Source organism: Urocitellus parryii, chromosome 1, assembly GCF_045843805.1.
Source record: "Urocitellus parryii isolate mUroPar1 chromosome 1, mUroPar1.hap1, whole genome shotgun sequence".
Lineage (NCBI taxonomy): Eukaryota > Metazoa > Chordata > Mammalia > Rodentia > Sciuridae > Urocitellus > Urocitellus parryii.
In genome coordinates this window covers 249,253,995-249,536,843 of record NC_135531.1, presented here as the reverse complement: position 1 = coordinate 249,536,843, position 282,849 = coordinate 249,253,995, and the positions used below count along the sequence as shown (strand labels likewise).

The 282,849-nt window shown below is 38.1% G+C and overlaps 3 protein-coding genes and 1 non-coding gene across 12 annotated transcripts; 2 read left to right on the top strand and 2 right to left on the bottom strand.

The window, feature by feature from the left end:
* Nucleotides 1-9,402: 9,402 nt before the first annotated feature.
* Nucleotides 9,403-25,141, bottom strand: Sgo2 (shugoshin 2). The gene is made up of 7 exons (XM_026399331.2): nt 25,015-25,141; nt 22,642-22,817; nt 21,737-21,814; nt 17,184-17,269; nt 15,542-15,768; nt 11,789-14,587; nt 9,403-9,569 (listed from the first exon to the last, which is right to left on the bottom strand). Exons 1-7 carry the CDS (start codon nt 25,139-25,141, stop codon nt 9,403-9,405), a joined length of 3,660 nt encoding a protein of 1,219 aa, XP_026255116.2.
* On the top strand, nt 10,271-10,392 carry LOC113190175 (small nucleolar RNA SNORA26). Its single transcript, XR_003301751.1, has one exon. It is a non-coding gene; the product is annotated as a small nucleolar RNA SNORA26 (small nucleolar RNA).
* Nucleotides 25,142-44,035: 18,894 nt separating the features above from the next.
* Nucleotides 44,036-62,246, top strand: Kctd18 (potassium channel tetramerization domain containing 18). Of its 5 annotated transcripts, none has more exons than XM_026399313.2 (8): nt 44,045-44,106; nt 44,696-44,857; nt 46,539-46,766; nt 49,006-49,217; nt 51,629-51,822; nt 52,836-52,930; nt 57,857-57,959; nt 60,343-62,246. In XM_026399313.2, exons 3-8 carry the CDS (start codon nt 46,610-46,612, stop codon nt 60,827-60,829), a joined length of 1,248 nt encoding a protein of 415 aa, XP_026255098.1. In that variant the 5' UTR covers nt 44,045-44,106; nt 44,696-44,857; nt 46,539-46,609; the 3' UTR covers nt 60,830-62,246. The 5 variants fall into 5 exon arrangements, with proteins under 5 accessions (XP_026255096.1, XP_026255099.1, XP_077659225.1 ...); XM_026399312.2 differs by having other exon boundaries at nt 44,696-44,928; XM_026399311.2 differs by lacking the exon at nt 44,696-44,857 and having other exon boundaries at nt 44,036-44,106.
* Nucleotides 62,247-70,928: 8,682 nt separating this feature from the next.
* Spats2l (spermatogenesis associated serine rich 2 like) lies at nt 70,929-232,003 on the bottom strand. 5 transcript variants are annotated; one of them, XM_026399306.2, is made up of 13 exons: nt 231,940-232,003; nt 208,747-208,795; nt 156,125-156,185; nt 130,160-130,268; nt 126,593-126,642; nt 123,937-124,183; nt 106,186-106,392; nt 104,735-104,870; nt 86,226-86,284; nt 80,183-80,292; nt 77,586-77,688; nt 74,527-74,744; nt 70,929-71,808 (listed from the first exon to the last, which is right to left on the bottom strand). In XM_026399306.2, the coding sequence occupies exons 3-13, from the start codon at nt 156,161-156,163 to the stop codon at nt 71,413-71,415; spliced, it is 1,674 nt and encodes a 557-aa protein (XP_026255091.1). In that variant the 5' UTR covers nt 156,164-156,185; nt 208,747-208,795; nt 231,940-232,003; the 3' UTR covers nt 70,929-71,412. The 5 variants fall into 5 exon arrangements, with proteins under 5 accessions (XP_026255091.1, XP_026255095.1, XP_026255092.1 ...); XM_026399310.2 differs by lacking the exon at nt 231,940-232,003 and adding an exon at nt 231,457-231,541; XM_026399307.2 differs by lacking the exon at nt 231,940-232,003 and adding an exon at nt 231,131-231,407.
* Between the last annotated feature and the right edge of the window lie 50,846 nt (nt 232,004-282,849).

The window sequence follows — 282,849 nt, the reverse complement described above, 5'->3', positions numbered from 1 at the left end:
ATGTTAAAAAAAAGTAATAAACTGATACCTAACAAATATTTCTGAAAGTAGAAGAATGAAGGATGACAGAAAACTGGCCAGGGTAGGAGGGATTTTTAAACCCCTTTAAATGTTCACATGTATTGAATGGCTCAAAACAAAACAAAACATGACTTGATATACAAGATAACCAATGCAAAAGTATTTATTAATATACTTTATTGGTTAAAAGGGTAATAATTGGTTTGGTTAAAGGATAGTAGGTAGAAACAAACTTAAATGAGCAGGAATATGATGATCAAAATGATTATGAAATTTTAAATATTATAAAAACTGATATTTTATGTACATTTTTCTAAATATAAGAATAGATAGATATAGTAACACTCCAAAAAAGACAAAAGGCCAAAAGAGAATAAAACAAAAAATATATCCTCAAGTGTTTCATCTTCTTGATCCTTGTTTTATTTCTTTTCTGACTTGTTATACTTTGAGAACTCTGGAAAACTAGGATCCATATATTTACCTTATCTTCTCATCTTTCTGCAAAAAAAAAAGGAAGATTAATAATAATAATAACTCCAAACTAATTCCTTTTCTGTGAAGTGTAGAGAAGAAAATTGCCTCACACTAGAAGAAAAGCAGGCTTTGCCATGCAGTTGAAATACCCTGATAGTGGAATTTATAAATATGGTCTAAGAAAAAATAATCAACAGATTTTATACATAATTTGTTATATATTTCCTTTTTATTATGAACTTCAGCATACATACAATAGGTGAGTGTAATATACAATTTCAAGTTTCTAAATGTACAATTGAAAAACAATGTTTCTTAACCTACCCCTCAGGTTAAGAAACATTACCACACCTAAGAAGTCATCAGTATGTCCTTGTCTAATCACATCTCCTTCTTTCCCCAAAAGTAACCAGCATCATGCATTGTATTAATCATTTCTATGCTTTTCTTCATAGTTATTTTTTAAACCTCTGTGACTGTACTCCTAAAAAGTCTATTGTTTGGTTTGATCTACTTTTGACCTTTATATATCAATGAAATCATGCTGTATGGGCTTTTCTGTGACTTCCTTTCTTCCTAAACTACTCATTTTCCCAAGCCTCTCCTTATTGAAACATTAAACATACTCATTGTATATTCTGTATTTGATTCTGCTCTCAGTCATTTCTGTTGGAACTTTGTTTCCTTGTGTGTGTAGTGTTTTCTTTTACTGTGAGCTAGCTGTTTATTTCCCTTGGAATTTAGCTGCGGAAAATGTGTTGAGGCCAAAGTGAAGGAGGGTTCCTCCAGAAAATATTTGCATTTGCTTCTTCAAGACAACAAGAGTGCTATAAGTCATGGGGTACTTGTACTAAATCTTCCACTTCAAGTTTTTTGTGTCTTCCAGATATTATGAATTCCAGCTGTGATTTGCACTAGGGCTTGATTTTGGTTATTAATTCTCAAAAATATTTTTTTCCTCCTAAATTCAGCACCAGAGTTACTTTCTGGGGTTGAAAAAAATTAAGTGGGAAGTTATTTTTGTTTGGTGCTCTACTGACAGAAGAGCTCAACCTTATTTAAAAGGAATCTACTATTAGACTCTTCATTTTAGCTAAACCCTAGGATTTGTGTTCTGTTACTTAGAAAGCTGTAAATTCAATGTTAGGTTCACCTAGTTAAACAAATGCCTTCTGGCAAAAGCCAGGTTCAGGCTCCAATTACTCTTTTATGTTCTGGTTCTCATTCAGTCTCTGCTCTGAGCTTTTCTTGCTGTCCTACTGGCTAACAGATTCATTTGAGTTATTTTTTTCTTCCTTTACCCAGAAATTTTATTTTCTCACTAAGTTGGTTGATCCATCTACTTAGTATGTAAATTAGGTTGCAAAAAGTGGTATTGTATTTTTTCTTCACATGCGTGCATATGTATGTTTTTAGAAAAAAAAAAAAACATGCATGCACACAATCCCAAATTCAGAAGAAAAGAAAGGTTAGATGGAGAGTGGGTCTATTTCTCTGTGCTGTACCCTGTTCCACACACCATATAATACTAGTTGGCAAATTTTCTAAGAGCAAAACAATCACAATGTACATTCAGTACAAATAGTTAGAGATGGCAACCCAGCTGCCACACTTTTTCTTCTTTCTTTTTTGAATTGGAAATGGAATGTAGCAGGTATATCATAGTTTCTGGTTAACCCCCATGAGAAAAGATTCTAATTGAACTGCTTGCTCTCACAGAATGGTCATCATAGATATCTGGGATAGGAGTGGCAAGGGTAACCAGGAAAGTGATACAAATGAGATATTTTAAAGTGTCTACCTTTTAAGTTCCAAAGCACTAAACATGATGAAACAAAACATTTTTAATAATAAAAGCCAGAATCTATAGTGAATATATAATAAGTATGATATTTATGTATCAAATAGCAAAGTGACTATCTTTCTGGAAAAAAAAAAAAAACTACTACAGGAGATACATGGAGACATAGGGACCCAATAATAACAGACTTAAACACACTACTCTCAGATCCTCTATAAATTATTTTAGAATGTTGTAAAGGAAGGAAAATTTCTTGATTCTCTTACTGAAGCAAATGTAATACTGATAACCTAAACCAGATAGACAGGTCAAATAAGAAAAACCGTAAATCCATGTTAATTATGAATATTGACAAAAAAATTCTAAAAAAAAAATTAGCAAATATAATCTGATATCACAATAGGAAGAAACACATCATGACCCATCATGATCATGGGATTTATTCCAGGAATTCAAGGTTATTTCAATATTAGAAAATGCATTATCATATACCATATGATAAATCTAAGGAAATAATGCATATGTTTATCTCCACATATACTAAAAAAGACTGAAAAATTCATGATAAAACACTCAAAAGGCATTGAGGGACACTTTCTTAATATGATAAATTAAACATAAATACCTTAATCCTAAAGCCAGAATCATTAAATGAGATAGATAATAAAAATATTTGCTCTAAAATAAAAAGTAAGAATGTCTTCTATTCCTACCACTATCTGACACTATAGTGAGGTATTAGCCAATGCAAATAGAAAAGAGAAATTAATTAGAGGCGTATGATGGGCTAAAGAAGTATAACTATCTCTATTTTCAGAAGATTTCATAGTATACCTGGAAAACTTCAGAGATGAGTGACAGAAAAATTAAAAGTATAAACAACATATATACTGACTGACACAAATTCAATAGTCTTCATATATACAAAACAATAAACTGAGCATGATTTACATTTCCATTTAGGATAGTAACAAAGAAGACTAAATATTTACAAATAAATGCAACAAGAATGTGCAAATTCAATGTGAAGAAAATTTTAAAACACTTCTAAAAGTCACATACAAAATAATAATTTACACAAATAGAAAGATATTCTCTGTTTTTGGATAGAAAAAGCCAATGTTCCACAGTTTAGCTATTGTGAATTGTGCTGCTCTAATGAATGGATAAAAAAATGTGGCATATATACACAATGGAATATTACTCAGCAATAAAAGATAATAAAATCATGGCATTGCCAGGTAAATGGATGGAGTTAGAGAAGATAATGCTAAGTGAAGTTAGCCAATCCCAAAAAAACTAAATGCCGAATGTTTTCTTTGATATAAGGAGGCTGATTCATAGTGGGATAGGGAGAAGGAGCATGGGAGGAATAGATGAACTCTAGATAGGGCAGAGGGGTTGGAGGGGAAGAGAGGGGGCAAGGGGTAATTAATGATGGTGGAATGTGATGATCATTATTATCCAAAGTACAGGTATGAAGACATAAATTGTTGTGCATATACTATGTATACAACCAGAGATATGAAAAATTGTGCTGTATATGTGAGAATTATAATGCATTCTGATATATAAAAAAGAATTTAATGAATAGAGAATGAAAAAAAAGAAAAAGCTAGTTACAAAGATCAATCCCTAAATTAACATATCAATTCAGTGAAATCCCCCCCAAAATAACAAGCTAGACCAGTGGTTTTCAACTCGGTGACATTTTACAACATCTGAAGATATTTTTTGATTATTACAAATAGGGGGATGCTACTGACATCTAGTGGATGGAGGTTAGTGATACTTTAGTAGTATCTTGACAATGTACCCAAACTGCCTCTCACAAAAAAGAAATATCTAACCCCAAATGTTAGATAATCTAATCTAACAAAATGTTAGTGTTGAGGTTATAAAAATCTGAGCTAGACAAGTCAATACTGAAGTTCATATGGAAAAATAAACATCTAAAAATACCTGGGAGTTGGTCATGATGGCACATCCCAAGACACTTGGGAGGCTGAGGCAGAAGGATCACAAGTTCCAGGTCAGTCTGGACAACTTAGTAAGAACCTGTCTCAATATTAAAATTAAAGGCTGGGGATAAAGCTCCATGTTAGAATGCTAATGCTTGCCTGGCATGTGTGAGGCCCTAGGTTCAATTCCCAGCGCTACAAAAACAAAATAACAACAACAAAAACCCATGAATGGGTATTATCTCTACCAGACTTTAAAACATACTAAAAAGTCCCCATAATAAATAAGTTGACCATTGCAATATAATAAAAAGTCTAGGTTAGATCCTCCCAAAATTCACATATAGGAATTTAGTATGTAACCATGGCTAATAACTCAAGTCTCTGATAAAGACACATTTTTATTTATTTAATTTTGGTACTAGGGATTGAACTCAGGGGAAACTCAATTACTGAGCCACATCTTCAGCCCTATTTTGTAATTTTATTTAGAGACAGGGTCTCACTGAGTTGCTTAGCACCCTGCCATTGCAGAGGCTGGCTTTGAACTCACACCCTCCTGCCTCAGTCTTCCGAGCTGCTGGGATTATAGATGTGCACCACCATACCTGGCCAAAATGCATTTTTAAATAGTGGTGTTGGGACAGGTATGTAGCCATTTGGAAAGAAGAAAGGCTTTCCAACTATATCTCAAAATTCAAAAAGGATAAAAGAATTGATTGGTAAATTTGACTACTTTGAAAATAAAAAATTTTAACGTAATTAGAACACAAAGAAGAAAACTGATAAATGAAAAAAATATTGACAACATATTCCATACCACAAAGGACTAATTACTCCTAAAGAATACCTAATATCTGATGGATAGAGGATCATAAACCCAATAGGAAAGTAAGAAAAAGACATAAACCGACCAAAAAAATGATATAATGATGAACAAGAATATAAGAAAAACACATTCAGTTACAGAGAAGTGCAAACTAAATGACATGGAAATAACTAATTTTTATCTATCATAGCACAAATCTTTAAAATATGACAATACATTCTGTTGATGAGGTTGTAGAAAGGGCATACTCTACCACCCTGCTGATGAGATGCATATTGGTACAATGGAATGGAAACAATAACACATGAACTTAATCACATGACAAGTGAATAACATAACTACAATGAAGGAAATGGGAAAGGAAAAAACTAATCTAAGACAAAAAAAAAAAAAAAAAAAACCCCACACATTATAATCTAGCTAGTTAACATGTTTCTCACAGGAAAATGGACTAATGATTCTAAAGTTACTTGTGTATACACTGAATTGAACAAATATTAATAGTGAGAATGAAGCTTTTCAGTGATGGGGAAATTATGAATAAGCAAATGGGGAAGGCTAAAATGAACCCTATGGTATTGGACTGGAAACAGAACTACTAGTATAAATTCATGGTTTTTACTATACATATAGATAAAAAAATATAAATGTATGTGTCTATGTTACTATATTATACATGTATTTCCTAGCTCTGTCTATCAGAAGGTCTAACTGCAATGATGTCTGTGGTAGACAGACCCTTAAGGAGGATTTCCCTATAATTCATGTGTACTGGCACTAATGATTTTACATAATCCTATTACCTTGATTATTGGCAGGAGTTATGATCTGTGTCTAACCAATAGAATGTGACATGGGTGGCAGGCTACCTGGCTTCTGAGAATACGTTTCATTGTATAAAGCTCCATCTTACTAGTGGATTTCTCTAGAGACTCTCTCATAGCTGACTTTGAAAGAAGTGGCCTGGTTGGGAGGGAAGCTGAGAACAAGTCTATATCCAACAGCAAGATGCTGAGGCCCTCTGTTCTACACACATAAGGTAATGAGTTTTGCCAACCACCCATGCTGTCTTCAAAGTACATTCTCTCAGTAGAGCCTCCCGATGAGAACCAGTCTAGGTGACACCCTGATTGTAGCTATGAGACCCCAAGTAAAGGACCAGTTAACCATGTCTAGATTCCTGGACCACATCTGAGAAGTAATAAATGTATGCTGTTTTAAGCTTCTAGATACGTGGTAATACTGTTATGCAGCAATAGATAGCTAGTCCAATATAATATAAGCAATAAGCATACTTTGTGCCTAGACCTTGATTTTGGAACAAAATTCTACAGTCAAGGGAATCAGGTTTCTTGAAGAAGAGCTAGATTCTAGGGCCAGGCCAGAGAAATGATAAGCCTAGAACATCTTGTGAATCAGAAAGTAAGTAACTGCTCAAAATATTATGAGGTCTTGTCAAAAGGAAAAAGAAACCAACCTGAAGGAATTTTTAATACCAAAGTTGGGATAACTTGAATAACTCAAGATTTACAGTAATGGGTTTTCATCTATAGAATAAAATAGATATCCATGAGTCTACACTTATATAAATAAATAAATAAATAAATAAGGAAGAAAAAACAATACTTTCTTACAAAAGAATTTCAAGTAGCATAGAAGGAAAGAGGGACAGAGAAAGTATTAGCCAAACATCGAAGCAGTAATGGTTGCAAGCATGACTCACTACCAGTGGATGCTAAAATTAGTAAGTAAAATTTTGAGAAACAAGATACATAAATGGACCCCACATCCTTCATAAAGGAAAAGATAAAAACTACAGTGGAAAAACCTGGCAGACACCACTGCAACCAAGTGATCAAGCTTACCTTACCAGTAGTAAGACATACTGACATGATGAATCCTTGATATGATGCAATGAGAAAGACACATCATCTGTGGAGTTATCGCCCAAAATGCATGGTCACATTGTAATCATGAGAAAACATTACAAAGGCCTAAATTGAGGGTCATTCTATGAAATAACTGACCCATAGTCCTCAAAAGCATAAAAGAAAAGACCAAGGAACTGTCACAGGTTTGAGGAGGCTAAGGAAAAATCAAAACTAAATATAATGTGGGACCCTGGGTAGGATTCTAAAAAACAAAAGATGTTAGAGGCAATCTAAAGTTTTGTTAATAGTATTGTACCAATGCTAATTTTCTAGTTTTGATAACTGTAATGTGGCAATATAAATTGTTTAAATTAGGTAAAGTTGTGTAAGGGGTCAATGGGAAACTGTGCTATTTTTTTCAACATTTCTGTAAATCTAAAATTAATTCAAAATACAATTTAACTTAAAGTTCAACTAAATAAAGAACAAAACATCTATAGATATTTCTCCAAGGAAAATATACAGTAGTCAATAAGCACATGAAAAGATACTCAAATATCATTGGTCATCAAGGAAATGCAAATCAAAATCATTGTGAGATACCACTTCATACCCACTAAGATGACCAGAATCAAAGTCAAATAATAACAGATACTGGTGAGAAGAAATCAGAACTCTCTTCAGTTGGTGGTGATGTAAAATGTTATATCAGGTTTGGAAAACATTCTGACAGCTCCTTGAATTTTAAACAGCTACCATGACACAGCAATTCCATTCCTCAATGTATAATCAAAAGAAATTAAAATATGATCATGCAAAAACTTACACATGAATTTTCATAGAAGCATGATTTATAATAGCAAAAAACAAACAAAAAAACCCCATGAAAACTCAAGTGTTCATCAATAGATGAAACGATAAGCAAAAAGTGGTATATTAATATAATAGAATACTAGTCATAAAAAGGAATGATTTACTGGTATAGCATACATAACTCCTGAAACATACTGCTAAATGACATGTCTAGAACAGGGAGACCTATAGAAACAGAAAGCAGATAAGTGGTTTCTTAGGGCTGGAGGATAGGGGAGTATAGCTAAAGGGAATAAGTCTTTTGGGGGGCACAGTGGGGGGGGGGTAAATAAATATTCTCAAATTGATAGTTGCACATATCTGAGGAATATGGAATATGCTAAAAAGCCACTGAATTACACAACTTAAATGAGTGAAATTTATGGTATGTCACTATAAAGAGCTATATTCTATATGTTGATAAATCTGTTTTTAAAAAGCATTGGTCCTTTATTTCACTCTTTCTTCTTTCACCCTCCCTTATGTTGCTGCCCTCTACTAGTTATTTTTTAAATACCTGTCAAAACCATTAATGTCTTAAATTTTATAAAAAGAGCAAATACTGAAACAATGCAAAGGAAGATTTAGTATATTTTTCTCTAACCTACAGAAAACACGGCTCCAAGAATGATTAGATTTTCTAAAGTAGCATATTTGATTTATTCTTAAAAACATGAGTTTTTGAATAATACAAATGTAAAGGGAAATCTGGTCATTTGATGCTCATTAAGGAAATTTTAATAGGGATTGGCTTTTAGTTGATAGGAATTATTGACAATTTTGTTACATGTGATAATTTTCATCTAGTTTTGTTAAGAATTTTATTAAGAAATTCTCAGTATTTAGAGATGCATACAGAAGTATTTTAGAAGTTAAATCAGTATTAGGGACTTACTTTAAAAAAACAAAAAAAGACAGATGAAGCAAATATGGCAAAATATTGATAAATATTGAACCTGAGGAATAGATAAATTGATGGGAGGCAATAGCAGTCTCTTTGTTGAGGTATATATAAAGTTTACACAAAAAAGAAAAAGTAGGGCTGGGGTTATGGCTCAGTGGTAGAGCACTCGCCTGGTACGTACGAGACCCTGGGTTCGATTCTCAGTACCACATAAAAATGAATAAAATAAATGCATTGTGTCCAATACAACTAAAAAATAAATATTTTTTAAAAAGTATTATTATTGAGACCAAAGGACACAAACCACATTGACTTCCTCCAGAGAATAAGGTGGAAAATAAATAAATATGGGTAACAGATATAGACAACATTGGCTTGTAAATCATAGGCAACACATATAAAAATATAATTATCAATTTACAATTTAAAAAATGGCAGTAGTAGAATGGAAACTAAACAAAACAAAACCACTTTAAATTCAAGCCCCCATTCTCTCCATTAAAAACAAAACAAAACAAAACAAAAACAAAACCCTGGTTAAAGAATACATTTCTTTACATCTACCCAGATTATACTGTGGCTGTTATATGTCAACATTATATGTTTTACTGATGTTTAGGAGTGTTCTAATACTAATTTGGCATAATTTTTTTCTTAAGCACCTATTTTATAATAGCATATTGAAATCACTGAAATACTTGCTTTTTGAGATTTGGCTCTTTGAAACTCGCAGGAGCACACCTCCTTCTTCTGCTTGGCATCTCTAAAGATAGATCTTCTAAGTCATTTTTAGATTTAGCAGTGTTATTTGAAACAAAACTGGTATTTGTCAAGTCCTGTAATGTTCTGCTACCTGCAAAGAACATTATTTTCACAAATATTTGTAAAATTGTACACAGAGTTATAGAAATAGAAATGGGATATATGGCAATTTGCAAATCCATGGCAGGAATTTTAAAGCTGATGATTCAATTTTGAGAGTAAAAGAGGCCTAAAATTGGAAACAAATTATCAAAAAAAACCTGCAGCATTTTTATTATAAAATCACATACAAAGCAGCCAGGTGTGGTAGCACATGCCTATAATTTCAGCTACTCAGGAGGCTAAGGCAGGAGGATTACAAGGTCAAACCCAGCTTCAGTAACTTAGCGAGAACTTGTCTCTAATAAAATTTTAAAAAGGGCTGGGCTGGAGCTGTGGCACCCCTGGGTTTGATCCCTGGTACCAAAAAAAAAAGAAGAAGAAGAAGTCATATACCAAAAATTCTTCATGGTTCAACTCTTCACAGAAACACAAATTTCTGCACATTCATTCGACATAGATGTCACTATTGCTCACTGTGAAAGGCACTATGAGGAACAGAGGGATGAGAGGTTGTTCCCCAGTCCTGAAATATATCCTATAACTCTAGACTTTGTACTTCTTTTTCTTCAGGTGGCTTTTACCTGAACATCCTTATCCATATCAAAATCCTAGTGTTCTACATACAAGTTTTGAAATGTTACTTCCCAGTAGAAAAAATTCAATTGATATGAGAATGTATCACCCTTACTTGTGCCTTTTTAAGGTTGACGAAGTGCTTTAAGAAGTTAACACAGAAGGGTAAAGCAAACCTCCATAGAACCCAGAGAAGAGATTGCAAAACTCTTCTTTGGATCCTGCCTGGAGTTACCAATGAAAAAAAAAGAAAAAAATATGGGAATGTCTAATGTTACAAAATTCTAATAACAAAGGAATATCCTTAGGATTCAATGTTAATGAAAAAAGTGGGATAAGTAAAATCAAATATAGTATTATTTCAAATATGTATTTTAAAATCTGCAGATTCAAGTTTTCAAGCATATGGCAAAATGTTGACTGCCATTTTTTATTTGATTTGATTTTTTGTACCAAGGATTGAACCCAGGGGAACTTAACCACTGAGCCACATCACCTTTTTATGATTTTTTTGTTTGTCTTGTTTTGTTTTGGGTCTCACTAAGTTGCCTATGACTTCACTAATTTGCTGAGGCTGACTTATGAACTCGCAATCATCCTGCCTCGCCTCCGGAATTGCTAGCTCAGCTTGACTGCCATTTTTCTGAGTGACTTTTTTCCTGGTTTTCTACTTCATTATTTGAATAACTGGGGAAAGAAAAAACACTAACAGAGTAAAAATCTTACCTATGCTGATTACTTAATAATGTCTTTGCAAATTCCTCTAATTGAAATTTCCCCTCATTATATCCTTTAGCATAATTTACCTGCTTTTATTAGAAGATTTTTATTTCACCATTGTATTTTTTTTTTTTACTTTCACATGCATTATGTTCTAAGGAAAGGATGCTAGTCTTACTTTTCAGTCCTTGACAGCACCTAGAATAACTCTTAGATCACATGCTGTTGAATGAAGAGTTGCACTCTTAAGAAACTTGTAATAGGGCTGGGGATGTGGCTCAAGCGGTAACGTGCTCGCCTGGCATGCGTGCACCTGGTTTCGATCCTCAGCACCACATACAAAGAAAGATGTTGTGTCCACCAAAAACTAAGAAGTAAATAATGAAATTCTCTCTCTCTCGCTCTCTAATGTTCACCTAGATGTCTTCATTTAAAAAAAAAAAAAAAGAAACTTGTAATAGTCTTTGGCTATTATAAGTAGCCAAATAATAAAACCAATGCCATTCCTTATAATATACATTTAAAACACTCAATTTCCTTCAAACACATGAAAAAGGAAATTTTCTACCTAAAGCTACTATTAGATAACTTTGTGGTAAAGACCAAATCAGCATTTAAGGTTGTAAATGTCCCTGACAATACTGTTATCTTCTCAAAGCACTAGAATTTAATTCGTTTAAGCTACATAGTTATATACTGTTTTAAAATTCCATGAAAAATACCAGTTATGGGCTGGGGATATAGCTCAGTTGGTAGAATGCCTATCTCGCATGCACAAGGCCTTGGGTTCAATCCCCAGCACCACAAAAACAAACAAAAAACAGTTATAACATAAAATACTTTTACTGACTAACTGAAAACCAAAAACAAAGACATACCACTTCTACAACTTGATCACTCCAGGTATTGACCTACCTCTTCCTGATTTTCCCGTTTGCTGGCTGACTTCTTTTATCTTCTCATGTACATCATCGCTTACTTGAAAGATGGATAAGTTCTCCAAGGGAAAAGTTTCTTTTATCATCAGGTTTTTACTGGAAGAAATACTCAAAGGTATTGAACTTTCACGAACATTGTCAAAGGAAGAATCTTGTATGTTAGGGGAATACATCTGAGCTAAAGATTTAAACACATTTGTGTGAAAATATGGCTTAATTTTGACAGTACTATCTTTCTCCAAATAGTTTTCTTTATTAGCTTGTTCAGAGTCAAATGACTTTCTGTGATCAATGTCAGGTATTATCTCCACTACATCACTGGTCCCTGAAGAATGATCTGCGAGGGTCTTCCTTTTCTTTGATTTGGATGTCCTTTTATTTACTTTTTTGACCTCACACTTTTCTTTTATCACTTCCACAAAAGTGACATCTCTTTTTGTATTCAGAGTTATGGTGCTTTGCTTGTGATTCTTAGGTGGCTCAGTCTGTTTTCCAGGATCAGAATCTGCTTCATTAGTACTATGTTTTAAACTAGACAGTGAAGAATCTGTTAACTGATAAATTGATTTGTTCTTATCTCTTGATGATTTTGTTTTATGCTTGTTAACAAGTTTATAAAGATCTGGAATTTCATTACAACTTTCCTTTTCATTATTGTTGATTTCCATATAATGTCCACTGATAATACCTTCACATTCAAGTTTAGATTTATTTGCTTTCAAATCAAGATCTTCTGTATAGCTCTTTTGGTCATGCACATCCTTATCATTAGGCTCATATAACTGGTTCACTTCAGAAATTATTTCAGTCTTCCTATTTACTTTCTGCTTACGTTTCTTATTTATTTTTGATTCATTTTGTTGAACAAGTTGCATATTAGCAACAAGCTTTTTCAAATCTAAATCGTTCTGTATCTCATAGTCACATAAATTCCCATTATCTTTGGTGGGAAAATCAGCTGCTGGAAATTCATTTGCAACTTCTAGGTTTTCAGAAATGGTTTCTTTATACTTTGGGGTTAAAGAAACAAAGTTATCTTTTTCTAGGTTATGCATACCTTTGTCATCATTCTCACATATTTGGTTGACTTTAGATATTATTTCTGTCTTTCGATGTGCCTTTTGTCTAAGCTTCCTGTCTACTTTTGAATCATTCTGACAAGCAAGTTGCACATCATGGATATGCCTTCTCATCCCAGGAACATTCTGAGTTTCATACTCACCTAGCTCTTTACTCTTCTTGGTACAAAGAACAGGTGTTTGAAATTCACTTGAGTCTTTTAGGTTTCCAGGAATGGCTTCTTTATCCTTTTGTAGGATGAAAGGATCACCTTTTTCTGGGCAATGCACACTTTTGTCATTTTCAAAATGATTCACTTCAGAAATTATTTCCGTCCTCCGAATTATCTTCTGCCGAAGCTTCTTATTAACTTTTGACTCATTTTGTTGAACAGGGTACACACTGGTGATCTGCTTTTGCAAACCCAATACATTCTGGGTCTCATAATCATGTATGTTTCCATTACCTTTCATGAAAAGAGCAGGTATCTGAAAGTCTTTTGAAACTGCTAGGTTTTCAGAAAAGGTCTCTTTAACCACTTGGGTTTGGGGAAAAAAGTTACCTTTTTCTGGGACATGTAGACCTTTATCATTAGCCTCATATATTTGGTTCACTTCTGAAATTATTTCAGTTTTCCTATTTGCTTTTTGCCTAAGCTTATTATTTATTTTTGATCCATTTTGCTGAGCAAGCTGCATATCAGTGTCCAACATATTCTGGGTCTCATAATCACAAAAATTTCCATTATTTTGGGAGGAAATATCAGCTCTTTGAAATTTATTTACAACTTCTAGGTTTTCAGAAATGGTTTCTTTATTCTTTTGGTCTAGGAATAAGTTATCTTTTTCCAATTTGTGCATCACAAATGTCTGTGTAGAAGCTTGACTTTTATTATAAGTTAGAGAATCTTGACCCATATCCAATTTGCTGTCCTGTAGAAATTTATGCTCATTTGTTACATGCATTCCTCTCTCCTTTTCATTATAGTGTGTATTTTGTCCATCATCTTGATCAAAGCTATTCTGAAGGGTTGTTTTCTTCACTATGTTTGCCTGTATCAGGTGTTCAGTATTGCAAATAAAATTTGGATCCTCTGAATCCCTTTTGCCGTCTAGGACAACAGACTTTTCTGGTCTATTTTCAATCCTTTCCTCAACATCTACATCTGAACTCTTTTTGCATTTTTTCTTTGATCTTTCTCTCTTTTTATCAGAGCGTGAATCTTTTACTTTTCTGAAAGTTTTTTTTCCACAATCATTTGGTTTTATATTACTTTTATTTTTAGTGCCTCTTGAAACTGTAATAATTTTGCTTATTTCACTAGCAGTTAAATCCATGTCATCATCATACACAGTTTTCTGCTCCTGAAGGTCATCATTATTCTTAACTGAACTCATGCATTCTGCACTAGGTTTGCTGGCAAACTCCGAAGATATGTCAGGAAGGCATTGTCTATTTCTTTGTATTGTAATATTTTTTTCATTAGTATAATCATTTATCTCATTATTCCACTTTAGTTCTGGACTTAAAATCTGTTGCTGATCTAAATCTGTCACACAGGGAGTGTCTTCAGGAGACTCCCAAGATGACCCACACTTCTTCCTTTTGTCCACATTAGTAAGAGATGGTTTCTCCTTTCTGTGGCTGACAAATGGGGCATTTCTCATCTCACTCACTAGTAAACTCTTAGAATGCTGATCTGAGTGAGAACAGCTTTCTATAAATAAAGAAGAAAAAAATCAGAAATAGGTAATAAGTTACTTTAAACAAATTAGAAAATGAAGCCATTTCACAGAGAAGATTTCTGACAATATATTCTTGCCAGATCCTTATATTATTAAGAATCTATGCTGATAAAAACTTAAATTTTAAAAGGGTATCTATGGAAAAATACATACTACTGGAGAATTCATACTGCCTCAGCCCCAATAGTAGAGTGGAGTAGAGCCAACAGTAGAACCATTAACATATGATTTCTAAGGGGAAGGAGGCCAATGAATGAACCCAAATATCAGAGATAACTCTGATAAGAATTATTATACAAAAGCTATTAGGCTATGTATAAATTGTCAGAAAGGACAAATAGTTCTAAGCTCTGAATTTAATACAGTTATGACTTTATATGTCAATCTGAAAATCTATGACAAATATGTGAGTGTCAGATATACCACAGGATAATTATTTAGGAATACCATGTAAATAAAATATTCGTGTCATCATTGTTTGTTACTCAGTCATTATGCAGGCTCAAGAGTTTGGTTTACCACTATTGGGTGGTAAAAGTCACTGTAATATCCACTTAAGCTCCCAATTTTCAAGTTTATGAAAAGGAGAGGAAAATAACTTACTTAAAAAAAATTATATATATATATATATATATATATATATATATATATATATATAAAATATTTATTTTCAAATTATAGGCTAAGGTACCAAGAAAATCTTAGGCCTGCTCATTTTTAAATATTGCTTCTAGAGTAATAGGCAATTATGGATATTACATTTGTCAGCATATTTCCTTTAAATATCAGCAGTTTTAAATGAGAGAAGTTAGCACATTTGTAACATTAAGAGATCTAACTTACTAACTACTTACATATCATCATCCTCAAGAAGAAAATCTGATGAATGTAACTACGCTCAAAATGAATTTTTAAAACAATCTCACCTTTGGGAAGTACATCAACAATGGAAGAAATATCTTCTGAATGATCTAAATCATTCACATTCTGATTATTTTCTTTATGGAATGACACATCCAAATTACACTGAGTTGATAAAGTTTGTCCTGTTGATACTGAAGAGAGAATATCAGGTGATGCTTTTGATACAATTTTGTCATCATTCTGCATTTTCTCTTTATCATCATCATCATCATTCAAACTTAATGGAACCCTTAAAGGCAAATGAGAATTGAGAAATTTTTATTTTAAAAAATTATTTAGAAAAAAAGAGAATACTACTATATATCCTACACATATTAAGCACATAGCCTTATGCCTTTATGAACAATTTTATGTCAATAATTCAATACTATAGATGAAAGAAATGGAAAAATTCTTTAAAAATTTTTAAAAGTCTGATAAGATATAACTTTATCCTAATGGTTGGGTATTAGGTAGTGACTAGAAAAGAGCACAAAGGTGCAGTATCTAAAGTAATATTACTAATCTATTTCTTGGTCTAGGTATGGGTCATGCAATGCTATTCACTTGTGAAATTTGCCAAATTCTAACGTGTATTTATATTTTATTTCAAACAAAAATTCACTGAAAAGAACAGTATGAAATTTGCATGTTTATACGAAACAATATATGTATAATTGTTAACATATTTTTGAAAAAGAACTAAAGCCCTACAAAATAATACATTTTGCCATTTTAAAACTACAGTAATTAAAATGTACTGGCATAAAGTGGTAATAACATACATAATCAATGGGATAAACTAGAATGAATATAAAAATTGAGACAGTATGAGAATTTTTAAACTATAATTACAACTAATGTTTCAATATATAAGTGCATTTATTTGTTTAAAAAGCATAAAACCTATAAATTACATAACAGAGAGAACATTTTTGGAAAGAAACAACAGGATTTCAGTCAATGCTATTAGTTCATTAAGCCATTTAACTTGTCTTGGTCTTGATGACTTTCCTTTAACTTGACAGGTTTGATTAAAATAAGATGCATTCTATGACTTATAATAAAATTAAGGAATGAGAATTCTAGACAGGAGGAAAATAGAAAAGATGAAAGTTAATTATAAAGCCTGAGGTAGTATGATAAACATAGAAACAGTTATCAGATTTCCCCAGCAAAAAAACAGAGGTCAAAAGAAAGAAAATAAATTAAAAGTAGGAGGATACTACAGATGAACTTGATTACTGACTTAAGGGTTAAGTTTCTTTGGAGTCCTGAAGATACTGCCTATACAAGAAGACACCACAAACCATTCTCATCCCACATTAATAGGCAACTACAGATTGACAAAAAAAGACTGTACAATGAAAACACTGATTGTGTTATATAAATCCTCTGTGCTCTGAACCAGTGAAATTCAAGCCCTTGTAACCAAGAGTCCACCGGTGCCTCTTTCTATTATTTCAAGGTTTAAAACTGAATGCTTTGAGAATATCTAATTTCCTTTACTGGTAAAATGTTAAAAATAAATTTCATTATTTATTTTTAAATGCTTTTCTATATTTTAAGAAATAAAACCAAATAAAAACTATTCAAGGTCCAATCTGTCTTATCCTAATGTAGAAGTTTGCAAGTCACTATTTAGCCAAGTTTTGAAGCAATTACCTTGCAAATGGAAGACGTATGGACTTGCACTGTTTACTAATCCATTTCTTCTTGCTAGCTGGCAGTAGAAAAGAATTTTGATGGAACTATCAGAAAAAAGAAAACAGACAGAACAAAGAAAATTGAAAGTAAAGTTTCTAATTTCATTAAATGAGGTTTGTCCTTAAAGTAGCAAACTATATAAGGACATGCATGAGTAGTAACAGGGCAATTTTTGCATTACTCATCAATAGTTGACTGAAAACAATATGACAATAAGATTAAAACGGTTCATCCTTAATCCACCCAATAATTCTGTTAAGTAACCTTCCAAATATTTTTCTATGAAAGGAATAAATATTCGTACATATATAAGATTTTTACACTTATATGCATACATTCATGTCTACATATTATGTAATATATATATATATATCATGTATATATCATCATATAATATAATATAATACATATATCATCATATAATATAATATAATACATTGGATCTATCATACATATTTAAAATTCTAGTCTAGGTGATTTTAACCTTTTATATTTTTGAATAGCTAGACTTTCTGAATTTTCTGAAATAAACATGTGTATTAAATAATTTGAATAAGGACCATAAAATTACACAACATACAACCATGCTATGAGGCAGCTTTTACCAACAGGTATAATTAATAGAAGCTGCCTGAGGAGCCTAAACACTGGTCCCCACCTGGCAGTACGCAGTACCTCCTCTTAACCATCCACATGAAGTCAGAGGAGATTTGTTAAAACAGAAGACTTTGAGAAAATAATGAGTTTTATAACATAAGATACCTAATATGTCTAAAATTACAACAGAAAATCACTCATGTACCAAGATTCAGGAAAACCTAATTTTTTTTTTTAAGAGAGAGAGAGAGAGAGAAAGAATTTTTTTAGTATTTATTTTTTAGTTTTCGGCGGACACAACATCTTTGTTTTGTATATGGTGTTGAGGATGGAACCCGGGCCGCACGCATGCCAGGCAAGTGCGCTATCATTTGAGCCACATCCCCAGCCCTGGAAAACCTAAATTTATATAAGAAAAAAACGAACTACAGACACCAACTCTGAGATAACAAATATTGGAATTATTTGACAAGAATTTCAAGGCAACCATCAAAAAAATGCTTAAACAAAGAATTATTAACTTGCTTAAAACAAGTGAATAAAGAGACTCAGCAAAGAAACAGAAAGTATCAGAAAACCAAATTTGTACAAAACCAAGCAGAAACCTAGAACTGAAAAATAAAAAAACCAAAATAAGACAAACTGAAATAAAAATCCAGAGAGCTCAAAAGTAATAAAAGAAAAGACAGAAGGGGAAAAAATTCAATGAAAGTAAACACAGAATAAAAATCACGCAAAAAAAAACAAGACAGAAAAGGGAATGAAAAAAATTAACAGAGTCAAGGATTTGTAGGACTTTCACAAAAGACATAACCCTCACATTCTCAGAGTCCCAGGGAGAAGAGAGAGGGCAGGGGTAGAAACATACCTGGAGAAGTAGTTCTGAAAATGAAAGACATCAACCTACAAATCTAAGACACTGAATGAACCCCCAAAAGGATAAACCCAAAGAAATTCATGCCCAAACACATCAAAGTCAGAATTCTCAAAACTAAAGACAATGAAAAAAATTCTGAAAGCAGTAAGAAAATGACACCTTACCTACAGAGTTAAAGAAACAAGCATTTCTAAATAAGTTAGAAAATTAACATAAAATAAACCACAGAAAAACAGAAAAACTTTAAGAAAAAATGAAAACTAGTAGGCTTAAAACACCAAGATAGAACTCAAAATTAAATTAAAAGAATGATGCTTTTAAAGGAACAAAAGAAAAACTACAACTACCTAATATAGTGAAAAAATTACAGGTCAAATACACAGAAGAAGACAACTGAGAAAATACAATAGACAAAATTTTTTAAAATGACATAGTACTTTGGCCAACTCTATGCAAATCAGTTTAAAACACTGGATAAAACAGATAATTTTTCCAAGAAAGGTAACTAAATAAAACTGACCATAGAAGGAAGAAATTTTTCTAAGTAGATCAATATCTATAGAAAAAAAGTTGACAAAGAGATAATCACTCCTATTAAAAAGGTCCCAGGTCCAAATGATTTCACAAAAAATTCTACCAAACCTATAAAGAGAAATAATTCTAAAACTATATCACTTCTCCAGACAATAGGAAAAGAAAAACTTCTAAAATCTTAGTATATATGACATTTTTATCAATGCCTAAAGCCTGTATGGAGAAAAAACTACAAAGAGATCTTACTTACTGGCAAAAATAACTCAGTAGCATGAGTTAAAAGAATAATAAATCATTTCTGAAGTTTATCCCAGAACTATGAGATTAGGAAAACTACTAAAATAAGTAATCAGTTGAAACCTAAGAAGAAACACCATATGGTAATCATGCTAAAAAGTTTTGTTTTGTTTTGTTACATTATTTAGCATTATTTTTATTAAAAATCTCAAAAACAGAGAGATTGCAGGATAATATGTACCTTGCTTTTTGGAATTACAAAAAAAAAAAAAAAAAAAAGGGAGCTGGGTACAGGGGCATACACCCCATACTCCCAGTTCCTGAGAAGGCTGAGATAGGAGGATAACTGAAGCCTAGTTCAACAGAGCAAAGCCCTGGGCAACAAACTGAGTCTCAAAATAAATCAAAACCCTCGAAAAGCCTCAATCTCAATGAGAAAAAAAAAACACTAAACAAATTAACTGCATTCTATTACGTTTTAGACATTGTTCCTGCATGCACACAAAAATCCTTGTAATCAAGTTACATTCTGGTGGGATGAATAAAACAAAATTAATGGGTAAAATTATATATTATATAGTATAAAAAGTGGTCAAGGAGAAAAACTAAAGCAGGGAAGCAAGATATAAAATGAAGGGTGGGATGGGCAAGTGTTTAAATTTATACAGAGGAGCCAAGGAAAGCTTCACTGGGAGCTCACAAATATTGGAGCCAATATGTGAAGGAAGAACAAGTATGGAGGTGCTCAAAGTGGCAGCTCATCTGTGCTCGAGGGAGTGGGCGGAGGTCTGCAGATTGAAGAAGTTAGAGTGGATGGAGGGGAGAGGAGTTTATGAGATGTGAGAAACGATAAGAGTTTCAGTTTTCAGATGAAACTGGGCAAGAGATAAGATGAAGTCACTGGAGGGTTTTAGGCAGAGACTACATTTTAACAGCATCACTGTGGCTTTTATTTTGTCTTGAGAAGAGTGTAGAGCTAAGAGAACAGAAGCAAGAAGCTCAAGTTGAGATGCCATTACAATACTCAGGTAAAAGATGGTGGTACCATGGCCATGGGTGGTGAAACAAGGTTGTGAAAAAAGGTAGAATTCTGGACAGATCATAAGGACAAAGCTAAAAGGATTGGCTAAAGGATCAGAGATTGGGCAAGAAAAAAGATAGGAAAATACTTCAGATAAAGACCTCAAAGAAACCAGTTTGGTAGCAAAAATGAAATTTGAGATACCTTTCAATGGCCAAATAGGTGTCAAGCAGGTATCTGGATAAGTATCATGTGGAGTTCAGAGGAGACAGCCAGGCTGGAGCCGCAAATTCAGGAGTTACCAGTACATGGTGATAAATAAAACCATAAGATTGATGAACTAAGTCAGGAAAATAAAGAAGAACCAGCAAACAGGATGAAAAATAACAGCTAGAGAGTTAGGATAAGACATAGGTATGTGTTGTCTTCTAAAAGTCATAAACGGTCAATATTAAGACCAAGGCTTATCTGTAGAGATTTACAACATTGACATTAATGGTGATTTTCAGAATAGCAGTATTAGTGTTATGGTGGTGAAAACCTAACAGGGGTGGTACAGGAGAAACTGTAGACAGTATATACAAAACTTTGCTATATTCACACATAGGATGCATCTGTAATCCTAGCTACTTGGAAGGCTGAGTGAGGCAGGAGGATCAAAAATTCCAGGCTATCCCTGGGCAAACTAGCAAGACCCTGTCCAAAAAAAAAAAAAGGTTGGGAATGTAGTTCAATGATATAGCACTTGCTTAGGTATAGAACAATCTCTTCCACCTAACTTGAATTCACTAGCATTTTCTTCACAATTTTAATGATTCCCTTGTTTACATTTAAATCCATCTAGAATTTATTTTGGAGAATGCTATAAATAGAATCTGCCTCTAATTCCACCCCACAAATAGTTTTTCCAATTGTTTCTATCTTTTATTTTAAAATAATACAAATTCTTCCTAATTTGAAATGCCTACCTTTCTATTAAGTTTTTATTTCTGAGTCTGTTTAGAAGCCACTGTATTTCAATGAGCTATGTAACCCTATTACTTTTAATAGATATCTAAATTTTATGTAATAATTTCAATAACCAATTACATGAAATAATGTGCTGTTAGCCAGTTAAAAATGGATATTATCACTTCTTTGCACAAGGTTTAAAATATGAATCTCTAACCTTGATGGTATTTAGCTATTCTCAATTATCCTCAATAATGCTAAAAAATGACATTATCCTCACACAAATTCACTTACCTCAGAAAGACTGCTCATTTCAATTGCAGTTATTAAGTTATTGTTCATGAGTGATTCTATTTCAATAAGCTTCTTATTCTGTATATGTAAAATAAAGAGAGACCTCTTTTAATCAGTTAAGATTTGGAGTTTATTATAATATAATACATTTGTGATCACTGTCAATGTGAGAAGACTCAACTGTTTTCTATGGAGATCACATTGAGATAAAAAGGCATTACATTGAATAGTCCAAATAGTCATATACACAGACATTTTGAATGCTTTTGAGATATCAACTATAAATTTTCCTACAAACATTTTTCTATCTTCTTATAATAATATATCACCTAGCAAATAAACATAATTGATCAGAGATATTTAACCTTTGAGTATTACAGGTCACTTCTCCATTTTAAATTAATTTCTACTCATTTTAGATTTAGATCTATAGTTGCAGCCTAGCTGGCTCTCACTGCCCAGCCTATGGACAGAGAGTTGAAAGTTCAAAGAAAAAGTAACAATTACAACCTTCATTATATTTGGTTTGTAGCCAGGGAAATGCTACCATTAAAGAAGAATACAAACACCCTGGGAGGGTCCTCATTTCATTTCCCAGAAGGAATTTAGCTCATCCTTCTATAATGTACTAAAGCATCAAGCTTTGCTTTGCTATGATAATCAAATGTGCATCACAAAATTATACTGATTTGCAGAGCACACAGCACACATTTAGAATTAGACTGAAGTTAACTATTTTATTACCCATTAGATATTGGTCCTTTAACACAAATTTACATAGCATATTGATTATCAATGCTTCTTTGCAAAATCAAAGACTTAAAAAACATTTTTAGTTTCTATAATAATGCAATTAAAAGATTCTAATTACACGTTAGAATTCAAAAACAATATAGTTTCCATACCAAGTTATTTAGCTTTAGACGGAGAAATGCATTCTCAAAATTCAGTTTCTCCACTTCTTTTTGCAACAGCATCTTTTCAGTTGTAATTCTTCTAGAATTCTCTTTTTCTCTACTAAGAGCTTGAGCTAATGCTCTATTGTTGTGCTTTAGAGAAATTTTAAAAATACTAGAATTGTCTGTAAAAAAAATTGAGTTAATATTAAATTTATGCTTTACGAAATTTTTATATTCCTTAGTAAAACTATTTTTAAAAAATGTATTTCAGTTTATAAGTTTGAACTGAATGCTAGAGAAAAATAGCAATACAGATGTCATTTTGAAAAAAAAAAACTGTACCCAGAGTTTAAGATGAAGAAAGAAAAGCTACACAGAAGATGAAGAAAAGAGTTGCAAAGAGAGCAAAATGTATATAAATGAAGTTGAGAATAAGAGAAGCACAGTAATACAGACCCAGTGTCCTAGATAGTTAGATCAACCATGAAAATGAACTCTTGATACTTATTGACCTACCTTCTTTCCTACTTTTGAATAGAAGGTAAAACAGAAAAGCTGATCCCACAGCTCTAACTGGCAATGTCTCATAGGAATTGAGATAGTCAATCTGTGAAACATTAAAAGCCAGTTTCTATAGTTCCAGAACTGGATAAATAATTTTATGTTCCCAAAAGTCCATTTTTTAAACCTCAAGTGGAAGCCAGGCAAGGTAATGAATGCCTGTAATCCCAGCAACTAGGAAAGTGAGGCAGGAGAATCACAAGTTTGAGGCCAGCCTCAGCAATTTAGCAAGGCCCTAAGCAACCTAGCAAGACCCTGTCTCAATCCCTGGTACCAAAATAAAAGGGGGAAGAGGGATGATGGAGATGTGGCTCGGTGGTTAAGCACCTGTGGGTTCAATCCCTGGTATCAAAAGAACATCAAGTAGAAGGCGGCATCCTTACTGTAATTTTGGACAATAGTCAAAACTATGGGATCTCCTACTTACATCCAAAAGAGCCTATCTCTTATTTTAGGCAGGGACTGCAATCTAAACCTGACCTGTATGTTTTAAATGACTATGCAAATATGATTCAAATCACTACTGAAATGCTATTCTGTTGGTAGCAAAGAAATTTCAGTGTGCATTCTTTGGTTTAACTCATCTTGAATATAATATGTTCCCTTTGTACACTTAAAGCATAATTATATTTTTATAATTTGGATTTATATCTTACCATATGCCAATAACATATTCCGCTGGATAAAAGTATAGTTTATGTAAAATATGTTTTATAAAATGTAATAATATTTTTAGATATTCAGAGAAAATTTGGGCAACTAAAAATCAGGGTCCAAAAAGTAGCTTTATCTTTGGCATTGAGAGAGTAGTTTCAGATAGCTCTCCTTGGTATAGCTGGTGGAAAAAGACTGGAACCAGTTCAAAATTTCCAGAAGCTAAAGGTAATAACAATTTTCCTGTTGTATTCCTCAAGCACAGCATATCCCTTATAATAGGGGGTGCACAATGGGTCCTGCCAAAGAGAGAAGGACTCAGCCACTATAGGAGATGGGCTAACACACAAGATGGCCCTAGAGACCTAGACAGGAGCAACATCATGATTTAAAGATACTCAAGGCTTATTTATTTCATAACACAAACACAATTATCTTTCAGAGGAGATTTAGCAGCAGGAAATGTAACTACAAAGGACACTTCCTCCATTCCAACTAAAATGGATATAAGCCAATTCAAATAATTTATAGAATTAGTGAGAATTTATTCTGGGGAGTTTCTCCTGTATCCCTCCCCCCCGCCCCTTCATGAATTCATGAAATCCCATTCCCAAAGCATTTAGTATCTTCATAATGAGCTTTGGCTATATAAAATAACCTACTATAGCACCCCACTCTATGCCAACTCCACTCTAGGTTACCATCCAATTGCCACAGCATGCCAGAAGAATCTATTACTCTTTTTAGCTCTTTTCCAGAGAAATCACTTTGGTATTTTCTTTGCAGCATAAGAGGTAGCTGCCTTGGGTCACCCAAACCTCACTGTTGAAAATGCAGCTGTCACCACTAAGAAAAAAATCAACAAAACTACTCAATTAACAGGAGCTGAAGGACAGAGGAAGGATCAAATGGGGGAAAAAATTACAACTAACAAAACAGTAGGTTTAGCAATTTTCTATTCTTTCAGACAGGATCTCACTAAGTTGCTAAGGCTGGCCTCAAACTTGTGATCCTCCTGCCTCAGCCTCCTGAGTAGCTAGGATTACAGGTGTGTGCCACCATGCCTAGCATAATTTTCTATTCTTGATGAAATAAGATAGCAAATATATCAATTCTCCAAGAAAAGTAAAAGTGTGAGTATACTTTAAAACTTGTGGTACTTACTGATTATTTTTGTTTTGATTTTTGAAGCAAGAGAAACGTTCAACTTAGTCTTTGAAATTCTTCTGTCTTTCACATTTCTCTTAATTCCTGAGGTAATTGAGTTAGCTTCCATCATTGGGTACTCCATCACTGAAATGAAAGAAAAAGAAAGGGCAAAGGATGGGAGGTAGGAGTTATTAATAATAGTATTAACACAAGTAAAAGGAACAGATCACCCCAAACCAAGATACTTCAATAACAGAATCCACCAACACCACAGGAAAGGGTAATATAATCACATTCTAAAATTTATGCCCTTCATAGATAAGTATCTGCAAAATTCTTCACATAAAATCTGAATGTATGGAAGCAATAAAAAGTAATTTAAAGTAGAATCCAAAAAGGTAAATGACTATCTTTTTTTTTCATTCAAACCTATATGCCAGGCACTAGACTAAGTACTGAGAACAGAGGACAGGTTATGATCTCTGCTCTCAAAAAATAAATAATCCAGTGTGGGAACAGACTTGTTTTAATACAATGTAGGAAGTTTAATGGAAGCACAGAAGATATATGCCTAATTTGAGAAAAGGGAGGGGGATTAGAGAAATAGGAAGGAAACTTTAAACTTGTCTATTTGTCTATTAGATTTATGGCCTATTAGACCTTAAAGTCTAATTAAAAACTGAAAGATAAAGAAATAATTCAATTATAGTATGAAAAGAACTGTGGTTCTAATGCACAATACACAGAAGTGATTAACTCTACCTGGGCAGAGGAAAAGATCAGAAAAAGTTCCAATGAGAAAGTGCAGTTGATGTGGAGCCAAATACTTGGAAAAGACCAACCTCCCAAGCCTGTATTCCTTCCCCAAGTCTCTCAAACTTCACCTGCAGATTTTTAGAAAAACCCCTGTCATCTATTGGAGGTAGGCACCTGAATACTCAGTCCCTCCACTACTACTTACTCTGAGCCCAAAGGACTATCTCTCACTGTGCTCCTTATGTTGATTACAAGAATCCCTAAACTCCCAAGTCACCCTATCTCTCTCCTTCTAATCCCACTCCAGCTCTCTACAACCCTCATTTAATCTTACGGTACGCTGAAAAACGCACCCCAGCAAAGATATGTGGTTCTAAACTTGATGTAGAAAAAGACTCTTTGCAGATTTGAGTAAATTGAGGATCCTATGAAGGAGAGATTCTCCAGGTAGGACTTAAATACTGTTCTCAGAGGGGAGAGCAAAGATTGAAGCAATGCTGCCACAAGCCACAGATGGCCAAAGCTGAAAGAGGCAAGGAATGAATTCTTCCCTAGAATCTCTGGGAGAGCAGCTCTGCAGACATTCTGATTTCAGCTCAGTAAATAGTAGAGTTTGGACTTAGCCTCCAGAACTTTAAAAAAATAAATTTCTGTTGTTTTAAACTACCTTGTTTGTAGTAATTTGCCATAGTAGCCACAGAAAATGATTGTGGTCTCCATTTCTCCCCATGCCCAACTCCTTAAGTCCTCTGAAACTCACAATCCATTGTTAGCAAAACCTCTCTAGCCTCAATATTTTTTCTAAATGTTCACTCCATCCTCTTGAACCAGTCTCTCTCCGGAAGATGCAGACTTTCCAGCAGCCCTGGAGAATAGGCAAGTGCTACTTTTTTGTCCCATCTCCCTTCTAGAGGCCACATCATATTCATATTTGCAGACCATTCAAACTCCTTTCTCCTTAAAAATTCCCAGTCTTGAATAGAATATCACTAGATTCCATTACTCTGTACCCCTCATTGCTATTGTCCCCTACCATCCTCTGGGTCACTTCTTTTTCTTAGCTGATAATTTCAAATCCTGGCTCACTTTTATTTTCTCTGAGAACATTGAAGTAAAGTGGAGAACTTTCTCAAAATTCCCATTACAGTGACCTACCCCTGTCATCCCATCTGTCTTCTCTCCTGTAGCTATAAATGAACTGTCTGTGTTCCTATCTAGAGCCAAGCTTGCCTTACTTAGATATAAATATATGCACTGGATCCCATGCCTTTCCACCTTCTCAAAAACAGAACTCCAACAATTCTCTCCTCTAAATCCATCTCCGCTGGATCATTCTCATCAACATGTAAGTGTACTGCTATTTCCCTCATCTTAAAGAACCCTCTCATTCCCACTTCCTCAGAATACTACTCCAATTGTCTTCAGATCTTTACAGCAAAAATCTTTGAAAGAATTATCTATGTGTTTGTAATTCTCTCAAAAACCTATTTCAACCACGCATTTACTCTATTACACCTAAACTGTTTTTGCCAAGATCTCTAATGACCTCTGCACTGCTAAATCTCAAGGTCAATTCTCAGTCCACATCTACCTGATTTATCAGGATCTATATGAATTTGATATGGTTAATTCCACCTTACTCAAAAACACTTTTTCCTTGACTTCTAGATACCATACTCCTGATCCTAAACCTCACCCCACCCCCCAGCCATACATGCATACCTAACTAGCTTTTCCCTCACAGTCAATTTATAGGTCATATAATAGGTTCTCTGCTGGACTTTATATGCACTATTTCATAGTTTCATAGTCCTCATGGCTTAAAATACCATCTGGATAATAAAACTCTCAGAATTTATGTCACTAATTTTGGATCTCTTTACTGAACTTCCCTGGATTCAAATAGCCAACTGACTATTCCACAATTCAACTGAAAAACCAAAACAAGTTATCCAATATAGGTGTATCAAATTTAACCTAGCCAAAACTGCTCTCCTAAGAGCCTTCCCCATTTCAGTTAATGGCAACTCCATTCTTCCTGTTGCTCATGCCAAAACTTTCCCTCACATCCCAATTTACCTTCACAATATATTTAAACTCTGACCTCTTTGGTATGTCCACTGTTACTAACCTACTCCAAGGCACTATCTTGTCTCACCTGAATTTTTGCAATAGGCTCTTGGCTCCCTACTTCTACTACTGCCCTCCCTACAGCAGATAAGTTTATATATTTTGAAACTTTCAAATCATTCCTATTATTCTCTAAAGTCTTTACAAGTCCAGAAGTCTCTCTGCCATCTCCCCTTCTTCCAATCACTATCTCTGCCATCTCCCCTTCTTCCAATCACTATATCTCAACTCTTGTTTCTCTCCCTGTAGCTCATTCCTGTCAGGTCACATTGGTCAGCAAGATCCAAATATTTCTGACATCTCCTAGGCACTCTTCAGTCTCAGGTCCTTTGTATTGTTTATTTTTTATTTAGAATAAATATCCTCTATTTAAAAAGTTCTTCTTCCAGATATACACTGTTTCTGCAAGTCTTCATTTAAATGTCACCTTCTTAGTGAGGCCACTTAAAACTAGCTCCTTTCCCTAGCATGACTGACTGATCACTCTTACACTTGTCTATTTTTTTCATAGCATTTAAATAACTATTTAACATACTATAGAAAGTATTGTCTGTCTTCCCCAACTAGAATCTAAGTTCCAAGAGATCATGCATTTTTGTATATTTTATTCAGATATGGTTCCCAGCTGAAAGAGAACAGTGCCTAGTGAATGCTATGAACACAATAAATATTTGTTGAATGAACAAAACTTCAAAAACTTGTCAGGCATCCAGATTAGGACAGAAATTGCAGGGAGAAGGAAAGGTATGTGCAAATGCATGAAAATGAAACATTTTAAAAAATACAAGTGGGCTGGGGATGTGGCTCAAGCGGTAGCGCGCTCGCCTGGCATGCGTGCGGCCCGGGTTCGATCCTCAGCACCACACACCACAAAGATGTTGTGTCCGCCGAGAACTAAAAAATAAATATTAAAAATTCTCTCTCTCTCTCTCTCTCCTCTCTCACTCTCTCTTTAAAAAAAAAAAAAAATACAAGTGGTCCCTTATACTGCTCTATACCTGCTATCTCTAATTCTTCCTCTCCCAGTCTTATATGATGCATGCTACAATGATTTTTCTCCATTACTTTATAGAAACTCTTCATTAAGGTCACTAAATTACCATGTTGTTAAATCAAATAACAGTGTTCAAAAGTCCAATTCTCATTTAAATCAGATCATTCCCTTCTTTTGACATAGTTTCTTTCACTTAGCTTCTAAAACAGCACATTCTTCTGGGTTTTCTCCTGTCTAGTCTATTTTCTGTTGGTTATTCTTTATATCTTTAATAACATTGGAGTTCCCAGATCTCAACTCTTGGATCTCATCCCTTCTCTATTTACATATTCACTCTGGGGCTATTATTCAGTGTCCTGACTTTTAAATCTTTATATATATATATATTAGTTATAGATGGACACAATCTTTATTTATTTTATGTGGTGCTGAGGATCAAACCCAGTACCTTACATGTGCTAAGCAAGTGCTCTACCATTGAGTCACAACCCAGCCCCTGACTTTTAAATCTTAATGCTGATGATTCTCACATTTATATTCTCAATCTACATTCTTCCCTGAACTTGATTAATTCATCTGCTCACTCCTCATCTCCTATTTAAATGTTTATTATTATTTCAAATTTAACATGTCCTAAATTCCCCCTACCCCAAACCTGTTCCACCATGTTCTCTTCATTCATTTAATGGTAACTCCATCCTTCCAGTTGCTCAAGACAGAAACTTCTCTTTCTTTCACATCCACTCTTATCATCAATCATGCTTTCAAAATATATCTCCATGGGTCACTTACCACTATATGTACTGCTACCACTCTGATCCAAGATGCCATTCTCTTTCATATACATTACTGCTACAATTTCCTAAATGGTATCATTACTACTACCTTCTCCCTCACTGTCTATTCTCAAAGCAGCAACCAGAAACATCCTACTAAACTTAATTTATTAATAACTCCTACGTTATAAAATCCTCCAGTAGCCTTCCATGTCACTCAATCTTTGTGATAGCCTACAGAATACTATACAATTTGTTACTTCTTCCCTTTCTCAACTCCCCTATCTACATACCTTTTTTACCTTTTCACTAAGTTCCTGCCACTTGGGCCACTTTGACACGCTTCCAGTGCTGAGCCAATGCATTCCTTTTTTTCCTTTGTATCAACTCTTCCTTCAAAAACTATAGGGGTTGCTCACTTCCTTCAAGTCTCTGCTCAAATATCCCTTTCTTAATAAGGCTTCCCATTCAAACTATTTACAATTGCACATCTGTCACCATTTCCCTTTCCTGATTTATTTTTCTCCATTGATTTATCGGTCTAACAAAAACCTAAGTAATTTTCTTATTTAATGTGTTATCTGTTTTCTCTTACTGAAATGTAAGCATAGTGGGGTCATGAATTTTTTTTATCAAAAAATCATGAATTTTTTTATCAGAGCCTAGAACAGTTCCTTGCATACAGCAGCTACTAGATAAACATTTGTAGAAAAAAAAAATGAGTAGGGATGAATGAAAGAACTTTCCAATAGTAAAATCTGCCCAATATTGGAATGGACCTATTGAAAGCACTGAGCAGATGTCAAGAAAATAATGGGCAAATAATTTTAGAAGGAATTTCTACAAGAGAGAAGAAGTTGAACGAGGAACGCTTTCAATATTAAGGCTTGGGACTGGGGTTGTGGCTCAGTGGTAGAGCACTTGCCTGGCATGTATAAGGTACTGGGTTCGATTCTCAGCACCACAAATAAATAAGTGAATAAAATAAAGGTCCATCAACAACTAAAGACATTAAAAAAATTAAGGCTCAATGCAGCTTCCAAAAATTTCATCAAAAATAAACTTTAAAATCAATGATCATGGGACTGGGGTTGTAGCTAAGTGGTAGAGTGCTTGCCTAGCAAGGGTAAGGCACTGGGTTTGATTCTCAGCACCACATATAAATAAAATATAATAAAGGTCTATCAACAACTAAAAAAAAATAAAAACAAAAGATCACTCTCTATTGCATTGGCAGTAAAACACAAGAACACAGAACCTCCATACAAATTACCGCATCTCACATATCTGAAAGATAACCTAACATAAAAACCAAGTCCATCACTGGAAAAAAAAAAAAAAAAAAGCCAGTCAGGAAAATCAAATTTCATTTTACTAATTAGGAAACCACAGCTGAACTGCCCTCCCCAATAAGCTGATTCTTACACAGTTCCTAAATTAATAAACAGAGCTCTCACCCATACAAATACTCCTGCTAGAAATCAGGGACTCTTCCTTAATGTCTTCCTTAACACTGTTACATCCCATATCAATGACCTCACCAAAGAGCACCACAGAAGTCAGAACCACACCACTGGAATATCCTTCCAGGGTGAGTTACCATCTAAACAGACATTAGAGACAGTGGTTAGAACTCAGTGGAGCCCCAGTTTCAACATTTCACAGCTAAGTAATTTCAACATCTCTTAAGTCTCAATTTCCAGATTAAAATAATTTTATACTATATAAAATTATAGTATATAAGGCACTGAGCCCACGTATGTACAGTGCCTTGTATGCGACCTGCTACATAGACAGCTGTACTCAATATCTGTAGCTCCTAGCCAGCCCGCATCTCAGCTATCTCTAAATACAAAATATTCTGGTCCACATCCAATTCTCCTGAATAAGATCCTTCATCTAGAAACAGCATCACTCCTATTTTACTTAAATCCTACCTGTACATCAAGGAGACCCAGTTCAAGTTCAAGTTCTCCCCAGTCTTCCATCACCCTTCGCCTCAGGCCAGCTTCTTTTCTAAAGGAGCGCTCCCAAGGAGTGAGCTCCCTCCCTCGAACCTTTAAGCCAGCATCCCTAACAATCAAGTTTGTATCGAGCACTGGAAATCTTTATAGAAGCAGGGAATCGAGCAGTCACAAAGACAGAAACCCTTTCCCTCGAGGAGCTGGTGGCTCGAAGGCCCCCACCCTACCCGGCCCAGCAGGGCGTTTAAACCCAGCAGAGCCTAAGAAAAAAACCAGCCCCCCATAGCCGGGCAGCGGCGGCAGTCGGGATCCGGAAGGGCAGAGGACGGGCCAGACACCAGGCTGGCAGACCCAGGAGGCGCAAGCTCGAGAAAAGCACAGACTCTACCATTCTGGGGACGGCCACACCAGAGTCACAGGTCACTGACTTACCGCTCAAGTAGCGTGGGGAATGGCCACCCAGGTCCAGGAGCTCGGCGCGCAGCCGCAACCAGAGCTCAGGTTTAAATTACACAGCCGTTAGCGGTTGCCGCAACAGCCAATCACGTTCCGAGAAGGATGTGAAAAGACGCTCGGTTTCCAGGAAGTGGGCGGTGGAAGGGGCGGGGCCCCGCTGAAAGCGCTGAGGGGGCGTGGCTAGGGGAATTGGACTACTGGCGTGACAGGGATGCCCTTGGATTTTGAGCAGGTGAAGTGCCTTTGTTTTGAAGTGTGGTTGAAAAAAGGAAACACGCCTCTGACAAAATACCTTTATTAATCAGACTTCGGAAAGACTTGACAGCCGCCTCAGGTCTGCTGAAAGGTTTATATTGTTTACATAACTGGGAGACTACCTGCCTACATCTCACCATTTTTTTCTGCATATTTTCATTCCCAATTGTGATGCCAGACTCTTTATCGTTCACTTAAAAGCATTCCTCACTTTTGGGGGGGATGGGGGTGGGAGTGTACTGGGGATTGAACTCAGGGGCACTCAACCACTGAGCCACATCCCCAGCCCTATTTTGTATTTAATTTAGAGACAGGGTGTCACTGGGTTGCTTAGCGCCTTGCTTTTGCTGAGGCTGGCTTTGAACCTGTAATCCTCATGCCTCAGCCTCCGGAGCCACTGGGATTACAGGCGTGCCCCACTGCGGACGTCTATCATCAGTTTTTGGTTTATTTGGGAATATTTGAGAATCACAACTTTCCATCTTTGAAGAATCTATATAGTCAAGTGATGCAAGAAGTGCTTTTGCGTTAAGATATTTTGTCTATTTATAGATTTAGAGGTCAGTCTTCCTGCAGATCTGAATCCTACTTACATGAATCTTCTATAAATAGAAAAGTATTTAATGATTGACCAGTTGAAAAAAATACAATAAAAACTTCAGTAATAACAGTTTCAAATGTAATATGTTGAATATGGAAATTTCTGGTTACCTAGGAGTTAACTAGCACTGTATTTTGTTTAATTAATCTAGAACATTAAATTGCTCAATGCATATTTTGTTTCTTTAAATGAACCTTGTCATGGCTCTGCCATTTAATGGTTATTTAATTTTGACCAAGTTATTTAATCTTTCTAGGCTTCTGTTTCCTTGTTGGCAAAATGGAGATTGATAACAACATCCAATATATTTTTATGATGGTTTCTTTTGTTCAGAGACATTATAAAAACGCTTTCCTCCGAACACACTAATTCTGTAGCTACAACTTCAAAACTAAAATAAATAGAAAAAGGAGACAGGGAATTCAGAGGAAGAAAAGATGCTTTAAAGATAATAGGACAAGCTGGGGGAGGAGCGTAGTGGCTCATGCCTGTACTTCCATCACCTTGGGAGGCTGAGGTAGGAGGATCTGGAGTTCAAAGCCAGCCTCAGCAATTTAGAGAGGCACTACAACTCAGTGAGACCCTGTCTCTAAATAAAAATTTAAAAAGGACTGGGGATGTGGGTTAGTGGTTAAGAACCCCTGAGTTTAATTCCCAGTAAATAATAATAATAATAGGACAAGAATTCCAACACATTTTTAGAAAAATACTATCTTATCTTTAGCAGTTAAGATGTAAGTGCTTTGTAAGTATAAAATGCTTTTCAAAATGTAAATTCTTATCACACACAAATATAATTAACTGGGCTGAATTTAACCTGATCTTAGCTTGCTTTCCAGTCATTTTTGCTTTTTGATATAATAGACAAAGGCAGTAGCCCTGGATTAAGAGTCAAGAAATAACAGTTGTAGTTCAGCCTTTAGTTCTATGTTCCTAATTACAAATTCCTTATCTATAAAATAAACCAATTAAGTAAGGTCACAGTTTTATTGTGATACTTTCCTGCACTGGACACTGATTTTGTTCCTTTCCCTGTTTTCCTTTAAATTCTTTACCTGATTTTTTTCCTACCTAAGGCTGAATTCCAGGCAATTAAAATTTGGTTGTCCTGAGCCACACACCTCACATTTCAAAAAAAGCAAAGAAAAAGGAGAACAAAAAAAGCTGATTGCTAAAATCTTTTCTAAATTCCTCTTTAACAGATCAGCATTACTGAAACAAAAATCATCCAAGAAAAATGATCCCTGAGAAGGAGCCAAGCAAAAGTCACTGCAAATCAATAAACCAATAAAACAAAATAGAAATAGTGTACCTACATTTTATTAAACCACCTGATCTGATCATGTGTGCCATTCTAACTGGATGAATTGCATCAAGAAAAACTAACCAAGGCTGATAGAAGCAGAAAAAGTTATTGGGTGGAGAGAATAGAGATACAGTATTTGCAGCATCCTGTTCCAGACCTCTGGAGTGGCATAGCACCCTAGAAGTCTATAGTCATTGCCCTACACCTTCCAGGAACAGCAGAGCCTTGAAGACAGATCAACCTATGAGACTGCTCTCCCAAGCAGAAGCAATCATCTCAGGGGAATTGAATTGCCCCCTTCCAGGATCATAAGTTTGATAGATAAACATTTTGAGCAGCAAATAAAAATTCCTTCCTCTGATGATAAAGACTCTCTGGGGCCATCTCAAAGAACCAGAACTGAGATACTACTCAAACAAACCACAGTTTGACCAGACGGTTTAATTATGCATACTCTTTCCTAGTGCTCCAATTCTTCCTCCAGTTAAACCTAAAGCTCATAGCACCCAGAGGTAAGGCTGAGGTGCTTTATCTCACTTTACCTTTCCAATGAGGTCATATTGTTTGAACTTTATTTTTTCTGTTTTTCATCATTACAGAGTCTGTTTGTTTTGAGGGAGAATGATTGGATCTAATTTGTTGGAAACCCTCCCCCCATCAAAGTCAGGCATCTGGCCTGAGACTCCAGTAAAAATCTTAACTCCCCTTCATTCTTCTATTTTTTTGCTGCCAATGCAAAGGAACAGCAGTTGTAGAAAACAATGAATTCTGCTATTTGAGGTCTTTTTAGAATATATAGATGGAAATCCCCAGTAGATACACAGATAAATAAGGAGTTGAAAAGAGATGACTAGATTTGAGAGTCATCATGTAATAGTGGTCCCTTCACCTTCTGAATATAGCCCCCATTGCTCTAAGGTCCCCCCCTTCTCTTCTCCCATTTTCCCCCTCCCTAACTAACAAGATTAGAAAGACAGTGTTATCTTTTCTTCCCCTAGTTAATTGCCCTTGAACACATCCAACATAGGCAGGAGATGCCTGCAGAGAATCTGGGAAACTAATATCTCCCAAATTAACCTGTGAATCCTAACATGCCCTTGGTGCACCCTGGGAATCCCTACCAGAGCACACCTTGAAGAGGGTTATATTAAAAGCCCCCTGTTCCTCCTGAAAAAGAGTCAGAGCCTTTGGAACAGGAGTCGCCATGTTTCTCCTTTGCTAGCAAAGCAATAAACCTTCTTTTTCCTTTTTCTCAAAAAAACTGTGTCCTTATTATTAAATTGGCATTGATTGGCTTTGGTGACAGGGACTGAGTTTTCAGTTACAATCAATGAACATCAATAGAATTCATAGGTTTAGTGGTCAAGTTCCCCTGAATTCAATCCCAGTTACCAAATAGAAAAAAAAAAATGAAAAGAAATCACAGGCATTGATTACCCTATGGAGAAAGAGCAAGTGGAAGCACAAAGAGGGTAGAAGGTGAATGAGTACATGAGCATATGAATGAGGGAAGCCTGGAGCAGATCTTCTATCAGCAAGCTTCCCTTTATTCAGAGTTGGGGTCAATGGACCAAACACTTGATGTGGCTCATTTTCAGGGATAAAATGGCAGCTGGGCTTTACAACCAACTTTAGCAGAGCCAGCAGGGGCGGAGTTAGTTACTTTTTATGGGCCCTTTTGGCAAGGGGGGGGGGGCAGGGCCAGTTCTTGGAAGGAGTTTTGGCAGTAGGATCATTTAGGGCAGCGGGAAGACAGGTTGGTAACTCTGTCCTTGAATGTGGAGCCCCAGTGAATGTCAATGTTTGGAAGAATGATGGGAGGGTAGCAATAGGTAATGAGAGGTAGGAGGTGACCCCCTCTTCATGGAGGCCTGGAGAGATTATTTCAAGGAGGGACAGCCAGGAGCTAGGGATATGGCTCAGTGGTAAAGACATTGTCTAGCATGCCTAAAGCCCAGGGTTTTATCCCCAGTACGATGCAAAATAAATAAGTAATGGTCAAGGAAAAGACTAACATTCAATCTTGCCTTACACTAAAACAACAACTGTTTTAGTGAGAGCAGCCCTAGATGCAGAGATGAGAGCTGACACTTCTTTGAGCATAAAAAGAAAAGTAGTAATAGTTATAATAGACTTCAAGTTGGACGGAGGTTTTTTTTTTCAGGCTGGGGAGAAGGTGGCAGAGATGGACAGCAAATCACATAGGAAAGAGGGGATAGTGTGGATCCAGAATCAGAATAGGAACACCATAGATTAAAAAGTCACCTCTTCCTGTGAGGCAAGAAGAGAGGTGCCGCAGTCTGGCTGAGCACAATTCAGGAGCCACTTGTCAAAAGAAACTAACTTTATTTTTAGAACTACAAACGCCAAGCAAAACAGCTCCTCAGGAAAAAACCCTCAGAGCCCAACTGCCACCACCAGCTTCCCCCAAGCCTCTCACCCCCACCAGCCTCTCCACCTCCCACAATCCTCCTGCTCTTGAGGCCGATTGACTGGGTTGTGTGGGCGGAGCCAAAGAAGTCCCCCAATGAGCCAATCAGCTAGATGTTGCTGGGGCCACTGTGAGCCAATCATCAGCTGGCAGTCTGAAGGGCAGGGAAACAGCCCAATGAACATCACCGCAGAGGAGCCAATCAGCTAGATGTTGCTGGGGCCGCTGTGAGCCAATCATCAGCTGGCAGCTGGAAGTTTGCTGGCAGCTGGAAGTTTGCTGGGGCCCCTTTGGCTGTGGCTGTCAACAGAGAGGAAAGACCAGATGTGGATAGACATGAGTTTGCGAATCAAATTGCATTGTAAACCTTCAAAGTTATATGAATGTAGAGCTTTTACCTGTCACTTCATTTAAAATATTTGCTTCCTTTAAAAAAAATAAAAGCTCTATATTAAAAAATTGTTTTGATACTTTCATTTAAAAAAGACATTTTAGAGACATTATTCAGAGAACCAAAACTTCCTTATCTCTTGTAAATAGCTTCTCTTACAGAATAAAGAAATAATTAGGTTGTGCCAGAAACACTCAGTGTTGTTATATCAACTACCGCACAAAGATAACGTCTCTTAACATACAATTAATCAAAGAAAGAAATACAAAGCACTGGTTTCAAAATGGGTTGGCTGCTGATGAAAGCACCAAAAAATTTGAGAGGGAAAGATAAAGACACTGGATTGTAAATTTCTTTAAAAAAATTAGATGATGTCTATAAATACACCCACCTGAATAGGCTCATCCTTTCCTGCCTTGCAGGAAGGGAAAGTATAAATACTAAACATTCACCCTAAACATTTGTCATAAAGGTTTTCTACGTTCACCCTTAAAAGCAAATGTGAAGTATTTTTCTTCATAAAAATATGACTAGCAATTTTTGTTAATTCACAAAAGACCATTTATCTTCTCCATCATCTGAATTTCATCAAGATAGATGAATAGCTAAATGGTTTTTTTAATGTCATAGTTACCCTTTTAGATTTGATGGCATTATAGGAGAGGAAAAGAAAGAGCCATTCCCCACTCCTCCCACCCTAATACATGATGAAATAGCAAGGAAACAGCCAGCCATCTGCAAGCTAGGCAGAGAGTCCTTACCAAAAATGGATCAACTGGCACCTTAATGTTGAACTTCTCAGTCTCCAGAACTGTGAGAAATAAATTTCTGCTGTTTAAGCCATCCAGTCTATGATATTTCATTATGGCAGTCAAAACTTGCCGGGTTTCTGTTCTCTCAACTAAAAGGCTCAGGGGTCACTCTAGTTAAACTGGGCTAACTGGGCTGCACGAAATAACCACACAAGAGACACAAATACCTTTTTCTTTGGGGTTGCTGTGACGGCTCCTCTGACCTTAAGGGTCCGCAGAAAGAGAGAGAGAGCACGTGCTGACCCCTTTTATTGAGGAGAAGCTATTCAAATGAGGCAAGGGGCCAGGTTTCAGGGGGCTGAGTCTATCTTCATGATGTCCACTGTCAGCAGGTTGATTGACACCTGGGTAGGCCACACCCAAGGGCACAGTAAGAGAAGGGGACACACACAAGGCACTTCCATGGAAGATTCTATCCTAATCAGGGCAAGGGGTTATATTACAAAGGAACAGGTGAGCATAGCTTCACCCATGGGGCTGTAGCAAGACACACCCATTTCTGTGACTGAGCGCCTCAGCACCCAGCTGGGGAGTGTAACTCAGTCACCCATAGGGTTGGTCTCCCACACAAACTAATACAATTGTGTGTGTGTCAGTCTCTTTGAGTATATGTGTGATTATATATGGGGTGTGTGTGTGTGTGTGTGTGTGTGTGTGTGTGAATTGTCCACATTTTTAATGCATTTTTATCCAGTGGTTTTTATATTACCCACCCTTCCTTCTCAGGTTTTTGTCTGGAATATTTGTTTTAAATGTTTTCTCCCAGATTTCAATTTGTCTTTTGTCATTATTTATAATTGTTAGTCAAAAAATTTAGACATTGTCAAATTCATTAATTCTATTTTTTACTTCATTTGAATTTTGAGTCATAGTAGGTAGATATCTTTTTTCTATACCAAATACATGTTTCATTATACTAACTTATACGGTTTAATAGTTGGCATTCACATTCCTGGTCCATTTGGATTTTATTCTTCATTATGGTATGAGCTGGTGAATCTAATGTGGTCTTTCTCTAAATTAGTAGGACCTGGTTGTCTTACAAATACTTATTAAAATATTCATCTTTTCTCTAGTGATATGAGAAACCACTTTTATCACATACTAAATTCCCATACAAATTAGGACCAATTGTTGGAACTTTCTCTCTGGTCTATTCATCTATTCATGTGCCAATACCATGAGTGGATAAAGGATCAGATTTATGGTATATTTGTGTGTGTGTGTGTGTGTGTGTGTGTGTGTGTGTGTAGTGTGTGCTGGAGATTGATACCAGGAACTTATGCATGTGAGGTAAGCACTCTACCAACTGCGCTATATCCCCAGCCCAGATTTATAATATACTTTTATATTATAAATATATTTATATTTTATTTACTTTTATTTTCCTCTTTTACTTTTATTTTCCTCTTTCTCTATGTCTCTCTCTTTCTATCTTATTGTGCTATTTCTACTTTGTCAGGACCTACATGAATCTAGCATGTTTTTAAGGAGTTCAGTTTTCAATTTCCCAAGTTATATAATTTAAGCTCTATCTTCCTCTTCTTCCCCTCAGCCCTGACCTGCCTTTAGACTGAATCAAGAAAGCAGAAGCCACTTGATCAGATTTTTTCATCTTCCCTTTCCTCCTATGAAATCTACCGAGCTGAACTTAAATCTGTTTTCCTTCTTATCCCTACTCTTGTTAAAATGAAATTTCTCCACTTGAACTGTAACTCTAGTATCCTTTCGCTTTGTTAAGCTTTTCATTCTTTCAAATGTCCCTTCTCTCTCCTGCATCACCCATCTCTATCTATCTACTAAATCATTTCCATCCACACAAACTTTTCTGTTGACTATCAATAAAAAACTCCTTAACTTGACCCTTATTTCTCTTCAATAACACCCCACTTCTCTTTATCACTCATCTTTTCTAAAGAGCTATATCTAGTCTCCAACCTCTTTTATCTGGATTTGCATCTTCACCATTGTATTTATTTTGGTTTGGTCTTAAATGTCCATAAAGACCATGTGCCAAAGGCCCTGTGGTGGAACCTTTAGGAGGTAAAGCCTATGGGAGAAAGTTAGGTCAAGTGTATGCCTTTGAAGGGGATGTTGGGACCCTGGTCCCTTCTCTCTGCTTCCTGGGTGCCATGAGGTGAGCAGCTTTGCTCCACCATGCACTCTCCACCATGATATTCTGCCTTGCTATAGGTCCAAAGTGATGAGGCCAAGCAACCATGAACTGAAACCTATAATCATCAGACAAAATAATCCTTTCCTTCTTGTAAGTGGTTTGTGTCACTTTGACAGAAAGCTGACACAGCAATTAAAATTGCTCTTGTCAAGGTCACCAAGAACTCTGACATTATTAAATCTAATGGACTTTTGATCTCTCATTGGCATTTGATAGCAAGTGAAACTTTGCTCTCTTGGATCCTATAATTTCATATTCTCCTCTTCCTCAGATTCTTCCTTCTAAGCTTGACCTCTGATTGTTGAAGTCAGTCTTATTTATCTGTCCTTTCTGCAGAGGACTTCATCCAGTTCCATGGCTCTAAGTGCTTATGCCTTCTACATTTACACCTTTATCACAGAACTTTACTTTTGGTCTCCAGATTTACTCGATTGCTATTTATCTCTTTAGTTAGATGTCTTGTTAAACTTCTAAATTTTACTAGTCCAAAATACAACCTTTCCCTCAAGCCCATTCCTCTCCCATAATGCACCATCTCAATAAATTTACCATCATTCAGTTGTTCAAGCTAACAATTCAGCAGGAATCCTGCATTTACCTCTTTTCCTTATTTCCCATATGTGGCAGCCATGAATGTGCACCTCTCAGATCTCCAGTTGCAGGATTGTTGACTGACTGCCCAAGCTGCTGTACTCTGACATCCATCACTATGTTTCAAGCTGCACTTCCCAGCAGTCACTACTGAGAACAGCTGGTATAAAGGCAGAGAGACCTGGAACTCTTCTCATGGGAGACCTTGGTTTGAAGACTCCCCATTAACTTTGCTGAAACTTTCTTAGAATGGCATCATGTATTCAATTTTTCCTACCCTTCCTTTCCTTTTTTCCACATGGATTAGCTTGTATCTACTCTAATATCTCTTCCGATTACCCTCAAATGCATTCCAATTTTTCCTTCACAGTTGTTTCCCTCAAATCTCTTGCATGTCTTACCTGACTTTGTTGGTTGCTTCCCGAAAGATCTAAACCAACACATTGTAGTTGATCCATTCACATTTTTTATGTCATTTCTGTCTCCTAAATATATTTCTTGCATCCCTTCTTTATCCACTTCTCTCTATTGTCATCATCACTCAGGTGGAGCTATGATTCCCTCTGCCCCCATTATTGTAACAGTTGGCTATTCTTATTTATTTATTTTTGTTCTAATTAGTTATACATGACAGCAGAATACATTTTGACTCATTGTAAACAAATGGAGCACAACTTTTCATTTATCTGGTTATATACTACGCAGAGTCATACCATTCAAGCAATCATACATGTACATAGGATAATAATGTCTGTCTCATTCCACCATCTTTCTCACCCCCAAACCTCTTCCCTCCTCAGTCCCTTCTGCCCAATCCAAAGTTCCTCCATTCTTCCCTAGCCCACTCTCCATTTATGGATCAGCATCAGCTTAATAGAGAACAGTTGGCTATTTTTATGCCTTTCCAATCTATTCTCATCACAGTAGGTAGAGTGATTTCTTTTTTTAAAGTAAATCACCGTGTTACTGACATGCTTAATACCTTTCAGTGGCTTCTCATTATGCTTAAAAGTAAATTTTGCCCTCCTGCTATGTCCACCAGATGCCTTAAAACCTGGCTTCTTCTTCCCTCTTCAACTTCATCTCCTATTACCTTCCGCTAGTCCTGGTGCCCACCAAGTTTCAGACATCTTAGCATCCTTTCTTTTTCTACAAACAAACAGCTGAGTCCTCTGTTCTTCCTCCATCCTGAAATATTTTCTTCCAACCCTTCAGAAGGTAGGCTTATTTTTAGCTCTCAACTTAAACATCTTTATCAGTGCAGACTTCTCCAGCCAAGCTCAAATATCTACCCAACTTTGTTCTGACTCTTTTCTGCTAGGTAGTTATCACTCTCTGTAACTATTTTGCTTAGGTTTGTTTCTCCCACTTGAACAGAGGATAACAAGTTAAGGCCCATAACTGCCATTTGTTTAACAGAGGATATCAAGTTATGGCCCATAACTGCCATTTGTTTTTCAATGGCTCTACATCTAAGAATGGATGCTATATATTGAAGAGTTTGAAAATGTTAGACCAGGACGCAAGAAAAGACCACTGACTCCAATTAAAATCAAATTAAAGCAAGCTTATTATTTTGACCGGCCGGGCTGCTTCTTCCTCCCAAAACGGTGGGAACAAGACAGCCCTGCAGCTTTCTTGCTGCCCAGCTTTACAGCCCAAAAAGTTACACAAAGCGGGGGTTACAGATAACAGAACTCTGACAAGCATCACACTAATGGTAGTTTACATTTTTTTTGCTGGCCCCAACATCAGAATTTATGAGGACCATTAGAGCCTCAGAGAGGGTCGTTGTCTGGCCAGGGAAGGCCAAGATTTGTGAGGTGTCACTAAAGTTTCAGAGAGGGCTGCTATCTGGTCAGAGAGCCAGGCATGGGTGAGTTCAAGGCACGGGCAGGCATTCCAAGAAGGTTCAGAATTTGCAGTAATTTATAGTAAAGCCAAAATTATCTTTTCATGGCTTTGTGGCAAGATGGCTCCCGATTTTAATAAAAGATCAGGTTGGGTCTATCAAAAAAAACAATAGCACATTTTAAAAGACTATTTCATGACACTTAAAAATATGTGAAATTTGAATTTCAGTGTCCTTAATAAAGCTGGAACATGACTGTTATGGTCTGGCTCTGTGGTGTCCTCTCAAAGTTCATGTTTAGAAAATGCAAGAGTTTAGAGGTGAAATGATTAGGTTATGAGAATCTTCACTTAGTAAATGCATTAATTCACTTGAATGGATTAAGTGGGTGGTAAATAGTAACTGGGCAGGAAGGGTGTGATTGAATAGGGTGGGTCTCTGGGAGTGTGCCTTTGGGGCACATATTTCCTCCCTGATAGTGAAGCTCTCACTGCTTCCTGGTGGCCTTTGGGAGCTGCTTTCCTCCTACTCACCCTCCATGCCTCACCTCAGGTCCAGAACAATGGAGGTGCCTTCTGTGGATGGAGACCTCTGAAACTGTGAGCCCTGAATAAACTTTTCCTTCTCTACACTGTTGTCAGGTCTTTTGGTCATAGTGACAAAAAAGCTGACTAAAACAACAGCATTCATTCATTTCCATATTGTTTATGTCTACTTTCACGCTGTATCAACAGAGTTCATCAATCCTGTATGATCCACGAAGCCTAAAATATTTACAGAAAAACTGTTCTGATCATTGTACTAGATTTAAGCTGCATGAGTTGGCCACATGATCTTGTTCAGTTCTTCACTCCCAGTGTCTGGTTCATAGCTAGTGCTCAGTAATTGCAAATTGAGCAAACCCTTTCCAGTGTCCCTGAGACTGTTAATAGCTGATGATGTAGAGGTAGGCAGGTTTATCTCTCTTTGGCTTCTTCCCTTCAAAAACCCAGACAAATGAATTAGGAACTTATTATTCTGGACTCTGGAGAAGTGCTTTGAAAACAGGACTGTATTTTAATGTCCAGCACAGTCCCTTGTACAAGATAGGGTGCAACCAGAAACCGAAAGAATTCTTTTGGGTTGACTATTAAGGAGAAATTAAGCATTTCAGCAAAGAACTTCTTAGCACAGTGTCAGTTGTACAAAAGTGTTCAGTTAATGTTTGCTCCTGTCTCAATTTTCTTGCTGCACACAGGAATAAAGTCATCTTTTACAGGGTTGTCACAGATAAACAGGAATCCTTTGTGTGAAAAAGACATGTAAATCGCAAACACTACCCAAACAGACTTATCCACAATAAATTAATAAATCTTGGCTTTGGGCAACTTGCCCCGGGGCGAGGAAGAAGTCCCAACTGGAGTGTGCCGACGGGGCGGGGCCGGGGGCGGGGTGGGCAGATCGGGGGCGGGGCCTTTCGTCTTCCTTTCCTCCTGCCGTAGCAGCCCGACCGGCCGCACGGGGGCGCCGCTGGGGCAGCTCTGTTCCACGAGTTGCCCAGCAGCGGAGAAGGCAATCACTTCCGCGTCGGGCCCGGCGGCGTCCGGCTGCTGCGCCGAGGGCCCGGCCGGTCGCAGGTCAGTCGGGAGGCCGCCGCCGCGCCCCGCCCGTGCGAAGGAGCCGGGCGCCGGGTGGGCCGCGGACCGCGGGCCCGGGAGGAGGCGGGGCGCCCCCAGGAGGCCCGGGCCGTGCTGATGATACCGGCGCCCCGGGCTGCAGGCTTGGGCTTCTGACCAATTCGGGGTCCTTGGGCCTTTGGAGACCCCCGCGGGGCTTTCTGGTTTTCCACCCCTTCCTTTTCGTCCCTCTCCGAGGAAGAGTGAGTCCTTTGAGCAGTGTTTCTGCTCCGTCCTAGGGCGGATCCCGAGCCCCTCTCAGACTGAACCAGATTCTGCTGTGGCCTGGGAGTCTGCATTTTCAACCAGCGTCCTTATGGTTTTGATACAGGTGGTCTCAGAACCTCACATCAGGGACACAGCCCCTTTGAGCCATGCCCTTCTCACATAGAAGGAAGCCTAAATGGGTGCATCTGAGGATGGGGTTTGGGGAATACCGCCACAGATCTAGTCTTGAATTGATGATGGTCCTCAGTCTTAGGAGAGATCACCTGGAGGTGGGGGAGGAGCTCTTAGCCCCCGGATTCAGGGTGCTGCTGCCTTCCTGTAGCTATCAGGTCTTCAAATGTACCGCTGCTTCGTGAGTGAAGGGTCCTGGATCAGGAGCCATAAGGGTGGAGCAGTCCTGAAGGAAGTCGCTTCCGGGGTGCAGCTGGAAGAACTTGGGATGGATCCTGCTACCCTGGATTGCAACGGGTTCCATCACTTATGAGTAGGTCCCAATGTGGACCCTGCACACATCACTCTTATTTTTTTATCCAAGTATTTTCATCTGTCAATAGGGTCAGTAATTCCTATCGGATAAGGCTTTTCTGTGAATTGTAGTGGCTGGCACATGCATTCAGTAAATGGGAATTATTAAGGGTGACACCAGCCTTGCCTTCCTCAAGCTTACAAATAAGAAAAAAGTCGCGGTTAAATAAGTGGATAGAAACGTGGGCAGAAGTACAAAGTACATTTGAATAACTGTAAGGATTCTAACTTGGGGTGGGTACTTGGGAAGTTCATGCAAGAAAAGAGATCTGTCAATGCCATGAAGAATAGATAGGATTCCAGGGAGCTGGTAACTAGGGTAGCGGGAACCAGTGCCACCCCATGACTCAGAAGCCATTTTCTCGTGAATCTTTGGAGTGCTGCTCCCAGGACTTCTGGACAGCAAGAAGTCACATCCATAATGGTTTTGTAAGACTGAACTTTTATCCCATAATAGTTTCTGTCTATTGACCATGATCCACATATGTGGTCTTCTCCATTTTATTGGCAACTGCCTAAATAGGATTATCTACAAAAGGATTTGAGTTGATCACATAGTAATAATGGATTGACCTGGATGTAGTTGCGCCTTTGGCAGCCATTTTAAACTTGCTATGAAGTATATAGGTACTGAAAATTCTCATTATTAAGAGCATCTTTCCTAGCACAGTATCATTTCAGGTTCTGTAAAAACACTACAGACACCTATGGTTAACAATCTCCAGAATGGATTAAGGAATAAAACTCTTAAAACATCACCAAAGCTTTAGCCATTTTAGAGTGAAGAAACTGGATACCTTAGAGGTGTCAATTATAGTTCTAGACTACTCTGGCTACAGAATTCTTTTCTCAATTGATAAGTGATATAACTTAAGAATTAGAATTATTTGTTAGTAACTTCTGCTTTTTTGTTTCCTTTAATCTACAAAGTCAGTATCAAGTCAGTAAATACCTTATGGTAAAATTTATTTTATTATGCATATTTGTCATTTATTGCATACTTACTCTGAGCTAGAGACTATTCCAAATACTTTTTATATATTCTGTTATTTATTCCTCTGTTAGTCCTTAATGTAGGCACCATTGCTGCCTCCATTTTATAGATGAGGAAACAAGAAAAGGAAGATAAATAATTTGTCCAAGATCTCAGAACTAAATGGTAAAAGCCTAGCAGCTCAATTCCATGCTATACACAAATGTCCTCTGCAGTCCAGGTAGCTTCTTCATGTCAATACCAAATAACATAAGTGTGCCTCACCTTTGCTTTGTATGGGGACATATGTTTAGTTCTCTAAAGTCATCTCAGCAGCTGTGATTTAGTTGATGATAGGTTATGATCTGTTATAAATTCTCAGGCCAGTTTTCCGACTTCTCAGCATATCTTAAACTTCTTTTTTTTTAATATTTATTTATTTATTTAATATGGTGCTGAGAATCAAACCCAGTGCCTCACATGTGCTAGGCAAGCGCTCTACACTGGACCTCAACCTCAGCCCCAAACTTCTTTTGTATTCTATAAAATATTTCAATTCAACATTGCCAGTTCTAAGGAAGTGATTTAAAATCATATTCAAGTATATTTATTTTATCATTAATTTATTGTTGAAAATGTCAGTGATGATTGTCCTTTGTTTTTACAGAGGAGGTCCTGAACTGCCATTATTTTGAAGTTTGAAAGTGTGAGGCAAACCTTTAGGTGTCCAAGGGAGCAATGGCAGGCCACAAGACAGAAGAGGTGCTCGATATTCTTCGGCTGAATGTGGGTGGCTGTATTTACACAGCCCGGCGAGAGTCTTTGTGCCGTTTTAAGGATTCTATGCTGGCATCTATGTTCAGTGGTCGTTTTCCTCTAAAAACAGATGAATCAGGTAAATTTCTAAAGTCTGGAAGCATGATCATGAATATTCATTAGAATGGGAATCTATTTTAAATTCCCTCTGATTTTCCTAATTACATTGGAATATATTAGTCTACTAATTATTGAGATCATTAGGGCTGTATGGAGATTCATTAAGTACATAGAAATTAAATACGAGTTTCTAAAATCTGTGATGCTGTTGCTGAAAGTTAACAAAGAAGTGAACGCATGAAGGCCAACCAGGACGTGATTATGGGGATTAATAGTATTTTGAAAGTTATTACTGTCATGGGACCTTATGGGTGAAGGTGTTGAGACTGGTTAAATATATTAGCTTCTCTATGTGTTCTTCAAGTTAGAAAATGTGTTTCGCTCTGAAAAGTAGCTGCCCTCATATCCTACAAAGCAGATGTTGTAAAATTAGAGTTGCCCTTGCCACTTGGCCTAGCTGTATTGTGTGGTGTGGTCTGACATGCGTAGTTGAGGAAATGGCAGTGTGGTGATACCTTTGGTCTCCAAAGTTGATGTTTTAGAAGAAACTATAAAATATAATAATATGGTCTGGGTCTGTTCTCTTTTCTTCAAGTATTGTGACAGTCACTGAACCTACTACTGGTTTATCTTTATCACCCCAAGAGTGGCTTTTGCACTATTTGTGAGTCTCAGAACCCACTCTAGTTCTGTATTAGAGAACTGGGATCGAGAAGTCCTGAGCACACGATGCCATTCTATTGTTAGTAACTCAAGGTCTTGGGAGGTTGCTTTGTCATCTACATGCAGTTGAAAGAATGGAAAATCACTGATGTCTGGTACCCACAGCCTGATATCCCTGGTGCAGAATGTTTATGGTAACCAGGGATTGAGCTCTATTCTCTGCCCCAATTTTTACCTCCTTAATCCTTTTCTCAACAAATCAAGGGAGAAAAGAAAATACGAAGTATGTGATGCAGAAGCTTTTTCTTTTTTTTCTGATTTTACTAAATTGTCTAAGAAAATTCTTACCATAAAGTGGTACCAACGTGGCATTCCTTCTTTTTTAAAGTGTCGGTTTTCACACTTTTAAGGGACTAACCTAAAAATCTCAAACATAGGGCATACTTGGTGCTAGGAACTTCAGGCTTATAGTGTCACTGATATTTCAACGCTGAACATAGTGGCAAGCACCCAAGTGTCCTCTTTAGCATGGGGCAGCTCCAACTCTATACACCTGTCCTGGGACCTTATGGGTGAAGGTATTGAGACTGGTTAAATATATTAGCTTTTCTATGTGTTCTTCAAGTTAGAAAATGTGTTTCTCTGTGGAAAGTAGCTGCCCTCATAGCTTACAAATCTTTTTAAAGATGTTGAAGTTAGGGGTAAGCTTCCTTTCTACTATCAGTCTGAGGTCCCCTTGGTTTTTGCAGTGACCATAGTAGGAATGTGGTTATTGCATCAAAATTCCAAGTCGATCTTGGAATATATTTTTCTCTATGGTGGGTAAGAATACAAAGTATACCACTAACCCACATAATCTTTTTTAAATTTAATTTTTTAAAAATTTATTATTTATTTATGTATTTAATCTTTTGGGTACCAGGGATTGAACTCAGGGGCATTCAACTACTGAGCCACATCCCCAACCCTATTTTGTATTTATTTAGAGACAGGGTCTTATTGAGTTGCTCAATGCCTCGCTTCTGCTGAGGATGGCTTTGAATTCTTGATTCTCCTGTCTCAGCCTCCTGAGCTGCTGAGATTACAGGCATGTGCCCGGCCCACATAATCTTTTTGTGCGTATTAGAAAAGTGTGGCCTTTTATCCAAGAGGGTACAACTCCATGGCAGAGTGCACTTGGCTGGAAGAGCAAAGTGTGAGCTTGATTTTAGCCTTGCTCGTCCCCTTGGCCTGGCCTACAGGTACAGAGTTCACCCACACAACCAAACATGACAACCCTGGAGATAGATACTTGCTTTCAGATTTATGTGCAGTGTTTTAGAGATGCAGATGATTTCCCCAAACAACCACTCAAATTCAATTATGTACTATCATCTATTTGTAAGCTGAGGGTAGCTAGTATATCACATTTACTGTTCCAGGTGAAACATCAAAAGTCTAACTTAGTTTGATTAGCTAAACCTATCTCAATAATAAATGTTAACTTTTTTTGTGAGAAAGAAATATTTACAATTGTAGAGGTCATCAGACTTGTTGAAGTTTTATTGATCATCATATGAATCTAAGCAACCATTTTTGAACTGAATGTTTTCTAGGGGCTTGTGTTATTGATCGTGATGGACATCTATTTAAATACCTTTTGGATTATCTTCATGGAGAAGTTCAGATTCCCACAGATGAGCACACTCGTGTTGCCCTACAGGAAGAGGCTGATTACTTTGGCATACCTTACCCATACAGCCTGTCTGACCACTTGGCCAATGAAATGGAGACATATTCTTTAAGGTCAAATATAGAACTTAAAAAGGTCTTGGCATTTTCTTAAGTTTTAAAATATGTAATTTATTTATTATGCACAAAGCAATATGTATTATCTTGTATCACCTGTGTTGTCACATAATGAAACATGAGATAGTTCTTATGCTTTTTGAAGACACGACTCTTAATTACTCCTACTCAGTTTTTAAGGCCACAATTCAGTTCTAGAAAAGTGTATTACTTTGCCACTCAAGGATTAATTGAATTTATATTTCTCTTTTTGATGACTTTTTTATAGAACCATTCTGCTGCTAAAGCTCTTTTAAATTAAGAGAAATATTATGATACTTCTTAGAGCATTCTAGTATTATTTAGTTTACTAAAATGGTTATTTTAAAAGAGTAGTCATACTAAATAATAATTTTTTTACCTGATTTAGTGAGTGTATCAGTGAGTTAAAACATTAATTTAATTCAAATTGAGATCAGTAAATCTTTTTAAAGATGTTTCTGTTTTAAATCACATCTTTTTTTTGTTTGTTTTTTGTTTTTGTATACCAGCGGTTGAACTCAAAGGCACTCAACCACTGAGCCACATCCCCAGCCCAGTTTTGTATTTTATTAGAGATAGGGTCTCACTGAGTTGCTTAGTGCCTTGCGATTGCTGAGACTGGCATTGAACTCACGATCCTCCTGTCTCAGCCTCCAGAGCTGCTGAGATTACAGGCGTGCATCACTGCACCCAGCCACATCTTTTTTTTTTTTTTTTAACATTTTTTAATTTAAAAGTTTTAAAATTACTTATACATGACAGCAGAATGCATTTAATTTCATTGTACACAAATGGAGCACAACTTTTCATTTCCCAGGTTGTACACCATGTGGAGTTGCATCTTAAGATCTTTACATGAGTTGATAAGTTTCATTATTTTGTCTTATGATAAATATTATATTTGATATTAATTAGTACCTAAGAAAACTGTTTTCCCTGGGTAATTGTTAATAGTGAAAAGTGATCTCAACTGGTTTGTTTCTTTGATTTGGATGTCAGTGTCTAGGAAATAAGCTGATGGATGGTTGATCATTAGGAGTGCAGCTCAGAGAGAAAGTTGATTTGGTTCCAGATTCTCTTCAGGAATTTGCATAGATGTATGTGTTTTGTTACTGAAGTTATTTATAAATTTAACTGCCAAATAATAGTCTTTCAGTGCTGTTTGACATATTTACAGAATGGGGCTAAAAAAAAGCCTGGGGAAAGTTAATGTTCATCTTTTGAATTTCAACTCTATTGTTTTTTATTCCTAGTTTGTATTTAATGAAGGCAAATCATATCCACATTTATTTAATCAGTTAACACATATATGTTTTAACTGTTTGTGACATATATGGCACTGTACAGGGACTGTGTTGGATACTCAGAAATACAATGTACAGTTTTTGCCTTTGAACAATTTATAGTGTAGTTAGAAATTCTTATAGATATGCAAGGACAGTTTAAGACCAATCAGGAGCAATATTAAATGAAAGGGCAAGACAAAAGAGGTCCTTAGATTCACTACTTAGTATAAATATTGGGCATGTCCTTTGTGTCAGCCACTATTCCAGACACTTGAGGATATATTAGTGAACAAAACAACAAAGGTGCCTCTCCTTAAGGTGTGTAGAGTAGTAATGTCATTTCTCCCAGGGAAGGCCCTTTGCTACTCCACTGGGTGAAACCCCATGCTCCCTTCCTTGCAGCGCCTTTATTCTCATCAGGTGGTACTTGTTACATGGTATGTTGATGACTTAGTTAATGTCTGTCTTTTGCATTAGCTGTAAACTCTTGGAGGGTAGGTCTCTTCACCATAATAACTCCAGGACCTTAATGCTCAACACATAGTAGGTATTTAATATTCAAGCAAATGAATGGTTAGATAAATGCCAAATGAGTTCAAACAGTATTTTTTGAGTTCACATATATCTATCTTTCAATGTAAAAGAACAAGTTAATCTGGTTAGTCCTTTATTGGAATTTGGAATTAAACATAAGGACCAACCATGGGGCTAGTCAGTGGAAGGTGAACAGAAGATTGAATCAAATGGGAAATATTTGTGAAAATATTCTAAAGGAAAAAGAAGAGATCTAACTTTTACTTATTTTAGGAAGACTATAAAATTAAAAGATTATAAAATTGGTTGGCTGGAAGAGGAGATAAAATAGAATTTCCATATGGAAAAGGATTGTCTAAATGAAAAAAGTGCATTGGTTTTTGGGTGTTATTTTTTGTGACCCTTCCACCCATAATTTCATTACACACATGTTTAAAGTCTAGGCTGAAATTTATAATCTTTTTTATTTCTCTTCTGATCAGTTTGGATTGTAGCTTTGCATGAAAATAATAGAACAAATTCATTTTTCACTTTACTCCATTAAATTCAAGTTTTATATATATATATATATATATATATTTTGCTTCAGGCTTTAACAGACTTCTGTGATTCATATGGCTTAGTTTGCAATAAGCCAACAGTTTGGGTTCTCCACTATCTTAACACATCTGGTGCAAGCTGTGAGAGCAGAATTATTGGTGTATATGCCACAAAAACTGATGGAACTGATGCTATTGATAAGCAGCTTGGAGGAAGAATTCATAGCAAAAGCATTTTTAAAAGGTATGTCCAAATTTAAAAGTAAAAGGAACAAAATAGAGTGTTGATGCCTTCTAAGAGGTGAAATATTGTGCTTGACTAGAAAAGACCATAAGCACATCTCAGTGAATGTGGTGAGCCCCATAGCTGTGGAGATAGGTCTACATCAGGAAGAGAGTATGACTAACACCATTTTACATGTGAAAAATTACAGGCCATCTGTATGGTCAGGACGGTGGTTCTCAACAAGGAGTAAGCATTAGAATCCTTTGAGAGGCTTAAAAAAAAAAAAAAAAAGCAAAGCCACATGCCCAGCGTCTTTCCTGAACACTAGGCAGAAGCACTGACTAGAAGTCAGCAGGCCCAGTGAGTGGCCCAGGGCTGCCTGTGTCTCATGTCTTCTGAAAAATGAAGGCCTTCCTTGGTCTCTTCCAGCTTTTGAATTCTATGACTTAAATACATTAAAGTTGTCCCTTTAATGTAGTTCATGTAATCTTATGATACTGGTCAATTCAACTAGCAAACTTTTATTTATTTATTTAAATTCTTTGGGAGATTGGATTGGGTCACATATTAGTGACTAATGCTTGACCATATATATAGGCTTGGTTTTCAGATGATTATAGAGGTTATCAGTTTCTGAATTCTTTATGGGCAAGGATGCTTCTATATGAGGTATATACAAGTGCATGGCATGATGATAGGAAAATTACTAGAGTTGGCTGGTTTTTTTAAAAAAATTGATTTTAAAATGTACTGACTTATCAATATGGTTTATATTATGAAATTAACAGATACTTTACTGTGGTAAAAAAAAGATCAAATGTGTGTGCTATTGTGTGTGTGTATATACTTGCATACACATATGTGTATATTAATTTATAGTTTATGTGTAGGTGTAAGGGTCACAGAACAACCACTGAATGTCTATGTTATTTTTTCCTTAGTCATCAAGCACTTACTGCGTCTCCATTAGCCGAATATATGTATACAGATTCATATGTTGGTATTTCCATTATTTTTTGTAATATTTCTAGAGAGGCGGGAAATAATGTTCAGTACATTTGGAGTTATTATTCAGTAGCTGAGTTGAAGAAAATGATGGATGCCTTCGATGCTTGGGAAGGAAAAGGTACAGTGCAATTCTTTTCACATACTTTTCCTTAATAAGACAAAGTAAACATAAATGTTGCATTTCTTTTTTGAGAAAATATATTTTTGAGTGTGTCAAGCTATTTGTCATCTTGTGGTGACATAGAGATAGTTTCCTTATAAATCTTTAAACTCCATGAATTTCGAGATACTATTAATAATTTATAATTTACTAGCCTCAAATATGCTTTTATTAGTTGTGCTTAATTAGTTCAATTAAGCAAGAGCTTATTTAGACCTACTGTGTACCTAGCATTGTCCTAAGAAGTAGACCTCTAAATTAAGCATAAAATGAGTAAGAAAATGGAGAAAAAATGAAAATCATGAAGGAGGTGTCTAAAGCACTCTTAGAAAACAAGATAATTTTTAAATACACACTTTGAAAACTGGAGATTTTAAGTCAAGCTACCTGGAGAGAGCTGACAATAGACTGTTTTAATTAGTTTGCATGTATAGCTCTTAGTACTAAAGCAACCTATATACTGCTTACTATTTCCAGTTGTATATATATGAGGAAACAGTCTCAGAAAGACCATGCGGGACTAGCTTAGGAATTACAGAGAGTTAACTGTTCTATGCTTAAGTATTTTTTCTTAAATAATAAGTATATATCGAATGTTCATTAGGTACAAAGCACTCTAAGTACTAAAATTGGATCCACTGATGAATAAGACACATCACAATCCTCAAATGACTTTGAAAACTGGTAGAGCCATATTGCCAATCACATAAGAATGAATGAAAGGAAGAGGCTATTTATTTATGTATTTGCAGTACTGGGAATTAAATCTAGGGCCTTGTCGTGCTAGGTAAGTGCTCTACCATTGAGCTATATCCCTAGCCCACAAGGAAGAGACTTTTAATTGATTAATTTATTAATTAGTTAATTTAATGGTAGAATGCATTTTGACATATTGTACACAAGTGGAGCACAACTTTTCATTCCTCTTTTTGTACATGGTGCAGAGTTGCTCCAATAGTGTAATCAAACATGAATATAGGGTAGAAGAGATTTTTTATTAAAAACTCTATATCTGCCAGTCCACCATTTGGCCAGTGCTGGCACCAGCCTTTCTTCCTTTCTTCAACTTTAGCCTCCTTACCTTCCTCCTTTTCCTTTCCCATCTTACCCCTCAAGTATTCAGCGTGGTATATAATAATGAAAAAAGAGCTATTCTCTTTAAGCTTATTATTTGAGATTTAATTTACTTTGAGACACTTATGCTCAAGTTGAGGAACAAACCCCCTGTTGTTCTCTCTGTCTTCTTTTGTGCCTCTGGCCTGGCAGGATGCCCAGGAGACTTCTGGAGGGCCCTGGCCTGGCTTCTTTCTCCACTGACTTTAGGAAGCTGAAGTGGAAAACTGGAATCACTGACTTTTACAAAACATGTGAATGATTTTATTTTTTAAAAACAGCATGTAATAGAGCATCATTGTTATTTAACAAAATTCTGGAAGGCCTGGAGAAATATTTTTATCATTGGTGTTTACTCTTAACCTTTGCTTCATTCCTGTGCCAGGTGACAGAAGTAAGAGAGAAAAAACTGTAGAACAGAAAAGACAAAATCATTGCTATTTGTGGACAATATATATTTTTAGAAAACTTGGAAGAATCAGTTAAAAGTATTTAAGTGATGATTTAGTAGACTAAGATAACTGGATACAACATAGATTTACAGTGATTGACAGCTTACCTGTAATCGATTAGAAATGATTGTGGGGAAATTTCATTCACAATAGTAATAAGCAAAACATAAAATAACTAGACTCTCCCTTGAGACTATCTAAGATATGCTGGAGTCTTTTTATGAAGAAAACTGATGAAATGTATTTATCTGCCTGTTCCATCAATCCATTCATTCATCCATCTATTTAAAAAAAAAAAGAGAATGGTAAGACTTACCATGATTCTGAATGGAAAATCTGAATATTATAAAGATATCAGTTTTTCTCATATTAGAGTTTTAACATGATTTATGCCAAAATATCAATGGAACTCTTTGGAAATCTTGAGAGAATGATTCTAAAATTCCTCTGAAAGAATAAATAGGTAAAGTAGCCAAGAAAATTTTGGGAAGTAGAATTAGGGGCCTGATAGTAAAACATGCTGATAGTAAAACATGCTACAATAACTCTCTGATAATAAAAAAAAAAAATGGTTTCTTGTGTGTGAATAGAGTACAGATCAAGAGTAAACACTGGTAAAATTTTAATAAAAATACTGTCTGTAATACCAATGGAAAAAAATATAGGTTATTTAATAAATAATTGAAAAATATGCTTGAGAGGAAAAATAAAACTTTAACCTCACATCACTTATCAAAATAATTCAAAGTGGATTTATGAATGAAAAAGAACCTTACGTTAAATTAAAAGAAATTTAAACAAATAGTTGGCTTTTTAAGTAGAGAAATTATAAGCACAAAAAAAATCATAAAGACCAAATTGATAAATTTGTCTACACACATTTTGGGTGTATCTGCAGAATGTAATAAGGTATTAAAATTATTTGGGAATAAATTATTTATATATTATATATATACTCATGTTTTGGAGTTTGTATATATAACCCAAAGTTGCTTGGATTATAATCAAGCTATTAAATTTAGTTTGAACAACTTTTGACATAAATTAGCACTCATCATTGAAAGCTCATGAAAGAGAATACAAAAAGAAAAAGAAAATGGAGGGAGATCTCATGGAGAGCGGTGCTATATTCAGCACCACAGGGCACATCTTGGTGGGAGAGTAGGAGGAATGGCAGCAGGCCACCATGAGGGTCTGGGGTTTATAGGTCCTTAGGAGAGCCAGCTCATGGGAGGAGTTAGCTACTTTTGGAGGGCCCTTTTGGCTGGCAGGTCCAGGTCAAGGGAGGAGTTTTGGTGGTGGAATCATTTAGGGCAGGGCGGTAGGGGAACAGTAAGGGAAGTTCCGTGGGGCCTGTTTTCCATGTCCTTAAATCATAAAATGCAGGAAATGATCAAAAGCAGGAAACAAAATGAAACAAAGTACTTTCAGCTATGAATATATCATATGACTAGAAAAGATTGGAATGAAATATATCAATATGTCCTCAGCTATGATTTCTACTTTTTGGATTAGGATTGATTTTGAGTTTCTTATATCTACTTTTCTATATTTTGCAGGTTTTATATAATGAGTGTGAATTATTTTATAGACAGGTAAAAAATGAAAGTTAAACAAATTGTACTCCATAGATCTATACAATGAAATACTACTTAGCAAAAAACAATAATACATCAACATGGATGAATTTTAAAGCAGCATACCAAAGAAGCTAAGCACAAAAGGCTACATATTATCTGATCCCATTTTTATGTCATTCTGAAAAAGGTGAAACTAGAGAAGGAGGGGAGGATGTTGTTAATTCAGAACATTTTGGGCTGATAGAAATGTTCTATATCCTGATTGTGACCTTGAGTACATGGCTGTACACATTTGTCAAAACTCATTAAAGTATGTACCTAAAAAGGGCAAATCTTATTTTATGTAAATTATCTTAGACCTGACTTAAAAAATAAGGCAAACTTAATGGACCATTTAGTAGTGGATTTGTAACATGTAGGTTTTTGGAATGTGATAAAACAGTTCCAGAAAGTTGTACTTAAATTGAGGTTAATAGGGTTCTTTGAGTCTTGAACATGTCTATGTAATATTTTATAGGCTATATTTGTTAAGTTGGTTATTATTACTAGAACTTTAATGATGAAAAGAAGACACAAAAAATATTATTGGGACTTATAGAGTTATTTTTTTTAATGCCAAGCAATTTTTGTTCAACATAATTCTTTTCATTTGTCTATATATAATTTTTTGTTTTTTTAAATTGATGTAACATTCATATAATGTAGAATTAACTAGTTTAAACTATACATATCATGCCATTTACTACATTCACAATGTTGGGAAACCATTACCTGTCTAGAGCCCCAGTACCCATTAAGCAATTACTCCCCCCCATTCAGTTTTCCCCTGTAGCCCTTGCAGCCACTAGTTGATTGTCTGTCTCAATGAGTTTAGCCTATCTGCATACTCCATGTAAATGGAATTGTACAAGATTTGATCTTTTATATCTGGCATCTTTTATTACCATAATGTTTTTGAGGTTCATAAGAATGTAGTTTTAAGTTTCAATCAAAAGTGTGTCATATTTAAAAATTAAAGTTAATTTGGCTGTTTTCTTGGCTTAACTTGTTAACTCAGATTATTCTGGCTTTAATAGGGTGGTGATGTTTCCTATTTACATAGTATCTGCTATTTAAGGAATGGTTCTCTAAGTGTTTACCTGATTTGATGGTCAGAGCAGCATAGTGATGCAAACAGAGCAAGTGGTATAATCACTGTCCAGTATTATAATCTTACCAACATGACACTGATAGTAAAGGCACCAACAATTTTGAGTGTTTAAACTGTTCACATTTATTCACTTACTTAATTATCACAACAATCCTGTGAGGTGCAGACTATTATTATCGTTCTCTTTTTATAGAGAAAAATCAAAGTTTAGGCCCAGAAAAGTAACTTTCCTAAGGCAACACTGGTGAGTGACTGAGTGGGATACAGACTCAGGCTGTCTTGGCCAGAGTGTGTGCCTGTAATCAGCATGCGCTCAGCCCTTTGAGCATGCATGGTGGCCTGAGTTGCCTCAGTAATCTAAGTGGCAAAGTCCAGGTTGGTAGCAGCTCTTCTAGATCCAGGCCATGTGCTGTACCACTCTGCTGTCCTGGTGCTTTGAGTGAGCATTTCCTGTTGATGTTGTACATGCCTCCCTTCATCAAGTGGGGAGGCATGAATCTCAAACTCTTCCTGGTGAATCTTACTGTGACACAGTGTTTCTCAACGGTGTGGACAGTGGGTCTCCTAATTAGGTCTTTTTATCTTCAAGGTGTTAGCTACTGGCGGGTGCCTCATGAACTCATAGAATGTTGGACACTGGAGGAGCGGCCTTTACTTGGAAGTCTGCGGCATATGACTCCAATTCGAAAGAGGTTATTTGTTATTTTTGAAAAATATGTGGCTGTTGCTTTTATTTCCCATATGAAGGGGGAAATGAATAATAGTTCTTGACCAAAAACTTATTAGTCACCTCGGTGAATATTCTTCTGCCTTATCATAATATAGATCTTGAGAAGTGTAGAATTACAAAAACTATGTAAAAACTGGGGATAATTAATTTTCTAAAATTGAATGTATAGTATATTTATTCTCTTTGGAGAATGTGGTTTTAAATGGATACAGTAGCAGTGCTGTGGTAGGTGTTTTTCCCCCCACAGAAGAAAAATCCTATGCTTTATTGGCAATTGTCAAAAAAAATCTATTTAGACTTAATACTTGAAATTTCCTATGCCTTATTCTGAATTTCTTTTTCTTTCCTATTGCCACAAATAGCATTTTTATTTAATGGTATTTTCTTGTGTTCCATGACATTATTAGCATTAAATTCACTTCACATCTGCATCTTTCTGTTTTAAATACATTTAAAATCATACTTTAAATTTAGTGTCTGGATTTTATGCAGGGCCTTCAGATACTGTGGCATCACTATCACCTGATCTGGAGTTTGCTTTCTAACCACATGGAATTTCAGACTACTTTCTTTCTTTTGTTCTCTGGATCTTTTTCAGTAATGAAGAGAAGTTGCAGTTTTTAGTAGTTAATCTTTATCTCTTATCAAAACAGATCTCATCTTTATTTTTAAAGATTTTAATTGTATTATCATTCCTTATTTTGCCTTTTTAATCAATAGTTAGCAAATATTATTTGGGTCTAGCACAGTGGTTCTCAATAAGGGGCGATTTGTCCCCCAGGGAATATTTGGCACTGTTAAGCTGTCACATTTCTGGTGTGCAGTGCTATTGGCATCTTGTAGGTAAGGTCAGGAATACTGATGAACATTCTACAATCCTCAGGGCAGATCCACCTGATCAAAGAATTGTATGACTAAAATGATAATAGCACATAAGGTTAAGATACCTTGGTGTAGAGTCTAGTGGAAGATGTAGGCAGAAAACAAGCAGACAGGACTGGTTTATGGAGACTTTCCTCTGTGTTAGTGGCCCTTTCTCTAAGATGTCATGAAGCATCATTTTTGATGCATTAACAAGATAATGATGACTGAGAAGCGCTATGATGACCCAAGGAGCAATGTGACTCACCAGAGAAAATCTAATTATGTTCCGTAAAGTTTTAGGGTTTAATGTATTATATTGGCATTCTTACTACATACAGAAATTTTCATATAATCATACTATTGTTTGATCCCATTTCCAAGAATGAGAGTTCTCTCCTGTAATTGCCTTTAACAACACACTAAGGCTGTGTGAAAAGAAGTGGACTGGGAAGATTGCTGTTGCCCTTCATGTTTTTTAGGTCATTTTTAGAAATATTCTCCCTTTAGGTTATTTATGATGAATGGTAACCTTAGTTCAGGAATCTTTGAAAGTTTGTCCAGAACATTCCAAATTCAAAAACATTTAACCATACCATGTTTTTGACCATTCTAGTGGTCCCACCCTCAAATGTGTGCCACAACATGCACATTTTACTGCTGTCTTAGGTTTTGTAAAAGAATAATTGTGAAATACAGATCAAACACAGTTGCATGGATGTTGTTACTTTAGACCTTTTCAGAACCTTTAATTTGTCAACATGGATTTTAAAGCTCCAGTTGGAGAATAAAATATACAATAGCATTTCTCAAATTTATTTAATTGTGAAACCCTCTTTTTTTTTTTTTTACTTCAGTAAACTTCACACTTCTGGGGAAAACTACTTTGGATATTCTTGATTATCTTCTTACTACATCAGGATTCTTGGGAACAGAGTGATTTGTAGTGTAATTCTTATAAAACACTCCATATTTACCTTTTGGAGTTTAATATTATGTGTGATTTTTTTTTTTTTTTTGACACCAGGGGTGCTCAACCACTGAGCCACATCCCAGCCCTTTATACACACACACACACACACACACACACACACACACACACACACACACTTTTTGAGACAGGGTTTTGCTAAATTGCTTAGAAACTTGCTAAATTGCTTACTTGCTAAGTTGCTGAGGCTGGCTTTGAATTTGTGATCCTTCTTCTTCAGCCTCCTGAGCTCCTAGGATTATAGATGTGTCCCACCTTGCCCACCTTATGTGTGATGTGATAAGATATAATTTGTATTCAAGTTGTAAACCTGCTAACTTACATACTGATGTCAGTGGAAGTTGAAAGTTAAAATAGGTTGATACTTACGAACCTCCTGACGGTTTAATTTTTCATGAAACCCTTTTTAGTAACCCTAAAAGTACACTTTGGAGAAGTTTTGATTAGTTACTAACCTGTAAATACTGAAAAAGACATGATTCTATATTTCTAGGCGACTGATAACACTCAATGAAGAGGAAGAAGAAGGTGTGAATTGTAAGGCTGGTCCTAAGCCAGTCAGATTTTTGGGCCCTTCCACAAGCACCCAAATTAAAGTGAAAAACTCCACTTCAGTCAGGGTGTCTCCAGCTAGCGCTCTCCAGATCTCCTCTCAGATGCCAGCAAACCAGTCTCAGAGTGGCAGCTTTGGAAAGGCATCTCAGCGCTCTGTGAACCCTGTGAGCACTAGGACATCTGGTCACTCTCAAGCTTCACATGGGGCCAGAAGTGCTGAAAATGGAGCCCCACACCCGCCTCCAGCAAAGGTGTTGCTCTCTGACAAGAAGTCTACACCCCACCGAGTGATAAAGCTGAAGAGGACTCCATTGTGTGCTGCAGTGCCTTCTCTGCCCATCCCCACAGCAGCAGCGAGGCAGGCCAGCCCCTCTAAACCTTTGGATGTGGGAACTGAAAATGAGAAAGACCAATCTGATGGATAAAAATGGTAGATTTGGTACTCCTGTTTGTCTCAGAGCTTTCAACACCTCTGATACCAATAAGTGACACTGTTTCTTGATGCAGTAGAAGAGAAGGCTTCTGTTTATGCTTAAGATTATTATGGGAAAAATGAATTGTGTGAAGTAGGGATGGAGGAGGGGAGATTTTGAATGGTTGGGGTTTTATTTAAATTTACTTCTCATCCATCTTCCCAACTTTTAAAGGATTGTCTATGAGCAGTTTGATTTTCTGTTTTTTTTTTTAAATTTTATTTAAATGGTTAATTGGTATTAAGGTGACAGTACAGCACAGTGATCATTAGAGAAGTCTCTTTTGTTGCTGAAACATTGTAGACTCTAGGCACTTTTGTAATGCTCCTTCTTGCAGCCCAGGTCCTGTCTGGTGAGTGGAGAGGGTGGGATCAGCACTTGCCTACAGTATATTGAAGCCAGTAGAGGTCAGAGAGGAAGAGTAGAACAAGGTAAGCTGCCTGCAATTGCTCTCAGGCTCAAAACACAATACGAAATGAAATGATGGGGAGAGGAAAAGACAATAATTTCAGATCACATTCTGACTCTCACTTGAGCCATTTTCTTTCCTAAATTGGCTTTTGTTATTCTTTTCCGTTAGCAGATTTATTTATAGACACCACAGAAAGATTTCAGTGATAAGAACTATACAACATGTCTTTGGAATGAAATGTTAAATTTTTGAATTTGAATAGTGCAGTTTTGAAATTACTTTGAAAAAGAGAAGTTAAAAAATTTAACTTTTTAACTAAAGTTAATATTCGTTCTTCAGAACTGACCATTATAGTCATTCTGAATATACAGTATGATTTTTTATGCATAACTTGAATTTAATATTTTTAAACAGAATATTTTGATTAATCCTCTATTTTTCATGACTATTCACTTGTGCATTTACTTTACATGTTCTGTTTTGTAACTGAAACACATATTCTACTTTCAGTGAGCAGTATGCCTTCAGCATTTTCAACAATAAGCTCATAAAGCAGGATACTTTTTACTTAGATACTTAGCATTGTTCTTGCATTGCCTTGAAAAACGTAAAGTAAACATAGTCAAAACATTATTTTTTACAAAATAAAGAAAAACTTTTCCATAAAAAGCAACATTTTTCTGTGACTGTTCTTAAGTCTTGAATCTCTTTAGCAGTTTGAAGTTTGTTAGTTAGAATAGGTTTTCTATTTCTGCCTACAAAATTGCTTTCTTGTCCAGATAATGAATGAAATAATTAAAACAATTTTGGATAACTATCCATCTACTAGTACTTTTTTAAATACATGGTTTATTTGGATAGAAAAGTAATTGAAGATACATAATATTCTTCTGTGGAATATATAAAATATTTAGGTGCCTTAAAAATGCTATTATACAGAATCCAGGTGTTCTGAAAATTAAAGACCATAGTGAAATTTTGAAACTACCAATCTGTAAATTATTAGTATTTCTTGATTTCACGTTGATGATTCATATAAGAAAATTATTTTATACATGTATGTGCGTGTGTGTGTGTGTTTGTGTGTGTGTGTGTGTGTGTTTTATACATAATAAACATTTACTGGAAAGGAAGAGGAAGCATTTTAAAGATTAATCTTGAGTGAGTCAGACAGTAGTCTCCATTTCAGGGGAAATCTACTTGGTGCACTTAGCCTTTGTAAGAATGTATTTGGAATAATTATTGGAAGCTGGTACAGTTTAGGTAAGGAAGAGACACAAGTATCAGGAGTCAAAGTCAAATTCTAAATGGTCAAGTAACTTGAAATTATTTGGGTATGGTCCCCTGGGATTAACTTAATTTTATGTAGAAAAATATGTTTTTAATTGTTTTACTTTTACTCTAAAATCCTCATTACCTTAGCAGACCATAAAAATAAATGGATAAATCATCATAAGATATTGTTTTTTCTGGACAGAAAGAAGAAAAAAGAAAAGCTTTATAAATAGTGATTTGAGAAGTAGGTTCAGGCAGTTGGATCAGGAGGCACATAGAAATTCTTAATGGTAAGTAGGATATATAAGTGAACTCATATAAAAAAATTTGATTATACTCTTCCAGGTAGTCTTGTTGAAAACTGGTTTTACCTGGTAAAAACAGGTTAGTTGTGTCATTGAGAGCCTAAGGCTGGCAATGGGGACCTACTGAAGGATTTCTTTTGTTTAAATTGCCCTATATTACAATTTACAAAATGCTTTCATATATTTTATTTATTGCTTTTTTCTTTTCAAAACAACATCATAAAGAAAAAAAGTCTTCCCCAATTCTTAAAGATTAAATCTGTGGAGTTCAGAAAAGTTAAGGCTATCTGATAATGATTACCTATTTTAGCCCCATAATCTGATTTCTGCAGAATGACACAGCATCAGTCTGACTAAAGGAAAAGCTCGAGGGAGGAAGTAATTGTAAAAAAAAAAACCCTATGAATTTACTTAATATTTGAAGTTTTTGAGCAGGAAAACATTAAAGCAGTGGATCACATTTTCATTCCCTGCTAGACAGACTGTTGCTTCTGTACCTACAGTGCCTGGTGCACAGTAGATTTTCCATAAATTTCTGGGCAGTTAAAGGGCAACACTCTGCATCAAAATTATTCTAAAACATTTATCTAGTAACAATCTTCAGGGGGTGCAGAAACTGATTTTTGACTTTGCATTTTCTACTGTCAGGAGAATAAAGATCATGCAAATGACCACAATAACTGTTAGGAATGACCAGCAGAGTTACATGACTTGTCAGGTTATTTAAAATAATTCAGAGACATACGTTACCAGATCCCAGAGTTGCTACTTCCTGACTCGAGAGGAAAGCACCAGCCTGACCTCCCCTTCTGCTTCAGTGCACCACTTCTGCTGATGCAATTTCTTTCCATTCACAGTCAAATCGCCCTGCCTCCTTGGCAAGTGCTAACATTGAAAACATTGTCAAACCACTTCTGTCTGTGGTTGAGTGTGGTACAATTATTATCCAATTATACCTTTACTTTTAAAGAAGGAATGAAGTTACAAGCATATTTAGCTTCTCCTGAGAAGTTGTTCATAGGAAACTTTGGATTTACAAAGCATTTTGAATGTGTACAAAGGCCTGTGGTAGTGATTTTTTTCTGTAAAGGGAATACTACTAGCATTTAAATGAATATGAGGTTGCCTTATAAAGGATTGACATATACGTTCACTCACTTTGAATAGCTTTAATCTACATTTGATCTGATGTTGGCTAGATCCTAAGTGGAAAGTATCAATTTGATGGAATGAAGGGAAAGAGCTTCTACTATTTCAAATGGAAAGTATTTTCCAATGATTTACATATATGTATTCAAAAGTTAACAAGGAACTTTTACATTATGGAACATACTGTCATTTTCCCATATTTAAAACTCTCCCTTGAAAACTATCAACAAGTTACTGATTCCCCAGTCAGTGAATAGTGGATGAGTAGTTCTTTGTTGAGAGCTGCAGTTATTATGCAGGATTTCAAGCAAGTAGTACAACCAAGAAAAGAAACATCATGAATAGCTAACAACAACAACAAAAAAGTTGGTTTCCAGCTGTTTCTAGAATTGTATATTCACTGAAGTTTGTTGGTGGTGCAGTCACAAAGAGGCCATTTTCACTCACAGTCTTGTCAACTTCATGAGATACACATAGTTTACATTATTACAGAAAAGCTAACTTTTCTTTGTTAGCATGTGTGTTGCCTCAGACAGCCCATGCACATTTTATAGTTGCTAGCTAGATGGTTTTTGAAGTAGGCTGTGGCTATGACAAATAGAATTTTACAGTATCTGTCAGTGTTCTGCCCTACTTGTTTATTTAACAGCTTTGCATTTCAGAATGTTGCTTCTCAAACCTTTTCTTTTCTTCTTTCACCCCAAAGCCCATGTTACTTTAGTAAAATTCTGCTGAGCTCCAGGTATGAATCTGGGGGCCTGGGGTTTAGAAGAGAAATAGGCTTTTAAAAATAAAAAGCATGTCATAGAAATAAAAAGGTAGAACATCTGCTAAAGTTGGGAAAAGACAACTGTTTCCTTCTGTCCAAATTTCTTAAAAATTTGGACATTTCTGCTTTAATAGCAACTTTTTCAAGAGTTCATTCTCTAGTAATCTTCATTCAGAAGACCTGAGAACTTAAATAGATGGCAAAAGTAGTTTAAGGACATCAGAAATTGTACAGGATGCCAGGTGGGTCAGACAGTCTGGAGCTGGTAACATGGGCCACACTGGTCAAGATCTCCATGAAGCCAGAGGAATCAAGGCACCACTTATATGTCTACTCTGTCTCTGTTCCCTTTCTCCAAATCCCTTATATCCTCTTATCTTGGGATATTTTGCTAAAACAGGGCAACTGAGAGAAGGTAATTTATAAAGAACAGATTTATTTTTTACAGTTCTGGAGGCTTGGGAAGGCTAAGATTGATGGGCCCACATCTAGCAAAAACCTTGTTGCATCATCCCATGGGGGAAGGCTGAAAGGCAAGAGAGTACTAAGAGCAAGATTGAACTCGGAGCCTCAAGCCCTTTTATAGACGACATTAATTCATTTGTGAGTAGAGAGCCTCACAACCCAAATCTTTCCCATTAGGCCTTGCTTCCCAATGCTGTTATACTGGAGATTAAGTTACTAACATAAACTTTTGGGGGGACAAATTCAGACTATAGCATTTCTAGATTATGGTTTTTCTACAGTGGCACTGTTGACATTTTGAATCAGATAATTTTTAATCAATGGGATCATACTTGGTACTGTAGTGTGTTTAGTATCATCCCTGGTCAATGCCTCTTTACCCTTCCTTACTCCACCATCAAAAATATCTCCAGATTTTCTAAATGTCTCCTAGAGGGGAGAACAATTGCCTCAAGTTGAGAACCACTGCTCTAGTTGGGTGACCAAATCGGAACAAATAATTCCCTCCTCTAAATAGGAATTGTGATGAGTGAGAGAACATTGGAACTGGTAATCACAGGCAGGAGGGGTACCCTGGGAATCAAGAGGGAGGATGATAATAAATGAAGTACAACTCAGGCATGCCTGTGAAAAAAATCTATTCTTTGAGCTCATTATATTTCTGGTTTTGATAAATATTAGAAATATTTTTCTTGCTTTTCTGACCAAGGAGCTATCTAATAAAAGGTAGGATGTTCTCTTTTAAGCATTTTTATATGTTAACATTTAATACACTAACCCTATAATGTAGGTGTATCATTAAGATTCCACTTTGCAAAAGGGGAAACTGAAGCACAGAGGTGGTAGGTAAGGTGCCTAGCTACTAGCACAAGGCAAAGCTAGGAGTTTTCAGGCCCCTAAGCACCATGCTAGGCCTGCCCTTGTAGGAACTTGCTACACTCCACCCAAACCTGGGGATGAACACAGTGGGACTTAAAAGTCTTCTGTATACTGCGTAGCTACTTATCATATTTACCAAAAGCTCTTATAGTGCTTTCTAAGTGTATGCTAGTTTTTTCCTCTTTCCTTTTCACTCCTGAATCCAGTCTTCATTGCCCTGCTTATGATACTGGAGCAGAACCCTGTGGACACTTCTGTATTACCATCAGGCTGATGTTTGAGGTATGTCATTGAAGGACGCTGCAGGAAGAAAGGGCTTTTCTTCCTAGTTCAGTATGCAACCCTGTTATCTTGCTCCTGCAGTGCTTGGCCTGTGAGGTCCCAATGGCCTTTACCTCCAGCAAGCACTGCCAAACATGGTTTCCAATTCAGGGAATTTCCCCGCTAGCTTCCCAGATAATTCCATAGTACTCCTGCTGGTGGTTTCCTAGAGATTTTAATGGTATCCCAGCTGGATTTCCTGTGTGTTCAGGCACTCCAACCGGTGGATTCCCAGTGAGTAGGCAGCACCTCTGAGGGAAGCTACCTGATGTTCCATAGATGCTTCCTGCCAGCCCCATTCTGCAGCACCTCTGTGAGCTGAGAGGCCACAGTCACACTCTCCCTGATAAGTTCCAAATCTCAGCTTTGGGAGGTGGGAGCTGGGAAGAAAAGGCTCTTCCAAAGCTATTCCTTCCTTGGCAGCTTTAGTTATGATTATTCCCCTATCTGTGATTCCTGTGTTCTTTTCCCTTAGTAGCTAATCCTGTTACTAGTCATTTATAGTTCTATCTTCTTCATATAAATTTATAAAGTGTCCCCATCGGATTACTCTGGGGTTACTGTCTCCTGCCTGAAACCCATATAAAGTGCCAGATATTTTTCTTTCTTTCTTTCTTTTTGTGGTGCTGGGGATTGAACTCAGGGCCTGTGCATGCAAGGCAAGCACTCTACCAAGTGAGCTAAATCCCCAGCCTAGTGCCAGATATTTTTCTAAGCGCTTTGCAAATATTAACTCATTCAATCCTCATAAAAAATCTGAGGCAGATATGGTCACTAGCCCCATTTACCTATGGAGAAACCAAGGTAGTGAAATGCTTACAAATTTGCCCTAGTTTACACAGTTAGTGGTGATGAAGCCTGGACTTGAACACAGGCAGGGTCAGGATACACCCAGGGTCGGGACTTTAGCTACTCTGATCTCTTCCCATCTTGTCTTGAATTGTTTTACAGAATTATTTTGCACATGCAGAATTTTCTGAATGAAACTGATCACTCATTCATATCTTCTCTTTCTTCCTTCCAATCAAAATATATTGAATGCTAACTATGTGATGGGTGTTCAGGTAGAGGGTAATGACAGAGGGGTAAGTTATTATCCTGACCCTGCCTGAGCTATATCCTGAGCTATTTGTTGGCTTGTTTCTGGAATTTACAGAAAGTGTGTTCTCTCAAAATACTAGGAATAGTTAAATCTAATTGAGATCTACGTATCTGAAGCTAAAAGTGCTTTTGACATTCATTTTCTATAGAAGTTCTTTGATCATTGTCACATTCATGACTCTGATTTTTTTTTTTTTTGCCAGAATTCTACATGCTTTCTCAGACAAATAAAATTTTCTTTAGGATTTATTTATTTTTCTATTGAAATTGTGTGTGGTAATTTCTCCTGTGAAACTTGAACTTAGCAGTAGCACCAGGAGTTCTTCTGAGCTATAGGACAAAGCAGAGTTCAGACAAAGGGGCTTCTGAAAATTAATCCTAAAAACTTGTAAGAACCTTGTGTGATGAACGCAACATTGTGCATTTGTCAGATGGAATGACCTGATCCAGGCCAGTGAACCTTTGCCTGCGGGTTGCTACAATGAGTTTAAAAGCTGGTTTTCGCTGATCTGCCTCCAAGGATAGGGAACTGGTTCTTTGAAACTGAATAGACAGAGAACTTTCTTAGGATCTATAAAGGCATGTCAGATAAAGCGAAAGCTAAGTAACAAGAGTATTACTGGGACTTAGCAACTCTTCATAATTTTTTTTTTCTCACAAAATAAGGCCAATTAAGATGGTTCAGTACTTTCAGGAAAATGCTGAAGAAGGCTGGATAAATGTATTAGCCAGTTAGTTGAATTCTTATTATTTTTTGTCCTCTGCTATTTTATAGTTTGCTAAAGAAATTTGAGAGCAAGTAACTGGCTTTTTTTTCCCCTTTTGCTTCATTTTGTGCTACCTGGAACAACTTGCAGTCCCTAGCCCTCCTATGCCTGAATTTTAGGCATGGCCTCTGAAGCAAGTTTGGTTTAAAAAAAATTTAAAAAGTGCCATCACATATTTCATGTATGCTGTCACTGGAATGCTTGTTGAAAACCAAAAATTTTACCATGACTAGACACATGAGGGCACTCCTCACAGGCAGCAGTGCACAAAGGGAGAGAGAAACTTGGAGGCAGGAAGCTCTTTGTCACAGGTATTGTGGAATTCAGGCATCTCCCTGTCTAGTTGCAAACCAGTCCCCCGCACCCCAATCCTATACCACCAAATTGTCGTAGGAAAAGAACTATACAGACCCTTGATCTCTACTTCTCTACTAAATCAAGGTTGAGGCTCACATCTAGGCTTTCAGAGTCAGAATTCCCATCTGTCACTTTGGCCGAAATTGCTTTTAGTGTGGTAACTTTTCCCATAAACCTCGTTTGATGTCACTTCTCTAAGAAAGTTTAATTAGAATCTCTTTTTTTCTGAAACCAGCAGAATTGCACTGCTCGTGAACTGAACTTTAAAATGGATTTGTTGGGTTGCTAGTTTCTTCCCCCAAATTGTGATAGAGGCTCCACTGAGGGTACATTTTGTAGTGACTTGTGTTTGACTTTCTGTGCTTGGTTGCTTTACATGCCCTGATAGAGGATAGGCTCAACACCACAGAGCTGGAGTATGTAGATTCTCAAATGAGATGTAAATTTGGAAATGTAATTGGGAACCCAACAGGGAAGTTCGGATTTCACAGATGGAGTCTTGAAGGAAAATCTATGTGGTACACTGTGGGTGAGTTTTGAAGTTATCCAATGTTCATGGGTATTTAACTGTTCTAATCTCCACTAGAGAAAGATTTAAAAGAGAAGTATCCATTCTTCTGACTTTTGTCCATTATGAAGGGAGTTTAAAACACATATGGCTCTTAGATTTTTTTAAAAAGGAACTTAAAACATTATAAAAGAGTGTCAGAATATGACCCAGATCTCTAGGATCAAAAACTGGTTCTACCATTGGTGAAAATATTTAAATGGACCAATATTGGCACTAAAAATATTGAAATTACCATTTGAAAAATGCGAATTAGGGAATTATATGCCCAGAGTCTAAGGCAAAAATCTAGGAAAAAATGTAATCAGGTCTGAACAATTTTTAGCATCCTTTGTTTCTTTTCAGTGACCAGGGAACATTTGCCATGCTCTCTGAATGTGTTTGAGCTTTCTTAACTCCAGAGTAACTCAAGGGAGTGAGGCAAGGTTAAGAGTGGTTGGGTCCAACCCTGACAAAGGCAGGTATATTCATGACCTGTCACGCCCATATTTCTTCTCCTTACAAGAATTATCTCACCCATCTTTAAAGCTGTCACATTTAAACTGACATTTTTCAGTGGTGAGCAAAGTCTTGCTACACAAAAATTGTACAAAATCCTTCTGACATAAATTCAGGGCTTCAGATGGGGTAAACAGAGCTGCAGTCCTGAACATTCATCTTTCTTATTTGAACGAACAACTCTTCCTTCCTTCCTGGAATGTGACTTAACATTTTGAATTCCTATTAAATTCTGGCTACACCCAGAGACCTCAGAAAGTGCTAGAGAAAGAGCAAACATCCTCCTGTACTTGGCAAAAGAAGAAACGGATGCTTGCGTGGCTTGCAGGCTCAGCTGCTCAGGCTGCTCTGTGGAAGAGAACTGGTGAACCTGGGTTGCCAGAAAAAAATGTTACCATGGAGCTGAAAAGCAGTATTTGTCCTTGAAAGTCGCCAACAAATCTGTAGGACACATGTAACTGCAATGGAAATCCTGCAAAGATAGGGGAATCAGGCTCTTTGGAGTTTTGGCCACCCAGTGCCATTCTCTCCCTAAGGAAATGGTAGCCCTTCTCTATATGGCCCAAAGTGCTTTTTGGGAGCTGGTCCCATCTTGGCACCAGGGGTGGGCTCTGATTAGTCTGTGCTAATTAGTATATCCCCTGGATGGACTTATGAACAACAGTGTGCAAGACCTTTGTTGAGAGTTCTGAGAAGATTACTTGCTCCATGTAGAAGCTACCTGGAAAGGTTTTCTTTTCTGGATAGTGTCAGGGACAGAACTGAGTCATATGAAGGTGGTCATTTGCCACCATTTTCAATACAATGTCAGCTAAGGAGGAAGAGGGAGCTGAGATAATCAAGAGAAAGGAGCTGGTGTCCTGATAAACTAGACTTTTTGTGACTCAACCAATACATTCTCTTTATCAGTTTAAGTAGCCAGAGCCGAGGGTTACTTTACTTGAACCCCAGGTCTCCAACTGCCACATGGTGTCTAAAAGAAGATTGTGGTATGTATTCATCTATTTATAATGTAAATGAAAGAAGTATTATTTTTTTCTGAAAGGGTGCTTGTTCAAGAAACAACATTGTACAGAGCTTTGCACTGAAGACTCTAGTACCTCAAGTTTTCTTGAAAACACTACCGAGAACGTTCAAAAATAAGGTATCAATAAAAGAATGAGCCAGGTGTCAAATGCAGCATATTTTAATTTGTTTCAAATAAAGCAATATATGTATATATATATATTTTTCAGAAAAACACCAGATGTTAAATTCTACAAAGGCGCATGTGTCTTCAGCAGATCATGTTTGTCTGTTCATTAAGAATTTTTTTCAACATTAACTCTCTAAAGACAATCAATGGATTGACATCACCGCTACAACATAGGTTGCTAACTGAGCCTCAGATCTTCAGCCACATCTTGATTTTCCTAACAAATGAGTAAATACTGCCTGGCTAAATGCTGCAAAATCTTGATGAGAAAAAGCGTCAACAGATCAAGCAAAGCCATGAAAGTTATGAAGCAAGCTAGAGCCGAGTATTAGAATTAGTAAAAATGATTAAGAGAGGATAACACAACCATACAGGGTTTGTATATTCTGATTGACTCTCTTTTGGCAGCGAATTGGGTCAGCACCTCGGGCAGGGAACCAAAACTGAGTGAAAACTGCTCTTTTCTCTCCTAGCTCAGGCCACCAACGTCACAGCCGGGACTGAGAGAACCGTGGCATCTGTGGAAACTTCTATTCTCGTGGGACAGAGATTGCACTGTGAAACCCTACCGACGTTGCCCCGGAAAGGCCTGGCCTCTGAGTTGTCTGAAGCATGCTGCCTTCGCCGGGGCTTTTCAGAATGGGCTGTGGCCTCTGGGGTCTTTGTCCCCAAAGGGACCTCTTGATTTTTGGTGCCACCTTTATTTTTGGGACGGAAACCATTGTGCGGCTGTCTTCTGTGATCATGCCGGTTGTTGCCCTTCATCATGGGGTCAGCTTCATTTCCAATGCCCTGTGACTTGGCTGGCCCATTTAGCCTGTTGTTATGATACTGTGGATTAAATCTTCGTCTTTGGCTAGAAGGTCCATTCTGCCAAAAAAGAAAAGAGATTAGTGTCAGCGTCAGCTGCTAGCAAACCACAGATGATACCAGTAGACAACAGGGAAACCAAATCTCTAAGCCACAGGTAAGCTTTTCACATCCCCAAAGAATGCCTCAGAAGAATACGGCAACATGCAAATGACATCAAGCTAATAAAATCCTTAGCACAATGTGGCCCATCTTGTAAATGGAATTGCAAGAAAATTACCGATGTTGAAAGAGAGCCTAAGAAGCACAACATAAAAACCCAGGCCAAATAAAACCAATAAAGTATGCTTAAAACACAACAAAATGAAATGTACACAGGGCAGGGCAATGGTGATTCTCTGCCATGATAGTTTCTGAGATGTTCTATATAGCCCATGTATATGGATTCTAATCACATGTAGGAAGAAAAAAGTAAAATTCTCCATAATTTTTCTTCTCTAAAGCAGTTTTCTATTTTATTTCAAAAAAGCATTACCATAGCTCTGAACTATTACTTTGGGCAAATATAGAGATGAGGTATATTTGGTACATTGTGGTGGAATGAGGAGGTAACATGTATTTTCACAGAGGCAATTAGTTCTTTTTCTAAACTTTTTGTAGCTGTAAGCTAACCAATTTTGAAGCCTTATACTGAAAAAAATCATGCCTTTTGATCAACATCCAGGAACATAAACAGATGAGTAATTAGGAAGCAATGGATTAAGCCTGTCTGTCCCTATAGAGGTGAAAGATTTCTGGACTTCTTGAGGTGAATAAAAGCCAACATTTATGGAATGATTACAGAGTGCCAGGCATTGGGGAGGTGCTTCACCATGTGTTGTCTTGTTTATCATCATATCCCCCTTGAAGATAGTTGCTGTTACTTGCTTCATTGTATGGATGAGGATCATGGGTTTAAGAAAGTTGCTAAAGGTCTACAGTGAGAAAATGGTGGAGCCATTCCCCCTTGATGTACTATCTCCTGACAAAATTCATAAGTTGGTTATTACATGAACATGGATCCGTTTTAAAAATCAAACCTCTATATTAAAACGTGATTCTATGAGTTACAAGAATATAAAGTTCTTGATTTGTGCACAGTGACTACTTGGTACAGATTTAGGGCACACTAACCCCTAATCCAGGGCCCAGGGCAAGAGTATAAATTCAGGCCCACATGGCATCTATCTGAGTGTTCTCCTCCTACCTCTGGCTCTGTCTCATGCTGTGAGGGTGTCTTGCACATATGAATGTGGACACGCTAGCACCATACCTAAGCTCACCCCAGTCCCACAACCATACCCTTTGGACTTATAGGTATATAAACTGGTAGTGTGGTCTGCCCTCAAGGCTGTATATCCAGGGAAGTAGTCCAAACAGACCCTGAGAACAGGCTTGAGCCCATGTGAGAAAAGAATTCCCAGAGTTCAAATCCTCGGAGCATGTTATAGAAGACAAGAGTGCAGATTCTGGGTGGCCATGTCTCCTTTGTTCAATGACCCCTCCACTCTATAGGGAGGGTGAGGCTGGGGAGGGCTGGAAAGAGTTATTTTCAAGTACCATGTCTCTTCTTGCCCAGTCTACAGTGTTCTGGCTTAGACTTATAAGAATATTTCAACTTATAGGAGCCATTATCTAAAATGCTAAAACAGTGAGCAGGAGGATTATCTACATCATAGCATCTCATATGGCTTCCTTTGTTTTTAAGAAATTGTGAAAGAGAAACTCTTGCTCTAAATGTTAGATATAAATTTTAACATGGTGTTCAATAATGAGCAAGGAGTAGGAGAGATGAAGATGCATTTAGACTACAAGTAAAACAGACTTGCTTATGATCTTTAACCTATGAAGAAACAGAATGCTCCTCATTGAAGTGCTACTTTTAAGTTTATGAAGATATTCAGGATCTGAGAAATTCCAATCAGTGCTATTAGTGGGAACTCTAAAAGACCGAAACAAGACTCAACAGGCCATGGATTAGAAAACCAGCATTTTAGGGGGAATTTTTTTTTTTTTTTTTTTACAGATCACAAAGGGTGTCTTTACAGCATGCCCAACCTCTGTATCACTAAATCTCATTCCTTGTTCATTCTCTAACCATAAGGTAGAAACCACCTTTCAAAGGTAGAGTGGAAAAGCAGGAGAGAAATAATATTACCCTTTGGAAACTAGAGGCCATGGTGGATAGTAGTGAATAATGGCATTTTGAAATGTGTTTTCCTATACTAAAATCCCAAGAGAGGAAGAGAAGTTTATACTAACTTTGGCCTTTTACTGATAAACTAAACATAAGTGGGAATCAAATTATCTTTAAGAAAAACCACACACCAGTTTTCATGGCACCAATGGTTTCAATGGCCTGGTTCTGAATCTTGTTCCTGTGGCTGTGTGGGTCCCTTCCACATGTAGGCCAGTAATGGGGACCTGAGTATGGTGGCAATCAAGGGAGTGAGAAGAGTCTTCTCATCATGTAGGTGGACCTGCTCTGGATCTGCTAATGTCCATCTGCATGAGATTCTTGCCCATGGGAAAAGCCTAGGAAGGGTAGACCGGATGGACTAGGGGAGTCCTGTGGAACCAGGCAGTGCTGCTGCGGGTAAAGGAGTTTGGGAGGAACCCCTGGGAACTCAGCATCTAGCAGTTGCTGTTTTCTTCCTCTGGAAATGGATGGTTTCTTTCCCTGTGACAGTGTCTGCAGGGATCCTGCAGGCAGTCAAAAGGCCCCCACCAGTAGCTTACCTGCTTGTTGGTTGGCATGGCCTGGTGAGAAGGGTCGGTGGTGCTGGGAAGACTGCTCACCACTTTTGGGTTTGCTGCTTTACCCTCAGAGAGCTTGTTATGATTGGATTTCCGGGTAAAGTTACTCTGTTTCCCAGAGGTTGCTGCATGAGCATTCAGCAGAGGCAGCAGGTTGCTGCAGGGAGTTCTTGAGGAATAGTTGTTCTTTGGATGTGTGACTGCAACAAGAAAGAGCTTGGTGTTAGGCACAGAGTGGGGACACTGCTGCCGGAGACACCATTAGGAAGCACTAGAGGATAAGGAACTGGCAGGAGCTCTGTACAAACATTAAGGCAAGGTTTTGTTTTTCGAAGATGTCATTTGAAAGGGTACCTCAGTGCTGAGAGACCACTCAGTTTCTCCTGTGAGAATCACTAAATTAATTACAGCATAATCATCCAAGTTGGGAGACATTTGTAGGAAATAAAACTTATCTGAGCAGCTTAAATATTATTCTTTAGGTCAAGAATTACCAAAGGAAGAGAGATAATGAAACCTTGAGGTTCCCTCTCTGGCCCTGTCTGCAAATGCCTTCTTCCTTGTAGATTCCCATTACCAAACCCATTCTTGCCACCCTTGTCAGATCCCTGGACTAGCGAGTCTGGGAGACACACAGATGAAAAGGTATGCATGCAGACACTCGGCTGTCAGAGCTGTGATGTCTTGAGAGCATGGGAACAGGAGCATGTCAGGTGTTAGGAATCTTGTCATTCTGGCTCTTGCATATCCCCTTGCCATTGGGTCAGGCCTGCCAGTCCCTGATGCATCCTTTAAATTCTAATAGAGCTACATTATCCAATCCTTTCTTAGCTCCACTGTGGATCTGCACCATTTCCAATGCTGCAGGCAAGGTAGGCTGATCAGGTGGACCCCCCTCAGAGCTCAGGCTCAGGGTGCAGGCAGTTCTGTTCAACGTTTATTATTGCCATTCCCACTGGTTTTGAAAGTGGTGGTTTCTGACAGGATGATTTCTATGTGATTATGCTGAATTGGGCCAGAGGGAATCAATTCAAGGATAAAGCTGTGACTTCTCTCTCACAGCTCACCAGGATTTGACTACCAGGCCGGACAGCAAGACCTTTCTCTGAATCTTAAAATTGTCACCAATTTTTAAAAGCAATTTTCTCTGCTACCTTTGTTGGATCAGACTTAATCCTAGCATTCTGCAAGGGGATTAGGAGTGACTAGTAGGGATCACAGAACAGTAGAAATGGAAAGGAGAGGGGCCAGTCCCTTCATCTTATAGTTAAGGTGAGACAGCACTTTGGGGCTATTGGCATGACTCATCAGATTCAGTGGTGTGGGGTCATTATTTCCTATAGCTTGGAGACTGCTACTTCCAGTTCATTAGCTGTGGGCTATCAATGTGCTCTCAACAAAGCCAAGATGGAAAGGGCCTTGTGAGGGACACAAACAGGTGAGGCTCTTTCATTGGGACTTTGTAATCTGGTAAGGGAAGGTTTCTCCCATTGGATGGCACTGGAAGGAGAATGGGTAAAACTTTACCACCCCACCTGAGACGGGTGAGAGTCACTCAGCATTAGGATCTTGCTCATCATCCTGCTGAAGTGGAAACTGGGATGGGTAGTTAAATTTCCAAACGTGAGTCCAGCGTGGTGGCGTACATTTGTGATCTCAGGGACTAGGGCGGCCGAGGCAGGAGGATTCCAAGTTTGAGGCCAATCAGCAACTTAGAGAGGGGCCCTCAGCAACTTAATGGGACCCTGTCTCAAATAAAAAAGGGCTGAGGCTGTGGCTTGGTGGTTAGGCAGCCCTGTATTCAGTCCCTGGTACAAAAACAACAACAAAAAATTCCAACTGTGAACTGGGTTGTATGTAAAAGCTAGGGATGGAGAATGGCAAATAGGTTGATTTTTTGTAAGGGAGAGAGCCTATAAGGAAAAAATAATTTTAAAGCAGTGCAATCAGAAAGGTAATTGAGAAAGATGTGTGAACAAGGATGCTCTGCAATATTTCTGTTTTAATGGTAAAAACTGGAAGCAACTTGGATGCTACATCAGAGGACTGGTTACATCAACTATATTTAAATAAGTGATCAGTTGAATACATTGATATGGAAAATGACTACTATCTATTTTGAAGAGGCAAAAATGCATTGTATTATTACATATGAATGGAGCATATAAAACAGTTAATGATATTACAACATGCATATGTGAATAAAATATAAAGAATACCCCCAAATGATGTCATGTTCTATTTAATATTAGTTCAATAATTTTTAGATCAGGTTAATTATTGTTACATTTGGTGGGGGTGAGCAGTTTCCACTTAAAAGAAAAGTGCAGCTCAATCTCAATTTTTCAGTTGACTGTGAAACTGTGGATTGTTCTTGTCCCTCACTCGTCCTTCTTTCCTCCTTGTGGCTCTCCTCAAAATCACATTAGAGCTCATTTCCATCTCCCCTTGTGGGTGGGCTGGAGTAGGGGGAAAAGTAGCGGCCAATTTTGTTGCACATTAGCTGCTCTAATTAAAGCTTAATAGGAAACAAGACTAAAGCTAATGGCTGAAGTGAGGTCTTTCATTATCTGCAGGTTTCACTCAGCAGAGGAAACCAGGGGAGAAGGCGGGGAGCTCAGGGAACTGCAGAGCAGCGCACAGGACAGCTGGGCCCTGCACAACAATAGCTGATTGTTTCCAGACTGATGAGGACCTCACACTCTCTGCAGAACAGTCTCTGTAGACCAGGGCCTTCTGAAATCAGAGGAGCAGTTTATCTGGCGGTGCTCAGGAAAAGTTTGCAAAAGGTATAAACCAGTTGACCTGTTCTGTTCCTCATAATAAATCCTAGGGATTTACTGATGGGCAGTGGCATTTGAAGAGTCTAAGTTCAAATCTTGACATTTCTAGTGACTTGTGTCATGACCTTAGATCATTAAATCTCTTTAGACCTCACTTTAGCCCCGCTGGGGGACTGTACACCTGACATTTCCAATATCAATTCCAAATAGCACCAAGCTTACTCACACAGAATTATTTAGCAAGTATGCAAAACTCACTTTCTCCGCAGAGCATGATTTGGGCCTTCAGCTGTTCGATGTCACAGGAGAATCGGGCAGCCTTCCCCAGCTCTTCATCATATTTTCTCTCACTGACAAAGTGCTGGAGGAAAGAAAAGTAAAGCAGGAGCTTCACGATCACAGAAATGACTGAGACACCTGCACATTTATTCCCTCTGCTCTTCCAGTGCCTGCTGATGGTGCTGTGTGAGCGGCATCAGAGAGGCTCCATGGAGTCAGTCTTGGTCTGCCCTACCTGACCATGATCACCTTGTTCTGGGAATACATATGGGTTTTATCTTTCCCCTGTCTAGGCTTAGACAAAACTGTGATGCAGAAAAATGTCCATCTGGAGTCATCTATTTAACCTTTTAGTGCTCCTTGCTAGAACAATTTTCTGACTTATATTCTGGCAGAGGCTTCCTAGTTTGGCCAAGGGCCTACAAAGGTATTAACCATCAAGAGAAAACACATCATCTTTCCTAGACACCCATTCCTATTTTAAGAGGGAACCAGGAAGTCCAAAGAACCTTCAGTATCTAGAAAACATCTTCAATGGTGGAATTTCAAGTGCTGTTATATAGGAAGTGGAAAAGAGATTATTTTCCAATTCATTTAAAGTTCAATTTAAAATTTAAAGATCTATGTGTAGATGACAGAGTGAGAAATAACTATGCAGAAATAACTATGACTCAGTCCCTCCTTGAGTTTACCAGGGAGTTTACCTAATGGCAGGTGAAGAGATATCATTAAATACAAGGTAGAATAAAGTTGGTGCTTTAGTAATATAAAAGAGGAAGAAATGATCTCCTACTGAGGGAATAGGGAAATAGTTATGCAAGAGGGAGCATTTGAGCTGGAACATTATAAAAAATATTGAACATTTACCAGACACTGATCAGATTCTTAACAGATGAGTGCACTTTCATCTGGTCACCTTATTATGAAATCAGGATTATTATTATCTTTATTTTATAGATGGAGGAAATGGAATTCTAAGAATCTAAGGCTGTACATACTTTCTCCTCAAAGATGTAGAAATTTTGGAGCTGTACTGTTTCACTCCAAAGCCTGTGTTACTACCCATTATATGAGTGGAATTTTGAAAGGTAGAAATGAAACTTGGAAGAAGACATGATTTCAATAGACCAGGAAGCTGCAATTTCATATTACTCACCTGATGTTCTAACAACTTGGGATTTTCATAGGGGGAATTGAAATATATATTGCAGTCCACTTGTGAATTTTATTCTGAGACGGAGGGAAGGATCATACCAGGAAAGCCCAGATATGCTTTGAGGGATAACTCTGAATTTAGGATGGAGGATTGGCTAGAGGGAGACAGTGGGGGCAGAAAGTCTGGTGGCCATAGCAACAGGCTGGGTAGGAGGCAGCAAAGACCAGAATAGAGAAGACAGGGAAACACCCTAAGGCTTTGGTTCTCATCTCCTTCCCTATGATCTCCCTTTCATGTCTAACCAGGATGGAGGGGTCCAAAATGTCACTTGCCGCTTTCGGTCACACTCCACCAGTTTACACCTAGATGAGCAGATACTCTTCCAAAGTAGCAGCAATTCTCTTAAAATGACTCTGGTTTCCTAGAGGTGGGTAAAAGGTGGAGTGCATGTGTGTGTTTATTTAGTTTATTGAGTGAAAAAGAGGAATTTATAAACTGCCCACTTGGTTGTGAATACTTGTCCTTGCCTTTCTGGCAACCACTTCCCCTTTGGGCAATTCCAATGCTGTTTAAATGACCCACAGTCTCATTAGGTCTGTAAATCAAGGTGTCACATTCACTCTTGGCCAAATTATAGATGTGGTCCAAATGGAGGATAATCAGTGCCTTTCTCTGAGATATTTAAACAAGGAAGGTGGCTCCAGGGCTAATGATGTTTGAAGGTCACTCACTCCCAGGGTGTCCAGAAGACAGAATCTGGGAGTGCTTGTTTCCCACATGACTCCAGCCACCCTAGTTTGTTTGTTTGTTTGTTTTGCTTAGTTTTAGGTCCAAGTTCTTCAGACCACACTCTGATTTGGTGACCTATCCTTGACATTTTGTCAAGTTCTACTTGTTCCTGAGGTTAGCCAGGGTCATTTCTGTTGCTGGCAATGGAAAAAGAAATCTAATAAATACACATTTGTGGGTAATAAGATTCATAAAAAGGCAATTAAGCTTGAAAAGGAGAAAGGAGTGTACACAGATTGCTTTATAATCCCTACTGTTACACTGAGTTCATACTTAGGGTGTGCTTAGATGAGTGTGTGTTTATAAACACACACACAAATTACATAGTGTGAAAATAATGTTCCCCATTCTGGCTATAATTCATGGTTGAGTACACTTTACTTGGGTCAGTTCCTACCGACTAAGAAAATAGCTTGTATCTCTCCTTTGTAGTATTATATCCCTTCAGGTCATATTATACTTAAATATAGTGATTAGGTGGTTCTTTGTTCTCCTGTATTTTGCATTTCAACCCTTTGAAAGAGAGCTGGGTATATGGTGATAGGCCTGCGGAGAGCAGCACCCTGTGCATGCAAAACAAACATAATGGTGATCAGATCTCAGGCTCAGGCTGGGACATTTCAGAACTGACCTTAATTTCTGCCCTGAGTTCAGCCAGCTGCATCTCTGCCATCTGACTGGCTAGATCAGTAAGTCTCTTTAGTTCTTCTGCTTTCTTCTGACGTGCAGTCAGGATTTCCACTGCCAAGTAAGATGGAATAATGCGTTAGGGCCAGAGATTTAAACATTAAGTGACAGAATTTCTTGGAATTAGTTCTCCCTCTACAGACAGATGACTTCGTTGGACCAACAACTATCTTTTCTGAGCTGGTCACTACAGAGGGTTCATCTTTGATGCCCTTCACCAACAACCCATTTCCTTGCATCCTTATGCACTAATCCCCAAACTAAACCTGGTCCTTTCTGATTCATCATCTACCCACATTCCTCTTCTTCATTTTCTCCATTAGCATCTGATGTCACTTGCTTAATTTGGAACTTTCAATGTGTGAGTTACCCAGAACAACTATCTCTGAAAAAAGACACATTAAAATCCCATCAGAACCATATTGCAAAGCTAGGGAGTCCACTGAGCAAAATCCATTCTTCTGTATGTGCTGTACCTTAATTTCCAGCAGCACCAGACCTTCTAAATTTTAACACATACTCACTTAGGGTAACTAGCTGTGTTACTGGCACACAGATATAAAAGTTTTACTTTATTAGCTTTTTGTGGGCTGAAAAATGCCTCTGCTTTTGATGCTCTGCAGATATATTTCCATTTTGCAAACAGAGGGAAGTTCCAGACAGAGGATCTTATGTCTTTGTTATAAGAGTCCCCAGTGGAAAAATTTCAAGGGTGAGTCAATCCAGCTTGAACCGGATTTGTGTGAACTCTTTAACATCTGAACGTGTAAAGAAGACACTGGGGACTTCTCTGGTGCCATACTTCCCCATCTCTGTCAGATGAACTAAAGATTCAGAGGGATGTAGTCACCCCTAGGTTAAACTGTGTATACGCATTTCCCAAAAGGTTATGGAACAGAAGCAACAAATATAAACACATTAGGTGGGATTTACATATGAAGTTTCATGTTTCAATAAATAGACCTGAGATCTCCAATTCATCATATGTGAATTGCTTTTATTCCCTTTGGACAGCATTTTGAGTTCTAAGAAAATAGGAACCCTGTAAGATGTCATGTATGTTGAACTCATATTCTATTCTTTTTGAACAAGGACCAATTGCTTTGTAAGACCAGATTCAGGGTGTTCATTTGGAGCCAAACAATATGATTTCTGATTTTAAGAGTTCTTAATATATAAAATGTCAAATAGCAGTCCCCTCGAAAATCTGAAAAGTACAGAATCCATGGAGAGTTAAGATTCCTTGCAAACCACAAACCGTTCTTCAGAGGGACATTAACTTTTTAAACTAATGTCAATGTTTAATCAATGTTGAGAAGTCAATAAAATAATTAATCTACAAGTCATAAAGCCTAATCATCTGCCAAGATATACCAATTAAGCTTTGGTTATTTACCTGAGCTCCCTTATAGTACCACATAGAAAAAACAGTAGAATGAATCAGATATAACTTTCCTCTGTTCCTGTATGAATAAATGACCCGTGTAACTCCACATCATGTACAACCACAAGAATGGGAAGTTATACTCCATGTATGTATGATATGTCAAATATATTCTACTGTCATGTATAACTAAAAATACAAATTAAGAAAAGAAAAAACATGCCTGATGGTCTTTCGGGATATAGAAGAGCTTGTAAAAAAATTGTCCAGGAGTGTAAAGGAATTTTCATCTCAATGTGGTTAATGTATTACTGAATGATGTCTCAGGTTATCCAATTAGATCAGAGGTCACAAAAAGGTGATCCATTATCATTTTTGGCTAGAGGACTTGTTTTGTTTGGCCCACACATTACTTCTACAAATTAAGTGCTCACATTTAAATATTAGGAAATTCCACTTGAAAGCTAGATTTCTGGTGTCTCTTAAGATACTGGAATTTCTGGCTACAGTTAGTCAGCAACTGGCTAAAGCAGAAGAGCCAAAGCCCTATTTAGATGGAACATGGTACCTTCTCACCTGTGCCTCTCAGCAGATTAATGTTACCTGCTTGTCAATGTCTTTAGTCATTCATGGAACTATAATGCAGACTGATGATCCATGCAGTTCTTTGTGTTTGGTGCCGAGTACCTGGTACACAGAGAGTGCCCACCATGCTTGCTGAATGAAGGATTCAGTGAATTAACAAGTCCATTATTTGAAAGAAATATCTAATGAAGGATTGAAGTTCCTAGGGTCCAGGGACCACTTAAGAACATCGAGGACCCATACCTTTGAATGGTTATTTATTAATTTCCTTGCCATTACAATTCAACATTAAAATTAACTTCTTGAGTAAAAAGACGAAATGAAATATTTTCATCTTGCAAAGTACAATAAAATAAATTCTGAAGACCCAGACTTGACAAGCAGTTAGTATAGTTAGTAAAGGGGTCAGTCAGTAGATCCTGAGTGACTGCTCCGATAAGCACATCTGACTTTTCTTAATGGATCATTTGTGGGACTGGTGACAATTATGGGTCATTGTTCTTTTTGATTATGTAGAACTTGGGCATTCACACCAAACATAAGATTTTTTAGAAATAGATATAAATGGGCCCTAAAATGGGAATGCAGGTGCAAGATCACCAATAAATTCTGAGTTGAAATTCATGCAAATGTGCACGAAAATGAATACTTTGCATCAGCAAGTGTTGGGATGCGTTTTACATATAGTCTCATTAACATTTCAAAGCCTTTCATTATGAAAAAAAGCCTTAAAAGTTAAGATCTAAAGCCAATATTCTTTAGGGGCAAACATTTTCACCTCAAACACATCAATCACAGAAACAAAAAGCAAAAACAAAAACAGATCAGATCTTAAGATGCATTGATCCTGTAATTTAAAATAGAATAATAAGTATGTTTTGAAAGCACCATCCTTTCAGAAATCTGTAGAGGGAGACAGTTCCATACAGCTTAGGTTTTTACTGTGTGCAGAACTTAATATTATTTATGCACTTTTATAAACAGTATCTGGTATGCTGAAATCCATTTTCTCAATAGGATTTATAAATTCCTTCAAGTTTTTGGAACACATTGGAAGATTGGCTCATATTACTTGAACCAGGGAAAATCTTAAGGCTTCTTCAATAATACTCATCAGCAGGTGTGCTCAGAATTCTGGGGGTGTGGGGGAATGTCAGAGCAGAAAGGAATCTTTAAGCACAAAGGTTCTTTTAAATTCTTTTTATTCCTGACAAATTCTTGTGAATTTGGCATTTTACAAAGTGAAATTTCCTGTTAATACAAAGTGATCTTTTCTTCCCCATATCTCTAGTAAACTTCACACCCTAAGAACATGCCTGTGCAGGCAGGCCTCCCAGTTCCCTGGGTAGACAGATCAAGTTTGAGATTCTAGTACTACAATGTTAAGTTTCTCTATCTGTAAAATGTGTATACACCCTAAGAAGGTTTTTGTATACACCCTGTGGAGTTACTGTGTGACCAAATGAAATAACATTTGTGAAGTGTTTGATATGGTTAATATAATCAAAATGGTAATTATAAATATTAGCAACAAAGTGAGATTTATTCATTCTTTTTTTTGCAATCACATTAATGTTCACTAATATTGCATCCCACAGTCTATATACACTAAACTGATTATAATATTTAATTTAACAAATATTTGTGAAGTACCAACAATCTTCTCAGTGTTGTGCTAGGTGCCATGAGGAATATATGAACTTATGTTATAATTGAGGAAAAATGGTTTATACTATGTACAGAAAATGGAAAAATAATGTTGCGGTCATAGATAAGCAGGTTCAAGATGGTGATTGCAAAGACAGTTTGTCCCTGATTCAGTGGGGTACTTAATCCAATCATTCCTTCAATTGTGGAGAAGATATCTGATTGACATAGGCAAGTCTCCAGAAAGATGCAGCATAACTTCTTGGACCTCTAAGGGGCACTGGACAAACTATAAGAACTTTTCCCTTTTTTACATACCTATTGTGTCACACACTATGCTAAGTGTCTAGCACGCATCTTCTCATTTTATCTTTGCAATAATTATTTGAGATAGACACTATTCTTACTTCTTCTGTTCTGATAAGGGACCTCAGGCTTTGAGAAGTTAACAAAATGGCTCAAGGTCACACAGCGATTGGGTATGGAGGCTGGATTTCGACTCAGTTCTGTCTGTCTCCAGAACAAGCAAACTGGTTTTCCCAGGGCTATGGGCATTTCTAAAACCAGAATCTGCAGCACCAATTACTGAAGTTTTAAGTGAACCAGTTAGCCTGAAAGCTCAGTGAGTGTAGGCTGTACATTTATCTGTTTGCTGTTTACCCTACTCTGGAACAGAGCTTAGCATGTAAGGAAGCACACAAATGAATGTTTATTGGTTGAAGGAATTTTTAAAACAGTGGTGCTTTCCAGAGATGCTCCAAATACCACAGGCCTTGGCATCTAACATTAATTTTCCAAGAAGGAAAAATGAGTATGTAAAACCTGAGGTCTTTTGTGAAGCCCTGAGAAAGCGTTATGCTAGTGACTTTCTAGAGAATCATTTGAGTCTGTGTTGTTGCATTTTTATCATAAGGATATGAACCTGGAATAAAGCATACCTAAGAAACAAAAGTCCCATGTCATATATATAATCCACTATTATTGAAAAAATCAACAAGTTTCATAAGACAAAATAATTTCACAGTTATAAGGATTGTATAACTACCCAAATATTCCACAGCTTCACCCTGGATCATATTAGTTTCTTTTAATAAAACTTGCCAAATTTTAGATCTAAAATATTGTTTAAAATTATTTAAACATTTTTTGACATTGCAGTCAAAGAAAAAGGGATTTAGCTGAAACCTGGCTGGGGATGCAGACTGCCATTTATTCAACTTGTAAGAAAAAATGTGGGTAAGGATGAAGAATTTAAAATGCTTAGGAAACAGGAGTGTAAAGCTAAACTGCATCTGAAAAATATATTGTCTTAGGGGGTCCTGTTATAGAAGACTGTATCCAATAATAAGAGAGTCTCAGCATGTCCACCTGTAATCTTGTCTTCGCTGAAACTTCTAACCATGAGCCTGGGCTTGTGTGGGAAGGCAAATCAGCTCTGCTACTCATTGAGTAACTTTACCACACTGAAAGGTTCAGACATAAACATGAATAAAATAAAATAAATCAAGCTAAGAATGTTGATATTTTGTGTTAAATTTAGGAAAAGTTTTGCAATAATCAAGATAATTTTGAATGTGTTCATCATTTAAATAGAGAATTTGGTACATTAAGCAATCTAACTTGTGATTCCAATTTAGAACATGGAATTGATTTTCTTTTGTGGTTTTAAGTTGGCAGGTGTCAGCATATTTGATGAAGTTTGCAAACAGAATTGGAGTGTTTTAAGAAAATTTCATTTAGCATATCTTTAAATTTAAATTATTAATCTTATACAAGTTGCTTAAAAGCTTGGGACTATTTTGCTTGTTAAGGTTGTGAATGTCTTGTCAGGCACTTGAAGTGCTTAAAAAAGTCAGATATATTTATACATATAAATTTCAAATGTTGAGGGAATTAAGTTTCAAATGAGATGAATGTTTTAGGGGAATTTAATTTGATATACTTGAGTTAATTGAATCTAAAAAAGAAAATGACTGTATAAATAATATAGCAAGATCAATAAGTTATAAAGGTTTAACAATGAATATCTTAAAATTTAATACTGAATTCACTGTTACCTTAAATCTGATTAAGTGTAAGTTCTTCCTGTGAAAGAAAGTCCCCTTGAACTTTCAAATACCAACTGACACTCATTAATTACTGAGTGAGTATTCTGCCATACACTTACACTGAGGGGGTACCACAGCTCTGTCCTTCTGCCAAATGATATAACTGTGATTTCCAGGGGATCAGTGACTTGACTAAGGTTACATGAGCCAGGATTTCAACGTGAATTTTAGAACCTGCTCAGAATCCAGTATCACTGTCAATCTGACCTATGGATTGCTTCTGGTTAGGAGGAACCTAATCAAATAACCATATGTCTACTTACTGGCTTCTTCTTTAACTTTATCCATTTCTGCCATTAATGAAACTTCTTTGTCAATGATGCTGGGGAAAACAAAACAAAAACAAAAGGAAAGAATGCTTAATCAAAAATAAACTTTTAATAGGCACTGGAAGTAAGAGAAAAATGATTTTCATTAAACAAAATACCAAATTACCATAAATATTTCTATGCTACAATGCCAACAGCACTCTCTGTCTCTCCAAAACTGAGGCAACATGGAAGGGATGTTCCCAAGGATTACATAGTGACATCTGCTGATTAAATCATTGTCAACACATCTAAAAAAAAAAAGGCTTTCAGACTTTCAGAATTGTGCTGCTTTGAATTCAAATTTGGGTGTATTTTTGCCCTATACATTCCAAAGTTCCAAACACCAGTATTTGAAAAGCTGGCACTTGGTCACCAAGGACTGTAGCTGCCAAATGTGCTCTACTCTCTGAGATTCTGGCCAGAAGAGAGTGAGGTGGGCCCAATTCTGAGTCAGAAAGTCCTGGGACTGTACTTTGACAAATATGACTCAGGATAATCCTTCTGCATGCTCTGCAATATGATTTTTGCCTTTCTCATTCTCCCAAACAAGCACTTCCAGGTTCTAATGAACTTCTCCCCATGATATTTCATTTATTTCTTGGTTAGTCCTTTGAGAAAATATTACCTGCATAAGTGATTATTTTTCCAAGTCTGTCTCTTCTCATCCCAACCACTAACTCCTTATTTCTTCTTCCCAATATATAGCATAAATATATATGCCATAGGGATTTTGGGGGGGGGACCATTTTGATGTATACTATTGAATCTAAAAACACTAAGAATAATTTAATATTGGTAAATATATACTCAGAATTCAAATTTCCCCAGTTGTTCTATAAATCTTTTTAATAGTTTGTTTAAACCAAGTAAATAAAGCCTGATTATTATACTTGGTTGTCTCTTGTGTTTTAATCCATAGGCTAAAACCTCTCATCTGATTTCTCATTCCCTTTGCAATTTATTTGAAGAAACCAGGCTGTTTGTTCTAAAGTTGACCAAGGTCTGAATTATACTAATTATATCTCCATGATATCATTTAACCCATTCTTTTTGTGTTTTCTACAAATTTGTTATTAGATATAGAAGTTTGATGAGATTCAGTTTTTGATATTTTTTTCAGATAAAATAGTTTCTATGTGTGTTTGGTCTTTATGTGTGTGCTGATAGAATTATTGAATTTATCATAAATAAAAAGGACATCTCATTTTTAGTTATTGGAATCCATTGATAATCATTGCCTAGATCAACAGGATTTGCATAATGGCCATATTCAAGTTCTATCACTCCTTTACATATTTACTGATATCCTTCTATAAAAAGAAAGTTTCCTTGCAGCTATTTGATTATGATGAAGCATAGTTTGTATAGGAAAAGCAGGATAAACATTTGACTCTCCCTTTTATTTACCAGTTTTCAAAATAATAATTGGTGCTGGGGTTGTAGCTCAGTGGTAGAGCAATTGCCTAGCATGTGTAAGGCACTGGGTTAAATTCTCAGCACTGCATACAAATAATGAAAATAAAGGTCCATTGACAACTAAAAAATATTTTTTAAAAATTATAATTAATTTCTTAACATCATCCAAAGATTATCAATGAGTTTTTTTTTTTGGTATAGTTTAATTATAAGCTCATGTCCAACATGCTTCAATACATTGCAGTTATCATCCTTGTTACTATTTAGATTGTTTTTCCAGGTGTATTTTGTTTCCCTCCATCAGATGTGCTTTCAAATTTAGTGTTGAAAATGTATTTCTTCTTAAGAATTTTGCAATATCTTCAGAGGAATAAGTGGTCTCTGGGCTGTATCTGTAGCAGTTTGGGGCTCCTCAACTACTGCATGTTACCTAAACACCTGGAGAATGACTGCAAACCGACTGAGAAGCAGCTCTTTCCAAGCAGGAAATCCTAATGGAAAGAACTGAAGTGTGCAGTGAGTGGCAAATCCTCCAGTGCTGGGCCCAGAGCCTCATCCATTGACAGCATCAGCTTCCCCGTGATGCATATGACTTAAGGTCACTGGATATGACCACTGTTGTGTAACTAGTTTATCAGAAAACCTGCACCTTCTTTATTGACATTACGTAGGTAGGACGTCAATGTGCTTTAAATATAGGAAATGCATGATACTGAATGGCATATGTTGAGAAGGAAGTATTTATTCCACTCCTGTTCCAGTTTACTTGGTTCCCCTCCCTGGGAGTCTTCAATGTTATAAGTTTCTTGTATTTCTTTCCAAAATCCAACAGTGCACAAATCAGCATATATTTGGCAACTGTATTAAATGGAGGGCTGAGTCAATGGGCCTTGTGTTTCTGTGATTATAAGGTATACTGAGCTTCTCTGTAAAGTTCACCAATGCAGCTATAATGGAGGCAAGTGTGTTTTTGTTGTTATTTTGCTTTTTTTATAACCTTCTTAGGGCACTTCCATTTCAGTTTAGGAAAACAGAGGCTAATGGAGAAGCTGTTCAGGAAAGAAGAAGCAAGCATAGATATTTTGGACTCAGGGCCCTTACTACAAATATATGGTTAAGGTACTCTGCCTGAGAACATGAGAGAGAGAGAGAGAGAGAGAGAGAGAGAGAGAGAGAGAGAGAGAGAGAGAGAGATTGATTGACTGATTCAGTGAGAAGGCTGGGCAGGGCAAAAGAACCTCTGCAGGAGCCTGAATGTTTCCTATGCCATCATGAGGGGGACTGCTGTGGACCTTGCCCGGGATGCCCATATCCTCACTATGCGTTCTGTGGATAGCTTGGATGTGTGAAGGGGTACACACATGAGGAAGTGGCTGGGTTTCACATCTGGATCAATAAATGGAACAGAAAGGAGGAGGCACAGCCTAAAGACCTAGTGAGTGTGATAATGTGAAACCCACCCCCAGCCCTTAGAGCTGGCTTTGTACTTGCTCAGGACATGGAACAGGAGGCCAGGAAAACTCGGTGGATTTAAAGGCTGGGCAACCTGAGCTGACTTATGGGTTACAAAATGATGGCACTAAGAGTCACTCGAGACTTGCAGGTAACTTGGGCTCCATTCTCTTCACCAGTGGAGTGAGGCAGAGTTTCACAAGGTTTCGGATGGCTACACAGGAATATGCCAGAGAGAGGAAATCCAAATAAAAAGAACTGATGTGTGCAGTGAATGGCAACTCCTCCAGGCCTGGGCTCAGAGCCTCAACTGTAGACAGCATCAGCTTCCCAGAAGTAGAAAGAGCAACAAAACATTCAGTCATTTGAACGATATGTGCTGAGTGACTGTTCATGCCAGCCAAGGGTGTGGGGGCTGGAAGTACAGGAAGGAAAGGAGGGAGGGAGGGAGGAAGGAAGGAAGGAAGGAAGGAAGGAAGGAAGGAAGGAAGGAAAGAAGGAAGGAAGGAAGGAAAGAAGGAAGGAAGGAAGGAAGGAAGGAAGGAAGGAAGGAAGGAAGGAAGGAAGAGGAAAAAGATTCCTTTTACTCTTGTGGAGCCTCCATTATTTTTGTAACAGCTGAGAAGAATGTGAGAGGACCTGCAGGACTCAGGTGAAATAGTGAAAAACAGAAAGGGAAGAAAATGATGCTGGCAGGAAAAATTATTTAGAACTAGAAGGCTTCTAAATAGAAGCCTCAGGTTTGGAGAGAGGCATGCACACAACCAGGGGAAATACAAGCATGTGACATAAGATTGGCCTGTCCTCAGATGCCCAGTGGCTGGGAGAGGAGCAGACTGCAGTGGGAGTGCCCAGATGTCCCCATACAGTCATCAGCCCTCACTAACCCTGCCCCAAACCAAGAACAGACCTTGGAGGCTGGGAATTCTACCGGCTGTGTGTTGGGTGGGGAGAATGGTGTGGGAAGGGATCTTTGATAATTTCTTTACCAGCTACAAGGTCATGGGAAAGTTTTTGTTGATTAAATTTGTTAACATAATTTTGTGCCCAGAGAGTTTACAAGATGGACATTTGAGGGATAGTACTCATCCCCACGTCTAACACGTATTAAACAGAGCCAGATATTCACACAATGGTTACTTCAGACCTTCTTTGCTAGCAGCAGGAGGGATGAAGGTTTACACAATAAATTGTTAATCTGTTTAATGCACACACCTGGGGATATGGAAAAGCCTGTGAAGCTGGCATCAAACCATGCTTCCATTCCTCTGGGTATTTCAACAAAGGAAGATAGTCCTTAGGCATCATAGTAACTCACGCACTGTTATCTATGTATGACTGCTTTCAAAACTCATGCACTTAAAAGTCAACCAAGGTTCTCTGCAGAATCAAGACCCTGCTCTCAACTAATGGACTACAGTAAACCAAGATCAGGGGCCAGCCTGAGGCAGAAAGACCTGACTCTTTGCTGAGATTCTCGTCCCTTAGGACCTCAGGGTTCCTTGGGTTTGCTTTTCCGAGGCAGAAGGCACGGGGAGGGAAGAATACGTTGGCAAATGGGTGTGGCGGACTCAGTAGTATACGCCAGTCTTTCTTTTGCCTGTCAGACAGTGAGGAGCTGGCTCCAGACTAAAAGAAAGCCCCTGTCTAAAGCCTTCCATAGTCCCACAAATACTGGGTGTGACATCCAGCTTCATGAGTGATTCATCAGTGCTGCTGAATCTCCTTAGAGGAGCCAGGACAGAGACACCCACTGAAGTGATGCTTGATGAAAACAACTCTGCAGGCTGGGGAAGGCTGAGCATGTTTGGCAGAACCCTGGTGTACAGATATCAGATGTGGAGGGAGGCCACCCGAGAGGAATGACATTCAGGGTTGATGAGTCACAGAAGAATCACAGTGTCATGGCCATGTTCCTACTGGGGAAGCAAAAAGGTCACACATTTGCTTTCGAGGTACTCCTGTCAGACAGACATCAGCCTTCAGTTGTCCAGATGGGAGCTGATCAGAACTAGCAGTTTCTCTGAGTGCTGACTGCAGGCCAGGCCCATCAGCAGAGTGCCAGTGCCCCAGGAGGTAGGAGCCCTGCTGTCTCCTTTACAAGGCCCTGGCACATGCCCTTCCCTTGGCCTTGAAGACAGTTTCCTTCTCAAGCTCTTCTCTTTATCTGATTAAGTCTTCCTTCCAGTCTTGGCTTGTTCATCACTTCCTCAGAAAGCTCTGACGGAGGTTTTTTTTATTATTATTATTATTTTTAATTTTTTTTGATACTTGGGATTGAACTCAGGGGTACTCGACCACTGAGCCACATCCCCAGCCCCATTTTTTGTATTTTATTTAGTCTCACTGAGTTGCTTAGTGCCTCGCTTTTGCTGAGGCTGGCTTTGAACTACTGATCCTCCTGCCTCAGCCTCCTGAGCCTCTGGGATTGTAGGCGTGGGACACATGGCGCCCAGCTCTAAGTTTTTAAAAACTTCTGTTCAACTTTATGATCTTAGATTCTCAGGGGTTGCTCGACAAAAATAGCTTAATAGTGATGAATGTAAGAAAAGACAACATTTTCTTTCTACAGCATAACAGTGATGAAAATTCTTAACTGGCACATTGTGGTGCTTGCAAATAAATCATGTTTATGTAAAAGTCCATGATTTTGGTCCTGGACAGAATCTAATCATTTAAGACATAAGCTTGTGAGTACAAGTGTAATGATATTCACCAAACAAGGTTTGGCTCAGAATCAAAACAGGTAGTTGATGATTGTGTTTGCAAATTGGGTTGGTTTCATTGTTGAAATGTGTGCTTTCCCCACTCATCTTAAATTCTAAGTATTGAATGGCTTTGCTTTTCCACAGGGATCCTGCCTACTTGACAGAAATACAGAAGTCTTTAATTGGCTTGGACTTAGGATATATCAAACATGTTCTATATAAACAGAGACCACATAAAACCCATGCTGACCTCACATGTTTCAGACCTGCCCTTTATCCTTCCCAAACCACATCTTCTTTTATCTAAACTGCTTGGATAATAAAATTTTATTTTGTTGTCATAAAAAAGCTTTTATTATCAAAGCAATAAGGTGTAAGGAGGAGATTACCATGGCAAAGATTTTATGGTTTATTATATAGTTAATCACGGAGATAAAGTATCATTTCCTAAAAATGTTTCCACTGTCTTGATTCCTTTCTGTGGGGAACTAATAATAATAGTAATAAAAAGAATCAGAAAGCCTCTTTAGGAGGAATAGATTTATGATTTTCTGCTCTGTGAAAGGCTCATCTTTAAATCTGGAGCCCAAGACACTGAGTGACATGAATGCTTCTTTGGGGAGCTTGGATGAACTTCCTCAGGCCTAGTGTTCTTCAAAAATAAAGATGCTATCAATGATTGGGAGGCAGCCATGATTGATAAGAACTGCTGGTGGATGCTGAGGAATGAAAGCAGAATTTCAAAGGGAATTTAAAGAAATCAGTCTGCAACAACAGAGTTGGATGGCGAAGAGTTAAAACTCGGCCGGCCACATCCCACTTCTGAAGCATTTGCCTCAGGGAGACTGGAGAGAGAGAAATTGCCCCTGACCATCTGATTCCAGACAATTTTGCTTCAGGACCTTTTGTAGACAAAAAGTGCTTCAGCTGGTGCTTCATTAACTCATCCCCTTCCAAGCAGACAAGGCAGGCCGGGAGGATCAGGAGGGAGTCAGAGGCTGGCGCAGGGCCTGGCAAAGTGGGCAAGCTGTACAAGAACCTGCATCCCCTGCCTCATTATAAAGAAAGAGAAGACTTGGAAGAAAGGATTCTAACTAATGCTATTGGAATGTTTTACCCTCCTTGGCCTCTACCAAATAGCAGGAGGCATGCAAATGAGGAACAAGTCCTATAGCCAGGCTTCCTGGTATAGACTTCCCATTTCTTTCACTGAAGAAGAAAGAGTAATGTTAGAGCATTTCTCCCACCCTGGGCTCTGCTCCTTATTACTGCACAGGAGTAAGAATTGTGATGCCACCCAGGCTTCAGATGGCCCTGCAATGCCCAGTGGCTGCTAGAGGAGCCTTGAACTGGAGACCTCCATTTGCCCTTCACTATCTAGTGCTGAAGGAAGAAGTAACTGTATTGAGAAGTTTAAGGATCTGTCCTTTCTCCTGGGTGAGGGGATCTTGTCCATCCGGTGGAATGCAGGAAACGTTCCTCTATACATTTAAGGCATAGTGTACTGCTCCCAGGGGTACCATTTCCAGTCCAACTTCCTGAGTACTCAGTAATTCTTGAAGGAGGGAAAAGTTAGACAGGGTAAGGTTTCAACTCACCCATTTCTCAACCATTATAGCTGTCAACGAAATCTCTTCCTTGGCTTGAGAGCCACAGTGCAGCAAGATGTGTATTCCTAGGGTCAGGAGAACTGAGTTCTAACTACAAATGGCGCTCATGTTCTTGTATGCTACCAATTCCTGGTTCTTTCTTTCTTCATTGAACTCTGTCCATCCCGTCTCTCTCCTATATCCTGTATATAGATTACTGATGTCACCACTCCTTATCCTTCACTTCCCATGTGATTCTGTCCACTGAAGTCTATTCCAGTAGAGAAATACCTCTTCTACCTTTCTCTCCACTTCTACTGTCCTTGATTTAACCCTCATTATCAAGCAGTTGGCTACATTTATTTACTTTTTGCTACACTGCTGGAATTCCTGGAATTTTACCTTCTCCTATGTACATTTTTGCATTTAGATCATATAACAACCTGAATTCTTTTCATAACTGGTAAGACATGATGGGATTCTCTTTTTCTGAATGCAACAATGGCAACACATTGATCTTTCCAAAGGTTTCTTGAATTCCAGCATTCTTTGGTAAATACACAACATCAACATACATGTCTATAGCATGCCTACTAATCATGATTATGATGAAGTTGGACTGGAATTGGTACCCCTGGGAATAGTACACTATGAAGCATACTCAATAATACAAAGCAAAGTGAATATCCCTCTGCCAATGAACAACTGTACTCCACTTACCAATCAGAATGAACCCATTTTATTTCTATTTATCAGATGTAATACATTGTGTGAATATCTTAGTCTGCATATTTTATGTTGGAATCAAACAACGATTTGAAATCACAGTTAACGAATATTGCATTGTACTGTCTGAGGAGTATTTCTGAAATGAGACACATACAGATTTAACATTGAAGACTTTCAACTTTTATAAAAGTCTGGGTTTCCTTAAAAAGAAAAGTTAATTAAAGAAAACCCAAAGTGATTCCTTTTTCTTCTTGCAACTTTTTTAAATGACAAAGAGTTGCAAAAATCCTATATGTCTACAAATCCTATGATATCAAATATCCAACTGCAAAATGTGTATTCGTTGTATCCCTCCATTTAGAATTTTACATATAACTTTGCTTAATAATACAATTTACCTTTGCTAGCTACTTCCTAGTTGGTCTCTTTCAACAGGGATCAATATTCAGGAAAAGCACCTTAACTGGAGTTCAGTTTCTAGGAAAATAATAGGACTTAAGCCCCCATGGGAAAAGAAAGCAAAAGACTCTATCCATGGATTAATTGTCTTATAACACAAGGAAGGGTACCATTTAAAGAGCTGAGCTGACATTCTTCTTCACATTTTGTTAATTTCTTTTTTTTTTTTTTTGCAAGCTTATTTTAAAAGCTGGAAAATATAGAAAACAGGATAAAAGAAAACAAATTTCAAAATGAAATGAGGCAAAATCCTTCTTTGTCTCCTACACAAAATAGAACCAACCATTCTAAACACTCCGTTATATTTCCACCCAAAAACATTTTGAGAAAAAAAAAATTGGGAGGGGGTTATCTATGCCAATGCCATCATAGTTACTGAACATAAATAACCTGGGAACAGAAACTGTAAGAGATGTGGAGGTAGAAGAACAATCAGAAATGCTGGTCTACATCTAAACCAAGGCAGCCAGGCCCAGTCTCTATGTCGTCTGGCCTCCTGGAAGTCTCCTGAGTTCCTTGGCTCCCAGGTGAAGAAAGGAGGGGAGAGAACATACCCACCTGGCTCCTCTGGTCTCACTTGCTGCCCTGCTCTAAGTAGTGGCTTTCAAGACCCTTTCCTAACTAGTCAGTATTTGCCACCCTGACTTTTGTGGCTTTTTTCTTTTTTTCTGTATGCAGCCAGTAGACCTTCAGCTTTTTTTTTTTTTTAGTTGTCAATGGATCTTTTATTTAATTTATTTATTTATATGTGGTGCTGAGGATTGGACCCAGGGACTCACACATGCCAGGCAAGCTCTCTACCATTGAGCCACAACTCCAGCACCAAAAACCTTGTAGTTTTTTTTTTTTTAAGAAGTTAACCTTTATTTTGTTTGTATATTGGTTTATTGTTGTTTGTTTGTATGTGGTTTCTGAGGATCAAACACCAGGGCCTTACCTGTCCTAGGCAAGTGCTCTCTCACTGAGCCATAACCCCAGCCCCAGACCTTGGGCTTTTTAAGGAAAGAGATTGCCTTAATCCATTAGTATTTTTGGCAGTGCTTCTTCAAGTGTGGTGCTCAGAGCACTTACATTTGTATTCACTAAACTCATTAATGCACACTCCGGGGCCCCGACCCATACAAATGAAATCAGAATCTGTGGGAAGGGGACCCTGATGCTGCCTGTGCACACAGAAGTTTAAGGATTAGAGTTTTGGCACACACTCATCTGCCTACTGAAGGGACAAATGAGGAAACAGGAAAAGAGAGGTAGGGAGAGAGATGGTAAGAGATGAAAGGGGAAGGAAAGCTGGCATCCATGGCCATTCTGAATCAGGGGTCCCTTTGCCTTAGTTCTTGCTTCCTCAAGCAAGGAACAGTAAGAATGATGAAATATCCATGTCTCATACCTGGGATCCACTGCATGCTAACAGAAAGCTGGAGAAGGATAAGTTCTTCCCAGGGTCTGGGTGTAGAGAAACTTCCTAAATGCCACTTGGAAGGGAAGAGAACCAATCTTAACTGAACATCTATCATGAGCCAGGATAGTGATTTTCTAGAGTGATCTTATGAGTGCATTACCTTGTATATGAATTTTTATAAAACCCCTTGAATGTAATAGCAGTACCCCTGTTTTTAGCTGAGTACATGTTAAGAAACTTAACCAGCTTCAGGGCTAGAATATGTGCAGATGAGATTTAAACTCTAATCGGTCTTGCTTTACACCACATGCCTCCTAACTAGAGGCTAATAAACCTTGGAAAATGGGACTTTTATTAGAATATGGCCTAGTGAGAAGCAAGAGTTTATAGTCATTGAAAGAGTTATATAAGGAATTCTGTTATGTCGACTTCCTTGCAGTCTTATTGTACAATTTTTTTTGCTGTCTTAGCTGACAAATGTCCACAAGGGTTTCTAAGGGTCACTCTGTACCAGTCTAAGAAGTAGAAATAAGCTCTAAGACCCATTCTGAAATTGTAGCCTAGAATAGCCCCCTTTTAAATGCTATAATGTATTTGATATTTATGCTAACATGTAAGAACAATGTAGTTCGTTATATTTTTCCCAGAAAAACAGATTATATTACAAATTTAAAGAAAGATCATACCAGTACCCTATGGGAATGTACCAATAGAACAATTTGCTTAATTCCTTCTTATATTTTCACTCTATGATGAAAGCCAACAATTTCCTTTCAGAAGCATCTTACAAGTCTGGTTGATTGGTAGCCTTCATTTGCTGAAAAGATTCAGAAATCTTTTCAGATTTCAAGCTGAAACCAGGATCAACCTCTTATTGTGGGTCTATTATTCTGCAAAGGAGGCTGCAGTGAAACAGAATGGACTTCCCATGCCAAGTGTGCAGCTGACATAACGTATGGAGGTAATTCAACCACGCGGCTCAGGAAGGCTATTAATATGAGGTGCTATTTATGCTGGTTTCCTGGGACTGAACCTAAACTGAAAAGGCCAGTTTGGTATTTTTTGTATTTATCAACCTGTTCTTCCTTCATGCCATCTGATTCATTCAGTCCTCGTAGTGGCCCTGGGGAAACATCTAATGCAGAGAAAAACCTCAGGGAGAAAAGGAAATAGGAAAAGAGACACTTTCACCTCCAAAGAGTGAGCTATACCTATTTAGAATGACACATATTCACAAATGAGGCAAGATTTGAAATACACAGTACCACAGGGACTGGCCTTAGTCACAAAGTCACAGGAACCTTGAGTTTTTCCGTGTTATATGGTATTTGCCCTTTTCACAATTTCAGAATGGTTCCGGGAGCTTGTTTCTTTTTATTGGCCTGGTGCAGAGTGAGGAAAAGGAGTCATTTTGGGCAATTTGTCAGCTAGACAGCAACAAAAACCATCCATATGGCTCTCTTGAGGCATAAATATATTTATTAGCCTCTTCTATTATTGTCTCTGGGTATCCTTGGCAAGTACATGCTCTTCCCCACATGGTGTGTTCTTTTAAATCCTCACATAATATGGAATATTGGGTGTGGAGGGAAGGTACAAGTTTGTTTAATTTTCTTTGTATAGTGCTTTGTACAAGTCACAAGCATGCAGGCACCTAGAAGAACCATTTGATAAGAAAGAAAGGGAGATATGTCAGAAAGTTGTGTTTGTGCAGGTTTTGATCAATGGGAAGGTTGTATTCATTTCTACAGCAGAAGAACACAGAGACTTCTTATTAAATTTCTTGTAAAAAAATTAAAAACACATTCCAAACTCTTGAATTTATTAAAAAACCAGAAACCAAAAAACACATAGCTTAAACTCTGGATTTTTGTCTTCATTACATGCATTGTCTCAGGAGCTAGTAAAATCTAGTAATTGTTCCTGATGATTAAATAGGGAACTGAAAGCACTTAAAATCATCATATAACAAATGCCATGTGGCTAAAGGGGGTCCTAACATGAGTTCTCCTACTGGCAATCCCATCATAAGCACACCTTGTTGAGTGACACAGAGAAAAGCATCGATTCAGGATGGCACAACCATGCTACCCTGCATACCCTCCATTCCACTGTGTGCACTAGAAATGCTCACTGTTTGGGCTTCACGATGGAGTTTCTCCTCAATTCTTCATGTTTACCTCAACATCGTTCATGACTGAACTCATAAGCCAAGTCCACATGTTGTCATAGCATCTGTTTTATGACACAGATGTGATTCTAGTGTCCTGTTCATCTAATCTATCTTTCCTATTAAAGTGTATATAGTCCATAATTCCAAGGATGCACCTAAGTGAGAGGGTAATTAAATAGTCAAAAAGTATTTGTTCAAATACCCCTGTGCCATAAGCCATGCAAAAAGACCTTCTGTTTCATTCAGTGTAAACAGCGCAAGGGCTGGCACACCTGAGTACACCAGAGGCATTAGAGTACCTGGACATATGCCATGTGTGCCCAGGAACACCAAGTAATACTGATGACTGGCTAAAGCCACAGAAGAATAACTCCAAACAGACCTTAACGGAACAATTCCCCCCACAGTATTTATCTTTACATGCCTCAGATCTTCATCCTAATCCTGGTCCCCGATGTGATATTTGGTTTTATTGCAAAATGAGGAAAAAAGACTCAGGTACAGACAGAATGGCTAATGAAAGTGACTGTCTGTCATTAGCTACAAACTTCAGTTCTTAATTTTTCCATTTTCTTCTAAGGACTGAGTTGAATTCTATAATGAAAAGCAGACAAAAACAGCAAAGCCCTCAATTTTCTACACTACAATATAATTGTTTTTCTGATCTCAAGGAGGCAAAAAATGTAATTTGACCTTTAAAACATGTAGCTAGAAGGTTTATGTTTCAGGCAGTATGGAAAAAACATTTCCGAGTACACTGATTGAAAAGAGAAGGCATTACACTACGTTCTTGTTCTTTGAGGTATGTGATTGGCAAGGAAATTCCCTCTCTTATCTCTCCAGTCGTGGCTTCAGAGGGCGGCTAGGGGACAGACAAATGCTCAGGGGTGTTGCAAAGGGAGGAGTCTGTCCTTCCCTCAAGGAGCTGTGGCAGAATAGGCAGCAGGACTGGTGCATTCTTGCCCAGGAGTCTCAGTATTGCTGACACAGGGGCCAGCTAGTTCTTTGTTGTGGGCTCATGGGAAGGAAGAGGGGGCGGGAAGGGGCTGTCTTGTGCATTCCAGGCTGGTTAGCAGCATCCCTGCCTACTAGAAGCTGGTAGCACTCCTTCCTTGCAGTTGTGACATGAATGTGGCCAGATCAACTGTCTCCCAAGGGGCAAATTCACCCAATTGTGAACTATTATTCTGACCCCAGACATGAGATTCCCTTTGTGGGCCCCTCAACCAGTATTTTCAACTATAGATGAACAAGAGAATCACCTTGGTAATTTTTAAAAAAATACCTATTCCTGAGACCACTGAAATCAGTATATCTGGAGTGGGGTTGGGGTGGGGGTGGCAACTTGGCAAAGGACAATCACTTTAAGAGTTTTTTTTTTTTTTAAATAATAGTGTACACACATATACTTTGGTATGGAAAGCTGAATATTAATTTACAGGTGTCATCTTTCAGTCAATGTTAAGTTAATCACAAAGACAAACCCCAAAGGGCACAGAAAAACCAGGCTATTAGCATTACGTAGAAATCCCAGTATCACACAAAAGTAGCTAAAAGTTTAGTGAGAGAATGTGTATGTGTGAGTGTGTGTGTGTGTGTGTGTGTGTTGCAAGGGGAGGGACAAACAACAAGAATCATGTTGCATGATAAACCTTCAAAAGTGAGGAAAAATTGTCTTATTTGAATTCAAACTAATATGGCTCCAAGCACATATGTTCCAATAATTTTATACTATTGGGGTATCCAAGGTCCAGTGATCTGGGAATATGTGACTGACTGACTCTCACCTATGTTATTCTGAAATACAACATTCTCACTAGAATTTCCTATTTGGGAGGGCTTTCACATTCTTGAAAAAAGAACATATTTAAAATGTCACAGAGCTGATATCTGTCAGTGTATGGGGTCAACTTGTTTACCTCCCCCAAAATGTGTGCTTGGCTACCATCAGGGCTTTAGTAACAAATGAGTGGGATTTGAGGGATGTTGGACAAAATAAACTTATCTCAGAATGACTATTTCTTTATCCTGAAATTCTGGTGTTCTTTTGGCTGGGGAGTCTCCTCGGAGCATTTGTTAATATGCAAATATGTCACTTTTAGAGGGAGGAGATATCATCATAAAGATGAGGTCACCAGTTACACAAGGCAAACAAGTTTCAATGGTTAGACAGAAGGAAAGAAAAGGTATATGGGAACAGCAGTACACAAATTCCAGTCTTCAGTGAGGTGTCTCGGTGAGGAGCTCTGGCCTGTAGTGGGCTACAGGAAGCTCACCCCTTCTGCTGTGAAGGAGGAAAGGACTAAGGGACAGAGGCAGAGAAAGGGGAAATGCAAGAACAGAGGGTTGGGGGAGCTGAAACTCCTGACCTATTTCCAAATTCTGCCTGGGCTAAACCTGGCATTGCTTCAGGAAAAAAATAAACCCAAAGTATAGGCACATTCTTGGCCCCTTTCTTACAGAATGCTGTGCTTTGACTGATTTCCCTTTCCTCTTTGAAAGCAAAGCAGCTTACAAGGTAGCCCTCTCCCTCACTCAGTCTCTGAGACCCTTTTACTCTTTCCTCTCCCCTGCAGCACACATTCCCCCCTCTTGGCCCTGGATGGGCTTCCATTTTCTTTAAAAGTGCTCTTACTTAGACGTTAAATTGACAATAGCACCTAACAGAATTTTTACAGCTAGCTCTGTTTTGGAATACTTTCTCCCCCCAACATATGGCAGAAATATCAAGTATTATTATCCTTCCTTGATGTTTTTGTTTTAATTTAATGTTTTATTGCTCATTTTAAGCCTTCACAATCAACTTGGACACAAACACACACAGCTTTGTGGTGAGACGCTAAACTAGTTTGCACACAAAGCAATGAAATCTGGCAGCTCCGATTCCAAAGGATGAATATTTTCCAGTTGTGGTAGGAGGCCAATAGTACAGAAGAGAAACCAGCTGTTTCATGTTAGTTCCTGATGTGACTTTTCGTGTTCCCGTTGCCAAATTAATTTTCTGTTCGGAGGTATTGTGAGAGCATTGTGTCATCTTTGTTACCCTTGCAAATGAGAGCGTTCTAAGTTATGGTCATTTAGCACCAGGTAGCTGAGTCCTGGTTAAATGCCAACTTGGATTTTTATATTTTAGCTGCTTAAAGGTTTTCTTCAATAACTGTATTGAACAAGTGTTCTTCACAGCCCGATTGGGACCCATGGGAACTCAGCTCATTTTACCCTGATGGGTGTTCACTTAGTATTGAAGATGTGCAATTTAGTTGTGTGTAATTTAGTTGAGCAGGACTCATGTCCTCAAGCTGACACTTTGGAAGCAGAGTGAAGATTTTTTAATTTTTTACCTTAGTGTTTCTATTTATTTCTAAACCACACACTACACCCAGTGAGTATTTGGGGGTCAGAGAACCTGGTGGCCCAAAGAAAGAAGACAATGGAATGCATACACCTGTGACACTGTGGACCACGAGTTCAAATCTGTTCCAGAACTAGCACTCTTTTTGGAAGCCCTGTCTTATATCTTCTAAATCTAGCTATACCTTCTGATGTCATCCTGAGGTTACAACCGTACCTAAATGGGTAGTGCTATATCTATGATTCTCTAGGGTTTGTGATTTCACCAGCAATAGGAAAACTTCTTTGTAATAATTTATAAGCTGCCTTCAATTCTGCCACATGATATTTTTCAAGAGCACTCCAGATTCTAAAATTCATCCTGTCTTCCCCCTTAGAAAACGAGAGGGAGGCTTTGTTCAAACATGTCACCACGTAGGCTGGGCTGTAGGCTTATTTGGAGCAGAGGCAAAGTTTTCCACTTGGCAGAAATGCATGCAAATGGTTGATTTAAAAAAGTACTGTGGTTTTATTTTTAAGTTAACACGTATGCAATTATTGTAGGTTCATTTGTATTGAAGGTTATATCAGAAAACAAGTGCTTGGTGTTTACTCCTTTTATAGCAACTGCGTACAGAGAATATTTGCTGTAAATGTCTTCTTCAGTTTGGAGAAAGAGTCCCCTTTTATTATGTAGGGTGACTTTTCAACAGCAGTACTGCCTGGAAGAGCTCATTTAGAAGTGATCTTTCCCCATTGGTTTAAAATACAATGGGAAACCAGATGTATTCGTAAAGTCCTGTAATCCAGCTACTTAGGAAACAGAGGCAGGAGGATTGCAAGTTCAAAGCCAACATCAGCAACTTTGTGAGACCCTATCTCAAAGTAAAACATTTTTTTTTTCCAAAAGGGCTGAGGATGTAGCTCAGTGGTAGAATACCCTTGAGTTCAATTCCCAGTACTGAGAAAAAAAAAATCTGTTGTAAATCTCAAGATGTCTCGTGATCCATGTGCTATTCATTTTACTAAGAAGGAGAATGGAATAAAATAAAAAGTACTCAGAACATCTGGAGAAGAGAGAGGTAATTTGAGGTCATTGCTACACTGGGTCAACTAGTGTGTGAGTCACTCAAGATGGAAGGTATCACGCAGAAGTTCTCAGAGGAAGGGCTTATCCTAAAATGCCGCACAAACCGACAGGACAGAGTACTCTTATCCAAGCAGTCCCCCAATAGGGGTTGGCAAACTGCAACCCCCATGAGCCCATCTGGCCCATTGCCTCTCTGAATTAGCTCTGGTTGCTTCAGCCACAGCAGCAGGCTGAGTAGTCACATAGAGGCCATAAGCTGGTAATGCTTGAGATGTTTACTAGTTGGCCCTTTCCAGATAAAGTCTGCTGATCCTGGCTATGCAGAAGAGGCTTGAAGATGGGTATACATATAAGTAGTAAAGCAACTTACTTAAGGATAGATTGGAAAATTCATGTAACTAAAAATCATAATAATGCAAGCCTTCATTAGGATAGCATCTTTACCTTCTCTAAGTATTCAAACATGTTCTTGGAGTTGCTTTGAACCATTAGTTATTCTACAATTTTGACAAGAGGGAAGAGTTCCAGTAAGGCCCTGACATAAGGACTGGGTTAGGCAAAGGATTCCTCACCTAGGGCACCTGTGAAGTTCTCACTGGTGAGTGCAGGAGAAGCTTTTCTTTGAAGTCCCTGGTGTCTTTTGCATCCTTAGGATCTTACATGTAGCAGATGGTTTAAAATTCATGAATTTTAGATTAAGTGAGTGTGAAGCTTAATCCTTAGTTTTGCACAACTCCACAGTTTCTGTTAAAAAGCACATCAGTATCAAAGCAAAGACTTGGAATAAGAAAAATATGCAGAAGATGTGATCAAATGCTAGGATTATGGGAGGCCAAAGAGATAGACAACATGTTAGATGAGCCTGAGCATTGTGGATATGAGTTTTCTTTGTCTTACCTTATTCTTCTTTCTTTTGATGTGGGCATCTTGGTTTTCCTTTGGAAAACCATGCTCTTCAACTCATAGTCCAGGGGGTTGAGGTGTGGGGCTCACCCCACTGCTGTCTGTGTGGTAAACTTATGACTCTGGCCTGCCTAGTGGGAAGACTGTCCCTCTTGCCACAGTGATTGGTCTAGAAACAGGCAGGTGACTCAACCCAGCCAATGGGAAGTAGTCCTTGTTTGTTTGTTTTTTTTTTTTGCTAGAATTATTAGAAATAAATCCACCTCTTAGATTCCAGGGCTTAAGAGTTATGTAAGTCTGGAGTAACCAGGGATGTTACCTTTGCTGCCATATGGAGAGATCTGCTTAAGAATGAAGTAAAAAATCATGGGAGACATTGAGAAAGGAGATAGGGGAGGAAGAGAGGGAGAGGAGAAAAGATGAGGGAGAGAAGGTAAGAAGAAAAGGGTGGGGGAGAAACTGAGTCCTGATAATATAATTTGGGTTTGAACCAAATTTGCCAAAAGGAATCTTCTTTAATTTTTATGTGCATCAGCCAATCAATTTTCTTTCATCTTTAGTGTGACTGGAGTTTCTGTCACTTGAAGTTCAGAGTCCTGCTACACTCAAGTATTTTCAACATTTTTCTACTAATAATAACAACCTATACCAATAAATATTTCATTTTACTTGTGGACATGCACACAGGCCTCAAAGAAATATCTTCCATCCAAATCAGTTGCAGGGCAGGGCAAGCAGGACAAGACAAAACTACATCAGTTCACCTAGTCTTAAGGATACTCAAGAATAGGATTCTATCACTAGGCTTCCATAAAATGTTCCTTTTTGTTAAGGGAACTTTTCTTATTTTATAATAACAAAGTTGTAAATATTTTGTTTCCTTGGTCGTACTCACGTTATTCATCTTCCAGGCATTTTTATTGTCAGTATTATTGGTTCTTTTCTCTATTGAGGTTTTATTCTACATCCTTCATATAATTTTGGGCCAACTTTAAAGTGAATTATGTCTTTCAGGTTTCTTCTTGTTCAAATACTTTCTCTTCCTTTTTATTCCTAAGATACATGCTGCTCACTGCAGAGCTTTAAGAAAATCTGCTAGAGTTGTTCTGTGATGTTTATGTATAAAATAAACAATGTTTTCCATCTGATGCTTTTACAAACTATAGGTTCAAGCACCACACATTTATAGTTCCTAGGTCGAATGACTCACCAGTTGTGCAATTCAGCAAACGCAGCTTTGATCTTCTTCACTGAACTATCCACTTCTTCCTTGATCATGACACGGTATCTAGTTAGAGAAACGGTGCAGCGCTGCAAATCCTTCACTGATTTCTCAATATTTGGGCCTGAAATTGATGTCAAGGAAAAAAATAATTGTTAACTTGAGTACTTCATCCTCTGTTTGTGAGATAAACAATCAAACAGAGTAACCAACCCACCGAAAATAGAGATTCATCTTTTGTCTCTCTTAATGGAATAAAAGAAGTTCTGTGAAGAGGATGTGTATAATGCAGAGTGGGTGATTTGTCCAGCTCCTAAGGCTGCTGTTTTTCACCAGTGAGGCCTCTGGTTGGGCCATCTGGGGAGTGCTTATCTTCTTTGCTCCTCAGAAAGAGGCCTGATTGTGTTTTACCGCAAGCTGCAGTGTCTTAGAATCTAAAGGCCATTTGTGCGGCTGGTTCTCCCTTTAAACACTGCTGTGTGTGGTTAAAAGCCATCAGGGCTTTTAGAAGAGGAAAATGACACAGGGATCAGGAAAGGTACAAATGAGCTAGAGGGAGGAAGGAGCCATGGTGCCAGGTACGTTGGCTGCAGCCCCGTCCGTCCTGAGCCAGGCCTGTAATGACAGCAGTAGTGTTTAACGCAGCTCTTTGGGTGCCCATCATGCTTGGTTTCCTGCAATTGTCACCAGGGTCTACAGAGAGTGCATGGCAAACAGGCACATGGTACTTATCCCAACAAGGGCATGTTTCTCAGAAGAATAAAATCCCCCTCAAGAAAAGTGAGCAAGTATATCAAACTGCACCCCAGGAAATCAGAGACAACTGGGGCTGAAGGAGAAGAATATGATTTAAATCTTCTGGGAATCAGAAAGGAAATGATTTGGCCCCTTTCGTTCTTAATAGGAGCTCTGAGTCAAGTATATCAAAGCTTTAAAAATAACAAAAATCCAGAATGTCAAATAGAAAACCCTCTTTCAGTGTTACATAGTCTGAAAGTTATAACAGAAATGAATTTCAGTGGGCAGGATCATCTCTGAAGGAGACATATCAGACTCTAGACTCATCTTTGTGCCGTGTAATTCTAGAACTTGTATATCTGAGAAACATCAACCCCTTCTAAAAGAGCTCCTGCTTAAACACTTGCATAGTAACTCATTAGGGAGTGAGGTATTTGTGGTGCACTTTTATCCATGTCTGCAAAGAAAGTGGCCACAGAGGGGCAGAGAAAGGGGAAGTAATTCCACTTGAACACTCCAGACCTTTGTTTAACCTGGGAACATAACATCTGCCTTTCCATCTATGTGTATCAGAGAAAGACATGCAATTTCATGTGCATCTCTCTTCACTAAGCAGCATCTTTTGGCAAGTTCCATCATTCTGGCACTTTTCTGTGTGTGCAAAATACGTTGAACCATTTGTGCAAAAGGAATCACTTTACCTCTTTTCTTTGCCAGCTCATCTGGCTTTATTTCAAGATGAGCTGCAGGGGCATTGGATTTAACAGGAGATGTTTTTGCTTTAGGCTTGCTTGGATTACAAGGCTGCTCAGCTGACCACTGTAGGCCATCTGACCTCTCTGTTGTTCCATGTATAGGTTTGGGGTTCCCATCTAAGGACAGTTTCTGTTGCAGTAGTCTGTTGCTTTCTGTAAGAGAACACCAAATAATGACTGTGAAGTGATGATAAAGTGATGGAGATGCCAAGATTTTTGGTTTTGTTCACATGTTGTCAATAGTGCCTTTCATGGCACAATGGTTAAGGGACTGTTTTAATAGAATCCCCAGGAGATTAGAGGTTACACTAGAAAGAAAGAGCCTTGTATTTCCAGTCAGAAGACTTGGGCGTGTGTTTTGGCTCTGGTAATTACTTGCAGAGTGACCCAGGACAAGCCTCTTAATACTCTGAGCCTTGGTTTCCTCACTTGTAACTATCCAGGCTGGTTATTAAGAGGATTACAGGAGAAGAGCATGATCTGCTCCCCCATTCCAGTAAAGGCTTAGGCATCTTAAAGTATGATTTCATATTGAAGCTATAAAGATGTAGCCCTCCTATCTCCAAGGTGCTATGTTTATGTCTTGTGGTATTTTATTCTGAATTAATGAAGGCAGAAGAGTGATTGGAGATAGGGCAAGAATGAAGTGACAACAGGCACTATAATCATTTCATCTAATTTATGGAGAGCTTAAATCAGGAAACATCCTCATAATATCTCAACTATATTTAAAATCCAGGGAGTTAGTCTCTCTCTGGAGCTTTAATAGATGTGGCAATAAATTAGCAGCACGTTGCTTTTGGCATCTTTTAAAGGTAAGTTCCTATGTCGTTATTGATGAAGTAAATTAAATGGCATCTAAGGGCACGAAAAAGGAAATGTATCACCCTTAACATCTTACTACTGGAGAGTTCTGGGTGTGAATAAAGGGAGGCCGGTGTGCTTTTGAAAGCCAGGTTCTTGGAGAAAGCTGAGTTTAGTGGAAAGAATGCTTCCATTAAACTTTCCCACATCCTGAAGGGTGTTGTAGGCAGGTCTGCACTTTTCTGGCCAAATGTGGTGCATGCTCAGGGGGTATAAGCATCTCTTTGAAGCCTGGTCTCCTTTACAGAGTCAGCTGCAGGCTACTTCTCTTTACTTCCATGATGCCTTTTAGAAAGTTCACGTCTGTGTCTCACCATTGCCTTGCAGAGGCTGTGATCTCCTGGAGGGCAGACACTGAGTCACAGTAATTTCTGAAGTCCCAGTTCTTGTGTTTGGCTTATAGCTTTCTAGAGAATGGTGACTGAATTTAAGTACACTTGAAATGATTTCATTGAAAAGAAATAAGAAAAAAGAAGCACCTTTCCTGACACCGTCACAATCATTACAGACTGCACCAGGGGAAAGTGCACAAGAATATGATCCCAATCCTTGTCAATTTGATTTTAGACATTAGCTCATTTATGCTAAATATAATTTGACTCTAGTTGACTCCATCATTCATAGCCTACATGTGAAGGAACCACAACATACTTTAGGGGCTGAACGATGAAAATTTACTTAAAGGGAAATTACAGTACACAATAAAGTGTTCACAAAAGGTAATGAACAAAGTTAAATAAAATACCGAAAACAGTATTTCCTCCGGTAATGAAACCAATTTAAACAGCAGTATGCAACTTTATCTTTTGTTACACTGAAGTGGAACTTCACCATAGCACGGTGGTTGTCAAACCTCAGTGTATAATGACTCTCCCTTGGTACTTATCACACATGCAAATTCCTAAAGACCACCTCCAGAGATCCTGATGCAACAGGGGACCCAGCATTCTGCTTCCCAGGTGATTCTGTTGGAGTGGGCATGGGCGGTATTATCCACTTGATAAACATCTGTGTTAAAACAATGACTAAGTACAAGCTGGTTTCAACTCATTTCCTTTCTAAATCATAGCTGAGAATCAGTCTTGATGAGATATTATAAGTTGAGAATCTAAAACATAGCTCTTTGTGCATAGTGTTGTAAATTAGTCATATTCTTGAAAACAAGGGGACATATATGATAACGTAATAGAAATAATGAGTACAGGTAGAGGAACAAAAATTATTCTGTTAAGAGGCAAATGAATTTTAAACAGAAGACAAGCATGCAAATGAGCAATGGCTCATTACCCTAGAGCTAAAAATATTTTGTTTGTGTATCAGAGAACTGATAATGTGGTTTGGTTCATTTCATCATTTATATAGCAAATATTTATTGAGAAATTTGAGCACCAATATTTTTTAGGGTCCTGAAAAACTATATTATTATTGGTAGGATTATTGAACACTAGGAAGGTTTAAATTCTCAAGGACTACTTGGATATATTTGCATACTGGCTGTTTAAGTCTGTCTCAAAATATAGTAAAACTGCAGAATTCTTTCAGATGAATACTGGTCGAGAATTATACATTTCTAACAGAATTACATTCATCTTGACCACAAATCCTCATATTTCTAGTGATAGAAAAATGGGAGTTCTTTCCTGGATATAATAAGTTCCCTTTAATAACAGGAACATCATCAGTTCTCTATCTTTCTGGAGGCAACGAATAAACTTTGACAGACCATGAGTTGATTGACCTAAGTCTTCCCTGTCCAGTTGGGTAGTCACAAGCTGCATGTGGCTACTGAATATTTGAAATGTGCCTTGTCCAAATTAAGATGTCCTGTACATAAAATATGTATTGAAATTTGAAGGCTTAGTACCAAAAAAAGAGTAAAAAATGTTTTTCAATCATTTAAAAAATATTGGGACTGGGTGTATAGCTTAGTAAATTAAAAAATAAAATAAAAATATAAATTGCATTCTGAGATAATATTTTAGATTACAAAATTAGATAAAATAAATTTCTCAATTTAAGTCACCTCTTTCTTTATATGTGTGTGTATACATACATACATAAACATATATATGTTTATGTATGTATGTATGTGTGTGTGTATATATATATATATATATATATATATATATATATATATATATAAATTGTGGGGGTGTCCTGAGTATTGAACTCAGGGGCAATTTACTACTTTTATTGTTTTATTTTGAGATAGGGTCTCTCTAAGTTGCTAAGGGTCTTGCCAAGTGGCTGAGGCTGGCCTCAAATTTGTGATCCTCCTGCCTCAGCCTCCTAAATTGCTGAGATTACAGGCATGTACCACTGTACCTGGCTGTACTTTTCTAATGTAGTTACTAGAAAACATAAAGTTATATATGTAGCTTGCATTATATCTCTATTGGATAGTACTAATATAAATCCTAAGAAGCATGATTTAGGTGCTCTACAATGTGTGATCATTCCACTAATTTACATTCTAGAATAAGAGAATATTTATTTTATTCAAGTCTTGAAAAATTCTGTAACTTCTACCTGAGAAAGTAGTAATATATGTCTTGTTATCATAATATGCTTAGTATCTAGTAGATGCATGTTATATACTGAATCACGAATGAATGAATGGATCAATGAATCAGTATTACTTCAGTACTTTGCAGAGCTAGGGCCCTTGCAACTGTAAGGAGCCTGGTTTGATATGAGTCTCAGGCTGTGACTTTAATATTCATCAAATACTTGAACCAAAGTGGTTAATCACATCATTGAAAGAAAATTTATCTCTGGAAACATCCAATCTGTTCAGCATTCAATAAAATTGTATATTAATTTTAATTTAATCCTTGTCCACGTATCTAAGATCAGCTCCTAGAAGCTTATATGATTTTGAATTTAACTATTATCTGAGCCTTCTTTTTATTAAAAATACTTATCAAATCCAAATACAGATGGTATTATTATAACTTACTGAGAATCATTTTGATTTTTGATTCAAATGGACTCAACAGATACATCCAGTGGAGTACGCGGGCTTATATACAGGAGACACATGAGACATAGTCTCTCTGCCCTTAACAACTAATATGTAAAATGTGAAAAACTAAAATAAAAAATTAAGGAGCACATAAATCTGAGGTGACCTTTCCCCACTGAACTGTCTTGGCATCTCTGTTGAAAATCAATTGATTATGCACATGGGTCTCTTTCTGGGCTCTGTTCCACTGACAAAGTTATCTAGCCTCACACCATTGCCATGCTGGTTTGCTAAATAATTGTATCCATATAACTAGTCTACTACTAGGCAATGCGTGAATGCGTGTCCTCCAACTTTGCTTTTTTTTTTTTTTTTAAATGTTTGGTTTTTTAGTTATAGGTGGACACAATATTTTTATTTTATTTTTATGTGGTGCTGAGGATCCAACCCAGTGCCTCTCACATGCTAGGTGAGCACTCTACCTCTGAGCCACAACCCCAGCCTCAACTTTGCTCTTTTTTTCTGAGATTGTTTCATATCTTAAATCCCTCTGTGTCTCAATATAAATTTAAATCTGATGAAATTTTGGTATGACTTGTTTTGAATCTATTATAAACCAATTTGAGGATACCTGATATATTAGCAATATAGAATCCTTTGATCCTTAAACATGATATAGGATACCATTTATTTGGCTTTTTTAAAAAAAATTATCTTGGATAGGTGTGGTGGTGCATGCCTGTAATCCCAGGGGCTCAGGAGGCTGAGGCAGGAGGATTAAGAGTTCAAAGGCAGCCTCAGCAACAGCAAGGAGTTAAGCAACTCAGCAAAACCCTGTCTCCAAATAAAATACAAAATAGGGCAGGGGATGTTGCTCAGTGGTCGAGTGCCCCCGGGTTCAATCCCCAGTACCAAAGGCGAAGAAAAAATTATCTCAACAGCTGCGCAAGGTGGCACTCTCCTATAATCCCAGCAATTTGGGAGGCTGAGGCAGAAGGGTTATAAATTCAAGGCCAGTCTTGGCAACTTACTGAGATCCTGTCTCAGAAAATAAAGAGGGTTGGGGAATGTAACTCTGTAATAAAGCAGCTCTGGGTTTAATATCTAGTATCACTTAAAAAAAAAAACAAAACAACTCTGCTTCATTTTACAGTTTTTAGTCCTGTGTATCTAGTCAAATTTATTTCTAGGTATTAATTTTAAAACTTTCAATTTCCAAATGTTGGTTACTATAGTGCAATAACATGGTTGATTTTTTATATATTCCAAGTTTATATCTAGAGACCTAGTGAATTTCCTTATCAGATCTGGTAGTTTTATTTTTATTTTGTTTGATAGATTTCTTAAGATTTTTTTCTATATATACAATAATGACATCTGTAAAGAAGTTTAATTTCTTCCTTTCCAATCTTTATTGGACTGGCTAGGAATCCTAGTTCAATATACAACAGATATACTTGCATTGTTCTTTCTTCATTTGTTCTTTTTAGATGTAACTGACAGTAGAGTGTACTTTGACAAATTATACATACATGGAGTATAACTCCCCATTCTTGTGGTTGTGTAGGACATGGAGTCACACTGGTAGTGTATTCACATATGGACACAGGAAAGTTACGTCTGATTCATTCTACTGTCTTTCCCATTCTTATCCTGCCTTCCTTCCCTTCATTCCCCTTTGTCTAATCCTCTGAACTCCCTGCATTGTTCTTAATCTTAGGGAAACTGAATTCAATATTTCATCATTACGTATAATATTTGCTATAGAATTTTTATATGTTTATCAGACTCGGGAAGTTTTCTTATATTCCTATTTTGCTGGGAGTTTTTATTGTGTCAAGTGATTTTTAAAAATCTACTGGAGGGCTGGGGTTGTGGCTAAGTGGCAGAGCGCTTGCCTTGCACATGTGAGGCACTGGGTTCTATCTTCAGCACTACCTTAAAAAAATGAACAAACAAAACAAAGGTATTGTATCCATGTATAGCTAAAGAATATTTTTTAAAAAAATCTATTGGAATGATCACATCATTGTTCTTCTTTATTTTGTTAGTAAATACTTAGATTGATTTTTGGATGTAAAAGCAATGTTGCATTTCAGGGATAAATTACACTTGATTGTGGTGTGCTATCTTCCTTATATATTGCTTACTTCATTTGCTAATATTTTGTAGAGGACATTTTGTTTCTTTATTTAAGAACGATATTCTTCTGTAATATCCTTTTGTCAGCATTATGTTGGCCTCATAAAATGAGTTGGTAGTATTCTATATTTATTCCTTAAATATTAGTTAGAAATCATAAATGAAGCTATCTATACTTGGAGGCTCTAGTTATGGATTTCTTTGCTAGCTATAGGCCTATTAAAAATTTTGGCAATTTATGTTTTTAAAGGAATTTATCTAGTTCATCTAAGTTGTTGGAATTATTATTCATATTACCCTGTAGCTAGTTAGTCTTTGAATGAGGGGCCAGGGTTAATTTCATTTCTGGTATTACAAACTAGTTTATTATATTTTCATTATAATTCAATTCAAAATATTTTCTATTATATAGTGTGAGTTTTTCTTTGACCAATGAAATTAGTTAGAAGGTTGATTAATTTCTAAGTGTCTTATTGCTATTGATTGTTAATTTGATTCTAATGTAGTCAGGAACCATATTCTAAAGATTTCAATATATTTTAATTTGTTGCAACTTATTTTACAGTCCAGAAATTAAGACTATTTCAACGAAAATGCTATATATTCTTGATGCTATTGGGTGTAGTGTTCTATAAATATCAATTATGTTAAGTTGGCTGATGGTGTTATTAAAATCTTTTATACTCTGGTTTTTAATCTACTTGTTGCTATCAATTACTAGTAAAATGGTGTTATGGTTTGGATGTGAAGTATTCCCCAAAAGCTCACGTGTGAGACAATGCAAGAAGGTTCAGAGGAGAGTGATTGGGTTGTGAGAGTCTTAACCCAATCAGTGAATTAATCCCTGGATAGGGATTAACTAAATGGTAACTGAAGTGCTAGGGTATGGCTGATAGAGGTGGGAATTGGGGGTGACTTTGGGGTATATGTTTGTTATCTTACAAGTGAAGACCTCTCTCTCCAATTTCTGATCATCATGTGAGCTGCTTCCCTCCACTATACTCTTCTGCCATGATGTTCTGCCTCACCTTGAGCCCCAATGAATGGAGCTGGCCTTCTATGAACTCAGACCTCTGAAACTATGAGTAATAATGAATTAACCTTTCCTCCTTTACAGTTGCTCTGGTCAGGTCCTTTTAGTCACAGCAGCAAAAAAGCTGACTAAATCAAATGGTGTTGAAATCTATAATAATTCTGGCATTGTTTATTTAGATCTATTAATTGCTGCTTCACAGATTTGGAAACTTGGTCATTACATATGTATTAAATTAGAATTGTCACCTTTCTTTGATGGATTGACCTATATTGTTTTAAAATGACCCTGCTAATTTTTTTTGTATTAAAATCTTCTTTGGTGTTAATACAGTCAGACCTATTTTATTATGGTCAGTCTTTGGAGAGTATATCTTTACTATAATTTTGTGCCTGTCTCTGTCTTTACATTTGAAGTGCATCTCTTAGAATAATTACATATAGTTAGGTCTTACTTTTTTTTTACTCAACCTCTGTTTTTTAATTAGAATTTTAGTTCAGTTATATCTAATATGATCATCAGTATTATGGATTGTATTTACCATTTTGAATTTATCTTATTCTAATTTTTTTTAATTTTTAAAAAATCTCTTTAAAGGCTATTTTGATGTTATAATTGTAAAAAAAAATACTTATTTTAAAGACTGTTCTAATGATTATAATCTTTAAAAACTCCTTATTTTAAAGGCTGTTCTAAGGATTACAAATTGTATAATTAATTTATTGAGGTGTTCTTTCAGTCAATATTGTATTACTTCATGTATAAAGTAGGACCCCATATAGTAATATAATTCTACTCACACTCAACAACTGTTTTCTGATGGTTGTATATTTTAATTATACATATGTTGTTAACAAATTGTTATTTTTGCATTAAATGGCCAATTGTTTTTTAAGAAATTATGGACGAGAAAAACTTCTTATCTTTCAATCTACTTATTTACCATTTTCATTTCCTCTAGCAATTTATTCCAAATTTCAATCTGGTTTAATGTCAAACATTCTTAAGCTTGTTTTGTGGTGTAAGTCTGCTAGTGATGAATTTGTTCAGATTTTATTTGAAAATATCTTCATTTTTTAAAAATACATTTTCTCTAGAAATACAGTTCCATATTAACTATTCCCCCATTAAAGATTTTACTCTATTGTCTTCTGGGCTATATTGTTTCTGATAAAAAGTCAATCTTCATTTTTATGGTGGTTGTCCTGTTTGCAAAGTGTCTCCCCCGCTCTCCAGCTGCTTTCACGATTTTCTCTTCATTTTTGACTTTAATAGTTTAACTATAGAGTGGTTTTTCTATGACTTATCCTGCTTGAACTTATCCTGCTAAGCTTCTTTTCCCTATTCTAGAAATTGATGTCCTCTTGTTCATTTTCTTCTTTATTGTGGATTTCCACATTTAAAAATTCTTTTACTATAATTTAGTGGGGTTTATGATGAAGGAGATGTAAATTCATGTCTTTTTCTTGAAAGGTTCTTGGTATGCTTTGCCAAATTAGTCTGCAGTCAAGTTGTACCAATTTACACTCAGCTGCTGTGCATACAATTACATTTAACTCTTAGGAATGCTGACATCTATCAATTTCCAGGGTATTAAATCTTGGTATCAACTTACATACTTTACTTGTCCTTGATTTGATTTATTTTACATAGTAAAACACAACCTGTGCTGGTTATTTTTTGTTAACAGCACCAAAGCAAACAAATCTTCCTCTTGGGAGAAATACATGGACTTGATTCAAAGATTTTCATAATATATATATATATCCATGTATGTATTCAAATTTTAAAATTTCTGAGAATGAATTTTTCTACTTTTTGCTTTTTTAGTTAAAGCTTGACACACTTATAAGCAGGTTGAAGAAATATACACAGTATTTAAATCTATCTTTTAAAATGAATTAAATATAGAGTAGTTCTAAAATAATTACTTTAACCCATTACAATGGTTTCATGATCTTCTATACACATGCAATTTCAGTAAAGCACATCATGATTAACATCATGATTATGATTTACTTGGGTACTATAAAGTGGTTCTACCTGGAAAAAAATTGATAAAATTTCTAATATCTATGTTGCTTAAATGTCTGTGCCATAAAAGTACTGAATGAATTTAGTAGTGTTTTATGATAACTGAAAATAATATAATTAGTGGTTCATTGGTTAACTGATTTGACTCTTCTTAAATATTTACAAGAGAATAATACCCATGAAGATTAAACTTCCTAAAAATGACCTCTACCCCTACTAATCAGTTTTACAAATAAACACAATGAAATTAAAACAACCTTTCTGACCAGCAACATGTTAAGAACTTAACAAAATATTCAGGACCAAGGGTGTAGCTCAGAGGTAGAGTACTTGTCTAACATATGTGAGGCCTTGGGTTCAATTCCCAGCACAGAAAAATAAATTATATCCTTTGAATCCAGTAATTCCACTTCTGAGAATATATGCCAAGAAAATGATCATAATTGTTTATAGAATTTTACATACAAAAAAGAGGTCCACCAAAGTATTGTTTTTAAAAGCAAACAACAGAAACAATCCACATGAATAATAGTTTGGGAATATTTAAAAGAAAGATGGCAAATTCATAAAAGTACAATGTAGTCACTAAAATCACCTTAGAGAAAATTAAACGATATGAGGTAGTATACATGTCAAGTAAAAAGCAGATTATAAAGTTCACATGTTGCATAATAGGATTTTTATAAAAAATTATATATCTCCGCATTTAAAAAATTCTAAAATGAAATTTAACAGAGTTTTTTTTTCTCTAGGAGCTAGGATATATTTCTTTTTCCTTAAACGTTACTGATTTTCCAAATTTTCTCAATTAGGATAAGGTAATTTTAAGTTCAGAAACACAAATTTCATAATTATCAATAAAAAACAACAATGAGCAACTTCAAATTAGGCTAGAGTGGGGTCTGGAGGCCAGGATAAGACTTTCGCTCTTTACTCATAAAAGGTCTGCTTTGTCTTTTGAAGAGATCACAGAACAGAGAATGATTTGGAAGGAAATTATTAAATGTAGGAGATGAGTGAGTGAACTACTGTAGCAGTGCAGACCAGAGAGGGTGGTGGTTTGGGTGGGAAGGTAGAGGTGAAGACAGTAAGAAATGGATGGATGCTAGGAAGACGCAGAAATGAAAATCAACAGAACTTGGTCACCGCCATTGGAAATGGGAGCTGAAATGCCATGATGGATACCTAAATTTCTTGCTTTCATCCCTGGAGAGATGGTGCAGTAAGATCAGGAAGACTAAAAGAGAGCCAAGACTGGAAAGGAGATCATGAGTTAGTTTTGAGCATGTTGTTGAAATGCTTTGAAATGTCAAGGAGAAAATGTCAAATAAGAGCCTGAAGTTCTGAGAGTAACCTGGACCGGGAAGGTGAGTTTGTGAGCCATGTTGCATAATGAAAGCTAGGGTATGGTTGAAATGATCTAACAAGAAAAGTTGTCTTTACATGATGCTGGACCTGGGTGGGACCAAACAAGCCTTGAAGAGCTTCAACAAGTTAATAGCCAGGTAAAGAATGACTCTCAAAAGAAAAAGAAGAAGCAGACACAAGAGTGTCAGGTGGCAGAAACAAGAGGAAAAAGAGTGGCTAAGGATACAGCAGGTGCCAATGTTGAATACTGCTATAAGGAAAAAATATAAAGGGTTGAAAATGCCTGCTAGTCTCAATGCCATACAGGCCACTGTTGAACTTAGTGGGAGCAGTTTCTTTGGAGAGATGGACTGTAAGCCATACATAACAAATAGGGTGGTGACTGAGAGAGAAAGAGGAGAACAAATAGAGACAGTGAGCAAAGATAACTCTCTTGATATGATAGCATGAGGGTCTACTGATGAGATATGATAGCATCAGAGTCTACTGATGAGGCCCCAAGAAAACTCTTCACAGTGCGATTACTGTACACTTCTCTTGCAAGTTGCATTGTTCTCCCACCTCTGCATCACAGGGTAATAACAGATAACAGAGGAACCAATAACTCTGGAACAGAGACCAAAACAGACAGGTTTATTCAGACATAACGTCAGTTCTGCCTTTTCCTTTTCTTTATCAAATGCCAATGGGCTTTATTATTTCATTCAAGTCCTGTGAAATTTGAGCAGCTCAGAGTGCTTTAAAGCTGGCTGTGTTCCAACTGGAAACAAATCTTTTAGTTTTGTTTACACTGTCTTTATACCAAATCATATGTCATTAATACCTTTACAGACTTGATTATATTAAAAGGCAATAGAAAATAACAAGCTGTCAATGGCAAAGGGTAGGCATGTTAACAAATCAAGTGCCTTCCTCTGTTTTACTTCTCTGCAAAACAGGTTCAATTCTCCTGGCATTTTGATAGAACCATGTACGTCTTTTTTAAAAAAAAAAAATTTTTTTTGAAACCTTGGTCTTTATAGGGAGTATGGTCCACTTAATTAAATCCATTTGTCATTGAAATCCATTTTAATATATGCGTGGGAAGTCTTGAAGGCATCTATATTCAGAGATGAGCAGTTTTGCGTCTTAGTCATCCAGTCACAGTTGAAGTGATTTTTGAACAAGGAAGATAAAGGAGAAGCCTTGGAGTTTCACCTCCTCGATTGTCAGAGAAACACCTGAGGGGTTTTATGTGTCCTGTGTCCTCCTGTCACTACATCTTGTACCTGTCTCTCTCTCTGTGTTTTATCATGCCCAGAGAAAGGAAGGAGGGCTCTGAGTCACTAGAAATGCAATCTAAGGTCTCTCCTAAAATTACTTGGACAGCTCAGATATGGTGGTGCTTGAAGCAGAAGTTGGGGCTGAGCAAGACACAAGTGTAAATGAAAGCCAAGACCAAGAAATTAGATGCTAAAATAACAATGAGAAGTGAAAATAGAAGATATGTGCCTTAAAATATGTTAAGATACATGTTCATGTAGCAGTACTTAAGGTCATCTATATATATTAATACTTATACATATATACATACATGTATACACACATATATATTAATAAAGTATTGTACCTTCAATTTTCAAAAATTAGCAAAAACCTGTGGTTATAGTTATATAAGGGGTTCCACTAGGGTGCTTAATAAAAGTTTAAATAAAACATAGGCTGTCCAGATCATGATAACCTGATAGGAGAGACTGAATGGAAGAACCTGAATTTAAGCTTAAATGTGTCCTTTTCAGATGCTTATTGACCTTATCTGATGAAACTGTAGCTCCCACCCCCTACTTCCTCCTAAAAGCTTCCTGCATGTTCATCATAATCTATAATTATCTCAGCACCTTCATTGTATTCTGTCTTATTATCCATCTCTTTTTTCCTATTCCCAAAAGAATGTCAACTTCCTGAGACTAAAAACTTGGTCATTTTGTTCTTTTCCTATAGAAAAACACCTGGCACATGTTCTGTTAGATACTTAACAATATTTACTCAATGGATCAATGAACAGTAGGAGGTTTACTCTGTGCCAGAGGCTGCACTAATCTCGTATGGATCTCATTTACTATACACTAGAATCTTATAAAATGGAGTACTATATTCTGCTTTGCAGATAAGGAAACTGACAATCAGAGTGGTTAACTTGTTCAGGGTCATGTGTCTAGTAATCGAGGAGATCAAGGTCTGAAACAAGTCTACTGCTCAATGTCCTAGTTCTGAGTCACGGCTTTATTGCTTCAATTGAGAGCTGGCACTGCTGAAATCCTAGAACATACACATTTGGCTTTGCTGTTAAAGTTCTAAGCTAGCTGCTTTCTTCTTGTTCATCTTTTCTAATCCTCTGGTCCAATATGGGGCTTAGAGAAGCAGGGGAGGTCATCCTGAAGCTTGGGCCAAGAGCAACATGAAAAAATTTGCTTGGAAATCCTGTGGGAACCTCAGGCCATATAAAACGCTGTGAAACAGTGCTGGCGAGCTTTTGTTGTTATTGTTGTTACAGAAAGCACAAATGAAAGACAAGCAACCAACATTCTAAAATAACAGGGCCCTTTCTCTCTCATTTGGTTTACTTCACTTGGAGAATGAGAAAGCAATTCCTTGCAGAAACCTAGAATTCTCAGTGTAAAGGGAAAATAGCAGGGCCCTACCTGGCCTGTAATACAGGGCAAACCTGAACTCCGGTTTGGGGAGGTCAGTAAACACAGCATGGGGAACCGGGAACAAAAGGAACAGGGAACAAAAGACCAGACTTGCCAGGATTGCTTTACAGGATGAGGAAAAATAAAGGAAGGTGCTTGGAGTCAGCCAGAGGACAAGGCAAAGACAGGAGAGCCTGCCTCAAAGTTTATCTCACTGAAGCTGCTGGTGGCCTGTGGTCCTGTGTCTTTCCTATTCAGTGGGAACTGCATCCAGTAGAAGAAAGACAATAGAGGAATGTGAATTACTGTTCCAGCCTAAATGGAAATGAGCACCTACACATCTCAGCTACATGAGCCTTAGAAATACTCTTTCTGCTCTACTTTTCTAAACATAAGACAGGAAGCATACTTGGAAAATATGAACCTGAAGGTGCTTTAGACATTTAGATGGTTCCTTAAGAAAAAGAATATTATCTTTGGCATGACTTGTGGTAAAAATAAATCTTGGTCTACTCCTTGCCTGACTTAGTATTTGAACAAAGGATGATTTTGATTGGAATAAATAAAAGGTCTAATTTGAGCTGTTATTAAAAATTCTGAAATACAGAAAAGAACTACTCTCAGGCTTAAAACCTACTCCCAAACTTCTAAGCTATTCACTGACACACAGCACTGTCCCACTTGACAGTACTATATTTACAGCCTGAAATGATGGTGCTTTGGGTAGTTATTTTTCACATAGGAAGTCACACTAACACCCCTGAGCCACCTGCATAGATCTTAACTAACTCTTCCCCTACCAGAACAATGATTCTGTTTAAGGCTTTTTAAAAAAGAGAGATCCTGAATGTCAAGGTGTTATAAAAGATAAAGCACGGCCCAAACAGGTCCACAGCCTCCTGCTCAGTGGGGCATCCAAGGCAGGCTTTGTTCAGCCAGTTTCACTACTGGAGAGCCTGATAAATGCTCCACCACTAGTAGCCTGGAGATTTCTTTTAGGCTCAAACTGTGAACCCACTCAAGTATAGGCTATCATTATTATTATTACTTTTTCTAATTTTTCGGTATCCATTTTTTAGGAGTTAGGGAGTTCACAGTTTCAGCAGTAACTCTCCACTGCATGTTTAAGATTGCATGGATCTGAGTCAGGGTTTTGCCAACTTTTAGAGTTAAAGAGAACAGATATCCTCTTGGTTTCCCGACCCATGAGCCTCAGTTTTCTCAGCTGTCAAGGGAGGAGACAGGATTTAAGGATTACTCTCTCTCTCATCCTTGCCAGTACCAAAATTCCCCTCAACATGGGATGCAGAGTTCCCAAACCCTAATACTCATCTAAGAGTTATCTTTAGGGGTCTTTAGGATTACTGATAGACCAAACAGGCATTTTAAAGTCATTTAACAGGTTTGGAATGAACTTCCTGATGAACCCTCATTATCACTGAGAAGTAAAACTTAACTAGTTACAAACTCATTTTAAAATTCATGATCCAAACCCGTGGGCTGCTAATGAAGTTCATGGTCAACCAAGAGGATTCTCTTCCTTTTGCAAAAACATCCATTAACCTTCCGTTCCCATCATTTATTCTTTAACAGAGAAGTGTACACCAAGCATAAAGATTTGTAATGAATCAGTGACATTAACAAATAATGCCTTCATGCTCGACTTACAGAACCAAAGGGATTTTGGGTTGCTTCTTTGTGCAATCAGAAATTATTCATAGGAAATTCTATGTTAGGGTTTACCAAAGCCCCTTTGTATAGAGAACTCCCTTTGTGGGCACTTAACTTTCAAGCTAGCTACCCACCATGAAGTGAAGCCCTTCTGCATCACCTTCTCTCTAGTCATATACTTGACAGAGTTATTGAAATTGTTTTAGGAAGAAGGTATAAATTATGAGTAAGTGAACAAATATATATGCTAAGCTTTTAGTTTATGATTGATATCAAAACAGTAACTTGAGTAATTAGATTTTGAAAGTAATTCATGTGAAAGCAATAACAAGTGAAGTTGGGAATCTGCTACTCCATTATTTAATCTCTTTCTCCTGCCCGGACTATAAATCAAAACATTCTCCAAATTGTAGACACAGTAAAAATTAAATTAAAAAATTCCTGGAGAATTTGGATTCAAAATAAAATAGATCATTTTTGTTGTCGCCACTGTCTTATTTTGTGCTTTTTTTGTTTTGTTACTGGGAAACCCAGAGGTACTTTACCACTGAGCTATATCCCCAGCCTTTTTCTTTTGTACTTTGAGTCAGGGTTTCACTAAGTTGCTTAGGGCATTGTTTGGTTTTAAGAAAACCATCTTATAGTAAATGAGGATGATCTGAATTATAGCACTATTAATGGAGTTGTTAGGAAATTGTTTCTGGAAGAAAGTTTGTGCTTTGTGAGCAGTTTAAGGGCTGACCAGTGTGTTGTACAGAATGTCCATTTTCTAATGCCTCCTCACTGAATCCCTGACTTGGCACATGGCACATGATTTGGCACAAGTTAATTTCTAGTTTGTCTCCCTGTCTCTTCTGCTGGACCCAACTCTTATCCTAGCCAGAGATGGTGTCTTACTCATCTTTGGTATGTCAGCTGCTGCCAATGCCTTGCAAACAGCAAAGTAATAGAGACAGGTGCTGGGTAAAGTTCCTCTCACTGTTTCCGAGCCTCTGTGTCCTCCCTATCACCTTGACTATTGGCCCCTTGATGCCCACTGCCACCATGGATGGCGCAGTTGGGTGTGGCACCTCTCCTCTCCAAACCAAATTCCCTGGGGTACCCAGAGCCCTCCTTACATGGATATCAGAATGTGATCCCCTCAAAGACTAGAACACACCTTATCCTTCTCAGAACCCACTGAGGCACCAAGCACAGTGCTCTGGATGTCAGACTATTTTAAAAAGTCACTGATTCAATCAAGTCAGGATTTTTATAGCTAGAAGAGAAATGTTAGGAATTGATGAGTGGTGTGGTTTTCACTGAGGGATCTATCACCCCATAGGAGGCATTCTGAAAGGCCAAGGGGGTGTTTTGAACATTTACCAAAATGACTGTATATGTGTGTTTGGGGGGAAGGGCTTCCACATGATCACAATCACAGGAACATCCTGTACAACAAAGAATTGTGCTGCGTTCTGAACTTTCTTATGTTTACCTGGACATTCATGATTGTTAAAAAAAATTATGAGGTGAATCTAGACAGTTTTACTAAGGACTTATAGGTTTACTTAGATTGCCAGGATTCAACTTCTGTGGAAACTGAGGGAAGGTGGTACGTTATGGTGTTCATGACTTGACTAAGTCTTTCCCCAAGTGGAAGATGAGCAGTCCTGATGCTGAAATTGGCACCCAGCACCCCCTGCCAATCTGGGTGTTTATCAGCTGCATTCCAAGTGATTTCACCTGTATGCACAACCATACTTACTGACGCTTTCTTCACATGTTAAATATAAAGAAACAGTGTCCACGGTATCCAGCTGATTACTGTTTTACATCTTACAAGTACAAAGTGCACCACTACAAGTAGTCACTGGGTCACTCTATAAGGCCTTCCACTTTACATATTCCTAGAGTTCTTATCTTTTTATTGAAATTTATATTATGTATAAGATTTATTTTAAGACTTGTTATAAAAATGGGGCTTTGGGTCAGACAGCATTGAGAACAACTGCTCTATTAGATTTCAATACAATTATGTTATGGTTTGAATGTGTCATCCAAATTATTGTGTTGGAAACTTAATCCCTAATGCAACAATATGGAAGGAACTTGAGCCTCCCCATCCTTTTTTTTTTTTTTTATTGGTTGTTCAAAATATTACATAGCTCTTGACATATAAGCCTCCCCATCCTTATGAATGAGTTAAGGTTGTTATCATGGGAGTGGATTAGTTATTGCAGGAGTGGGTTACTTATAAAAGGAGAAAGTTTGTCCCATCACTCTTCAATCTTGGGACTTCCCAGCTTCTAGAACTGCAAGTCAAATAAACTTCTATTATTTATAATTTATCCTGCTGTGGTATTTTGTTAGAGTAGCAGCAGAAAACAGACTAAGACAGTTTTCTAATTTTACAGAAATGGGAGAAACTAGAGGGAAAAAATATGATGTATTCAAAGCCTAACAGTGTATTGAGAAGTAGCTTTTTGTAGATTAATTAATTATAGCTATAGTGCAAATAATTAACATTCCAGATTCTAACACCCTGGATGCTCATATTCTATCACATCATATAAAATTCACCAGGAGTTAAAGTAATTTGATCTGCCCTTCTTAAAGGAAAATATTTAATAAGATTTCTTTTTGTCACCAATTATCCTTGCCTTATCCCAGGTGAATTCCAACAGGGGTGTCTACAAAGAAATAAGATTTTCCATTGTCCTGAGGGTCCCAATACAGACTAGAACTTTTTTCTTTTTTTTTTTTAAGGACTTAGTGCAGGGCTAGATTGAGCACGTCTTCTTAACCCTGCACTCCTGCCCTATCCTGGCTTCAGGAAGCCCATGTGGATCCATGCATCTGTGCATAAGCGGATGCTTCTCCAGCATCACCAGTAGCAACCCCAATGATTCCCTGTGTGTTCTTTTCTTCTGTGTCTGCCTAAGCAGATTTATTTAAGACTTACTGACCTGTGACCCCACGAAGCGCCTTTGAAGGTTCCTCGAGTATTGAGATCTTTTTCTCACGAGGGGCAAGGGCTGGCTTTTCATTGGCAGACTCAGAGGATGAGCTGTCCTTCTCACAGCCATTTATAAGGCCGTTCTGCATGGCTGGTGCCTGGGACTGCGGGGGCCCTGCTTCAGGCCTCTCGGCTTTGTCTTTTGCATCTTTGTTGCCTTGATGCTGCTTAGACTTGCTTCTTTTTCTTTTATTGTTCTATAATGAGAAACAAATGAGAAAATAATTATATTCAGCTCAGACTCAATCTGAGAGTTGAAAATAAGGTTATCTTTTTTTTTTGTTTTGTTTTGTTTGGTTCTTGGCTCTGTTAATAGGCAAAAATACCTATATCTTAACCACCAAGTTAATTTAAATATTTTCCTCCTACCAATACGTTGTCTAAATTTTTACATTACAAACACAGTTTCCTTTAAAAGGAGAAAAAGAGAACAAGGAATGGCTTAAATAGCAGAGACATTTGAGCAATGTGAGGCTCTAATGCGTGAGTGGTAATATAACTAAATTTTGTCACATGAACTTGAGTTCAGCATCGGTGCCATCAGAGAGTAACTCTGGTTTCTTAAAGTGGTTATGGGCAGGGGAGGCCAGGTGCACACTAAGGTGTGCACCTCCCATCACTCAGGAAGAAGGGTGCCAGAGAGGAGGATTGACATGAAAAAGGGTCGAACTCTTCCTGTGAAAATGAGAAAGTAGAAGGTAGGTTGGGTACCTCTGAAATAGGCACCAACCAAGCAGGAAATTCCTGAAATTGCTGCCACTATCCAGAAAGTCTCAAGTAGCCATGGGATCCATAATCATCCCTGTGAATATTTAGGCTGGAGGTGACAAATGCCAAAGTCATCTGGGTCCACCTGGATTTGGACTGTGCAACAGTGTAGCTGATCCCTGGTCTTCTCAGCTACTAGCTAAACAGCATTACAAGGCTTCACTTTGTTTATCTGAAATAGCATAACCCTGCATTTTATACAAATGAAGTTGTTTAGATCCCAATATCATATGGCAAAGTTTTACTATATTGCTCCTATAATGCCCTAATCACGAATATATAATATCTTCAAGGAAATTAAGAGTAGCTACTCCTAAGTATGTGGTACACTTTCTTTGACTTTGGCTTTGCATCCAGTTGATATTCAGTGTACTTAACTCAGTAGGATGCAGGCTCCAGCCATGGCTTTGTTCTCCTGCATACTTGGGAAAGAAATGAAAAGAATGTATTCTTCTTGTTCACCCTCTTCCCCACTCCCTTTCTTCTCTTTTGAAGCCCCAGTCACTTTCCAATAAGATTCCTTTAGGTGAGAAATGAACATCATCGTGTGCAGGATAAAAGGGTCAATGGGTACCTATTCCACCACCCCTTAGTGGGTCTGGGGAGTGGAGGGAGAAGGGCTTCCAGCTTTCAGGCCCTATGTCTAGTCTAATGGGCTGGGGAGGCCATTTCCCTATTGAGCCTCCAAGAGGAAGACTTGGTAATGAGTTGGGTCTGCAGCTGCTGCTGTCTGCTCCTTTTTTTTTTTTTTTTTTTTTTTACATCAGAGAAATTTAAAACCCAAACCACACATCTGAAATTTTTCCATGTAAAGATAAATACTGCCTTTCAATCACTTGCAAATCATCTTCATCTCACACAGAAGCCTGAGAAGCTATGATTAAAGATAAGCAGAGATTGTCAAAGATGGTGGCACACAAAGATGAAAAAAAAATCTTATAATTCTTCTTATTATACATGAAACTAGAAGGAGAAAAGGGGGGAAAAGGATGATTCTTGTAATTTCAGTAATCTTGGGATTGTGTGAATGTAATACTCCTTTTTTGTTTGTGAAAAACCTGTTTCACAGGCCTGTGATCTTCCCTTCTGGGAAAGGGTGGGCTGGCATATAATATCCCATGAGAACCCAAACACAGGGCCTGGCTGTGCCATGGTGCAAACAGGTGGGTCGGTGGCTTTGAAAAGAGCTGCAGCTTTTTGCCACTGTGTACCACTCATGTGCTCAGAAGTCACAGTCTCCTTGTGACTAGATAAGGGCTCAATACATGTAACTGGAACGGGACAGAGTAAAATCTCCTTCCCTCTGTCTCGGAGGAGGAAGGGCATGCCAGTGTTCAAGAAGGCCCCTTGCTTACCACAGCTTCAAGGAAGTTTTTGATCTTCCTTTATTAAAAATCAACCTTAGAATTCAGCCAAACAAGTATCTCAGGGCAGCCTTGTTTCAGATGAAAAAAATACGTGAAAATATATTTAGAGCTTTTCAAGTATCTTTAAAAACACTCCTTAATTTTTTCCTTTGTAATATGGGATATGTTCAGGCAAGTCAATGTCTTAAATGCTTTGAATTCTCCAGCTGGGTTCCCCTTAATACTTACAAAAAAACACAACTATAGGACTTCTTAAGCACACCTGGTGGTTAAAAAACACTGAACAGAAAATAGAGGCATTAATAATGAGAGTGGCTGGTAATTTAAGAAAGTCATGAATTGGGAAGCTTTCTGGGTCTACATATTAATATATCTGAAAGAAGCATACAATTGGCAGCTTTGTTGAAATGATAACAACTTTGAAGGTTTTGATGGATGATGTTACTAATTCACAATCAATATTAATCTTACCTTCTTTTTTCCTGTCATATTCCATTCTTTGAGAACTTGAATTGCACTGCCTAGATAAAGACAAAAAATCTTCAACAAATATCCATATAATAAAACACCACACCAAATACATCTCTTTCTTTTCATCCTGGTAGCAATTTTGCAGGGAACGGGGGCTTTTTGTTTGTTTTGCTACATCCTACCTTAATAAAAATGTGAGTTTCATTTCTTATTTCCCAGATTTTCATTTAATTCACTGCATAATCTTAGTTTTATCTTAATATTAAGCTCCACTCCATGAAGCTTATTTTTTATCACTGTATTATCATAGGGGAAATGAAATATATCTTGAGAATTTTCTGATAGCTTCATTGCTATAGGTAGAATTAAAATTAATATATGTTTAATATATGAATAAAAACACCCTAAATCTTCTGAACCAAACATGGGATTCTGAATATTATTAACCATGTGAATTATAGTTTTCCGGGTGGCTATTCTTTCTGTTTTTCTACTCATACTCATTACATTCAAAACCTGCAGGATGATGAGAAGATCGTATAGCATCAGTTTCTCTCTGTCCACTGTGATAGGGATGGAACATGTTCACAAGGCTTCCATCTTGAAACCAACTAAGATCATTAAATGACGACTTGAGTCACAGGTTCCGTCTATCCCATTCACACACAGACATGGGATGGCGCTGACTTAGAGGAAAAGTCAGATCTGATTAAGTTATAAAACATTTTGACAGGATGTTTTATCACTGGTCAGCTAGGATAATCACTGTTTCCACGTGGTCTAACAAAGTTTACTGGTTTCAACTGCTGGGGGTAATTTTGATAACAAGTTACTGATAGTGAGTTCATCAGTTGTTTTCATATAAACAGGCATTTCTTAGAGGATAGCTCTTAAGTGTACTCTTTCAACAATGGTAAGCATTCTTATATGATCTTATTAGACTGATAGTTCTCTACCGAGAGTGTGTTGGCTAAACAAAGATAAACTGCAGGCTCCTCTCTTTCAAATGAGAAGGGTCCCAATGATTGGGTCCGTTGTGGCTGGCACATGCGCAGAAGGCTCTCTTGCTAAGGTTTATAGACAGGCGATTCATTCCTATCTACCCAGTTTCCAATTCCATGCCCCTCTTAGACTTGTTTGAGTTGCTTGTACTTGAAATAATAAGACTGCTCCTAAAAGTAATCTATAATTCAGACTTTTTATTAACTGGGCTTTTCGGATTTTCCCAAAGAATTAATGTTTCACAGTGTTTTCCTGTGCAAGAACTGTAGGAAGTTCTTTCATGAGGTTCTTGGGAAGTCACAACAGTGGTTCATAATCAGCAGGGTCATTTTTAACTGACAGCTAAGCTTCTGTTTTATAAATAAAAGTAATTTTAAAAAGTGCTAACTCCTATTCTTTTTAATCAGAAGAAGGTGAATAGCTTCTGCTTTTATAACTGCAATATTCAATTAGTCCTCCAGTTTTTATATCTTGACATAAATTCTATTTGTGATTTGGACAGTGACCTTATAGAGAGTAATTCTAAAGAAGAAATACCCATATTTGCAGAGGATTTTGAAGCTGTTAGTATTAAATTTTAATTATACCGAAGCTGCTTGGAGTTTTTTTTAAGCCATGTGGAAATATTGCTTGCAATATGACTTAGAAATATCTCCTAACGAATATTTTTGACTCTCTGGTTTTTAAACAACTTTTCCAATTGGATTCTCAACCAAAATGATATGAGTTTCCTCAGGATTGAGTTTTATTAATGAAATCTCAACAGAGACAAGGTGAAATTTTCAAGGACAAGCAAAGTGATCCATCTAATCACAAACAGATTTGAAGGCAGTACCCTGCTCCTGCACATCTGCACATCTCATCAGGTCACTGAAATAAAAACTTTCATCATGGGGACCACGGGGGCCTCAATCCAAGCTGGGATTAGGAGGAATGGGGATAATAGCCTTTTTCCTTTTCTAAAATTTTTCTTCTGTACAAGTGATGTTGGCAAGTGAAACCTGAAAAGAGGACTTATCCGAGCCAGGATGTGCACATTTCCAAAAATTTTTTGAGACAAATGGCACCTAATGCTGCAGAGGCAGATTAATATTATATTTTCTATTATTTGTTTCGAATGACTAAGGATTCAACATCTGCTAGCTTATAGAGCAGGAAAAAACAGCAAAGTTATGCTCAGTCGATTTGCTTACAGGTCTATTTTGAATGATAATCATTTGCTAATTCACTCAGGATCCTAAACCTTGACTGCTGATACCAGAATGTGAGCATGTTTGGTTCCAAGATCTTGCCCTGAAATGCAATTATACTTGCAGAAACTCTGGAAGGTTATTCTACTCCTAGTCTACTCCTTGGAAAATAAGTAAATCATACTGTCCTTGGCAAATAAAGTGTAGATGGGCTACAACTGAGAAATGTGCTGACAGGTCTTCCCTGACTCTATTTGTCAGATTGTGTTTAGCTAGTCCATACTTACAAAACTGAAATTAATACCAGGACAGAAGACATTTAATAACTAAGGACAGATAAGGGATCTTTGTTCAAAACTGAAACTTATTTACTTCGATTAGAAGAAGAGAATTTCCCCATAATTTACAGAAAATCTAAAGCTTTAAAGTGTATACTTTTAGGATTAAGCAAACTTCTGAGACTAGATTCTATAATGTCACTGGCAATGTACTGCCTAAAAAAAAAAAATAAAAAAACTTTATAGACAGCAAAATTATTTTAGAGATAAATAAGATGAACTGATGTTCTGAAAAAAATATAAAAGCCATAAACCAGTCCCCTTGGACTACAGAAGCACTGAGCTCAAGGACTCCAGTCATAAAGGTCAATAGTAAAGTTCACTGTCCTCCATTCTCAAAGATGCCATCAAACAAAGGACATTTGGCGGGGGAATTGCTGGGGATTGAACCCAAGAGTGCTTTACCACTGAGCCATATCCTCAGTCCTTTTTGTTTTTCACTTAAAAAAAAAAATGCCTGCTTCTTTTTTTATTTTAAATATTTTTAGTTGTAGATAGACACAATAACTTTTATTTTATTTTTTTATGTGGTGCTGAGGATCAAACCCAGTGCTTCTCATATACTAAGCAAGTGCTCTACCACTGAGCTATAACCTTAGCCCCCTTATTTTTTTACTTTGAAACAGGGTCTCATTAAGTTGCTTAAGGCCTCACTAAGTTGCTGAAGCTGGCCTTGAACTTGCAATCCTCTTGCCTCCTGAGTTGCTCAGATTACAGGCATGTGCCACCATGCCTGGCAAAGGCCACGTTTAATAACAAAATCAGAATGACTGAGACATAAGGAAACTCATATAATTATATGAGCATTATGATCAGCATCCTTTGGAAACTACCAGAACTCTTTCTCTTTTTAATGAAGGAAAAATAACTTCTAAATTCTGCTCTTTTTGAGTAGGACTGTGTGTTTTAAAATTCTAGTATATTTTTATGAAAACTAAAACATTGGTCACTGACATTCAGTTCATTTAAGGAAGAAAATAGAATACACGGAATATTGAGTTACACTGTCTTTGGCTTCAGGGAACACATGTACCCACCATCCACGAAGGCTTGCACAGCTTTATCCACGTTAAAATCAAACTGTTGTAGCACCAGGACTATTTCATTATTGCTTTTGTTGGGAACAACTGATCTAACTGCATAGATCTGAAAGAGAAAAGAAAAGAAAAAGAAAGGTAAACACTTCAAATATTTGTCATCTATGAATCTCCCTTTGGATAGAATGATAGCTATTAGAAAGGCCTGAAAAGGTAACTGCACACTGTAGCTTTTTCAGACCAGTGAGTGATCATCCTGGTAACCACCTTGATACCCATGCTTTTGGTGTACACACTGCTACAGAGAGCTCCTTGTTAGGCCTGTAAGAGCAACTGTGAAAAGCCAACTCTTGGTTTTGCAATCTACCCTCCCCCAAGACCAAGATGCATACGAGATGTGTTTTCAGTGAGGACACAGAATCTTTTTCTGTCTTGGGTTTCTTTTCCACTGGCTCTGGGGTATCTTTAGAAAATGTATAGAAATAGCCTCATGCCTCAGCTTCTCTATCTGTGCAGTAAAAATAGTCATAACAGGGGTCACAGAAACATGTTGTGAAACTCTGCTAATGTTTATAAAGATAGGAAAAGGTGGAGTGCTCTATTTATGAAATGGTAATGTTAGATGTAAATGAAAAATGTTCCCAAACACTTATGAAAAATCAAACATTAAAAAAAAGAAGTAAATACATATAGAAGCTAAGGATTTTGATCAGTGCAAGCTTACATTCAATGATTAATGACCTATAAACATTTACTAATTAAATTTAGCATAGACTCTTTCTTGATGCCTGTTAGAATTATTTGGTCTTCATCTCAAAAAACTTATGATTATTACAGGATGCTCTATTTTAGCAAAACCTTGTTCATCCAGCTTTCTAAAAAAATGATTTCTGCACTGATGAATACTAGAGTACTGTATAGTGTAAAGGTAAGTGGTCATTTAAGCACTATACAATCTTTACATGTTTTCACTAGTGGTTAAATTATGATCAGTGAGTTTTAGAGTTAAATGTAGTTTGCTGTAATAGGATTCATGGAATATGGATTATTTGAGCATAGTATGTGAAATGTGATGCTATTGACCAAAGCATTTCATTGGGCAGTGCACCCTATTTCTTGATTATGTTAGAAAATGGCAGCCTATTTCATATAGATCTGTGTATAAGAATATTTGGGTTATAATGAGAAAACAGCACAAGCTATGAGTATATGACTTGTAGAGGTGCTGACATTATTGATTAGAAAGCTGGCTTTGAATCCTGACATTTATAAATGCTAAATATGAGTTTTACCAAGAGCTCCAATACAAATATATATGACTCTCAAGGTTCTTTTGTTTTTTTATTCTAACATTCTATGGCTCTTAGTTTCTCCAGCCTCCATTAAAAGAAATTAACTCCTTAAAATTTAAGTATTTTCTTACTTCTTCTCTGTACACCTTCTTTAAAAAATCCAATTCTGGGGCTATTTCTTGAACACCTACTATGTGGTGAGGCACCAAACTTTTTGGAGCATAGAGACTAAAGGGAGTCTGTACACTGATTGAATGATGACAAAAATTAATATATACTTATAAATTATATATGAGTGCTATAAATTCATTGACAGTGAGATTTGACTTTTCAGATTGGCTCTGATATGGAGGATGAGTGAGCAGAGATGGGTGGGAGGGGAAGAGGAAGCAACAGCATGAATCGGGGGAGGCACAGTGAGAGGGAGTGCCTGGAGGTGAGGCAGAGGGTGAGGCTTGCAGAGCACAGGCAAGGCCAGCCGTGGGCAGTGACCAGGTCAGACAGGGCCTGCAAGACCATGAGTGCAGGCCTTCCCAGCATCCCTCCACTGTACTTTCTCTTTCATCTCTGTGTTATAGAATTTTTTCTCTCCCACCATCCTTTTGGAAAAACATTTAATGGGTGTCAAGATGGGGAGAAAGCAAAGACAAAAATCCTGTATCCAGTCCAGGATTATTATATTATTAACAGTCCAAACAATAAATAATGTTGTCTTATAGCTTATGTATATATTGAAGTTATATATAAAAATGGCATGTTATCCTTCTAATAAATTTCTTTAAAATTCTCACATTTCAAGTCACTATGGTTTAGCTCCTATTATATGAAATGTCTTAATAATTACCATCATTATTACCACATCAAGCATGCCATTCTAAATGATACAATACTTAGCCATTAATTACATGAACTATATTATTGTTACATTAGACCAAAGTTTCTAATCTACCTACACATCTGTGCGAATGGCACAGACCCAAAATTATGGAATAGACTTAAAATAATTGCTTTCCCTGATTCTTATCTCTCCCCCGCAAAACTAATACATTTTATGTTAAGGCAAAACACAATATAAACTACTCCTTGTAGAGACACTACCTTTTTAGATATTTATACTGTTCTTTCCTATTCTCCTTTAAAAGAAAAAAAAAACCCATGGTCAGATGTATGCAGAATACATATTCTATCTCTGGCATTTTTCTATATCTTACTGAGAAAATTGTCAACAACTGAGTTCTGATATCAAATCTAACTATGCAATTGGATACAATTCCTAGAGGATGATTAGGACAGGTATTCTAAATTTTGCAGAAATGGGGGTGGAAGAGGAAAAAAGCCTATTCTTAGAGAGTCCACAGAAATATGGAATTCCAGTGAATTTCTGGGCCAACCTCAATTTCTGCTTTGACCTCTAGATTTGGCTAATGTGAAGATAGAGCAGCATAGTTTCCCATCCTTGTTATTTATTTACTCATTACATTTATTTTCCTATGGAAATGTCTTTGAGCAAGATGGAGAAATTGCATTCACTCACACGGGCATATAAACATGAAAGAACGTCACTGTGGCATTATTCATGACCCAGCAGAATCACAAAGATTAAATCTCAGAGACCTCATTATGAAATAGCATTAAATACGAGGCATGGATGGCCAAGGCAGCACTGTTGTGAGGTTGTGCTCAAAGGCTGCCTTTGCATTTGGAAAGGAAGCTTCTGGAAAGAGAGCTCCTGGAGGAATGGATCAATCAATGCATGACTAATGGCAGTCTGCATACAGAGAACTCATCAAATTCGCGCCTGCAGTGGCTGTTTTGCAGAGGCCGTTTCTGGTGACACTTCACGCACAGCCTTTCCTTCAGCGCCAGGCCCAAGCTGGTGTGGAGGCTGCTGCAGTTTCACACGTAAGGCCGCTGTTGGAAGCCACTGCACTTGCATGCAGCTCTCATGCCCCAAACAGAGAGGTTCATAGGTGCCTGCCAGGCGGCCAATTAGGCAGCTGGGTGACAGTCAAGACTGCTAGTTAGTGGTTCATTTACAAATTGTGCTCCTCCGTTTTGCTTCTACTAATTTAAATCTGGTTTGGCAAATTCAATTTGCTATTTCGAAACAGCAAGTTGGTTAGATATTACTTCCTGAGTTTTTTCATCTCCATTCCCCCCTCTCTGGGGCTTTCCTATCTGGCACTGTAGGCTCTGGCCCACTCTGCCTCTAGCCCACCCAGCTGGAACCTCGCCTGCATTAAGCAGCATGGCAGTATGACTTTCATGGACCCAGTTTGGCTTTAGCTTTCCACATTAACCTACCTCCCCTGAACCAGAGCTGGGTGGTTCAAGAGCTGATAACAGATATTCTAGTTCGCACTAGGCATAGTTATTTGTTTTTATTTATGAAGACTTAGCAATTCTTGGGTTACTGCTAAGTCACTTAAAGTATGTCTGAGTTTCCAAAGTGGTTCTGACCCAAGTTATCCATTCACTTACACAGCTGTGTAATCATCAAAGACCCAGAGTTATCAAATGAATATAAAATAACTGCTTCCTCTGCTTCCAATCTCTTTCCCTGCAAATTCATCCCAAAGCTGCTACTCTCCCTAAAACACAGTTGTCTCTCAGTATCAATACATATGGCATTGATTCCAAGGTCTCCCATAGGTGCCCAAACTCACATGTGCTCAAGTCCCTTATATAAAAAGGTATAGTATTTGTGTATAACCTATGCATATCTCCCATCTAATTAAATCATCTTTAGATTACTTATAAAACCTAATACAATGTTAATGCTATTTACTGTACTGCCTAGGGAATAATGACAAGAAAAATAAAAGGTCTATACATGTTTAGTACAGATGTAATTTTCTTCTGAACATTTTCCATCCATGGTTAACTGAATTATTGGATGCTAAACATATGGATACGGAGGGCCAACTACATAATCATGACCATTTTACTCCCTCCTTAAGAACTTAAAAAATAGTGTGAAATTTCTAAATCCTGGCATTCAAGGCCATCAGTAGCTGGGCTCCAAGACCCCACCTCTGCTTGGGCTTTGCCTTTAACCTAAGATGCTTTGTCTGAGTCTTGCCTTCCAGCTGAAATGCCAAGTGCTCCATGAAGCTCTTCTCATTCCTCCTCACCAGAAGCATCTCTGCCTTGACTTCTATAGCCCTTTGTCAATAGGTGTCTTAGCACCTTGTCCTTCATATCCTAAGCATTCATGCACGTATTATGTCTCCTCCCAGACAGTAAGCAATATTAGGGAAGAATCCTCATCTCAGTAATTTCTGTATGATCGTCATGCCCATTCCAGAATGACTAGCATGGTTCATCTAGTAGGTATTTAATAAAATACTTGTCAACATGTACCTATACCAGAAGGTCAACGTGTACCTATGCCAGACTGCTACTCAGAGTCAAAAGAATATTCCACTAATGTGTTTGAACCATCTCACTACTCTGTAGGTACCATCCACTATAATAGGGGGTGGGTCTCAGTTGACTGTGGTGTGACCTAAGCACTGTGTGGGTCAGGAGAACATACTTACTTTTTTTTTTATATTTCATTAACAGAGACTGGAAGAATATTTCAATAATCCAATAATCTCTGAAATATGAAACTTTTAAATTCTTACAATTTTACTTCTGTATAGTAAGAAACTTACGGTACTTCAGTAAGTTTCAAAAATATTAAAAAATGGAGATGGGGGCATGGGTCAGTGAGAGTATGTGCTTAGCATGTGTGAGGCCCTGGATTTGATCCTCAGAATCACCAAACAATAACAAAAGAAAAAAGAAAAAAGAAAAAAAATACCATAACTGCCTATCTATCCTTTTAAAGCTCAGCTTAGGAGAAAGACACTGGTTGAACACTAAGTATGACAGGATCTTAAAAAGAGTCACAGATGATTCTTCTCTAAGGAGACACAGTCTAGCAATGGAGCCAGAAATATCTATAATAAAAGTATGTAATAAGTGCGGTACTGTCTTTATGAACAAGGTACTGTGGTACTACAGAGAAGGGAGAAATTAAGTTTGCCTGAGAAGGGGAGCATACTTCCTAGAGAGACAAGCCAAATGTCATGGAAGGAGCATTAGAAATAAACAGACCAGTGTTCTAATGTTGGCTCTGCTACATGCTAGCTCAGTGACCTTAGGTGAACTACTTAGGTCTTTGAAACTTGGTTTTGTAGCTATAAAATGAAGATATTACCTGACAGAGTCTATAAAAATAGGAAAAGTGTTTGATATAGAATTAGACCTATATTAGTTGCTCAATAAAATTTAAACAGAAAAAAGTGGGAACATTTACACTGGGCCATGAAGAAGAAGGTGTGGATCTATCGGTTGCTTTGAAAAGGCAACATGTAACTAGAGTAGGTTAGGACTTATTTGGGGAAGACTGTCTTATATACCTCCTTCTCAGAGAACCTCCTGGGCCCCACAGTCTCTCCCAATCCCCATCCCAAGCTACTGGTACCATAAGTGCATCTTTAGCTTGGTTAGCACGTACTCTCATCTCCCTCTTATTCTTTCATTTAACTATTTATTAAATGTGCAGGGCACTGCACTAGTGACCAGACACAGCAATAACAAAAGATATATGATCACTGCCAAATCTAGAGAAGGAAATAGACGTGAACACGTAAATTAAAACCTGACAAATCCACTGTAAGTTAAAAACATTGTAAGTTAAAAATGGATTTAGTATGTGTAACCTACTGTGTTATATGTATTACATTTATATTAGTCTACAGCTGGGCAAATCATGTAATACAAAGCCTATTTTATAACAAGGAGCTGAACAGCTTCATTTATTGAACACTGTACTGCAAGTGAGAAACAGAACTTTCATATGGATATTACTTTTGCATCACTGTAAAGTCAAAAATTGTCAGTCAAACCATAGTAAGTCAGGGACCGTCTATAATTGCATCTCATGCTGAGTGAGTGCTATGAAGGCAACAACCAAAGTACACTGACAACGAACCATGACGGTCAGGAAGAGACCCAGCTTGAAAAGGCAAATGGACCAATCAGATTCTCTGCCTTGAAAGTCTCAGCTATTCAACGCAAAGGAAAGACATCATTGTGGAGATAGACAGGGGCTGTCCTGGGGCTGTCTCACTGTCTCACTTGCTGTTTCCTTAACTTCCCAAAGTCTCTGGACACCTTGCCAGACCTGTTTAGTAAACCTTTTTTTTTTTTTTTTAACTTGCACCAGTTTGAGATGGTTTCATTTTCTAGAGCAAGTAGTGCTTGCCTGAAGGCAATATTAGCAGATAAGGCTGGAAATAAAAATACACAGCCAAATAATTACTCCAATTGGCAAAGGGGAGAGATGGAACATTTGAAAGATAAATATAGTCAGATTGGAAATGAAAGATTGGGAAAAAAAAAGAAGCCCAGGAGTCTCGCTCAGAAACCTTTTCTGGCACTTATTCTGCTGTGATTATTTACTTATGTGGCTATTTGCCCCACCAGGATGAGAGCTGCTGAATGACATGGAGAAAATCTTTATATCCAGGGTCTCAAACAATGGGCGACGCTGGGCACCATGGAGCATGCCTGTAATCCCAGTGGCTCACGAGGCTGAGAGAGGAGGATCACAGTTCAAAGTCAACCTCAGCAAGGGCAAGGTGCTAAGCAACTCAGTGAAACTATGTCTCTAATTAAATACAAATTGGGCTGGGGATGTGGTTCAGTGGTTGAGTGCCCCTGAGTTCAATCCCTGGTACCCCCCAAAAAAACCTCAGTAGGCAATATTTAGTAGATGGATTTAAAAATGTTTGTCAAATAACTGAATAAATGATTGAATAAATAACACAGGAGATCTAGTAAAATGGTCATTGAAATATTCCAGGTTTTTTACCCCCTCCTTTTTAAGTGTATCTCTAAAATTCATCATAAATCATTACACAGAATTAAAAAGCTTAATGGGGGGCTGGAATTGTGGCTCAGAGGTAGAGTGCTTACCTAGCATGTGTGAGGCACTGGGTTCAATCCTGGGCAACACATAAAAATAAATAAATAAAATAAATGTATTGTGTCCATCTACAACTAAAACAAAACAAAACAAATATATATATTTTAAAGGCTTAATGGATTCAAACTCAAAATGCATGGTGTGCCTCTTAGATCCCAAGCACAGCACATAGCTGTTTCCAAGCCTTGAAGAGTTTGCAATCTTAGAGGTGAGCTTAATCCTAAACTCTACAATAAAGACAGCAAACAGCAGCAACTCCATTTCATACCAATGAGAACCAAAGTTATTTATGGGTTTGCCATTCCTGCAACTTTGAAGGAAATTTTATAATCAGCTTTGGTCACATTTCTCAAGTGCTAAGCCATTCAGAGATGCCTTAAAAATAGTTCATCTGTTGTACTTTTTGCTTCACTTTCTGGGCCACTAATATTATCTACACACTAAGGAGAAAATAAGGCAGTTCTCCTATGAATCTTCTTGGGGAAGAAAATACTCCTTGCAGACTAGTACCTTTACATCATGTATAGTTCCATAATTTAACTGTCTTTTCTAACATCGATTTCCTGCCAGCAAAAAATTGTGCAGGGGGTATTATCATGTTATACTTGGCTGACTTTTGCAGAATTAACACCAGGGTCACAAATAAAAATTAAGGAAACAAGAATTAGAAAGAACGATGAAGACTTGAAGATGCAAACCAAACAAACAAAACAACAACAACAGTTTTCAAGAATCACAGGAAGCTTGAAGTGAAGAGAATCTTAGCAGTAGCCTACTTGTGGCTTCCCAAACTTTAAAATACATCCCTATCACCTGGGGATCTAATTAGAATGCAGATTCTGATTCAGAGGCTTGGGGTGAGATTCTTGAGACTCTGCATTTCTAATAAACTCCCAGGTGAGGTAGATGCTACTGGTTCAGGGCTGTGGCAGCAGAATAATGGCTCCCCAAGGACCGCTATGTCCTGATCCCCCAGAATCTATGGATACATCAGGTTATGTGGCAAACTGAACTTGCAGATGGAATCAAGGTTGTTAGCCTATCTCCAGAGATGGAGAGATTGTCCTTGATAATCTCAGTGAACCCAACATAATAACAAGGACCCCTGTTAAGTGAAAGAAGGTGGAATATAGTCAGTGATGCAATGTGAGAAAGACTGGCCAAGCCACTGAGGGTTTGAAGGAAGAAGGGGTGATGAGCTAAGGAATGCAGGCAGCTTCCAAAGCTGAAAAGGCAAGACAGTGAATTCTCCACCAAACCCCCAGGAAGGAATGCAGTTTTGCTTACACCTCGATCAAGCCCAGTGAGACACATTCAGACTTCTGACCTCCCGAACGCTAAGATAATCAGTATGTGCTGTTTTAAGCCACTACCCTTGACAAATTTTGAAAGTGGCAACAGGCAGCTAATACAAAGGACCTCTTTTGAGAAACAATTCTGACACTTTCTTCCTTCTTATAAAGATAAACTGTTTCCAAATCCACAAATTATCCTCTTATTTATTTATTTTTGTTAAGTATTTTAAGTTCTTGTGCTTTTTTAGAAATATATATATTTTTACTTGTGGGTGAACCTTTATTTATTTATTTTTTATGTGGTGCTGAGAATTGAAACTAGTGCCTCACACTCACACATGCTAGGCAAGTGTACTTCCACAGAGCCACAACCCCAGCCCTCTTGCGCTCTTTTTGTATGTGGTGCTGGGGATCGAACCACAGCTCACATGTGCTGGGCAAATAAATGATCTGCCACTGAACTACACCTCCATCTCCCCAATTATCCTCTTTAAAACACACACACACACACACATGCCTTCCAGTTGGCAGCCTTCCCCACCAAAGGTTTTGGGAGAATTATTGCAAGTCAGATTTTGTGAGAAAAAGTAAGATGAATCTGACACAATCTTTGCCCCAAGGAGCTGACTAAATGGTAAGGAAAATAAGGCAAAGGCACACCGAAAAACAAAACAAAACAAACAAACAAACAAAAAAACATGAACAAAAGTCATTCTCATAATAAAACTCTCTCTGGATCTCATCTACTCCCTGCCTGTTCTTTCTTTCAGATTCCTTTTGTCTTTCACCTAGATTCTGGGATTAAAAACCTCAGTGGGTCCTGTGGCTTAGTTTCTCCTCTCTCCAATCCATCTTAAAACAATCCCTGCACAAGGACCTCCCCTGTGCTGGAGCACGTTCACTGATGGAAAGAAGGAGCCAGCAGTGAGAAAGCATTTGAAGAGAGGAGACAGAGGAGATGAATTATGAAACCAGGTCCCACAGGAAATGAGAGAAAATGGCACCAAAGTTCATGTGGGAAAGCAAGCTTTGGATAGGAGGGGACAGTCTTTTCTCTCTTTCTCAGAATTCTGAGAAAGGAGGATTAGGAGAGAAAGAGAAAGCAAAGAAATGATAAAAATCTGAGACTGTAGAAAGGAAAATCTCTGGAAGCCATTCCTCTGGTTTAAAAAGTGAAGAAAGATTTAGAGTTGCCTCCACTGGGAATGAGATAGGAAATGGCCTTGGACAATGAAAGAGGGCTAAACAGGCCTGAAGGCCCACTAATGCTGGACAGCAGAGATCTGTCACAGAGCCAGCTGGCGTGGATTTCTCCAGCAATTCTTCATGAGCCGGAAGGTTACAAACTGCAAGAAACACAGTGGTGGGTCTTAGGACTCAAGGATTTGGGTGCTGGGTACCATAAGGGTAGTCGATGAAAGCATCGGGGTCTCTGAGGGGATTGATGGATTGGGAGACAAGGGAGAGGAGGAGGGATGAGAGATCCAATTGAGAAAAAAGAGATGAGAGAGGTCAATGATAAGGACATGACCAGAAAGGAGATGTTAGATATTACCAGTTCTAGCCTTCTGATGTATAAGAACCAAGAAGTGCTCCCCAGAATTCCATATTTATGGGGTAAACATATGCTTTATAGCAATTTTTCATAAGCTGTGATTCCCAAGCTTCCACCATCTGGCAGAGCTCTTCCGAGTGTTTACTGTTAAAATGTGGTTCCATAAATGATTTACATTGTTCCAGAACAGGCTGGATTAGAGTAGGACTGGGAGACCAGTACCTGCCATGGTGGTAACCCACTTATCTATGAAAATGTCTAATATGACATTAGCACTTTTAGGAGCCACACCAATTACTGGATCAAATGGAACTTACTTACTATTAATTCTCCCCAGGTTGTTTCTGTGATAAGCATCCTTAATCCTATACTTGTACAATGACTAGAATATAAGACTAGTATTTTGACACGATTTTTGTTAAACTTTAATGTATCAGTTCTGACTCATTACTCTAGCCTGCTGGTATCTTTTGGAACCTCACATTTTGCTCCCACAAACAGGCAGAGAACTAGTTATTCTTTCCAATTTTGTATCATTTAAAAAATTAGTTGACATCTCCTATATCTTAGTAGATTTGTTGGTCTGAATTTCATATAGGCCAGAGCCAAATTGTTCATGTGAATTTTTATAGGTCAGAGATAAGTACAGAGGCCAGGGTATTTACCACACTCCCAGAGTTGATATTGATTTTTTAAAAATATTATTTGTAGTTGTAGATAGACAGAATGCCTTTATTTTATTTGTTCATTTTTATGTGGTGCTAAGAATCAAACCCAGTGCCTCAGACATGTAGACAATCGCTCTGCCACTAAGCTACAGCCCCAGTTCTATTTTAAAATTCACATTCATTTACTTATTCATTCAGTCAATCAGTCACAACCTACAGACTCCAAAGGTGGACCATAAGCTGTGACACATACATCCCCTGACCCGAGTTGGAATTTATAGTCTAGGAAGACAGATGTTTGATAACAGATGTGTGACAACAGAAGTAAAGATGCTTTGTTATCTGTCAGGGGAAACTAATTTTAACGTAGAAAGTCTTGGAAGCCCTAAAGAATGAAGTTAATTTACACAAAATGCAGGGTGAGAAGCACTAAGTCAAGGGAGGGGAAAGGGAGAAGACATAGAGTATTTCAGGAGGAACATACACTCAGATTTCTGTCAATCTGTACTCAGTCAAGAAACTGAACATATGAAAAAATAAAAAGGTTGGATGTCAGATGAGTGGGGCATGCCTTGAGGGGAAAGAAGGAACAGTGTTCAAATGGAGGGGACTGCAGAAGAAGCTGGAGACCAAGGAATTGGGTGAAGGATGCTAAGGTCCTGCAAGTCATAGGATGATTTTTAAGCCTTACACTAAGAGTAAGCCATTGAATAGTTTTACTTAGGAGAGGAGGATGCATATTGGCTATTTAAGAAGGTTATTCTGGCCTCTTTTTGGATGAGTGGGAGGAGAACAAAAGAAGGCTGGTTAGAATTCTATTGCAATCTCCAGGGGAGAGAAAATGGACCAAGATGGGACATGGTAGAGAAGGATTCACACATTGCTTGGAAGGAAGCCATTGATTTGTGTTTAATTAGGTGGAAGGAATGAGGAAGATAAAGCAATGTGGATGGATGACTTCCAGATTTGGGGCTCGAGTGCCTATGTGGCCAGTGGGGTAATTTCCTGAGAAAGGAGCTGTGGTAGAGATGGGGTGCTATGCTTGAGGGGAAAACTAGCTTTGCTTTTTGAGGGGCCTGTGAGACATCCATGTCCAGATCTAGAAGGCAGCTGAATCTATGATTTTGGAAAACAGGGGAAGAACTGAGATAGTGATAAAGATTCCAGAATTGTTGGCATCAAATAGTGGGTATCAACTCAGGCTGCAAACTGAAATCACCTGGTAACTTTAAAAAATTTACATACCCCTGAGCTCCCCAGACAATCATACATTTAGCATTCATTTTTAAAAAAGTTTTTATCATGGGTTTAATGTCCAATCAGAATTGGATTCATGGTTCTCAAACTATGAGTGAGCCATATAATGGAAGTCATGGATTGTTAAGGAAGAGTGGGCAAGGAAAAGAAAAACAGGTATTATAGGACAAATCTCTTTTTAGGTTTACTGTTCATCTCCCAGCTCATTTACCTGAGTGTACTATTATACTCCCATTATTTATGCAATATCATAATATAAAAAATATTGGTATTCCTTTTTTGTCAATCAAAACTGTAGGAGAGAGATTTTTTCCCTCTCCCTTCAGTTAACCTACTGCTGCAGAACAAGCACCCCAAACCTTGTGGCTTAGTCTATTACTTTTCCCTGTTCATGTGAGTCAGGAATTTGAGAGTTCAGTTGAGTGAGTCTCTTTGGGGTCTCTCATGCAGGCAGATGATGGACGAGAGAGAGGCTGGTGTACTGAGGGCTGGCTGGGCATCTCTCTCTTCATGTAGTCTCAAGGTTATTCTACATGGTTTCTCTTGATGGGCTAGTCTGTCCTTCCTCATAGCATGGTGGCTTTAGAACAGTCAGGTTGCTTACATGGCAGTCCAGCGTTCCATGAAGTATCCAATTCATGAGGAAGAGCAAAATCACCTAGCTTTGAAGTCACTTCCATCCTATTATACTGTTCAGTCAGCTCCAAAAACCCACCCAGTTATAAGGGGAGGGTCAGAGACTCCATCTCTTAATGAGGGAGATACTGTTTGTTGTTGCCACTTTGGAGAATACAATCTGCTTCAAAGGATTAAAGATAATGAAAGCAACAACCCAGAGTTCTTTCAATCTATTTTGTGTCTATACTTGGTGAAGACACCGAACGTTTGGAAAAAAGCAAATTAATTTAACAGTTGTTAAAACACAAAATGGAAATCGATAGTTTATGTTAGATATTACTTCTTTAATTCCTAGAAATAAGTCTGATGATTTGCAGAATAAGACATACTCATATGGACTTTACTCCTATCTAAAGAATTAGTAAAATTAAATTAAATAAACAAAATGTCTTAAATCTTTTAATTTAGTCAGTGAGCAATTTTTCACATCAGAATTTTGATCTTCAATCTGACACTTGAAATTATATGAAATGGTTGCTATTGGTAACAGCCCCTTTAATTTACACTGAGACAAGCAACGGTTTAATACACATTTCATTTCACCCATCTAGCTAGCATTATTCTGTGTAGACCTGCATGTTTTCTATAATTGTGCTTGATTCTTTCTATTTTCCCAGAATTACCAGTTAGACTTGCAAATAATTTTAGGGCTGGGTGAGCCCCTGAGTCCATTAGAAGTCTGTTTTCAGCTGTTCATACCTACATAGTCTTAGGATTAGGCAAATATTCTGTCTGACCACTATCTTGAATGAATTCCATATTTAGACTTATTACTGCAGACAAAAAAGTGAGACATTTTGCTTTTGGTATTTTAATCACAGTAGAAATTTATCTTCTGCTTCTATCAGAATATTCAGTCAAATCTTTGCTCATTTTCTTTGGAATTTAGTGTTCACTGGGGGAGGAGGGGATGGTAATTATTGACACTCATTCTTACTGTGTGTGTTTTTTCCCCCTGCTGATTCACAGAATTTCCAGATAAAGAGTACTATAAAGGTATAAGTCACTATTACCTTTTAATCAATACTGGAATAAAAAAGTTAATTACCCTATAGTCAATGCTAGAATCAGAAAGTTAACTTAATCAACATATTATGTTAACTTTGGATATTTCTTCACTAAGGTGTGGAAGAAGCAGACCACTTGAATACCCTTTGAATACCCTTGAAAACCTTGAAAACCAGGGATATACTTCTTCTTTAAGAGGTGCTTATTCACTTTCTTTTATTTTTTTTTTGGTTCCTATTTTTCTTATTGGTGTACTATAGCTGTACATAATGGTGAGATTTATTGTTATATATTCATACATGTATACACTATAATATAATTTGGCCAATATCATTCCCTAGTATTTTCCCTTTTCCTCTCCTCCTACCCCTGATCCCTTTCCTCTCTACTAATTTCCCTTTGATTTTCATGAAATCACCCCTACTCCCCCCACTCCTGTGCTTTTTTCCTCTCTAACTTCCACATATGAGAGAAAACATATGACCCTGGTCTTCTAAGTTTGAATTATTTAGCTTAACATAATACTCTCAAGTTCCATCCATCTTCTTGCAAATGACATAATTTCATTTTTCTTTATGGCTAAATAAAACTCCATTGAATACACACACACACACACACACACATCCTTCATCCATCCTTCCACTAATGGACACCTATGCTACCTATGCTGGCTTTCATAATTTGGCTATTGTGAATTGTGTTGCTATAAACATGGGTATGCATGTATCATTTTAGTATGATAACTTTACTTCTTTAGACTAAACACCAAGGAGTGGTATAGTTGGGTCATATGGTGATTCCATGTATAGTCTTTACAGGAACCTCCATACTGCTTCTATAGTGATTGTACTAGTTTACAGTCCCACCAACAGTGCAAAAGTATTCCTTTTTCTTCATATCCTCTCCTGCATCTATTATTGTTTATATTTTTGATGGTTGCTGTTGAGAGCCAACCCTGGGCTGTGTGTGAACTACATCATCATCACAGTCTAGTGAAGAGGAGAATCTGGTATCTGGGAACTTCCAGGGGAAATTTCCTCTGGCTAAGACTGCCCAGACACATGTGACCCTATTTAAGCTCTACCTCAGGTCCCACACAGCCCTGGAGATGGGGTGACCTGCTGCAGTGACACAGCCCCTCAGAGATGAGTGTGACCTTCCAAAATGCCAATCAACCTGCTGACTGCAAGACATCAGGAAGCAAGACTCCACCCCTGACATCACATCCCTGCTTTTGATGTACCCCTTTAAATGAACCACAGGAGCCATTTTCTAGTTGTTTGGCTCCAGCTTCTGTGTGGACTGGACCTATCAGGAACTCCATCCTTTGAAACTATTTTCTGACTCTGTCTTTTGTTCCTCACTAATCATTCTATCTTCAATTTCATAGGTGGCTTACATCCTCCTGAGCAGGAAAAAGTACCCCCTAACAAGGCACTGGATACCTCCCCATAGGCTGCCATTCTAGTGAGATGATATTTACAGTAATTCTGATCTGCATTTCTTTAATTGCTAATGATGATGGTGTTTGTTCACTTTCATAGCATTTTTTTTATTTAACGAGTTTGACCAATAATAAACATCAATAAAAGCAATCATCCAATAACCAGATCTAGTTTTCCCAATGATTTTTTATTTGTTTGCTTTTCTTCTAAGGAGAGTAAAAAGAATTAAAATTAGTTTATGCATGAGTCTAACAACTAAAATTACAATTTGAACAATAAGCAAAGAAAAATACTAATGATTGTCCATAAGTGGATGAATGCATAAAGAAAATGAGATAGACACATAGAGATGAATATTATTCAGCCTTAAGAAAGAAATCTTGCAGTACACAACAACTTGGCAACATGGATGAACCTTAAAGGATATTATGGAAAGGGAAATAAGCCAGTCACAGGACAAACACTGCAGGATTCCTATAAGATTTTAAAACAATAAAACTCATAAAAGCAGAGAGTAAAATGTGGTGGCGTCCAAGGCTTGGAAATGGAAGAAAATAGGGAGTTGCTGTTTAATGCATTTAAAGTTCTTTCATGCAAGATGAAAAAGTTCCAGAAGCATTGTGCCTGTAGTAACAATACTATATTGGACACTTAAAATATCAATAAGAAGGCCAATCTCATGTTGAGTGTTCTTACCACGATTTTTTTTTAAAAAAATACTGTTATGTAATTGATCCTCAATCATCATTTTAGCACATATTTATTGATAATTATCTTTGAAGATTAAGGAGCAAAGTTCTAAAGGGTCCCAAAGACAGAAAGGCAAGAGGAATGCTGTAACAGTGAACCATAAATGGACTCTAGAGATAGTTTTAATCAAATTCATTCATTTTATAAGAAACTGACATGCAGAGAGGCTAAGGTTAGGGCTGAGGTTCTCTTATCTGTGGCACAGTGCCCTGTTTTGGTCTTTCACAGTGCTCATGAGTGGGAAAGACTTTGGATTCACCTAACATTACAGTTGGAGAGGATCCTGAAGGCCACATGAATTCCCTCAGTTGGTAGATAAAGACAAGAGATTTAACACCGTATACCAAAGGACATAGTTTTTCAGTAGAATTAGCATGTTCCTTTGTTATTTTTAATGTGGTTACTAACAAGTACACTTTTAGGTCTGGGGATGTAGCTCAGTGGTAGAGCTGCTTGCCTACCATGCACAGGCTCTGAGTTCATTCCAAGAACTGAAAAAAAAAAAAAAAAAAAAAAAAAAAAAAAAAAAAAAGCAAGCAAGCAAGCAAGCAAGCAAGCACAGACCTGTAATCCCAGCTACTCAAGAGGCGGAGGCAAGAGGATCACAAGTTTGAAAACAGGCTGGGCAACTCTATGAGACCCTGTCTTAAAATTTAAAAAAAAAAAAATTTAAGAGGGCTGAGGATATAGCCTAGTTTCAGAGATCCCTAGAATTCCATCTAGTATTGCAATAAAAAAAAAGTAGAAAAGAAAGAAGAAAGGAAACAGTATATTCTTAATAGAAAACAAGATAAAATTACTAAATCAATGTTTACTCTACAAGTTGAGGAGGTGCCCCACACCAGTGGCAGTAGGGCTCAGCTTACTAAGGGAAGAGAAATTCTAGAGATTGCATTTTAATTTACTAATTAATTTAGAACAGCTGATCTCAAACTTTTTATTCATTCTTTTCAAAGAACATCAAATCTCATGTTTTTCTCATATGATTGATTCAATATCCTTTTTCAATGTATGATTTTGTGGTACTCTTGAGTATGGTGGAGGATATGAATATGCTGTAGGAAGTAGCTGACTGACAGCTCAGCTGCACCCCTGGGGGCAGTACATCTGCACCCCAGCCATACTCCTTCCAGGATGCCCCTGTCCATAACTGAGGTGGCGTGTACTAGTGGATGCTGATTTCTGAAGAATGGGGGAATCCTCCAGTGGTCAACATGCCCTGAACACACCCCATTAACCTGCCAAAACTTTCTTAGCACTGTATTGCAAGTTTGAGATTCTTTCCACTCGATTTCCCTTTCTTCTATTCCTTTCAAAGATGTCAGACCTGCATGGAAGTCTGAGGGTACTCCATAACTGTTCCTGCCTGCTCTCTCTTCTTTATCTCTGATAAGCACTACCCTCTCTTCCTGTCCCAATACATCTCTTCTAATCGCTTCTCATCCTGGCATCTGCTTCTTGGAAGACTCAAATGAACATAATTATGCCTTTTTTCCTTTTTCTAATTATAGCTGACATTCTAATACTTGCCCCAACTCAGGGAGCATGTACCAGCTCCTTCTTCCGCTCTATGAATTGAGAATTGCCATTGTAGACTCTTGACTAATCATTAAACTAAATGTTGATTAATTAGCAAATGTTTTGGGGACAGAAGGTTTATGATATTACTACTGTGGGAGCTATTAAGTACGTACATAAATTAAAATTCCCTATCTGCTTATAAGGAATTTGCAATCAAATTGTGGAGAAACGGCTTATAGAGAAAAAAAGAGGCTTTATTACTAATACAAGCAGTTTATTCTTAAATGCTGAATCTATCCATCTGTCTGTCTATGTAATCTATCCGAACAGATTTTCAGAATGCAAGGTCAGAAGAGAAGAAACTCTTATTGCAGCCCTGTCATTTTTTTATCTGTAAAAACTGGATAATTTAATATGAAGGATCATTGTGAGAAATAACTAGAATGTTGGTAAAGTACCTATAAATTCCAAGGGACTGCCAACGGAGGTTACTTTTTCCTGCCAGCAAAGAATTTCATTTTTGACATGCTCTTGTGTTCTTTAGCATTAACCATCTATCTTCTATATACCTCTCAGCCACAGTGCAAAAAGGGGCTGTGATGAAAGGCTGGAAGGAGAGGTGGGCAGGCGAAGCAGAACAGAAACGCTGTGCATTCCAATCATGCAACTTGGAAAAAGCAATGTGATGCTAATCCTGCAATAGTAAATTTCTTCTTATCCCCTGAAACTGATGCTGACATTTCCATTTATTCATTCAGTTCCTTTAGACTCCTTGTCAAATCTCTTCTAGTTGCCAAGCAACAATAACAGCAGTTCTGTATATAAGCATTAGGCAATAACTATTGTCAATGTTTCTCCTTCCTTTGAAAGGGAAATTTAATGACCCTTTCCTATGAGAAAATGATGACAAGAACCGATTCATGGTGAAATCTGAAAGCTGTGCAGCTGAAGTTTTGCTGTTTGAATCCAGGGGCTGGGCTATATTAACTTAAACGCTCCTGCAAAATTATGAAATTAAGATTTGCCCCAAAGCTTGCATGGTTTGTTCTTTCAAAACAACTGCATATCATTAAAACTCATTTCCAACCCCATGAAATGAATTCTGTATCAAATGTGATTAATATTTTTAAGATGTATAATGAGGGTTTCTTCTATATGATCATCCCGTTAACATCTCTTTAATCAAATATTTTATTTTTTTTATAACTATATATGTCCCATGAAAAGATCTGAACTACATTTTAGTACTTGGTAAAACATAGATCAAAACAGTTACAGGAAAAAAAATAAAATAGGATATATTTATCAAAAAAAATCTCTCCACCTGTTGTGGACTCCAGGACATAGAGGCATGGACACCCTCTATTTCAGTCATCTGAAGAAATGCTGACAATGACACCTCTCTGCACCCATTGTGGACAAGAGACTCTTCTCCCCTTCTTTATTCCTTCCCCTTCATTTTAATGACACTATACGATTATTGTTTACAATCCAATTTACCTCTATAACTTTAACAGCTCTAAAAGCTATTCGCAATAAGCGGCACAGCTCAGCAATGATATTATAGATGGAGCTATTCCCCATTTCAATATCATCATATTGTCTAGTCTCAATTATTTTTTGTGAAGCTCAGCAATAGCTATCAAAGTTTGAAGAAGTCAAGTCCACTTTGATATTCTTTCTCTCATTTGAACTTTTAATTTTTTTCCCCTAATTTCAGTTCTATGGAAATTTATACTTTTGAGTTCCAAACAAAATGTTTAATCAGGACTCTTTTTTGAATTTTCTGATTGTAAAATAAGCAGATTGTTTATAATTCATATTACTAAGAATTCATAAAGCAGCTATGCACTTACTATTGTATTTGATGGCTCTGTGAGGTAAGTTTTATAATCACATCCAATCTACTAATCAGGAAACTGAGGCCAAGAAAAGATAAGTGACTTGCTCCAGGTTGTTCAACTAAAAACTGGGGAACTAATAACACCTATCTCCAAACTCTGTACACCTTCCATACCTCTACCTCGCTGGACATTACTTCCTAAAGATACTGGGTCCCCCAGGGTGGCTTAAGAGTCTCTCATCATCATAATGAGTTCTCACTCTGAAACTGAACACTCAGCAAATATTAACCCCATTTTACAAACAAGGATCTGCTTTACTTTCCACCTCCAAGTTCTATTGCTGAATTGAATCTGATTTAAACTCATTCATAATAATGCATGAATAACATGTGACTAAAAATTCTATTTTGTCTATATCAGTTCTAATGATCCTTTTCTTATTCACTTGAGAATTATATTTAAAAAACTGTAAATCATTTTAGTACCCAAGCGTCTCAAGCAAAAAAATAATCCAATAGTCACTATTGACTAATTTATCTGAGTTTCTAGGATTGAATTTCTTTTAAAAATCATTTGAGCTGTGAAAAATGAATTATGTCCTAAATATAAGATCCCTGATTACTCCAAAGATTTTGTTCTGGTATCTCTCTTTAGTGGAATGAAAGTATGTTAAAATAAATCAATGTATTTTATTTTACTTTGGTGTGGCAGAATATGGCTGGTTACTCACCTAATAACCTCAGTTGTTATTGTGAGTCTTACCTGAAACCACTTTGTATTTGATAATCATCTCATAAAGATGCCACTTTTCCGCAGAACCAGAGGTAGTCAACCTAAGCAACCTAAGTTTCTGTTTTTAGAAGTAATTTAAAACACACTTTAATAGCAAAAAGAGTACTAAAATGAGATGACATTTCCATTAACCTACATTTCATTTTTCAAGAAGGCTCGAGATTTTGCAAAATATCATGAATGGGAAATGTAGTCTCTAAAGAACTTAACTATTCAAGCAGGTGTGTTCATTCATTTGTTATCCGTTCATTTTATCTAACTCTAACTGGGGAGTCAACTATGTGTCAATCCGGAGCATACTAAGATCCAGTCCTGCCTTCCAGGGAACACGCAGGTCCACACAGGGAGACAGAGATTCAACTAACAATTATGCTATGTGGAATAACAGCTTCAGGGAAAAATGCAGAGAATCCCACAAAAATATAAGACAGACAACAGAGGAAGTGCAGGAAATTCAGGCAGGGCAAGAGGAAAGTGAGATGTTTAGAAAGAGTTCCTCAAAGGAAGGTGAGTGCAGGTCAGGTCCCTGAGGAGGACATCTCACATTCGGGAACTGCCTTTGTAATGGCACAGAGGAAGAAGTATTCAAGGTCAGTCTGGCTGGACTGAAGGGGTATGTGGAGAAGTGGCAGGAGATGAAAGTGTCAAAGAAGACTGGGGTCTGATCAAAGCATTGTGTCACATGAAGGAGAATGAACTTGGACTCCAATGATGTTTCCACTTTAAATCCTTAAAGTTATAATCCAAATATGTGAGGATATTTTCAAATAAAACTGTCACAGAGTGTCTACTGTAAGTTTCACTTGACTCGAATATTAAACTTTTTTAGCTCCTCCTTTGGACTAAAAGCTTCATGAGGACAAAAATTATTTCTTCACCAAAGCACCTACTCCTAATTAATCCATCCAATCACAAAGCCACTAGAGATAAACAAAGAACTCACTTCAACATGTCTATTTCATTTCCCACAGTGCTTGACTAGATATTACATTAAAAATACTACATAGGCTCTGTTCTCTAATCCCCAAAAGCTTGTAATGTAAGATGTAACAGTTGTTATTATTCTCAAGCATTGAAATGTCATTGCTTTGTGTGACAGATTGAGAAACAAGCTAATCATAAAAAGGCCATAAAAGCTAATAACTAAAGGAAGCAAGTATGTTAAAATAAATTAATGTAAAATTATAGAAGATCAGAATTTTCAGTTGTTTATTATGATTTATTTTATTGAGTTGAAAATTCTATTAACCTGTTGACATGGGAAGATGGAATTCACTAATTGAGTTAGAGGGGCTCTACTTTCATTGTCATGCAGATTGATAATATTTACAACTTAAACATCACCCTTTTTCAAAATAATTGCCAACATTTTGATAAGCTACTGAAGTGCAATGGCAAACATCTACTGTGGTGCTTCACATGGGTATCTAACCATGCTCATGACAGGTGGATGGATGTGGCACCTGAGCCAATACATGGAACCTTAACACTAACCATGGCAGTCTGTGTGCATGTAGATCAGTCTGTTTCCCTATACTGGCCAGATGCTAACTGTGTTATGAATACAACACAACACTCAAGTGTTGACTGCTCGTTCTACCATATTGGTCTACTAGTGATGTGTTGTAGGGAGTTTGGTTCTTTAAAGTGTTCTTCCTTCCCATAGTCCAGCTTGAGAGCCATTCAATCCATCCATCAATACAGCTGGAAAGGGGCCAATCTTTGTTATACCTTACCCAGAGTCTCAAAATGGGGAACACAGATTCTCACTTGAATATCTGACTGTGAATCAGGGAGAATATGAAACCATGCTATCAAAAGTGCACAACTTTCTGCTATTGTTTACTCAATTATCAATAAGCTAAAATAGTTTATATTAAAATGATCTGTAGTTTACATCATGGAATATAATAGATAAAAATTGTATAAAAGGAAACAACAATGTAAAGACTCAGCCTACAGAATGGGAGAAAATCTTTACCACAAGCACCTCAGATAGAGCATTAATCTCCAGGACATATAAAGAACTATAAAAAACACCAAACAAACAAACAAACAAAAAACAGTCAATAAATGGGCTAAGGAAATGAACAGGCACTTCAAAGAAGAAGTACAACTGAGCAACAAATATATGGAAAAATGTTCAACATCTCTAGCAATTGGAGAAATGCAAATCAAAACTATACTAAGATTCCATCTCATTCCAGTCAGAATGGCAATAATCAAGAATACAAGCAACAATAAATGTTGGTGAGTATTGGGGGCTGCCATGAACAGGAGCTGAGCACATAGGAGCTGAGCACGTACCCTCAAGCCTTGAGTAATGAAAGTGTGAAACTGGCTTCCCCTCACAGCACGAAAGCAGGTGGACCTCACTTTCGTTCGGCGAGGAAGTACAGCTCTGGCAGTGGGCATCACCCAATGGGACAACACAATCCCTTGCCTTGTTTGGGTGGAATATTCTTGAATGGCTTCTCCCCAATAAATAGGAGGGGTTTTAGGCATTCTCTCTCTCTCTCTCTGTCTCTCTCTCTCTTTCTCTCTCGCCTGCCTCTCTGGCCTCCCTTATGGAAGCTGAGGTCAAGGAACCATCATTGAACCCCCAAAGAGGTACTTTCTATCTCTGTGTGGTTATTTAGTAGCCAGCCCAGTTCATTGGAGTGACCCTGACTGATTCAGTCATGTGTCTCGGCAGGTGAAGATGTGGGAAAGAAAGTAGACTCATACGATGCTGGTGGGACTGCAAATTGGTGCAACCACTATGGAAAGCTGTATGGAGATTCTTCAGAAAATTCGGAAGGGAACCACCATTTGACCCAGCTCCTCAGTTTATACCCAAAGGACTTAAAATCAGCATACTCCAGTGACACAGCCACATCAATGTTTTTATAGCAGCTCAACTCAACAATAGCTAAACTATGGAACCAACCTAGGTGCTCTTCAATAGATGAATGGATAAAGAAAATGTGTTATATACACACCATGAAATGTTACTTAGCCTTAAAAAATGAAATTATGGCATTTGCCAGTAAATGGATGGAGCTTGATAATATCATGCTAAGTGAAATAAGCCAATCCCAAAGAACCAAGGGCTGAATGTTTCTTCTGATATGTGAATGCTAACTCACAATAAGGAAAGGGGCTAGGGAAGAATAGAGGTACTTTGGATTAGCCAGAGGGGAGTGAAGGCAGGAGATGGGGTATGGGGGTATGAAGGATAGTAGAATGAATTGGACATTATTACCCTATGTGTATATATGATTACATGACCGGTGTAATTCTACATCATGTACAACTAGAAGAATGAGAAGTTATACTCCATTTATATATGACATATCAAAATGTGTTCTACTGTCATATATAACTAATTAGAACAAATTAAAAAATGGAATCAATTTTTACAATAACACATAAAATTCCAATAATATTCCATGTTGGTAGAAGTTGGTTTTGACCACATCTCCAGAGACATAACAAGTCTGTTCTTCTGTGCTCTTGGGAATATCTTGGTAGAAACACTGAGAAGCAGTCAAGGAGTAGACAGGACACAGGCCTTAGAACCAGACACAGCTGAGCCTGAATCCCTACTCTTGTACATTTCCTAAATCTTACTTTGACCAAGTCTGATCACAAGCCTCAGTGCCCTTATCAAACAGAAGGCTATTTAATAAGGAGATTTACAAAACATGTAACATAGTCACTGATGAAACCAGGATGAGCTTTGTTAGACTAAGCCGAGCTCCTGCTTACAATTTTCAAACAGCTTGCTTTCGCCCTTGGAATAGAGCCCTAAATGGCTCTATCACTGTTTTTGAGCCTTTTGGTACACAGACCTCCTCCACGAGACTGGTGAAGCCTTTGGGGTCCTTCTCAGGATACTGTGTTAAAATTCATGCTATAAAATACATATGATTACAAAAGAAACTACTCACATTGAAATATAGTTAAAATATTAATAAAAAGCAAATTTATGCTACAGTAAAATATGCACTTCTCCATTAACACATCGAATAATACAGCAGCAGGTTCTAGAACTACAGTAATTTTTAAGCAGTGATGAACAAATAACATTTCATGATATCTGTAACAAATGTAATCTGATATGAAAATATTCATGGTTTCTAGCTGTGAAAGTAACAGGTCCTGCTGCTGTTACTATGGGTTTATTTTTACTCTTTGCCAACATTCATGACTGAAGGAAATGCTAAATTTCCTTTAGATGTTACTGGTGACAAAAATGTACTTTTGTATTTTAAGATAAAAATGTATTTGTTCCCATCCAAGCTCATGGACTCTGGATTTCATGTCCGTTGGAGGTCTGTGGGCCCAGGCAAAGTGGTACCCCCTGAACTCAGCTCCCATCCCATCCGCTCTGCCCTTCACAGTCCAGCCACACTGGCCATTTGCTCTTCAAACACATTCAACTTGGTCCATTTTTGGCAACTGTTTTCAATTTTTCTCTACTCGTAATTCTCTGCCCTCAGATCTGCATGAGTGTTTCTTTCCCGTTGTCTATATCTCATGAGGCTCAAATATCACCTCTTCTAAGAGCTGCCCTGGCTACTCAGGTAAAGTAGCCACCTCCCCTGCCTCCCTTCCATCAAATTACCCAGCATGTTTTCCTCATAGTCATTATCCCTGTCAGAAATGACTGTGCCCACTTATATGTTCTTGAGTTCATTCTCTGCTTCCCTGCCCTGAATGTGAGCTCTGTGGGAGCAGGAACCTCATCTACTTGTTCAGTGCCAGTCATATTCCCAGCATGAACAGTGTTTGGGATCATGGCAGCTTTTCTAAGTGAAAGAAGAAATAGTAAGGACTCCAGAAATGTTACTTCTTTCTTTCTTCACTCTGTATTGTTCATATGGTGGGGGTACAAGGAGATGAAAGACCAACTCCCACCCTTAAGAGACTGGTGGTGCAATGGGGGGAGGGGTTCCCAAGGGAAGGTGGCATGAACATGGTTGAGACCTAGGTTCGAGGCCAGGCTGTTCTGCTTACCTGGATGACCACAGGCAACTTACTTCTAGGGCTTCTATTTCTAGGGGCCAGATGAATGGGTTGGACAGGTTTATCTACATTATCTGTGTTCATGGGTCATTAAGAGCTGAGAGCTAAGGTAGTGTGTATAGCAAATAAGGGACTGCTTAGGTGGAGGAATGTCACAGATTTAGAGGGACTCTGAAGTATAACTGGTCTCCAACAAATAACAAGGAAGGGACATTTTCAGTGTCATGAACTCTCAGGGTTGAAAGAGACTTGAAAAGGCTACCCAGGGGCCATCTGGTAAAAAGCATTGGTCATCTCTAGATGAAGCCAGTTCTGGAAGGTAATGTAATGCCCTCGTTCTCAGATGCAACCAAGTAAGTTGGTCAAGAATCTTGGCATTAAAGGGCAACTGCCAGGCTTCAAATCCTAGTTCTGTCAGTTACTCACTCTGTGAACTTTGCCAAATTATCTCTCTATTTCTTGATATCTACCCCTATAAAATAGAAATTTACAACAGTATCAACTTCATGAGGCTATAGTCAAGAGCAAAATGAGAAAATGAATGTAATGTGTTTAATATACATTCAGTAAATGAAACTTATCATTCTTTCTGTTAATAGTTGAATAGTGTGACAAACTTACTATATATCCCCCCAAACCATTTTTCCCTTCTTCCATTGTAATTGACTTTTAAAAAATATATTTAGTTGTCGATGAACCTTTATTTGTTTATTTATATGTGGTTCTGAGAACTGAACCTAGTGCCTCACACATGCCAGGCAAGTGCTCTACCACTGAGCCATACCCCAAGCCCTGTAAATGACTTTTTATCAGCTAGGGATTATGTTATCCAGTCTGGAGTTTCTGCAAGCCAATATAACTTGATCTTACCTTTTCTTTGACATTCACATGAGTATTGAGTTCAGCCATCTTGCTTCTAGTGGAATAAGCCCTATAAGGAAGAGGGGGAAAAAAGATTGAAATTTTAAAATTGATCTCTCAACATGTTATTTTTATGCTCCCTTCTGACATAGTAAACAGTTTCATTCAGTCATAATCATAAATACTATTTTAGAATGTAAAAATACTTTCAAGCTAAGCATTGACTTAGATTGTTCTATAAGTATGATATGAGAACTCTGGAAGACAATGTAAAATCTTTTATTCATTCTGTATTGACATTAAAAATGGCAAAGACAGATGGGAATGCAACCCAAACTGTGTTTCTTCTTATTGTGTTTAAAAAAAAAAAAAAAAAAAAGGTGGTCAAAAACAGTAAGAGAAGGGAAATTGCACCTATTTAAACTAAGCATTTTCATCTCAATTCTCTTTGTCCCAAAGCTTTTATCAGCCTGTAGGTAATCTCACAGGCATTTAATGGGCATTTCCGTACATAACTAGACCAAGCACTATAGAAAGAAATAGAAGTGGCTCCAGGTGAAAACATAAACACTTCCTTTCTCCTCCATCTTGAATGCTGTTACTTTAGATCTTAGTAGTGCTATCTCTTTCCTGACATTGCAGCTTGAATATCGCCTCCTCCAAGAGGGCTTCCCTGACTACCTAAAGTCTCCAGGTCCTGCCTGTCTCTCCATTAGTACGTGACTGTGTTTAAACTTGCATTTCCCTTAACTAACATGAACGAGTTTCTGGAGCAATACAAATATAACTGCAACATAATTTCTGAGGACCACGAATTTAAGATCTCTGGTTTCTAAATGAGCTCTTAACATTGTCTGTAATCTTTGTGTTTCCCTAACTCTTCAGGTTTTCTGCCTTTGGTGCCCAATCTTCTTTGTGTGGTGGCCCTGCTCTGAGATCTGAATCTCCGACATCAAGATGTTGTGTTTTTGCTTCTCTCATATGGTCAAAATCTTTCACCATCATTATGGAAAACAGATCTTACATCTTTAATACAGTTTCAATCTTTTTGAGATAGAGAATAAATAACTTAAAAGCATGAACAGATTGTTCCAGAAATTAGCAGCTATAGCTAATCAAGCCAAGGTATTAATGTATACTACCTATTTGCATATTGAACACTTTTTGTCAGTTAAGGACCATTGAAACTCTTTCTTGTATTCTTGCTGACTTTTGCTATAAAGTGCCCCCATCTTCGGAGATATTATGTTTTAAATAACTTGCAAAAATTATCTGCTTTTTTCCTCTGATTTTCTCCCCAACAGTTTTCTGACTTCTCCCTTTGAATCTAGTTCTAAAGTAAGGCATGAACTTAGACTCATTACCTTTTGCTGATTTTAGGATGAAAGTCAGGCAACACCCTAATTTTTCTCAGTAGTAATCAACATAGATGTTATCAAATATTAAAAATACTAAGACTTTATTCAAAGGAGTTTCCAAATGGTGCTGCCACTGACAGGTGCATTTTAGCACACTAGTAGGAGAGATCCTGCATACTTATTTCCAGTACGGCAGCTCTTTCCTCCATGCTCTACAAACAGTGTGCCCCTTCCCTTTAACACACCTCCCATGTCTTCGAATTGGCAATTTCTATGTCCTCTAATTGGTATATGGGAGAAAGTAAGTATATAGTTGATAAATAATACCCGAATTTTCTTTTCACTTGTTCCTGCCTCTGAAAGTTACCAGTAAAAGATAACTTTCTTATTATCTCTAACAGCAAACAGAGATGGCCTGTGAAGTACCAGAACAAATAATTCAGTGTTTCTGATTACAGGTCATGAAGAGTGAAACCTCAGTCATCTCAGTGCCTGTAAGATGGTCTACAATCGTACCTGATGACTTTTAGATGGCTGATTTTTCTCATTCAAATGAAAGCTCTGGCATTATGTAAACATACACTGTATTTGCATGGACTTTGCAGTGTGTGATGTATGGGGGAGCATGGAGATACTCCTATGGAGCTGTAAGAATTGAACGCTGACAACTGGCCTTGGTGCCATTTGTTAGGATGGGCCTATGAGCCACAGAGCCTTTCACTTGACTAGACCAGCTGAATTTTCTAGACATATCTAATTTTGAAATTACACATGTGTGAAAAAGTTTTGATTTGTTTTTACATTTGGTTTTTGATGTCTAGACTTGAGTATGCAGCACTTTCTGAAGCTGAAGTATTAAAAAAAAAAAAAGTAACAGTAGGGAGCTGTTCTCTGCCTGTTTGAGGCTCTTAATTTTTTTTCCATGTGGAAAGTTGCCTCTCCAGACTCTGCTTCCAGGTGGATTCCAACATCCTTTCCAAATCACGTTTTTTTTTTTTTTTTTTTTTCTGGCTGGTGTGTAACAGAGAGTTGGGAAATTGGCCACAATTCCAGTTATGGAAAACATCTGAAGGGTTTTATTCTAAAAAGATCAGAAATTTGGTTTGCCTTAAAAAAATTATCAGATTTAGTGGCTAGATGGGTTCTACTGATAAAGACAAATGCCAGGGAAACTGTGGGACAGGCAAAGGCAAATTGCAGTGTGCCCTGTAGGTCTTCCTTGAGTGTCGGCAGCCTCCTATTGGCCCTGGTCCCTCCAGAATGTTCAGAAGCACACATTATATCTGCATGGCATCCTGTGCTCTTCCCTGTGAAAAGGAAACTATGCTGTGCTGATAAGCTTTTGGGAATCTGTTTTCTACTATGAACTGTATCTGGCCAGACAGCTCAACTGAACTTGAATCTTCACTGTTTAACCTAGATAGTTAAAGATTTTTTTTTTTTTCCCAGCAAACATATCTTCACCTCTTTCCACATGACAAACCCAGGGTTCAGTAATGTGGAACCCCAGCCCTCCAAGTTGCAGGCAACTAGTGTAGCTACAAGAGCCCCTAATGCTGTGATTTTTCTGGTCCTACAGTGAGTGGGAGACGTCCTGGGACAACAGACTTGCCTAATTCCTTCACATCATGCTTGGTCATCACACTCAGTAGTGTGATGCTGCTGTACATGACCACTGCTCATACCCTAACAGAGGTGGACCACAAGAGCTTTAGGTCTATAAGACAGGTACTGGGATCTCTGACTTCTTGGGAAAGAACTCGGTTTCTAGTTCCTGTTATCACTTGAGGCTATTCTTGAAACAAATTATTGAGGCCTACCTACAATTATATGCTACATACATTTTGGTCAATGAAGGCCCACCTATATAATGGTGCACACCACGTGGTCTAGGTGTGTGGTAGGCTATATCAGTTAAGTCTGTGTAAGCACACTCTCTAATGTTCCCCACACCAGTGATACTATCTCAAGACACATTACTCAGCTGTGTACCTTCTGTTAAGCAACCCAAGACTGTATTTGAATCTGTGAACACATGCACCATTTCAAATAATCATTGTAAAATTAAGATACCAGAAATGTAAGTGTTGACATTTATGCAATGAATAAATTGCAAGAGATTTTTCTTTAAAATTAAAATTTAGATTTCAGTCACAACACAGTGTTACAAATAAACATAGATATCAAATTTCTGTATGTATCCTAGGGAAAAATGAAGATCAAGAAAACCATTAAAACTTACTAGGAAAAGACATCAATCACAAAGGAAAGAATTTCACCATTTTAATCTATCATCTCTAATATTCTCCACAGTAAAATTAATAAGTACAAATATGATTGTCACCAATCACTTCAAACACAAAGTTCTATCAAACTGAACTACTCATAGCACAAAGATCTTATATACTATGCATTAATACTAGTCAGAAGATCTATTAGTTTATAAGTAAAAATAAACATATTTTGGGATGGGGTTGTGGCTCAGCAGCAGACCGCTTGCCTCACACATGTGAGACCCTGGGTTCGATCCTCAGCACTACATAATAATAAATAAACAAAATAAAGATACTGTATCCATGTATAACTAAAAAATATTTTTAAAAGATAAACATATTTTATGAAAAATAAGCCTGAAGAGTAGAAATTCTGGCATATACATTTGTTTTAGCATTTCTAATTGATAACAATTCAATAAAGTTTAGCATGTATGGAAACCTGATCAATTACCAAATCAAAGTTTTAAAATATATTTTATATTTCCCATGCAATCATATGAAACATGAAAAGTTAAAACATCATACTAAAATGCCAAATGGCTTTATGACTTTCCTATCTCTGTTTCTGCCCATGTTTTATAGTGTAGACAGCGATAAAGTTTCGCTTTTGTTTCTCTGAAACCCAATTACCGCTCTTAAATTCACTTTCCTGTTCTAGGTATTATATCACTCCACTTAAACTGGATTTAGGAAACCAGAGGAAAGACATAAGAACAACTTTAAAATAATGATTTTGATTTTTTTTTCCAAGACCATTTATGCAACATTTTCCACATGATTTTTTATAAACATAAAAATTATAAAATACATGAAAAGCATATTTGGGGCTGTTAATATATTCAATAAATTATTATAACATTATTGAAGGGCATAGATAAATGCCAAACATCATGATTTATGGCTTAGAAAAGAAAAAAGACCAAGTTGGTACAGGATGGGGATCCACTTGACTTTCTGACTAATCAGGATCCACTGAGGAGTTTTAAAAAATAATTTTGAGTCCCAGCTCCAAACAGCGTGGAGAAGTGATTGAAAACAGCCACTACCCAAGTCATTTTCCCGTAAAATAAGTCTGAGTTGAAATGTGTTGAAAGTGTAAAAAACACCAGGGAATTTATAGACTTGGTACAACAAAGGAATGTAAATTCTTATTAACGTGTTTATATTGATTTTAATGTTTAAAGTATGGTATTTGATAGGTTTGGTCAAACAAAATAGAATATTAAAAGTTAATTTCATCCTTTTCTTTTTACTTTTCTTCATGTAACTTCTAGAACATACACAATTGCATGTGTGGCTCACATTATATCTCTACTGGAAAGTGAGATCTTGGAGCCGAATATGGTTCCTAGAGGAACAGCCCCAATATCACCTTGAATTTATTAGCAATGCAAACAGTGGGTGCCTCACCAGAGAGTGAATCAGGGCTCTGGAGATGGGCAGCAGTTGGTGCTGAACCAGCCTTATAGCTCAGTGGATGCACAGTGGGTAAACTTAGAGAACCGCCAGAGTCTAGCCTGCTCCTGGGAATATACAGAGAGGGTGTCTTCCTTGATCCCAATCTCTGCACACAACAAACAGATTCCTACAGAAACCTAGATGGATAAATGGGGGTCAGTTTCTTGCAAATAACATTGTTAAGGAATGGTTCCTTCACCAACATATTATTAATAATAATTAGCATTCTTATGGAGCACTTAAAATTCACCAGGTACTCTGCCAAAGTACATGTTTTCACTCTACCCTCACAATGTGATAAGCTAGAAATTACAAGACCCCAATTCCACACATGGGAAAACTGAAGCACAAAGAAGAACTCAAGTTCCTACAGCCAGTGGCAGAGCCAGAACTCAAATCCAAGTACTAATAGCAAAACCATCAGATTAAACCAGTCATGGAACCTGTTGTCTGTGAACTGCAGGAAAAACACAAGGAGCATAAGACCATCCGGAGGCAGGCTCCTGCTGTTGTGGGCCCACCCCACCAGGGAGGCATGTGATGTACATATAAAGGGCGCACAAACTGCAGAGCAAACCCTTCTACTCTTCATGTACTTGTTATAAAGCGAAGGCGCTGTTTTTTAAAGTTTGCTACTCCCAGGGGAGAGTGCAAAGGGATGCATTTAGTGGATGGTTTCCTGAATGCTGGATGCCACCAAAGGGCTCCATGGCATTCCTGGGGTCTAGCATTTAGTTGCTTCTTTGATATAAATTAAAGTAATTAAAATGTCTATGTACCTGGCTTTGGTATACCCAGGCAACACTGTGATCACATAGATCCTGAGGCATTTTCTGAAGGTTGGTTCAGAGGGGAAGAATCAGGCCCAACCGTGTGTGTAATGTGACATGATTTAAGAAGCAACAGAAAGCCTCTCAGCCTAAATGGCATTCAGCTGCCTCCCAGAGTGTGAACTTCTTAAGAGATGCCTGCATTTTGCCTTAGTCTAGGGCATGCTATTGCCTCTGCAAGAAGGTGCAAGATCACAGGTTGATTTATTTCATTCTCCTACTGTGGAGAGTAGTGCTCTGATGCTAGGGGAAAATGGAGGGGAACGGCTTTTTTGTTTTTGTTTTTGTACTGGGGATTGAACTTTGCCACTAAGCTTCATCTCCATTCTTTTCTTACTTTTTACTTTGAGACAGGGCCTCGCTAAATTGCTGAGGCTAGACTAAAACTTTCAATCCTCCTTTTAGCTTCCCAAATCACTGGGATTATGGGTGTGCACCATGGCACCTGGCTAGATGTAACAGTGGTCCACTTCACCTTTCAAATATAGCTCTGAGGCTTATTTTTTAAAAGGGGCATGTTTTCCTTTTCCTCTTCTCCCTCTTCCCCTCCCTAACCTGGAGGGGGGTGGGGAGAAACAAGATTACCTTGAGTTATCTGTGCTCCACAGGAAGCAGATGTCTGACAGAGAATCTAGGAAGTGAATATCTCCCAAATCCTAACACACTATCAGGGAGCCCTAGGATCCCCAACTACAGCATACCTGAAATGTGGCCTTTGAATAGCTCCTTTGTTTTCCCTGATGGGCACAACCTCAGGGACAGAAGTCCCCTGTGTTTCTCCTTAGCTAGCAAAGCAATAAAACAACTTTTCCCTTTTCCTCAAAACGGTGTCCTCTTTATTAAATTGACATTAATTGGCATCCAGGACAAGAACTGAGCTTTCAGTTTACAGGAAGGCTGCACACCTGTCCATATGGGGTACCCTTCATCCCGACCGGGCCACAGTCAGGCATGTGAGCCTCAGGTCTCCAGCTATGAAATAAGAGGTGGGAGCAAATGACCTCTATGATCCTTTATAGCTCTCAGTTATTATAAGCCTGTAGGGACACTGAGAATTGCTAGGAACAACACCCAAACTGCCCCAAGATGGCAGAAAGCTGAAATTCATCAACACAACAACAAAACGGCATGGGTATGTCTTGGATGAACTAGGCCATTTCTGTGTATATATTATTCTTAAACTAGTCAAGAAACTAACCATCCAATCTCCCAAGCATGATCTGGGGTGCCTGCATGCCAGCTTGAGAGGGAAATAAGTATCCTTTCTATTAAGACTTTGTCTAAATTTATTATTAGATAGGTTTCTTAACATTGCTTAACGTTTCAGTGGCCTAATCTTCTGTCTTCTGTTGGGTGCCTCTTCCTTTTCTCTCAACACTTTGCTGTTCCTTATCTGGCCTTGTAATTACTGAGGTCTCTTAGATTCCAAGGGCCTTAGCTCTTTTTATCTGTGGTTTAACTTCCATAGTTTAATAAAAGTTCTTGTGTAGAGTCTTGTTCCTTAAAGAAGAGTTGCTTTAATTATTAGCATTGAGAACACATAAACAATGAAACCGAGTGGTGACTAAAATATGAATTTCATATGAAGATACTTAGACTTTTTTGTTTAAATGGGAGAAAAAAAAATCTCAAGGTTGCATTTTTATTCAAAGACACTTCAATGTACTCAACCCACTGTTAGAACAACTTCACTGAAAAGCCTTTTAAGGGCAAATGCCAGAAAAAAATTTCACATTTAAAAGCTCAGCTCAGCCTCTTTTGAAAAGCAGGGTTAGCCTTTGGTTGAGAAATGTCGCTGCCTACTAAGTTCTTTGTAGGGGGAAGAAAGAAAATTGAATGTTTTATTTAAACAGGTCATTAACAGTCAATACTTATTTGAAAAGGCCTGCTTTCGGAGGCAGATAAAAGCTTCCAATCACTTAGAATATCACTTGAGCAGATCTAGGGCAAGATGTGCTGATGCAAGTTTTAGACCTTTATGAGGGAATATCTTCACTCCACAGCCCCGGTGCTTATGTGGGCGGCAGAGTCCGCCGCATTGTGGGCAACGTTGTGTATGCTGCACAGACAGAGATACGATGGGGACGAGTACAAAGCACACTTTATGGCAGGCCCAGCTTTGAATTTTCCATTTTAGTACTGGCAAATGCTTATGAATGAAGATTAACCATTTTTGCATAACGTGCCAAACCACCTCCCCATGGCAGCAGAATGCAAATGGGAGCAAAAGAGCAAAGGACAGCTAAAATAAATGCAGCAGATCTCAGGCAGTGCAAGCGTGGGGAAAGGATGCATGGCAGGTTTTGTTAGCATTCATCTATGACATGATTTTTCTATTTAATTTGAAATTATTTGATTTTATAGGTCTCTGACAGCTAGAGAATATAAATAGATGCTTTTTTTCTAAAAGTGACCCGACACTGGCTCCTTATAAAGATCTGCTTTTGATTGCTAGGTTTTAAAGCAAACATGTGTTTCCATAGAGATGCGGGTGACCTGGACCTGGTACAAGTACCCACTTGTATCAGCAATTCAATTATGCTCTGTTCTTTTAAGATGTGATGATGTAAGCTGAAGTCTTTAAAATATGCCCATCCTCAGAGAAGCCTCAAGAAAGGTAAAGTGGCCAGTGTTATGTGAAGCAGAGAGGAAGTTCAGAAGAATCCCACCCTCTGCAAGCAAGCCATTATAAACAGTCCCCCTGCAGATCACAGGAGAATTTGCTTTCCCTATTCCATCCCACCGACCACTGAGAAAATCCCAAATCTCAAATCCCAGAGGGATTTAGACCACAGATCTTTACAGTGTTTCACACTCCAGAGCACCAAGAACCTTGTCACAAACTCCCCAAATGTTGAAAAAGAAATAACATCTTTTCCTTTCCTTTCCCCCATCTCTCCAACCAGCTATGAGTAATTCCTACAGAAAGGGCAATGTTTTTCCTTATTATTTGACAAACATTCATTCAACACTGACAATGCACCAGGTTCCCTGGGGAATGCTGGTAATGGTGAAAGCTGAACCTTGCTGAACTCTCACTGCATACCCAGTACTTCTCTAGCACTTTTTATATCTTTCACATATTAACTTATTTTAGTCTCACAATAGCCCTGTGGAGTATGAACTTGTGTTATCATCTCCATTTTATAGAAAAAAAATGTAAGCACAGACAGGTAAGGTATTCACTCAAGGTATATAGCTATTAAAATGCTGAGCTGAGATTCGAACTCAGGTCTCTTCGTTCCAGATCTCCTAGCCCCCAAGGAGTTTATGGATCAACAATGGAGACAGAGATCATGGCATAAACAAAGAAAAGAGCCATATATAGAGGTAGAGAAGGGAAGTCGGAGTATGGACTAAAGAAATGAGAGTTGGAATTGATGTAGCTCAGATTCTGTGCCATGCTGGGACTGTGGTCTGCACAGTTGGAGAGTCTAGACCAAGAGACCTGGCATGAGGAAGGTTAGGGGCAGCTTGCTATTCAGGGGGGGGGGTGTGGCTCCATGCTTTAGAAAACTTTGCATCTTTTTCAGGACAACGCTGCATAGTCATCTCCAAAGAAAACCCGAACTGTGGTTCTGTAATATAATTCTGGGCTGAGGAAGAGAACCTCGAACTAGACTTGGCAAACCTAACCTACACATTTAGCTCTGGGACACTGACTCAGTTGTCATGGAATAAACACCCGGAACAGGAATCCATTATCTCTTCTGAGTATATTCCCATTTCTAAACAGTAGTCCTTGTTCGTTAAGTCAGAATTCTCTTAGTAAACATTGAAAGATTTTCTTAAAGTAGCACAGAAAGTCGTGTCCCTCCTACTTTCTTGAAATGTCACTGGCACTCGCTGAACAAAATAGCATATGGAAGCACTGGTGATTGGTGGGAAAGAAATACTAGGGAGCTAAGGCAGACCCTGAACATCCACATCTGGCAGGAAAGAACTCTCAGGCTGCCAGCCCCATTCTTGCCTCTGTCCCCGTCACTGTCCTTCCTGAGGCTTCCCGGCAAATGCAAACCCCACTCACTTTTGAAGGCTTCCTGGTGTTTCAGATCAGGGCTCTCGATGCACAGTCTCCAGCCACAGGCTTTCTCAGCAAGCCGATAAGCTCTGTGCCCCAACTGGCCACCTTTATCAACTTGCTTTTACAGTAAGTCATCTCAATAGTGACGTAGGTAGAGCCAGAAACCCGGGCAGTGGCAGGATCTTGGGTGTGGCTGAGTAATCAGCAGTGGGCCAGTGGCCTCAGACACCTGAAGCTCAGAGAGCCTCACCTTCTCAGAGACGGACTGTTTCCTTTTTGTAAACTTCCCACTGATTTTTGCCTTAGGCCCATATTAGTGAATGTCCAGTTCTTCATTCTTCTTACCCCAGGGAAGGTGTAAGACTGAACTTGTAACCTTTATACCGAGGGCTCTAAGGGCTGCAAGACAGTACAGGGTGGGACTGTAGTCTTCACTCCAAAGGTCAGTTTCTGGGTAAGATTGTCCTTGAAGGGATTCTCATCTTCCAGGTGACACCAGTGCTGGAATATTAATCAATCAGCAAACATTCCCGGTACTGTATCCTGAAGCAATTTCCCTGACCTAAAACCTGTTGTTCCTGGTTCTCGGCCCAACTAGAATCATCTGTTAGCTCTCCTCTACATGTTACTTGTTGGCCGGTTTGATGTTTTTAGAAAACTAAAGTGTTCTACACACACTTAGACTATGTCTTTTGTACAGGCCTCACTTGGTCCCACCCATCAGAGGCCACTAGCTATGCACACAGAGGCAGCCACCTTGGCAGCCGCCAGCATCAACCCAGTGGCAGAGGTGTCCATAAGAAGGGCCTCTGTCACTGCCACACAGAGGAAACACTGCCTTTTTTTCTGCTGCACAGATTCTTTACACTTTACCAAGATTGAGTCCCAGCTCTGCCTCTTACTAGTTTGGGGATTAGAGCAAGTTACTTGATCTCTCTACCTCCATTTCCTCATCAGTACAGTTGGGATAATAATAATAACTACCTCAGAGGGTGTTACTGCAATGTGTTCATATCTGTAAAGTGATTACAAGAGTGCCTGGCACACAGCTAGTACTATAAAAGTACTGTAAAGGAATATAAATAGAATCCCTATCGTCTGCATGGTAGATCTCTCTCTGTCCTCATTTTACAGGTGAAAGGCTGAGGCTTAGGAGGTCATGTTTATGCATCCAGCAGGTGACAGAGCTGGCTCCTGAAACCTGACCTTCTGACCACACATTGCCCTCCGGTGGCTCCACCCTTCCCTCCTCCCACTGAACTGCCATCTGATAGAGGGCCAGGGCAACTTCAGAAAGAAGGGTGGGGCAGTCCTAGGCAGGGCCTGGCAGCAGCATACTCAGGAGACAGGAATGCTCAGAGCTGTATCTGTATCCAGACGTTACTAATTTTCTATGCTCTTAAAACTTAAACCCAAGCAGAAGCAAATCTTCTACTACTACAATACCTCTTCCCCATAGACCACGCTAGGTGGCTACTGGATGTGATCGGTGCTTTAAGACCAAGTTCCCAGCTGAAGTGGTTATCCTTAGAAGACAATAAGCAGTTATTACACAAAAAGAGCAAAGTTCAAGTAAAGTCTTAGAGCTAATTAGGGAAATCTAAAGACTACTAAATTTCCTTCCACACATTCTGATTTCAGGTTATTGTATATGGATGTATACAGTTGCTCATTTTGATCATTTTTTTAAATATGCTCAAATTCTAGAGGTTGTATTGACTATCTTAGCAAATTTTCTTTCGATGTCTAACTATAATAAAAAACAGAAATTTGTCACTGGAAATATGCTGTACTGGGAAAAGAATCAGTAAATAATTTTAAAATACTTCAAATATATAAGACATGCATAAAGTTAATGAAATTACAAAAAGAATTCCTTCCTCTTAAAACGACTGCTTCTGATCAGTTCCATTTGGCCTTTCTTTTTCCCAGGTACTGAGTACAATGCTAGTGACAAGCTAAGTGTTTGGCAGAGACAGCTGGAAGGAGAACGCATGTCCTGTCATTTATTCTCCCTTTGTTGGTTCCAATGAGTTTTTAATAATTTATCTCCCAGTTTTTTTAACACCTTGTACTAAGTTATCTGTTTAAATGGCACCATTAGAATCTGCATTGTCAAATGTTGTTCCAGCCTGCATCCCTTCACACACCCTTCCATTAACAGGGGGATAACCCTGTGCTCCTCCCCACTGCCCTATTAACCCTGCAATGCCTTTTGGTCATTAGCAGAGGTCCAAACACCAACACCTTTTCCTCCACATCATTATTGGACCCCACATATCCCACCTCTTTAACCAGGTAACTTTGCCAGCATCCACCACTTAGTTCATTTCTTGTCAACACAGCCATGGTACACTACATAACCAAGTGACAATAGGTCCTCCAGTCCATTTCCGTCAAAGTTCACATTTCCATCCAAATTAAATAAATAAATAAATAACTGAAATTTATCTTTCTATGGAATATAAGAAAATAAAAATTATTCATTTCCACGCAGTGCAAACAGGTTTGACCAATAACCTCACCATTATATACTCACGTAAACTCCAGCAGGATACGGATTTTTGTTGTGCCGACATCTATATGCCCTTTTATGGGCTCTTTGGAAACCTTTTTTTCTCATGAACTATCTTGTCTACCCCATAATTTATAGCCTAAAAGGCCTGAGAGCACACACCATATCTTTTCTACTTTGCACTGAGCTCTGGCCTGTCTGATGGCTCAACTCACAATGCGGGAAATTCAGAAAGTACCAGATACTTATGATGGTCTATAAGCCACAGCAGTATGTAGCTTAATCTCTTCCAAATCATTTTTCTGAAGATTGAATGAATCAAAACTCTTTTTGTACAATAGCTCAAATATTGTACAGGCCTCTTGACTAAATATAATACCGTATATTATTTCCCATTGGAAGACTTTCTGTTAGTCATCCAATCTACCTTAAAGCAATTTTGAAGTGTAACTGCATTAGGTTTTGATCACCTGTTTGATGAAACAGATCCATCCCTTACAGTCTTGATTCCATTTATACCATTCTTGGCAGATTTGTAGAGACAGGTAATCAAAGTTTTCTTTCTTTCTTTTCTTTAACCCATGCTAACAATTTCATTATCCAATTGTGGAACATGCCCTTTGAGTGTGCTCCCTATGAGCCTGATAGTTGTAGGTAGAGAGTGTCCATGTGTCTCTGAGAATTGAGACTATTATTGCAGGAGTATGTATATTGTAGGGCATGAGGTGTCAGAGCCCAGAGAAACAGGAATGTAACAGTATGAAACTAATCATTCTGAAATGACTATAACTTCTGGAGGGCTGAGAAGGCTTTATTTGAGGTGGCATTAATCAGAGAGGGCTTCAGAGAGGAGGTGCCATTTTTCACCACTTGGAGGCAATACCACTAGCGTTGACAGGAACAGCATTTCAGGGAAAAAGCATAGAGTGAAACCTGTGGCAGAAACAAGTAAGTCATGAGTGAAGCCAGAAAGAAAACCTACTCACTTGGTGGCCAGACGTCAATAAATAAATATTTATTGAGGATCCACTATGTGTTTTTATTTAATGCAAATTGTAATGCAGTAAAATTTTAAGATTGGCTCCTGTAGGGAGATAGGATTTTCAGGAAGTAAGCAATTAGATGATCTCAGAAGGCAGAAGATGGGAGAAGGTGTTACATGGTATGATTTCAGTTACACACTTGTAACATCCTTGCTTTGCTTGGCTTTTAGCAAATAAGAGAACTCCTTCTCATTCTCACCTCACCCCAGTTCTCTTTCTGACCTGAGTTCTTCCTGTTACATCTGGGTTGGTTGGTTTGTTTTGGGTACTGGGGATTGAATCCTAAGGGTGCTTTACCATTGAGCTACATAAATCCCCAGTCCTGTTTGTTTATTTATTTATTTATTTATTTATTTTATTTTATTTTTTTTATTTTGAGACAGGGTCTCACTAAGTTTAACTAAGTTAAAGCTGGTCTCAAACTTGCAATCCTCCTGCCTCAGGTTCCTGAGTCGCTGAGATTACAGGTGGGTGCCACCATGTCTGACACCTCTGGTATTTTTAAAGGCAGAAGCTATCCTGAGTGCTAGTGAGTCTCTTGTCACAGAATGTGTTTGGGCAGAGGTTGGGTGGCCACTCCGTGAAGATGTCGGAGAGGAGATACACTCAGTTCAGGAAGCTGGGTGACCTCTGAGTGCCTTGTAACTCCAGAATTCAAAAAGGAGAAACAATGCCTGTATTGTAGTATATTCTCCATCTTTACTTTTGGTTCCCAGGAAGAATCCAGAGTACTTTCATTCAGTTGTAGACCGGTATCATGTGAAAGCTTGAAATGAAAACTGAAACCAAGTCCCACTGATACTACAAGGCATACACCCAGAAGTCAATTATTTCCTCTGGACTCTTCGTGCCTAGAAGTCTGAGATGGTAATGGAAAAAGCCTGGCACCGACAGGGCCAGAATGCCTGGAAAATATGGATTTCTCAGAAGACAACTTGTGATTTATTATTTGAAGCAAAATCTAAAGAAACTGCCACCAGGAGACAAAAATACCTCTGTCAAACAGTTTTGTGTTAGATTTGGCTTGTAACTCAATCCATCTCCCATGAGAAGCATCTTTCTGGTCTCAACTTAGCTACAAACCTACAAGTTGGTACAGCTTCAACCCTTCACTGAATAATATCCATCCCTCACCGCTGGTTTCCAGAGAGTGGGCTGGGAATTCTATTCTAGTGGAATCCTGGGGTTATCAGGGACGAAGAAGCCTCCCTTCTTTCTGTACTGTAAGTGAGTCCCCTCACCAACATTCTCATCAAGTGACCATCCAACTCTTACTCAAACAAATACAACTCCAGTCCTGAGATAGCCACTTACACACCTACATTCTTGGCTACAATGAGTCAACTCCTTCCTGTAACTTCCCACATAATACTATAGTCCTGCCTTCAGACATCTTTAAGTCTGACGACTCTCCTCAAACTCCCAGTTTCATTTTAAGTATGCTTTCTCTATTCCAGTACAGAATTATTCATAAGATAAAAAGATGACAGAATTGAAAAGGACTCTGTAAATCCCAACATTATTTTGTGGCTAAGGCATTTCATCTTCTTGAACCTGCAGAACTCTGTTTTTGAGAGTATACTCATTCATCATTCATTCTTTCTATAGCTTTATTCTTTTTTCACTGGAGCCAAACATTGATTTTATTGATAATCACATCACTCTCTACATTGGCGATAACAGCACTATAGTCAATTAAACTCTCCAAAACTTCTTCATGTAATATATCACAGAATCCCATTTTCCCAATCTTTTGCAAATGATTTTTAGGAACTTAAATGTATGAGTCTGTATTTAGCTCAAATTAATTTTGTTTCATTAATATGGCTTATTTTCCAAGTCTATTAGGGTTCTTTTGGGTACCAAATCTATAACTTTCTATGTTAGATATTCATTTTGCATTGGTCATTCACAAATTGAAGGATATTATTTATGTCACTTGGGCCATTATGTAAACAGTCTGGGTTTAAATCAGTTCTGCCACTTAGACACTGCAGAAACTTGAGGAAATTACTTAAACTCTCTGTGCTATTTCCTTTTTTATAAAGTGAGGATAAAAAAGTATCAACTGCATGCGATTGTGGTGGGGACTAAATAAGTTAACACATAGAAAATAATAGAAAGTGACAATAAGAGTTCAATAATCAGTTATTTCTATTGGTCTCATCAAACATCATAATTCACACCATTTATAGAGAGATCTAGAAGAAAGCAGAAGTAGATGTCTACACAGATCATCCTCTGTAATCACATCAACCTATTCTTTCACACATTTTGGGTTTAGATACACAAACCTAGTTGAGAATCCATTTAACTCTTCTGTTGTTATATCTCCATTAAATCCATAATGAAATCCTGAGATGTGGTAAAAACCACCTTGATGAGGTTCATATGCACCGTATCTACCACATTTCCTTCATTTTGCATTATAGTTATGCCACTGAACAGGAAAATCACTTAGTCCTGCTTAACTTATTGTTGGCTCCAAATGATTATCACTTTATTTTTCTGAGTGTTCTGTTTTCAGAATAAATTCTCAAATCTTACTGGGGTTTTATTTTCCTCTTTTTGTCAATCTTTAGGCTTTGGGAGAGCTCTCTCTGAAATTCCCTAAAATAACTGACTAGAGTGGATCAATCAGAGGTGTGTTAGGCCTGAGGAAGCAACCTGGCCCAGGAGACCCCATCCATGATAAAGGGTCAAGGGTCCCACATGACACTGCTGGTCTCAGTTCTCTCCTCACCAGGTAATAAATTGGTATCCTGGATTAATAGGCAAGAATAAGAATTTATGAATAGTCCTTTGTTTTTCTCATCAGAGGTCTTGTCTCTTTCTTATTTTTTTCTCGACAAATGTAAAACAAAACTGCATAATGAAAAATATAATAGAAATACTATTCCACTTGACAGGAAATTATAACATTGTGTTTCCAAAACGTGCACAACTCACTGGACATCCCAAGCATTCCAGTTGTCTACATCTGGCTTATTTTGTCAACTTCATTTTCTGAAGGGTTGTTCCTTGCCAGCTTTTTAAGTCTCTTTTGTTGTTTTTAGAATTTTTTACATACTTCAGTTCACCCTGGGCTCTAGGCTCCCTGACATTTTTCTAACGGGGTTCTCTCTCGCTTTAATATTTGTTCTTATTTATTTGCTTCCCCTTGCATTCTTCTTTAAATGAAGGTTTATATTTTGAGTTAATGTGAGTGTGCCCTTTGCAGCCACAGCCATCTCCCTTCCTCACCTTTGAGAATTATCACACCTCTAATTCTAATCATTCAAAGAATCATGGCATGTTAGACTTGTAGTGTGTGTATGTGTGTGTGTGTGTATGTGTGTGTGTGCGCCTGCAAACATGAGCTTTAATTATTTGGAAAAATATTCATAATTATGCTTCCAGAATTTTATTTATTGATTATAATAATTGGTACATACAATGCATACTATGTGTACTATTTGCAACATAATATTGATTATGTTAATGTATATTATAATCCTATTTATATTTAATATATATACATAAAATATAATAGGTCTTGTACACTACTTCTCTGAAATACTTGAAATTTCTCTCCTAAAATGCATAGGATATGTGGCTGTATCCACTGTTTGCTCCTCGGCTGTCACAAAAGTTAGTTAAAATGACTGCTGGTCTCGATACGTATTTATTGAGTAAATGGATAAAGTTTCCCTCTTCTTCTGTTTCTCCAGCCAATCTCTTCTTGGTTAAAATTAGATCCAAAAGAGCGTTTCCCTTCATTTCCTTTACTTTCCTAGAGATGAAAATGACAGTAAGGCAAATTGGTATCCGAGACCTTGTTTTCACTTAAACATGAACAAGACTTCTAACAGATGTCCAAACAGCTTAAGTCTCTCATCACTCTGACTTATTACCCCTGTGTCATTTTTGTATGCTGCATCCAGAAGTAAATTATACCAATGCTTGCTATGGCCAAGTGGTCTGAAGTTCATTTATTCACTCAAAACTATTTATGGAATGTTTACGAAGTGCCAAAGAACCATTTCCAGGCTTTGCTTTTCTTTCTTCTTCCATTTCACGTCAACAAGTATGTGTCCTCTCTGGGGTTTTTGGATCCTCACACCTCTGCCTCCTCTACAAAGCAAGATTCCTGCTTTGGATTCCTGCTCTAGGAACCACCCACTTCACTATTCCAGTGGAAAATCCCTTTCCTTCTATTTCTGATCTGTTACAAATTCTGCCACTTACCAACCTATTTTTTTAGGGTAGATGAGTTAAAACCGGCTTTCTCAATGTTTTGATAAAGGAAACTTCGTTAGAGTTTTGTATAATGCTATTTTAATATCAAATTAAGTATTGTAATTTAAATATCAGAGTTAATAAAGTACTACATTATAAACTACATCCCTTATCACCCACCAGTTAAGAATCATTGATCTAAATGATGGGAATAAGTAACGTTTTAAAAGAATATAGACCAATTTATAATATTATTTAGTTATTCAGTTGATCATCAACATGACTAGTAACTTTTAAAGTTAGGACTTTCATTTACATAGCTTTATGCCATACATGAAGCTTAAAAGTTGGAATTTACTTTCAATCCTGGGACATGTAAATACAATCACTACTTTCTTAATTTCATTAATCTACTTTTTGCGAAGTAATTTAAGTAACCTATGATTAAATGCAAAAGGTGTTGTTCTCAGTATGAAATAAATATACACTCTTATTTTCTTGAAATGTATAGATTTTCATCAAGGTTTGTGTATCAAGTATTTGAGTCATCAAATCATTTTTATTGGCTGGGATTGGAGCTCAGAACAACTTGTGTGCAGATAAACAACAAATCCATTTGTCTCTGTTGTTTTCCTGGTGTGTTGCTAACAGTCGGTGCTCTGTCCACAGAGGTCATGGCCACCTGACCTGGAAGTGGACTCTGCTGAGTCAGCAGGTCAGAGATCAGCATGGATTGCTAACTAAGCAACAAGCCATGAAAGTAATGGGAAGAGAGGGAGGGGAGGGAACCCAACTTAATGCTAATTAGTCTACTAGCTAGGCTGAATACAATTTTTGTCCAAAGATAAAAGAAAATTCTGCACTGGAAAAAAACATTCAATTAAATCAAGGCTAAAAATTATTTGTAGTGAGTTTATTTAGAATACTAATGTTTTATCTTGTCAGGTATTATATTTCAAAAATATTAAGACTTTGCGGTGAGGTACCCTGATGTGGTAGCATAGGTCTGTAGTCCCAGCTACTCAAAAAGGTTGAGGCAGGAGGGTCAACTGTGTCTAGGAGTTCAAGGTCAGCCTGGGCGACCAACAACAAAGACTTTGCAGAAGGGCTAAGAAAAAATTTCTAAAAAATGTTGAGTCTGCTTTTGAGCTTCAATTAGTCATAATCACCAGAAAATGTACAGCAAATTTTAGGAAAAAGTACGTGTACCTATACAAATTTTAAGTGAATTACCATTTCAGTTGATTACATAAGATATATTAATGAAATGTCTAACTGTGTTTACCTTACTAGTAAGAAGTGCCTGAGTCCTGGTAAGATTCTGATTCCTATAGTAATAAGTTTGGGAACACAGAATGCAGCAACCTCTAAAATGTATAAGTCTCAAATCCAATCTAGTTTGACATGAATTCCTCTACCCTGGGGTTAACTCGGCAGACACCATGTATGAGCTACTGCAACTATTTACAATTGACATTCACACTTTTACTGCTGGCATTCTAATAGTAAGTTTTCTTCCTTTATTTTCTCATCAAATATTCTACACAGTTAAAATATGGTATTAGGTCTATTACCAACTCGAGTTGATGGAAAACCAACAATATTTACTGACTTATTTTCTTGTTTGATACTGATGCTTCTCTTACAATAATTTATTTATCTTCACTTGAAATTCTCAGTACAGCAAAAGATTTTATTTAACTGCCTCTGGTAAAAATAGATGGACATAGAACAAAAAAAGTGAATGTAAGCATAATTTATTATTCTCAGGCTGAAAGAGTTCTTTTTAGATACACCAATCAGTCTCAATGAAGACAGCATCCTGTAGGAAATAAACCCTTAGGTCAAAGACAGAATTACCAACACAAAAATAGGTATGAGTCTGTTGACCATTAAGGTATGCAAGTGGATGGAGTGAAAGAATCAATTCATGTTGAAGAAATGAAGTCCATGGCAATGTTCCCGACTTATCATTTGCAAGATGTGATTGCTGATTTATGGCTCCTGGATGGCTAATAGTTACATTAGAATCCTGGTACTTTCATATTTGAAAAAAATGTCCTATTATCTCAACAAAGTTTTTCCTTTTTGCAAATGAGAAAACTGAGGCCCTAAGGATATAAGAGCCTTTGTTATAAGGAACTTGTTAAAAGTCACACAATAAGAAAGTGGGGGAAAAAAAGTGACAAGGCTGGTAATTGAACATAGGTTTTCCACTCTTTATTCATTTGAGAATATTTTGTTGAGCATTTCCTATACAGGTAGACTTGTGTCAAGCACTAGTTGAAAATTTGTGAATGAAATATGGACCCTGAAGCCACGAGTTTAATCCCAGAGGCTTAGGAGGCTGAGGTAGGAGGATTGTAAGTTCAAAGCCTGCCTCAGCAAAAGTAAGGCACTAAGCAACTCAGTGAGACCCTGTCTCTAAATAAAATACAAAATAGGGCTGGGGATGTAGCTCAGTGGTCCAGTGCCCCAAGGAGTTCAATCCCTGGTACCAAAAAGAAAAAAAAAAAAAAAGAAAAGAAATATGGACACTGGCCTTAAGGAACTTTGATTCTGGTGAGGGTTATCAGGCAAATGCACGGAGCATAATTCAATGTCGGTTACTACAGGGAAAGCGCAATGATTTATTAGAACACCTGGAGTTGGAGGTGGGAGTGAGGAATCATCATGATTAGGAGGGCCAAGGAAAGTTTCCAGGTGGAGGTTAGATGTAAGCTGGGTCTTAAATTAGCCACGTGAATGGGGATACCAACCAAAGGGGAAGCACATAATTCTTAGAAAGAAGGAAACACCCTAAGAAAATAAAAGATTTTTGGTTGATCTCTCATCATATGGAAACTTTGTTAGCCTGAGATTTCCATCGTAGAGCCCAATCATCTCTGAGTTCACGGAGCCCAATGTAGACTTTGAAGACTGGAAATCAGGCTTGGAAACACGGTCTCAGCTGAGAGGCCCCAACACCATCCCCAGGGAGGAGTTGCGCTGTAGTCACGTAGCCAGACCCTACAGCTGCCACCTTCCATGAGCTCCTGGGCCCACGGCTGTAGATGGGGATAACAACTTCTCTCTCTCTACTTCATAGTGATGTTGTGAGGATACTTTCCCCTCCTCAACAGAGAATGCAAGTAATAATATCTACTTCATAATGAAGCCAGAATTAGACAGGCAGATAGACAAGGGTCAGATCCAGAGAATGGAGGAATTGACATGTTAATTCCTTCAGAGCCCTTCCTTCACCCTATCAAGATAAACTGCCCACCCTGCCCCCACAACCTGATACTAAAGTAACGTGTCCCAGGAATTGCCCCTCCCTTCAGGGAGTTATAAAGTTATTAATTAATGTGTCCTGGGCTTCTCCATCCTTCCCATCCCCCTTCAGCCCACCTGATTCCCACCTTTTGGCCATCCCACCAAGCATTTCCTGGGCCTAGTCACATGCACAGAAAGGAGAAAGATAAGGGGAAGAGAGCAGGAGAACAAAGGAAGCCTAAGACATAAAAAAAAAGGAGGAACACCTCACTTCATGGGATACCGGGATACCAGCTATGCCCCCTTCTCCCTCTTGGGAGAAGTCCATGTTACCTCTTTTTAAATAAACCCTGATTTATATGCTTGCCTTGGCGTGCTTCTCTAATATTATACTTCAACACATGAAGAAGACTCCTCACTGGTAATTGACGGCATCAGTTGTGATTTGCAAACCCACGTGGGATTAGCACCAGAGTAGTAGGAATGCAATTCTGATGGTTTCTTTTCCTAGGATAATGAATCTAACTCAACTAAGATACAGAAGAACCTGTGACCTTCACTTCATTGACACCATTCAACCCAAATGACCTAATTGGCCGCAGCAAGTCAATGAATGTTAGACTGTAAAGATTCTCCTTTTCTGAGTCATTAGACAAGAACAAACATTCAAGCAAACGAACAAAACTTTCCATAAGTTAAAAAAGAAAACAGTAACCAGATTTATTCCTCCCAGCCTAGTAAGGCCCTGACTTGGAATATATGGTTCTGGAAGGGCAGCCCACAGGGATATCTCTCCTACCCTTACCTGGGAGTTTGACAGACTGCCCTTCTCTTCTCTCTGCTAGGGATTTCCCCTCTAACCTCTCCACATACCCTACCAGACATTTCTCCTACCAGGGTGAAAGAGACTAGAGGGGAAATTTTTTCGGGGGAAGGTACATGGAAGACACTAGAAGGAACTTCCCATGACTTGTCAATGAGTGGGATAAAAATGTCTTCTGGGATTGGGAATATAAAATCAATGCATGATGAATCTCAGGGATACCAGTAAGAAGTCCCTTTAAAGTCACAAGGCCAACATAGGACTGGACTGTGGTCAGTGATATCAAATAAATAAGTCCACCAGCAGCCTGAGATGGGAAAGCACTCAGTGAGCAGTCCCTACCCAATGCTGATCAGGCCACGGTGCATCACCACCACCCTGCGTCAAGACTTCTCACAGGACCTTCTGTTCAGCCCCCACAACAAACTGGTGAAATGGATCACTCTAGTCTTCTCATTGAATAGGAGAGGAAACTGAACACGTTATTTTCCTAGTGTTGCTGTAGCAAATTAGCACAAATTTAATGAAAAATGACACAAATTTATTATCTTCCAGTTCTACAGGTCAGAGGCTCATCACGGATCCTTCCTGAAAGCCTTGGAGGAGGCTCTGCTTCCTTGCTTCTCAGGTTCTAGACGTGACCCCAGTCTTTAGCTTCATTCCTCTCTTTCTTTCATCTCCAAAGCCAGCAATGCCCCACCTCCCCTACTATTCTTTCCTACTTAATACAGCAATGACTCTGCTCTGACCTCAATCTTAGTATCTGATTTCTTTACTCCTTGTGAAGTGGATGCAATTTCCCTCCTATTCAGCATGCATGATCTACCTGAATGGGAATAATGATACTGAAGGGAGCACCTATTGTTTGTCTTACACTAAGCTTCCCCACCATCCCTCTTCCTCTGCTGGGTGCCAGTCATATAGTTTCAGTGGGATTGACCAGAGCTTTGACCACAGAGATTAATGCAGAATTATCAGTGTTATAGTTTTTCCATAACAGGCAAATTGTTAACATTGTATATCAAATAAATGACCAGCATATTTCCAATGTAATTTTTTAACAGCCTCCATACTCATAAATTAATCCAAACTTAGAAAAAATTATATATTTATTCTTTGTTCCTGGCTAAAATAATGGATGTCTATGATCTAATTCCACCTTGGTTTTTATTACTTTTCCCAATAATAAAAGCGAGGGGCAAAATCAGATTTTGCTTCTAGCAGTTTAAATAGATAAAAATCAGTGTGACTGTCAAAATCCAGGTTGGAATTGTCAGGTTGAGATGAAAACCAGAGTTATAATTGAAAAAGATGAATGTGGACACTAACAGGAAAAAGCGCTTGGCTAATCAAGTAAACAAATGCAAGTCCCAAATGGGGTATGTGTAGCACTGTAATCAGCAGGACATATTTTTATGGCTATTTTTCTAGAGCAGACATTGTTAAAGGAATGCAGATTTTTACAAAAGGATGGCAGAAGTACCATTTAAAAAAAATTAAAAAGATTCATTCACTTGCATGTTAAAAGTTTAATATTTATCATTGCAGGCCTCTAATCTATATTACTGCTCCTTTCATAGAAGTGTAGCAATAACTTAGACTGAAAGGAGAGTGTGGTTGGAGGTTGCAGCAAGGCTTCTGTGACCCAAAATGACAATGACAATGACATTTGTTCTCTGGCATCTATGAAGCCTGAAAATCACTAGAAAACTATTCTAATTCAATTATGCAATAGCAAATGGTATCCCTGGGAGATACACTTCAACTTCTTTAGTAGAGAGGCGTACGTCTTATCACAGAACTGGAGGCCTGAGATGCACGAGGTTGCAATGCCAAGCTTCCACTGCAGAGCAGCATTTCTTCTCCTCTATAACCTGAGGCATTTTCTACTCTGCTTCCTAGTCCCCTGGATGAACTCAGGGTTGAAACATGCTTCTTGGGCTGGCTGTACAAAGCCAGAGGCAGTGTGAACTGTTGTCTCCAATATCCCCTCTTTCCTTCCACCCAGACACATGATCACCAAGCTCAAGGCCCTGGTTTCCAGGCTCTCTGTAATTTGGAATATCCACACAGCTAAATTGTGGCCAATGGATGTAAATGGGAATGATCTCCATGACTTTTGGGTACCTCTGAAAGGAAGGTGTGTGCTTCCTATCTCCTTTAGTTTCCTTCTTGTGGTGATGTGAGACAAGATCTTGAAATGGAGGCCATAAAATGGGGGTGGAAGAATGACAGAGCAGGTGTCTGGTCTACATCAGGCTGTGTGCTTCCATGCCTACATGACAGAGAAATCGATTTTACAGTTCTAAGCTGCTGCTGTTTACCTTCTATAAGAGCAGCCAAATCAGCACCCTAATATTTAATCCCCAAAATTCCCACACTAACTTCCGTGAAATTTCCAACATTTATATCATTGGATTAAGATTTCTATATCCTCAAGATCTATGTATAAATGCCCTAATACCTTGAAGAAATTAGGATGGACAGGCAAAGAAGTGATTTTGAATTAACATTAGTCCTATAAACAACTGAATATATGGGATAAACCCAGAGAAGCAACTAGAAAGTATCAAGTGATTTTTAGATTTAGTTTCCACAACTAAAGTAGGATGTGTAAAATTGGAGGGGATTTAAAAACGTGTATACACAATAGGTGTGTGATGGCATAGGACTGGCTTGATGCATCATGAATCTACTAGTCAACTTAATATCACTGTTCAGACAAAGGATGGTGCTGAACAATCCCCTCCAGAACAGAATGGGAAGCATTTAAAGTATAGCATGAAAGCTTTCAGAGTTTGGAGAAAACTGTTCCCTGAGCCTGAGTTTAGTCATCTTAGTTACTGAGTCTCTCTTTATAAAGAGATAAAATGTGAAAAGAGTTTAATTTTCCAGAATGTTAGAGAGTTCTACCCTCTGAAAGCAGGCAGGAAGGAAGATAGCCTCAAGGAAGTCCTTCATCCAGGGACCAGCACTTTCTATCCCATGATGCCCTACTATTGCTTTTTCTCTCCTCCTCCTTCCTCTTTCTTTCTCTCTGTTTGCACTTAGAAGTTTTGTTTCACATGATCACATCTTTCATCGTACATGTGGCACACTCTGCAAAGTGTGATGGTGGTAACAGTGTTTGTGTGTGTGTGTGTGTGTGTGTCTCAGTGTGTGTGTGTGGGGAATAGGGGTAGAACCAGGGAAGGAGTTTCATAAGGAATCCAGATGTGATTAACAGCTATGCCATTTTTTAAATATTGAAGACACTTCAATGGACAGGCAGGCAGGAGTGTGCATGCACATACACACCCCCCTGATCAGTTCTATCACAGCACTGAGAAGTTGGATGATGAACTCAGAGAAGGGTCATCTAATGGCAGCAAGCCTCAGGTCTCAGTACAGATACATCTTCACTGTAGCCAATTCTAATCCTGTCAACTTGTTTTATGTGTTTTGCTAGTTCTTTTGGGGAAAAAGAAAGAATGCTCTTTCTAGGAAGATACATTTGAAATAACAGAACTTACTAGGAGATGATAAAAGTCAAAAAATACTAGTGGCTTATTTATTAGAAGGGAACCCATATTACTTGGACATTGCTGAGCCCCTGCCACCTGTTTCCCCTCCCCAAAAAAGGAGTGGCTTGTTTCATGGGTGCATTTGAAAGGGTAACAGGTGGGCTCTACTAAATCTCAGTCCTCACTGTTCGAATCCTTCCACCTGCCAGCCAAGAGGCTACCTCCTCACCTGCTCTTGGACTTGCAGTAGCTTTAGGTGTAGGCTCTGCACTTGGCTGAGGAAGAAAGAGGTAGAAAAGGGGATGAAATGTCCCCTTTGCTTGTGACTGGGTCTGCCAAATGCTGGCGCAAGGTATTACAAACCATCCTTGCCCAGATATAAAGCCATATCTTCCAGCAAGCTTCTTTCAGAAATAAGGCTGACATTTTGATCTCTTTTTGCCAAACTTCTCTCTCTCTAACCACTAGTTGGCACACTGTAGGGAATCAGTAAGCAATTTTTGAATGAGACAATCAATGGATTTTGACAGTTCAGTTTGCTGACCTCCTGAAAGTCCAGTGAAATTGTTCTGAATTTAAGGGTCTGTATATTTTTTGATCATTTACTCCATTAATTATAGTAGATTATTCATAATTATAGTGGATAGCTTGCACATGGATTATGCACTCACAAAGATGTCTCTCAGTATCAGTGGATTACTGGTTCTGGTACACCTCCTTGTATACCAAAATCCATGGATACTCAAGTCCCTCATATAAAATGATACAGTATTTGTGTGTAATGCACATATGTCCTCCTGATGCCTTGAATCACGTCTAGATTATTTACAATACAATGTAAATACTATGTAAACAATTGCTATACTGTATTGTTTTGGGAATAATTACCAGAGAAAAAAGTCTGTACATGCTCAGTACAAGATTTTTTTCTGGATTTTTTTTTTATCTACAGATGGTTAAATCTATGGATACAGCACAGATGCAGAAGACTGACTGTATATATGCTATTTACCTATAAATGTCAAAGGTACTTCTGTATTAATATATCATATGCTGTATAGAAACACTGAAATAGGAATTTGTAAAGATATGAAAGAAATATCAGCATAAGTTCCAGTACATTCTTCCTGCAATCCATAACTTATTTTAAGCACTCCACTCTGGAAACCACTGTTCTAGACATGAAGTGCTACATGAGTTCAGGAGAGAAGGATCTGGGAGTCTGGAGAATCCAGAAGACTCAAGAGATACAAAAGAGGCCCTGCTCCACAGCCTTGAGTCCCCTCTATGCACTGTGAAGTGACTTTTGATTTCACAACAGGTGCTCAGTGTGTTATGTGTTGAGCTGAACTGGAAGGAGAAGGTGAGGACTAAGCCAATGGTTGCTGAATAAATGGGACTTAGAAGGAAAAAGGGAGCAGACTCATCACAGAACTGGGAAAGAGACTGGCTTTCATCACACTGATGAGAGCATCAACGAACTATAGAAGAGTAGGGAATACAGCTGGTCATCAGAGGAGAGAATGAAGAGAGGAAGTGGCAGGTTACCCTGGACCATGAAACTGAAGCTGAGAAATCTGGATTTGATTTGCCGTAGAACAAAATATAGAACCACAGAAAATGTTATACATAAACAAAATCATTCCATCAATGTTTTATGAAGATTAGGACAACATTAAGATGCATACTGGGTGGGAAAAATATTTGGTTTAGGTTAGAATGACTCAGAAGAGTCTGGAAGGAGACTCTTAGGGTCTGACTAGCATAACAAAGGTGATCATGGAGAATAAAGTCAGGTAGAAGGGATATGATCAAGCCTTAATGACCAGTTAAGATATAAAGAAAAAGATAAAATCAAATACTGTAGAGATGATCCAACCACTTGGAAAATTGGCAGCCCTAATTGATTTCTTGAAGTCTCACCTCTGTCTTGATTTGCTGTATAAGTAGTGTGAGTTGATGTTTCTTTGCTTCTATTTAAAAGCTTAGGGCTCACCCTTTAACCTCAAAGAATGTCATCAATATGGAAGACAGGCTAAATCTTTAAGAGCCCAAACTATCATTAAGTTTGCTGCAAGACTCATTTTAGAATGATGCTTTGCTTTGAAAACAAAGGAAATTATCTTTGTGTGTATGTAATGGACAGTTGCTAGTTTTCTGCATATGAGTGAACAATCTAATCAACCACGAGATAAAGAGCGATAATTAGTTCATGTAACTTTTCAGCCAGATCTTTCCTACGTGTGAACTCCACAGTATTCTTGGCTATGAAGTTTAGCTCTAGGATAATGCAGTCACATAAATTCAATCAAATGAATGATGAAAGAGATGGGATAGAGGAAGAGGTCATAACAATGCTGGGAGAAACAGACATTCAAGCATTTTCACCAGGTAGCTATAATTCTGTGCACAGGTTATATGATGTGCCTACATCTGTGCCATTCATTTTTTGAAAGCTGTGTGCTAGATTCCTCAATGACTTATTCTGAAAATGGTCTCCGAAGATGATAAGAAACGCCTCCAAATTGCATAAAGCTCACTTTCCAAATAGAGTTCTGCAGAAAATACATCTGCCATCTGGCCTTCTGGCTATCTTCACTTCTTTCCTTTTAGGCAGATATTATTTAATCCAAACCACATAGTTTATTCATCTAGTTGGTTGATGAAAATTTCAGAACATGACTTTGTAGCAGGAGTGTTTGGCAAGTGACAGAACACGAGCTGCTTGACATCAGGGCAGTTTCCTTGTCTCGGTGGTTAAGCAACTGTGTGTGCTTGGGTGCCTTCTGCTATGAAGTCAAACCGATTATCCTTGTCATCTCTCAAAGGTAACTTCTCCAATGCACTCCGAGACAGGTACTGGTCCTGTACATGTACATACTGATGCTCTAAAATTAACTGCAGAGATTTCAAAATCCGGTGCTATTTCACAGGTAACATTCAGATGGGCTACTTGAATGTAATTTGATCTAAACCAAGTCACGGTACTTGCCATTTCATGTGAAATAAGAATAAAATTTCTCTGTTCTCATTATATAAAACGCAGCCTGTGCTTTAAAAGTTAGCCAAGATGTATTAAAGTATGGAAATAGTAATTGGTCTGGGTTGGCTTTTCAAATCCTGTTTAAACTATGAAAAGAGGCATTTAATAATAAAAGAAATCACATAAGTTATACAGTTGCTTTTTCCTCTCCAGGTTTTTCAAAAGGCAGAAATCAATGGTCTTTGTAATGACTACCTCTCTCCAAAGAAAGTGACAGGTGAGCTGAGAGTCAGAGCCTCCAAATTCCTGCCAATGTTCAGATAGCTGGGAAGCCTTTTAATGACATTTTGGGTTTGGCTTTATTTCTCAGTAGCTCACTTAGCCAGATATGCTAAAGACTACAGCAAAATCCAAAGCATAATCCTATCGACAAGCCAGTGAAAGGACCATCAGGAATGCAGTGGCCTCTCTGAGAGAGGCAGATTGGAAGGGTAAACACATGTCCAAAAACACATGGTGCAGAAATAAAGGAGAAATGAACAGATTTCAATACCTGTGAATCAGATGGTAATGTTATAGTTTTCATCAGCAACATACTTCACCTAGATCCTAGAAAAATAATAATTCCTTGATGCTTAAAGCTTTCTAAGTTATTTGCCAAGCCATCTTCAGATTTTCACTTCCTATTAAAGCAGTTGAATTTGTATTCATTTGCATAATTCCATTTCTTTCACTGTCGTATTCGGAGCATGACATCATGGAGTCAGAGAATGGAAACTGTTTCTATACTTTGGTAGGAAAAAAAAAGCAATGTTTGTGATAACCCATTTTTCCCCTCCTTCTAAGCTAAACACTTATAATTCTTAACACATGTTTTTTCTTGGAACCATTTTTATACTTCTGGCTTTATGTAAAATGTGAGAATTTTCTATCTTGGAAAAAGGCACAAGTTCATCTCTTATGATGTTCCCATTGTATGTTCACTGCCAGTGAGCCAATCTGTTTAGAGCCATTTATTACTATAAATAGGTCTGATATTGTGCTTTTATGCATGTTTATCAGTTTTAGAATGTGTTATCTAGGCCTTGATCAGAAAGGTTATCGCATGAAAATATTTAAAGAGCCTGGCTTTCTGGTATGAAATTCCAGCAAACTTTGTGGATACAAACACCCACTGACCAAGCGTGGACTGAGTAAGTAATTCAAATTCACAAATGTAAGTTCAGCTTAGGCCCATAAATAGGAATATAATTTCTAATTTTTATTAATTACTTAATTTATCAGTACATAGATATTTCTCAGTCAAGTTGTAAAATCTCAACGTTCTGGTTTTAACTGTATTTTATAGGTTCATACAATAACCTCATTCCTTAAAGAATTGAAAGTAAAGAAACAACCTTCTTTATTTCCTTACAACACTCAGTCATCTAATTTTCACCTTCCAAGTATAAGGATCTTCCACATTAGCCAAATATTAAGGTCACAGATGGTTTTGAGAGTCTTTGAATTATATCCTATTTTCCAATCACCTGAAAATGTGCTTGCTTCACTGTTTAAAAAGGCACAGTGGAACACACAATAAAACATGGAATGAAAAGAGAACTGAATTCAGAATTTAAAGTTTGTAACCTGTAGTCCTGCTTTCAGCAGCTCAAATATTTCAAGTTATCTGAGTCGCAACTTTACCTTTTGTAAAGAAGCTGTCAAGACCACATGTGTGGTGGAAACCTTTTGTAAATAATGAAATATAAATCACAGAGCACACATGAGGTTTTTTTTTTTTTTTTTTGTGTGTGTGTGTGTGTGTGTGTGTGGTGTCACTAGCTTTACCTCATTCATGTGAACATATCAATGAATGGAGGGAGTTTCCTTAGTCCTTTCATGGACATCTGGATTTTTAAAAAGGATTCTCAGAAGTCCAAATGAGTCCAAGTAAATGAAGTTAAAATGTAATCACACCATGCTAGAAAAAAAATTGGGAAACCCATCTGGTCCTGCCCAGGAACTATGTCTGGGGTCAGACCCGCAAGCTATGTCTACTTTGCAAAACTTCTTCTTTGATTTAGAAACCAGTTTTCCTAGAAGAGACAAGTTTTTCCATGGGGAGTTTCCACATCAGTGCTGAAGGAGCTCTGGCATTGAGGGGTGAAAGGTGAAGGAGGAAAGTGAAAAGGATGCCTCAGAGGGAGAGATGGAGGAAGGGTGGCCTTTAAGGTCCACGGGAAACTTGTTTGTCAAGTTCTTGTAAGTCGGAGATTGTACGTATATCCAACTGTACCTTACCACAGATTTTTTTTTTTAAAGTCATTCATAGTTGACATTTCCTAAATGTCATGTTTAGCTACAAAACACAACCCTGGCAAGGCGTCAAAGGTATTGCCTTTGTTGCTAAAATCTGGTTTGTTCAGTCACAGCCAATAACTAACACACTAATGGCTGTTTTCTCTTCAACTGAAAAGTTCTTTCTTGTGAACCTCAGAAAGCACTTTAAAATGCATCTATAGGCAGTTAAAAGTTACTTGTATTTTCTATAAATTGTCCCCCCAAATGGGAAAATGGTCAGCAACAAGAATCCTTGGCCATAACCAGCCTCCTCTGATGTTGAGGGCCTCAAATGCATGAGAATTAAGCAGGTAGGCAAGATGGTCCAGCAGATCTTGGGATTCTTTACAAGGTGTAAGTCACATGACCTAAGACCTAAGGCCTCACTTCCGGGATTGTTCGTCACATCATTGTGAAAAGGTAAGAAACATGATCCTTTTCTACCAAGAACAAAGAGCTTTCTCTAAAATTCTTGGTCTTAGCCAAGAATTTTCCTCTTTGGGATAAAAGACAGGCAGAGTCTGAGCTAATGATTCACATTGTTAAAATTATGGACATAGGCAGATAATTACACATGGTTAGCTAAGCTCAAGGTTTGCTCCAACATGCCTTCCTGAACTGAATCCTCTCACAAACAAAACTCACCGGCAAATGTTTAACTTATTTAAACATCAAGAGGGTACATTTCCAAGGGACACCACATGCAAAATATGGATCGGGCATCTTTACCAAAGGCACAGTTTGATATTTGTGGAATGTTCTCTTCTCCCTAAAGAGAGGACTTGAGTTCTGCCAAGAAAATGTAAAAAGCTGTAGTTTCCTACAATAGTGGGACACATTTCTATTTTAGGCCATAGCACATTACTTGTAAAATTCACTGTTCAATAAGAGTTGATTATGTATTTATTTCTAAAGGACAATGGGTCTGAATAGCAAATACCTTTAGATTTTTCCTTTGGGGAGGGGGTAAGCTAAAATAAGACTCTTTCTGAAAAGTAGAAGGTAGGAAGACAAGGGCAGTTAGACAAAGTCTGAAAACTTGAGGTATTACAGCTATTGTGGGTAGAAGACACTACAAGGGGATGAGAACATCCTGGGGCCACATCTACTTGCTCTTGTTTTCCGCTTTAGGGTTAGTGACTTGGGGAAAAAATAAAACAAGAAACGAGAGGCTTATTTTCCTAACAGACAGTGAGGATAGGGACCAGATGTGTGTGGGTTGGGTCTGGACCTTGATTAGCAGATGGCAATGATACTGCCTTTAAATTTCACCAAATACTTCCGTCAAAACACAGACAAGGGACCTCCTCTTGAGTTGCACAATCAAGATCCCCAATTTCAATGCCGTGATCATGCTGTTTTAGGAAAGTTTAAACGGGGCCAAATTTCCATTTCCAGAACAGTTCTCAGATGTGGTTAACAGATTACATGGACACTTTGTCATTCCCTTTTCTTTGCTTTTTAGGTTGGAAAGTCTAAAATCAAGGTATTTGGAAATTTTTCTGTGCTTTGATCAAGGAGGTAGTTGACAGGGGCCAGCTGTAATCCTGTGGCAGAGCAAAGGAAACCACACAGGGCACCCTCCTTGGAACAGCAGCAAAAGTGCTCCAAGCCTTTAAAGGACGTTCCTGTCATGCACAGCATGTAGATGCTCTTGCCAGAGTAGTTGAAACTAGATGTGGCTTTGAGGACACCTGAAAAAGTTCCCCTTTGTGGCTATTTGTGTCCATGTGGGTGTTCCCCTCCCCCATTTTCTCATTTTTTTCCCCCCTGCACATGAAGGTTTTTGTGCTGTTAATCCTCTTGGAATGTAGCTCTTATCACCACCTAGAAGAATTCATTACCCTTTCACCCTCTCTGTTCCCCTGGCCTTGGAAGCTGAGGAACAAGTCAGCAATTGTCTGGGGAACCAAACCCTAAACTGAGGTGTGCCGGGCACTCAGTTACCCAGAACCTGATTTTTCCTATAGTCAAAAGAGAAGGGGAGAAATTATGAATGCTTCCCTCTCCAAGGGAGTGGGAGGAAAAGAGCCTTCAGGAACAGAGTCTGAAGGCCCCCTGCCATTAAATCCAGCTATTTTAAAATCAGGGGTTTAAAAAAAAAAAAAAAGCATCAGATTTACAAGAGCATTCTGAGCTGCCTCTGCACAAAGCCAGAGCGACTGATCGATATAGAGTGGGAGGAAAACTAGTTAAGCCAGTTATCTGGGATAATGTTTAAAAGAGAAAGAAAAATAATGCTGTTGGATTTTAAATTTTTTTTTTAAACTTTTGCTGGTTATACAGTGGCCTCAAAATCAAAATGCTTTATGTTTTATATAGAGCTTGCAAAAATTCATTTTATGTCTTTAAGTGTATGCCTTTTTTCTATGGTCCTTAAATTGTCAGTTTCACTCACATAAGAAAACAAACAGAGCACAAATGCAGCAAGCACCTCTTCTTCTTTTTTTTTTTTTAAATATTTATTTATTTATTTTTTTAAGTTCTCGGCGGACACAACATCTTTGTTGGTAAAACTAGAGGCACTGTCATCTGGTCCTGCCCTGTGTTAGCAAAAGCAAGAGGTGAAATGCAAAAAAAAGAAAAAGAAAAAAATCAGACTCTCGTTATTTCTTCATGCACATTAATGTGAAACTACGATGTGCCTTGAAAAGGGGAATTACCCAAGCTAGAAAGTTGTCCACAGAAACTGTAGAAGAGATATAAGGACACGCTCATGACCCACTAAAGGGAATAGAAGGCAATCATCTATAGGCCTGAACAACGGTGAACCAGATCAATATGAGAGAATGAAATGGAACATGGGGCTTCTATCCTCAAAGAACGATATCAAGGGGCAGGGGATTCATAACCAAAGCCTTCAGATAGTTCTAGAATCCAACACTTCCTGAATAAAGCAGTCCACACAAAACCACCTTATACTAAACTCTACATGATTGTTCCTTCTGTTTTCACAAGGCTGAACTATAGTTGTATCAAAAAGAAAAACTCAATCAATAAACCCTTGCTATTGGGAGGGAGGAGTGAATACGAAGATTTTATTGCCCCATCCTTCACAGTTTAAGGCTACGTAAATCAGCCATCAATTCCGAGTACTATATTAGATGAATCCCTTTGGCTACAATTATGTGTGTCAGAACACCAAGAATAATGTGATATTAACTAAAATATATCAGGTGTTAGAGAAAAGTTACTGACAAGGTAGTATATTTATATTTTCCTGGAAAATTTTAGTCTTTGGTGAAATAAAATATGTGCTGTTCATTTAATTCTAATTTCCTAGGGTTTTGAAAAGTGTCTTGACTTCAGATGTTTTTGCTGCAAACATGTTGGTGTAGGCACAAAATCTACCATACATTAAGTTTATTCACTTAACAAACATTTATTCCTCTGCATTCCCCGTGTGTACACACTTGGAGGGAAGCTTTGTGTCGCTGGAATGCATCTAAAAACATAAACACTGACAGAGATGTTTGGCACTCCCTCCCGGCAAGTGCTCAGCTCCAGAAGGAATCCTCAGCTCTGACTCTCCCCCAGAGCTCTCACCGATTCCCACCCATGGTTTGCAGAATGCTGCACTTCATTTTTAAAACACTTTCATAAACATGATTGTGAACCATGCTGTGAGGTTAATTTTTGGTGATAACACAAAACCTGAGAAGATTTGTTTTTCAGAAGGTTCTTGGCAGTGACTGAACATATGGTGTGATCTTCACGGATGGTAACTCCTCACACATGAGAACTGCGATTTCCTTTACCCATTCTCTGTACTGCTGAAGGCCAAGATCCTCAACATTTAAAAAAAAGAAAAAAAAAAATTAACTGCACTCAGCTCTGGTCAATCACATTAAAACCTGTATTAAGGGAGATGGATTTTTAGACAATATACTCTAAAAATGGCTATTACCATCTCTATGGAGGAAGGAAGGGGAATTAACACTAATGAGCTAATCTCTGCTTCCTTCCAAATCCCACTAGGATGGTGAAAATATAAAAGGTATAATAAGCCCCAAGAAGAAAAACTAGGAGAGGAGACAAATATGGCCGAGACCTGACATAACCATTCTAGAAGCTGGAAAGCAGACAGAGGAGTGGTAACTTGATTCAACAGGGCACACTGAGACTTAAGAGCCCAAGGACAAGAGTACAAAAGAGCAGGCAGTCATGTAGACCCCAAAGAGCCCTGGTAAAGCTCAGGAGGATGACAGAATGGCCTGGCAACAATCTGTCCCCACCACTGTGGGACACAGGTAGTTTATTCTCTGGAAAAATCAAACCTGAAGTGAAGGACTCCAGGCACCAGACAGGGCACACTGAGCCATCTTCAATACAAGTGCTTAGGAGCAAATCTAGATATGAACACTGAGGCCTTCAGCCCTTCTCCATTCACAGCCAAAGGCAGGGACCCCTTTTAGACCCCAAGGCAGGAGATACGGACTTCATTCCTGAGAAACTGAGTGGCCCCAGCAGGAAGACTGAGAGATATTGACAGTTGGGGGAGTGGGAGGTGGCTTTAAGAAATCAGTTTGCTGGAAGGAGGGAATTCCTGTCCTTCAGTGGTTGAATGAGACTGGCAATTCATAGAAGACCAGAAAAAAGAGATTTGGAAGATAAGCATTGTCAGCTGGTGGCTAGAATCCTTATTTCCCCAGACTTGGGCATCGGGAAACTTGGGTTTAGTTTCTGTCATTTTAAAAAAAATTTTATTAGTTGTTGTTGGGCCTTCATTTATGTTTATGTGGTGCTGAGAATTGAACCCAGTGCCTACACATGCTAGGCAAGTGCTCTACCACTGAGCCACAACCCCAGCCCTGACATTGACTCCTGATGTGGTCTTTGTGTCACCTTTCCTTTTTTAGGGCTCAGTTTCCTCCTTTGTAAACTAAAGGGTTATGGGTCCTTGGGTATGGATGTTCTGAGATGTGGTGATACTCTTTCTCACAGGCCTAAAAGAACAGAGTGTCCACCAGTCTTTCACATGGTGCCTTCTGCAGGCCTGGGGCTTTGCTAACTTCTTGGTATTCTTCTCCAGTAGCAAGTGAATGGCATTCTTCCAGAAGGAAGCTACATTAAGCAGACTTGTACTCAAAGTAAGGACAAGACCCAATGTAGCTGAAAGCACCTATGACATGCCAATATTGACTCCATTTTTCCACATAGAAAAGTAATAGCACTGTTAGAGCTGAGGCCAACCCAAACTCAACTTCTCCACACCCACAGTTTCTTCCTTTTTCCCTTAATGAAACTCAGGGGGAAAGAGTGGAAGAGTCAATATTCCTTTTCTAGGGTCGGCCATGAGACAATATGGTTGACGGGCACTGAACACTCAGAACAGGTCAGAAGCACTGGGTGAGATGCTTCACATGCCTGCATTAGATTATCACAGGCCTCCATTTTACAAATGAGAAAGGTGAGGCTCAGAGAGCTTAAATGATATTCTGGTGCATATGGAGGTACCAGCGTCCAACTGAGGCCATTCTCCCTATAGAGCCCACGCTCTGTCACTACACTTCTGTCTCACTCCACCCAGTTCTTCAGCCCAGAGAGCCAGTCTCTGGCCAGTGCAGGAATATGTCTCACAGTTCATCCTGCAAGGATGTTTCCCGTGGCTTCAAAGGATCGACACAATTGGTCTGCTGAAACGCTAGGAAGCATTCTGAAAAATCAATGCAGGCTTCTGCAGGAAGCTGCCTTGCCCAGAGCTAATTGAGGGCCATGTGAATACTTTCAGAATTGTGGCCATGATCATCTGTGTTGTTGGTTACCATGTCCCAATGTGGATCTGCAGCCAGTCACTTCCAAGTCACTTTTACATGATAATTCATATCAAAGAAAACACAATAGTCATTGCCCTATTACTCCTCCATCTAAACTCAAAACACTACTAGTATGTTGGTTGCATAATAGCCTGCTGACATTACTATTTTAAAGCAGTACTTTTTCAGGGTTTGTCACAAGTTGTTTTAAATTTCATTTAGCTCTAACTTGTTATACAACTTTATGTTCAGAAACAATGTCCTCTGCTACATCAGCAAGCTATATTGGAAAACGGTTGTTGTGGGTTTAAAAAAAATTTTTTTTTTTTTGCTAGCTCTTTATTCAACCCTTTTAGAGGGCCATATACAGAGTGTTGATGAGAAAGGGAAATTACATGGCTTATTGTAAGACATTACTCTGGAAAACTAAAATACATTTTGATATCTTATCTGGATTAATGGTGTGGCTTTGCCTTCAATTTCTTTTACCATAAATGAATACAATGGCAAAACCACTGTTGACATAATTTTGCAAAGCATTCAGTTTACTAGATTGCTAGGCACTATAATAACTCAAAAGAAACTGGAAACTTGGTGGGGTGGATATTTGTGGCTTGATCATCCCAAATCCACCCACTCCCACTTCTCTTAGCCAGAGAAGTTCTACTTTGTTTGGGAGACCCACTGAAGCTACTTCCACTCAGGGGCCTGGGGTGGTTTATCTGATGCAAAATGATGCATCAGCACATCATTCCATGTGAATCAACTGTGAGTTCACTGCAACCCCAAATGGACAATCAGGCCAAGGACAACCACATTTAGGGCTCTGCTTAAGTTATTAGGAAAGTGGACTTTTTCTTTTCGGGATTGAATGAAGCAGACCTGCAGCTCAGGTTGCCTTCTTGTGACCATGTGGAGCTCAGAAAGGAGCCAATAAGGAGCAAATCAAGAAGTATGCAACCCAGTCACTTCCCACTGAAGAGATTTTCTACAAGTTTCATCAAATAATTTTTCTGTTGTCTCCTAACTGTAAGGAAAGCAAGGAAGTGCTGTCTTTTAGCTAGGCACATCAATCCTTTGACTAAAATCAAGGTGTGTTACTAGGGAAGAGGGAAAGAATGGGTAATGGTTGGGAAATCGGTAGTCTCTTCTGTGGCCTGCTTAGGTTGGGTTTTCTGTGCTTACTACAAAAAAAAAAAGGGCAGATATTTGATATATGCAAAAGAGGAACAACTTATTTTAAGTCTATAAAATTAAAAAGCAAGTTAAAACACAAACGAATTTGATTTTGTAAAATCTTTCTTTAGTCAATAACCTGACTTCCATTTTACAGTAGCTTCACTTGGAATTATTACTCAATTAAAAGCTAATGTATCTACAATTAAAAATGCAGGATCTTCAAGCATGTACAGCAGCCCAATTTTGCATATTCAATTTAGATACTGAATAAAATATTGCTAAAAATGTTTTTAAAAATCCTAATTTCTTCTTGAATGATAGGAATAAGTCAAACTACATATTTATGAGCCTACTGTCTCCAGGCAGGAATCGTTCTGTTTCAAATTATGCCTCAGACTTCTATTGGTTAGGTTAGAAATGGTAACAAATGTAGGAATCTTTAAATTGACATTTAGTGCCCAGGGGATAGTTTTAAAAATTGGAGAATAATGAAAGTAGCTGCTTTAAAGAATTTTTTTCACTAGTTCACAAAGATACATCATATATTAGAGGATATAGAGAATGCCAAAAGGATATTGCCTCTGAAATTGTGCAGCATGGCATAAGAAAAGAAAGATAAACAAGGGAAGAATGGTTTATTGGACAAAGAGAGTCAAGTGGCAGGGGAATCACAGGAATGGACTGTTTGATGACCCTCTGCCTTTGGTCTTGAGTCATTAGGCAACAATAAATGCCTTTGTAGATGACAGTCATACCATTTCAGAACTGGAAGGAAGCCTGCAAATGACCAAATTTAACCCTCTGTTACTGGGGAGAAAACTTAGACCCAAAAAGGCTAAGACATCTCTCTAATGTTCCACAGCAAGTGGACCAAAATATGGACTCTAACTTGTGGAGTAATATTCTTTCCACCAATGTTCATTCAGAAGCTATAGAATGAGGGTGTCAGTCTGCCAGCTGTATACTATAATTTACCTACCTATACATTTAATTTTGAATTCATTCTGAAATTATATTCTTAAAGGTAGGACAAATGAGTTCTCCAACCATGACATATGCCAAAGGTGATTTAATGAGGAAAAATATGTGATATCCTGTCTTACAGAATGAAACCAGGTCCAGGGTGTAGACAGGACAGAGGCATTCTTGATCCAAAAGAAAGAGGCTGAGAGGCTGCTAGAGTTTATCAATTGGGGTGAATTTTTATTTTCTGATGGGAGGAAATCCTTTTTACAGGTTGCTTCAACTGCTTCCCACCTACAGCTGAAGTTCCCCTCAAACACTGTGCAGTTCTCAATTGTGTAACCCTGACCTTGCAAGTGCATTGCAAAGGTAAAAACTAGGGTAACCAACAAGTGATGGAAAGCTAGGCTTTGCGAACACCTCTCTTCAAAGAAGCAGATGATCAAGGAAAATATTTCAGAGTGGGTTAATATACTACAAATAATTCAGTGAATTTTTCATCATACATTTTCATTGCTTGGCAGCTTGTAAATAGAAGAAATGCAGAGAGTCTCCCAATTAGCAGTCTCTCTGGTTAGACTTGTGAAGTGTAGACCTGGGAAGTGTAGATTTTGGAAGTGTAGACCCAAGAAATGTAGACTTGAGAAGTGTAGGTCCAGGAAATGTAGATCTGGAAAGTATAGACCTAGGAAGTGTACACACAAGAAAATGTAGGCCCAGGAAGTGGGAAGTGTAGACCTGGGATTTGAAAATAGGAAGATACCCTAGAGCTGCCCTAATACATTGAGCTCCTTTATTCCGCAGGGAAGATTTGGATAAAGAGTAATGATCTTAACTATATCAAGAGTACTAAAGAGCAGTTACTATTCTCAAAACTGACATGTCCATACATAAGTATGGACATGTCAAAATGTGTTTACAAGTAAATTCTGATAGAAATCATCATGTGAAGGCTCTGTTATCCAGAGTCTGTCTCTTTCATACAGTTTGGCTCCGTATTCTCCTTTTCAATGAAAAATTATTTTCTTCTTCCTCCTCCTCGTTCCCTCCTTCCTTTTTTCCTAGAAAGCAATATATGCTTAGAACAAGAACATTAAAACAGATAACAGGAAAGAACATTTTAAATTCTTATAATCTTACCACCCAGAGAACCACTTTTAAAATCTTAATTATAATTCCAGGTCATTTTCTGAGAATATATTAATACATTAATGTACAAGTGATCACATTGTACCTATTTGGGTTTTTGCTACATTTTATCACAATATAACATAAAAATCTTTTCACTATTAATATTTATCTATAACATCCACAGTAATCAATTAATTATTTCTATGTATGACTGTAACACAATACACATAAAATATTTAATCTATTATTGCTGATTAAGCAATTTCCTACTTGCCATATTATAAACAATGCTGTAATGAACATCTTTGTGGTTAAAGCCTTTACACATATCTGTACTTATTTCCTTAACATGAATTCCTACAAATAAAATTTCTGTGACAAAACAGTAAACCTATTTAAAAGAAATAATAATTTCAAAAATGCCAAACTGCTCTCTAGATGGGGAGTCACACAGTTTCATTTACTTGAGTTGCTTCCCTATTAAGTGCTATGAGAAGTTCAGTACTGCATGAATAAAAGCTGCATAGGCACACCTGAGTTGGTCAAGTTTAAGTGATGCGCTTATAATTTTGATAAATAATAACTACAGATGCCTTCATCAATTAGATGATGTCATACCAGATACTCCCTATTTATACACTTTCGCCATGACCAGTTCATGGAGTGGCCTCCGCTTACCCTGAGTTTCAGTTATCTGTGGATATCTGAGATACAAAAGTACTAAATGGAAATCCTCAGAAATAAACCATTCCTAAGTTTTAAATTGCACGCTATTCTAAGAAGTGTGATCATTATTTCCCACTGTCCTGCTCCAGCTAGCCTGGGATTGAATCATCCCTTTATCCAATGTATCCATGCTATAAACGCTACCCTACCACTGGTCACTCACTTATCAGATCAACTGTTGCAGTACTGCTGTGCTTGAGTTCAAGTGACACTTACGAAGGAGCCTATTGCTAGATCACCGTGCTACATCACTCACCCCTTCATCTCATCATGTAGACATTTTATCAACTTACATCATCACAAGAAGAAGGCTGAGTACAGTACAATAAAACATTCTGAGGGCAAGAACACATTCACATCACTTTTATTGTAGCATATTGTCAATTTTTAAATTTTATTTTTAGCTATTATTCATCTCTTACAGTGCTCAATTTATAAATTAAACTTTATCAAAGGCATGTGTAAACAGAAAAAGACATAATATATCTATCTATCTATCTATCTATCTCCAGGCATCTACTGGGAGTGGACAACTACTAGTATATTCCATTTGGGCTCTTTCTTGAGTACCTGCTGTCATTTCTCCTTCCTCTATGCTAAGTACACTTCTTTGACATTCACCACTATTCTTTAGGACATTCTAAGCAGTAAGTCCTTAGCAACATTATTGCAGTGCTCTGATTACATGCATCAGCTGGAAAATCTTCATGCAAGTTATGCTCCCAATTAGATGCCAGGACCAGTTTGCAGCCTGGCATGTTAATGAAATGATAGAAATGACATCTGAAGTTTAGGCAAAATCAACAAGTACCTATAAGACTAAAGAGAAACAGTGGAATGTGCTGTCAGACCACACATTTTTCTGAATTTTTTATTTATTCCTTTATAGTCCACCTGATTCAAAAAAAGGACTGAACAGCAGCTTTTCCTTTTAAACATGTTTTCTAAATTGGACATTTTCACATCATTGAGACTGCCAACATTTTTCCTAACATAAGGACATTCTTCTATCATAACTGCTTGCTATATTTGGAGACTGGATGGCAAGGATATTGTTCTTATCCAGAAAATAGAAGAGGGGAAAAAAATCATTCATTATGATCACAAATCCTGCTTGGAAGACCTGCCAAACAGGGTGACCCTGGGTATGCAATATGAGTCCCATAAAAAAAACAGAAAAACTCAATTTCTAGGATTCATAAAAGCTCTCCTCCAGGCTATTCACTTCCCCCAAGGGACTGTGAGAGATCTGATGCCCCATCGTGACGGGGAAGAGCATTGTGGGAGGCGGGAAGGAAAAGGAAACATGGAGGAGTCCCTGTAGGGAAGGCAGGCCCAGCATCAGAGGGGAAGGAGAGCTTTCCTCATTTTTCCTCCCAGCTCCTGGAACTCTTCTGACACCACCCAGCAGACCTCTCTGTGGTGCTGGCTCTGTTCTCCTGTCCCACATTTTGAAGCATGGGTTTTTTTTAGTCTGTGGCCTTTCCAAATCCTTATCTTTGAGTTTGTTTTCCAGCTCTTTTCCATTGATTGGCCTAGCCCCGGTCCAATCAATATATCTTCTGTTTCAGGGCCCCATGCTGGCAGGGGACACAGTTCCACACTGAGGACAGTTACTGACAAGCCCACAGTATGTGGGAAACAGATACTTGGAAGAAAATTGATGGAGCACAACTTAGAAGAAAAAGAGAGGTGTTAAGTGCTACACTGATGGGGGTTGGGGTTACAGGGAAACAATGACACTGAACTTATTAGGTATGTTAAAAATTTTCTGGTAATTGTTGCTTGTGCTCTAACTGCTTCCAAATGCCACCATTTTGGAAGAAAATGATCATTCTCATTGTGAAAGAAAAAGACCATTTTCATTGTGAAACTGTATGTTTTCCATGATTTCTGGACAGCTTGAAGAAAAACAAACAAACAAACAAACAGGTTTTCACCTGAACTACCAGTACATCCAAACAGCAAGGGTCAGATTCAATGAGACTCACCTGACTAATAGAACATATCTTAAACATTGAGCCCAGACATAAACCTCATATTTTGGCAGTTTACAAATTACTGAGCCCTTTCAAATAATTATTTTTATTTGATCCTCACAGTTTAGCAAAGTAGGTATTACTATTCCATTTCAGAGATGAGAAAACCAAGGCTTCCAGGCGCTATATTTAGGAAACTAAGTCATTTGGGCAGTTTAGTTGTTCTATGGTTCTGAGGCCTGGTCCTGCCCACAGTTCGTGTGAGTTTGGGCCAGTTGCTTAACTTCACTCTCCCTTTGCATCTGTGTCTCTAAAATACATGGGTGGGTGATGACACCACCTCTTTGCAGGGCTGCTGTGAGATAAGCTGGGCCATTGCATTAGAGCAGACACAGAATTGAGAAGTCAGTCTTCCAGTGACACATAAGTGCACATGTGAGCACTTAAGAAATGTCAGCAAGACTCTATTCCCAGAGCTAAACACTTTAGGGCCACATGAAGTGTCCTTATCTCTAGTAATCATGTCGCTTCTGTGATTCATAATTTTATCAGTAGAGAAATTATCTATTTCTTACAACAAGAAAATACACGATAAAAGGAAACCTTGAACTGAACATAATGACTCAAAAAGGGAAGAGCAAGGGCAAAAGTTCGAGTGTGGCATCTTGAAAGAACCCCATTTATTTTTGTTTCCAGAAAAATTCTGTACAAGATTTAAGTATGTTCAGTCATTTTTTAGCACAGTGAAAGGTCAAGCCAAATGGAAGTAATATTTGTGTAACCCAGGGTGACTGTCAGGGAGTCTGTTTCCCATGGCTGGGTCCTTTGAGGGGGACAATGCAGCACTTCTCTGGAGGAGCACTCCAAGGAGAAAGGGCCGTGCCTCCCACTGCACTCACTCCAGGGGAGCCTTCTGAGATGAATGTGGAACAAAGGCATAAGCTGGCACCTCTGGAGTGCTGCGGGAAAGAGCAGCCTCACCCCAGGGAGACGAACCTGGGCAGGGAATATCACCAGCACATGCTTTCTTGTACCTTGTAGTAGTGAGGACAAAAAGAGTAACACACAGGGAATCTGGTGTTGGGGGATCAGGAAGAATAAAGAGATCCACCAAGACATAGCCTGGGCAGGAAAAAACCTCAGGTAGCTAGAATAATTAAAATAATAATAACAATTAGCTAAAAAAAAGTACCAGTCTCAAGACAATAGTACAACAGCAAGAATAAAGAGTGTCACTGGGGAGCTCTGGAAATATTGACTTGTCAGAAAGGACCACAGCAGAGTGCCACATAAGACCAGTGACTGGTACTGCTCTCTTCTGTTCTAGTGCATGCAAGGGACTGGGGGAGACAGCTACAGTGGACTCTTTAAGTCATTATAGACTGCAGATGTGACATGGTTCCTTCCTGGCAATAATACCTGCTTCTAAAGTGTCATGTGAAACATCATGTGGAGGCAAAAGTATGGTCTGAAGGGTTCAAAAGTCAAGTGCAGCATGAAAGAACCCAGCTAAGGAACTGAAGGGCACCTCTGATACAGGGTCATATGGGAAAAGGGAAATTTCACTCTAAACAGGAACACATTCAGCATTAAAACAAAAAGCTATGGTCTGTCATTCAGTCAGGAAATTCTGCATGCCACAAATGTAAAAATAGCAAAAATAACATGATTGCTTTACATTTGTTCAGCATTTTGAAGTTCATGAAGAATTTTTATAAAAGTGATCTTCTATTCTCTGTGAATGTTTTGCATGTACCAATAAGACACTTCATGTAACTTCTTAAGTTCCTAAGAATTGACTTTATGTTACTGCAAACATGTTGTTTTAATCTATAAATACTACTCACAGAATCTATGGCTGTTATACATAAAATGCAAACTGTGTTTTTAGGTACTTAAATCTATTCTAAAATATCTACTTCTTTTCGAGAATGACTAATTAAATACAATTTATGTTAACTAAACCAGGTGTAAACACTGTGATACCCTGCATAGACCATTAACCATATCTCATTAAGAAGCTTCTATATTTACAAACCCTCAAACATTCTAAGGGGGTACTGTAGATGAATAATCCTTTTAAAAGGGAAAGTATTAAAGGATATCCCTTAAGGCTCTTTAAAAACAGCTCTTAAAGCATAAACAGGAAGCATACTATAAGGTTATGAAGAATGGTGGAATAAAAATGATTCTGGCCTATTTCCACAAAGAAGCACGGAAAATGGGGGTGGGGGAAGCTAAAATTACTTCCAGCTTGCTGAGTTAAAATGAATGGTTATTTCATTAGGCAAGTGTCTTATTTACTCTTTGCCCTATATACGATAATAACGTATTGTTGAGAGTCAACAGTTCACATTAGCATTTTTTAATTTAGGAAAGAGAGGAAATTGTAAACCCTAAGGAACAGTTTTCTGGTTGACATAGTTCAGCATGCTTGGAGGGTGAAGTGTACTTTGTACCCAAATCTTTATTAAATGTTCTGTCCTTGAGATACAAAGATAACACCCTGACCCACAGTCAGCAGGACATTCACTTTGAGGCTCTCTTTCTTTTAGCTTTGATGATAAATTTGTGCTGATCTACCCTCTTCTGGTCATCTGGCTTTCTCTGGTGTGCATTTGGGAGGCAGCTGACTAGCTTTGGGAGACAAGTTGCAGCTTGGAAAAGTGAAGTGAGGCAAAGAACGATCCCTGGCCTGGGCACAAGGCACTAGGCAACTGAGGTATTGGAAGCAAAATTTTATACGGTAGAAACTGATGTTATTGGCATGGTAAGAACTCTGCAAACTACGGCATTAAGAAAAAGTGTGACAAGGTAAGACTTTTCACTGGACCACCTAACTTCTAAAGTAAACTGAGCCATCTGAAAGGTTGTATCAAGTCCTTCTCTAACACCGGGGTTTTCAGGTTGATCCAAGAGTCTGGTTTCTCTAAGCCCTTAGTATCTATCATAGCGCTCTCTTCATTCAGGTCTTTTACCACTCTTAGCTCTAGCTGTAATTTTTCATTTGTTCACTTGGTTACTTGATTTCTCACTGTCTGGCTCCCTCACTAGAATATAAACTCTATGTATTTAAAGATCTCAATCCACTAGAGTTAACTAGAGTTAATCTGGTTCAGAGGAGATCCAGCCCAAAACATGAGTCTCCAACACACAGATCACAGAAATATTGACCTGAATATTTTCATGCAGTCAACAAATACTAAGTGAACATCTCCCACATACCAGTATCACACACTTGGCACGACACTGGGAATACTGGTGAACAGAACTGATGCACAGTCAGTTAGCTGAGTATGAACAGACCACAGAGAAGGAAGAAGATCATCAGCCTGTTGATCAGAGTCAATTCCCACTTTTAACTCACTCCCCAACCCTTTACTGCTCTAAGTAAGCCACACATGCCTCTTATCTGGCTTCCAGACCTCTCTTCAAGCTATTCAGAAAGGTTTGCAAGTCTTATAAACAATTTTGCTATCCTCCAAAAATGTTAATGCTCAGGTATCCCTTTGAAAAAAGGAAAATTCCTTTGAGCTTTTTTTCTCAGTAACAAGGAATGCAATTAGGCCTTTACTTGGCACTCTGTCAGTTCCTATAGTCAAGAAATCTCAGGGTTAGGAGAACAAAGCTATCAAGATGCTTTTGCTATTGACTATGGCTGACCTAAAGTTCAAGGGTTAAAGCATGAGAATGCTTTACCCCTTTACTTTAAGTAACTTCCAAATATCAAAGCTTAGAGGACCCAGAATGCAAAATCCTTTCCATTCCACTACAGAAAAAGTATGATTTATTGTTAATGCTGGTCTTTCAAAGCATTAGTCAGGACACCCGCAAACCTTTGGACAATAGCCACCAATAGAAGTTCATGAGTCAGTAACTTAAAATCTGACAAGTAATAATTTATTCTTATAACCAGTGTGAGAATTGGGTTGACAATGTATTGGAAAAAAGTTTAAAAAAAAGTTAAAAAGTATGCACTATACATTATATTATAACTCCACGTTTTGGAAAATGAAAGGTAAGTAAATAATGATTGTTATCACTATATCTGTCTCTTCAATGGCATGGCTTCTCTAAGAAAAAAAATTTTTCTTTATACAGAAAGCAAATGTGAACAATATGAAGTTTGTTTATTTCAGACATATTTGTGCTTGAAAAACAAAAAAAACTGCATCACTTTTTATAGCTTACAATGAACACTCCAAAGGAGTTTAGGATACTCAATATTTAGGACATATTTGACTTGTTCAACTTGTTTTGGAAGTTTGTCATTTGTCAGACATATGAACATTTTCATTATTTCCATTCTGGAATATTACAAATAATTGTTCAGACCCTGGTAGAACAAATGCTACTTATCAGATACCCATTTCACATGAGAAATGCTATATGCATTTTTTTAGGAATGGTTATGATATATTCAAATATAATAGATTTATAAGAAAAAAACTCGAGGACTTTTAATGGTAATGACAACTTGCCTGTGGTATGCAGACTCTGTGTAACTCTCTTATCTTCTCTATTGGCATAAAATTTTAGGGCAAGTTAAGTTGTTAGTGGAGAGAGTATCAACATTAGTAATGCTAAAACTGATTTAATGCCTTCTTTCTAAAAGAGGTAAAACAGTCATTATAGGTGAAAGTAAAGCCAAACTTCAGAAAAAGAGCCAAAACACAGGATGCTTCATGGGACCTTCAGAGAATTTTTCAGCAATTAATGAAAGTGACATCAAGTCCGGTGTCCCCTTCCCCACTGGTCCCCCACCCGGCAAGATGAACATAAGCAGGTGATGCTGCCATTTACTGAAGAAAACCCTCACCTTTGTATTTATATTTCTTTGATTAATTTTTTATTAGAACAGTTCCTTAAAGAAAGTTGGGTTCGTAACAGCTACTGAAACATTTATACCAGTTGTAAGCAGATACTCAGAGGCATCCCTTATTCTCTGAATTGTCCCAGATATGCAGGGCTGGAGCTCCCTGGAATCGTGTCTGTCATACATGACATTATCTCCTCAAAAAGTGATCAATTGACCTGGGATGGACCAATGAAATTCTCTCTTGAGCAGTCATTACTGCTCAATCACAACAATAGCAATATCTTAAGAGAAAAGAATCATAAAGTCCAATGCTGAGGTCCCTTGAGTTTCCCATGTCCTACATGTGATTTGGTTTGATTCAACTATTCATCATTTCTGAGACACCCCAGGATCTTTCGAGTAAAAAAATTTAAATAACTACTTTTAAAATTTTAAACCAGCCAGTCATTTTCTGTATCTTCAAATCAAAAGAACTTTGCAGGTTAAAGACATCAGGACTTCATAAAAAGTTATATTGTGTTAAACAAGAAATAGAAGGAACAGGATCATCATGATATTTTATATTTGTAGGAAATGCAACGTTTTACAGATACTTTCACATAGATGGTCCCATAAGAGTTGGGGAAAGTGGGGCATGGTGGCACATGCCAGTAATCCCAGTGGCCCGGGAGGCTGAGGCAGGAAGATGGTGAGTTCAACCAGGCTCGGCAAAAGTGAGGCACTAAGCAACTCAGTGACACCCTGTCTCTAAATAAAATACAAAATAGGGCTGAGGATGAGGCTCAGTGGTCGAGTAGCCTGGGTTCAATTCTGGTACCAAAAAAAGAAAAAAGAAAAAAAGAGTCGGGGAAAGGTTGCTGATATCACCTGCAGGATAGACAGAAGGCAATCGAGGCTCAGAGAGACCTATGTACTGCAGTCTGGATGCTGGCGGATGGCACAAGCCATGATACATGTGCCACCGGATACTTTCCAGTATTCTTGCCTCATGAAAACCTATCTGAGGGTATTCAATATTTTGTTTTCCCAACAGTTAAAAAGAATCTTACAGGGAATATAAGCAAAACAGAAACAAACAAACAAACAAAAAAGCTATTCTATGTGTGTGTGTGTGTGTGTGTGTGTGTGTGTGTGTGTGTGTGAGAGAGAGAGAGAGAGAGAGAGAGAGAGAGAGAGAGAGAGAGAGAGAGAGAGAGAGAGAGAGAGAGAGAAGAGAAGAGAAGAGAAGAGAAGAGAAGAGAAGAGAAGAGAAGAGGAGATTGAGATTCTCCTTCTGTCTTTTCTACTGCAACCCAAACCTAATGGCTCTGCAAAAGCTTTAATGCAATAAAATATATAAAGTAATGCCTTAGTATTGATGTTTGCCAACAACAAAAAAAATTAGGGCTGAGATGTGTCTCCCTTTAACATAGATGGCAAGTTTCCATCTTCTATACATTTTAACGACTGGAGTGACAGTATATCCCACAACTATGATATACATTTGAGCTATGTAGTAGTGGTATCCAAGATATTTTATCACGTTTTGAACATGTATCCCCAATATGTATTTGGTTGCTTGTTTACAATTCATATACATGTACTGTTGTATTAACACATTGTATTTTATAAACCATGAACAAAAAAAGGTAAGCAGAATGACAATATTGACAAGTTTGTAGTCATGATATATCAAGGCACATATGTGCAGGATGAGGTTTATGATTAACCACGGTAGATATAAATCTGTATGTCTCCCAGATAATTCAGAATTTTGGTGATCAGTTCTTTCCAGATGTGATCTAGAAGTCACCATCACTACCTCATAAAGTGAATGACAGAGTTTGACAATCCAAAGCTTTGACATTGTCTTGTTGCTTATAATGTTAAAATTATCTTTAGTTTCTGAAAATTCTTTGCAGAAAAGACTCTGCTAGTTTGTAAAAATTTGTTAAAATAAAAATGTAGAATTTGCATATCCAGTTAACCTTCAGGTCCTTTCTCTTCCCTCCCTGAGAGGTAACCACTATCCTCATACCTGATTCTTTCAGTAATAAGTTTCTTGCTTTTCTTTATAGTTTTAGCCACTTTGTATATGTACCTCAGCAACAAATTTAGTTTTGTCTATTTTCATATTTTTTAATGTGTAATAAGTTTGCTATGTATTGTTCTTTGGTGTCTTTTTTCAACATTACATCTGTAGTAACATGCCCATGTTATTGTATATACTCTAGTTAATCTTTTCATTGTTGTATAATATTTCAACATATAATTACACTTCATCCATCACTGGATGCACATGGATATACATTTCTCTAGAACAGATAGACAGGTACACACATGTATACCTGAACAGCTCCTGTAGTTTCAAAAAAAAAAAAAAAACTAAGGGAAAATAACTGCAATGCATCTTTTGGCAATCAATTTACTCAATAGTCTTTCTTATGTAGCCATGGAGAAAGATCATCAAATTACCAGACTTATCTTTTTGTAGACTTTAGCTCATACATGACAATAAACACATTTTTCTGTTAAAATAGCTTGAAAAATTCCAATGCATTTATCAGAGCTGATTCTTCCCCCAAATATCTCCCCTATTCTTTTTCCTCTCTCTCTCTCTCTCTCTCTCTCTCTCTCTCTCTCTCTCTCTCTCTCACACACACACACACACACACACACACATTGTTTTACATATTATAATCACACTTTTCTTTTTACCAACGGCCAATATTGTGTATGCTGAGAGAATAAAATGTTCTTTCCAATTTTAAAGCAATTTTGCATCAAAAGGGTTTCAGGTTACCACTGATCAAGGCTGGAAAGCCAAAAAATGCTGATTCTGTAGCCAAATTAAGGGTACAATACAAATAATAGAGATTAATCCCAAATTCAGAGTCTCCAGTGTTTTCATTATCATCATTAATGTTCTCCAAATGGAATGCAGAAACAGGACATATTTAGATAAGAATACTGTGGCACCAGCAAAATCTGCTTATTGGTCTACCACTGTTTTATTGATAACAAACCTAATGACTAGCATTTAATACTGCACCAGGCATCTTCCACATATCAATGCACATTTCATATTTTACATATATTAGCTTATTTAGTCCTCAAAACAACTCAGTGAAGTAGGTACTACCATTCATCCCATTTTACATGAAGAAACTGGGGCAGAGAGAAGAAAAGAATCTTGACCAAGGTCCCACAACTATGAGAAGTTGAGCTGAGATTCAAAATTCTGTCTCCTGGGGCCTCACTCTGTTTTCCACTATAGTACCTTGCAAAAGGTTGTTTGATTTTTGTTGTTGAAACTGTTATTATTATTTTGATACCAAGAACAGTTCTTTAAGATCAGGGCAATATGTGTGTACCATCAGGGGAAAAAAATCTATGTATATTTGTTTTGATTTACAAGAAATTTATGAGATGATTGCAACCAAGCAACTCTAATTCTAGGAGAATGAATTAAGAAATGAATAAAGGGATTCAACGGGAACCCAAATTAGTCATTAGAGCTCGAAGATCTGGAGTTCTGGTCTAAATCCAGCTTTGGCACTTGCATCCAAAATAAACATGACCAGATAAGTACCACAGCTCACAATTAAAATGGATTTATATGGCTTCTGTGTCCACATGGGACAGGCTTCCTCCTAATTGAATTCGGACACCTCTTCAGTTATTGTGGGTTTCATTTACCATCTTCCTAGTCTGTTGTAACTACTGGCAATAGGATTATGCTGAGGGAGAAATCATTTCAATCAGTGATGTCTGCAGTATAAGCATAAAAAGATAAAAGCAAAGCCTTTGAGCTGTAATTAGAAAATTCCTTAAGTGTGCTCATGTGGCATATGTTTTAGACTACTACCAACTGGCAAGACCAGTTACAGCAGGAACGTCTAATGTCACCGTTCTGGGATAAGCAGCCAGTAAAAGTAGTGTTCCAACATGCGATTAGAGTAATCTGTTGCAGGCCAAAGCATTCCTGCTTTCCACCTCTAATATGATTAGTGACAGACAGCTGGAGGCATCTCATTCTCCTGACAAAAATATGATCAGAATTGTTTTCAACTGGTACATCTTTCCATCAAGCTGTTGCCTTCCAGCAGAATAATCAGAGTTTCTGATTATTTGGTATATGTTCCAAGAAAACAGGAATTGACTGTGCCCTTACTTGTCTGATGGGGAGAAGGCTGCCAGAATTTACATAGTAACTCTTCAGCTGCCTAACCAAAAGGACAACTAGGCTGTGTGTGTGTGTGTGTGTGTGTGTGTGTGTGTGTGTGTGTCTGTCTGTCTGTCGGTCTGTCTAGAGACAGAGAGATGGAGAGAAAAATCAACTAGTTCTTCCCAGAATAATTCTCTTTAAACAACTATAAAGAAGGGTTTTTGCAGTAACTCAGATATGAGGAAGTTAAGCACTACATTATATGCCTGTAAAACAACCAACTCCCACCCATGTGAATGGCTCTTTTCAAAAAGTTACAATCATCTTACTACTAAAGTTTGGGGTGGGGTTTATGGAAAAAAAAACAAGTTTAGATTAAATATTCATGAAAATGTACAGGAATCACTAAGGCCTCTTTAATTTGTACCAGCCCAGTTTGGAATTTATGATTCGTTGACTGGATCTGGACCAAAGATGATCTTTTCCCAAGGAATACAGGCTGCTGGGAGAGGGGGATACAAACATTTCAGAGAATGTATGAACCTAAAACAACATACTTTCAGTCCAGCAAAGACTTTTGACATATCCAGTCAAATATCAAGGATTGATATGAAAAATAGTTACCATCTTTTTGGATGTCAAGCTTGGGTAAGTTTCCTTTACATATCTGAACTTGAGACATCCCAATAATGCTGCAAGATGGGCATACTCATCCACATGTCAGAGGAGGAAACTGGGGCTTGGAGAAGTGAAGTGCAAAGACTGTGATTATTAATCATAAGCAGGAGGCAAAGCCAGGCTGTCTGGTTCTGAGGCCTGGGTCCTTCCACTCCCGTTTCACACTGACTGAGCACTGGAATTGCAAGTCAGACTTCTAGATTCACTGGGGCACATTCTTCAACAACAGTGACAAGAGTGAAAAAGGCTATCAGTGTGGATGGAAAGCCAGGCAGTCTGGCTCCAGAGCCTGCCACTCTTAATGGTAATTCTTTTCTAAATCACAAGCATGTATATAAAAGACCTTTTTCCTTTTTCTTTTTGTGGTATTCCAAAGTAGTTTAGATGCATGAGAACTAACAATATCCAGAGACATACTGAAATGGGTGGGAAAGAGGATGCGGATGGGCAGACATACCTCAGATCCATTGGCCCCAATGGCCCTAGCAGGAGTGCCTCAGTCTACACACTATAAATAAAACTATGGTATTCAGACCCTGAGAAGCAGCTGTAAGGGGGCCTACAGGAGTCAGATGTGGGTGCTGAGACAGCTGGCTATATAGGCAGGAGGAGGTCATGAAGAAGGGAAGGACCATCTTTACTTACCTTGGAATCCACAGAGATGTTCCTGGAAGCAGAAGGGTTCTGGAGTATTCTATAAAGAAAGGAAATTTGGAAGGTCAAGCATGTCTCATATTAGTGACCACACCATCCATTCCCTATCATACCTGCACTTGAGCACAGGATCTAGAGTCTGGTAGACAAGGAATCGGTCCTAACCCATGATTTAATAGCTCCGTGGCCTTGGGTAGGTGGAATAGCCACCCTGTGCTTTAGTTTACTCAACTGCAAAATGAAGGTAATGATAGTATCTCCCTAACAAAGTCATAGATGATATCAAATGTGTGCAATGCATTTAACACACCTAGCACCTAAAAGTGATATTTTAATAACAATTGCTAACATTCATTTCTTAAGGCATTATTCACAAAGGCAAACTCCTTCAATACTTTGAGGGAGACAGTGTCATCACTGGCATTTTATAGATGTTGGAAAATGAGGCACAGAGAGGTCCAAAGACCTGATTCATTGAATCATACAAGACACACACAGTGGGGCTGTGCTTCCAACGATGTCAATCAGGACTTTTCAAAAGTCCAGTAAAGACTTTTGACATATCCATCCAAATATCAGAGATTCATTAAAAAAATTACCATTTTATTGGATATCAATAATTGTATGTCAATCAGCCTGGATTGGTAGCCACATGATATCCTGCCTAATGTATTAAAAATAAAGCTTGGCTATTATTGTTACCAATGTTCTCTTCTTGGAGAGATAGCCTACAATGTACACATAAACCTACAGAACTCAGCAGTCAGCCAGTAATCACTTAGGCACAGAGATGTGTGCAAAGGTCCTAGGTCAACCAAGAACTCATGCACTGTGTGGGGATTTGGATGCTCTGGTCAGTGATCCTACACTCAGAAGGCTGAATTCCAGGGAACCAGTGGGTAACAAGATCAGGGAGGTGCTGGAAAGAATGGGACTCCTTAGGAAAGCTGATGCTAATGCTGCACGCCTGGCTCTGGCACCACCTCTGGGTGACCTTGCTCAAGTCATCTGATATTCCTAAGTTTCATGTTTAAATGAAAGCACTGACCTGGAAGTTCTGAAGCCCTGAGATTCTAATCTACCATTGACTCTGACTTTCTTTCAATCAGACTAACTTTTTCTCCCAACAGTCCATTTTCCGAGAGCATATATTATAACCTTTCAATTACCCAACAAACGTGGATGGACACAATGTCAGGACAGTGCCAAAGACATTCAACACAGACATGACCTACATTCATAATTAGCTCTAAAGCAAAGTGAATTGTTATGGTAGGAAATCTTGGCAATCAGAAGATGGGGAAGAACACAGTCCTGTGGACAAGTGCACATGCCCAGATTTCCCAATCCTCGACCCTGAGAGTGGCCCTGAGGAATTCTGCAGCCATCCAAAATCCAGGGTCCAGGAGTCCCGGGTGCCCAGTGGTCTTGGGGTAGGGTGACAGAATAAGCTGATGGGATGCAGGTGCTTAACTCCTTGACTTTCTAGGCTTTAGTAAAGTATACCAATGGCCATTTTGATAGCAATCTGTGTGTGTGTGTGTGTGTGTGTGTGTGTGTGTGCGCGCGTGCTTCCCTCCTTGGGAAACATTAACTGCTACACAAGATGCTACTGACTTTATTTAAAGATCAGTTCATCACACTTAGATAAATTTGCTTTCACAAAAACTCCTTGGAGGGGAATAATTCATTGAGAGTAACTCTTCCATTACAAAGGAATTGATTTCAAAACATGCTTTTCAAACTTTTGACAAAAACAATTTTCTGATTTTTCTTTATGCACTGCAAAAGGCAAACACTGCTGTGTTGACAATGTAATAAATGAGTTGTCAAATAAGATATTAAACATTTATAGATTTAATTTTTAATAAAGGCTTTTAAACATACCCCCAAATATCCATCAATATTTGACATGGTAAGAAGCAGCGTTTTTGTAAATTCCATCCCCCACGGCAACTGAAGTTGAAATACGGTGTTTACTCTTAGAGAGGGCAAGGATGGTATTCTTTATAGGACAGTTAAATAGCTGTAGCATATGGTTTTAGAAGGTGCAAAATGGTCAAACATGTTATGTATTATTTTGATAGGTATTCAGGTAATAGATATATACTGTCTTTGCTGTTTCTACCAAAGTCCCCTGGATGAGGGTGTCTACAGGGAATTTGTTTCCTAAATTGGCTCTCAAAATGATTCCAAGGAAGTTTAAGCAATGGCAGCACTGTTGAAGTACATGTGTTAACTTCAAAGATGACAATTTTTGGTAATAGTATTCATCTGAGTGTCTAAATTATAGCTTTCGTTAAGCCTGAAAAGAAAAAAAATTGAAATTTTGGTAGTGATTATCCCTGGGGTGAAGGATTAAGGATGAGTAATTTTTTTCTTTATAATGTCTTTGCTTTCCAACTTTCTATAGTAAGTATGTATTTATTACTTTAACAACTTGAAAATTTTATTCTTCAATCTCATGATATATATTAAACAGTCTAATGTAATAAAAAGTGAAAAAGCTTTAGAATCAAACAAACTTGGGTCCAAATTCCTTTCTATCAATGCTCCTGGTTAACTCGCTCAGCAGCTCAAGTCTCACACATTTCTTTATCAATAAAGTGAGAATAATAATGCATGTACTGAAGTACATGGAAGGTCCTGATAACAAACAGTAAATGAATTTGTTGGTGTTTATAAACTGATGTTTCTGGCCATTTGTTTCTAGAAATACCATGAGTTTCTAACAGGTAGCTTTGAGAAATCTAATGGTTACAAGTTCAGGAAAAAGAGTAAGTAGGAATGGGCTTCTACCCCACTCTCCTTCTCCTTACAATGACTAGATTCCTGCAGTCTGAGACTCTTGGGTCCACCTGTATCTGGTCAGACATCCTCAGGTAGGGATGAAAGAGAGAGAAAAGGTTAAAGCACATCAATTTGGGGAGAGATAAAGAAACCACAACCACTACAATAGAGACCTTTCATGTTGTCCTTCCTTATGATTAAAGTAAGCAAAATAAATTGTAGGATTGCTTAAACGATGGGTGAGGAACAAAATTAAAGATTCTCTGGCTTTTTTTCTTTTTATGGTAGCTATGTTGATATTTTCATCTATCCATCAGAAGACAGTTCAGTCAGTTAGGTTTATGATAAAATATATGTACACAACAAAATATGGCTGTTAGGGATATGGTGCCCTTGGATATATGTTGCTGTACCTTGACTACTGCAAGAAATATTGATTTAACTGGCTTTAATATCAAGTCAGGTATTTGTTGACACGAGGAAATGAAAAATATCAAAACCATAAAAAGCTTGATATATAGGTCAAATCCCATTTCAGCTCACTCCAAGGGACTGTCCAAAGTTTTCTCTGTTTTGGAATTGTGTACTACAGATGCATGCCAAAGTCACAGATAATAGGGATTTTCACTATTATAGGATTTGCTACATAAATGAATATTGCTATAGATTTTTTATGTAGTACAATCTATTGTAGAAAGTACAGAGGGAAAAGAAAATCATTACAAACTTAACCTCCCCCTTCTCTCAACTCTGGAGGTACATCTTGCTTTCTACCTATGCATGTTTTTCCTTTTCAATGTCTTGATTTCTCGGTGTTCCTCTCACCATGCCTAGTTCAGAGCAGACAGACATTCAGGAAATAGCTAATGAAGAATGTCTGGATTTTAAAGCAAAGGAGGGAAATTCAGAATAGTTTCCTGTGTAGAAAGAGAAATAAAATTTAGAAACCAATTCAAAATGAGAATAGCAGCAGGTTTAGGTATTACTACCTGGCATGTTCAGGGCATCCTGGGACCAGGGGCCTTGTGTCAGCTCCCAACTAACTGGTCACAGTGGCTTGCTGTCTGAAACAGTACTTAGCTCACTCCCATCCCTGGGAAACTTCACAGACACATTTCAATCACTAATTGCCCAAAACACCTTCATAAGGGTCCTACAGTACAGCTCAGGGAAGCATGGCCAATGGACAAATCTTATTCTTCTAACAGACTGAGAGAAAGGGCCACCCTCTATGACCATCTGGGAGGCAATAAAAGGGAGGCGAAGCTTAGCAGTAACCCCACAGCAGCCCAGGGAAAGGGCAGAAATGCAGTTCTGAGCTCTTATCATGTTAAGTGGGGATGGGAGAGTTCCAAAAAGCTTACATGATGTCACCCAGCAACAGAATTCCTGACTTCTTGTTCTCTTTCCTCTTGCCACTAGCAGCATGGTCCTCTAATAACCAAAGAGCTTCCTATAGTTTTCTATAATGCAATCTTGGAATATGTTTTCTACCTTTTTGTCTTTTTCTTTGAGCCTTTTTCTTGAAAGCTAAAATAGGCATTGCACATACCAGTTTTGTTTCTATCTGAAAACAACACAACAGATCTAATGTCTACTTTTATAAAAGTCTTTATTGTGTTCAAAGGGTTCCCCTCCATCCTCAGGGGAATATGCCTTGGAGTGACCATCCAAACCCAAATTTGTTTTAATATTAATTTTTTAGTTTTAGGTGGACACAATATCTTTATTTTATTTTTATGTAGTGCTAAGAAACGAACCCAGTGCCTCATGCATACTAGGAGAGTGCTCTATCACTGAGGCACAATCCCAGCCTCTCCAAATCCAAAGTTTGAGAGATTCAAAGCTAAGCACCACAGGTTTCCAGGGTAAAGGAAGGACCTGTCCTGTTATTGTTGGATAAAACACAAGCAAAGAGTCAGAAAGATCTGGTAATATTGATCACAAATATTTTCATCATTCTTCATTTGTAAATATTTTAAATGTTAGCTCCTCCCCAAGAGGCATGACCTGTGGTTAGTAGTTAATAATTATGAAAAGAATCACAAAATAACTTTTGAGTTAACAAAATAGCTTATTCAATATATTTCATCCTCCAGATAATGTCTATCACTGGCGGCTCAGACATAGTAAAGTTCTTTCCCCAGATTAGACAGCTACTAAGTAATAGATGTCTCAGAACCGATTTGTAGATTCCACATATAATTCTGTGTTCCAGTCTAACTACTCATTAGTTGTACATAGAACTGGAATTTTACTTCTTTGGCCCTTCCATCTACAACAACACATGGGGAAAAACCACCAACGGTTCAAGTTGGTGGGTGATATTGTCAAGGTACAAAACCTTATTGGCTATTGGGCCTTGAGGACACTGTTTCTCCCCTGCAAGAACTAAAAGAACCCAAGGAAAATAGGAATAATTCCAAGACAAAAAAAATGTGCAAGCTCAAGGGCTATAAAAATTACAAACTCTGCAACAAAGTACCTCTTGCATATGAAATATTACTACTAGGGTTGTAAGCTAGTACAAGTTGTAAGCTAGAATTTTTGCTTCCATTTTTACTAAGAACTGAAATGTACAAAGTGACAAATGAGGATTACCCTATTAAAAGACAAATTTGACTGTCCCTTTGTTCTAAGAAACTGTGAGGTGCTGACTTAATACCTTCTTCTTCGTATTAATTATGTATTTTTCCTACAAAACTGGCTGCCACACTACAAGCTGTAAGTCAGACTTGAGAGCTGCCAAGGTAAGTGTTCCGAAAGGCTGACTTTAAAGACAGCCTGTCAGTTCATCAAATAGTTCTTTGGGGTGGGCACCTTATACTTCCCAGTATACTTTATGTTCCCCCTCGATCTGTACTTATCACAGCTCTTTGCTGGTATCATCTTATAGCTAAGGTTAATATTTTTTTCATTCAACCCTTAATGTACAAGTAATAAAAAGTACAATTTCTTTTGACAGTGTCAATTTACTTTGTTCTTATTGCTTAATTCCTAAACTGATTTGTGTGAAACACTCTGATTCCTAGGGAGATAAATGATTCAGGCCTAGTCCATACAATTAAAACAAAAAAAGCATTTTATATTGTTGACTAAACAAATGTTTTCTTCCCAGAGGTTTCCTTTTGTCAAGTAATCATATCAATGCTTCATTTCCTTTAGCTAATGCCTTATTTTAATGAGGCTTGATTCTAAAACATATAAGAACATATGAAAACAAGAGGAACTATATTGAATAAGCCCAGAGTTCAGGCCAAGTGTCCTACCTTTTATGTGGCACCAAGTGACATTTTGTAGAAAGTACAATGGTATCCATTCATTCTGCCTGCCTCAAAAAGATAGGCATGAATGCATGCCAGAGTGGGAAGAACTTAAGCTTTGGAATCAGACAGCTGACTCCAAATACCATCTCTACCACCGGTCTCTGAGGCCTTAAGCAAAAGACTTATCTACCCTCAGACTTTCTCATCTGGAAAATGGGGAAGACAGACTTACCTCAAAGGGGTTGTGCAAAAGTTAAATGAGAATTTTGCTGTAAAGAATGTTGCATATAATCTGGTATATTAGTAGACATGAAAGAACTGCTAGGGTTTTTTTCTCTATGTAAGAATGTCATTATTCATTCATTTTTGAATCTGTTTTCTATGCACAAAAAATAATGTAAAGAATATTAACTGTGGCACTTTTTATGACAGCAAAGAATTGGAAATGGTCTAACTGTAGAGAAATGATAACATTAAGGTATATTCATATATTGAAATTTATGCAGTCATTCCAAATATTATCAAATAATGTTTTATGATAAGAAAATTTTTACACTAGAATTTAGGTAAAGAAAGTAGAAAATAAAACCTTTATGATACTAGCTCACACTTACTGAATACATGCTATCGGCCAAGAATGACATACATATGTTACATGAATTATCTATTAATTTTTATAATAAACTTTTTATATCTTATTAATTCTTATAATGAATTTTATAAAAGTAGAAATTGAGGTCTAGAGAGCTTCAGTAATTTATAGTCACTATATTAACAGTATGACAAGATGGAATCTCAATGTATCTGTGTCTGACTCCAAAGACTTCTTTTTCTTTTTTTCTTTCTTTTTTTTTTTTTTTCTTTGTACTGGAAATCAAATCCAGAGACCACTAAGCTACACTCTAGATCCCAAAGCACTATTAACTACTATGCCAAAATGATTCTTCAGTACAAACTTCCTGTGTCCATGATGAGGCTAGCTTAAAACTTTGAAACACACACACACACAAAAATACATGCACACATGCACACTCCTAAACAAGCAGACAACCCACAAAAATGCAGATCTAGAAAGAAAATACTCAAGTCACAACAGTAACAATATGTGGGTGGTAAAATTTTAGTTGACTTTTCATATTTTTTTTATCCTTTCTAGTGATTTCCAGATTTAAGGGGTACACATTATTTTTAAAATCAAATTATTTTCAAAACAAAATGTTTGAATACTTCAAAAAATAAAGTATCACAAAATGCTAGTATTTTGTGAGGCAATAACTTTTATTTCTTGACTTATCATAGATTTGTGTTTCTTGAACTACTATTCTTTTACTCTTTTTTTAAAATCTAGTCCCAGGCAAAAAAGCATGGGCAATTTTGTACATAAATACTATAAAATATAGTACAGAAAGCACTGTCATGTGTTATTGACAGATATCTGATATTAATCTAAAAAGATAAAAAAAATATGTGAGGGGGGGAAAAACCTCTTTTACAAATAATACAGATTTTAGAGAAAACAAATCCATTGGTGACATAATGCCATCAGTGTATTCTCTGTCATGGTCATGTTACGGAGAAGTTATGGAGCCATTTATGCAGGCACCAATAAACTCTTTGGACATGTCTCAGCCTGATTACTGTCTGTCCCGGGAGGTGTGAATACAATACTATGTTGGAATGACACCTAAGGAATAATTTCTTGTCACCTCACCAATTCATTTTAAGAGTAATGATTCTGTAAAGAGAACTGAATGAAGTGGTAAAAAGCAATTTCTAGTAAAACTTTCAAAAATGAAAATTAGTGTGATCTAAATTTATTCCAAATTAATCTCATTCTACTTCTCTTCGACTGGCAATTAGAGGACCAACAATGATAGAGTTACTAAGGCATCTGGCTAAGTCTCTCCCTGACTTCCTTCTCTTAGACAAGAAAGTAAGCAAAAGTGGAAGATTATACAACAGGTTTAAAAAAACTAATACTATATTGATGTCAAGAAGTTGCTTATAGAAATTTTCAGGATCCTATCTTTGGCCTTTCTTGGACAACATTTTATCCATCACAGAGATAATACCATTTTCAAATGTGCAACTGACAAACAAGTGAAAAGTATCGCTAACAGATTGACTTAAAAAGTAAGAATTCAAAATTTTTTTGATAATGAAGAAAAGTAATTTGACAAAAAGACAAATTTTAACAAGGACAAATGTGAAATCCTCCAACAAGCACACATGATTGATTGCTCAAGCAGAGAATGAAGGAGAACTAGCTTTGTAGAAGGTGTTAAAAAGACTTGGAGTTTTATTTGACTTTATATATAATCTAACAGTGTGCTGCCTTGATTTACAAAGGAAGCCGTCACCACATTTGAACAGGTTAATAACAGACGTTACCAAGGCCAAGTGAGTCAACAGTAGCCCTGGTTTCTACTGTTCAGAAGAGTCAGGCCAAGGGTGTTAAATTCAAGATACCCTATGGTTAAGTGGGTATGAACAGAGAGGCGGGGTCCAGATGAGCGTAAGCAACAGGAGAAATATCAGTTGACAACTGTGACCACATAACTCTGAAAGGAAAAGACTTTTAGTAGTTACAATAGATATGGTCAAATATTTGAAGAGCTACCTCACAGAAGCTCCCTATTTATTCTGTGGCACCGCAAAGGGCATGGGAAGACCATCAGGTGAGCTGTGGGGAGGTGGATTTCAGCACACCATTAGGAAAAAAATATTTTGTCTGCCTGTGCTTAATAATGAGTATTGGTACGATCACAAATAAGACAAGACTCAAATCTAAAGAGAAGATTAAGATCTAGGAACTGCAGACAACTGTCATTGGAAGCATTGATATCATAAAATTATAAATTCCTGGCTGGGCTCAATTGCAACTGGGATACTGTGGAAGGGATCCCTGCCGTTGGTGGGTCATTAGAAGCATGGTATTCATTATCTCTTTCCAATGCCCACATTGTATGCTTCTAATTTCTTTCTTTTTTTAAAATATTTTTTAGGTGTCAATGGCCTTTATTTATTTATTTATTTTTATTTATGTGTGGTGCTGTGAATTGAACCCAGTGCCTCACACATGCTAGGCAAGTGCTGTACCACTGAGCCACAATTCCAGCCCTCTAATTTCTTAATAGTAATTTTCATGTTAGTACATTAATGCAAGCAATACCTAAAAATGCTTTGCCTTAATAAATGAGGGGGAAAAAAAACCTTCAAATTTAAACTCAATCCAGAAGAGTCCAGAAGGTAAAAATCTACAAAAGTTTGAAAATTATAAGTTGATGCTGCCATGGAAACCTTAGTTGATATCATTTACTGCAGCCAAAATAGTTCTTGCTCGGGGACTATCAGAACAATAAATGAGTTTATATATTCAATGCCACAAAGCAGCACTAAATAACATTTTTTAAAGTCCTTTATTTTTAATTTTTGAGGCAGCAGATTTATGCTCTCTCCTTGAAGTTCATAATTTTGATATAATATTTCATGTAGGCCACAGTATTACAGTGAGGTGATCAATTGCATCAAAAGTCTAGGAAGGCAGAAAACTGTGCATGTACTGAATCCAGTCCACCGCTCAGATTTCACAGGGGAAATAAATGATAAAGGACAAAGACCTGCTAGATCAGGACATTAGCAGTCACAGTAACCAGCATAATATCTTCCACTTTTCTCTTTAAAGAGTGTAAGTCTGCCCACATTCCTGTAATAAACACCTGTCGATCAGAAGTGGCAGTATGTCAGATCAGACTATCTCATTGCTGCTTACAGCACTTCAATAAGAGGGTTTCCCTCAGTTATGTACTAGCAATCACTGTAATGTATGAAAGGCAGCCCACACTGAGAACAATATTGCCTCTAATCAAAATCATCTTTCCTTAGTGTACTGAAGCTTTTCCCTCCTTCTCATAAGCAACAAAGGCTGCAATAAAAGAACCTTCCAAACACCTTCAGTTAAGGCAAGAATAGCTCCAACAAAATGATTGTAAAAGAAACCTGTCCTTGGTGTCTAATTTGTACATGAACCTTCCCTTTCAGGGAATTTTAGAGGCTTCTTTAATTTGTAATTTATCAGCAAAGAATAGAAATTAAAAGTTTATTTTGATGGCAGTGCACCTGACTACTCAGAGATTCAAACACATGCTTTGCTTATTATTATGTTATCCTGGCAGAGGATGTAAACTGGCTTCCTTTTCCCTTATGGCTTCATGCTGGATCCATAATCCAAGATGAATATTTTTACAAATGCAAACCATTAGGCAGGACTGGACTTAAGCAAAATACGAAGGTAGCTTCCTTCCGGTCATTTTTCACCAGTGCTCCTTGGTCCAGATTTCTTATTCTCTTCCCCTATCCGTCTCAGGGAAAGGTCTATATAATTATTCAATCTAATGAGCAAATGTCTTCTAAGTTTAAGTTCCTATTTCCATAGCATTTGCATTTGAGGCCCTGGTGCTGGGCACTTTCTTTTTTCTCTTAATTAGACATAACAGAACAGTAGGTATTACTAATTTCACTTCATACATGAAAAAACTGAGGTTCAGGAAGATGAAACAACTTGATCATACAGCCAGCCAATTAATTACAGGAGCCAAAGTCAGGTTTTTCAAGTACCAAAGCTCATCTTTTCTTTCTTTCAGGAAATACTGGAATTAGGAAAGAAAACAGCATTTTTGTAATGAAGACTTCCACATGTTAGAAAACATGAAAGAGAAACTGCCAATGTTTGAAGTTCCCTTTCTAGGAGCAAGGATTCTGAAATCACACCACCAAGGCAGCCACCTTTCTCATGGACCCTTCAGACCAGCCTTCCCACCGAAGACAAAGACACAGATGTATCCTAATTTAAGAAAATGGGCTCAGTGCTTGTCTTCTTTCCAAATTGCATGTAGAAACAAGAGGGGCAGCTGATCTGAAAGCAGTGTTTGCTGTCAGCGGCCTGGAACCCCAACAGCCAGTGGTATAGTCCAGATGTCATTTGTCTCCCAAAGGTTTGTGTGTTAGGAGCTTAGTTTTCAAAGTGGCAATGTTGGGAAGTGGGTCCTTTAAGAGTTGGGGCCTACTGGGAAGTCCTTAGGTCACTGAGAAGAGATTATGGGATCCTAATCTCTCTCTGGATTCCTATTTTGAGATCTCTTTTCTCCCACATGCATTTCTGCCATTTATTATGAGGCCCATGATAAAGCTGCAGCCATGCTATTTGAAATTTCAGCCTCTGAAACTGCGAGTTAAATACCCCCCCATTTTTATAAGGTTAGCTTGCCTCAAGTTTTTTTTTTTTATAGTAACAAAAAAGGACTAATACAGCCAATATACAGGCAAATTATTCAATTTTAAAAACATCTATTAAGTGTCTTGACCACTGCTGGTATGTATCAGTATTGAAGGGACCTAAAAGAGAGTTACAGTGACATGGCCCTAAGGTCTGCAGCTCAGAGGCAACACTACTGTCCCAAGAGAACCTGGAGAGATATGACAGCACTGGTCCTCAAGATGATTTGGGATCCCCACACAGAATTCAAAGCAGGGCCTTGTGAATGTAGGAGACAAAGTAGAACTTGGAATACAAAGTAAAAACTTGAATTTCCAAGAACAAGGCTGAGCTCTGCATTCTGCAGCTGCATTTGCATGTCCCTGGGTAAACTACACATGCTTGATGTCAGGTGAGTCAATGACAGAGAGATGCAAGGGAGCTGCCTCTGCCTGCAAAGGGCTAAACTGGTCCCAAATCTTGCAGACAAAGGAGTGATAACCACTCCAGGGTTTTCACCACTCCTCTCAGGCCTTTTCTGGAGATGAATGACTTTCAAACTTTTGTTTTTAGCACAAAAATATTCCCCCTTAACAAATATTCTTATACAAATGTCCACCACGTAAAGCAAATAAAAACAGCTATTCATATAGACTTCAAGGAGGAAAATTGTTTTCAGAACCTTAGGGCTCAGAAGAATGCAGCATGCAACCCTCCAGGAGAGAAGACACCTAGTCACACTGCCTATTCCAGACTTCACTGGAATCTAATCTTCTCAACTTTTCTCTTAATTGTCTTGGTTTCTCCCAGTGCCTCCTCCAGGAGGGTTTCTCCCTCCTGCTCCAACCCAACAAGCTCTGGTTTCCTGTCACTAGTTGGCTTTTCCACCATGAACACATGAATAAAGCTCTGCCTATCTTTTATGACACAACATACTACCTACCCTCTGGGTTTTCTGAGAGCCCCGCATACCTTTCCCCTAAAGCCTTTTGGGTAAAATGATGCACAGATGGCTACCCTCAGTTTTAAAGCATAACTGACTTCCATGGAGCACTTACCAGTTTTTTTTTTTGTTTGGTTTTGGGGGTTTTTGGCCCATAGTTTTGTTTGATGAACAGTGATTGTATGGTGTGTATGTTATCGAGACTCAGGCTCATTAATTCATTAACTTGTTCAGGATCTTAGAACTAGACAGTGGGAACTGGGAATTAACTCACTGGGAAAGATCAATAGCAGGGCATCTCAGAGGTCTGGCCTTCTGCCCCTCACCTGGTACCTCACAAGCAGAATGCTTCCAGGGATGTAATTCTACTTTCTCCTCCTTGCTTTTCCCATCCATCTCAAATCCTCCCTCTGCTACACTACAAGACCTGCTTCCCACTCCTGATGGGGTCTAGGGAGGCCTGCAGTGACTGATGTACTTTAATGTACTTTCCAAGCTGTGTTCATTCTATGTATGATTCCTGCCTCTAGTGTTCAGAATCTGTCTCTCTGATTCTGAATCTTACCTAAAGCACTTTATATCTCTAGATTTAAGAAACGAAACCTCTGTTGCTTCTCTATACTCTAGGGCTGACTGAATCATTCAAGAGGCTCATGGGCTTGGCTTGTATAGGACACGTTTCCTGGGAATGAGATGTCCTGTAACAGCACTGTCCAACAGAACTGTAATGCAACCCATGAGGTAATTACATTTTTTCTAGTAGCCATGCTAAAACAATATGAAATTAACTTTAATAATATATTTTACTCAACTATAAACAAAATATTATCTCAGCATACAACCAATATTAAAATGTTAATGGGATATTTTACACTCTTTTTTTTTTCCACATAAAGACTTCTTTCTATATCACAGTGGATCTCACCTTTACGTGTATCCACAAGGCACTAATTTTAAAAAACCCTAAAAGAACAATAAGTCTTCTTTCACACTTATAGTGCATCTCACTTTGGACTAGCCATATTTCAAATGCTCAATAGTCACAGGCAATAGTGGCTATGGTACTGGACATTACAGTTCCATAATCTCTCCTATCATTTCTTTCTTGTAACAGTTCATTTCCTGTAGCACAGATGCTATGGGCAGGGGTAGACAGTGGGGACCAGGATCATTAGAGGAGACTTTGATACATACATGAAGGGAGGGCCTAGATCACAAAGGAGCTTTTGTGCCATGCTAGGGAGCTTAGACTTTATCCTGAAGATGCAGTGACTGTGCTGAAGGATTTTAAGCAGCAGAGAGTCGTGATCAGATTTGCCTTTTAGAAAGGCAGCAGTGTGGGGAACGGATTGGAGACAGGCCAGACAGAAGGCAGAGAGATCAGTTAGGAGACTGCTGTAATAATCCTCAAGAAAGGGCTGAGGGCCTGAGCCAAGGCAGTAATGGTGGTAATGGTACAGACAGGAGAGGACAGATTCAAGAGAGTTTGAAAAGACAGTCTCTCGGGGTTTAGTTGTCAAGAAAATGTAGGGACTGAAGAAAGACAGGAATCCAGAGCAACTCTTAGATTTTCAACCCTGAAGTGGGTTTCATTTATTGAGATTAAAAAAAAATGCAGAGGAATCTGCTGGTTTAGAGCTGGGGAAGTAGAGTTATGAATTTACTGAATTTAAGGTACCTGAAGCAGTTGTAAGAAAAATGTTCATGATTGAATACACAGATTTAAGAATCAATGGCAAGCCACACAAGGTGGGTCACACCTGTAATCTCAGCTCCTCAGGAGGCTGAGGCAGGAGGATTGCAAATTCAAGGTCAATCTTGGCAACCTAGTGAGACCCTGTCTCAAAATTTAAAAGTTTAAAAAGGTGCGGGGGAGGTGTAGCTATATCTCAGTCATAAAGCAACCTTGAGTTCAGGACCCAAACAAAAGAATCACATAGGTGATAGCAGAAGTAAACAGATGATCTACTTCAGGGCAAATATGAAGAGCAGGCAGAAGGCTGAAGGCCAAACTCTTTACAGCACTAAGTTTGACAGAAAGAGAAGAGCCTATAAAGAGGTCCAATGAAGAGTAGTTGAGTAAGAAGAAAACAATCAAGAGAAAGAAGTGATTTGAAAAACAGGTAGGCAGAGTTTCACATAAAAGAGAGTAATCAATACACCAAATGCTATACCAGGTCAAGAAACAGAAAATAACTCTGGACAATACATCTATGGGTTTGAAGAACAGGGGCCGCCATCATGAGAGGGCAGGAATACATAAGGGTGGTGGTGAAGTGAAAGTGAAGAGGCACAGGCAATTCATGAGGATCCATCCCTTAAGAAGCTGCCTTCCAAGACCAGGAATGAGATGGATCATAACCAGGCTAAGAGAGAATGGGCCAAAGGGATTTTTGTCTTTCGTTTTCTGTTTTTAAAAAATGTGAAAAAGACATACACATGCTTATGCACTGAAAGAAACGGTTGGTTAAGATCCTGAAGAAAAAAAGATATAAGAGAGCAAGGCACCAGAGGAAGCAAGAAGGGATGGCATCCAGAGAATTTGCTTCAGACTGAAGGAAGGGAAAGAAAAGAAGAGAATGGGAAAGATCCTCACATTTATTTTATTTCTAAAAAAATTTTTTTGGTAGTTGTAGATGGACAGTGTGCCTTTGTTTTATTTATTTATTTTTATGTGGTACTGAGGACCTAAACCACTGCCTCATACATGTGAGGCAAGCACTCTGCCACTGAGCCACAATCCCAGCCCCAAGACTCTCATTTATAAGGAAGATGGAACACTCCCATTGCTAAACTATTTTTCACTATTAGAAATATAAATGAAATACAATAGTCTCTTGGTATCTGCAGGGGATTGGTTCCAGGACTAGCCTTCACTTCCAGTTACCAAAATCCATGGATGCCCAAGCCTCTGTGGAAAATGGCATAGTCTCTGCAGAAGAACCTACGCACATCCTCCAGTGTACTTTAAATCATGTCTAAATTACTTGCAACACCCAATACAATGTAAATGCTATGTAAATAGTTGTTATACTATATTGCCTAGGGAATAATGACAAAGATTCTTTTTTCAGTATTTTCAATCTGTAGTTGATTGAACCTTTGGAGAGGTAACCTGTGGATACAGAGGGCCAACTGTATAAGTATACAAGAAGGCTTTTTTGTTCTTTAATAATACTACATATCATGCATAAAATCAGATAAAGTTGAACACAGGAAAAATTCACTAGTTTTCTGAAGTTTCAGATCTGATCTTGGTATATTATAAGCCTTTTACACACTTTTGGAGTTCACCTAAACATTCACCTCAGGTAATGTTCTTCATCTGTAGAGCCATAGAGGTAGTTTGTAGGTTGAGGTCTCTCTGACTGGTCCACAGAAATGATCAGTAAATATTTTCAATGTCAATGTGCATTACTCACAGGATGGCATAAGGAAAAGCAGGAGCTTGGGGAACCAGACACCAAATTCATCTACCCCTTATCAACTTTGAAGACTTAATCAAGTTATGTAACTTCCCTGAGCTTCAGTGTCCTCTTCTTAAAAGGGTACGTAATTTCTACCTTGCAAGTTCACTGTGAGGTTTAATGAGATGATAACTACAAAGATGAGGATGAGGATGATGATAACAATGACAGTGGTGACTGCATTCAGTGAATTCGAAATCTCTAAGAATTGGGTGCTCTAACAATGAATTAGTGTTTAGAAACAATCAGCATCTTATTTCCTAAAGGAGACTTAAAAGAATCAAGTCTAATGATAGGAAGCAACCTTAAAAACCCAAATAACAATCAGATATTTGTAACCTTTCTTCATCATAGTACATATGCAGTCTCTGCCCTCAAACTGCCTGGGTTTGATACCTGTTTTGCAAATTCCTAGATTTCCACCTTTCTGGGCTTCAGTTTTGCATTTGGTAAAATGGGGTAACACAAGTATGTATTTCATAGCACTGTGTTTAGGAAAGAAAGATAAAATTGCATGTAATTAAATAAGGCATTGCCTGATACAGTCTTGTTCATGTTTTTTGGTGGGAGTTTTACCAACCCCTGAAATAGCACAATCCAGAATAGGAAAAGCTCTCTTATATTGACCCCAAATGTGTCCTACTGAAACATATACCTGTTGTCCTAGTTTAACAGTCCTTGAGGGTAGTTCTACAGAATCAGAATGAGGGTTCCATTTTAATGGCATTTACTGAGCTCTGACTGGCCGCTTGGGACAATAATCTGGTGTAGGTCTCTCAGTACTTACACTACTATGTGTCAGCACTCACAAGGAGGGAGGCCTTTTCAAGCACTGTTAAGCAAGCTGGATGCTATGCAGGAACATACTGGTCATATTGTTTACAAGATTTATTGTGTGCTTTATGTCATGGCCAGTTCAACACCTGGCATCATATAGAATTATTACAGGTATCTATATATTATTTATGTTCCATTATTAAACACTGCAGATCCCTAGTGTCCAGGAGAACCCTAGCTGGATTTCAGTTTAGAAGTAGCAGTTGTGTAAAGGAAAACTTATGTTAGAATTAAAAAAAAAATCCTAGAATTTAGGTCTCTACTCCCCACCCGACCCCCGTCATCCTTTCTCCATTCATATATTTCTAATAACAGCTATTAAAATCTTATCCAAATCCTTTAAATCATCAGCCAAAACAGCTCTCATTCCAGGGCAGTCCCTTCCATCTCAAACAGAAGGAAAATTTTCTCCTGAGCTCTTAGACTTTTGTTTCCTGGATGCCTGTGTTATTTTTTCCTGCTAGACTACAAAGTCCTCAGCAGAAATAGTGCCTTATATAAAACAAGCCTTACCAAAGGTTTAAAGAATTGAATTTGGTTCTGAATACAACATGATGGATATGGCATCCCTATATCACCTTTCACCCTTAGATGGATTGCCCAGATGATTTTTTTTTTCAATTTATATATAGATGCTTTTAAATGAAAAGGTTGAGTTTTTTTAATTTTAGGGCTGATTAAACAAACTTTTATATAACTGATAACTTTAGCCAAATTGTATCATGTATAAAATACTGGCATCAAGTCTGATGCTTTTATTTTTGCTCACTACTGGGATTCAACCTTAAAATAACTGTAGCTTTCTAAACTCCAACTCACAACTGCTATGCTCCATCATTATCTGAACTCTGGGAAATGCCGAGTCCTCAAAATCCTCACAGCTGATGAATGGAGAGGCTGATTAGAACCACAGAAGAAAAGTGGGAGAAACTCCTTGACAGATGCCTCCCTCAAATGCCTGACTCTTTTTCCAATTTCAACATTACTTTCTATGTTAACAAATATTTATTGAGGTCATGACAACGTGTCAGGTTGTGAGCTGACACATTGGTAAGCAGCACAGAGACAGTAACAAGGCCCATCACTTGAAAACAAATCACCCTGTGGGTTATTCATTCAACAGGTGTACTTGTCAAGTACATGCTATAACCAGGACTATAGTTGGTCCAAAGACATAGTATGAGGTATATCTGTGCCATTAAGGAACTTTCAATCTAGTTGGATAAGCAAGAATGAAGCACACAACAGTGGGAGGAGGATCTAAGAAGGTCTAAAGAATGATGCAGACAAAAGGGCAGAAGAGGAAGAAACCAATGGGAATAAAAAGATCAGATCAAGGTTTGAACTTGAAAAGTGCAGTCGGGTCAGAGAAGCATGAAAAGGCATTCTAAAAGGCAGAGTGTAAACAAAAGGGAACAAGATAAAGGAGCATGTCATCTAAGAAGGACAGTGATGCTCTAACTAGTAAGAGCTGATGTTTGGCATTGGAAAGAAGTGGCAAATAAGGTTGACATGTTAAAATTGAGCAAGACTATGAGTTACATGAAAACCAGGTTGAGAGGCTGAACTGTATGCTAAAGGCAAGAGGGCTGAGCAGAGCCCTCGAAAGTATTTGAAATATAGTTGCTCCTTGACTTACTGTGGAGTTAGGTCCTGTTAAGTCCATTATAAGTTCAAAATATCATAAAAGTTGAAAATGGATTTAATGCACCTAACCTGAAGACTATGATAGCTTACCCTACCTTAAACCTGCTCCTAACACTTATATTAGCCTACAGCCTGGCAAAATCCTGTATCACAAAGACTATTTTATGACAAAGCATTTACTATCTCAAGTACTTTATTGAATGCATGTATCCAAAAAGCACTGGCAACACAGTACAGTATGGAGTATCCATGGCTAACTGGTAGCCACCGGGATGCCACTGCCCAGCGTCATTGCTAGCCTAGGAAAAGGTGAAAATTCAAAGTACAGTTTTCTACTGAATAAGCATTGCTTTCACACAATCATAAAGTTGACAAATCCTAAGCAGGACCATCCTAAATTAGGGATCATCTATATTGGAACTAGCACTAATTTTAGAATCATCTAAACCTGAGTTCAACAAAGTGAGTGTTATTGTGAGACCTCCTTGGAGAAGAGTTCTAAAAGAAACATTTTAGGGAGGTTGATGAGATGGAAGTGCACAGAATGGGAAGATGCAATAACAGACCAGATGCAATAACAGACCAGAGTGTAGAGGACTGTAGCAAACAATTTTGGCGGAGGGTTGGGCTCCAAGGGAAGTGAAGAATGAAAAGGAAATGTGGAGGCGGGCTCTTGGAGAAACTGTTACAAAGGAAGAATTAATAGGACTTGACACAGTTTTCCAGAGGGAAAAAGGCAGAAAAGAGTCAGGGGTGGATCTAGCTTTCCAGTTTGGATAATACCAAAAAAAATATTAAGCAGTGGAAAGTCTTTTCACCATCACCAGAACAAGTTTAGCAGATAATATGAAAAGCTTGTTATCAGACCTGTACTCTAATAACCTGACAGTAGCACACCCCTGTGAAAAGTCTATTAAACAAAGTGTCTATATTGGTATTAGAGATAAGAATACATATGATGTACCAATAGAAAACACTTAAAATTTATAAGAAAATAAAAATACTAGTTATTAAACAAAAGTAATTAAAATTATATAGAGATAGCTTCACAGATTATTTTTCTCAGCTATGGTACTCAGGGGATCCTATCCATTACTATAACACTGTACAAATAAACTTTCTATAGAAATTCAACATATGGTCTATTTACATAACGAGCATCACAACTCCAAATTAGCCATTTTGATGTGTCAAGGAAATAACACCTTCATAGCAAACTACTTCAAAAAAGGGAAGTAAAAAGTTTGTTTTTCTTCTATAAGTATGTTTACTGGTTTTTGAACTGTTTGTATCATGAATCCTATTTTAATTGCGTGATTACACTCTAAGGGAAACAGTGATGGAATGAACTGATCAGGTGAATTATGCACACTCATTTAGGGTTCAACGCACAGGCCCAACTACTTTTATCTGTCTATATGATCTGTTGTCCTTACAAAAGCTCCTGTGTATAGAAGTTATAGCAACCATCAGATTTAATTATCACAGTCAAATAATAGTAAAAGTTCTACAGAAAATGACCAAAGAAACAATACCATGGAACAGTGACTAAGCAGTACTTGTCTGCTGCATACAAAACATACTCCACTCTTTGTCATATAGTAGGACAGTTGGCAGCAACCTCAATCTTACCAGGACTGACTTTCATGTCTTCCATCTTATCAAAACTTTTGTAACCAAAAGTTCTCATCGTGGCTTACTTCACAAGAACTGAATAAAGGTAACAGAATGCAGACCATCTATGCACCTCCAACCTACCACCATTAATAAACACTCATTGTTAAGGAAAGTATGATTTTCTGATCCTATGCTGAGAAACTGATTTAAAAAAAAATAGGACCAGAAGCAAGACATTTCTAAAGCTTAATATCTGGTGGAAAGTATTAGCAGTTACATGGCAAAAGTGACCAATAAGACGCTTCATTTTGGTAGTGTTTCAAAGATGGTCATGGTGTTGCTGATGTATTTTGTTTCCCAGATGAATACTGAGGTGGAGGAATTGGCTTCAGAAGCAGGCACATACTATTCTCCACAACAGCCATTTGAAAAATTGGGTAAACAGAGAAAGTAACAATTGAAGACTTTCCTTAGGAGGTTCCTCCTAAAAACAAAAATGAGTACAAAAGGAGTATTGATCATTTTGACTACCTAAAAGAGCACAATAAAATAAGTTGATTCTTGGGAAATCATTTAATATTTTCAAGGAATAAAGAAAGAAAATTGCCAATTAATATACCCTTTTCCCAGATGTTCAGTTTTTGCTAACCCCTTAAATATTCTCTGCATTCAAGTGAGTGTATTTTTATGCAAATTATTTCGGGGAACTAGTCTCTGGTTTGTGTGTATTTAAAGCCACACAGATCTAGAATTTGATGTGTTTTTGTTCTGCTTTTCCATAAAAAAGGTTTTAACTCAGCGTGAGTTTATTCTGAAACTCTAATTAGCGACTGCAGTAGTATTTGCCTTGTACAAACAGAAAATCATTCCCAAAGATGATTTTTCCCCAGTTAAAGAACCAGGCAACTTTATACCCAGATATTTTAAAACATTACAGTTACCTGATAAGACTGTCTCCCTACACACTACATGGCTTTCTGGTTAAGTAACACAATTTTATAAGGCCTATAAAATACTTTATCCAGAAGGCAACTTTATTTTTAAAGAGTATCTTTCAAAATAATTGGTTTTACTACTTGAATAGTCTTTTCTATTTCTGACTTCCTGTCCTTTTCCCTGCCATAATGCACATATGCTTAATTCTTTGAAAAACAAAATCAGAGTAGCAATGAAATGTTCCTTTAAGACAAACTAAAATGATGTTAGAAAGGTCACCCGACCTTACTCTTTTCTCTGTAAAATCTCTTTCTCTGCAAAGGTTCTAAAATGTCTGAATCGTTTTTTCTCCAAGTCTGTGGGCCGTGAGAGGAGGTTGGTAAATATTTCAATATTTTTTTAAAAAAATTAAATAAGTGAAAATATTACACATAATATTTCACGTTAGGAAAGAAAGAAGCTGTGTTTGAAGTTCAAGGGTTTTCACTAGTTCTCAAGCTAGAGATGCTGTAAAACACTCAAAGGAAAATGCTGTACAGAAAGAATCTTTAATGAAAGTGTCAGGTCTCCAAAACCTTAGCATCTGCTAAAATCAGGATTCCTGGGAACCGAGGCTCTTATGAAGTTCACACACACACACACACACACACACACACACACACACACACACCTCCAAACACTGAAAACCTCCTCTAGAAGATGCGAGGCTTCAGTCCCAGTCCAGGTGAAGCCGGCCCTTCACCCCACGCCTGCAGTAGCGTGGACCAACAGAGCCTGTGCAAGCCGGCAGGGCGATCTTCCCAGACACGCGAAAGTGAAGTGTGTCCAGACAGCGGGAAGAACGCTTTCCGCGTGTGGGCAACAACCCGCGGTCTTGAGCTCCGGGGGCCCGCCCGCCGACTCTGGGGTCCACCCGCCCAACGCTGCGGCGCAACCGCTTGTCCCACGGCCGGGGCTCTGGCGACCACTCCGTCCACCAGCCTGCCACCGCCGAGCGTAACTTGGACACTGGACACAGGGGATCTCCTGGCATCCCGATCCCGTCAGGGGCCCAAGGGCGCAGACTTTCCGCGACCCACGGCCCCCGAACCCTGCCGGGATGAGGACTGGAAGATCTTGGCTGACGCGGGCAGCCGGGCGGCTCGGAGCTGGAGGGCGGCGTGCGACGGGAGGTGGGTGGGTCACACTCCCGTTTGGGAGTGCAAGGGGGCGCCCGCGCGGGAGGAGGGCAGACAGGGAACGCGGCCGCGGGCCATTCAGATCCGGGGCGGGCGGGTCCACGTCGGAGCGCAGCGGCCACACGTTCGCCCGGGGCGCGCCGATGTGCGCTGGAGCCAGCGCCGCCTCCCGCTCGCTCGCGCCGGCCGGAGAAGGGAAGGACGGCGACCTCCGCGTCCGGCCCGCGCCGCCAGCCCGCGTCGGCGCCGAGCGCGGGCCACACCCAGCACCGCGGGAGGCGGCGGGGGCTGGGCGGCCCGGACTGCGGAGCGCGCGGCCGAGCCGAGCCTCCATCCTCGCCGCGCAGGCCCCGCCGCGTCTGCCCGCGCTCCGCGTCCTGGCGCGGGCCGGCGGGCGTAGAGGGGGTCCCGGGAGGCGGCGACCGCGGCTCCTGGCTTACCTCAATGCCGAGCGTCGGTCGCTCTGTCCCGGGTCGGGGCCGGGAACCGGGGGCGCGGTCGCCGGGGGGAGGCGCCGTGGCAGTGGCGGCCCCTGCAGCGCGGAGGGCGGGCCGAGAGGGAGCCGCTGCTGGGCCGCGCGCCGTCCCGAGCTCGCCCTGCGCTGCCCGCTCTCGCGGCGGAGAGCGCAGCCGGCTCGGCCCCTGGACTGGATTCCTTCACTGACACAACTCCGACTCGGCCGGCTCCACGCAGGGACACTCCCGCCCCGCGCAGGCTGCCCCCGCCCGCCGGCCCGCCGGCCAGCCCGCCCCTCAGTGTCACTCACCAGGCGCACACACCCCGAGCCGGCGCCCCTCGCTCCTGCTCGCACACACAGCGCTGCTCACGCCTCTCTCGGGTTTTGTATCCGCTCACACGCACGTTCTGACACAGATCCCGTCCCTCCACACGCCCTCCCTAGCTCCTTTCCCACCCTACTTTCTAGAAGAATCCCCATACAGCTTCCGCACTTTGCTTCCTTGCTCCACACCAACCTCCTTGCCTCTCCCCCAAACGTCCACCTCACGGAAACTCCCCCCGTTATTCAAAGATTGTGTTACAACCCGCAAGAGTTGCAAGGGAATCATCCTTCCCTATCCAGGAAAATGAACTTCGCTCCCACCAGCACTGTCTGCAAAGGCAAGATGCTTCTCCTTTTAGAAGGTAGTAATGCGTTCTGGTGACGGTCCAAGTTCAAAATGTAAACAAAGATAGCCTATTGAAAATGACCCGAAAAATAGGCACGGATAAAGTAGAGACTCAGTCTGACCTTGCAAATCCGGCTACCCCGGAGTGTTCTGGCCCCTTGCCCTCGCTCCTGGACTCACCCTGGGTTCTAAACGTGTGTGTGTGTGTGTGTGTGTGTCTGTGTGTGTGTGTGTGTGTACGCGCGTGCGCGCGCGTGTATGATCGGGGTGGGGGGCGGGTCGATTACGGAGGGAGAGAGAGATAACCGAGTTACAATGAGACGCCTTAGGCATCGGCCCGTGGGTTTCTGCCTGAGAGTGCAGGAGTCGGGAGAGTAAAGGCAGTTTCTCAATCATTATTCATGATGGAAGCACTTTAGATAACACGCCTCTTCCAGAGGCAGCAGAGTGAAATGCAGGCAGCTCTCCAGTTTATTTTTGAACAGCAACTTCCTAGCCTCTCTTTTTTCTCAATACCAGTAACTGTTTCTAGGCGACTGCATGGATGTCAAAGCCCCTTACAAATATCAGACCGGAGTCAGTTATGCCTCTCAAGCTCTAGGGTGTGTAAGGTTTCCTGAGTGTACAGCAGAACTGTCTATGGTCCCATGTTCAGAAATTTATAATTTTAAATAAAATACACCTTTTGGGTTAAGTTTAAATCTTCTAACAAAACGTGCCTCTGTTGACAATGCACAACCCTAACAAACAAGAGAGGAGCTAAAAGGAAAACACTTATTTTCTTTCGCGACTTGTGCGACTTGTGCTGATTGTTCTTGTTACCTAATAGTCACACTGGATTAGCATGTGGATCACGAATTCATTTAAAATATAAACACATGTTGGTTAAATTATGCGTATTAGCTGATATAATCCTTCATACATTCCCACCAGGTATCTATTATTTTTTATTTATTTATTTTTTTTACAGGTAAAGAAACAACTGAATCACAGAGAGGTTTAAGTTTTTAGCTAATAAATGGTGGAAGAATTACTCATTCTCAGAGAGGCTGGCCCCACCTATGCTGCAGATAGGAAAGCTTACTTCTAGAGGCCCCACATGTGGAAGACAAACACCATCCTATTGCTTAGTAAGTTATGGTGAAGTAGGTAACTTGTAAAAGTTTGACTTGGAATTTGATGCACATTGCAGGGTTTTTTTTTTTTTGCAGAATAATTCACATAAGTTTTGAGAGAGGTAGTTCCCATATAATTAGAATTCTAAAATGAATAATAAATTGTTGCTTTTCTAGGAAGTGCTTTGAATTCAATCCCACTTCATAATCTTTCCAGAACTCCAAATCCAACTTGCTTAGTGAGGTCTGACCAAAAAAAAAAAAATACTCCCAAGAACTGAATGTGACATTTGAGGGCTGTTTCCAGGAAGTAGGTAGTGGCCATAAGAATAACTGCTACGTGTACTGAGAGGAAAGATGTTAAAGCATTAAGATGATGAAAAAACAAATGGAGAATAGTAGTGTAGTAACACTATACCACATGCTAGGCTAAAACTAATTCTTTACTGGGAATGCGGGTCTCCCTCCATGAAAAGATAAGTATAAAGCAACTGTGTAAAACAATTCTATCTTTCAAGAGTTAGCTAAGGGCTCAGCCAAAGAACTCAGACTTATAAGTTTTGTAGATAGTTTCAAATCAAACTTAGACCCTTTGCTATTCAAAATAATTTACTCTGGAAAAAATAAAACCTTCAGTTTCTGGAAGAGAGGGTTTAAATGCTTATTGGAATGTAAGGAAAATCTTGCACATCAAATAACTAACAAAGCGATGCTTTGTTAGGTCAAGAATAACTTATTTTTCTATTATTATTTGGAGGTAAAAATCTAAAGAAAAAGAATACATATTGGTGTTTTCACTATATTTTGAAAATTTGTTTGAAAAAATTATTGTTTGCAATTATGACTAGGAGATTGTCTGATGCTAGTATGATTCTGTTGTTCAAAATGATTCTCTATGATTTTAATCTATAAATGTTTTTTTACAGAAATTTTGAAAGTGCAGGTTTTATTTCTAAAGCAAATGTCTTCTGAGAGGTGATCAAAATACGTTAGTTTCTATTTTCTAATATTTTCATGTAGGTAATTTAAAACTGTACCTACTGTTTTCTTCCGAATTTCCACCCACACCTTTATCCAATGTGCTCATAAGCATCGGAGTCAATAAACCTGACTGCTACAGTATTGATTCCAGCAAAACGCCATGTTTCTTACTTTCCACCCCTAGATTGTGCTGGATTCCTGATTCTCCTGATTCTAGGCATAGTCATTGAGAGCAGGGTTCACCTTCACAGAAGTAGCTCAGATCCCAGAAGCTGGCTTTTAGGCCACAATCACTTGTGTAGTATCTATTTGAATTCTGATATCTGAACAAGTCATGTGGATAGGGAGTGATTTTAGTTGCTAGGCTCCAGATTGCTATTAAATATCCAGACCTGATAGAGATCAGGGATCCTGGACTTTGACTGGGTGTAGTCACTAGGTAAAATCTGGGTTACCTCCCTTAAGGGAGGGGATGAATGTGGTTGTGTGTGTGTGTGTGTGTGTGTGTGTGTGTGTGTGTGTGTGTTAGAGAGGTATTTTATTAGGGCTGGTCACAGATATTCCTTCAAAGCAGATTGTGGGATTGCACTTCTCCTCCTGACTGAAGTGGAATAGAACCCTGCAAGTTGCTTCAGATGGATGGTATTGATGAATATCACTCTGGGAAAAAGTTAGGAGCTAATGTAAAGGTCACCACATTCTCTTTTCCTTCTAGTACTGCAAACCACAAGGTGCAAAGTGATGGCCAGTCTTCCAAGATGGAGTGAATGATGACAGTGAGCAGTGCCATCACTCTGTCCTTAGTGGGCATACAGGATAAGCAAGAAATAAAACTTTGTTATTTTAAGCACTGAGATCTGGAGGTTGTTTTATTCTTCAGTATACTATAGCCCCTCAGGTGGAAGCTAAGGCCCTTGAGATTTCAGAGCAAGAGTCACAAATCATTTCCATAAAGGGCCAGATAGCTGTGTTCTTCATGTGGTCTTTATCACAAGTATTCAACCCTGCCATTTGATGGGAAAGGAGCCAGAGACTCTGTAAAAAATGGGCATGGCTGTGTTCCAATAATAATTTATTTCCAAAAAAACAGATGGTAGGCTGGATGTAGGTAATGTTTGTTGACTCCTTATCTAGAGGAGGGTAGAAGTAGAATGGAAGCAGACTGGGTCTCTGAGTCACCCTTTGGTATCTACTGGCTGGACACCCACAGTGAATTGTTCTCTGAATAAAAATACCTTCTGAGTTAAGCATAACAAATACCTTATCTTACTCCACATTTTAGAAGAAATTCCAGATAGATTAATAATCTCAATATTTAGAAGAACTAGAAAAGACTTAAGAAACTGATTTACAATATTGGTTATTTTTTACCACAAAAGAATTTAAAATTTTGGTTCAGTGAAATGTACCAAAAACAAGGTTACTTAGTGGGAGAAAATATATGCAATATATATACACAACAGGAAAAGGTTACTGTTTTTACTCACAGCTTTTAAAAATCACTATGGACAAGGGCTGGGGATATAGCTCAGTTGGTAGAGTGCTTGCCTAGCATGCACAAGACCCTGGGTTCAAACCCCAGCACCACAAAAAAAAAAAAAAAAAAAAAAAGGCAAAAATCACTATGGACAAGAGAAGCAGTAAGATAAGAAAATGGATAAAGAATATGCAGAGGGCTGGGGATGTGGCTCAAGCGGTAGCGCGCTCGCCTGGCCTTCGTGCGGCCCGGGTTCGATCCTCAGCACCACATACAAACAAAGATGTTGTGTCCGCCAAAAACTAACAACAACAAAAAAGATAGTGACATCCCTGGAAAATAAAACCCCAAGCAGGCTGTTACTTGCCCCCAAACATTTAAAAAAATATATGCAGAGGCAATTCTTGAAAGAAGGAATTGTGCTAATAAGCATATGAAAACATACTCAGTCTCACCACTGATCATAGTGTAAATTTTATTTCTGAAACTTTTTAATTAATTTTATTTTTTCGTGCTAAGGATTGGATTCATGGGCACTCGAACACCGAGGCACATCCCCAGCCCAATTTTGGCATTATATTTAGAAACAGGATCTCACTGAGTTCTTTAGCATCTCGCTTTTGCTGAGGTTGGCTTTGAATTCTCAATCCTCCTTCCTCAGCCTCCCAAGCCATTGGGATTACAGGCAGGCGCCTCCACACATGACTAAAATGTAAATTTTGAGAAGCATATTTTTAAAATTTGTCTATTTGGCAAAAATGTTTTAATATCAAGTGTTTGTGAGTGTGTATAAGAAATAGAAACTGTCATACTTAACTGACTTTAGTGTGAATTAATAAACATTTTTTGGAAAGCAATTTGCAGTATTTACAAATACTAAAAATACATGTAACCTTTGACTACACATTTCCACTACAAATTACCTCTCCTGCAGAAATACCTAGTGTGCAGAAATGTATTTACATAGATGTCTATTGTAGAATTTGTAAAAGTAAAAAAAAAAAGACTGCATCTCAACATTACATATAGAAGAATGGCTAAATAAATTGTTCTCACCTAGCCTGCGGAATAATAAATAACTTGAAAAATGAGGGAGATACATGTGTGTTGACATGGAAGTGTATCCATGATATATTTCTGAGTGATCAGAGCAAGTCAGAACACTATGTACAATATAAACTCCAAGAAGTGGGGAGGGAGGATGGAAATCTACTTGCCTGGAAGGATACTCACACAGTGACCTTGCCTTAGGGTGAGGCTGAAGGTGGGCAAACTTCCACTTTTAACTCTGTACACTTCATTTTTCCCCCATGGTATATCACTTTTATAATCATAATATTATTTAAGAAGTGAAAGGATGGATGGCAAGAGAGAATGAAAGAAAAACCCATTATGGACACTGGCCAAGGCCGAGGGTTTGAGTGCAAGTGGGCAGAGGAACAAAGACTTGTTGGAGACTTGCTGAGGCAAATCCAAAGGAATGAGTCATTCCCTTGGTGTTCCAGTACAACAGATCGAGTGATGACCTGGAACCAGAGTTCTGCATGGAAATTTTCCAGAGAAAATGAAGAGTTGGGGGTGAGAAAAGAAAGCATAACCTAACCGGCCTGAGGGCAAAGCATGCTGGAAACAAAACCCCCAAATGCTGTACCTTGGCTGAACTTATGAGATTATCTTTTCACTGCTTCAGACCTTTTTAGGTTAAATTTTTTTTCCCTTAGAAGATGTTCCTGAAATGAACATACACCTAACAGAAGGTTGGGTTTGGTTTTAAAGGTACATGTCACTGCGTATTCTAGGAAGCTCCATTGACCTTGGTTGTGGCAACAAGAATGACAAATGGCACCAGTGTATGTTGTAGGTGGACAGGCTGTAATTCATTCAGGAAGCACAATTTGTTCTCAGATGTGCAATTAGTACCTCTGTTTACCTAGAGCAATTTTGTCATGAGTGTGCTATTGAGCATATTTTCCTATGTTTATTAACCATTTAAGTAATGCCATTATTGATCTGTTACTTAGTACAGTTTTATCTATTAATCATAGTTGCACTCTAAAACTCCCCACATTATTTTATTTACCTCATAAACAAAGGACCACTAGTATTGCTTTTGGAGGTCCAAAGTTTAAGGGGTCTTCTTGTGAACCCAAACTCACTAAAGAGAAACCTTTGGATTCCTCTGGGTCACAGCATAAGAATAAGCTGAAGACAGATGCAGGCATATCTCTGGTTTGTTTGTTCTGCCTGTTTTTGTCCAGATCCTCCCAAATGTGGAACTGGTCTTGCCTAGAGTGGAATCTGGCATGTGAGTTATGCTTATGACATTGAGATGGTATCTTAATTTGCTAGGGCTCTGATAACAAAGTACCTTAGACAAAATGGCTTAAACAACAGGAATTTCCTGTCTCAGCGCTGGAGGCTGGAAGTCCCAGATCAAGATGTCAGCAGAATGGGCTCCTTCTGAGGGCCAGGAGGGAATCTTTTTCAGGCTTCTCTGCTGGGTTATAAGTGGCTAACATCCTTCTTTGTCTCTTTACGTTGTCTTTCCTCTGTGCATGTCTACCTCTATGTCCAAATTCCCCATTTTCATAAGGATTCCAGTCATATTGGATTAGCGCCTTCCAGTGACTTCATCTTAAATGACCCTGTCTCCAAATAAGATCTGTTACACTTCCAACAGATCATTTTGGGGGAGGACACAACTCAACCCATAATAGATGGGATAATAATTGATACAGTGGGATTGAGCCAGAGCTGCTAACTGGTTACCTAGGGTTCTTGATCAGATCTTGATCAGATTCTATTACTCTCACATTCCACAGTGTTTTGCTTCCCCTTGTCCCATATTCCTGTTGATTGTTTTTTTGAGAGGGGGGTACTAGGGACTGAACTCAGGGACACTCAACCACTGAGCCATATCCCCAGCTCTATTTTGTATTTTATTTAGAGACAGTGTCTCATTGAATTGCTTAGCACCTTGGTTTTGCTAAGGCTGGCTTTGAACTCACAAACCTCCTGCCTTAGCCTCCCGAGCCACTGGAATTACAGGCATGCACCATCATGCCCAGCATAGTCCTGTTGATTCTTATGTATTGCTCCATCTTTTTTTTTTTTTTTTTTTTTTGGTACTGGGGATTGAACCCAGGGGCACTTTACCCCTGTGCTATATCCCAGCCTCTCTCTATTTTTTTTTTGGCGGGGGGGGGGGGCACTGGGGATTGAACTCAGGGGCACTAGACCACTGAGTCACATCCCCTGCCCTATTTTGTATTTTATTTAGAGACATGGTTTCTTTGAGTTGCTCAGCGCCTTGCAGTTGGCTGAGGCTGGCTTCGAACTCGCAATTCTCCTGTCTCAGCCTCCCAAGCCACTGGGATTACAGACATGCACCACCATATCCAGCTCATTGCTCTATCTTAAATAATTGCACATGTGTCTCTTGTAAGATTTCTTTACTCCCTGTTAGCAAGAACCATGCTGTTTGTTCCTGGTGTCTAGCACAGTGCTGGCCAGGACAAGGTGAATGAATCAATGATTAATGTTGACACAACCCTCACTTTTTAAAGAATGTCATTTGTCCTCCTGATGGCACAACTAAGTATACGTGAATCTAGACTGACCCCTGAGAAACAAAATGACGTGCAAAACTGAAAATTTAAAAAATCATTTTTTAAATATATTGTGGTTCTGTATAGGAGGCAGCTTTTAAATAGGAAGGTAGAGTAAGAAAGTTCAAAACAAGGAAAGGAATCCTTATATTCGGCTTCTTCATAAATGAAGCAAGTTCAGCCAAAGGATACTGCGCCCTACTTACATTAATAATGAACTTCAGATTTAAAGTCTAATTTAAAAATTACTGGTAGAGAAAGTGGAAGTGCTTCTGTGGAGATTATTCTATGGTTAATAAATAGGATTCATGAGAAAGGCCTACAGGAGCTGTGTGTTTTTAAAACCTGAAGAAGATAAGTCAGAAGGGCAACTTACTAATAGTCTTCAAGCGAAAACACAAGGATGCTGATGAGCTTTTCTGCCTCTGCTGAAGACAGAACGAGAATAGTTTATGCTACAGCATGCAAGCATTCAGTTGACCATGAAGAAGAATTTCCCAGTAGAATACTAAATATAGGGATGGCTTGGATTTTAATACCAGCTGTGGTTTTACATACAGTTCTATCATTTAAACTATATTGGGCCAAGCTCTTTCGTACTTCCTAGCCTTGAAACCTTGGGAAAATTACATGTCACTGAGAGTCAGTTTCCTTACTGATAAAAATGGGTCTAATGTTGGTGCCTATCTGCTGGGTTACAAGCAGTTGAAAACAAATCATGTAGCACAGGTCCTGGCACATTGTTTAGGTGTTCAAGAATTAACATCAATAATGAAAATGAAATAAATATTTGTTAATTATTAAGTAAATGCCAGCTACCATTCTCAGTGGTTTATGTATTAGTTAGTTCATTTTAGTTTCATAGTAATTATGTGCAGCAGGTGCTTTTAGTTACATATTACAGATGAGAAAACTAAGGCACAGAGAAAAGAAGTACCTTACCCTAAATCACAGAGCTAGTAAGTAGCAAAGCTCTAAATATGAACCCAGACAGTCTGTCTCCACAGCATGTGACTCCAGCCACTACTATATTAACAACCTCTAATGTTTATAAGCAAAGAAATAGTAGCTTTTTAATCAAAGACTATCATATTCTTTACAAATTCTGTCTAGTGTTTCCTAAGTCTTCCTTGTTCTTTCTACAATTATTCCTTCCATGTTTTGAATAATATTATATATGATGTGCTTCAATAATAAGTAACAATTCATTTTTCATTGCTATTAATCAGAGACACATGTAACACAGCTCCTGATCAATACAAGGTAACAGCATGATTAGAATTGATGTCATTCCTGCCAAGGGCAAAGCAATTTGGTATTTTGGTTCTTTCACGTAGTTTTATCATTGCACAGTTTGCATCAGGCTTTCTGAAATACCTATAATAATTAATTGGTCCTTTTCCTGCTGATATTAACTTCACAGTAGTTAATATTTTATGATGAGTCACTCTGATATGGATAGATGAATTTCCTGTATTAAAACACTATTTTATATATGTAGGTTCCCCCCCCCACACACCATGATACCTCTATATGATTATTTGTGTTCTAAAAACAGATGAATGATATTAGTAATTCTTAAATAGTGTCATCAGTAGTTTTGCAAAAAGTCCTTTTAGAACCCAGAATGGACTTTCAAAATACATATCCCATTATCATATGTTACAGGCAAATGTTTGAATATAATAGCCAAAATGCTAAGTCATGGGATATATCTGAGTGTGGAAGGGTCATCTGCACCTGGAGGCTAAGGTAAAGTGAAGAAATAAGGATCTGAGATGAGGAACATCCATTGTGTGTGTGCACGGGCATGCTCATGGGGCAATTAGGGGAAGAAACAACCAATGCCCTGCTGGTGAGCCACCTTTCAGTAAAAAAGAAAGCTCTGATTAGTAGCAGTTTTCAATTTTCATGTTGTGATTACTATTACATGGCCAATTTCAAGCTACCAGCAGTTTGACAAATTATGTTTTTATATTTATTTTTATTTTTAACAGCCATCTCTTCCAAGCCAACATAAGCCTGCTCCAGCAAACCCCCTGGAAACAAACAAACTTGTTTATCAACACTCTCAGGATAGGGCCTGGAGATGCTATTAATGAGAATGGTGTCTGACAGAACAGGTGATGGAGAAAGTCAAGGAAATATAATTTCTAAGATTAAATCAAAAACTAAAGACTTTTGTAGCTGGAAAATGATTCTGTGCCAATGAATCCATAAAGAGGAGAAATTTCTGAAAGTAGCAATGTACTTGCCAAACTAGGAATGAAAATCTTGGATACAGGGGTATATTCTCAAAGTGATGGCTGATTAGGCAAAGAATGAGAAGGAAGAAGACACTGCTGTCCAAGCAGGGTAAGAATCTGCTTGCCCTAGACCAGATGTGTTTCTGTCTGACCTAAGGACTAGCTATCATTGCCCTTTTTCCATATTTGCTTCTCGTGTAATAGTCTCATCTTCCCCTCCCTAAAGGGACCAAAAATGTCTTTTGGCAATACTGGAAAGTACAATTTACCAGGAATTCATACACAAGACAGTCCAAGTCTGGTGCCAACAGCATGGAAAGCCAATAAGAAGTAAGCAAGCAATCTAAACAAATATGGTAATACAGCAGAGCTATAGAAACTAGAAGCACACAATTCTTTTGAGACACAAGTGAGTAGTCAGCAGACAGATGTCTAGAAGTCCATCAGCACATGTTAAGGTTGAGAGATAAGACAGGATATTGGTACAGGGAAAAAGAGAGGATGTAAGGAGTATTGCAAGTGTCTAGGCTGAGCAATTATGTCCACCCCAAACCTACTCTTTCCCTCTCACTGAGAACTTTGGTTTCATTTGGTGTGTGTAGCAAAGTTTGGCCATATAACTAACTAATTTCTAGCCAGTGGAATAAAAGTGGGAAGTTGCAAAGTGGACCTTTCTGAAAATTTTTTTTAAAGGGCAAATAGCTGCTTTGTGCTTCTTTTTGTCCCTCTATTTCTTCTTTCCCTTGCTTTTTTTTTTTTTTTTTTTTTTTGGAAGACAACATCAATGGCTAAGGCTTCAACAATTTGAGCCATCAGAAAACCCTGAAATTAGAAACCAATGCTTTTAAGTATAGTGTTATAGAAAGAAAGACACTTGGTCCCTGACCACTGACCATGGAGGAGCCATCCATCATTAGCAGTCATAGGCTATCTATCTCTGGGTGGTTTTGTTTTATTTTGTTTTTTACATGAGAGGACAATTTCTAAAGTATAATATTTCCTACTTTGGTTACAAACAGCCAGTTGAAATTCTGACATCATCAGCTAACAAGTCAGGCACTGAAAAAATAGGAATCAGAGATGGGAAATTTATTTCCAGAATTCTAGTACAAGAGAAATAAGAAGCATAGTTACCAGAGATAGAACATAAGATGAAAGTCTGACTAGCAACACTCTCAAGGCTTAGTCCTCTAAAGGAGAGATCTACTTAAATCTAAATCCAAGGGTTTAAAAAGAAGCATTTCCTGTTGTCAATAAGCCATAGGCAGGATGGCAGAGGGCCTAGGAGAACAGTCAAATGCCTGCAGCTGTGAATGGAAAGGGGCAATCCCAGGATAGGGGATTGGGTAGATTCAGGCACAACTAGGTATCTCCAACCAATATGAAAATTTTATTATGTGCTGAGGTATAATTAACATGCGATAAGTCGTACACATTTACAGCACTCAATCTGATAGGTTTTGACATATGTGTATATCTTCTAAACTTTCACCCTAATTAAGTTAGGGACTGAGTTCTAATTCCCAAAAGTTTCCTCCTTTTGGCCCTTGGTAATCCCCCCCTCTTCCCCCAACCCCATTCTGTTGCTATAGATAAGTTTCTATTTTCTATAATTTTATCTAAGGGCACTCATACCTTTTGAACTCTTTTATTATTATTTTTTGGCTTGACTTCTTTCACTCAGTGTGATTACTTTTAGAATTACCTGCATTGCTTTACATATCAATAGGTCATTCTTTTTAATTGTCTACTAATACTCTGTTGTATAGGTGTACCCCAGTTAGCTTATTCATTCACCTGTTGATGGAGATTTACATTGTCTCCAGCTTTTAACTATTATAAATAAAGCTGCTTTAAGCATTATAGAAAAGTCTTTTTGTGTAGACATGTTTTCATTTCTCTTAGATTTAAATAAAAAATAATGGAATGACTAGATTATATAGTTGATGTATATTTAACTTCATAAGAAACTGCCAAATTTTTTCCAAAGTTTATACTACTTTATGTTTACACTAATAGTCTATGAACATTACCAATGCTATGGCCAGTTATTTTGCCATTCCAAGAGATGTGAGTGCTTTCTCATTGAGGTTTCAATTTGAATTTTTTGTTGTTGTTGTTTTGGTACCAAGAATTGAACTGAGGGAAGCTTAAACACTGAGCTACATTCCCAGCCCTTTTTTATTTTGAGACAGCCTTGCTAAGTTGCTGAGACTGGTTTTGAACTTGAGATCCTCCTACTTCAGCCTCCAAGCTGAGCCACTGGGATTACAGGCATGTTCCACCATGCCTGGAAATTTGCATTTTCCTATTGACTAACACTGAACATTTTTTTCTGTGCTTATCTGCCATCTGGATATCTTATTTTGTCTTTTTAAAAAATGTGGGTTTTTTATTGAATTTTGCAAACTCTTTATATATTCTAAGCACAAGTTCTTTATCAGATATTTGATTTGCAAATATTTTCTTCCAGTCTGTGACTTGTCTGTTCATTCTTTTAACTGTGTCTTTTGAAGAGCAGAAGTTGTTAAGTTTGATGAAGTCCAATTTGTTCTTTTATGGATTTTACTTTTGGTATCATACCCAAGAAATCCTTGCCTAACCAACTATTTTTTGCCTGCACATTCTTCCAGACATTTTATAATTTTAGATTTTACATTTGGGTCTATGATCCATTTTGAGCTCCTTTTTGTATATAGTAGGAAGTATGGATTGAAGTTGATTGTTTTGCATATTTAACTTGCTGGAACACTTAAACTTTTACAAATTATGAGTCTGTTCTTGTGAATCAGCGGAAGTCTTTAAAATTTTGCTTGCAAGATTGCCAAACGAGTAGTTGCCAACGTGAGTGTCACCTCGTTGAGATAACAGACTAATTGCTTACCTAATTTTTAAAATATATTTTTTACTTACTCCATTTTTTCAAGTATCTCACTAATTTTCTAATTTTTATAGGAAAATAAATAAATCAGCATTGTTCTCTCTCCTGACCCATTGGCTTATGAGCTTATCAAATTGGAGTTTTGTAAACTTATTTTGATCTAGATAGTTCCTGGACTGTACAGGATGAGAAAGGAATAAATGAAGGCAGGGTCGGTATGAATGAGGGATCAATGTGCTTAATTGGCACCGTATTAAAATGCTTATAAGTCTGAATGACATATTAAGGAACCTCCAAGGTTACTGCATATGCACCTTTCTGTATCACTTTTGTCTCTGGTTGTAAAAATAGGTGTAAGTCTGTGCAACTTGGTAGGAAGTGGGAAGAGTATGCCTGATGGCAGATCTTGTTTATTTCAATTTAGTAGAGAAGGAAGTCCTGGAAGAGACCCATCTTCCTGCTTTACCACTGTCCATCAGGATTTAATTGAAAATGTCTCAAATATCTAGAGTGGTCTCTGAGGTCCAGGAACCAATTCTAGGCCGGGTGGGAGGGGGGCAAGTGGACCTTCTCAGCCTTCTCAGTTCAGCTCAGACACACCTTAATATTGGCACTGTGAAATATGGACACTTGGCTTTTTCTTTTTCTTTTTTTTTTGAAAAAGAGTCTAGGTATGTTGTCACTGACCTCAGACTCCTAGGATCAAATGATTCTCCTGCTTCAGTCCTATGAATAGCTGGGACTATAGGCACATGTCACAGCACCCAGCTGGCACATGTTTAAATAAGACACAATTTGTCATTAGCATCCCAAGTCTCTTCTCCATTTCCTTTTTTTGGGCAATTTCCTTCTTCCTAGATATACAAGCCTCCTGCTTTCAATTACTGTCTCACTTCCTCATATCTGTCTTCTCAGGAATGTGTGTGTGGTTGTATTTTCTTAACAGGGATACTGGCATATTAATGGAGGATCAAGTTTTAACAAAATATAGTAGAATGCCAGGCTCCATAAATCAATGCTTGCAGAAGCATATTTTCTGGTAGTCATTTAGGCTAAGAATTGGAACATATGAACATATGGATTGCCTCCAAGTATCCATTCTCTAGTAAGCCATTCTCCATAGACCCCCAGTTTTTTTTGGAGATCATGTTTTTCATAGATGTTGAGCCAACATCTAGCTTCAGGTGTAGAACATTGACAAATTAGCTCTTTAAATACTCCTCTTCCCTGAGACTGAATCATGGATGGGAATGTGACTTGAATTCATTCAATGAGTGCAAATCTCAAGATTTATGCAGAAATTATCCTAAGGTTATTTTTCTATCCCTTCCAATGATGGATTATAAAATTGTGAGGGCTAGAACTGCTGCCACCATGAGAGAAGAGCTTCTCTTTGGAACCTTAAATAAAGCCAACACTGCAGTTGGCAAAAGTGATAGACAATGAGATCAGTCTTTGGTGATGTCACTGAATTGCTGGATCAAAGATCACCTGAATACTTCAAGACCATTTGATGGTGTGAGGCATCATTTTAGGCTTGTCTCTTAACTGAATGAAAGAGGATTCTTTTTAAATTGCAAATAACTGAGATCTTTTGTGGTCTCCTCAGGCTTATTAAGAGATATCAGAAAGCCTCACCAGGTCTCACAAAAAGAAAAAAAAATGAAAATTGATTCAAGAAACAGTTGAACTTTAGCAAATCTATTTTAAAAAATCTCTTCAGAAATTAGTACTCTGTTCTAGGATCTAGTGTTCCCCTATGTTGGGCATTCATCCTACCTCTGTTCTAAGTGCTACCAGTGACCCAACTGTCTTCCATTCTATCTCACATTCAAATTTTGTTCCAGTTCCAGTTCCAGGGAAAACATTTGTGTCAGAAGATCCCTCTCAAACATCACTGGCAAACACAGGGGTATCTTCCCGATACCCAGGCTAGAGTAAGAAGATCAAGTGATGAAAAGCCTGGTGATGAGGGATAAGGACGTCTTGAGCAGAAGCTGTGGGTGTGGAAGCCACTCAAGAGCCTTGTCAGAGGGGACCTGGGGACCACCAAGCACAGCTTGTCTTAAAACTTAAAACAGGTCGTATAGGAGAGCTGAGGGAGCAGGGAAGCTGAGAGCTGGCAGGGATCTGACAATGTATTGTGGTTTGGAGCTGGAATGTCCCCAGGAGCTCTTGGTTAAAAGCATGGTCCTCAAGGCAAGGCTTAGAGGTGGAGCTTTTAGGAAATGGTTGGATTGTGAGAGCTGTAACCTCATTTGATGGATTAATAATTAATGAACTACTGGGTGGTAACTATTTGTTATGCAGGTGGGAGTGTGGCTAGAGGAAGTAGGTCACTGGAGGGTGGTCTTGGGGACTCTCTCTGTCCCTGTCCCCCTTTTTCTCTCCCTTTCCTGGCTGCCATGAGCAGTGCAACATATTCCACCATGCCCTTCCATCCTGATGTCTCTGCCTTGGAACCAACCAATCATGTGAATCATCTGAAACTGTGAGCCAAAATAAACTTTGCCTTTTCTACATTGTTCTTGTCAAGTATTTTGGTCACAGTGATGAAAATCTGACTAACACACTGTAGGTCTATAGCAACTAGCAGAATGATCCTGTTGGCATCTCCTGTGTTCATATAATAAAAATGTTAAAAGGTGATTTTGATAAATACAACTTGGGAATGTCAATGCCAAAGAAATGTGTGTGGGGCTCCTACCATGTCTCACACAGCCATATCAACTAGTCCTTGTCCTTGGCTTCTTGTTAGATTTAGTCCAAGTGAAGCCCTAGTAAGAGATGAAGGAGATGTTAGCCTATGTATTGTCCTGGTTCCCCTCCCATGGGATTTCTTCAAACCAGCTGTGTCGCCCAACCAAAGGTCACTGCTCTGTATTCTGAAGATCATATCTCCTTTCAAGGTGACCTTTCCTGCATGAGTCTCTCCTTCTAGATTCTGGAAAACTCTCCCTACCCTCCTGTTACCAGCTGTGGTCTGGTACTATCTCTTTTGCTTCTTCTATTTTCTGATTACACTCTTATAAACAGTCCCTTTCTTTATGGTGAAATCTAATTTGTCATTTTCCCCAAATAATTTTTTTGTTTTTGTGTCCTAACAAAAGTTTGCCTATCCTCAAGTCATGAAGCTATTCTCCTAAACTCTCATTAAAAGCATTATGATTTTAGTTTTTATTTTTTAATTGTTATGTACTATGTGAGCTACAGATCAGTCCCCCCTCCCCAACACATTTAGATATCTATTTATTCCAGTGCCCTTTGCTTAAAAGTGTCCTTTCACTTTTGAATTGCATTTATTGATATGGTTGGATTTATGCCTGATTGCATCTATGTCTTTTGACTCTTTCGTTAATTTGTTCCTCTCCTTTTCTTTTATGCCTTTTTGATCAACTGAACATTTAAAAATTTCATTTTAGTCTATATATTCGATATCTAGGTATACCTTTTTGCATTACTTATTTGGCTAATTACACTGGGAATTATTATTGTCTATTATTCTTAACTTTTAATGGCCCACTTAGGGTTATTATTTGCCAATTTATGTAAAATGTTGACTCCTTGCATAAAGGTTCATTTGTCCCATTTTTCCCTTATACTAGAGTAGCCAAATTTATTGCATCTAAATACAAGTCTAAACTGTTCACATTTCTAAAGATTGAAGGAAAAAGAGACTTTATGCAATTATCCATTTCTTCACCATTTCCATGCTTTTTATACCTTCCTAAGTATAAAAGTTTTCATCCAGTACTCTCCTTCAGTATGAAGAATGCTTTTTATATTTCTCATAGTACATGGCTTCCGGTGATGAATCCTCTTATTAGTTTCTTCTTTTAACCTGAAATGTCTTTAATTCATCTTTGTTATTGAAAGATATTTTCTCTGAACATACAGGGTTTTTTTTTTTCCCTCAACACTTTAAATATGGCTTTCTATTGTCTTCTGGTTTCTATGTTTCAGATAAAAAGTTGACAATATCCTGGAGGAAATACATTTTTTCTCAGGCTGCTTTTTAGGATTTTCTTTTTTGTAGCTTTTGGGTTTTTTTTTTTCAGTTTTACTATCAAGTGTCAGTCATGGTTTCCTTCATATTTACCCTACTTGGTTTTCGTTTGCTTGTTTGTTCATGGTGCTGGGGATTGAATGCCAGACAAGATGTTCTACCACTGAGCTACATCCCATCCCCTCTTGTTGAGTTTTGATGAGATCCTTCAATCTGTAAATTTATGACTTTTACTATATTTGGAAAAATGTTGACCATGATTTCTTCAAATATTTCTTCGAATAGTCTTGTTTTAGTTAGCTTTTTCATAACAGTGACCAAAAGACATGACAAAAGGAGAAAAGGTTTATTTTGGCTCATAGTTTCAGAGGATTGGTCCATGGTGAGCTAACTCTGTAGCTCTGAGTTCAAGATCCAAGGTAAGGCAGATATCATGGTGGAAAGGCATGGCAGAGGAAAGTGGCCTAGGACATAATAACCAGGATGGGAGTGGTGGGGGAAGAGGAAGAGAGAGAGAAAGGCGGGGTGATTCACTCTCCAGGTACAAAATATAAACCCCAGTGACCTACTTCTTCCAGCTACCTCCTACCTACCTAAAGTTACCTCCTAATTCATAATCAGTGGGTTTATTCACTGATTAGGTTAAGGTTATCATAACCTGATCATTTCTTCTCTGGACATTCTTGCATTGTCTCACACATGTGTTTTTGAGAGATACTACTTACCTAAATTATAATAATTCTTTTTTTCTCCAGTCTGTTTACTAATTTTCCAGGACTTCAATTATAAATTTTTAATATTTTTAAGAATTTATTTTAATTAGTTATACATGACAGTAGAATGCACTTTGACACATTGTACACAAATGGAGCACAACTATAAATTTTTAAACATTTTGATATCATTGTCTCTTCTGAGTTAGTTTCTGTAGTTTATTGATTTCTTTTTACTATCCTTTTGATTGAATAATTTCTATTGATCTATCTTCAAATTTTCTTCCTTTCTCTGTCATCTCCTTTATGCTCCATCCAATAATTTTTTCATTTCAAGCATTTTACTTTTCAATTCTAAAATTTCCATTTGATTTTTGTATATAGTTTTTGCTTTTCTACTAACTGCTTATCTTTTTTCCCAATGAAAATTTATGTTTATAATGGGCAAAACCTTCCCAATCATGGAATGCGAAACAAAAACAAGTTTAGCTTTGGTTAGAAAAAATGCAAAACACTTGTCATTTCAAAATGTCACAGATAGAACTAAAAAGTAAATAGTTACTATGTAAAAAAAACCTACTACTTTTAGCAAATAATTATTGCCTTAATAAATAAGTAGATCTTATCATTGGATCAGGATATATAATACCCACTGTAATTGAGAAATGGCTCAAAAAGAAAATCATCTAAATTTCTGATACATTTAAAAATTTGGCCTACAAAAAAATAATCACTTAAGAGAACATTATAGAAATAGCAGAAAGAAATAATTTCTTATTAAGTTGAAAAACATAAAAGCTGTATAATACTCAACGCTTGAAAGGTATTAAAGTAGGCTTTGACTCTTGAGGATAGTAAAATGCTGAAAGCTGTTTGATATTTTCTAGTATTTGATATCATCATTTAACTTGTATGAAGTTACCTTTTATTTATTTATTCTTTCTAGATATACATGAGAATAGAGTGTATTTTGACAATTATACCATACATAAAATAAGTGTAACTTGTTCCAATTAAGGTCCTATTATTGTGGTTGTATATCATGGGGAGTTACATTGGTTGTATATTCATATACAAGGATAGGAAAGATATGTCTGATTCATTCTACTGTCTTTTCTATTCCCATTCCCTCTCCCTTCCCTCATTCCCTTTTATCTAGCACAATGAACTTCTAATCTTCCACTCCCTTGTTGTGGGTTCACATTCACCTATCAGAGAGAACATTTTGCCTTTGGTTTTTTTGGGACTGGCTTCTTTCTTTAAAAAAAAAAAATATATATATATATATATACACACACATATTAGATATATTAATAATATATATCATTTTATTTATTCTAGCTTGTTATATATGACAGTGGAATGCAACTCAATTCATATTACATAAATACAACACAATTTTTCATGTCTCTGGTTGTACAAAAAGTAGAGTCACACCATTTATATTGCCATACATGTACTTAAGATAATGATGTCTGTCTCATTCTACCGACTTTCCTACCCCCATGCCCCCTCCTTTTCTTTCCCTCCCCTTTGCCCTATCTAAAGTTTGTCTATTCCTCCCATGCTGCCCCCTATCCCCATTATGAATTAGCATCCTTATATCAGAGAAAACATTTGGTTTTTTAGGGTTGGCTTACTTTACTTAGCATTATATTCTCCATTTACCTGCAAATGCCAAGATTTTATTCTCTTTTAATGTTGAGTAATATTCCATTGTGTATATATGCCACATTGTCTTTATTCATTCATCTACTGAAGGGTATCTAGGTTGGTTCCACAATTTGGCTACTGTGAATTGTGTTGCTATAAACATTCATGTGGTTGCATCACTGTAGTCTGCTGTTTTTAAGCCCTTTGGGTATAAACTGAGGAGTGGGATAGCTGGGTCAAATGGTGATTCCTTTCCCAGTTTTACAAGGAATCTCCACACTGCTTTGCATATTGGCTGCACCAATTTGCAGGACTGGGTTATTTCACTAAGTATTATATTCTCCAATTTCATCCATTTACTGGCAAATGCTATAATTTCATTCTTATTTATGGCTAATATTCCATTGTGTATATATACCACATTTTCTTTATCCAGTCATCTGTTGTAGGACACCTAGGTTGGTTCCATATCTTGGGTATTGTGAATTGAGCTGCTATAAACATTGAGGTAGCTGTGTCACTGTAGTATGCTGTTTTTAAGTCCTTTGAGTATAAACCAAGGAATGGAATAACTGGGTCAAATGGTTCCATTTCAAGTTTTCTAAGGAATCTCCATACTGCTTTCCATAGTGCTTGCACCAGTTTGCAGTCCCACCAGAAATGTGTAAGTGAACATTTTCCCTCATGTTAATTGTTACTTATGTTCTTGATAAATGCCATTCTGATGGGGGCAAGATGGTATCTCAGTTTTGATTTGTATTTCTGTAATTGCTAGAGATGTTGAACATTTTTTTCATTCATTTAAAAAATTTTTTAGTTGTAGATGGACATAATACCTTTATTTTATTTTTATGTAGTGCTGAGGATCTAACCCGGTGCCTTCCACATGCAAGGCAAGCACTCTACCACTGAGCTACAGCCCCAGCCCATTTTTCATTTATTTTTGACCACTCATATTTCTTCTGATTGCCCATCTTTTCAATCATTTTGAGCATATTTTTCTCTACCCCATTGACCATAGTTTAACAGTTACTTTAAAATTATTGTGTACTAATTCTAATAACTAATGTACTAATTTGGGTTTGGTCTATCAATATTGTTTCTCTTCAGAATAAGTCAAAATGTTCTAGTTTTATGTGTTGAATATTTTGAGTTGTATCCTAGATATCAAGATTATTATTTTGTAGAGATTGGATTATTAAATTCCTCTGAAAAGTATTGACCTTCCCCGCCCCCCCCCATTTGAGTTTGGTCAGGCAATTAACTTGGTTAGACTCAACCTTCAAACTCTGTCTCTTGGGTGACAGTTCAAATTTCAGTTCAGTTCATCTTTATCTGGATGTCAGGGACCAGATATAACTTTGCTGTGTTATTTGGTGCTCCATCTCTCTAAATACTTTCTTGGATGATTCTCTCCAATTCTTGTTTCTGATTCTGGTCCTTTAGGGAAGAACAACTTTGGGTTTTCCTCCAGAGTTCAGCTGCTCTGTATAATGCCAACATCAGCTCTGACTCAAGCCATACAAGTAGGAAACTCACCCCCTGACACCCTTTCCTCCTAAACACTACTCCCTTCAGATACTTGTGTTATTATATTTTTAAATATTTTTTATTATATTTTTTCTAGAGTCTGTAGTTGTTATCTGTGGTATATCTGTGGTATGATAGAAGCTCATTCAACCATTTCAATAGGAATAACCCCAGAATTCTACAAATTATTAGATTTGTTCTCTTCTCATAGGACAGGTAATATCTAGATTATTGCAACCCAAACTAGGTCACCATGAAGTTTACCTAACCAATAATATTTTGAATATTCTACATTGATAGTTTCCTCTCAAATCAGCCCAGGTTTTCTGTCATCACTTGGTAGAATCATTTTATTCTCCATGGTATACTTTCCAGTTTGTAGTTTTATGGACATCCTAGTTAGAGAATGATATTCAGTACTTCTTATATCTGAATTATCTCAAGGGATGCCATTTCAGTTTGCTTTTGCTCCTAGAATCTTGAGTCATATATATATTTTATATATATATATATATGTGTGTGTGTGTGTGTGTGTGTGTGTGTGTGTGTGTGTGTGTATTTCTGAGCCCCGTTTACTTTTCAAGGGCTAATAATAATTAAAACATCACCCTGCTTTATAGTCCATATTCATTAGCAGTTAGACTCAGTTCTATCTGTCTCCAAATTGGGTAGATTACATTTGGTTTCCAGTGCTTCATTTTTCTCTTCATATCTTTACAACCTAATCACAAAGATTACATTTCTCTCAAGGAAATTTTCTTCCTCCAGCTTAATTGGCCTCTGTTTCTTTGTTTTTCCTTTACTCCTCTTTTGCAAATAAGTCGAAAGCACATTTTAATAATATCTTTTATTTTTATGAAATACATACGTATTAAATAATCAAATCATCATACCAAGTTTTAACAATCAGCAGATGTTCTTTCCCAGCTGTTTCTCCAGCTCTATTTCAAATCCCCTCTCCAGAGGTAGTCACTTTGAATTGTTTTACCTGTTTCTTCTAGCATTATCTTCCTGTATCTAAATGTAATAGGCCTAGTCTGTTGTAGACTGGTATTTATTGATTGTTTTGCTCTGTATGTTCTTCTATCATAGTCTGGGTGCCCTGAGAGCAGACCTGACTCAAAGATCTGACTTGAGCAAAATAGTTTATTTAGTTTAATAGTTTGAACAAAATAGTTTAGGAGGTAATCCTAAACTATGGGCAGGTGAGTCAAGGAAGGGGAGGAAGCCTAATAAAGGATGAGGTATCAAGAATTGCAACTGTGGACAGTGGGATTGATCCTACAGGCGAATGCTAGGCAATAGTGTAGAACATGCCTAGAATTACCCCTGAAGGGCAAGGGCTGGAGTAGTAATCCTTCAATTCCTATCAGTCACTGTTTAAGGGGTGCTCTCAGAACTCACTACCTATCTGGGACTTTCAGCTGCTCTGTATGAAAGTCAAGTGGATTCCACTGGCTTGAGAAATCCATCAGGCAAAGAGTTGTTGGTACTTTCAGTTAGAAGCTATCGTGTAGGCACATCATGCAAGACAATGGGCAGGGCCAGGTGAGATGTGGGACCCCTATAGTATGTCATTGAACTCTATCATCAGTGGGCTCCCTTGCGCTTGGCCTCTGGTTGCAGTCAGCCAACAGGGAGCCCTGGTACAAGATAAAAGGAATAGAAATGAGTGACACTAGGGTATTACCTTCTTGTCTTTCTTCCTATCTAATTGCCTCAGGCTGTGTCCCTTGACCAAGGGTCACTGTTCTGCATACTGAAGATCAAAGCTCCTCTCATGGTAATCTTTCCTGCATGGTCCTCTGCTTATGGGCACTGGTCATCTCTCCTTCCCCTTTGCTATTTTGGCTCTATCCTGGCACTATCCCTTGGGGGTTTCCAGTATTCTTTCCCCACCTTTGTAAACAGCTTCTTTGTGAATATATCCTCCTCAAATTACCATAATTTGCATGTACTTTCCATTTCTTGTTGGGACCCTGATGGAAGAATGTGGTTTAAATAGCAGTCAAACTATAATGAACAAGATTAGCCACCTAGCTACCACTACACCACGATCAGATTCTCTTCTGTGGGGGACAAACACCTTTTGGGCAGAGGAGGACAATACTCTCACCTCCTACAGGACTGACCCTATCAAAGCAGAAAGAACTAGACTAGGAACAATTCCATTCCTCTTCCCAAATCTATCAATTAGATATTTTGCTCCTTCCTTGGGAAGGAGTAAATGGTGGAATGAGGACAGACAGCTCCTCCCTACTGCTTTCAATGAGGCAGGTCTTCCTACTCAATGGGCCATGGAGGGAATGCTGGGAGGAACAGAGAATGGTCTCTACAATTCAGTGGACTTTAGCTTAGTAAAACCCACTCGTCCGAGCTTTTCCTGCTCCCAGAGCTGTGGGTTTGTGTCAGATTTCAAAACCTGGTGACAAACTGAGGTGGTGATATAAGTGGCAGTTTACCAGCCACAAGGATCAATCCATCAAAAGATTGAACTGCTGGTGGTGTATGACTAATAGTAAAATAATAAAGTTTTCCTCCATCACATCATCACAAAAGAGAATACTGGGGGAAAAAAGAGAGAATACTGGCAATCTGTATTCTTAGGATTACTGGATTTTTTTTCTTTCTTCATTTGGAGGTACTCAGAACTCATAGCCTGTAAGCAGGAACAAGTTCCTGTTATATTAAGAGGTATTCAGCAAGCTTCATATTTGCTGCCTGCACTGCCCTTAAGAACTTAGCCCGATGCCCCTGGAGTCCCCAGGTGGTGTCTGTGGTGATATCTGTGGTGGCTCAGTTCTGACTTCCCCTCAGTGGGGGAGGTATTTTTTTGCCACTTAGAGGATGCCTTTATATCACCTCTGCTGCTAACATTCTGTGGATGGTGCCTTGGTGCTATCTCAGGATGCTGCCAGGGGCCTGTGCCACCTAAGTCAACAAGAATTCTGTATAGAACTAACTTTATGATACTCTTTATCCCCTGGATCTCAAAGAGAACTGTATGAACATCAAGCCTCTCTAAATCTCTGTCTTCCAAAGCTGATTTCAGATTTTCTCCTTAAACTTTCTGATCCAGAATCAGCCTGACTAGACAGGCTGTGATAATATCCCACAACTTGGAACTTCCCCAAATCCAATGGGTCAAACCAAATTCTACATTTTCCCTACTCTGACTGTTTCCCCTTCTCTTTCTACTTCTGGAATAATGCATATAGTATTCAAGGATACAGTGGACAGTTGTACAGGTTGAAGACTTAAGTATCACCCTGTAGAGTTGCGCAGCTCTTAATCATGCCAATAGCTCTGTTAGCATTAAAGTGATTATTGCTGGCCTGTGATCCTCTCCTTGTGGCTCTAGCAATCTATGTCTTTATTAGATCCTACATTAAATAAAACCAAAAGCCTATACTGTGTTATTCTAAGAATAGACCTTGGATTAGCAGCAGAAATTCACCTGAAAAACTTGTAAAAATGCAAATTCTGAGATAAACCCGGACCTACTGAATCAGGATCTTTGGGTTTTGGGCCTGAGAGCTTGTGGTTTAACAGGCTCTCTGGGAAATTCTTATTACAGGCTCAAGTTTGAGAAGCACAGGCCTGTAATCTACACAATGTCTTGAGTCTGGATAAATGAACGGGAGTTAAATGTGGGTGAAATACAGCAAAAGTAAATAATCATGCACATCTGGATGCTTCCAACTAAACCTCTTGGAAAAGGAGGCCACAGAGATTTCACAATAATTTACCAAGGAACATTCTTCTCCAATCTGCCTCTGACATCAATACCACCTATAAGAAGGGACGGTGATGATCCTGGAGAACTTATTGGCTGTTTAAAAATCAAATAAGAAACTGATGCAATGGTTCTGTGCTTCCAAATGTTAGTAGCTATCATTAATAATACGACTCTTAAATTTCCATATTAATGAACTAAAACAGTATGGGGCAACTCCCCAGACTGCTTTCATCCATGTTTACCTGTTTATGAGTAATTTACAAATGTCTTCCCATCCTATGCCTTCTACAAATTGCTTCTGGAAGCAACTTTTTTTTTTTGTCCATTTTTGTCTTTTTTTTTTTTTTTTTTTTTGGTAAAAGAATAGATTTTTAAAAATCTTTTATCTTACTGACTATTCATTGCTTAGCAGGACAAAAGATCTTTTGCCTCTCTTGTAATTTCTATTTTAATATGCTTGGACAATTTTGGTACACGTTAAAAGTAGAAATGGGTCTTTTTAAGTGCTATTATTTTTAAAAATTGCTATTTTTTCTACAGATTCATTAACAATTCAAGATTTGAATTAGAAGTAACCTAAAAATGTCTTACTTTATGTCAATGAAGTCTATTAAATACAAATGAAATTCATTTTTGCAACACTCAATGAAGAACATATCACACCTAATGCAAATTTGTTCTCAGATTTCCTAGAAAATAAGATGAACAGAGAGGACTAAGTAAAATGCAATTTTAATATTATACTAACATGACAAAATAGGAGAGATGGAAGGGCCAAAATGCTGAACACATTTCTAGTTATTAAAGTAAGCTGAGGAGATTCCATTTTAATTATACACCAGAGGTGATGTCTTCAGGGAGTTCAAATAAACACTTATTATCAATTTGAACTTAAAAGCAGGCATTGGAAAAGATCTGCATGAATTCAGTAAAATCATTAAATTCCTGTTAAATCTTTAAAGTTTATTTATACTTACCCCTTTTTATTATAGGCATTTTGTCTGTAATTAAATAAAAGAATATATATGAAAGTACCTAACACAAAAGTTGGCACATGCACCTATAACAAATGCTAGTTTTCTTTCTTTCCTGCTCTTTATTAAACTTGGACTTATTAAATTTCTAGTCACATATTTATCTAGGCTTTTTCTGGCCATTTTGAAAACAGCAAGTAAATATTCTTAGAAAATGGAATTAAAACTCCAGGGAAAATTAGAGCTATATGAAGACAAACTCTTTTAAGTGCTATTAAGTGCTTAAAGTATTACATAATCACACACATTAATAGTAAGCATTTTAACTGGAGTATAGTTGTATGTATGATGTCGATGCTTACATTTCTAACTACTATTTTCAGGCATTACAAATTCAGGCAGAGGATTCAATTCAGAGGGAAACTCGGAGCCTCAGATGACAGATGATCAAGTCAAACAGAATTCATATTTAAAATAAAAGCAAAAGTACTACTCTAACTATTTTTAGATTATTGGTAGAAATTCAAAACCAAAAGTATATTTTGAAATGACTAACTCTTCAGTCCTAGAATTTTGAATAAGTTACTTCTTAAAACTAAAATTTTAGATCTATATACAAAATGATATAAAGATGCAATTGTATATACCTACAAGTTAAATTTGAAGTTATACATATGTATAGCTAATGATTCACATTCATGACATTGTTTAGATTGTGTGTGTGTGTGTGTGTGTGTGTGTGTGAGAGAGAGAGAGAGAGAGAGAGAGAGAGAGAGAGAGAGAGAGAGAACATGTTTGTGACACAAATGGGTTATAGAATGTTCATCTTTTCTGCATTTAGAAATGCAGGACCAATTTTATTCCCCTCCAACTTGAAATTAGGGGTCTCAAAGATTCCAGACTCCAATACAGGAAATGAAAGTCCCTGGAATGCCCACAGAATAGGTACCAGATGGAAAGCAGGGTTACCCAGTATTTGGGGCAAGGCAGCCCAGAAGATTATATCCTAGTAAATGACAAAATGAATGTCACTGAACCATTAAGAACATGCTGTGGTTCATTACACAGCCAAATGTGGCAGCACTATCTGGCCTTCTCTGTTTAATCAAGTAGGTTGGAGTCCTCAACAGGGCCATAAGAGAAGAGATCAATCTAGTTTGATCTCTTTATTGTACAGATGAGGCTCAGAAAGATTAAGGGACTGTTCAAATCATAGAGTTAGTAGAAGAACAAAGTCTTGAACTCTGTTCTCGATGCTGAGAAGCCCAGCACTTTCTCACCAAATTCTAAGGCCCTTCTCCAATGCTATGTTAAGGCTGATGTTGAAGGTTTGAAGATAAAAACAGGGAAGCATCCAGTCCTGTCCAGATCTGTCTTGAGGTTCCGACTGGCAGAGGTAGGAAGTCCTAAAGAATCTTTGGAATGGGGGACCAGCCTTCTTCAAGGGTAAAAATGGGGTACGTGGAGATGTAGCTGAAAAGCCAAAGTGAAACCACACACTGAGGGGTGCTCCATTGACAGGCTACTGAACTTGGACTTTCTTTGGCATGCCAAGGATCGTCCCTCCCACTTCCTGGCACAGAGTAGGTAATAACATACTATTTGTTTATATGAATGAGTGAGCCATTGATAGTTTTTGAGCTGGTTCTGAGACAAGTTCTTATTAGGCATGCACTTCAGGCTGCATTAGATCATCTGTGAGGATTTGACTGAAGCTTGGGAAGGCTGGCGGTTGGGAGAGTAGAATTAATCACAGAGATAAAAAAAGAGACTATAGTTGGTTATAAAATTTTAACACTTATATCAAGAGACTTTTAATAGCCTTATTAGTGCATAATTAGACTTTTAATAAAAGGATTGCTCATGGGTGAATGTCACATATACAAGCTCTAGTGAAAGAAGTCAGACAAAAAAAATCTGGGTCAGTGCAAGTCCTTTATGAAGAAGATGCCCAGACAGAATTGAAGACTGTGAGATGTATTATGAAAAAATAAAGGGGAGAGGAAGTAGATATAGGTGGGGAGAGACATCATGTGACAACGTGCTCTGACATCTGTGAGAGGAGAGGACGAAGGAGGGAGAATTAAATGGGAAGAGTTTTAGACTGTAGTGCAACTCTGTAGTGCCAAGCCAATAGAAATGCCTAAAACAAAGATTGCACATTAGAGGGTCCTGTATTGGGCATCGATAGCTTGGCTCCAGTATCTTCACCCTGCTCATCATTGGCTGGGCAACCTAGGGAAAGCCACAGGTCATGATGGTATAATAGCCAGAGGTTGTGGGCTTACTGTGTCCCTCCTGCTAGTTCTTTCTTGAAGGGAGATTTGAGTGGCATATCAATAGTGGCAATTACACAATTTGATTCCATTTGCATGAAGTTGAAGACAGGCAAGTCAAGATGAGTGTTTAGGGAGAGATAGTGACTAGAAAGGGACTATAAGGGCAGCTTCTAGGGTGCTGGAATTATTTGATCTCTTTATCTGGGTGATGGCTACATACCAGGTAGGTTGGCTTTGTAGAAATTCACTAAGCTCTACAGTTATGATTGTGCACTTTCATGTATTATGTGATATTAATAACAAAAGATGATAAAGGGATTGCTCACCAAGTGCAAAAGAATAATAATATTAAAGACTTTTATGTAGTAGAAAATATCAATCAAAAAAGATTCCTGGAAATTTAAATAATCTACCTTAAAAATAATAAAAATAAAACAGTTGGCCTAGCTTTTTGTCAGGGCTTGCAATTGGACTAAAATGGAGCAATGTGGACGAAGAAAGGTCACAGGGTCCAGGCTGATAGAATCCGGCAACTTCTAATTGGGAGGCAGAGTGGTCTGGGAAAAGGGATGTATGATTGGAGCCAGTGGAAGTGGGTGAGGGCAAAAGTTATCATAAAAGAATGACCAGATAGGGTATGGAGTACAATTGAACGAATGGCATTAGCTACCAGAGGGCTAAGTTGGGTGGGAAAACAAAGGTGCATTTTACAGTCAACTCTAGGTATTCAAGAATTTAACACACATCTTGGAGGAGAGATAATGCCACTATGTAGACTTGGGACCTCAGCTGAATTGTTTGAAATATAAGACTGGATTTCAGGTCCAAGTGGGTGGTTTTCAGGTCCAAGGCTGATTATCTGATAAACGGATTAACCCACTGACCCATTGATTCTATTGGTCTTCTGCTCATCACTGATAATGTATTTCTGGTTAAAGGAGCAAACATATAACAAACAATTGTTTACAGGCATAGGGAAAAATAACTTTTCTGTAGAAGAGATTACAACTGAGCAAAGTTAAAAGATGGCTAACTTGTGGTATGAAAATATTCATAGGTTATATGTGAGAAAGCAAAAACAAATGTTTTAGGAAAATAAGGCAGGAAACTAAAAATAATTCTGTGTTCCTGATTTTAGGGATTTGAGAATATTTCATGTCATCTCCCTTGGAAGTTTTAAGAGTCTGTAGTATATTTTTTTAGATATAGGGAGGGATTCTTCTTTATCTTTGAACTCTTAGTGCCTAGTACATGATAAACTTTCTATAAAGACTTTTAAAAATAATGGGTAAAAAAAATTGAATGAACAAAAACCGTTAACATGTTGTCAATCTTGTCTTAGTAAACAAATTGTACGTGAATATTAGAAGTCACCTGGAAATCCCCTGTGTATCTTGGTGAGGAGAACAGGGACCTATGAAAGACTAGTCAGAACCCTCCTTCCCCCATGACATGGATAAGAGCACAGGGAGCTCGACCTTGACATTCACCTTGAAACAGAGCCTTTTTTTTTTTTCTGAGACCTGTGGGGCCATACTTAGGAGTTAGCTTGTTTGAGCCCACAGATGGAGATCAGACCAAAGAAGACAAATTCATGGAAAGGTCATTATCACAAAAATAAAATTCTAATTGCTCAACTTCAAGTAAAGTACTGGTTTTTATTACAAATTCTTAAGTTTGGAGTTTACTGGAATAAATATATATGAAGAAAGAGAGAGAGAGAGAGAGAGAGAGAGAGAGAGAGAGAGAGAGAGATTGATTTAAAGTATTTTAAGGAATTGAGTCCTGTGATTATAGAAGCTGGCAGGTCCCAAATATGCAAGGTGGATCAGCAGGCTGGAAACAGAGGGATAAGCTGATGTGCCAATTCAATTTTGGAGACCAACTGCTGCAGAATTAACTCTTATTTGGAGAAATCAGTCTTTTTGTTTTTTCTAAACTTCAACTGATTGGATGAGGACTACCCACACTGTGGAGGACAATCAAAGCCCACTGACCTAAAATCACCTTCACAAAATCATCTAGAATAACATTTGACCACATATTTGGCATCAGGGCCTGGCCAAGATGATAAACAAAATTAACCATTACAAGAGTCCTGGAGTCCAGGACTTGCTTAAGCTTATAGAGTTAGTCACAGAGCTGTTTCTAAAATTCTGCGCTTCTGATATTTAGTCCCCCAATGAGACTTACTCAGCACTAGAATCATGGACTTCCTAAGTTTTGATTTGGGGAGCAAGAATGAAAATGAATTATCAGCTGATCACCAGAAATGTTAGCTATTGTTTGGTAAATGCTAAAAGCAAGAATCAGACCCCAGATAATTAGGAACCACATTTCTCCTTAGATAATGTTATGTGTAATTATATAAAAGCACAAAACCATAAACAAACTTGAAATAAGAGAAAAGAAAGTAAACCATCTGCCTAAATTTAAAAGGACTTCTGAAGAGACACTCAAGTGTAGGCCTGGAGTGAGTTATTTCACTAGGACCTCTAATAGGCAGCAGAAGGGGCAGGGGTGAGCTAGGGAGGGACCAGCCTTAATGAGGAGGCTAGTCTACCCTGGGGAACCTGATCTGCCTTGGAAGGTAGGCTGGGGCTTTCAGATTTCCAATGGAGCTGAGAAAGCAGGATATCAAGTAACATGGGTTCTTCCCCTTCTACATATCCTTCCCCACCCCTTGGCATCTTGGCAGGAGTCCCTGTGTCTCACATAGCTTGGCCAAAGCAACTCACCATCATGACAGGTGTGTGATCCATGGAAAAATTCACATTCGAAACCCATAAATCTGTGAACTGATGATTCTGGAGGTTTTCTTATTGCAACACATGGCAATAAGTTCACATAGGCTTCACAGTCTCTCCTGTTTACCCATGATAATGAAGAATACAATTTGTATGAATATTTGAAGACCTCAGATAATCCCCAAACCTAATTTTAAGTTAAATACTTTCAACTTCCTGCCTCACTAAACAATTATTCTTTCAGTCAACTCTTCTAGCCATTGCTTTGCAAATTCCTGGTGGGAGCCAAATGGCACTCATAAATGTGTGCCCTGTTTAGTGTGTACTAAAAGTTTCACAGTGAAACTGGTTGTCAATAGTTACATTTTTAAGTGCATCTTAAGTGAGGTGACTTGCTATTTAAAATTAACCTGAGATAAGAGAGTCTTCTGATTTTATAGTGTTTATGCCCTAATTTACCTGCCATATTTGATTTTTTAAAACCATATTTGCTAAAAGTAAAGGAGAACAGTGTGCATGGAAACATGGGCCAGAAATGCAATATATTAAGCACCTACTAAGGGCCAGTTACTATTTCCATACATGGCCATGAGTTCTCAGTGAAAACAAGCCATATTGAATGATTCTGCTGCCTGATAAGCATTTTGTAACCCATTGCCAATACTAAGGATAAGTGTTAAGTTTCTAATAAAAGGTAAGCTCCAATTTTTAGCACACTTATGGAATAGTAAATGTGCAACTGCTTAAGACAGAGCGATGAATCACGTTTCATTTCCCCGCCTGAGCTAAAGAAGAGACTCTTTGTGCTGTCTCTCTTTCATGCTCAACAGATGCTGCCTCCACCCTCCCCAAAAAGATAAAGCATTCTTTGTGTTCGGTGCCCTGGGCTTTCCTGGGTATAGGATGGCAGCTTCTGTATGCAGATGCTAAAAAATCTTTCTGAGTGTTGTTTACATAGTAGTTGTCTCTTGAGCACATGTTTGTTTTTAGTGGTAAATTATCAGAGCTTGTGAGGCTGAAACTCGGCTACTTTTTGTATGTGTTTTTAAGTAGCCAAATTTCAGACCCAGGGACCACAGAACACATGTCAGCCATGACAATAGTTTCCAGATCTCATCCTTCCTCCCATGGTGCCAGGTAATTGAAATTGATTTAAGTTTTAACTGCCTTAACAATGGTCGGTAAAGATCCACAAAATGCTTATTTTCAGATTATTCATAGTTGGAAATCTATCTATTCATCACCAAGAAGAAGGAGCTAAAATATTGCTTTAAAATATTGGAGATAAAAACCTTAGACCAGTGTTCTCAATTCATTGCTCAGCATCTGCAGAGAGTCAGAACAAAGAAAAAGGGTCAAGTCCCAAGATCTGACGGCAAAACTGCTTAAATTGCTAATAGGGAGGTGAGGCCTGCCTTGGATACTTAGGATTCCACAGATGCTGCTCTCAGCGACACCCTTGATTCTTACAGAGTGGCAGAGATTGCTCCAAATCCTTCCGGAAGAGACCTGGGAGACACAGTGAGCACATAGCCAAGAGTGCTGTTTTTATGGGGCACAGCAAATGAAGAGCAGGGGAACTGTGCCAAGCCCTCTACTTTGTGCTTTGTCGCCCTCAGAGATTTAACAACGCAGCTCCACTAACTGATGCTGAATAAGGTTTAAGGATAACTGATTTTTTTTTTCTTTTTAAAGTTGGAACTCTTGGTTCCAAGCAATAGAAACTCAACCCAATTTATACTTTCTAGCCAACTTCTTATGCTGCTTCTTACACTTTCAGTTACATGAAACACACAAACAAACAGCCCCCAAACAAATACATATAAAACGATTTGCTAATGCATGAGTTTATTTCATGGAACTCAGAGTCTAATAAATCTACCTTAGAGTTGAAATGAATGACGCCATCAGGGTTCTGTGATACTGATAGGCTCTACTTAGAGCACATGTATTCCTCTGGACCAATCACTATGCCTTGAAGGACATGATTGGACACTTGAGTAATATGCCTACTTTCATGGCCAAAGAAGATAGGGCTGTGGGATAATAGCTCCATTAGGATATCACCATTTATGGAAAAGAGAAGTTTCTCCAAGAAAGGGATGATGATTAAAAAAATGCCCACTAGAACTTATAAGTGGTCCAGGGATCTCTGATGGTCTTACATAGATCTCCAATTGCTTTGTCTTTCTATCACTACTCTACTTCTGCTATTCATGGTAGTCCTTGATGCTCTGGGGAATGTAAGGAACTGGGGATTGGTCCAAATAACCAATATACTAAGTTACACCTGATAAATTAGAATGTAACTGCCTTCATTAAGCTAAATTCTTCTGTTAGGATACCACGCTATCCAGTGATACTTGGTAAACAAAGATGCAGAGAAATATGAGTTTCTTAGGGATAGAATTTGGTCTAATTTATATTTGTTTCTGCTCTAACATGGAGCACAGTGACTAGTATATGGAGGGCCTAAATTATCATTTGTCGAATTGAGTCAAATAGGCCAACTTGCCCTCTGGGGGCTTGGATCCAAGAATCTGAATCCTCTGAGGACTTCTATCTCCTATAATCTTCCATACTAGAAAGTATATTGTTTTCCTAAAGTATTTCCTTTAGCTACAGATTTTGGAAGAGTGTAGGCAGGTAACATATGTGGTCAACATAGCATAATGGTTGAGGTTTGAAGTTCAGCCTGATCTAAACACTGGAGTCAATTGAGTTACTTCAGTGTGATGGTTAATTTGATGTGTCCATGTGACTGACCTTGGGGTGCCCATATTAAACATTATTTCTGGGTGTGTTTGTGAGGGTGTCTTTGGAAGACATTTAGTGAAGTAGGCTGCTCTCCCTAAAATGGATGGGTATCATCTAACCTGAGATATTGAATAAAACAAAAGGTAGAAGAAGGAGGAATTCTTTCCTTGTGCTTCTTGCCTTTAGGCTTGAGCTAGGACTTTGGACTTCTGCGGTTTGATTAGTATTTACGCCATTAGCTCCCCTGGTTCTTCTCAGGTTTTTGGACCTGATCTCCTTCTCCCCACCTGCCTACTTCTGTTTCTTTAGAGATACCTGACTAACATTCTCAGGCCCTGAGTTTCCCCCAGTAGTATTATCCTTTGTGAAAGGGTGATAACTACTTACAGAGTTATATGATGAATAACTGAAATATTTGAGAAATCCGAAACATAACAAACAGATATTGTGTTTATTGCTGAAGGAGCAGAGATAGGTACTGATAGGCTGTCAGGAAATGGAAGAAGTCCCGGTAATAGGGGGTTGATGGGAAAGTTAAGAACCCAGAAGACAAAATACGTTTATCTAAGACAAATAAAGTGTGTGGCCACAATAACATTTGTGCTGTTGTTACTGCAAAAGCTACACCAAAAGTCATTGGTGAAGAAAATATGCAGACTAATCAATTATTTGCCGGCCAGTCTGGCATCCTTGCAACCACTACAGTTTGATCACAATATTTTTTGGATCATCCTTTGGTGACATCATAACAAAATCTGCAGGGATAGCTGCCAAACTGCAACACCAATCACACTGAGAGTAGATGCTCTAGGGCCAATTCCAGAAGTGAGAATAGCTGTGAGGGGCACACCAGTTAGCAGTATTTTTATTAAGCCCAAAGATGCATTCATAAACTTCATCAGAGTACAAAAAGTTCAGAGAAATAATTTAGCAAGAGAACTTTCTTTTATATTTTCTAGTATGCAAAAAAGTCTCTTCAGAGACATAACTCCACCCCATGGCTTATGCCAAATCAAGTAGTACTATATTTGAGGAAGTTTTACATTTCCCCCAGTGCAAATCTATTTTAAGGTCAGATAAGCTCAACTAAAAATAAAAGTCTAGAACGGGTCTGCTGTTAATGCTTTATACACCCCATTTATAAAAGAACTGGCTGGCTTATTCAGTAGGCCTGTTGTTATACATTGATTATTTCTGTGTTGGCCCACTGGGAATTATGGATTGTGACAGTATATAATCATTCATTTTTAGCATGAGTTATATATTAAAAACTAATAAAGAATTGAACTTGTTATATTTTGGGAATGTTTTTGTGATCTTAAAAATGTTTTGTGATCTTAAAAAGAATCTGGGCTGGGGCTATAGCTCAGTGGCAGAGAGCTTGCCTAGCATGGGTGAGGTACTGGGTTCAAGCCTTAGCATCACATAAAAATAAACAAAATAAAGACATGCTGTTCATCTACAACTACAAAAAAAATTTTAAAAATGAAAAATAGAATCTAAAATATTAGGGAGAAAAAAATCAGCTCCAGGTAAGGTGTCTGTGGATCTGCATGTGTGTGGCCCAGGGCTGGGGCATTGGCCCAGGGCTGCTATCTAGATCAGGCACTCTTTACTTCCTTTCATAGATCTGGGAAATCTGTCCTCTCTCTTATTCATTTTAGGGAGATAAGGAAAGCATAACGGAGATGATGGCAGATTAGAGTTTTTTAAAACATTAAAAATATATAATATATTCCTTTGGTAATTGTTCCCACTTAAAAATCTGTATGGTTCTAACTCTGTGGCCTATAGACCTGTCACAATCAGCATGGCTAAAATTTGAGTTAGTCCTTTCTCTGCCAAATCTACTGATTTATCCTTAATTACTAAATTGTGCAGATGGTATTATCTCCACCCAGTCAATTGGACTGGAAAATTGAGTCATCTTTAACTAGTCTTTGTTCTTTATCTCTTTCTTTAAATGATCAGGTCCTTTTCCAGGACAGAGTCAAAAAAGTTTCTTAATTTCATCCTCCTTCTCCAATATCATTGTCACAGTTTGATCCGGACCCCTACTGTTTCTCACCTGGACTTTGGCAAGTGTTCCAGTGGCTGCTGTCCTTCTCTTCCCAAGCTCTTCTCCTGCACTCATTATCCATCGAGTAGCCAGATATAGTTTCACAAGGCATAGAGGTGACCATTGATTCCCTTGCTCCAAAAAACCAAAAAAACAGTTATTCAAGATCTTATTTAATAACCAACTCTTGTCTGGGCAAAACTTGCCAATATTTAAGGGGTCCATCATAGAAAGAATTGAGAATCATTACATTAATATTGCAGCAAAGTTTATGAAAAGATCAAACTTTGTGAAGCAAAATCAGTACAATTTATTAAAGACTGACACCAGAAGTGTTTCTTATGACTTTGATAATGTTGTCTCAGAACCCTGTTGAGATCAGGACTTCTAGGTCAATCTCTATTTGCACCTCAAAATTGAGACTTAAAACATTAATTGGTTAAAAGTTAAAGCAGACTATATTTATTAAAAAATAATTCGAAGTGTTTCCTATTCAAAATCAATTATCAAGAGTACAATAAAAAGTGGACTGGGGTTGTGGCTCAGTGGTAAAGCTCTTGCCTAGCACATGTGAGGCACTGGGTTTGATCTTCAGCACCGCATACAAATAAATAAATAAAGTTAAGGTATTATGTCCATCTACAACTAAAACAAAAAATTTTTTTCTTAAAAATGATACAATAAAAAGTGACAAAAATGATGTACTACCATCATTTTAGTTAATTTCAATATGACCACTTATACTTTCAACAACAAAAAGACATGCATAAACTGGTTTAAAGTATTTGGAAGGCTAAAAGAGAATTTTTTAATGGAATAATGTTTTTCCGTAACTTTCTAATTATGGTAGCATAATATGTGGTAAAAAGAATTAATAAATGATTTATTTTTTGCCTTCTTATTTAAAAATTATTAGATATACCTAAAATATTATATGTAAATATATGTAAATCACCTTGTAATATAAAAAACAACAATGAATCTGCCACCCAACCAAAAAATTAGAAAATTGCCTATAATTTCAATAACTTAAATGCTTTTTCCTTATATAGCCTCCATGTTTCTGAAGAAGTAACCCAGTCTGAGATGGTTGGTGCTGAGAATAGCCTAAGAAAATGGCGATAAAACGAGGCTTTGGAACTGCATCACCCCTCCCTGTTGACATTTGAAGTCTCTGTTACTGTGGTAGGAGGAGTATAGACAGCACCTGGCACAGGTGGAAACCCAGTGATTAATATTCTCACACCAAATGAATTGGAATGGTGAACCAATTGGGTTTAATAGGATAGCTGGTATGACATACCAGGCAGGTGAGAAGTATATGGGTACTCTATGGCAGTGGATTTCATGGCTATTGCTAAGCACCACTGATGCCCTAGAGGAAGATAATAAGAAACTATGATTTATAAGCAGTTGAAAAGCTAGGAAATTGGAAAGCCAGAGGATATCCCTGGTAGCTTATGAAGGGGTTCTGGAAGCTGAAGTCCTGCTTGGCCCAGGCCCAGGACTTAAGTGATCAAACATCAGAGAAAATTAAATATCCAACCAAGACAGATCTATTGTGCCAATGTCAGGTCCTATTTGTGGGGAAAGTAGAACCACATTTTGGGGGCCACAGACATCTGGGTAAATCACCCCTAAAATGTTGAATGTCGAAAAGTGGACTATAAGCCCAAATCAAAAATTAATAAATGGGATGGACTTAAATGAAAAAGCTTCTTCTCAGCAAAAGAAACAATCAATGAGGTGAAAAGAGAGCCTACATTTTGGGAACAAATTTTAAAGAATTAATACAAATCTGTCTCAAATTATTTCATGAAATAGAAAAGGAGAGAATACTGCCAAATTCATTCTATGATGCCATTATCACCCTGATACCAAAACCAGACAAAGATACAACAAGGAAAGAAAACTTCAGGCCAATTTTCTTTGATGGACATAGATTCAAAATTTTTAATAAACTATTGGCAAACTGCATTCAAAAACACATTAAGAAGTTAGTGTACCATGATCAACTGGGTTTCATCCCTGGGACACAAGGTTGGTTCAACATATAAAGATTAATAAATGTAATTCACCCCGCAAAATGAGCTAGAACAAGAATCACATGGTTTTTCAAAAGATGAAGAAAAAGCATTTAAGTAAGTCCAGCACCCATTAATGTTTAAAACACTAGAGAAACTTGGGATAGGAGAAACTTACCTCAACATTGTAAAGGTATATATGACAAACCCAAGGCCAGCATCATACTAGATGGAGAAAAATTGAATTTTTAGTTTTTAAGGAAACTAAAAACAGGAACAAGAAAAGGATTCCCCCTCTCTCACTCCTATTCAATTCAATCCTTGAAATTTTAGCCAAAGCAATCAGACAAAAGAAGGAAATTAAAGAGATAAAAGTAGGAAAAGTCAAATTATCTCTGTTTATTGATGACATGATCTCAGATTTAGAAAACCCCAAAACCTCTCCAGAAGACTTCTAGAGCTGGTAAGCAAATTAGTAAAGTAGCAAGATACAAGATCAATATACATAATTAATCACTTTTATATATTCCAGTAATGAATCAGCTGAGAAAGAAATTAGGAAAACTGAAAAGAAAACCTAAGGAACGGGAGAAGATTTTTGTCACCTTCTTCTCAAGGGATTAATATCCAAAATATATAAAGAATTAAAAAAATGCCCCTAAAACAAATAACCCAATTAGTAAATAGGCAAAAGAACTAAACAGACATTTCTCAAAAGAAGAAATACAAATTGCTAATAAATACATAAAACAATGTTCAATTTCTCTTGTAATTAGGCAAATGCAAATCAAAACTGCATTGAGATTTTATCACTAAGTCTACAGATAGGGTTTATCATAGAATTGTCCACCTGGGAAATAGGGATTGATGGAGGAAGAAAGATGCTACGCTTTGAAGGACCTGCCCCAACCAGCATGTGATGGTAGAAATAAGAACTTGCATGGGATGAGATACAAAGGCAGTTTGACCAAGGCAATAGGACCATGACATTAAGTAGGAGAGATTCATTGATTTGTGATCATTCTCCTGAGATATAGGATTTTATACTATGGCAGAGATCTCAGGAGATAGTATGAAATCTCTATTGAAATGGCTCCTAGAGATGTAGGAAAAAGGCAATGGCCCTTATGAGGTTGAAATGTCCAAATTGCCATGGCAGAGAGTGAAGGAAGCAATTAAAGCCTTATGAAGAAGGCATGAAGGCCACCAGAAGACTGTTCCATGAGAATACCTAGAGGCGATATATTAACAAGTCCTTAAGGAATTGCTGGTAAGATGGGCATGACAAGCACACTATCATGTTCAGGGGTGGCTCTCCTCGGAAGGTCAGAATACACAGTTAAAATTTCTATAGATGACAGTTAAAGAGTAGAAGTAGGAGAGGCCCATACAGACCTAGGCTCGTTGACAACACCAGGGATGACAAGACCCTGACACAACAGAGTCCAGGTAGATATAATTATGGTAACGAGTGGTGAGACTGGAGTGGCAGCCAAGGGAGCCTGCCCTGCAGAGACTTACTTAACTGGCTGATAGAATGTGACATTCTTAGATGCAAAATAGACGGGCAAATGACAAGGGTTCTACTCAGTGTGCACCATTGGAAAAAAAAATCAGAAATAATGACCAGGAGACTCAGGGCAGTTGCTTTGGTAAATAAATTTCTTTCTTTTTCTCCAAACCTATGTCAGTTTCCAAGCCTATAACCCAGAAACTGAAAAGAAGGGTAGGTCTCCAGGAGGAAGAACCAGACAATACAGTGGTGAGTATCCGTGGCAATGTTTTCCCCAGAGAACTTATGGAACTTCAGGAACTTATGGCCACTTAGGCAGACACCTGCATATGTGGGAAATGGCAATACCCAAATATTTTGAGGACTGTGACAGGAAGGGTAATTATGACCTGCTGGCATGGAGCACACTAGGGCCTGGTAATAAATAAGATCAACTTATTATTGAGTCCCCTGGGCCGATGGACTTATCAGATCCATGGTCATTTCTTTGGTCCAAGAATACACAGTTAAAATTTCTATAGATGGCAGTTAAACAATCCCCACATTGGATTTTTGGCCCGTGGAGAAGATAAAGTGGAGGCTTCTGAAACTGCTTCTCTACCTAACCAAGATATGAAATAAGGAACAAAATTACATTCTGGGAAAGAGGTCATAATGGAGATTAATGCCACCTTTAAGGAGCTAAAGCAAACTTTCTCTGAAAAGTCCCAGATGGTAAGTATTTTTTAGGCTTTTGGGCTATGTGGTTTCTGCTGTTACCACTCCACATTTGTAGCAAAAACTAACCAGCAAACAAACCCAAAACAAAACAAAACAAAAATATCCCAGTCATAAGCAGTACATAAACAAATGGGAATGGCTGAGTTTCAACAAATTTTATTTACAAAAACAGGTGGTCCAGAGTTTGCTAACCCCTGATCTAAAGAATAAGCAAGATGGAGTTTGGGGAAGCTGCTCATTTTGTCTTTATTGAATGCACCAGTCCAGCCTCTGCAGAACCAGATTCTGGAGGCTGCCTGCAGACTACCACTAACCCAACCAATAATGGATCAGATCATAGCTCCTGTACTGTTCAGGCATCTTTGCTATAGCAGATTAGCATGCCTCAGGTACAGCATATGTGGCTACTGATTCGGTGAGTGGGTTCTTTCTATCCTGATTTAAAAAAAAAATGTTGGAAACAGTTCCCCTTCATATGGAATGGGCAGAGATACAATATATATTTACAGTTGTTCCCCTGGGCTATGTTCTTTCAGGATCTTTGTCATAACATAGTCCAAAGAGATCTGGACCATCTGGATGTTCTATGGAACATCACACTGACTCACTACTACATCAGTGATATTATGCTAATTGGACAGGATGATTCAGATTGGATGAGCAAGATGTGACTGAAGGCTTGAGTTAAGACACATGTGCTGAGGAGGAGGCGGGGGATAAACACTATGAAGATCCAGAGGCCTGCCACATGAATCAAACTTTTTGGATTCCTGTGGTCATGGATATGCTGGGACATGTCTTCCAAAATTATAGTCAGAGGAAGAGCTGCTATTACACAATGGGAATAGAGAGAAGTATTTGCATCACCCAATTATCCACTAAGGGGATTTATGGAATGCCTTTGCCTGTTTCTGTTGGCAAAAATATGAAGTTCAAGAACAATAGTCTGAGAAGGACATGGTGATCATGTGTTCAGACCCCTCATGAATAGTCTGGGTCACACTATGACATGTGCGAGAGACTGGCACAGCTGATAGTCAAGAGTGAAGGGAATCTAGACGAGGTAGTGGAGAAGGGAGATGATGAGTATTCGTGGAAGTTCTAGGACCAGCTATAGTGACAGAGCAGTTTATCCTATTAACATTTCCAAGTTTCCAGGCGCACTAGAGTACTGGGAGAGCAGAATGCATATGGAGAAATAGAGCTAAGGATGGACTGAGATGAACAGAGAAGCCTGCCTAGGTCCCTGAAGTAAGGACTCTTGTAGCAGTTGCTATGAGTGGTATTAGCAAGTAGTTTCCAATCGTGAGGGTCTCAAGACTCAAGAGCCTAAGAATAGACACAGGCTGGCTGCACCACATCCAGTGACTGATGCACGTTAGTGGGGGTCTAAAGACCTGATTATTTGGGCCCACTGCAGGACAACTCTGATAGGCAGTATATATCCCAGTGATCTGTGGATTTGGCCTCAACTCTGTGCCAGTTTCTCCCTCTGCCCTTTCACAGGTGTTAATCTCTAATAATCATCCTGCTTCAGCATTGACTTCCAGACAGCTCAACCCTCAACCTACATCTCCCTCTGATGGTATGGATGATTTCTTTTTGTTCATCATGCTTGGCATTCATTTTGTTCCCTAGATCTGCAGATCTGTAGTTTTCATTAAGTGTGAAAATTTTGACAGTCCTTATCTCTTTTCATTCTGGGCTCTATTTTTTCTTAGAGTTGGACAAGATTTATGCTATTTCTTTTCTTCCTATCTTAAATATCTTGGTTTTCTTTGTTGCTTTTTGTTGTAATTTTGGTAATTTCTTCTTATAGATCTCTTCCAGTGTACTGTTTATCTTTTCTTCAAAGGGTCAACTTAGTGCTATGTTCTAAAATTTCAAATTTTGTTTTTTTATTTCCAAAGTTTCTGATTAAAAGATTAAAATGATCTGTTCATGTCCTCCTAGTCTTTTGTTGACTAGGTTACATTCATGATTTAGTCATAACTTCAGGTATTTTATACATAACCATTCTATATTTTTTAATAAATTTTTATTTGTTTTAATTAGTTATACATGACAGTAGAATGAATATTCTATATTCTGTATCAGTTCCCATGTCCAGGTCTGCCAGGTTAGACAGAGTGGTTTATATTTGTGTAAGTTTACTGATCTCTGATTGTGAGTTCATTGCCTAATTTTACTCAGAGCTAAGTTGGAGAGTAGGAAAGTTTCCCCTAGAAATGCCTTGTATCTTCTTGTGACCAAGGGGCCCTCTAGCTACCTGAGACCATTTCAGTTTCCCTACAGGACTCTGCATAGGGAATTTGAAGCTACTTTTGCTCTTGTCATAGTGGGCCATGCAATTGTTCAGCCCACTTCAGATAACCCTGCCCCTTCCAGCTGCTCCAGCTCCTGGTACATTTGGGCTGGACAAGTGAGTTTTTGGAGGATTGCAGGGAAGGGTCCCTGAACAAATCCATTCATGTCTCAGAGTGTCTTCAATAGGACTTGGTTGTTTCACAGCAGGAAGTCTTTTAGAACTAGTCAATCACAGTGATGGAAGTGATGGCTTTTACTTTGGAAAAAAAATCCACAACATAATAGATAAGGATTTATTAAACCAAATATTCACAAATATGAGTTGAGTATGATCCTAATGAAAGCAACTGAAATTTATTGAATTGCTTGCTTTATGTACATATTTTTACAAAAATATTTTTCTTTTAAATATGAAAAATTTCAGATGTACTTAAAAGGAGAGAGAATAATTTAATGGTTCTATAAGCTTTTATCACTCAATTTCATCAATTTTCAATTCATTGCCACTCCATTTTCTTCTATATTCTCTTCTAGTCTCTTGATTATTTTAAAGCAAAGTCAACACAGCATATGATTTCATCCATAAATATTTGAATAGGTATCTCTAAAGAATGAAGGCCATTTCTCAAAACCATAAGCACAAAGGAAAAGTCACATCTTAAAATTTGACAATGATTCCTTTTCATCATTAAATATATTAGAAATATGAACTCTGTAATATCAGTTGATAAGAATTTTCTAAGCTTTCCTTTGTTTTTACACTTTGCTTACATTTTTGTCATGTAAACATTTTTAAAATTATATGTTGTTAAATATGTCAGTCCTTTCTCCTTGTTGCTTCTAGATATTTGACTTCTAGTTAGGAAAATTTTCCCATTCTCAGAATACAAATTCCCTCATATTTTCTCCTAGTTTTGTATGACTTTAGTTTTTATATCATTTGGAATTTATTCTGATATATGGTGTCAGGAATGGATCTAATTTTATATTATTCCTTGTAATTCTCCAACTATCCCTTCCCATTCACTAAAAGGTACATTTTCCCACAACTAATCAGAGATGCCAAGTTTATCAAACATTATATTCTCATATGAAACTGAGTCTATTTCTGCATTCTCTACTTCTTTCCATTGATCTGTTCCTCTCTTTACATGCCAATACCACACAGTTTTATTTATAGAAGCTTAATAATATGGTTTAATATCTGGTAACACTACCCACCCACCCCCACACAATTTGTCCTTTTTTTTCAAAAGTTTTTCCCCTTGCTGTTCTTACTTGTTTTTCTTTAAAATTGGTCTAAGACCCTTGTTCTTAATAGACATTAATAAGATAAACTTTGTTACATTTACTGTCTTATTTTCTTATACATAAATTATATTTTTCTTAGCAAAGATTTTCAGCATGTAATATATAATTAACTATAGTTCTCATGTTGTACATTGGATCTTTAGATTTATTCATCTTATCTAACTGCAAATTTGTGCCTTTTAACCTACTTCCTCCCTCTACCTACCCTCTGAAAACCACCACTCTTCTCTGGCTCTTTTTTTTTGTGTGTGTGTATGTGTGTACTGGGGATTGGACCCAGGGGCACTCAACCACTAAGCCACATCTCCACCACCCCCACCCCTTTTTAATATTTTATTTAGAGACAGGGCTACTAGGGGCCTTGCTGAATTGTTGAGGCTGACCTTGAACTTGGGATCCTCCTGCCTTAGCCTCCCAAGCTGCTGGGATTACTGGCATGTACCACCATGCCCTGCTACTCTCTTTCTATTTTTTATCCATTTTTAAAAAGCTTTTGTAGATAAACAAGATCACACAGTATTTTTACTTTTGTGTCTGGCTTACTTCACTTAGCACAATGACCTCAGTTTCATCAGTGTTGTTGCAACCACTTCTCCTTGTTGAGGACCATGTCTGTTCCTGCACAGTGCTGGGGTCTTGGTGACTGCTTATTCAGTATTAATTGGTTTTTGCATGATAAGTAGACATTCTTATTTAAAAAGAGCTTACCAAAAGCAGATCACTGTACTAAATTCTGTGTATGGTGTAAAGATGAATCAAAGGAGCTTACAACATAGTCAAAGGCTAAGATGTTCACCTAAATAATTATGCCACAGGCATGTAACCTGGAAGTACAGACACATGCTAAGGAAAAAAAAATCACAGAGAAAAAGAGATAGAGAAATTAGTTCCAGCTTGAAGACTTGGTAACAAATTAGTATGCCAGAGTCTTGTTTGTTGCGAGAATTAATCAACTAAGAACACTTTCCCATTGAAGAATCAGGGCAGAACTATCAGTTTGTCAAACTGGTTTCCATGAAAATAAATTAATGCATATTTCTATGTAAAGTTAATTCTTTCCCCCAGTATTTGCTTACTGTCATGTAGATGTGTCCTGGAGAAGGGAATATTTTTGGGTGCTACAAGGTAATGAATTACTTGCAAGTCATTATTATAAGGAAACTATTTCTCCAGAATGATACTAAGGATTCCTCTTCTGGATGCAAGGTCTACATTGCCCCAACCTTGGGTTCAGGGGACATACCCTAATGTTGGACAGGGAGGATGTGGCTCAGGAATGGTGTTAAACTAAAATGTATTCCTGCTTTCAAAACAATATGCTGAGAGATGAAGCAGAGCAGAAAATCAGCTTCCTGGGACTGATGCTGGAACTCAACAAGCAGCTAGGAGTTCTCTTTGTTTTCTCTTTGATCAGCCTCAAAGTGCTTAGCTGTATGTCCCCCAAAGGTTGCCAGCTTTTAAATCCCTGATGTGGTGGTAAGAAATCTGGGGAGTTTTCAGGAAGGAAGAAGTGTTTTCTGGGGAGGAACTAAGGTGAAGCATCCACAGAGGACCCAGAGGTGCCTTCCTGGCCTTCCCCGGCTTCCTGCTCCTGGATGATTCTGTACTCCACCAGTCTCTTCTATTCCTGGGGAGGCTGGCCCTTCAGGAGAGATACCTCAAGCAAGAGAACATCTGTGAGGAGAATCCCTCCACATCAGGCTTCCCTTCCCCCAAAGACAAACCCCTGGCTGGAGCTTAGACTAACAAATGGAGATACATCTTATACTAGGTCCTATACAGCAAAAATATGGTTTTATGATTTCATAAACATAAAATAAAATTTAATGGTGGTAAAAGTTATGTACTAACTTGTCTGCGTCATGGGGTGCCCAGAACCCTGAATAATACACTACCCTTTTGATGATTTTGCTCATTTTGCTGAAATGTTCAAGAGGACACAATTGAAACAGATACAAATGTTAATCTGATTTATTCTCTTACTACAACCTTGGGAGAGTTATAAAGGATGACCTAGCTAAGGTAAACATTAAAAACCATGGTCATACCTGGAAATAAATGGTAAGAATCATGACTCACATGTTAATTTCTACTAGAACTATGTTATGCACTGTATTCTGAGAAACATTCACGTTTCATGTAGAAAACAGTCTTTGGCCTTTTGCATCACTATGGGACTTTGAAGGAGCTTCTAGTTGTTGTCATAAGAATTTTTGAGGCATATTAGGTAGGCCTCATTACTAAAAAATCTCATTAGATTCATCACTTGTCACTAGTGAGATGACATTGTTCACACTATGTGGAGGCCATTTGGACCCCCGCTGGAAAGCCAAATACACACCTGCATCAACACCACAGTATCACGAGGCCCAGGGTTGGGGTGGCATCCAAGGAAACACTGTCTAGCATCCAAATGCAATCAAAGAGCCATTCACATCCTCAACTCTGTTTCTGAAAGAACTTTTATCTTCCAGTTATTGTATGATTTTATTTTATAATCCAATTCATGGACCACAGAAACCTTTCCTAGTCACTCGCCCCCTCTCCAGTTTTCTCAAACACCAAAGGATCAGGAGCTTCTCATCCTTTCAACTTTGACTACATACTTTCTCACCAGCTCTTTCTATGAATCTCAGCCCCCACAGTCTTGGTCTTCAGGTCAATTCCCCCCTTCCTTTCACCCTTCTGGTCTTCTTTTTCTCCTTTCTTTTTACCGGATTCTACTTCACAGAACCTGGAACCTTGAATCTTGGCCAGCAAAGAAGGAAGCCTATTTGTAAAGTAAGGGAAAGAAAGAAGTTAGAGGACATAATTGCAAATATTCTTCAAGATGGAATCTTAAAAGATAGATCTTTTATTTTCTCTCCTTGTCATACTCAGAGGTAGCATAATGCATCAGCCTAGGATAAGCAGTTGCCCCAAGACCCTGGGATGTCTTCCTTTCATCGGTGGTTGCCTGCACAGTGCTTCCGTATTGCCCAGTGGAACAAAGCTGGCATGTCTCTGAGGCTTTGCCAAGGTCCCTGCAAACTCTCTTGGTGGATGCTAATCCAAGCCACTCATACTTCCCATCCTACATACAGATGGTGTCACATCTGGACAACCAGAGGACTGTGACAGAATGCAAAAAAAAAAAGTCCCTGTGCTGATGCAGGGTTGGACCACTGTCATACATGCTGCTGGTGTATTTGTATCTATAAGAACAACCCAGTTGGATGGGTAGAGCAAGTACAAATATTACGATTCCCATCAGAACTGGCAATTCTATTAAATGTTAGTGAGTACTTCAGAGCAGTAGGAAAAATTGTTCAGACTAATTGTAATTATATTAGCTCACATTAAGCATCCTGAGTATTTTTCCTTTTTTATATTAAAAGGGAGTCCATTTTAAGATATGAAATAAACATTTTTTTCCACTAGAAATCATGCACTGCATCTTTTACAAAGAAAAACATTGAATTTATAAGCATACTTATACTGTAATCATTTCCTGTGATTACTTTTCATTTTTATGCTAATATAACTGGAATTTATGTATTGCATTATTTTTCCATAGTGCATCAATTCTGATAAAGAAAAAAAGAAAAAAAAACAAACACCCAAAAACATCTCTTGAGAAGGGACATAAATATACTTTTTTATTATTCTCAATAGCAAAACAATTATTTTTCTTCCTCCCTCCTTCTTTCCCTCTCTCTTTCTTTTCTCTCAGGCCTCATTAGAAATAATCTGTAATATTTATAGATAGTATATAGATTTATAAATATATTTATTTATAGGGAAAAATACAGACTTTAGTTCACTAAAAACAAGTCACCCATCAGTTCTTTTGTATCTCCTAAATTAGCAGCCTCTTCAATAAAGCCTCTTCAATAACATGACCTGACCTTCACTGGGTCTGTGAGATTTGGAAGGACCTCTATGCTGATTACTAAACCCACCTCTCCATGAACTGATTACTCTGAAAGGCACAAATTACCACTGGGCAATCAACAGGTGTATCAAGAGGCATTCAAATGCATGACCCTGGAAGCCCAAGGAATAAATTTAAGGTGAAATCAAGAAAAGGCCTGGTTATAATGGCTCAGATGTTCATATTATAGACATTGGACAAATAAATTTTCTGCCTTCTGAGATGGTGGGGGTGGGATACCAACTAAATGCTGAACCCATGTTATATTAGAAGGTAGAATTAAACCACAATTGCTGAGTGTGTGTGTGTGTGTGTGTGTGTGTGTGTGTTTTCCACTTGAAGTTTTACTTTAATAATCATGTTTTATTTTTTCTGACCAGGAAGAACAAATCAAATTGAAATTTGTGGTCACATTTTCCTCTTATCAGAAGGGCCCAAGAACATTTCTGTTGCAGGTACATATATGGCCATCTATGGAAGCTTGTATCTTCTTCATTTCTTTAAAAAATAAAGGCAGCTGTGCACACCTGTAATCCCAGAGGTTCTGGAGGCTGAGATAGGAGGATCAGGAGTTCAAAGCCAGGTTTAGCAACTTAGTGACACCCTGAGCAATTTAGCGAGACCCTGTCTCAAAATTTAAAAAAATAAAAATAAAAATAAAGGAAATGGGAATGTGCTTCAGTATTTAAGTGCCCCGGGTCCAATCCCCAGTACAAAAAGTTTAGAAATTTTAAAAAGGGAATGAATGTAGATAGAAGAGAGAAAAGCCTAAGGCTGAGAGAGATCTCTGAAGTGAGAACTGAGATGGCACTATGTTTAAGAGATCAACAAAGTCCACCCCCACCTGTCTTCCAGATGTGGATGGCATCCTTCTCCAGATGCCCCAGTCCTCATGAGCCTGTGTCCACCCTCATGCTTTGCAGATTGAAGCCCACATTGTTCCTCTGAGCCCCAATTACATGCTTTCTAGCCCTGTTTTCTAAAGGTCACTCTGCTTTCCTTCCTTAAGGATCCTGTCATACATCCCTTAGTGCGTTCACCTCTGTCCCAGACCAGTGCTGAGCAGGTATGTGTTGATACACTAACCATAAAGACCTCTTTGGTCTCTAAGTGCTTTAGCATCTGGAGTGTGGATTGTATTTTTGAAAATAACAAGCAATGTGCGTTATTATTCCTCACCCTTGTAAATCATATTCTCTTCCAAACAGTGTAGCTCCAGGGAAGGGTGATGCCCTCAGAAGAGAATGGATATGACCAGAGCTCCTGCTAGCCCTTACAATGCCTTTGTGCAAATTGGAAAAAAGATTTTCTTGGTCTAAGTAGACACAGCCCAGTGCCAGGGTTCATGGTGGAGTGAGCAGAGAGCGGGCTGAATTTCAAATTGTACCTGCTATCTTATTTGGCATTCTTGTGCAGGTTACAGTCTGTACTAGTGTACACGGCGGCCTGTGATATAGCCAGGGATAGCCCTGGCTAAACTGAGAGAAGGAAAAAGAAAGCTCATCCCTCTCCTCTAGAGGATAAAAAGATGGAGGTAAAAAAGCGAATAAACTATGAGTCCTGACACTTGCTCTTTAGGTGACACGTTTTGTATAAGTTTAGGGGAAAGTCCAAAGACAAGGGCATTTATCCCTATTCTAATTAGGACTTCAGGAGGATGCCCCTTCCAGCCCATATTCTGTACTAGTCACCAAGTGATGACACAGTGGGACTTGACAGACAGGAAGATTGTACCAGCATGCTTCTGCTTTTGTGTGGCATTGCAGAGACCCATTTGTCCTTTGTGGCACAGGTGTGGCTGGGAAAGAGGGAGTCACCACAGCAGGGGCATGGTGACCTGTGGCAAGGAGTACAGTGTGCCACGCCAAGTGGGCATCCAATGGAAGTTGCAGCTGTACTTCAGATGCCAGCAAAAGCCTTGGGGTCTCCACACAGTGGAAGAGTGGACTCTGTCCCGATGAGGCCAAGAATCAGGTTGCCTGTTCAAGAGCCCTCCATTCAGCACCCAGGGTCAACAGGGTGCCCACCAGCCGGGGAAAAGAGACGACGAGGGAGCAGGGAGACAGATCTGAGGCCTCACACACAGCTCTGAAACTCCTTTCCTTTTCCAGTTGGAGGTGACATGCCCTCCTTCAGTTCTGTAGGATGCCAACTTGGAAAGGAATAATAAGAAATCTGCAGAATAGCATTTATCTACAAAACCAGGACTTATTCAAAGAGTGATTTAAATTATTGGATGAGACTCTGATAATGCGGCTAGAATTTCATGTTACCCTTCAAATGCTGTGAACACAGACTTTGGAAAAGACCAGATCAGCTCTAGGGGCTGAAGACGCTATTTTTTTTTTAAACCTGTGTTTGTAAGATTGCCTCCAATTGACCCCCATTCCATAGCCTCCTGACTAGTCATTCTATCACATGGTAAGGCTGAGGGGTTTCTTTTTACTTGACCAAGGCCAAGCATCTGGTTGGTGGTGAGACTTGGATGGGAACATTTTAGACCAAGTTTGTTTTCTAGACCATCCCTCAAGTATCATGAGAAGGCTGACACCAATGTGGAAAGACATTTGTTTTCCATCAGTGTCCCCAGAAGCTGACGCTAAGACAAAGATTTATGTGCAAGTGAATTATTTAAGAATCGCTCCCAGGAGGAACCAATGGAGTAGGGAAGCAGGACAGGGATGGGAGAAAAGCCAAGCAAGGGGAAATCCCAATGTCAGCTGAATGACGCTGGGAACTCTAGAGTACTTGTTACCCCAGAGGCAGTTCACCTCCAAGGCAGGGGCTGGGCTTTAATCCTCCATTCAAGCTGCTAGATCACATTGGGGGTATGGAGGGGCACTAAACTCCCAGGTACCTGTATTTTTCTGTGCATGAACCCAAAGCAACTCTAAAAGCCCAAGGGCCATTCTTAGGAATTGCTATTATTTTTTAGAGTAAACAAGAAAGTCTCCCCCAAAGGCAGAGAATATTATATTTTAATACAGGTATATAATAGATTATATATCCTCTCAAAATAAATAATATATTTAAATAGAAAATAATTTTTGAAGTTTACAGATTCCTAAATCTATAAGATTTAAATGACATTTTCTGTGAAACTGCCCTTGCAATTAAATATTTTTCTGAAGGCTGGTGGAAGCTTTAAGAAGCAGAACATAGAAACTGGGGGATGGGCTCCAAGAACCAAGATCTGAGGAGATCTAGGCAGCCCCTTTTACATTGCTAAATATAAACATTAACAGTGTAAACAGAATTAATCTTCATCTATTATTTAAGGTTACCAATCATACTTTCTTGGAAAGAATAGTCCTTTAGTCTTAGATTATGTTTTTCTTATTATTTGCTGTTAAAGTTTTGCTCCTTTTTCAAAGATCTAGTGATAATGAAAAAATAAGACTTGATGTTGCTGTTTTAATGTCTTACTTGAATCAATAAACATTGGCCACTCTCTTTTGGTTCTTCAACCTTTTTTTGGATATTCACTAGTCCATGAAACCCAAAAGTCTGGGAGCCACATATTAGTCCAAACCCTTCTTCTTTTGATTGGTTTCCAAAGTAATTCTTAGCCATTCTCTTTGCAACTTAAAACAGACAACCAAAACAAAAAAGTTTGCAATCCAGCACAGTAATAATTGTGTAAACACTACTTTTCCTCCCAGGAGGACCTCTGTAGTCATCTGTGATGTTCATTTTCCCATACAACTTGAAGGCAGGGGGTGAGTGCAAAGCGAATCCTGAAGGAAAGTCCCCAGAGCCACTCTTGCCCCCACTTCTCCATAATCCTTCCAAACCAATCCAGAAAATGTCCCCAAACCACCGTGTATGTGTTGGTGTGAGTATGTGTGTGGCGGATTGCAGAAGAACTAGAAAAAGATGAAAAAGGATAATAGTAACAAGAGTTCAATTAATTGTGAAAATTAGAAGTTACTTTATATGTGTTCCTATTCAAAGAATTAAGTTGCATCAGCTTAATAGTCTCCCTAGTGACAAATTCAGAGCTGACAGTTTTTTTTTTTTTCTCTCCCTCTACTTTACCAAGAATGACTGACTGGGTTTTCCATTTGGATAAAGGTTCATGCGTTTCTCATCTGCCAGCTGAAAATTGCAAACAGGAAAATTCTGTTCGTTGGAGCAGCTCCTGGAGCAGAGGAATAGTTTTAGTTGATCAAAATAGTTTATAGTGCCTGATGGTTTTTACTTTGAACTTTAAGAGCCAAAGGTTTATTTGTGTAAGGAATATGGCTGATTATTCTGCTCAGTTTTGTGCTATTGACTGTCAGAAAAATGCATGGCAACTAAAGAAGTTATTCTAATAGTTTTATTTTAATGAGAAATAATCAATAGTTGCATTTTGATTCCAGATAATTGTATGGGAAATTAAGTTTTAAAACTAGGGCTTTTAATATAATTGTATGTCTAAGGTCAATTTAATGGCTTATTATATTCAGCTGATATTTATTTAGTACCAACTATATG

Bases quoted from the DNA above. Each gene is read 5' to 3' on its own strand.
- Sgo2 (XM_026399331.2), bottom strand. From the start codon at position 25,141: ATGGAGTACCCAATGATGGAAGCTAACTCAATTACCTCAGGAATTAAG. The intron at 21,815-22,641 runs GTATGGAAACTA...TTACATATACAG, and splicing joins GTCTAAAGCTAAATAACTTG to AATAAGAAGCTTATTGAAAT. The intron at 9,570-11,788 runs GTAGGTCAATAC...TGTTCTTTGCAG, and splicing joins AACGGGAAAATCAGGAAGAG to GTAGCAGAACATTACAGGAC.
- Kctd18 (XM_026399311.2), top strand. From the start codon at position 46,610: ATGGCAGGCCACAAGACAGAAGAGGTGCTCGATATTCTTCGGCTGAAT. The intron at 49,218-51,628 runs GTCTTGGCATTT...ATTTTGCTTCAG, and splicing joins CAAATATAGAACTTAAAAAG to GCTTTAACAGACTTCTGTGA. The intron at 52,931-57,856 runs GTACAGTGCAAT...TTTATCTTCAAG, and splicing joins CGATGCTTGGGAAGGAAAAG to GTGTTAGCTACTGGCGGGTG.
- Spats2l (XM_026399306.2), bottom strand. From the start codon at position 156,163: ATGGCTGAACTCAATACTCATGTGAATGTCAAAGAAAAG. The intron at 104,871-106,185 runs GTAAAGTGATTC...CATCAATTTCAG, and splicing joins TGAGCTGGCAAAGAAAAGAG to GCCCAAATATTGAGAAATCA. The intron at 77,689-80,182 runs GTCAGTTCTGAA...TCTTTCCTCCAG, and splicing joins AACTCAGGGCAGAAATTAAG to CACTTTGTCAGTGAGAGAAA.